Below are 245,000 nucleotides of genomic sequence, written 5' to 3'. Positions count from 1 at the left end.
AAGCTTACAATGTTTAGGGAGAAATGGAATACTGGTGTGTATTTTTTTCTTTAAAGTACCAAGACCAGCCATGTACTGTATGTTTATGTTCCAAAATTAATATCGTTTATGGCCTTCACACGCGTTACAGTATGCTCCTATTCTTTTTATGCTCAGCTACTAAGATTTACCTTCAGTGGTAAAATTCAATATCTACAATGGGCACAGTAAAGACGTTTACAGTAAGTCTTTCTACGACAGACCAACGGACCACGAGTGCCCCTGTCGGTCAAACAATCACGCACCGCGGTACCCCGTGTCATCTTACCTGCGGTACGTGTCTGTACCGCTCACTTTGAATGGCTGCATCTGTACACACATAGACACCGCATCCACTCTTAGGTACAGATACACTATAACTAACACTAATGCAGATACTGCCAATATTACAACACTAACACTATCATCAAACCCTATCATTGTTACTAACACTGACAAAAACAACTACTAGACTAATAATATGTATAATAACAGTAATACTGTCATGAAACCTAACATGATGATGAGTGTTAATACTCTGACACTAACAGTATAATTATCACTAAATTTAACGTGAAAACTAGCATTAAAACTAAATTTAAAAGTATCTATCATCACAAAGTCACATGTATACTTGTATTATTAGTAAAACTACCAGATATACTCTCACTAATATTAACATGAATACTAGCATTAATACTGAAACTATCAGTAATGTCATGATCATTAATACTCACATAGACACTACACACAGTCTATTTCCCTGCACTATTTCACTCTTGCTTCCTTCCAATAAGGACGGAGCTGCGGGAGAAAGGGCGTTATAGATGATCGCTGTGAAGAGCTGCTGCTGTGCTTTGACATCTGAGCTCTGTGGAAAACGATCTCAATACAATTCTGAAAAACGCGACTCCCAGAACGCCAGCCGAACAAGTCTCCACAGCCGAAGCTGTATCTGCTAGGCGGCGCAGTTGTCGTGCACAAAGAAGGCTTTGAAAAGCATCAAAAGCATGTCATTCCGAGTTGGTCGTTTGTGTTTTCCGATGTGAAATACCGGGAGACAGAGAGCGATGTCTTCCTCGTTAGAGACCGTGGTTCGATTCCCCGACAGCGAGTTGCTCTCCTTCTACCTCCTTATAGAAAGGACTGCCTTTCACTTCTTTGCATTTTCTTTCACAGCGTCGTGCACCTTTTAATCACTTTCAGAGCCTGTGCACAGCACACAACTCGACATCAGGATGCACATTGAAGTGACAGCAGGAAGCTTTGTGACATGCACTGTGCAGATCCCATAGATCCCCACACTAGGAATCCCCAAACAGTGAGCGTGGCCACTGTGTTTCCACCCAGTTTTGAACCAGCGACCTTTCGCGTGTGAGGCAAACGTGAGAACCACTACACAACGGAAACGATGGGAAACCATGCACAGTGACCCAGCCCTGAGCTTCGCCAATGCTATTCAGCTGCTTCCAGTGCCTTCGTTGGAGTGCGCTGATTGACCGTGCTCACCAGAGACCAGCACGCCTGTCATGGACGGAGCAGGAAAGGCTGCGCCACATTCTACAGCCCTCTCCACGCAATCGACGCAATCGGGCTACTGAAGTGGAGAAAATCTCCTCTCCAGAAAGTGCAAATATCATCTTGGAGAGTATAAATTCTATTGCCGAAGGTCAACACTATCTACCAGAGTCACCCCTCCCACCTCCTGCAGGTTTCCGAGCTGCAGTGATGATCACTTCGGCTCACAAGCGAGAGGTCCTCGGTTGGAAACACGCGCCCCTTCTTCTTGTACGTTTTGCACATGATCGAGTGGTTTTAGTGTGGCTCCTTCGTACACGGTGCTGATCTTTTGGAAAGCAGGAGGCAAAACTGACACATTCCCATACCAGGAAATGAACCTGGCCCGCCTGGGTGAAAACCAGGAATCCTAACCACTAGCCCATATGGGAGCATGCAGCTTTCTTCCGTGTGTCATGCAAGCAAACTGTAATTGCTGTTTGCACTTAGAGTGTCGAAGGGTCGATGTATACTGGGGCTCAGTTGAAATGCAACATCAGGACTTTTCCGACTCCTGTCACACGAAGAGAGCACAGCCTTTTCTGCCCTGCACGTGTGTATTGGTAACTCGCCGTAATTGTATAGTGGTCAGTACTTTGCGTTGTGGCTGCTACAACCCCGGTTCGAATCCGTGTCACAGCAGAATAGGGGTGTCTGCTTTTACTACTTGCACAAATGAAGGCAAAAAAAAGCCTATCGATGTGAACAAACGGCGGAGTACTGCCTGAGTGGATCGTTGATGAACGACAGAGGCCACTCCGACCTCTTCTCGGTTTTCTTCAATGACTTACTAAGGATCTTCTTCACATTTGCCCATGCAGGGGAAGCCAGTTACACCAAAGCAAATGCAGGAAAGTGCATTTCAAGCAGAGACCAGTGCATTTCAAGGAGGGACCTGTTTACACCGAGAGTGGTCGGAGTATGGAACAATGCGCCAAATGCTGTTGCTGTATACGATTCTTGATGAGATCTTGGGCTCACTAAGCAGGTAATGACAGGTACCGCTCGCTCCCAATGCTCGCTCGAAGACAGCCTTTTCCATCGGCCAGGGCCCCTGGCACTTTACTGTCATTCCCATTCCCTCCGTGCTAGCCTATCCCGATCCGTGGTTACCGTATATCCTGGATACCGATGCAAGTGACTTGGGGGTGGGCGTGGTGCTGGCACAGGAGGGGCCAGATGGGAGCGGGTAGTTGCCTTCTACAGTCGGGCTTTGAATAAGGCTGAACGGAACTACTGCGTGGCCCGTCGCGAGCTTCAGGCCATACCTATTCGGGACCCGATTCCTGTTGAGGACCGACCATGCGTCCCTCACCTGGCTGCTCCACTTTAAGGAGCCGGAGGCGCAGATGGTGCGATGGATAGAGGTCCTGCAGGAGTATGACTTCACTGTTGTGCACCGTGCTGGATCTCGCCATCTCAATGCCGGCATTCTCTCGCGGCGCCCCTGTGAGGTTGCGGACTGCCACTACTGCGCCCGGTGGGAGCAGTGTGAGGGAGCCGTCTGCACAGTGACGGAGGCGAGCACCTCGGCCACAGCCCTGGAGGGGCTGCTGGGGGTGGGCATGTCAGACCTGGCACAGCAACAGGCAGCTGATCCTGACGTGGGGCCGGTGCTCCGCTGGAAGGCAGCAGGAGCGCGGCCTGTGCGAGAGGAGCTCCCCCAGCACCCAAAGTCCGTCAAGGCCCTCTGCGTCCTGTAGGAGGCCTTGGAGGTAAAGGACGGGGTGCTGCGCCGGGGGTGGCAGGTACCCTCCAGTGGCGAGATATGGTGGCAGCTGGTGGTGCCACAGTCGCTCCGCGCGGCTGTGCTCAGAGTGGTGCATGGCCAGCCGGGCATGGGGGATTTCGGCTGTAAAAAAACCCTGCAGCGTCTCCGAGGCCATTTTTATTGGGGTCTTTGCCACCGGGACGTGGGGCGGTATTGCCAAACGTGTGCGGTGTGCGTGGCGCAGAAAGGTCCCCTCGAGTGCTCTCGGGCCCCCCTCCAACAACACCAGGTGGGGGCTCCTATGGAGCGGGTGGGGGTGGATGTTTTGGGCCTGTTTCCGCGCACCGAGGCCAGAAACCACTATATCCTGGTAGCAATGGACTATTTCACGAAGTGGCCGGAGGCCTATGCCCTCCTGGACCAGAGTGCCCCCACGGTGGCCGATGCACTACTGGAGGGGATGTTTGCCAGGCTGGGGGTGCCGGAGGAGTTACACAGTGACCAGGGGCGTAACTTCAAGTCCCAGGTCTTCGCCAGAGTGTGCCAGCGCCTGGGGATCTCTAAGACTCAGACCATCCCGCTGCATCCCCAGAGCGACGGGTCTGTGGAGCGGTTTAATCGGACGCTCCCCACCCAGCTGGCCTCCCTGGTGTCCTGTCACCAACGGGACTGGGACCGCCACCTCCCCCTCGAGCTCTGGGCTTATCGGACCACAGTCCAGGAATCTACCGGGTGTACCCTGGCCTCACTCATGCTGGGCCGGGAAATGCAAACCCTGGTGGACCTGGTCTTCGGCCCGCCGCCCGGAGACGAGTCGGCACCACCAGCTGGACCGGACTACGACCGGACAGCTTAACCCGGACCCATCTGACTCAGGCGGGAGTCCGGCAGAAGCGGCACTACGACCTGCTCTGCAGGGGGCCTGCCTTCCTGCCCTGGGACTTGGTTTGGGTGTACAGCCCGCACCGCCGCAAAGGCCTCAGCCCTAAGCTGGCGCCTTTGTGGGAGGGGGCCGCTGAGGTCCTCAGGGTGGTAGGCAAGGACTGCTACCAGGGGAGAGTGGTGGTTCTGCACCGAGACCGCCTGGCCCCCTACTGGGACCGGGAGGAGGAGCCCCGCGGGGAGGCTCCGGAGGAGCAGCCAGGGCCGGAGCCGACCGACAATGGGGTGACCGCGGGCCGCCGGCAACCACCGCTTCGTAACAGCTGCTCACGCAGAGTTCCACAGCCTTTAGCCTAGTATGAGTATAGCCTGAGGGGGGTGTTCGATGTCGGCGGGACGCCAGACGCTTCAGGTGGGGACAGTGTAACCCCCCTGGCCCGGTGGTGAGGAGGAAGTGCACCTAGGCACTCATGGTACCGTGGAGCAGGTTGGGAGATGTAGCCGGGGAGAGTGAGGGTCAGCTCGATGACCAGCAGCTGACTCTGCATATGTGAATAGTGTTATAGTAGTTTTAGTGTCCTGTGTAGCCTTATAAGTGTATAGCCTGTTGTTAAGTAATTACCACCCTAAATATGTGAACGTGTTCCATCAGTCTCCTCATGTGTGTGTATGTCCTGTGTTTGGTTTTGTGTGGTTTCGATAAAAGAATAAAGCTGTCGCTTGGTTAACTATCACGTCGCCACTTGTCCTTTTCCTGAGGGAACCTGAAAACAGTACAGTATTATAGCATGAACCCCTGACGATTTTCTTGATACGTTTTATGTGCTCGTTTGTATTGTATGTATTTTTGTTGTTCAAATTAAAAGTAAAAGACACAACTTTCCGGATGCGGCTGCTGTAAAAATAAAATGACATCAAGGGTGCTGTACGCAGAGGTCTGAAACCTGCTCCACAGAAGATCTTTATCCAGAGGTGTTAAAGAAGTCGAGATCTCGCCATGAGAGGGGAAGCATCTCAGAAAAAGCAGGTGCAGTCGGTTCCATGGTCATAACACCACTAAGTCGGGCGACAAGAGCAAAACCCACCTGGCTTCCTCCGGGCAAGTAATGACCAATAATATTTCAAAATTACAGTTCGGATTTATTAGAAAACTTCACAAGCATTATTAGGTTAGGACTGTAAAATTGTTTTTTAATATCTTGGTATATTTACCTTCATTTTAATATAGATATAACCATAAATGATGTTAAGCATATTGAACTTTTGTCGTACTTTTTAAAACATTTTAGCTGAGGACACACGGCGACTATTATACCTTGTGATACATGCAAGACATCTGTAAACGAAGATGTAATTACAATAAAATTGGCAATTAACAGAAAACCACAATTTGTATAATATTATTCCTCAATATCAATGATCAATTGAAGGATTTGAAGAAACTATCAAAGAAACAGCAGCAATAGCAGATGATTTTGGTTTTGAACCCATCTTTACACCTCAATAATCCATTTGTCCTCGAAAAAAGAAAAGACAGGCATATTTTGAGTCTCATAATTATCCTCTTCTCGATCCAAAAGAAACGTTGATTGCTTCTGTACTTTTTTGGATTTTCTTACGAAGATCTCACGAAGTATTGCCAGGATCTATATTTAGCGTTCGGTAGTGATAACACTGCTGATATTGATTGAGTAGAAATCTATGATGTATTGACAGCTTTATCTGAAGCGAAAAGTCCTAGAACGCCATCTATGAAGTTTTAGGATTCATACCAAGAAATGCCTTTTGTTTCCCACCCCAACTACTGCTTTTGCATTACACATAATGTGAACATTACCAGTTTTGGTAGCTTCTGGGCACGATTTTCCTAAACTGAAACTTATTACAAAATTCTTTAAGATGAACCATGTCCAAAAATTGTAAATCAGGACTAATTTTAATATAAAATGAAATTACTACAGAAGAAAAGGCTTAACTGAAATATGAATAAGACTATGCAAGCCTGAAAAATAGAACAATTCAATATTTATATCTTATTTTTTTATTTTTTGAGAAATGGGCTCACACACCGGAAGACACTAACGTTTCTCTTCGTTAGAGTATGTGAATAACAGTTTAACCCCAAATGTTTGTAATTGTGATTCTGTTCAAATTTAAAAAAGCATCTATTAATAGTAAGAAATTATTAAGAAAGTAAGAAATTGTGTTATTTCATAAACTGTAAGACATGAAGACATTTACAGGTTATATCCTTTGCTTTGTCTTTTAATGCAAGCGGTCAGGATCCAAGCCCATGTTCGGACGGTTGTGTTTCTCTTGTACTCATCAAATGTCATTGTTTTGTCCGTCAGTTCTTTCTCGAGTTGTACCATGGATATTTTATACCATCAATACTTTTCATGCTCTTTTGCATTTTTCTTCACATACGGAAAAGAACTCAAGGCGTTCTTGTCACTGTGCTGCACAGTACAGGACACGCAGTGAGGAATTCGCTAACATAAGAGATACTCACATAAAGTGCTTTTACTGACCATATTACAAATCACAGGAAGTAAGGTCTTAAAACATTGGGCAGTAGTGGGATTTAAACCCACACCACTGAGTGAGTGGAGCCTAAAATCCAGCATATTAGACCATTCAGCCACACTACCTCTGGCCCCCTCTCCTTTCCTCACGTTGCTTATAGGTGCCTTCATGAAATTGAGCCAGGTTTGAATCCCAGCCAATGCATCTCCAAATCTTTTCAATTGAATCTGTGATCCTGTAGCACATCCTCTGAAACCAGCAATCGAAATTGGAAACATCTTCTTCAACACTGAAAAGCTCAATTAGGACGAAGCAGTTGTACACAGGACAGCAGTACCATATGTGTTCTTGATTGATTCAGACTCGTTCTCAGTGGTTCTTGCTCACCAAAAATCTTAAAAGCTAAATGAGGCCCCATCTCACTCTCCCTTTCTGTGGTGCAGCCACTGAGAAAGTATTCATGCAGGCTGATTTAAGATGTTTTCTTTTGATAAGGGACAGCTCTTAAACGGAGATGCACTTAGCTAAGCCTAACTATCATGATCAATGGTCATCCATTGGCGCCTATCTGTCTAGGGAGTGCCGAATGGACATCTGGACTGTATTCCTAAGTGTCAGGAGTAAGTGACTCATATCTCACCTTGATCAACCAATCAGGGATTGGCAGGGCGTGGTAATACCACGTGGGTCTCCAATGCCCGCCAAACTCTCAACCAATCAGCACACATCTGTGTCTTGGTCAAAAAGGGAGCGCAAGCTCAGATCGGGGCTCTCCTTGGCCATTTCCGCGCATCCTCAGAGACAATCACGTGACAACTGCTGTTGTCTGCACTGGGACTTGGACTTTGTTCTAAGCGCGAGGCCGAGGATCCCGTACGTACTCAGAATTCTACCAACGTGAATGCTCTGCTTGATCAACGGCAGCCTACAGTTGGACCCTCGTCAACAACCTGAATAGCTTATTCAGAAGCAGCGCTGGTCCGAGAACGAACCAGCTTCTTCCCGGGCAAAAGAGTGACTTGTGAGGACTTGCGGTCACACTCTGTGCATAGATACTTTCTACTAGCCAGCCGGACTGCTGGTAGATCCCCTCGGAGCAACAACTGCCCTGCGCGCCCGTCCAACTCCGAGCTGCACCTCGACTGGTTGGCCGGTAGCCAGAGGACGCCGGGACATCGCCCATTGGACAACCGCTGGAACCGAGGCTGTAACAGAGCCTGTCAGCTGGTTTGGTGTTCGTGCCGGGAAATTCCAAATCCATACACAGTGGATAAGTAAACCCCATGTTCTACATTGCGTCTCGAGAATTCAATTGTACCTCAACACAAGTTGTTATCAATTTAATTCATGAGTATTGCATTTACTTCCGAGTTTAGAGTAACAGTGGGGAATAACACTGATTAGCGATTTGGTAACCGAACGATATATATTGACATATATTCTCTGTTGTGTATCTCTTTGTGTTTGCATCTCTTCGACATTATATACCTTGTATATTGATAACCCTCACAGTAAGTTCTGCCGCTTGTATCCAGGCAGACTGGTATATGTTTGGTGCACAATTTATATTAATAACTGTATCTCGTGTATTGAACCCGTGTGTGTGCGTTGTTAGTTGTTCTGACGATTGATTTTCTAAAAGCCACAACGAATCACCTCGTGATTACTGCTGCAATGAATAATTGTCTCAGTAAACCCATCAAACCTCTACACAGCTAAGGAAGAGTAGCTCGGAAAATACCCAACTCAACAAGCGAGCGCGTTGGTTGCTCTTGCTCTTAATGCAAGGAGCTGTTTTTTTTTTCGCATTAATTATTAACCAGAAACAGCTGCACAACTGGCCGCATTTGTGATTATGTCACTTCTCTGCTTCAGCAAGGTCAATAAAAGACTCTGAAAGTAGTAGAGAAAAACCGAATTAAAATCATTTTAGCAATTCTGAGCGATATCTGCATACAGGCAATCCAAAAAGAACGTTGAAATCTTTGAATATCATCTCTCTATATATTGCGCTGCTTTTTACTTGGAGTAAAACTATTGGATTGAAGGGTTAAAATGTATTGTTGTTATTTGGAGAAATCAATGAACTTGTGATTTTATATGTTTTAAAAGACGGTCATGCGCACAGAAAAAAGACAGTGCTGATTATTTTTCTGGAGACGGAGCACTGATGACCTATCCGAGCCAATTGATAAAGCCCACCCAGTGGATACTCTAACAGAACGTGGAAGAACGTTCACCATTGTAACCAAGGCAACCACAGGAACAACATCAAGAAGCACAATCAATTCCCCATTTAAATCTTTCGTGTAAGGTATGCCATGTGAAAGCATGAAGTAAATCCCCTGATCTCTTTTGAACATGGACAAGGTATTTCTGATGGAGCGCAATGAGCAAAGATTTAATAAGCTACTCCTGCCGATGATTCAGCTTAAAGAAGTAAAAGCTTCACAAACAAAAGCAGCTCGCTACCACAGCCAATATTAAATGTACTTGGTGGCACATTACCATTTGCATTGGCTCAAAAGTGGTCTCGGCAGACGTTGTTCCCTATGTAAAACTGAAAGCGCCAAAGAGCATTTCCATTGGGAAAAAAAAATCTTTCTTGATGTTAAACATAGAGAGCCTGCCTTTTAGAAGTTCTCCCTCTAAACACCTTGTGCAGCCTCCCGACAGATTAACAAAAAGCGCCTTTTCACCAACTCAATTTATAATACGCCCCTCAAAACTCACAACCGAATAACAATCCATCCGTATATTTGATTTCCAAGATCCATTCAAGGCAACTTGGCTCTTCGCAAGCAAATAATTTCAGGGAAGAAACTCAGTTTAGTCAACTACTGGTGCATTCAGCACACCACTTGCTTGTGCTTGTCAGGGTGGCCGAGTGGTCTAAGGTGCCAGACTCAAAGACATGTGTCTTTCCAGCTGGCTTGGGTGTTCTGGTCTCCAAATGGAGGCGTGGGTTCCAATCCCACTCCTGACAGCTTCTGCTTTTACCTCTCTTGAATTGTTCCAGTGCTACAGTGAATGACTGAAATATAAAAGCAGCAGAAGAAAGCAAGCAACTCAGTGCAATTTGTGAGTATTCTGCACTGTTAAAATGCACAGGTTTTCATACTTTTTGGAATTCGTAGCTCAAGAAGTGACTCCTGTTTCATTTTCTATTCACCAACTCGATTTGCATTCCGCCCCTCACACCTCACAACAGAATAACAAACGGCTTCATGTGCCACAGCATTCCCCTGTAGATTCGGTTTGCACTATGAATTAGGCGACCCCGAATGAAATATTTTAGTGTTGGCTCAAATGTGAGGAATTTCATGAACCCTCAAAAAGGAACGCTTGCAGAAAATGCCAGCAATTCAAAGCGTGTAGGCAGCATGAACAGACCAATTCTGCAATTTCTTTTATCGCGGGCAGTGCTTTCCGAGTCGATGGCTCTGCATTAGAAATGAGAAGTCCTGAACTCTAAACACGTTCTTGCCATAACTGCTACTCCTGCTGCTACTCCTTCGTCCTCGAAAAAAGAAAAGACAGGCATGTTTTGAGTCTCAAAATGATCTTCTGGATCCACAAGAAACATGTAAATTTGATTGATTCCGCAGTATTTTGGATGTACTGTACTTATAACTTCCATTGAAGAGAGATTTCATCAGTTGCATGAAATTAAAACTTTCGACTTTTTGTCTGGTATTGAAAATATGTTTAAAAAAAACCATAAATAATTTTCTAACAAACAACTCATGAATTATTGCCAGGATCTATATTTAGTGTTCGGTAGTGATAACACTGCTGATATTGATTGAATAGAAATCTATGATGTATTGACAGCTTTATCTGAAGCGAGAAGTCCTAGAACGCCATCTATGAAGTTTAAGGATTCATACCAAGAAATGCCTTTTGTTTCCCACCCCAACTGCTGCTTTTGCATTACACATTATGTGAACATTACCAGTTTTGGTAGCTTCTGGGCACGATTTTCCTAAACTGAAACTTATTACAAAATTCTTTAAGATGAACCATGTCCAAAAATTGTAAATCAGGACTAATTTTAATATCAAATGAAATTACTACCGAGGAAAAGGCTTAACTGAAATATGAATAAGACTATGCAAGCCTGAAAAATAGAACAATTCAATTTATAGAACTTATTTTTTTATTTTTTGAGAGATGGGCTCACACACCGGAAGACACTAACGTTTCTCTTCGTTAGAGTATGTGAATAACAGTTTAACCCCATTTGTTTGTAATTGTGATTCTGTTAAAATTTAAAAAAGCGTCTATCAATAGTAAGAAATTATCAAGAAAGTAAGAAATTGTGTTATTTCATAAACTGTAAGACATGAAGACATTTACAGGTTATATCCTTTGCTTTGTCTTTTAACGGAAGCGGTCAGGATCCAAGCCCATGTTCGGACGGTTGTGTTTCTCTTGTAATCATCAAATGTCATTGTTTTGTCCTTCAGTTCTTTCTCGAGTTGTACCATGGATATTTTATACCATCAATACTTTTCATGCTCTTTTGCATTTTCCTTCACATACGGAAAAAAACTCAAGGCGTTCTTGTCACTGTGCTACACAGTACAGGACACGCAGTGAGTAATTCGCGCAGCTTTCAGAGGAATCCAGAGGGAGGACCCTTAATGCAAGGAGCTGGTTTTTTTTTCGCATTAATCATTATTAACCAGAAACAGCTGCACAACTGGTTGCAATTGTGATTATGTCACTTCTCTGCTTCAGCAAGGTCAATAAAAGACTCTGAAAGTAGTAGAGAAAAACTGAATTAAAATCATATTAGCAATTCTGAGTGATATCTGCATACAGGCAATCCAATAAGAACGTTGAAATCTTTGAATGTCATCTTTCTATATATTGCGCTGCTTTTTACTTGGAGTAAAACTATTGGATTGAAGGGTTAAAATGTATTGTTGTTATTTGGAGAAATCAATGAACTCGTGATTTTATATGTTTTAAAAGACGGTCATGCGCACAGAAAAAAAACAGTGCTGATTATTTTTCTGGAGACGGAGCACTGATGACCTATCCGAGCCAATTGATAAAGCCCACCCAGTGGATACTCTAGCAGAACGTGGAAGAACGTTCACCATTGTAACCAAGGCAACCACAGGAACAACATCAAGAAGCACAATCAATTCCCCATTTAAATCTTTCGTGTAAGGTATGCCATGTGAAAGCATGAAGTAAATCCCCTGATCTCTTTTGAACATGGACAAGGTATTTCTGATGGAGCGCAATGAGCAAAGATTTAATAAGCTACTCCTGCCGATGATTCAGCTTAAAGAAGTAAAAGCTTCACAAACAAAAGCAGCTCGCTACCACAGCCAATATTAAATGTACTTGGTGGCACATTACCATTTGCACTGGCTCAAAAGAGGTCTCGGCAGAATTTGTTCCCTACGTAAAGCTGAAAGCGTCAAAGAGCATTTCCATTGAGAAAAAAAAATCTTTCTTGATGTTAAACATAGAGAGCCAGCCTTTTAGAAGTTCTCCCTCTAAACACCTTGTGCAGCCTCCCGACAGACTAACAAAAAGCGCCTTTTCACCAACTCAATTTATAATACGCCCCTCAAAACTCACAACCGAATAACAATCCATCCGTATATTTGATTTCCAAGATCCATTCAAGGCAACTTGGCTCTTCGCAAGCAAATCATTTCAGGGAAGAAACTCAGTTTAGTCAACTACTGGTGCATTCAGCACACCACTTGCTTATGCTTGTCAGGGTGGCCAAGTGGTCTAAGGCGCCAGACTCAAAGACATGTGTTTTTCCAGCTGGCTTGGGTGTTCTGGTCTCCAAATGGAGGCGTGGGTTCAAATCCCACTCCTGACAGCTTCTGCTTTTAGCTCTCTTGAATTGTTCCAGTGCTACAGTGAATGACTGAAATATAAAAGCAGCAGAAGAAAGCAAGCAACTCAGTGCAATTTGTGAGTATTCTGCACTGTTAAAATGCACAGGTTTTCATACTTTTTGGAATTCGTAGCTCAAGAAGTGACTCCTGTTTCATTTTCTATTCACCAACTCGATTTGCATTCCGCCCCTCACACCTCACAACAGAATAACAAACGGCTTCATGTGCCACAGCATTCCCCTGTAGATTCGGTTTGCACTATGAATTAGGCGACCCCGAATGAAATATTTTAGTGTTGGCTCAAATGTGAGGAATTTCATGAACCCTCAAAAAGGAACGCTTGCAGAAAATGCCAGCAATTCAAAGCGTGTAGGCAGCATGAACAGACCAATTCTGCAATTTCTTTTATCGCGGGCGGTGCTTTCCGAGTCGATGGCTTGCATTAGAAATGAGAAGTGCTGAACTCTAAACACGTTCTTGCCATTACTGCTACTCCTGCTGCTACTCCTTCGTCCTCGAAAAAAGAAAAGACAGGCATGTTTTGAGTCTCAAAATGATCTTCTGGATCCACAAGAAACATGTACATTTGATTGATTCCGCAGTATTTTGGATGTACTGTACTTATAACTTCCATCGAAGAGAGATTTCATCAGTTGCATGAAATTGAAACTTTGACTTTTTGTCTGGTATTGAAAATATGTTAAAAAAAAAACATAAACAATTTTCTAACGAACAACTCATGAATTTTTGCCAGGATCTATATTTAGCGTTTGGTAGTGATAACACTGCTGATATTGATTGAGTAGAAATCTGTGATGTATTGACAGCTTTATCTGAAGCGAGAAGTCCTAGAACGCCATCTATGGAGTTTTAGGATTCATACCAAGAAATGCCTTTTGTTTCCCACCCCAACTGCTGCTTTTGCATTACACATTATGTGAACATTACCAGTTTTGGTAGCTTCTGGGCACGATTAAACTGAAACTGAAACTTATTACAAAATTCTTAAATCAGGACTAATTTTAATATCAAATGAAATTACTACAGAAGAAAAGGTTTAACTGAAATATGAATAAGACTATGCAAGCCTGAAAAATAGAACAATTCAATTTATACAGATGCAGCCATTCAAAGTGCCCGGTACAGACACGTACCGGAGGTAATTGGCTACGGCGTCGCGCATTTTGGCGCAAGATGACGCAAGATGACGCGGGGTACCGCGGTACGTGATTGGTTGACCGACAGGGGCACTCGTGGTCCGTTGGTCTGTCGTAGAAAGATTTACTGTAAACGTCTTTACTGTGCCCGTTGTAGTATTGAATATTCATATGGAATTTTACCACTGAAGGGAAATCTTAATAGCTGAGCATAAAAAGAATAGGAGCATACTGTAAGGCGTGTGAAGGCCATAAACGATATTAATTTTGGAACATAAACATACAGTATATGGCTGGTCTCGGTACTTTAAAGAAAACATACACGAAACATGGTTTCATTATGACCAGAATCGGTCTTGAGATATTTTTAACTTGATTTACAGTATTTGAGAGGTATGTCTTGACACCGATACTACGTAAATACTGCTCACGTATATGTTTTTATTATGTATAGGTTTATATTATGCATTTCATACGGTCAAATTACTTTTGAGCAACTGATAAGAAGCGCAAAACGGTATGCCCAGGGCGTTTTAGTTTCGTTTTGTGCGGGGACTCTGCTTTAACTATATCGCCGTGGATTGATTAGAGATATCAAGTACATACAAGTCATTTTTTAAATGTTGTAGTTCGTCTTGTAAAAATGTTACGAGTACGTAATCTGTCAACAATTACACAGGTTCTGTTTCCATATTGCGGATTTTGGTTACGTAATATTATTTTCTAATTTCACGTTGTGAATATATGATTTGGGCAAACAGAGCCGCAAAGAAGTACATTATGGGTTGTTGTTTTTTTTTTGCAGTTTTATCTAGAACAAGCGATGCTTAAACCTTTGTCTGATTCTTGTGAAACTATCCACACGAGAGTTACCTAGGAGTTGACTTCAGTGATGTCACTGATGGGATGTTTCTAAAAATCCGTCCACTGTAAAACGTCTTCTCCACTTGTCCTGCATATGTATTCGCTAATGAAGCTGTGTGTTCTGAGCCTGGTTCTCTATATTTCTGTATGAACCAGCTAAAGACAGCTTGTGTTTAAATTGAGTGTAAGGTAATTTATGCTTCTAAAGTCGTGGTCAGCATTTATTATTGTACTGTGCTGTAAACTTGTTCTGTGCCTAATTACATTATTTTATAGCTTTATCAAATCTGTACATTGTCTGTCGATAATTTTTCTGTAGTGCTTTTTCAGCCCTCAGCATGTGACTGTGCTGGTGGCTCTGTGGGTTAGTTTCCTGATTCCCATGTAACTATGACTTTATTTTTTAACAAACATTTCTTTGAAAAAATGAAACGTTTCCCTTGGTCAGAGATTAAATAAAACCTCACTCGCACCAAACAAATTTATATTTCTAAATATCACAACATGATCGAATTTAAGTATTTTTATTAACAATGAATAGTCACCTATGCGTTACAAAATAAACATTTATATTGATTTGAATCGCGTTTTGATTTAAATCATAAATGCGTGTTTAAATATATGTGTTTAAAGGCGATATACTGTATAAATGCGCTGATTCTTATGGAATGTGTTCCGCCGGGGATTCAAAAAATTATATTTTTTTAATCGCGTATCTAAGGAAAATTGCAGTATAACTTTGTTCATGCACAAACAGTGGCATGTTACATTATTAATTTGGGTGTCTCCTCATGCCAGAAAGCTCTAAATTGCATTTTGAGTGCGGTTTTTGACTTTTTCTAAATTCTAAACTGTATTACAGCAGCACATTGGACAATGCAACGTAAATTGCAAAAATGCACTTGGAATCTGTCCAAGCCCTACTACAAAAATTATTTAAACTGCGACACTTATCATTCATCTTTAAATAAACTTTATTTTATATAGCGTTTTAAGCAAATAGGTAATTAGATTGCTCATAAACCTAATTGCTTTTTCTACATAAACACAGCGTGATTGCTCTCTGAAAATGCTTTTTCTTTATATTTAGGCTCAGATTTCAACTATAGATCGTATTATTATAAACTTTCTTGGAAAAATGTCTTTTACGTAAACCATGTTTGCTATTAATTCATTTAGGGCTAGAATACGTTCATTGTCTTCCAATCGAGTCGAGTTGACATTGGAAGCTTGCCATGCCCGGACTGTTACACCAACGCATTAGCATGTTAAAGCGATTTCATTGATTTATTTTAGTTAAAATTTTATATATCACCTTTAAAAGTGGAATCTCAAAGCAAAGTAAATACCCAACAATGATTGTACCCATCTGTCATGCTAATAAAACACCTTGAATTGAATTGAATTGAGGGAGAGAGGGGGGGAGGGCGAGTGAGATAACCAGGACATAAGGCAAATAAGATACAGTACACTCCACAGACATTCACAACAGCGACATATGAAACGTTTGCACATATAGTTAAGTTATTACTTGGTTTTCAAAGTTCAATGAAATACAATATTGTTGTTGTTGCTGTTCTTGTTGTTTTTATCCTGTAAAGCGTTTTGAGAAGCCACCTTTAAAGGCGATATATACTGTAAAAGCGCTGATTCTTATGGAATGTGTTCCGCCGGGGATTCAAATTTTTTTAAATTTTTTTTTAATCGCGTATCTAAGGAAATCTCAGTATAACTTTGTTCATGCACAAACAGTGGCATGTTACATTATTAATTTGGGTGTCTCCTCTTGCCAGAAAGCTCTAAATTGCATTTTGAGTGCGGGTTTTTGACTTTTTCTAAATTGCAACCCATAAATAAACTGCGACACTTTAAACTGCGACACTTATCATTCAACCAGAGCTCGAAATACCACAAGGACCCTCAAGAGCACAGCAAAGACTGTATTAAAAGACTGTATCACACCTAAAGAAGACTATTTTAAATTTCTTGGCGCAGTTCATTGTGCAATTAACCCTTGTATGTGCTGTCCGCGCTCAAAATGCAATTTAAAAAAAGTCAAAACCACGCTCAAAATGCAATTTAGAGCTTTCTGGCAAGAGGAGACGCCCAAATCAATAATGTAACATGCCACTGTTTGTGCATGAACAGGGTTATACTGCTATTCCCTTTGATACCCGATTAAAAAAAAATAAAAAATGTTTTGAATCCCCGGCGGAACCAGGCATCCATATGAATCAAGTAACAGGTTTATTCCATGCTGAAAAAAAGAAGAAAGAAAACACATTCCATAAGAATTGACTGAGCTCCGCTCTGTACCACGCAATGATCCCCCCAGAGTCTCAGCCCCAGGTTATTTGGGTTTTTAGACAGAGGGTAAAAAACTCTCTCCCTGGCTTGACCTCCCCCTCCCTGTGTATTGTCTGTTTTTTTGTTAACAAGGCTCGCCAGCTAATGTGAATCGAAACCTGTCTTTCTAGCTTTTAAAGTCGTGCGAAGTGTAAGCCACAATTCAAATAGAGAAAAAAGAGCTGACTGACAAGATTTAAGATGTGGCTATCAATGTTGGATTAAAAAAAACACATTGCCAGACGTTTGTTGCATTCCTTGAAAAAAAAACTTTATTTCGAGAGACTGGATAAGTATTTCAAGTGTTTTTTTTTTAACTTCCTGAAAAACAACTAATAATTTAACTATATGTGCAAACGTTTTATGATAAGTCACTGTTGTGAATGTCTGTGGACATGTGCTGGCTGGACAGGAGGCTCTACTGTACACAGAGAGGGGCGGGAGGAGTGGACAAGCCGGTACATACTCTTAGAGTTTGATTAATAGGGAATAAAATACAAACGTTGTTTGGTGTTAATGTGTTGTTAAGTGTGAATTTGTACTTGTTTCCCTGAGGTCTGTCTTTTTTTCTGGAAAACCATAACTCTGGTCTTGTCCAGATTGACTGTCGGCGCCCAGGTCTGACAGTAGTGCTCCAGCAGTGCCAGGTTCTGGCGCAGCCTCTGTTCTGTGGGCGACAGCGGGACCAGGTCGTCTGCAAAGAGCAGGAACTCGATTTCCATAATTAATGCAGATCAGTAAATCAAGGGACAAAACAATTATTGCGCCCGGCTCCTCAATGGGCTTTGACGTGCTAATGCGTTGGTTTAACAGTCCGGGTGTGGCAAGCCTCTAATGTCTCCCGACTTCGGCAAGAGGCACCCGCCTTTCATTGGAAGACAATGAACATTCTAGCCGTACATGTGAATATAGCATAAATACACAAAGGGATTGGGTGAGCTCCCATCACAAAAAAAACTGCGAACCTGCACTACAGCGACCACAGTACAGTATGGAGACCAAGACCTTTTACGGGAAGAGACGGGGTGCTTCTGCCGCCCCAGCTTCCAAAGAGCGAAGGGTAAGCAAATACAGCAGACTTCATCTGAAATATGTGATTACAGCGTATATTACAAGGTATTATTGCCATTTTGAATTTTAAATTCAATTATAATTATTTCTTCGTAGCCTGTTCTTCAAGAAAACACCGCACGGGCGAAACGATCTACCACCAGGACAGTAAAAAAGAAAGCGGTAAGACGGAAAAAAAGAAAAGTTAATTTTGACTTCTGTTCCGCGACTGATGAATACTACTGTGTGACTTTATTTCTTACATGAATTATGTTATTTTGCCACAGGCCGTGGGTCTCTGCTCTCGGCCACTGGCCAGGGTGCCAACCTGTAGAAGAAGCACCTGTGTGGAGACATTTCGGCAGCAGTGGGAGCAGTACGATGCATTACTGGGGAGGACTGGGAGGCTAGAGACACTCCTGAAAATGCAGAGGAAGGAGACAGTATGTTCCAGCAGTCAAACAGTTGAGCAGCTGTCTCCTGAAAAGTGCCTCCCCCCGCCGCACAGGTTGCAATGCCTGGCGAAAGCTCTGCCCCCCGCAGAGCACACACCGCCTCAGGACACTCCATCCCGGCCTCTCCGTTCACCACCGCATGGGAATTGGTTGATGCTGTCCCCGCCGTCTATCTCCCCCCAGGAAGCACAGCGGAATTCACAGACGCCAGTGGGACGAATAATTCTCCCAGATGTCCAACTGCTACCCATCACTCAGGAGATGGAGGGGGGGTTGTACTTGCAGTGCATCGGCATAGACGGGAAAGCAAGAGCCGACTGCTACGCCGCCCTCATGTTTCGAAATCTTGTGACTTTTGAAATTTACTGGGGGTGGACCACGTCTGTAAATTTCGATGGGTCCAGAGGCAAAAGTGCCTTGCCTTGCAATCTCCGGGAAACCATTAGTAGCATGGTGAATCGGAGATTCTCAACCCCTACTTTGTGCGACTGGAAAATAATTCGTGATCGGATCAACGAAATGCTTCGTAGAAGGAGGTGCTCTTTTCCTCTCGTCTAACAGTCTGTCCAGAAACAAAACATTCCTGTTAGACAAGAGGAATGTAAAAAAACAATTACGTTTGTCAATGGAAACCTGTGTGTGTGTCTCTCTCTGCTGGATGTCCCTCTCACTCTCTGCTGAATGAATAAAAGCATTTCTATTAAAAACGCGTTTGCGTTTGTCTGGTATTTACTTTGGTCCCTTTTAACTGTTTTTTCCCATCTACTTTTTTGCTTTGAGATGCCACTTTTAAAGGTGATATGTAAAATAATGTTTTTTATTATTGTTATAGAGAAACATGATCAGATTTTCCCTGGTTCAGAAAAAAAGATCTAAAGTGCTACATCTAACTTTCTTAATTCGATGTATTTAAAGCAGTGAACTACTGTAGATGTAACATAACATTCAGAAATACAATCGAGAATAGTTTTGTGGTGTTTGTTTAGATGAAATGTTCCTAAAACGTATAACGTAACAAAATTAAAGACGATTAAAATCTGTAATCTTTCCACTTGTACTGTATGTCATCGGAAAGTTCCTGCTTTGTGTAAGGATGGTATAGAAAAGTAATCTTAAGTGGTGAGAAAGCTGTGCTCAATGTATTTAAGGGACTTAAAAGTAAAAGAAGATGCTTCATATTGCTTGACTAATTTTAAAAACTAAGTTATAAATGCAGACGCTCCCTCGGTGCCACGCCGGATGTAAAGATCAAAATATACATTCGTCCCGGGCAGAGGCCGAAGAGTGCCCGGCTGGGGTGCGCGGGGAAGAGCAGGACAGGAGTGAAAGTGGTCAGGGCGGGGTTTAGGAAGGCGTACAGTCTGGGCAGGTATAGATTACACTTTTCTAAAACGTATTTGAAAAATAAAAACGATTACAATCTAATCCTTCCACGTTTGATCCCAAAATCCCAAGAAAAATTAATCTAAACGGGTAGAAAGCTATGCTGAAAGTTTATTAAGATACTTAGAAGACAAAGATACTGTATCAATTTATGTTGCATTAGCCTGATTATGATTAAAAAAACACATATAATTAAACATGCGTTTGCGATTTAAATCAAAACACGATTTAAATCAATATAAATGTTTATATTGTAACGCATACTGTCCAGCCTCCATTTCTCTATAAAAATTTACTCTATTACACACACACACAATAGAAGCAGGAAGCAGAAGCAGGGACCGTTGTCAGAAGGGAAGAAGGTGACTATTCATTGTTATCAAAAATGACTTAGAATCGATCATGTTGTGATATTTTGAAATATAAAAGTCAATTGATTGTCCATAATATTGCTATTCTATTTTTTCGAAGAAATGTTTGTTAAAAGAAAAGTCCAGCACCAGCTGAATTTGAACACACAGCCCGTGAGTTGGTAATCGGGCACATAGACCAGTGGGCTACAAGGGAAGTCGCATGAAGAGAGAGGCGAAACAGCCCTACACAGCCCTGTCGCAGTACACGACTATAATCATATCGTTATTAATTTCTTGAGATACGCAATTCCATATTATATTCCCTTTTAATCGAATTCTAAAAGTATGCTTGTTGACTCCGGTATCACGTTAGTTAAAGACTTCGATGCTTAAAATGTTTAGTGAGAAATGGAATACTGGTGTGTATGTTTTCTTTAAAGTACCGAGACCAGCCATATACTGTATGTTTAAGTTCAAAAATTAATATCGTTTATGGCCTTCACACGCGTTGCAGTATGCTCCTATTCTTTTTATGCTCAGGCACTAAGATTTCCCTTCTGTGGTAAAATTCCATATAAATTCCATATAAAGAATGTTGACCAGGCCAATACTTTGAGTTTACACTTACAGCTCGTCCAAGGTCATTCATTATTACTACTATTAGTAATATCTTCGTTAAAGACTTTGATGGCGACAGCTCAAACATGAGAGGTTGAGCTTTATTAGCTCCACCTTGCGGAAATTCCGGATACTATAATTTTGCTTGCCGTATTATAGGAGAATTTACGGTAACTCGCGGTAGACTGCGTACAGCGTACTGGAAAATAATGCGGTATCCCCCACGCATTTTGAATGGCTGCATCTGTATGTTCCAGCAGTCAAACACTAGGGTGTCAGCCGTCTCCAAACAGACCTTCATCTCCTGAAAAGTGCCCCTCCCTGCCACACAGGTTGCTGTACCTGGTGCAATGCGTATCTCCATACGACCCTCCACCCCCAGCAGAGCACACCCCTTCAGGACACTCCATCCTGTCCTCTCTGCTCACCACCACTAATGAATTGGCTGGTGCCGTCCCCACTGTCTCTCTCCCCTCAGGAAGCACCATCTACACAGCAGAACTCACAGATGCCACGTACAGTTCTCCCAGATGTCCACCTTTTGCCCATCAGTCAAGAGAAGGAGGGATTGAATGTGCAGTGTGTCGGCACAGAGGGGACAGCCAGAGCCGACCGCTACGCCACTCTTCTGTTTAGCAATTTTGGGACTGGGGGTGAACCACATCCATAAATTTTGACTGGTCCAGAGGCAAAAGGGCTTTGCATTCTCCAGGAAAACATAGGTATGTTGAATTGGAGATTCTCAGAACTTACTTTGTATGATTGGAAACCGATACATGATAGGATAAACAAAATGCTTCAAAGAAAGAGGTGCTATTTCTCTCTGGTTTTAGTCTGTGCAGCAATAAAACAATCAGATTAAACAAGAGAGAGTGCGACATTACTTTTCGTCAATGAACAAATAGTCTTTTCATGTTTATTTAAGTGTCCTTCTTTCATTTGGATTGCATTAAACAACTCGGGAGTTATTGTTATGATTACTCTATTATCGAATCCTCAACTCGTTCACTTTTTGTTATTTTGGGAACATTTTGACATGTTGCTTTTAGCCGTCGATTCTGTTGAATTCACTCAGTTTGTAATGTAGGGTAAGTTAAACTTTGATACAGGACAAATGTATTTCCCACAAGCTGTACTGTAGTAGCATTAAAAATATACAACATGACACTGTATGCATGTGGCACATCTTTGTTCAACTTAAGAAAAAACAGGACATTTGATTGCTGATTGCCTTATGTTAAAGGCCAACAATGACATCAGAAAACTGAAAGTTCCTTCCCCTCCCCAAGTAGAACTGTCTAATCTACATAAACACAGTGGGGTGTAACACCTAGCCTAGACTTTGTGAGAAGTATGGAGCTGCATTGCATTAAAATGGCTGCAATGGAATATACATAGTAGGCAAGAGTTAATTTCAAGCTGAAAAGAAAAGACTCAACATGTCCCATTAAAATCAGAAATTTTCTTACAAGTGTAAATCCAACTATTTTCTAATTGCTTTATCCAGGACAGGTAACAGTTTCACCAATATTATTTGGTAACTTTTTACGATTGTCAGACTTCAGAATGCTTCAACTGATGCTTAAAGATATGACATAATGTGTACTGTGTTAAAGAGCTATTGAGCACAGAACATCTTTACACTTGTGAAAAGATTTGCACGTGCAGTTTATTCTTATCTGTGTGAAAACAGGAAATATCGATGGAGTTTCAGAAAGTAAACAGAGGTCTGGAACACCATATCTAAGATGTTTAATAAATTGAAGTTTGTGAAAACAGTGACAAATCACCCGCAAACAAAATACAATTTTAGAATACAAGCAGTTTGAAATTATTAGTTGTTATTAATAAATCACTTAACTTTGAACATCTTGTGATATTTAGAAATACATTTTCTAGCAACAGCGCAAATGCTGCACATGAGACATTAAGCTTTCATAGCTCCGCCTGGCGGTTTTACAAGATATTTCACCCTACTTTGATACATCATGCGATATCCTACAGTTCTTTGCAGAACAAGCACTGCTATTTACTGCACATTTTGAATGGTTTGATCTGTAGTTCTACTCAGTTTGGTGTATTCTTGATAAACCAAACTGGTGCCCTCCCTCCAACTCACCATTCCTCCCTTATGGTAGTGTATGCAGAGAAACCCATGTATATAAACCCACAGGGTCAATTGCAATGGACATCCCAAGTTAAAACACAGCCGCGTGCTAAGTTAGTACGGTACATTCTGGAGATCATCTCCCGCTCCGAGTTCAATTGCAGCAAAAACATGTGGAACAAAGCTGGAGCTCAGCTCAACTTGTGCTTAATCCGGTTCCAAGGGCTTGGCCTTGTTGAACTAATTAGCCCGAACTGGAGAGGACTGTACATCAGAACACTTCTTATTAGTAGAATAATACATAGGCCACATTAATATACACTTACTTTTCTGTTTCTTCTTTATATTCAAACTAAATTTCCTGACAAATCAGTTAGTTTTTAATTTAAGAATTGCATTTAGGCTACAATTCACCTGATGAGGCTACGTCATTATTAAATGAGATACCCAATTGTAATTAGTCATGAAACAAATGAGAACCGCAGCTGTGCATTTGAAATTAAACACTACTGTATTATTGCAGCATTAATTTTGTTTAACACTCCAGATGAATAAGTGGACACATCGTTATAGCTAAATCATTACAAAACACACCGACTAATAACCAGTAAAGTTAAGTTTAATTTTTAACAGAACTGTAAATTAAACTTGTGCAAAAAAAAAAACAATTGTTCCTCTGACCTAAGCATTTTTTTTAAGGCAATACATTTCTTTAGCAGGGTGTGCCTTGTGCTTACTTTTCAGAACTTTGATTTTCTCCCTCTCCTGTATCAGTAGGAGCGTACATTTCAAATTAAGTTATTTTTTAGTCAGTTCCAATGTCTTCCTTTCAGTTCAGCTCAACTTGTGCTTAATAAACATTTAGAACCAAGTTGGAGCTCAGCTCATTTAGTTTAAATATAGTTTTAAAATGTAAGAATTGCATTGAGGCTACAATTCACCAAATGAGGGATACTCAATTGCAATAAGTCACAAAACAAATGAGAACTGCAGCTGTGGGCTTGAGACAGGACACTACTGTATTAATTTGACATTAATTTATTTTTAACAGAACTTTACTGAAAATTAAACTTATAAAACTACCTGAGCAAATAAATACAACAATTATTGTTCGTCTGACCTTCTCAGAATCAGTTCCAGCATCTTCCTTTCAAAGTGGGGAAGTGCTTGCTGGCGTGTTGTTTTGCTAACTCATGCTTATCCTTTATGACGGTATCTTCTGACACCTGCGCACAATCCAACAACATTACAAGACCAGCACTATAACAGGAGTCATAAAAACACAAGAAGCCACATTGAACGAGCTTTCAGAATTGTAAAACAACGCTTTGCTTGTCTGTCATTTGGTTTGCATACCAGTCCATCAAGAGCTAGCACAACCCTGGCTGTTTCAACACAGTCATTGGATCACAGCCACAGGACAGAAAAGGGACTGTAAACCATCATAAATCACTTAAGATGCCGAGTTTTTTCCTTTAACATGCTTGGGTGCCACCTATTTCCTCCTCATCCCTGCTTTCCTCTGATAACCGCAAATACAGAGACCCATCACTAAAATATTTAACAAATCTATCCAGTTGACTCCTCGATTTTATAAAACACATTAAAGGCTCACGCTACATTTATATAAATAATAGCTTAGGTTCTGTTCTCTTCACTCCCTAGCACCTTAAACTTCACAGCTACTAGTAATGATTAACATTCAACATAAGTAAATGTCACTTTTGTAAATACACATATTAATCAACTTCATCATGAATAAATGTTGTATGAGTGTTAAGCAATTTTAATTAAATATTACAATGTTTCCAAGCGACGGATGCATAAATTCAGTACGTGGTAACGATATTATTTCCACTATATTCTGGAGCCTTCTAATGCAATTCATCGTTACACCAAGTATGGTACTAAGTTGCTCAAGCCATATTAAGAGGTGGTTTAAAATAATTCACTAGTTTAGTCACTTCTAGAGGGCAACAACTATTACTCTGTGTTCGTTGCAATTGAGAACAGGTTTAGTACGGTGCTGGACTAAGCACAGCAGCAACGTTCGTTGCAATTGGACTTAAGGTGGAGCACAACTTCAGACCACAGCTGCGTACTAAACACGGGTTGAACGCCTGTTAGTACTTCACTTTCAGTTTGTTGCAATTAACCCCTAGACTTTGCACTATGAAGGTGTAAATCAAGCTCAAGCAGAGACAACCCATTAATGGCTTTCATAACTTCCATTAGTCTCCACCTCTGTCTTCCCTAACTCATTCTTGATCTTCCTAAACTAGGCGTTTAACTGAAATTCAGCCCAATGATACTGTTTAGTCTGAGAAAAAAAAAATATAATAAGCGCTATTCCTGACAGCCTGAAAAGAAACACAGATTCCTATAGCCTCAACTGAGCAAAAGAGTCCGTTTCTGCACCTTCTGAAGTATTATTTAAAAAAAAAACTCCAGCACTGGCTGGAGAGGCTGTGGGTGTCCGGGCTCAGCGGTTATATAGGACAGGACTCAGCGCGCAGCAGGTGTGACTCATTGCTCTGCGCTGCCCGTGAGGAATGCGCGTCTCTTCCCTCGACACGCCACCGCCTTCATACTCCCCAGCGGCAATAACATCTCCATTTATTAAATTTATTCTTCCATCTTAACCCAGAAACCTCCTGGGACGTTTCTGTGAACCGGTAAAGCTCTCTCTGTTGGTGGTCACAAGTAGAAACAATGCACGAGCTGAAAGCAGGAAGTCAAAGCACTCCTCCCTCACTGTACGAGCGTATCTGGGTCCTGACTTCCGAAAACTCCTAAAAGTGAATTTCCAGAAAGCCATATTAAAGTCTCCCATCCGTTCGTTTCAAATACATAAATTAGATGAGTTCGGGTTCTTTTCTGATGTATTTTAATAGTTTGGCACTGTACCTTGTTAAATATGTTACAGGCAAAGTTTATCAACTTCATGCGAGGTTTTGCGTGGATACAAAAACATTATATGATATCTATAACACACGTGAAGAGTGAATCTGAATTAATCAGAATGCCTCGCTGCACCAGAATTGTTATTTACGTATTTTAAAAATACATCTGGTGCATCTGAAGACAGAATAAAACCCAGAACTGTAAAAGGACGACAGACCATTAAACTGTCTGGTGATATTGCTGCATGGGGCGCAAGATCACAATAGAACACGTTATTGTAAAAAATGTTTACATTCGTGAATGAGTATTTTTTTTTTAATTATACCAAATGTCCGTTAAATAATGAATTACGTTTATCAGACCATAAACACTATTATATGAAAAAAAAAAACATTTACTATATATGCATTTAACTTGCTTTTTTAAAAAACATGACAATACGGTAGATAAAAATTGTTGTTCAGCGCTCTTGCATTAAATATACTCTACCAGCCTTTTAAGTCATGTGTCAGAAATAAAGTGTATAAAATTCGCTAAATCAAACAAAACACAAGCGCTACGAAAAAGAAAAAAATGTGTTTATCCTGCAATTTTATCTTGCTGAAACGTTTTTTTTTTTTCTGTGGCACTAACGGGCTAACGGTTAGGATTCCTGGTTTCCTGATTACATAGAAATGTGTCTCTCTTGTCTTACGGTGTCCAAATGACCAGTTCAGTGTAGAAAGGAGCAGCGTAAAACACCGGGGTAAAGTTAGCTTGAAGTTCGAAAACGATTTTGCCACGCCTGTAGCGTTTACACGAAACCTCTTAGAATCGCGAGAATACTTGCTTTGTGCATAAAATACATTGTGAATGCTTTCTCAGCCTTTACTTATTCGTTTATATTACATTTCTTGGACCAAGCACGAATAGTCTTTTGTCCATATCTTCGCAACGGACGCACAGAACGCCTTCAAACCAAATGCATTTTAAAGACCACGACGTGGATATTTCCACAGCCTCTACATCAAAGTATCAGTGAGCTAATTATCTTTTTTTAAACCTCCGGTTTTTCATCGATGCGTAATTACGCACTAACTGGAACCCGGGGGACCGCTGTATACACAAGTTCACAACGCGAGAAATACTGTTCAATACGGCTTCATGCGAAAAACCCGTATATGACCATAGGCAACAGAATAGCGCAGTCTCCAATTACTCAGACTGTAAGCACGGGAATAAAGCTTTGTCTGAATTCTGAAACCCTTCCTTTACGTCCTGTTTTCATTCAGGTAAGAGTCAACTATATGCACAATACTACTGACAGCAGGAAGATTAAAATATTCTTTACTCAGCAGCTTATTAAAAACAGCTCCCATGATGTTCAAACCGATTTTTTACACAGAACACTGACACAGCTTTGCGTTCTGAATCTCTTTTTCTCGTGTGTTTATTTAATGTGGCACAATGTACTGGGATAGGGGTATTCTGTTCACAAACCAATATCATTTAAACCACAGCACCCACAATGCTGCAAGTAAGTGTTTTGCACACTAAGCAGAGAGCGATGTCTTCCTCGTTAGTATAGTGGCAAGTATCCCCACCTGTCACGCGGGAGACCAGGGTACATCAGGACATGCATTGAAGTGAAAGCAGGATGCGCTGCGACATCCACTGTGCAGATCCCGCCACACTAAGAGGTGAGTGGGTCTGTTCGATCACAGCGCTAGGCGAATCCCCAAACAGTGTGCATGGCAACAAACGAAACGGGCCTGTTTCCGCCCGGTTTCGATCCGGGGAAATCGGGCCCAGTAGTGGCAGGATCTGTACAGTGCATGTCGCAGCGCTTCAATGTGCTTCCTGATGTCCTACCCCGAGAACAGAAAAGACAGCATCCACAGCAACAACAGCTCAGGTCTCTGAACAGGAGCTAAGCTGCCCTCATCTCCTCTGCTCTGCGGCTCCTGCGGAGTGGAGTCCTGCCTGGAGCCGTGTTTGCAGGCGGCGGCTCCCCGCGCCCTGTCTGGGCGTCGTGTCCAAGAGCTCCTGGGAGGAAGAGCGAGCCCTCCCACTCGGGGGCTTTTCCACGGTCTGTGTGAGGAGGGGCGGGTGTGTCCAGTAGCTTATCGAGCGGAAGCCTGGGGCGGCGGAGAGCTGTGATCGTGCAGACCTTGAGGTGTCACCTCTTTGTCTGCTTTCCCGCCCCCCCTCCGCCCAAGCTCTGCTCCAAAGTAGCCCGGCAACCCCTCACACCTGCACGTGTCACAACCTAAGGTGCGGTCATGAGACACCCATGGGGTGTCGTTCTGTTCTTGCTAATTGTTTCCCGCCCGTCGCAGGCAGGAGTCCATGCGAGGAAGATGCGCTGGACAGAGCTCAGAGGGCGCAGCTGGGTGGCTTTCCTTCTGAGTGACGTTCCTGCAACACTCTCCCGCTACTCTTGGTGCGCTCATGCCACAACACAGGAAGGCTGGAGCAGGTGGCTGTGGGCTTTGCGCACCGCCGAAATAGCTCAGTTGGGAGAGCGTTAGACTGAAGATCTAAAGGTCCCTGGTTCGATCCCGGGTTTCGGCATTTTGTTTCATCGCGCCCTTTGTTCCTCTCTCCAGCGCCCCCTTCCTAAAGTGACGCGTCCCTTTCTCAGTGTACTCTGAATGATGTAGTCTCACATCAAGATGTACTCTGGGTAGCATGAATGAGTCAAAGGTAGCATGTCAAAAGAAAGGAAGTGACTTCTCCCCAAATATCTACTACAGAGGTATCAGATATTGACAGTGAACTTCCTCATGTGTAATTCCTAGACTGAGATAATGTCTCCTACCGTGTTTATACATACTCCAGATGTTATTCATCCTGTTTGTTCCCAATGCTGGTTCTGGTATGAATTCTCGAGGAGTAATGTAGACATTTAAGATTAGTGTTCTAATGACAAGGGACATCACTTAACTCTGTTTTGTTTTGAAGGCAACAACACCTCAGGACCTCGTGACCTTCAAAAAGGGGGGATATGTAGCGGCGAGGCTTAATAATAAGGCAGAATTAAGTGTTTCTGAGCTATCCCAAATTAGGCCTCATTTCTCTGTTCATCTCTGTGGTGCAGCCACAGAGAAACCATTCATGCAAGGTGATTTAAGGTCCAAGGACAGCTCCCAAAGGGGATGCACTTAGCTAAGCCTGGCTATCATGATCAATGGTCACCCATTGGCGCCTATCTGTCTAGGGAGTGCCAGTTGGACATCTGGACTGCATTACTAAGTGTCAGGAGTAAGTGACTCATATCTCACCTTGATCAACCAATCAGGGACTGGTAGGGCCGAGTAACCCACGTGGGACTCTGATGCCCATGGAACTTTCAGCCAATCAATGAGCTGAAGTTCCTCCAGGTAAAAACAGGCAACACAGAGATTCAGATTCAGATTGAGATTCAGCAAGATTCTGGAGAGGATTCTGAGGACTGTTCTAAAGGGAATTCAAAGGAGAATTCCAGGGCAGGACGGCCCAGGAGCAGAAGGCTCCCAAGGGCAGGACATTCTCGCAGCGCGCCTCCTGACCATCCTGAGACTCAGCCCGGACAACCATGGAACGGCCAGTGTGTCCGAGTGCCAGAACCTTCCTTTGTTCGAAGAGTCTAGAGTGGAGGTTGCCAGAGAGTAACCAGCAGCAGGCCTCGTGAACAGGTCGGAACTGTGGAAAGCTGAATCACTATTCAGAACTAGCTCTTCATCAGGAACGAACCGGTCCTCTTCCTGACTTGCTGGGACCCACAGTCATCTTTTCTCCTGTGCACAAACTTTGCTAGTTAAAGCCAACAATGAGCATCAGCAGCGCACCGTCGCAAGCCGCACAGCACAGCCTGGCACCGAGCCAGAGAGCGCGGATTGGACAGCAACAGCCTGCAACTGTTCCTTTGTGCCCACAGGAGATCTGAATCCCCAAAGATTGGATGAGTATTCAACTTCAATGCATTACAGCTCGAGAATTCAATTGTTATCCCAACCAGTTGATATCAATTTAATTCCTAAGAGTTATGTACTTGTTTGAGTATCTAATGTAGAAGTTGTAACCAAGTCCACTTTACGAAACGGTCTTAATGAATGATATACTGAACGTATGTCCTCTTGATGTGTAACTCTTTGTAACTGATTGAATATATATCTTTTGTATTCTGATAACCCTCTCGATAAGATCTGTTAGGTTTATATGCATATTCTATGTATTAATAAATGTATCCTTGTGTATTAGTACCTGTGTGTGCGCGTTGTTTGAGTTATGTCGCATGGTTGGATTCTAAAGCCATCAAAAGAATCAACTTTGTGATTTACTGCTACAATTAATAATTGTCTCAGTAAATGCCCAAACCCTACAGAACTGGTGCCTTCAGAGAGCCACTATGATTACATATTTGGCGTCCCTGAACCGGCATAACCTACAGTACCACCATCCATGGTCTCCTCTGTCTATTGGAATTGTTTTATCCTGTGTATTCTTATTGTAATTATTTCAAGTGCTTTGCGAAGCCACCTTTGGAACCATTATATAAAATAGTTTATCCTAAATCCTTGAAACTTTAATAGGGCATTGCAGTAGGGCTAAAAATTAACAGTGTTAGTGGGCCAGCAGGATTTGTGCAAATTATAGGTAGTCACAACGGGAGACTAGGATTCACTTGAAATTCATGACATGGGACACTGAAACAGTGGAGAGGCTTTGTGTAGTAAGCGTTCAGTCTCAATCTACACAGTCTGTGCTGCTGGTAGAGGTGGTTGTGAACACCCGTCCTCCCAGTCAAGTACTGGGATCTCCAGTCTCAATCCTAATACTTCCCGTGACTGTCCAATACTGTGAAACCAACACCCATAAGACAAGACCTCCAAGATTCTAACTGTACCTTTATTCACTGATGTTTGGGCACCAGAATTGTTCCTCTGCTAAGGAAGGGAAGGCCTACTTTACACCAAGCCCCTGTTGACAATCCCTTCCTTGTGTTTCTTTTAGGAAGTTTGTGCAGCCTAGAATAGGACATCAGATCTCACTCTTACTGGGCACTACAGTAGCAACTCACACTCCATAAGCACTACCCCTCTAGGAAACAGGAGGACTGCCAGTATATTGAACACCTCTGTCTCTCCCCCAGTAAAAAAGTCACAATGACCTGCCCAAGGAATAGTGCGGCTATCTTCCCCCAGTACAATGCTTTATTACTCCAGCCATTTTCAGTCCTCATTGGCAGCAATACGGGAAGCATTCTTGAAAGGGGAACCCCCACAAATACTTCCCTTGAATTCCTCCACCCCATTCAAACCTATAAACCATAAAGAAACAAGGGCAGACAGAAGGGTCTTTCACAGCTTTATTGAGATGTTGCCATTACAAGGCAAGTGGAGGCAGGAGAGTCACAAGGGCCAGGCTGGAGCCTTCATTCAGGCACCTGGGGAGGAAGGAGAACAATCCAGCTACACTGCAGGACACCACCCCTACAGGAGCTCCTCCTGCCAGACCCTACCTGTCCACTGGCCAACATCTCCAAAGTCATCTGCTCCCTCCACATCCTCACTGGTGCTCTCAGCATCTTCACTGGAGGTCTGAGGGTCTCCTTCCTCATCCTCAGTCCAGTCAGCTCCCACATCCAGAGGAGCTTCTACTGGTGCCACAGCCACCCGACTACTGGTCACCAGGCTCCTGGGACCTGTGGACAAGCAGCACCCAGGAGTGAGGGATCCGCTATACCAAGAGACCCACAGTCTACTCATCTAAACAGTCCCTTTGTCCAGCACGGGATCATTCCTCAGTTGTCCAAGCATGGTTGTCTCTTGGGCAGAGATGCATCCACAAGGGATAGAGAACCAGACCCACCTTCATTCCGACTGCCAGCACACCTGGACTCACAGCAGGCACAGACCTCATGGTCACCATACAGCTCCTCCCACCTGGAGGAGAGGAGGAGGACAGGTGAGGCCTAAACCTGGCATGTCCCAGAGCACCCTCAGCAGGCTCCTTGCAGAAGTACCTCTTAGCCTCCCTGTTGTAGGTGCAGGACTTGGTCCCTGGTGTTGCTTTAGCAGGAGCCACAGCCATGACACAGTGCATGTACAGCTCAGTCACTTCATGCTGCAAGAGGGAAGGTCACAGCATTAAGGGATCAAGGCCAATAGAGGGACAGAGAAAGACCTTCTGCCATCAGTGAAGGCAAGCTGGCAGCTCTAGGCACTACAGCTGCCACAGTCTGGTTCACATCTAGATCATGGATGTGAAAGCAGACCATGGATCAGTAGAGCAAGAAGGCTGAGCAGCCTTTGAGAGCAGTACCTTCCTGGACAGCTTCTTCTGGAAGAGGAAGGCATCAATTGTGAAGCGGAGCACATCCTTCTGCTTGGAGGGGACAAACCTGGACAGGCAGCCATCTGCCTTGCTGTCCACCATGCACCTGGGGACAAGGACAAGGATGAACCCCTGCAGGCTCTCAGGGCTCCTGCCCACCTCCCCTCCCAGAAGGGGCCGTACCCCAAGTTGTCGATCACAGGGAAACGGGGCTGGGAGTGCTGGTCTGGTTTCTCCGTTACATAACACGAGTGGATGTACAGCCTCTGCTCTGCTGTGGCAAAGTAGGCAGTGGACTGGAAGTACATGGGCTGACCCAGGAAGTACTCATCCTTAGGAGAGAGCCGGACCCAGCGGGCTGGAGAGAGAGAGGCAGCATTACACCTGCACACAGCACCCCCTGCAGGCAGGAGGAGCCACTCACTCAAGGAGCTTACAGTTGGTGGTGAGCAGCACAAAGCTGTGTTTGTTCTTCAGGTCCTTGAAGAAGGTCCTTCTCCTGGCCCACGTGGGGACATAGCCAACCTTGTAGGAGTAGTGGAACCTGCAGAACAGAGGGGATGAGGGGCATCTGGACACTTTCCTAGTGGCTTCTCAGCAGCAGAGCCCTGCCTACCTGTTGTAGGAGCACTTGACCGGCACAGAGAAGGGAATGAAGCGATGCACAGGTGCACTGGAGGAGGGCGGGGCATAGCGGAGAGTGTTGGAGTACACCAAGCGGCCCTGGACAACCTGCAGGGTCACAGAGGAAGGGATATTCCCAGGAAAGGCAACCCCGACACTGGCCCTACAGCTCACGTCGATACACTGCCTGTAGATGAAGACCCGCTTACCGATCGCTCGGTGCCGCACTCGTGAAGCCCGTAGATGAAGTAGAAGTAACTGCGTGTGGTTCGGCTGACGCTGCAGTTGCCCAAGGTCACCTCCGATGGCCGACAGCTGAAGCCGAACAGGAGCCGACTGACCCTCACGTACATCCTGCTGGAGTCGCACCACACAGCCACTCCTCGGGTGCCCCCGATGGCCGGGCGAGCCGGCTGCCGCCCTCGCTGGGGAGGAAACAGGACGCTCTTGATGTAGGCGGGTAAGGGGCGGCTGCCGGCTTCGGGCTTCATCTTCTCCTTGTCGAAGTAGGGCGAGTACGCGTCTCTGGACACGGGAAGGCGGCGAAAGTCGGGAGCCAAGGACTGCGAGTCGTTCTCGCTTGCAGACAGGTCTTCGGAGGGCGCATCTGCCAGGTTCAAGTCCTCCAACTGGGCTGCGTCTTCAGGAGCCGGGAGGTCGGCCTGGAGCGCCAATTCCCGAGAGTCCCAGCCAGCCGGCCCGGCGGAAACCAGTGCGGGGAGCCCGGCCCCTGTGCACAGGCACAGCATAAAGAGAAACGAGCGCATCGCCAAATTAACGTCCCGCTCAATTGCTACAGGAGTAAAATAAGTAAACCAATAAACTGTGTTGAAGCAAGAAAGCATAAAGTGTGAACGCGGTGACTAGGTTTTTATACTGGCAGGACCTGTTACCGCACACCTGGTCACACAATCAACACAATCAATTACATACAGAGATCCGGATTGTTCTCAGCGTCTAATTAGAACCTGATTTCAGTCTGAGGCGGGACTCCGTGAAGCCGCCTGAACATTTTCCCGTGTGTATCTGACCTCAGCGGAGGAGTTCCACGCAATTTCGACAGAATTAAATCACCCACACGTGTAAAATTTGCTCAGATTAATTTATTGTTCAATTAGTTTCTAATTTCCGTGGAAAGTGTGTTAAACTCGCTGTCAGACAGAGTACGGAACATGCGACAAGTCCGTCCACACTTTCTTTTATCGAGGGGGCTGTTCTATCAACACGTACCGCAATGAAAATAATTTTACTATTTTTCATGTGTAATTGCATGTCATATTAAAATGTGTAATACAAGCATTTCTTTGCTTCCCAGTAAAGAAATACTGATCAGCTTTTGACATGATCTGATAATAATTTGTCTGATTTTCCAGAGATTGCTTTTGCTTCGCAGCACTGAGAACCTATGGAAGCCCGGTTCCGCCAGGGAGTAAAAAAAACGCACTATGGTATCTCAGAATTGTGACTTAGAATCATAGAATTGCGACATAAAAACTCAGAATTTTGACTTTATCTCTCACATTTGCGACTTCGAAAAGCCCATATTTCATTGTCTGACCTTTTGTTATTGTAACGAATTCGGGTTCTAGGGCTTGTGCCCTCGCCGCTCCCACCCTACTTCGTGCCTCACTATATTGGCTCAAACCCAGGCCTTGCTAGCTAGAACCCGAATCCGTTACAATAACAAAAGGACAGAAAATGAAATATGGGCTATTTCGAAGTTGCAAATGTGAGATATAAAGTCGGAGTTGTGAGTTACTAAGTCGCAATTCTGAGTTACTTAGTCGGAATTCTGCGATACCATAGCGCGTTTTTTTGTAACTCCCTGGCGGAAACGGGCTTTCATACATTTCAATTAGTCTGATCAGTGCAGGACAAGTTAATGTAGAATCATTACTATGTCTGTCTCTTGTTTGTATATAAATGAATGTCTTTGACAACTTAATGTTAGTTTTTAATTTAGTTTTACGATGTAGGTCATGTGTTAACATATGCACGAGCATACGAAATGTCTCACTCCTGATTCAGCTCATGCTCCATAGGAGAGAAGAGATTCCTCCTGCTTCTCGTACAATCATATCAGAACAGAAGCCCGTGTCGCCCAGCTTTGATTCAAGAGCGACTCGCATCTTCAGCCCTTTTTTTCTTCGTGATCCTAATTTTCTTTAGTTATGATCAATATTGAACTTTTTCTAAATAAAACGACAATAATCAAACATGCAGGCAGACTTTTAAAAAGTATTAGGAGCTGACAGGGTGCCCCTTTGGAATAGTTGTCAGAAAATGTGAGAAAAGGAAAGGTACGTAAGCTCTCACACACAGCATTAGAGATTGGCATCTGATGAAAAAAAAACTACCTGTCTCCCCGGCATTTATCGGTGCTGTTGTTTTGATTTTACATATTGTTAGCATTTTAATGAATTGTTAAAAGATTGATACACAAATCGCTAAATAAGAAAACGTAAAAACCCTAGCTGTAAGCAATTGGCCATTCATATTCCTGAATTTTAAATCCCTGTGTTTTTCTGTATCCGAATGCCTGGTGCAGCTCATTTGAAAGCAGAGTCTACCATTTACTGTATTACAGAAGCGTATTGTTGCCACCAAGGAAAAAAAAATCCTGAGTTTACAGGAGTAAAGAGGAAACAAATGCAAACACCGTTTAGAAAAAACACACACGTCTCAGGCCTTAACCATGACAAGGATAGGATTTGAACCTAGACGAACAGAGCACAATGAATTAGCAATCCAAAAAGTGACTCCTGTTTAATTTTCTTTTCGCTTGCTCGATTTGTAGTACGCTCCTATATCCTTACAACCGATAAACAAAACGGCTTCATGTGCCACAGCATTCTGCTGCAGGTACGGTTTGCACCGTGTATTAGGCGAACCCGAATTAAATATTTCAAATATGTGAAGAATTACATGAAACCTGAAAAAAGATCACAGCCAATGTCAGCAATTCAGAGCCTGTAGGCAGCTTCAACAGAACAAAACGATCTGAAGCCGCAATAATTTCACAGAGTGTATTGTGACACTCAAACCACGTTGTTGCTATTACTGCTACTTCTGCTGCCGTTGCTTTAAACTCTACTCAGCGGGCAAGTAAAGTCGTACAAAGAATAGACTACTTTGAGCAGTCCAAATTCCATTATGTGAATTTAAGCTTTTTTTTTATTAATAACAGCATTAGTAATACAATGCGTGCTCAGAAACCTTACTTATTAGTTTATGAAGCAATAGTGTTTCGACAATTTGCGGTCTTCAAAAAGTAAACGCTGAAGTTTTTATACTTCCTTGTGAGCAGATCACCTTTGATTTAGAAAAGGAAAACTTACTCCCCTGTTGCTTTCATTGCAATATCTGAATCGAGACCCAAGCGCTAAGAAAGCTGAAAAACGCAGAAGTCATAAACCCGATTTTAATTTAGACACACATTTTCTAATGCAGCCTTCATTACAAGACAGTCTATTTCTCGAAAGCGTGTTATGTAAAAAAGAGAAAAACGAAAATATATGGATGACAATATTTAAAAGCTGAAGATTTTACTTTTGAGAAATTGTCATTTTATGTATCTAGACGCTTTTCAACCACTGCTTTTAGAACTTTGCTGTGCTTCCTGAATCATTTTCAGCGTTATAAACTGGGTGTGGAAGTAGCGATCACTTTGTAGAGCAGTTGATAGACTGGAGCTGTTCAGACTACTCTTGTTATTCCTCAAGTGCTTCCATCATTTTTCTTTCAGGCTAGGACGCGAGTGTGTACGTGTTTGGTTTTCGTTTCACTGATTCCCATTGAAGATTTGTGAATTAACAAGGAAAGAATCAGTTGCCTCGGAAAGCAAAAGGTTTGGTTCTCAACGATCTTGAAGACACGCCCATGTAGAGCAGCGTGTGATGATTCGTACTATAAAAGACCAAGTGCTCAAAGTGACGTCTGTGTTTGCCGTTGAAACTTTTCATCTCGGGCGCACTTTTAGAAAGCAAAGATAGAGCAGTTGTGTTGAATCACACCATGACAGCTGTCAGCAGAGTGGTGCAGCGGAAGCGTGCTGGGCCCATAACCCAGAGGTCGATGTATCGGAACCATCCATTGCTATACACACCGTCAGTCTAATGAAGTGAATTTACACTGATCTTTTTCTCTCGTTCACACAAGATACATTGTTTAGTCTCCCCTAAACAATGTATCTTGTCAGATTATGATGTCAGTCGGTTTAATAATGTTGTTGAACTCCCTTCAGCCAAAATACAGAGGAGCCCAGGCCCAGAATGTTACACATACTGACAGAGAGTGATCTCATTATGTGTGTCATGATGGTGCTGTCTGGCTGTCCTGCTGGTCTGGATGAGGGGTGCGTAGTGTGGTGCAGGTACTTGTCCCATCCTGCTCTTGGTCCAGGTTGGAGGGTTGCACCGATTCTGAGTCTTGTTAGCTGGTATGGATTGGTTTGGGGGTGTTGATACCAGAGTGGTCCAAGAGGGGGGTGCAGATGTCTCGGGGGCATTCTTGATTTTCTATGACTTCACGTTGATTCTGTTGGTTCTGAGTGTCTTGGTTACATACGCTTGTGTGTATAGATGAAAAAGCTATTGAAGAGCACCTCATTCATCTCGGTGGAAGTTCCCATGTTCAAAAAATCCTAAAAAGAGAATTAAAGTTTCTAACAACAAAGCATGACTGTGAAAGGTCAGGAGGCCTGCCTTGTGTGCACAACACTTGATTACAGTCAAAAAATCATGAAGCCATGAAGACGACCCACCTGTCCCAGTGTATTACCTGTAGTGTAATCTTCAGAAAATCATAAAAAATTAAAGAAAGGGGCCACAGCCACAGCAAGGTTGTACGAGGTCCAGGGGCATGTCTGGTGTGTAAAACACTTGGTTTCAGCAGAGTGGGTGCTGTATTTAAAATGCTATTGAGCCATGAAGACGACCCACCCGTCCCAGTGTATTACCTGTAGTGTTATCTTCAGAAACTCATTACCAAATAAAGAAAGGGGCCACAGCCACAGTAAGGTTGTATGAGGTTTGGGGGCCTGTCTGGTGTGTAAAACACTTGGTTTCAGCAGAGTGGGTGCTGTATTTGAAATGCTATTGAGCCATGAAGACGACCCACCTGTCCCAGTGTATTACCTGTAGTGTAATCTTCAGAAAATCATAAAAAATTAAAGAAAGGGGCCACAGTAAGGTTGTATGAGGTTTGGGGGCCTGTCTGGTGTGTAAAACACTTGGTTTGAGCAGAGCGGGTGCTGTATTTGAAATGCTATTGAGCCATGAAGACGACTCACCTGTCCCAGTGTATTACCTGTAGTGTTATCTTCAGAAACTCATTACAAAATAAAGAAAGGGGCCACAGCCACAGTAAGGTTGTATGAGGTTCGGGGGCCTGTCTGGTGTGTAAAACACTTGGTTTCAGCAGAGTGGGTGCTGTATTTGAAATGCTATTGAGCCATGAAGACGACCCACCTGTCCCAGTGTATTACCTGTAGTGTAATCTTCAGAAAATCATAAAAAATTAAAGAAAGGGGCCACAGCCACAGTAAGGTTGTATGAGGTTTGGGGGCCTGTCTGGTGTGTAAAACACTTGGTTTCAGCAGAGTGGGTGCTGTATTCGAAATGCTATTGAGCCATGAAGACAACCCACCCATCCCACCTGTAGTGTTATCTTCAGAAAATCATAAAAAAATAAAGGTTCCATAACCCAAAACAAAGCTGGGAATAGTCAGATGACCTGCTTAGTGTGCAAAACACTCACCTGCAGCATTGTGGGTGCTGTGGTTTAAATGCTATTGGTTTGTGAACAGAATACCCATACCCAGTGCATTGTGCCACATTAAATAAAAGCAAGAGAAGAAGAGATTCAGAACACAAAGCTGTCAGTGTTCTGTGTAAAAAGTCGGTATGAACATCATGGGAGCTGTTTTTAATAAGCTGCTGAGTAAAGAATATTTTTATCTTCCTGCTGTCAGTAGTATTGTGAATATAGTTGACCCTTACCTGAATGAAAACAGGACGTAAAGGAAGGGTTTCAGAAATCAAAAAAAGCTTTATTCCCGTGTTTACAGTCTGGGTAATTGGAGACCGCGCTGTTCTGCTTCCTATGGTCATATACGGGTTTTTCGCATGAAGCCGTATTGAACAGTATTTCTCGCTTTGTGAACGTGTGCACACAGCGGTCCCCCGGGTTCCAGTTCGTGCGTAATTACGCATCGATGAAAAACCGGAGGTTTAAAAAAAGATAATTAGCTCACCGATAGTTTGATGTAAAGGCTGTGGAAATATCCACAAGTCGTGGTCTTTAAAATGCTTTTGGTTTGAAGGCGTTCTGTGCTTCCATTGCGGAGATATGGACAAAAGCATATTCGTGCTTGGTCAAAAAAATGTCATAAAAACGAAAAAGTAGAGGCTGAGAAATAATCCACAATGTATTTTATACACAAAGCAAGTGTTTTTGTAACTCTAAGAGATTTCGTGAAAGCGCTACAGGCGTGCCAAAATCGTTTTCGAACTTCAAGCTAACTTTACCCCGGTACTATATTACCTGTAGTGTTATCTTCAGAAAATCATTACAAAATAAAGAAAGGGGCCACAGCCACAGCAAGGTTATATAAAGTTAGGGGGCCTGTCTGGTGTGTAAAACACTTGGTTTCAGCAGTGTGGGTGCTGTATTTGAAATGCTATTGAGCCATGAAGAATACCCACCTACCCTAGTGTGTTACCTGTAGTGTTATCTTCAGAAAATTATAAAAAAAGAAAGGTTCCATAACCCAAAACAAAGCTGGGAATAGTCAGATGACCTGCTTAGTGTGCAAAACACTTACCTGCAGCATTGTGGGTGCTGTGGTTTAAATGCTATTGGTTTGTGAACAGAATACCCCTATCCCAGTGCATTGTGCCACATTAAATAAAAGCAAGAGAAAAAGAGATTCAGAACGCAAAGCTGTGTCAGTGTTCTGTGTAAAAAGTCGGTATGAACATCATGGGAGCTGTTTTTAATAAGCTGCTGAGTAAAGAATATTTTAATCTTCCTGCTGTCAGTAGTATTGTGAATATAGTTGACCCTTACCTGAATGAAAACAGGACGTAAAGGAAGGGTTTCAGAAATCAGACAAAGCTTTATTCCCGTGCTTACAGTCTGGGTAATTGGATACCGCGCTGTTCTGCTTCCTATGGTCATATACGGGTTTTTCGCATGAAGCCGTATTGAACAGTATTTCTCGCTTTGTGAACGTGTGCACACAGCGGTCCCCCGGGTTCCAGTTCGTGCGTAATTACGCATCGATGAAAAACCGGAGGTTTTAAAAAAGATAATTAGCTCACCGATAGTTTGATGTAAAGGCTGTGGAAATATCCACAAATCGTGGTCTTTAAAATGCTTTTGGTTTGAAGGCGTTCTGTGCTTCCATTGCGGAGATATGGACAAAGGAATATTCGTGCTTGGTCAAAAAAATGTCATAAAAACGAAAAAGTAAAGGCTGAGAAATCATCCACAATGTATTTTATACACAAAGCAAGTGTTTTTGTAACTCTAAGAGATTTCGTGAAACCGCTACAGGCGTGCCAAAATCGTTTTCGAACTTCAAGCTAACTTTACCCCGGTGATTTACCGAGTTTAATCGTTTTCAGAAAGTGTAATTGTATTATTTTATGTACCCTTGACGATTCTACTGATGTTATAAGTGCTCTTGTTTATATTGAATCTATTTTGTTGTTCAAATAAAAAGTAAAAAAAAAACATTCCGGATGCGTCTGCTGTAGAAATAAAATGACATCAAAGGCGTTGTACTTAGAGTTCTGAAGCCTGTTCCACAGAAGAACTAGCTGAGATGAAAAGTTCGATATTCTACTGACAGGGCTATTCCCATCAACTCAGTTTCTTTCTGAAACAACGTTTTCCAAGAAAAACTTACACTATGCAAAATTTGAAATAAAATACTTGCTTAAAAGTGCAGATTATTTTTTCCCAAAAACTGTAAAAGGAGAAAACCGACCCGTTGGAGTCTCTGTCGTACCATTGCTCAGTGCGGTCAGGTCGGGACTAAAACGATAGTAAGGTGCTGGTTCAAGCACATCTAGGCATGCCTTTCTCACTGTTCCATCGTGAATATCATCTAGAGAAAAAGTGGCATGTAATGTTTAATACATTATTGGCCTTATTAATAATTTGAGGGAATATAAATGCTTTGCATGTATCGAATTACAGCACGTAACAACTGAGTACCTGAGTCGATATCACCGGGCAATTTCCAATAACGACCAACATCAGACACTTCAAGAAAAATAAGATTCCATATCTTGGAATGTAGGGCGGGAGAATTCATGTATACTCCTGTTGCATCTTGAGCTAAACTTTTAAAAAAAAAATATGACGCAGATTTGCTCAAGATACTTGTAATCGCCTTAAAGAGAGTTTTCATGAAAACGTACATCGGCTAGCTCTCCACTGTTAATTGACAGAACTTTTGAAGAAACTGTTCTTATATAAGCAACATACAAATTACACATCTTAATGAACATGAAGGGAAATCTATGGAAGCCCGTTTCCGTCAGGGAGTAAAAAAAAAACGCGCTATGGTATCTCATTGTATGTCCTTTTTTACTTAAAAAGGGTCTTCTTTAGCTCAGCTGGCAAGACCTGAGTTCGAGCCAATGCAGTGAGGCACGAACTAGGGTGGGAGCTGCGAGGGCACAAGCCCTAGAACCCGAATCCGTTACAATAACAAAAGGACAGACATTGAAATATGGGCTATTTCGAAGTCGCAAATGTGAGATATGAAGTAGGAATTCTGAGTTACTAAGTCGCAATACTGAGTTGCTAAGTCGGAATTCTGAGATACCATAGCGGGTTTTTTTTTTTTTACTCCCTGGCGGAAACGGGCTTCCATAGAAATCCGGGTTGTGAATAACAACTGTAACTACACACGATTGAGTTCTTGAGGCTGGCATCTAAGACCACTCAGCCATCCTGACAAGCAGTGAAGGATGCCCGTTACTTTGTCAAAGGATTATTAACTACTTTTCTTTTCTTATTATTACAGAGATTTCTACATTGCAAGACAATTGACGATTTAGATAAAGGTATATCGTGGTACGCAAACCAGGCACGGGCAGGGTTTGAACCCGCGCTCTTCGGCTTACAAGACCGGTGCCTTACCACTTGGCCACCGCGCACACAATTTAGTTTTTCTCCCATCAAGGCTAATATATTTTGAAAATAAAATGAAAAATCTGTGCGCAAATTGCAATGGCAGGAGAAGTAAAACAAATATGATTATGATGTACAGTAATTGTTCACTTAGTGAAATACTCACTTTTTTGGACCACTGAATATAGTTCTTCTGTGGAGCTGGCTTCAGACTCTGCTTATAGCGCCCGTCAAATAAAATAGATATTTAATTTTTACAGGAAGACGCATTCCGAAATGTATCTCTGCAGTTTTAGAAAAGTTTTGAATGGCATATTTTATACAACGCACAAACCGTATTCTAATTGCAGACTGCAGATCTGTGCAGCAATCGTACTACATTTCACTGTGATTCTGAAATACGTCTAGCAAACATATTCAGGTTTCCTTGAACTTTTAATAAAAAACGACTTCGCTTTCAATCTCTGATGTCACTGTAAACATCGGGCGTGATGTTCCGCAGATGTGCAGTGTGTGCCTTCTTGTCTTATTCAAGTTTATTGGATTTTTGAAACGAAAATACAAACTGGACAGTTTCAGACACATGAAGACTCATAAATAGTGTAAATCCGCCGAGCTGATTTACGTGTCTGACCATCTCTCTCCTCCCTCTTTTGCAGTGAGCACTATTTTTTCATTTTCTTCCCTTGTAGTTTCCTCGCTCTTTTACTGTCCCTTTCTCCCACGGAGAGACGGAAAACGTGCCGAAATCGTTTTCACCCTGTGTTTGTGCAACGTCAGTGTGTGAAGGGAAAGCACTTTCCGCGGCTCCAGTGGCGCAATCGGTCAGCGCGCGGTACTTATACAGCAGTGCACAGCGGAGTCATGCCGAGGTTGTGAGTTCAAGCCTCACCTGGAGCAGCGTGTCCTGTCTTTAGCTACTGAAAGCAACTGTCCACTTTAGATACTGCTACTTATAGGTCGTCCTTAACACTTTATCTAACGAGATTGTAGCCTGTTAGGTATTTGCTGGAAATCCGGTCTAAATTAACATCAAAGGAACAGGTAAAGGTTTATTCCACGTCACACCCGAAGAAGGTTCCATGTTGTGTTTCCTTCTCCTTTCAGCATGGAATAAACCTATACTTTTTCCTTTGCAGCTGACGCAGGTCACTACTTAAATTCCCATCAGCTGTGGACCCCCAGCTGATCTCTACACAGATAGATGAGAGATATCTTCTTAGATGAGAGGTCTACTGGGACTAAGGGAGCATGATGGGGTACCAAAGACTTGAAAAAGCTCTGGCATTAGATTCTGTTTTTGTTGTTTCCCAGATTTGTTTTTAATGTTCTTTTTGTTTTGAAGTTGTTCCTTTAAGTATTTTTTTTATTTTATTTTCTGTAGTCGTTAGACTACTACACTGATTTACCTAGGTTCCCGGAAGGCTTCTCGCATCGTGGTTGTTGTGTTTTTGGGTTACAAGTATTTTTTTTCTATTGATAGGACCCCACGCATTACTGTGGGACTAGTTAACTTAAGTTCTTACATTGTACCTGAAATTACCACATAAACTACTACTCTGTTTTTCTTTTTTTTAAATAAAGGCACAAATTATGTTTTTTTTTCTTGCAGCTGATTGGCAATGACCCTACAACGGGTCATTGCAACGAACGTGGCTGCTGAAATTTGTCAGCAGCTCCATACTAAACCTGTTCTCAATTGCAACAAACCTAAAATAACATATGCTGCCCATTAGATGTTACCGATGTAGGAGACTAACTTAAACCACCTCTTCACAGGGTTTATGTAGCTCAGTAGAGGAACAGTCGATCGCATTTGAACTGTTCTGAATGTAGTGGAAATAATATGGTCACAAAGTAACGAACAAACGCACCACTCGCTTGAAATATTTACTGTAGCTAAAATTGTTTTCTAGACACCACAACTATTCACAATGAATTTGATCAATACATGTCTTTATTAATAAAAGTGTAATTTATTAATAATTAAGATTAATGTATATCTTTATTAGTAGCTGTATTACCGGTAATGCATGTACAGTCCTTAATATGGGATAGTGAACTTTCAGGTATCCTGGGGAGGTAAGAAAACTGAAATGAAGGAATTACATATTTAAAGGGGGTGTAAGTCTTAAATGTGTTCTGTTACATCTGGGTGTTAACTGAATAGATTGTATTACTTATTGTGATTTGACACATGTCTTTCTCAGGAGACAGCAGAAAAATTGGGGAATTTGCAGGTACAGAAAATAACTTGAACTGAACAGGCAAATGTAAGGTTATCTTAAAGAAAAAAAAAACGTTGTCACCTTTTTCAACATGATTATTTAAGACAGTTTATCGGAACCGTATCTCTCCTCCATTCTGTGGCTGTGGTCCAACAGTAACGGTGGTGAAACAAGCAGAATGTGCGGAAAGAATTGGAGACGTAACGGGAGACTCATCCACTCGATAGAAGGGTTGTGTACACTGAGAAGTGTAGTTTAAAAACTTAACAAGCCAGGGAGGAATCAAACCTACAATCTTCTGATCCAAAGTCAAACATATTATCCATTGCACCACTGGCTCTGATACCCTAAAGCCACCACTGTGAGCTTTGCGCTGCTATTAGTAATACTGTAGTACTCCAGTGTTCACAACAGCCCCCCACCACCAGGGACTCAAACCCAGGCCTCCTGTATCACTCAACAAGGACCTAGCCTGTTGAGCTAAAGAGCAATCTCCCTTCAGTCCTGTGGCTGTGGCCCTGCTATTACAGGGAAGGGTGGTGACATCACCGCTCTGGTAAGCCGGCTCTTACACACTCAATGGTGGCCGTATGCGTTACACTCTCCCCCGCTTAACTCACCAACCTTCACAAAGGGCTATCCCATCCCACTGCTGACACCAATGTAACGCTCCAGGGTTCACATGGGCATCCTCGCCACTGCCACATCAGGTCAGTCCCCCAACGTCAAGGACTCAAACCCAGGCCTCTGGCATCACTCAACAGGGACCCAGCTATGGTGGCGGTTGAGCTATGGTAGCGGTCGCAGGTTTGAGTCCCCGACGGTGGGGGGCTGACTTAAGTGGCAATGGCAAGGGTGCCCACCTGAGTCCCCAACCATTACAATACTATACATTGCTCCGGTCCTAATTTTCTCAATTAGATTCCTGTGTTTTCTACTTGTATTTAGCTAATAGGTCTTTCATTTGGTCTGTTTTAAAAATAGCATCTCAAACGATGTTATGTGTCATGCTGAAATTCACACACGGGGGATGTCACATGAAAGACAATCACAGATAAGATGTTGCATTTAAAAAGAAATCCAGAGTGGCAGTAGAAAACAAAGCCTTATACACGAGATGCAAGTGCTCTACCACTGAACTAAACTGACAGGCACTTTTGCCTGTGGCTCTTTAATTGAGTTAGGGAGAGTGAAGGGTCTACACAGTGTACAATTTAAAGGTCGAAGCAAGACAATCTGATGCGAGGAGAATTCACAAAACGAGCCACTGCTTTATCGTTTACTGAGCTTTCAATGAACATCTAAGTGAAAGACAAATTCACTATTTTCACTTTTTGTTTAAAGAACACTTTTATCACCTGTCTGAACTTTTATCGCCCTACTCCCCACCTCGCAACCTCCGCTCTTCAAATTCTGCTCTCCTTACTGTCCCCCAAGCCCGTCTACATTGTATGGGCGACAGGGCCTTCTCCTGCTATGCCCCCAAGCTCTGGAACTCTTTGCCCAAGGATATTAGAGAGTCACCTTCTCTAAACTCCTTCAAATCCAGACTCAAAACCTTCTTCTTCAGAAAAGCCTTTACTTAACTGGTTCCATTCTTCACCCCTCTGCTCTTCTTAATACCATCTTCCACAGTCTCCTCTATCTTTATTGTTGTATTGTTGTAATTATAATTGTGTCCTGTCTTGTGAAATTTTCTTATTTATTGTTTAGTCTTCTTATTTATTGTTATTGTCATCCTGTAAAGCGCTTTGAGAAGCCACCTTTAAAGGCGCTATATAAAATAAAGTTTATTATTATTATTATTATCACGTTCTGCACTCCCGATGGTATTTAACGGTGCTCTTTTCTACACTCCTGATTTGAGGATCCCGAGCTAAAATATTTTTTAAATACAACAAAATTCTAATATATTGAATAGTATTTATGTTTACATTTATATTCACTCGTGCCAAAAGCTTGTGTTCTCTGCATATATCAGGATGTGGAAAGAGGCCCAATCACATCTGGAGTAGATAGGATTTAGGTCAAAGCTAATTCGAAGTGCATCTCTGGGTGTGTTTGAATTACCTACGTGTTTGACTGAAGGACAAGCTCACGGTGCCATAAAAATTGACACTCGTCATCTTTTCTTCTACATTCACAGGTTTTACGCTAAAGACAAAAAAAAATTGTTGTCGTTTTCATACCAGCTGGCACTAATTATTCTGCACCAACAGGGAAGATTAGTATTTTATCTATCGCAATATGTGTGGAATTTGTTTTTAAAAAAGTTGTTCCAGAAATGAACACTTCCATTAAAGTTAAGGCAGACACCTGTTGCTGTCCACAACGACCAACTCTGCATGGCAAGAGAGGAAGAAAAGCACTGTGGTGATTTGAACCCAGAAGCTTATTTACTAGACATGCACGTTAACCAGCTAAGCCACAGCACCAACAGAGCACTCTCCTTTTACGGCCTCTTAGACACACCGCTCTGAGATACCTGCGTTCTGTGTGCGCTGAAGCCTGCTCGCTGAGCAAGTGATGAGAAATGGCTTTTATCTGGTAATTTCAAGTCCAAGGAGCTCAATATGCTTTTTATGTTTGACATCTTCAAGGAAAATGGTGAAATCGCAGGTGGAAGAGGAAAATGATCCTTGAGTAGAGGAAAGACGACCATCTTGAGCACTAACTCATGTCAGGAGGCTAACTTCTGGGATGAGGTGGTGGAGTGGTAAGGCGATGGACTACTAATCCATTGTGCTCTGCACATGTGGGTGTGAATCCCATCCTTGTGAAGTTCAGCAGTTGACAAATGTGCCTTTTTAAACTGGGTGTGCTTTCGTTTCGTCTTTCGCTCCTGTACTACAGCAGTAATATTTCTAGATGTGCATGAACATGGTATAGTAGGCTGACGGCAGGAACATGTGGCCCACAAGCAGTGACAGTATCAGAGGTGTCTGCAGTGTGTTGGTTTGTGAGCACTAATAAAATAACTTGCCGTGGAAGCACGTGTGCCTGCATTAATACAGCTCCATTGAGCAGAAAAAGCAACACAAACACCAACTTGTCAACAGGAAGTTTCCGTAGCTGAAAACACAGCCATTGTGCTCCAGGTGAAGCTTGTGTCGCAGGATGTGTGTCATTGAGGCAGTCACGGTCTGGGATTGATTGGGTTATGTTGATTTGTGTTACAGGGTGTGGGTCATTGAGGCAGTAACAGGCTGTGATTGATTAGGTTATGTTGATTTCCAGGATGGTGTCAATGTTGCCTCTCACTCAAGGGGGTGACTGCAGTTGTCCCAATACAGGAACAGTCAGTAAAAACAGTCAAACCCAAGTCGTTCAGGGAGCAATTAGGTATCGAGACTTGGAGGTGTGAGGAGTCACTGAGCCAGTTTTAGCCAGACCAAGGGGTGAACTGATAAGGTTCCATGACACCTAGCTCAGCACTCCAACACCCCTCAAACAACACAAGCTTCCTCCTGGACCTGTTTCTGACAGGGACAGTGGAAACCCCCCTGAAAGGGATTGGCTAAGGAGAGGGATAAAAAGACCTGAGACAGAACAGAGGGGGCTCCCGATTCCCACTGGACCCTGGAGACGACACAGGCAGCACAAGGGAAGCTGCAGAGTGCAAGACCCCGGAGGTACTCTGCAGAGACTTCTAATACCTGGAGGCAAGGATCTACTGGTTCAGTAACTGACGACAATGAGAGACATTGGCATTGAAACAGAGGTACTGTACAGAGACTTTTAACACCTGAAGGTGAGGAACAAGGAAACTGGCACAGTTAGCCGATTCAAACTGAGAGGAATGTAATACAGTCGCAGAGGATTGCTATTGTTACCTGAACAGAGACTGGGGAAATAGGACTGGGCGATACCCCTCTCCTCAAAGTGGGCCATCAGAGACTACAGGTACTAAGTAGAGACGTTCGAGTGACCTCTCTTTAGTATTTTACAGGAAAGACTGCTGCCCCTCTCTATTCATTTTGACCCTGGGAAGGACCTCTTGCTGCTGTGAATTCTGTTTTCGTTGTGTTTTTGGGTGATAGTGCATGTGAATGTAGTTGGAAAATAAACAGGGCACTTATACAATACAAATGCTTGTCGCTGGTCTGTGTGTGCATTGGTAATTCTAGGAGATAACAGAACCTGTGGTAATGTAGAGGGGCCCTAGCACCCCGTTTGTATTGCTAGGTGGTGTAGTCGTACACGAGGCAGGAACATCCCTCGCCCATAGGGTTCACCTTACTGTGACACCTTCTTCGTCTATGTTTTTTGAGTGTACTGCAAATGATCTTAGTATCGAAGTGCCGTCCCACATAACCGATCCGAACAGTCTGCTTTACAGAGGAGCACTGCCGGAGCTTATCGTTGGCAAACTGAAGACCAGGCTGACCTCTTCTGTGACTCTTGAACACTGAGCCTCAAGGTTGTGAATTCAATCTCCACGCTGGCGGGAAATTCCATAGGTAATGATCACATTTTCTTGCATGCTAATCAAAAGAAATATTAAGAAACTCTTCCCGATACCAGTTTTTTACAAAAGTAAAGGCACATGGCACATGTGTGCCACATCACGTCCAAGTTTAGTGACAACTACCTCAGAGATTGTAAGCTGGGTAGTTTCAGATCAGATCACTTTTTATATCAAAGGTTCAAGCAAACCCAAATACTTTTGCAAGAGACATTTCAGAATCCCAGTCAAATCCAGTACGATTGCTGGATCCTTCGAATTCGACTGAACTATAGCACAGATCTGCAGTCCACCATTAGAATACTGTGGGTGTGTTGTATAAGCCATACCGCCCAAAATAGTTCTAAAACAGGAGATGCATCCTCGTTTAGGAATGTGGTATAAAGTGAAATGGTCTGGGAAGAGTCCTACGTTTGAACAGTTCAAAATAGATGTAAAGGGGTATTTACGGACTCTTTCGAAATGTAAGAACAACCTGTGCGGACCTTAATTGTATTTACCTTGTGTAATAGTTTTTCATAAAGTATAATTGTATTATAGCATGTACCCCTGACGATTTTCTTGATACGTAATATGTGCTCTTGTTTGTATTGTATGTAGTTTTGTTGTTTAAATAAAATGTAAAAGACACAACTTTCCGGATGCGGCTGCTGTAAAAATAAAATGACATCAAGGGTGCTGTACGCAGAGGTCTGAAACCTGCTCCACAGAAGATCTTTATCCAGAGGTGTTAAAGAAGTCGAGATCTCGCCATGAGAGGGGAAGCATCTCAGAAAAAGCAGGTGCAGTCGGTTCCACGGTCATAACGCCACTAAGTCGGGCGACAAGAGCAAAACCCACCCGGATTCCTCCGGGCATGTAATGAGACAAAGAGACAGCACACAGTGGGTAGCGTGGCCGAGCGGTCTAAGGCGCTGGATTAAGGCTCCAGTCTCTTCGGGGGCGTGGGTTCGAATCCCACCGCTGCCAGGTGCTTCTGTCAAGACCCCTTTTCAGCTGGCTTCAGACAAAAGGGAGGGAACTGCTTTTTGGCAGTCTCTCGAGAAACTAAGCAGAGTGTTTAAAGATACTTTCTCAGCTTGACATCAAGGCACAAAACAAAAACCTTCTTGCGTCCTCTCAACCCAAAAGCGCTTTGCCACTTTTTGCGTTATGCAGGGAACGACGTCTGCCCAGATCCCTTTTGTGTCAATGCAAATCGTAGTGTGCCCTCCGTTTTAATGTTGGCTGAGCTGGCGTGCTGTTTCTGTCTGTGAAACTTGAATGTTCTGCTTGTTCACACCGAATCGTCGGCGGGGGTTGAGCTTGTTAAATCTTTGCGCATAGCGCTCCTTTGGAAGTACATTGTCCAAGTTCAAAAGCGATCGTGGGATTTACTTCATGCGTTCAAAAAGCATGCCTCGCACGACAGATTTAAATGGGGAATGGAGCCTGCTTCTTGCTGTTTTTCCTGTGGTTGCAGTTACAAAGTTGATCGTGCTTTCACATTCTGTTAACAGTATTCACTGGCTGAGCTTTATCAGTTGGTTTGTAAAGGAATCTCTGCTTCGGTTCCAGAAAAGTCATCTGTAGTGTGTTTTTTTCCGTGCCCATGGCAGTCTTTTAAAGCTGGTAGTAATGGCGGCGAAGTTAATTTTTTATCCTCTTTAAAAGAATAAGGACGGGCTGGGGCGAGCTCCATTTACCACTCTTTCAGCTAACCGCCGAACTCGCGAACTGATTACAGTGCAGAGCCACAGGCGCCTCGCTTTTCTCCATTCTCTGGGTTAGGGTGAAAAAAAAACTTTGCTGGTATTAGCTGGCCTGCTGGGAGTACCTCTTCTTCACTGATAAGCAAGATTTGTGTTTCATCTTTCGCAAGCTGTATAGATTTCTTTCAAAACAAGTTGTTCCAGAAAGGAAACGAACACTTGCATTCACCTGAATTAAAAGGCATGGGATTTGCCCGTAAGGATAAATTCTGTACAGTAAGACAGGAAGAAAGTCACCGCTGGGAATCGGACCCAGGAACTCCTGTTTACTAGACAGGCGCTTTAACCAACTAAGCCAATGCGCCGGCAAAGTGCTGTCCTTTGACAGCCACTTGGACACGTCTCTACTGCTCTGAGACATCTGCGTTCGGTGTGCACCGAGCCTGCTCGCCTTGAAAGTTGCCTCATTTACATGCCATAGCTCCACCACTAAGAGAAAGGATGAGAAATGGCTTTTATCTGGCACTTTTCATGTCAGAGGATCTCAATCTGCTTTCCGTGTACAAGAGGATGTCCAACTCATGTAGCTAAAGACGTAGACGACAGTGCTCCACTGAAATCTTGATCTCACAACCCTCGGCATGACTCCACTGTGTTCTGCTTTAGACAGACAAACTCCACGCTGGTGGGAAATTCCATAGGTAATGATCACATTTTCTTGCATGCTTCTGTAGAGTTTGGGCATTTACTTGGACAATTATTAATTGTAGCAGTAAATCACAAAATTGATTCTTTTGATGGCTTTAGAATCCAACCATGCAATATAACTCAAACAACGCACACACACAGGTACTAATACACGAGGATACATTTATTAATACATAGAATATGCATATAAACAGATCTTATCGAGAGGGTTATCAGAATACAAAAGGTATATATTCAGTCAGTTACAAAGAGTTACATATATCAAGAGGACATACATTCAGTATATCATTCATTTAGACCGTTTCGTAATTGAACTTGGTTATAACTTCTACATTAGATACTCAAAACAAGTACATAACTCTTGTTGGGATAACAATTGAATTCTCGAGCAGTAATGCAGTGAAGTTGAATACTCATCCAATCTCTGGGGATTCAGATCTCCTGCGGGCACAAAGAAACAGTTGCAGGCTGTTGCTGCCCAATCCGCGCTCTCTGGCTCGGTGCCAGGCTTTGCTGTGCGGCTTGCGACGGTGCACTGCTGATGCTCACTGACCGGCTAGTTAGTGTTGGCTTTAACTAGCAAAGTTTGCACACAGGAGAAAAGATGACTGTGAGTCCCAGCAAGTTAGGAAGAGGACCGGTTCGTTCCTGATGAAGAGCTAGTTCTGAATAGTGATTCAGCTGTCCACAGTTCCGACCTGTTCACAAGGATTGCTGCTGGTGCTAACCTCAGGTGGATCCTCTGGTTACTCTCTGGCAACCTCCGCTCTAGACTCTTAGAACAAAGGAAAGTTCTGGCACTCGGACACACTGGCCGTTCCGTGGTTGTCCGGGCTGAGTCTCAGGATGGTCAGGAGGCGCGCTGCGAGAATGTCCTGCCCTTGGGAGCCTTCTGCTCCTGGGCCGTCCTGCCCTGGAATTCTCTTTTGAATTCCCTTTAGAAAAGTCCACAGAATTCTACACTAAAGGCTCTCTGTGTTGCCTGTTTTTACCTGGAGGAACTTCAGCTCGTTGATTGGCTAAAAGTTCCATGGGCATCAGAGTCCCACGTGGGTTACTCGGCCCTACCAGTCCCTGATTGGTTGATCAAGGTGAGATATGAGTCACTTACTCCTGACACTTAGGAATGCAATCCAGATGTCCATCTGGCACTCCCTAGACAGATAGGCGCCAATGGATGCCCATTGATCATGATAGCCAGGCTTAGCTAAGTGCACCCCCCTCTGGGAGCTGTGCCTTATCAAAAGAAAACATCTTTAAATCAGCCTGCATGAATAGTTTCTCTGTGGCTGCACCACAGAGATGAACAGAGAGATGAGGCCTCATTTGGGAAAGCACTGAAACACTTAATTCTGTCTTATTAACAAGCATTGCCGCTACACTGGGATAGGACATTCCACACTGGAGTATTATTATTGAGAGACAGGATCACTGTCTGTTCCCCAGGCTGGGGCAGGAGATCCCACACTGTATCATTACTATTGAGAGACAGGCTCACTGTCTCTTCCTAAGGCTGGGAAAGGAGGTCACACGCTGTATTATTATTATTATTGAGAGACAGGTTCACCGTCTGTCCCTCAGGCTGGGACAGGAGATCACACACTGTATTATTATTACTGAGAGACAGGCTCACTGTCTGTTCTTCAGGCTGGGGCAGGAGATCACATTGTATTATTATTTTTGAGAGACAAGCTCACTGTTCCTCAGGCTGGAACAGGAGATGACACACTGTATTATTATTATTGAGATACAGCCTCAGTGCTCCCCAGGCTGGGTCAGGGGATCACACACTGATCTATTATTATTGAGAGACAAGCACACTTTTTGTTCCCCAGACTGGGACAGGACATTCCACACTGGATTATTATTATTGAGAGACAGGATCACTGTCTGTTCCTCAGGCTAAGAAAGGAGCTCACACACTGGATTATTATTATTGAGAGATAGGTTTACTCTCTGTTCCCCAGGCTGGGACAGGAGATCACACACTGTATTATTAATATTGAGAGGCAGGATCACTGTCTCTTCCTCAGGCTGGGACAGGAGGTAGCACACTGTATTATTATTATTACTGAGATACAGGCTCACTGTCTGTTCCTCAGACTGGGACACGAGATCACACACTGTATTTTTATTATTGAGAGACAAGCTCACTTTTCCTCAGGCTGGGACTGGAGATCACACACTGTTCTATTATTATTGAGAGACATGCTCACTGTTTGTTCCCCAGACTGGGACAGGACATTCCACACTGGATTATTATTATTGAGAGATAGGTTTACTGTCTGTTCCCCAGGCTGGGACAGGAGATCACACACTGTATTGTTATTATTGAGAGACAAGCTCACTGTTCCTCAGGCTGGGACAGGAGATCACATTGTATTATTATTATTGACAGATAAACTCATTGTTCCTCAGTGTTATTATTATTGAGAGTCTGGCTCCCTGTTCCCCAAGCTGGGACAGGAGGTCACACACTATATTATTATTATTATTGAGAGACAAGCTCGCTGTCTGTTCCTCAGGCTGGGACAGGAGATCACACACTGTACTATTATTATTGAGAGACAGGCTCAGTGTTCCCCAGGCTGGGACAGGAGATCACACACTGTATTATTATTATAGAGAGACAGGCTCACTGTTTGTTCCTCAGGCTGGGACTGGAGATCACACACTGTTCTATTATTATTGAGAAACAGGCTCGCTGTCTGCTCCTCAGGCTGGGACAGGAGATCACACACTGTATTATTATTATTGAGAGACAGGGTCACTGTCTGTTCCTCATGCTGGGAGAGGAGATCGCACACTGTATTATTTTTATTGAGAGACAGGTTCGGTGTCTGCTCCTCAGGCTGGGACAGGAGATCACACACTGTTGTAGTGTGCTCTCACGAGGCACCAGTTCTGTAGGGGTTTGGGCATTTACTGGGACAATTATTAATTGTGGCAGTTAATCACAAAATTGATTCTTTTAATGGTCTCAGAATCCAACCATGCGAGATAACTCAAACAACGCACACACAGGTACTAATACACGAGGATACATTCATTAATATATATAATATGCATGTAAACCAAACAGATCTTATCGTAAGGGTTATCAGAATACAAAAGATATATATTCATTCAGTTACAAAGAGTTACACATATCAAGAGGACATACGTTCGGTATATCATTCATTTAGACCGTTTCGTAATTTAACTTGGTTACAACTTCTGCATTAGATACTCAAAACAAGTACACAACTCTTAGGAATTAAATTGATATCAACTGGTTGGGATAACAATAGAATTCTGGAGCAGTAATGCAGTGAAGTTGAATACTCATCCAATCTCTGGGGATTCAGATCTCCTGCGGGCACAAGCAAATGCAGGCTTGTTGCTGTCCAATCCGCACTCTCTGGCTCCGTACCAGGCTGTGCTGTGCGGCTTGTGACGGTGCGCTGCTGATGCTCTCTGAATACTGGCTAGTTAGTTTTGGCTGAAACTAGCGAAGTTTGTGCACAGGAGAAAAGATGACTGTGAGTCCCAGCAGGTCAGGAAGAAGACCAGTTCGTTCCTGATGAAGCGCTAGTTCTGAATAGTGATTCAGCTGTCCACAGTTCTGACCTTTTCAAGAGGCCTGCTGCTGGTGCTAACCTCGGGTGGATCCTCTGGTTACTCTCTGGCAACCTCCGCTCTCGACTCTTAGAACAAAGGAAAGTTCTGGCACTTGGACACACTGGCCGTTCCGTGGTGGTCCAGGCTGAGTCTCAGGATGGTCAGGAGGCGCGCTGCGAGAATGTCCTGCCCTTGGGAGCCTTTCTGCTCCTGGGCCGTCCTGCCCTGGAATTGTCTCACACTCCTGGAATTCTCCTTTGAATTCCCTTTAGAATAGTCTTGGAGTTCTTTGTTGCCTGTTTTTACCTGGAGGAACTTCAGTTCATTCATTGGATGAAAGTTTCATGGGCATCAGAGTCCCACGTGGGTTACTCGGCCCTACCAGTCCCTGATTGGTTGATCAAGGTGAGATATGAGTCACTTACTCCTGACACTTAGGAATGCAGTCCAGATGTCCATCTGGCACTCCCTAGACAGTTAGGCGCCAATGGATGCCCATTGATCATGATAGCCAGGCTTAGCTAAATGCATCCCCATTTGGGAGCTGTCCCTTATCAAAAGAAAACATCTTTAAATCAGCCTGCCTGAATAGCTTCTCTGTGGCTGCACCACAGAGGTGAAGAGAGAGATGGGGCCTCATTTGGGAAAGCACAGCAACACTTAATTCTGTCTTATTAACAAGCATTGCCGCTACAATTAGTAGGAAGAAAGATACAATGTTTTGAAAATGTAATATGTTTTAAAGGATTAAAGGGAAAAGAAATACTTTATATACGCAAACTAATTCAACTGAGCTCCTCTAAACAATATCGCCTGAAGAATTGCCAAAGCACAGTGTATGAATTTGGGTGACACTGGGGGAAAAGGATCACAACATTGAAAACCACAAAGCTTATTTTCAACAGCAAAATTTGTGCTTGAAAATATTTGACAAAAAAAGGAATATTACATGCACGGAAACCAATATTTACCACTAGGGTAGAATGCCGCATAGAACAGTTGGATAGAAGGTTAGTGTAACTCTATAGTGCATCACAGAGGTCAGTCTCTTCCCCCTCATTATGCAGGCTGACTTGTTCACAGTGAACTGTCCTCCAGCGATAGTCAGCTGTAATCACTGACGCAGACATGATGTTAATACTCTGACAGCATCTTGGCTGATTTGGTTAAAGTGTTTTCCTATTAAACAGGAGATTCTGTGCTCAAATCCCAGCAGTGTCTTTCTTCCTGTCTTGTCTTACAAAATGTATCACTATGGATGATTACATGCAGCTTGATTTTGTTTAATGCAAGTTTTCATTCCCTTTCTGATGGCTCTCTACAGTAATTTTAAAAGTACTAATCGGGATGGATTACTGTACATATCCTCAGTAAAGGGGAATATATAAGTAGTGACTATCCAAATTGCATTTTTGTGTGAAACACATTTCAGAAAATCGAAAACCAATTTTCAAAACTCACAATAACAAGACAAAGGCAAAAGATAAGTTCACTTGCACTTTATGCATATTTACCACAACCTTGCCTTCTGATCATAAAAAGTCTTAATTTTAATGTAGCAGTTTTAAATGGGACATTCAGAACATGACATATGAGAATATATGGTTAACCGAGGATGAGCAAAGGATGATCGCACTTTCTGCTTATTGCTATGAACCTACCCCTGGTTATAAAAATGTCTCAAAATTCTGACACTGAGGTGTGAGACACAATGTAACAGGCTCTCATAATCCCGAAATACAAGAAATTTTACTGTAGCATTTTATAAATTTGACCCTGTGAACATTGCATGTCCCTCCTTCCTCATTACCAAAACATCTCAATGTCCCGGCACTATGTACATTTGTAATTACAACACTTCACTGTTTCATTTCTGAGTTGTGACATTGTGAACATGGCATGTTAAAGTATATAGAAAATCTAGATCAGAACAGGCTAAATGCAATTCCTAGTGATTTATCATTTTCTTACTTTCTAAATGAAAAAAATATTTTTTCAGTGATTATGACACTTCAGTATGACATAAAATATGCTTCAATGACAGAATAAATAATAATAATAAATAAGCATGGAAAAAATACCCAAAGTGGACATTCATAGTTGTGATAATAGAATGTTAGATATCGGGTGGGTAGCTGCGTCAGCATGCGTAGGCTGCAAAGGAACAATTAAAGCACTATTCCTGCTGAAAAGAAAAGAATCACAATGTTTCGGCTGTGGATCCTTCTTCAGGTGTGAGAAAGACAGGGCAGTAAGCAAAGATAATTTTCTTTGCTGAATGCAGTTTATCGCTGATGACAACATCAAAGACATTAAGGAGTTTTTACGGTTAAAAGCTCCACATCAACTTCCTTCCATAACTAACCTTATCAGATCCCTCAACTCCCAACTCTTCCAGTTTCTCACTTCAGAGAAGGATAAAAAACTCAAAATTCTCTACAGAGAAAAACCATCAACACCCTTATCACCTCCACCAATCCTAACCTTGGTGTTACTACACCTCTGACCTTTCCCTTTCACCCCTTTGCATCCTCAGCTAACATATTTTAATAGTACAACAAAATTACAATAGATTGTACAGTATTTATGTTTAAAATTAAGGTAAATGTGTCAAAATATCGAAGTCCAAATGCACGGTGCTAATGTAACAAAGCTCGCAAGTTCTTAAACAAATCTGCATTGTATTTTTAAAATATTTCAGCAAAGGATGCAACGGGGGTATAAATGACGACTCGACTTTTTCTTGGGTGAATTTGGTTTTCTGGGGAGTTGCGATGTTGGGCATACAGTAATTGGACATTTCCCGGTGATTCTGACACGTGTTAAGCTCTCGCATTTCCTGCAAAAATTAAAATGGTTAAGGTTTCGCTGAGAAATCCAATCGACCTTTGCGAAGACAATGTTTACATCGCAAAAGAAACACGTTCCTGGGTGGATTCGAACCACCAACCTTTCAGTTATGAAATCGAACGAGCGACACAGATGGAATGGTGGGTCCGTGTCTCACATCACAACATTTCGGTTAAAAAAAAATCTTTTTTTTGCCAGCTGGTAATATTTCTTCTGCACTGATAATCAAGAATTGATTTTCATTTCTCGCAAGCTGTGTGAATTTCTTTAAATACAAGTTTTCCAGAAAGGAAATGAATACATGCATTTAACGAAATCTCAAGCCCTTTGTGATAGTCCGAAATGGTACGTTATGTACCACAAGATAGGAAAAAAAACATGACTGGGATTTTCAGCTACGTGACCTACGGTACCAGACTGGGGTAAAGTTACCTTGAAGTTCGAAAACGATTTTGGCACGCCTGTAGCGTTTACACGAAACCTCTTAGAATCGCGAGAATACTTGCTTTGTGTATAAAATACATTGTCAATGCTTTCTCAGCCTTTACTTTTTCGTTTATATGACATTTTCCCGTGGTAAAGTTAGCTTGAAGTTCGAAAACGATTTTGGCACGCCTGTAGCGTTTACATGAAACCTCTTAGAATCGCGAGAATACTTGCTTTGTGTATAAAATACATTGTGAATGCTTTCTCAGCCTGTACTTTTTCGTTTATATGACATTTTTTTGACCAATCACGAATATTATTTTGTCCATATCTTCGCAACGGAAGCACAGAACGCCTTCAAACCAAATGCATTTTAAAGACCACGACATGTAGATATTTCCACAGCCTCTACATCAAAGTATCAGTGAGCTAATTATCTTTTTTTAAACCTCCGGTTTTTCATCGATGCGTAATTACGCACTAACTGGAACCCGGGGGACCGCTGTATACACAAGTTCACAACGCGAGAAATACTGTTCAATACGGCTTCATGCGAAAAACGCGTATATGACCATAGGCAACAGAATAGCGCAGTCTCCAAATACTCCGACTGTAAGCACGGGAATAAAGCTTTGTCTGAATTCTGAAACCCTTCCTTTACGTCCTGTTTTCATTCAGGTAAGAGTCAACTATATGCACAATACTACTGACAGCAGGAAGATTAAAATATTCTTTACTCAGCACCTTATTAAAAACAGCTCCCCTGATGTTCAAACCGATTTTTTAAACAGAACACTGACACAGCTTTGCGTTCTGAATCTCTTTTTCTCTTGCTTCTATTTAATGTGGCACAATGCACTGGGATAGGGGTATTCTGTTCACAAACCAATAGCATTTAAACCACAGCACCCACAATGCTGCAAGTAAGTGTTTTGCACACTAAGAGAGCGATGTCTTCCTCGTTAGTATAGTGGCAAGTATCCCCACCTGTCACGCGGGAGACCAGGGTACATCAGGACACGCATTGAAGTGAAAGCAGGATGCGCTGCGACATGCACTGTGAAGATCCCGCCACACTAAGAGGTAAGTGGGTCTGTTGGATCACAGCGCTAGGCGAATCCCCAAACAGTGTGCGTGGCAACAAACGAAACGGGCCTGTTTCCGCCCGGTTTCGATCCGGGGAAATCGGGCCCAGTAGTGGCGGGATCTGTACAGTACATGTCACAGCGCATCCTGCTTTCACTTCAATGCGCGTCCTGATGTACCCCAGTCTCCCGCGTGACAGGTGGGGACAGGTGACAGGTCCTATACTAACGAGGAAGACATCGCTCTCTCCGACCCCCGGCATCGTGTCCCGACCCACCGTGCTGGAAGCCGACGCGTGCTGTGATTCCTTTACGGAGCAGAAATGACAACCGAGGAGCCGAGAGATCATTTCAGCATTTCGCGTCTGAACGGAAAACACAAACGACCAACTCGGAATGACTTGCTTTTGACGCTTCTCAAAGCGTTCTTTGTGCATCGAACAGACCCACTCACCTCTTAGTGTGGCGGGATCTGCACAGTGCATGTCGCAGCGCTTCCTGCTTTCACTTCAATGTGCTTCCTGATGTCGAGTCGTGTGCCGTGCGGAGGCTCTGAAAGCGAGAGCAATGAAAAGGTGCACGACGCTGTGAAAGAAAACAGAGAAGTGAAAGGCAGTCATTCTCTAAGGAGGTGAAATAAAAGCTACTCCCCGTTGGGGAATCGAACCCCGGTCTCCCGCGTGACAGGCGGGGATACTTGCCACTATACTAACGAGGAAGACATCGCTCTCTCCGACCCCCGGCATCGTGTCCCGACCCAGCGTGCTGGAAGCCGACGCGTGCTGTGATCCCTTTACGGAGCAGAAATGACAACCGAGGAGCTGAGAGATCATTTCAGCATTTCGCGTCTGAACGGAAAACACAAACGACCAACTCGGAATGACTTGCCTTTGACGCTTTTCAAAGCGTTCTTTGTGCACGACGACTGCGCCGCCTAGCAGATACAAATGGGTTGTACAACTTTGAACTAGCAAATGGAAGAGGGCTAAGCCCCCTCTCTTTTAGCCCAGGTTCGATCTGTCTCCCAGAATCACCAGGGTGCACACACACACACCCGTGCCGTTGAAGTGCTCTGCTTCATTTCTAAGGGCAACTCAACATTCACTCCTACCCCGAGTGCAGAAAAGACAGCATCCACAGCAACAACAGCTCAGGTCTCTGCACAGGAGCAAAGCTGCCCTCATCTCCTCTGCTCTGCGGCTCCTGCGGAGTGGAGTCCTGCCTGGAGCCGTGTTTGCAGGCGGCGGCTCCCTGCGCCCTGTCTGTGCGTCGTGTCCAAGAGCTCCTGGGAGGAAGAGAGAGCCCTCCCACTCGGGGGCTTTTCCACGGTCTGTGTGAGGAGGGGCGGGTGTGTCCAGTAGCTTATAGAGCGGAAGCCTGGGGCGGCGGAGAGCTGTGATCATGCAGACCTTGAGACCTCTTTGTCTGCTTTCCCGCCCCCCGTCCGCCCAAGCTCTGCTCCAAAGTACCCCAGCAACCCCTCACACCTGCACGTGTCACAACCTAAGGTGCGGTCATGAGACACCCATGGCGTGTCGTTCTGTTCTTGCTAATTGTTTCCTGCCCGTCGCAGGCAGGAGTCCATGCGAGGAAGATGCGCTGGACAGAGCTCAGAGGGCGCAGCTGGGTGGCTTTCCTTCTGAGTGACGTTCCTGCAACACTCTCCCGCTACTCTTGGTGCGCTCATGCCACAACACAGGAAGGCTGGAGCAGGTGGCTGTGGGCTTTGCGCACTGCCGAAATAGCTCAGTTGGGAGAGCGTTAGACTGAAGATCTAAAGGTCCCTGGTTCGATCCCGGGTTTCGGCATTTTGTTTCATCGCGCCCTTTGTTCCTCTCTCCAGCGCCACCTGCCTAAAGTGACGCGTCCCTTTCTCAGCCCGAAACGCAAGCGAGACACCAGCAGCAGTCCCTACAGGTTTCCGTAGTGTAGCGGCTATCACGTTCGCCTAACACGCGAAAGGTCCCCGGTTCGAGACCGGGCGGAAACAGCCTCGTTTTGCACGCTCCTGTACTTCACAGAGGTCTTGAGCGACCGGTCATTTGTTCCCAATGTATTTCCGGTGCCTTCGTGCACTCTTGTACCAAACGCACGTTCCTTCTGTACGCGGAGCCGATCATTTGCAATTGGGCTGTGCCGACAGACCAGGTCGAGCTCTGTCGGCTCAAAAGCAGCGCAGGACCTGCAAGAACAACAGAAAGATTAGCATCCAGCGGGGGCCTCTTAGTGAGCCCAAGAGCTCATCAAGAATCGGCTCCAGCAACAGGGCTGGGCGCATTGTTCCATTCTCCGCCCACTCTCGGTGTAAACAAGTCCCTCCTGGTCTCTGCTTGAAATGCACTTTCCTGCGTTTGCTTTGGTGTAACTGGCTTCCCCTGCATGGGCGAATGTGAAGAAGATCCTTAGTAAGTCATTGAAGAAAACCGAGAAGAGGTCGGAGTGGCCTCTGTCGTTCATCAACGATCCAGTCAGGCAGTACTCCTCTGTAAAGCGCCGTTCGTTCACGTCGATTGGCTTTTTTTTGCCTTCATTCGCGCGAGTAGTAAAAGCAGACGCCCCTATTCTGCCGTGACCCGGATTCGAACCGGGGTTGTTGCGGCCACAACGCAAAGTACTGACCACTATACGATCACAGCGAGTTACCGAGACACACGCGGCAGGGCGGAAAGGGCTGTGCTCTCTTCGTGTGACATAATTCGGAAAAGTCCTGACGTTGCATTTCAACTGAGCCCCAGTATACATCGACACTCTGAGTGACAACTCTCTTGCGTGTTTTCTCATATTTATGTAGTTTGCTTGCTTGATGCCGTGAACAGCATGGTTGTTCGCTGCCATATAGTCTAGCGGTTAGGGTTCCTGGTTTTCACCCAGGCGGTTCGACTCGGTTTTGCCTCCTGCTTTCCAAAAGATCAGCACCGTGTACGAAAGAGCCGCATTAAAACTACTCGAACGTGCAAAACGTGCGAGAAGAGGGGGCGCTTGTTTCCAACCGAAACTTCTCGCGTGTGAGACGAGCTGATCATCGCTGTGGGAGGGTTACTCTGGTAGACAGGGCTGACCTTCGGCAATAGGATTTATAGTCTCCAAGATGATATTTGCACTTTCTGGAGAGGCGATTTTCTCCACTTCAGTAGCCCGATTTCGTCGATTGCGTGGAGAGGGCTGTAGAATGTGGCGCCGCCTTTCCTGCTCCGTCCATGACAGGCGTGCTGGTCTCTGGAGAGAGAGCACGGTCCATCAGCGCACTCCAATAAAGGCACTGGAAGCAGCTAAATCGCATTGGCGAAGCTCAGCGCTGGGCCGCTGGGCACGTCTTACCACCGTTTCCGTAGTGTAGTGGTTATCACGTTCGCCTCACACGCGAAAGGTCCCCGGTTCGAAACCGGGCGGAAACAGACATCTTTTGTCGCCAGGCACAAAAGGGGATTGGGGATTCGCCTAGCGCTGTGATCGAACAGACCCACTGGACCCACCTCTTAGTGTGGCGGGATCTGCACAGTGCATGTCACAGCGCATCCTGCTTTCACTTCAAGGCGCGTCCTGATGCACCCCAGTCTCCCGCGTGACAGGTGGGGACAGGTGACAGGTCCTATACTAACGAGGAAGACATCGCTCTCTCCGACCCCCGGCATCGTGTCCCGACCCACCGTGCTGGAAGCCGACGCGTGCTGTGATTCCTTTACGGAGCAGAAATGACAACCGAGGAGCCGAGAGATCATTTCAGCATTTCGCGTCTGAACGGAAAACACAAACGACCAACTCGGAATGACTTGCCTTTGACGCTTCTCAAAGCGTTCTTTGTGCATCGAACAGACCCACTCACCTCTTAGTGTGGCGGGATCTGCACAGTGCATGTCGCAGCGCTTCCTGCTTTCACTTCAATGTGCTTCCTGATGTCGAGTCGACTGCCGTGCGGAGGCTCTGAAAGCGAGAGCAATGAAAAGGTGCACGACGCTGTGAAAGAAAACAGAGAAGTGAAAGGCAGTCATTTCTCTAAGGAGGTGAAAGAAAAGCTACTCCCCGTCGGGGAATCGAACCCCGGTCTCCCGCGTGACAGGCGGGGATACTTGCCACTATACTAACGAGGAAGACATCGCTCTCTCCAACCCCCGGCATCGTGTCCCGACCCAGCATGCTGGAAGCCGACGCGTGCTGTGATCCCTTTACGGAGCAGAAATGACAACCGAGGAGCCGAGAGATCATGTCAGCATTTCGCGTCTGAACGGAAAACACAAACGACCAACTCGGAATGACTTGCCTTTGACGCTTTTCAAAGTGTTCTTTGTGCACGACGACTGCGCCGCCTAGCAGATACAAAGGGGTTGTACAACTTTGAACTAGCAAATGGAAGAGGGCTAAGCCCCCTCTCTTTTAGCCCAGGTTCGATCTGTCTCCCAGAATCACCAGGGCGCACACACACACACACCCGTGCCGTTGAAGTGCTCTGCTTCATTTCTAAGTGCAACTCAACATTCACTCCTACCCCGAGTGCAGAAAAGACAGCATCCACAGCAACAACAGCTCAGGTCTCTGCACAGGAGCTAAGCTGCCCTCATCTCCTCTGCTCTGCGGCTCCTGCGGAGTGGAGTCCTGCCTGGAGCCGTGTTTGCAGGCGGCGGCTCCCCGCGCCCTGTCTGGGCGTCGTGTCCAAGAGCTCCTGGGAGGAAGAGCGAGCCCTCCCACTCGGGGGCTTTTCCACGGTCTGTGTGAGGAGGGGCGGGTGTGTCCAGTAGCTTATCGAGCGGAAGCCTGGGGCGGCGGAGAGCTGTGATCGTGCAGACCTTGAGGTGTCACCTCTTTGTCTGCTTTCCCGCCCCCCCTCCGCCCAAGCTCTGCTCCAAAGTAGCCCGGCAACCCCTCACACCTGCACGTGTCACAACCTAAGGTGCGGTCATGAGACACCCATGGCGTGTCGTTCTGTTCTTGCTAATTGTTTCCTGCCCGTCGCAGGCAGGAGTCCATGCGAGGAAGATGCGCTGGACAGAGCTCAGAGGGCGCAGCTGGGTGGCTTTCCTTCTGAGTGACGTTCCTGCAACACTCTCCCGCTACTCTTGGTGCGCTCATGCCACAACACAGGAAGGCTGGAGCAGGTGGCTGTGGGCTTTGCGCACTGCCGAAATAGCTCAGTTGGGAGAGCGTTAGACTGAAGATCTAAAGGTCCCTGGTTCGATCCCGGGTTTCGGCATTTTGTTTCATCGCGCCCTTTGTTCCTCTCTCCAGCGCCACCTGCCTAAAGTGACGCGTCCCTTTCTCAGCCCGAAACGCAAGCGAGACACCAGCAGCAGTCCCTACAGGTTTCCGTAGTGTAGCGGCTATCACGTTCGCCTAACACGCGAAAGGTCCCCGGTTCGAGACCGGGCGGAAACAGCCTCGTTTTGCACGCTCCTGTACTTCACAGAGGTCTTGAGCGACCGGTCATTTGTTCCCAATGTATTTCCGGTGCCTTCGTGCACTCTTGTACCAAACGCACGTTCCTTCTGTACGCGGAGCCGATCATTTGCAATTGGGCTGTGCCGACAGACCAGGTCGAGCTCTGTCGGCTCAAAAGCAGCGCAGGACCTGCAAGAACAACAGAAAGATTAGCATCCAGCGGGGGCCTCTTAGTGAGCCCAAGAGCTCATCAAGAATCGGCTCCAGCAACAGGGCTGGGCGCATTGTTCCATTCTCCGCCCACTCTCGGTGTAAACAAGTCCCTCCTGGTCTCTGCTTGAAATGCACTTTCCTGCGTTTGCTTTGGTGTAACTGGCTTCCCCTGCATGGGCGAATGTGAAGAAGATCCTTAGTAAGTCATTGAAGAAAACCGAGAAGAGGTCGGAGTGGCCTCTGTCGTTCATCAACGATCCAGTCAGGCAGTACTCCTCTGTAAAGCGCCGTTCGTTCACGTCGATTGGCTTTTTTTTGCCTTCATTCGCGCGAGTAGTAAAAGCAGACGCCCCTATTCTGCCGTGACCCGGATTCGAACCGGGGTTGTTGCGGCCACAACGCAAAGTACTGACCACTATACGATCACAGCGAGTTACCGAGACACACGCGGCAGGGCGGAAAGGGCTGTGCTCTCTTCGTGTGACATAATTCGGAAAAGTCCTGACGTTGCATTTCAACTGAGCCCCAGTATACATCGACCCTTCGACACTCTGAGTGACAACTCTCTTGCGTGTTTTCTCATATTTATGTAGTTTGCTTGCTTGATGCCGTGAACAGCATGGTTGTTCGCTGCCATATAGTCTAGCGGTTAGGGTTCCTGGTTTTCACCCAGGCGGTTCGACTCGGTTTTGCCTCCTGCTTTCCAAAAGATCAGCACCGTGTACGAAAGAGCCGCATTAAAACTACTCGAACGTGCAAAACGTGCGAGAAGAGGGGGCGCTTGTTTCCAACCGAAACTTCTCGCGTGTGAGACGAGCTGATCATCGCTGTGGGAGGGTTACTCTGGTAGACAGGGCTGACCTTCGGCAATAGGATTTATAGTCTCCAAGATGATATTTGCACTTTCTGGAGAGGCGATTTTCTCCACTTCAGTAGCCCGATTTCGTCGATTGCGTGGAGAGGGCTGTAGAATGTGGCGCCGCCTTTCCTGCTCCGTCCATGACAGGCGTGCTGGTCTCTGGAGAGAGAGCACGGTCCATCAGCGCACTCCAATAAAGGCACTGGAAGCAGCTAAATCGCATTGGCGAAGCTCAGCGCTGGGCCGCTGGGCACGTCTTACCACCGTTTCCGTAGTGTAGTGGTTATCACGTTCGCCTCACACGCGAAAGGTCCCCGGTTCGAAACCGGGCGGAAACAGACATCTTTTGTCGCCAGGCACAAAAGGGGATTGGGGATTCGCCTAGCGCTGTGATCGAACAGACCCACTGGACCCACCTCTTAGTGTGGCGGGATCTGCACAGTGCATGTCACAGCGCATCCTGCTTTCACTTCAAGGCGCGTCCTGATGCACCCCAGTCTCCCGCGTGACAGGTGGGGACAGGTGACAGGTCCTATACTAACGAGGAAGACATCGCTCTCTCCGACCCCCGGCATCGTGTCCCGACCCACCGTGCTGGAAGCCGACGCGTGCTGTGATTCCTTTACGGAGCAGAAATGACAACCGAGGAGCCGAGAGATCATTTCAGCATTTCGCGTCTGAACGGAAAACACAAACGACCAACTCGGAATGACTTGCCTTTGACGCTTCTCAAAGCGTTCTTTGTGCATCGAACAGACCCACTCACCTCTTAGTGTGGCGGGATCTGCACAGTGCATGTCGCAGCGCTTCCTGCTTTCACTTCAATGTGCTTCCTGATGTCGAGTCGACTGCCGTGCGGAGGCTCTGAAAGCGAGAGCAATGAAAAGGTGCACGACGCTGTGAAAGAAAACAGAGAAGTGAAAGGCAGTCATTTCTCTAAGGAGGTGAAAGAAAAGCTACTCCCCGTCGGGGAATCGAACCCCGGTCTCCCGCGTGACAGGCGGGGATACTTGCCACTATACTAACGAGGAAGACATCGCTCTCTCCAACCCCCGGCATCGTGTCCCGACCCAGCATGCTGGAAGCCGACGCGTGCTGTGATCCCTTTACGGAGCAGAAATGACAACCGAGGAGCCGAGAGATCATGTCAGCATTTCGCGTCTGAACGGAAAACACAAACGACCAACTCGGAATGACTTGCCTTTGACGCTTTTCAAAGTGTTCTTTGTGCACGACGACTGCGCCGCCTAGCAGATACAAAGGGGTTGTACAACTTTGAACTAGCAAATGGAAGAGGGCTAAGCCCCCTCTCTTTTAGCCCAGGTTCGATCTGTCTCCCAGAATCACCAGGGCGCACACACACACACACCCGTGCCGTTGAAGTGCTCTGCTTCATTTCTAAGTGCAACTCAACATTCACTCCTACCCCGAGTGCAGAAAAGACAGCATCCACAGCAACAACAGCTCAGGTCTCTGCACAGGAGCTAAGCTGCCCTCATCTCCTCTGCTCTGCGGCTCCTGCGGAGTGGAGTCCTGCCTGGAGCCGTGTTTGCAGGCGGCGGCTCCCCGCGCCCTGTCTGGGCGTCGTGTCCAAGAGCTCCTGGGAGGAAGAGCGAGCCCTCCCACTCGGGGGCTTTTCCACGGTCTGTGTGAGGAGGGGCGGGTGTGTCCAGTAGCTTATCGAGCGGAAGCCTGGGGCGGCGGAGAGCTGTGATCGTGCAGACCTTGAGGTGTCACCTCTTTGTCTGCTTTCCCGCCCCCCCTCCGCCCAAGCTCTGCTCCAAAGTAGCCCGGCAACCCCTCACACCTGCACGTGTCACAACCTAAGGTGCGGTCATGAGACACCCATGGCGTGTCGTTCTGTTCTTGCTAATTGTTTCCTGCCCGTCGCAGGCAGGAGTCCATGCGAGGAAGATGCGCTGGACAGAGCTCAGAGGGCGCAGCTGGGTGGCTTTCCTTCTGAGTGACGTTCCTGCAACACTCTCCCGCTACTCTTGGTGCGCTCATGCCACAACACAGGAAGGCTGGAGCAGGTGGCTGTGGGCTTTGCGCACTGCCGAAATAGCTCAGTTGGGAGAGCGTTAGACTGAAGATCTAAAGGTCCCTGGTTCGATCCCGGGTTTCGGCATTTTGTTTCATCGCGCCCTTTGTTCCTCTCTCCAGCGCCACCTGCCTAAAGTGACGCGTCCCTTTCTCAGCCCGAAACGCAAGCGAGACACCAGCAGCAGTCCCTACAGGTTTCCGTAGTGTAGCGGCTATCACGTTCGCCTAACACGCGAAAGGTCCCCGGTTCGAGACCGGGCGGAAACAGCCTCGTTTTGCACGCTCCTGTACTTCACAGAGGTCTTGAGCGACCGGTCATTTGTTCCCAATGTATTTCCGGTGCCTTCGTGCACTCTTGTACCAAACGCACGTTCCTTCTGTACGCGGAGCCGATCATTTGCAATTGGGCTGTGCCGACAGACCAGGTCGAGCTCTGTCGGCTCAAAAGCAGCGCAGGACCTGCAAGAACAACAGAAAGATTAGCATCCAGCGGGGGCCTCTTAGTGAGCCCAAGAGCTCATCAAGAATCGGCTCCAGCAACAGGGCTGGGCGCATTGTTCCATTCTCCGCCCACTCTCGGTGTAAACAAGTCCCTCCTGGTCTCTGCTTGAAATGCACTTTCCTGCGTTTGCTTTGGTGTAACTGGCTTCCCCTGCATGGGCGAATGTGAAGAAGATCCTTAGTAAGTCATTGAAGAAAACCGAGAAGAGGTCGGAGTGGCCTCTGTCGTTCATCAACGATCCAGTCAGGCAGTACTCCTCTGTAAAGCGCCGTTCGTTCACGTCGATTGGCTTTTTTTTGCCTTCATTCGCGCGAGTAGTAAAAGCAGACGCCCCTATTCTGCCGTGACCCGGATTCGAACCGGGGTTGTTGCGGCCACAACGCAAAGTACTGACCACTATACGATCACAGCGAGTTACCGAGACACACGCGGCAGGGCGGAAAGGGCTGTGCTCTCTTCGTGTGACATAATTCGGAAAAGTCCTGACGTTGCATTTCAACTGAGCCCCAGTATACATCGACCCTTCGACACTCTGAGTGACAACTCTCTTGCGTGTTTTCTCATATTTATGTAGTTTGCTTGCTTGATGCCGTGAACAGCATGGTTGTTCGCTGCCATATAGTCTAGCGGTTAGGGTTCCTGGTTTTCACCCAGGCGGTTCGACTCGGTTTTGCCTCCTGCTTTCCAAAAGATCAGCACCGTGTACGAAAGAGCCGCATTAAAACTACTCGAACGTGCAAAACGTGCGAGAAGAGGGGGCGCTTGTTTCCAACCGAAACTTCTCGCGTGTGAGACGAGCTGATCATCGCTGTGGGAGGGTTACTCTGGTAGACAGGGCTGACCTTCGGCAATAGGATTTATAGTCTCCAAGATGATATTTGCACTTTCTGGAGAGGCGATTTTCTCCACTTCAGTAGCCCGATTTCGTCGATTGCGTGGAGAGGGCTGTAGAATGTGGCGCCGCCTTTCCTGCTCCGTCCATGACAGGCGTGCTGGTCTCTGGAGAGAGAGCACGGTCCATCAGCGCACTCCAATAAAGGCACTGGAAGCAGCTAAATCGCATTGGCGAAGCTCAGCGCTGGGCCGCTGGGCACGTCTTACCACCGTTTCCGTAGTGTAGTGGTTATCACGTTCGCCTCACACGCGAAAGGTCCCCGGTTCGAAACCGGGCGGAAACAGACATCTTTTGTCGCCAGGCACAAAAGGGGATTGGGGATTCGCCTAGCGCTGTGATCGAACAGACCCACTGGACCCACCTCTTAGTGTGGCGGGATCTGCACAGTGCATGTCACAGCGCATCCTGCTTTCACTTCAAGGCGCGTCCTGATGCACCCCAGTCTCCCGCGTGACAGGTGGGGACAGGTGACAGGTCCTATACTAACGAGGAAGACATCGCTCTCTCCGACCCCCGGCATCGTGTCCCGACCCACCGTGCTGGAAGCCGACGCGTGCTGTGATTCCTTTACGGAGCAGAAATGACAACCGAGGAGCCGAGAGATCATTTCAGCATTTCGCGTCTGAACGGAAAACACAAACGACCAACTCGGAATGACTTGCCTTTGACGCTTCTCAAAGCGTTCTTTGTGCATCGAACAGACCCACTCACCTCTTAGTGTGGCGGGATCTGCACAGTGCATGTCGCAGCGCTTCCTGCTTTCACTTCAATGTGCTTCCTGATGTCGAGTCGACTGCCGTGCGGAGGCTCTGAAAGCGAGAGCAATGAAAAGGTGCACGACGCTGTGAAAGAAAACAGAGAAGTGAAAGGCAGTCATTTCTCTAAGGAGGTGAAAGAAAAGCTACTCCCCGTCGGGGAATCGAACCCCGGTCTCCCGCGTGACAGGCGGGGATACTTGCCACTATACTAACGAGGAAGACATCGCTCTCTCCAACCCCCGGCATCGTGTCCCGACCCAGCATGCTGGAAGCCGACGCGTGCTGTGATCCCTTTACGGAGCAGAAATGACAACCGAGGAGCCGAGAGATCATGTCAGCATTTCGCGTCTGAACGGAAAACACAAACGACCAACTCGGAATGACTTGCCTTTGACGCTTTTCAAAGTGTTCTTTGTGCACGACGACTGCGCCGCCTAGCAGATACAAAGGGGTTGTACAACTTTGAACTAGCAAATGGAAGAGGGCTAAGCCCCCTCTCTTTTAGCCCAGGTTCGATCTGTCTCCCAGAATCACCAGGGCGCACACACACACACACCCGTGCCGTTGAAGTGCTCTGCTTCATTTCTAAGTGCAACTCAACATTCACTCCTACCCCGAGTGCAGAAAAGACAGCATCCACAGCAACAACAGCTCAGGTCTCTGCACAGGAGCTAAGCTGCCCTCATCTCCTCTGCTCTGCGGCTCCTGCGGAGTGGAGTCCTGCCTGGAGCCGTGTTTGCAGGCGGCGGCTCCCCGCGCCCTGTCTGGGCGTCGTGTCCAAGAGCTCCTGGGAGGAAGAGCGAGCCCTCCCACTCGGGGGCTTTTCCACGGTCTGTGTGAGGAGGGGCGGGTGTGTCCAGTAGCTTATCGAGCGGAAGCCTGGGGCGGCGGAGAGCTGTGATCGTGCAGACCTTGAGGTGTCACCTCTTTGTCTGCTTTCCCGCCCCCCCTCCGCCCAAGCTCTGCTCCAAAGTAGCCCGGCAACCCCTCACACCTGCACGTGTCACAACCTAAGGTGCGGTCATGAGACACCCATGGCGTGTCGTTCTGTTCTTGCTAATTGTTTCCTGCCCGTCGCAGGCAGGAGTCCATGCGAGGAAGATGCGCTGGACAGAGCTCAGAGGGCGCAGCTGGGTGGCTTTCCTTCTGAGTGACGTTCCTGCAACACTCTCCCGCTACTCTTGGTGCGCTCATGCCACAACACAGGAAGGCTGGAGCAGGTGGCTGTGGGCTTTGCGCACTGCCGAAATAGCTCAGTTGGGAGAGCGTTAGACTGAAGATCTAAAGGTCCCTGGTTCGATCCCGGGTTTCGGCATTTTGTTTCATCGCGCCCTTTGTTCCTCTCTCCAGCGCCACCTGCCTAAAGTGACGCGTCCCTTTCTCAGCCCGAAACGCAAGCGAGACACCAGCAGCAGTCCCTACAGGTTTCCGTAGTGTAGCGGCTATCACGTTTGCCTAACACGCGAAAGGTCCCCGGTTCGAGACCGGGCGGAAACAGCCTCGTTTTGCACGCTCCTGTACTTCACAGAGGTCTTGAGCGACCGGTCATTTGTTCCCAATGTATTTCCGGTGCCTTCGTGCACTCTTGTACCAAACGCACGTTCCTTCTGTACGCGGAGCCGATCATTTGCAATTGGGCTGTGCCGACAGACCAGGTCGAGCTCTGTCGGCTCAAAAGCAGCGCAGGACCTGCAAGAACAACAGAAAGATTAGCATCCAGCGGGGGCCTCTTAGTGAGCCCAAGAGCTCATCAAGAATCGGCTCCAGCAACAGGGCTGGGCGCATTGTTCCATTCTCCGCCCACTCTCGGTGTAAACAAGTCCCTCCTGGTCTCTGCTTGAAATGCACTTTCCTGCGTTTGCTTTGGTGTAACTGGCTTCCCCTGCATGGGCGAATGTGAAGAAGATCCTTAGTAAGTCATTGAAGAAAACCGAGAAGAGGTCGGAGTGGCCTCTGTCGTTCATCAACGATCCAGTCAGGCAGTACTCCTCTGTAAAGCGCCGTTCGTTCACGTCGATTGGCTTTTTTTTGCCTTCATTCGTGCGAGTAGTAAAAGCAGACGCCCCTATTCTGCCGTGACCCGGATTCGAACCGGGGTTGTTGCGGCCACAACGCAAAGTACTGACCACTATACGATCACAGCGAGTTACCGAGACACACGCGGCAGGGCGGAAAGGGCTGTGCTCTCTTCGTGTGACATAATTCGGAAAAGTCCTGACGTTGCATTTCAACTGAGCCCCAGTATACATCGACCCTTCGACACTCTGAGTGACAACTCTCTTGCGTGTTTTCTCATATTTATGTAGTTTGCTTGCTTGATGCCGTGAACAGCATGGTTGTTCGCTGCCATATAGTCTAGCGGTTAGGGTTCCTGGTTTTCACCCAGGCGGTTCGACTCGGTTTTGCCTCCTGCTTTCCAAAAGATCAGCACCGTGTACGAAAGAGCCGCATTAAAACTACTCGAACGTGCAAAACGTGCGAGAAGAGGGGGCGCTTGTTTCCAACCGAAACTTCTCGCGTGTGAGACGAGCTGATCATCGCTGTGGGAGGGTTACTCTGCTAGACAGGGCTGACCTTCGGCAATAGGATTTATAGTCTCCAAGATGATATTTGCACTTTCTGGAGAGGCGATTTTCTCCACTTCAGTAGCCCGATTTCGTCGATTGCGTGGAGAGGGCTGTAGAATGTGGCGCCGCCTTTCCTGCTCCGTCCATGACAGGCGTGCTGGTCTCTGGAGAGAGAGCACGGTCCATCAGCGCACTCCAATAAAGGCACTGGAAGCAGCTAAATCGCATTGGCGAAGCTCAGCGCTGGGCCGCTGGGCACGTCTTACCACCGTTTCCGTAGTGTAGTGGTTATCACGTTCGCCTCACACGCGAAAGGTCCCCGGTTTGAAACCGGGCGGAAACAGACATCTTTTGTCGCCAGGCACAAAAGGGGATTGGGGATTCGCCTAGCGCTGTGATCGAACAGACCCACTGGACCCACCTCTTAGTGTGGCGGGATCTGCACAGTGCATGTCACAGCGCATCCTGCTTTCACTTCAAGGCGCGTCCTGATGCACCCCAGTCTCCCGCGTGACAGGTGGGGACAGGTGACAGGTCCTATACTAACGAGGAAGACATCGCTCTCTCCGACCCCCGGCATCGTGTCCCTGCCCACCGTGCTGGAAGCCGACGCGTGCTGTGATTCCTTTACGGAGCAGAAATGACAACCGAGGAGCCGAGAGATCATTTCAGCATTTCGCGTCTGAACGGAAAACACAAACGACCAACTCGGAATGACTTGCCTTTGACGCTTCTCAAAGCGTTCTTTGTGCATCGAACAGACCCACTCACCTCTTAGTGTGGCGGGATCTGCACAGTGCATGTCGCAGCGCTTCCTGCTTTCACTTCAATGTGCTTCCTGATGTCGAGTCGACTGCCGTGCGGAGGCTCTGAAAGCGAGAGCAATGAAAAGGTGCACGACGCTGTGAAAGAAAACAGAGAAGTGAAAGGCAGTCATTTCTCTAAGGAGGTGAAAGAAAAGCTACTCCCCGTCGGGGAATCGAACCCCGGTCTCCCGCGTGACAGGCGGGGATACTTGCCACTATACTAACGAGGAAGACATCGCTCTCTCCAACCCCCGGCATCGTGTCCCGACCCAGCATGCTGGAAGCCGACGCGTGCTGTGATCCCTTTACGGAGCAGAAATGACAACCGAGGAGCCGAGAGATCATGTCAGCATTTCGCGTCTGAACGGAAAACACAAACGACCAACTCGGAATGACTTGCCTTTGACGCTTTTCAAAGTGTTCTTTGTGCACGACGACTGCGCCGCCTAGCAGATACAAAGGGGTTGTACAACTTTGAACTAGCAAATGGAAGAGGGCTAAGCCCCCTCTCTTTTAGCCCAGGTTCGATCTGTCTCCCAGAATCACCAGGGCGCACACACACACACACCCGTGCCGTTGAAGTGCTCTGCTTCATTTCTAAGTGCAACTCAACATTCACTCCTACCCCGAGTGCAGAAAAGACAGCATCCACAGCAACAACAGCTCAGGTCTCTGCACAGGAGCTAAGCTGCCCTCATCTCCTCTGCTCTGCGGCTCCTGCGGAGTGGAGTCCTGCCTGGAGCCGTGTTTGCAGGCGGCGGCTCCCCGCGCCCTGTCTGGGCGTCGTGTCCAAGAGCTCCTGGGAGGAAGAGCGAGCCCTCCCACTCGGGGGCTTTTCCACGGTCTGTGTGAGGAGGGGCGGGTGTGTCCAGTAGCTTATCGAGCGGAAGCCTGGGGCGGCGGAGAGCTGTGATCGTGCAGACCTTGAGGTGTCACCTCTTTGTCTGCTTTCCCGCCCCCCCTCCGCCCAAGCTCTGCTCCAAAGTAGCCCGGCAACCCCTCACACCTGCACGTGTCACAACCTAAGGTGCGGTCATGAGACACCCATGGGGTGTCGTTCTGTTCTTGCTAATTGTTTCCTGCCCGTCGCAGGCAGGAGTCCATGCGAGGAAGATGCGCTGGACAGAGCTCAGAGGGCGCAGCTGGGTGGCTTTCCTTCTGAGTGACGTTCCTGCAACACTCTCCCGCTACTCTTGGTGCGCTCATGCCACAACACAGGAAGGCTGGAGCAGGTGGCTGTGGGCTTTGCGCACTGCCGAAATAGCTCAGTTGGGAGAGCGTTAGACTGAAGATCTAAAGGTCCCTGGTTCGATCCCGGGTTTCGGCATTTTGTTTCATCGCGCCCTTTGTTCCTCTCTCCAGCGCCACCTGCCTAAAGTGACGCGTCCCTTTCTCAGCCCGAAACGCAAGCGAGACACCAGCAGCAGTCCCTACAGGTTTCCGTAGTGTAGCGGCTATCACGTTCGCCTAACACGCGAAAGGTCCCCGGTTCGAGACCGGGCGGAAACAGCCTCGTTTTGCACGCTCCTGTACTTCACAGAGGTCTTGAGCGACCGGTCATTTGTTCCCAATGTATTTCCGGTGCCTTCGTGCACTCTTGTACCAAACGCACGTTCCTTCTGTACGCGGAGCCGATCATTTGCAATTGGGCTGTGCCGACAGACCAGGTCGAGCTCTGTCGGCTCAAAAGCAGCGCAGGACCTGCAAGAACAACAGAAAGATTAGCATCCAGCGGGGGCCTCTTAGTGAGCCCAAGAGCTCATCAAGAATCGGCTCCAGCAACAGGGCTGGGCGCATTGTTCCATTCTCCGCCCACTCTCGGTGTAAACAAGTCCCTCCTGGTCTCTGCTTGAAATGCACTTTCCTGCGTTTGCTTTGGTGTAACTGGCTTCCCCTGCATGGGCGAATGTGAAGAAGATCCTTAGTAAGTCATTGAAGAAAACCGAGAAGAGGTCGGAGTGGCCTCTGTCGTTCATCAACGATCCAGTCAGGCAGTACTCCTCTGTAAAGCGCCGTTCGTTCACGTCGATTGGCTTTTTTTTGCCTTCATTCGCGCGAGTAGTAAAAGCAGACGCCCCTATTCTGCCGTGACCCGGATTCGAACCGGGGTTGTTGCGGCCACAACGCAAAGTACTGACCACTATACGATCACAGCGAGTTACCGAGACACACGCGGCAGGGCGGAAAGGGCTGTGCTCTCTTCGTGTGACATAATTCGGAAAAGTCCTGACGTTGCATTTCAACTGAGCCCCAGTATACATCGACCCTTCGACACTCTGAGTGACAACTCTCTTGCGTGTTTTCTCATATTTATGTAGTTTGCTTGCTTGATGCCGTGAACAGCATGGTTGTTCGCTGCCATATAGTCTAGCGGTTAGGGTTCCTGGTTTTCACCCAGGCGGTTCGACTCGGTTTTGCCTCCTGCTTTCCAAAAGATCAGCACCGTGTACGAAAGAGCCGCATTAAAACTACTCGAACGTGCAAAACGTGCGAGAAGAGGGGGCGCTTGTTTCCAACCGAAACTTCTCGCGTGTGAGACGAGCTGATCATCGCTGTGGGAGGGTTACTCTGGTAGACAGGGCTGACCTTCGGCAATAGGATTTATAGTCTCCAAGATGATATTTGCACTTTCTGGAGAGGCGATTTTCTCCACTTCAGTAGCCCGATTTCGTCGATTGCGTGGAGAGGGCTGTAGAATGTGGCGCCGCCTTTCCTGCTCCGTCCATGACAGGCGTGCTGGTCTCTGGAGAGAGAGCACGGTCCATCAGCGCACTCCAATAAAGGCACTGGAAGCAGCTAAATCGCATTGGCGAAGCTCAGCGCTGGGCCGCTGGGCACATCTTACCACCGTTTCCGTAGTGTAGTGGTTATCACGTTCGCCTCACACGCGAAAGGTCCCCGGTTCGAAACCGGGCGGAAACAGATATCTTTTGTCGCCAGGCACAAAAGGGGATTGGGGATTCGCCTAGCGCTGTGATCGAACAGACCCACTGGACCCACCTCTTAGTGTGGCGGGATCTGCACAGTGCATGTCACAGCGCATCCTGCTTTCACTTCAAGGCGCGTCCTGATGCACCCCAGTCTCCCGCGTGACAGGTGGGGACAGGTGACAGGTCCTATACTAACGAGGAAGACATCGCTCTCTCCGACCCCCGGCATCGTGTCCCGACCCACCGTGCTGGAAGCCGACGCGTGCTGTGATTCCTTTACGGAGCAGAAATGACAACCGAGGAGCCGAGAGATCATGTCAGCATTTCGCGTCTGAACGGAAAACACAAACGACCAACTCGGAATGACTTGCCTTTGACGCTTTTCAAAGTGTTCTTTGTGCACGACGACTGCGCCGCCTAGCAGATACAAAGGGGTTGTACAACTTTGAACTAGCAAATGGAAGAGGGCTAAGCCCCCTCTCTTTTAGCCCAGGTTCGATCTGTCTCCCAGAATCACCAGGGCGCACACACACACACACCCGTGCCGTTGAAGTGCTCTGCTTCATTTCTAAGTGCAACTCAACATTCACTCCTACCCCGAGTGCAGAAAAGACAGCATCCACAGCAACAACAGCTCAGGTCTCTGAACAGGAGCTAAGCTGCCCTCATCTCCTCTGCTCTGCGGCTCCTGCGGAGTGGAGTCCTGCCTGGAGCCGTGTTTGCAGGCGGCGGCTCCCCGCGCCCTGTCTGGGCGTCGTGTCCAAGAGCTCCTGGGAGGAAGAGCGAGCCCTCCCACTCGGGGGCTTTTCCACGGTCTGTGTGAGGAGGGGCGGGTGTGTCCAGTAGCTTATCGAGCGGAAGCCTGGGGCGGCGGAGAGCTGTGATCGTGCAGACCTTGAGGTGTCACCTCTTTGTCTGCTTTCCCGCCCCCCCTCCGCCCAAGCTCTGCTCCAAAGTAGCCCGGCAACCCCTCACACCTGGACGTGTCACAACCTAAGGTGCGGTCATGAGACACCCATGGCGTGTCGTTCTGTTCTTGCTAATTGTTTCCTGCCCGTCGCAGGCAGGAGTCCATGCGAGGAAGATGCGCTGGACAGAGCTCAGAGGGCGCAGCTGGGTGGCTTTCCTTCTGAGTGACGTTCCTGCAACACTCTCCCGCTACTCTTGGTGCGCTCATGCCACAACACAGGAAGGCTGGAGCAGGTGGCTGTGGGCTTTGCGCACTGCCGAAATAGCTCAGTTGGGAGAGCGTTAGACTGAAGATCTAAAGGTCCCTGGTTCGATCCCGGGTTTCGGCATTTTGTTTCATCGCGCCCTTTGTTCCTCTCTCCAGCGCCACCTGCCTAAAGTGACGCGTCCCTTTCTCAGCCCGAAACGCAAGCGAGACACCAGCAGCAGTCCCTACAGGTTTCCGTAGTGTAGCGGCTATCACGTTCGCCTAACACGCGAAAGGTCCCCGGTTCGAGACCGGGCGGAAACAGCCTCGTTTTGCACGCTCCTGTACTTCACAGAGGTCTTGAGCGACCGGTCATTTGTTCCCAATGTATTTCCGGTGCCTTCGTGCACTCTTGTACCAAACGCACGTTCCTTCTGTACGCGGAGCCGATCATTTGCAATTGGGCTGTGCCGACAGACCAGGTCGAGCTCTGTCGGCTCAAAAGCAGCGCAGGACCTGCAAGAACAACAGAAAGATTAGCATCCAGCGGGGGCCTCTTAGTGAGCCTAAGAGCTCATCAAGAATCGGCTCCAGCAACAGGGCTGGGCGCATTGTTCCATTCTCCGCCCACTCTCGGTGTAAACAAGTCCCTCCTGGTCTCTGCTTGAAATGCACTTTCCTGCGTTTGCTTTGGTGTAACTGGCTTCCCCTGCATGGGCAGTGGAGTGGCCTCTGTCGTTCATCAACGATCCAGTCAGGCAGTACTCCTCTGTAAAGCGCCGTTCGTTCACGTCGATTGGCTTTTTTTTGCCTTCATTCGCGCGAGTAGTAAAAGCAGACGCCCCTATTCTGCCGTGACCCGGATTCGAACCGGGGTTGTTGCGGCCACAACGCAAAGTACTGACCACTATACGATCACAGCGAGTTACCGAGACACACGCGGCAGGGCGGAAAGGGCTGTGCTCTCTTCGTGTGACATAATTCGGAAAAGTCCTGACGTTGCATTTCAACTGAGCCCCAGTATACATCGACCCTTCGACACTCTGAGTGACAACTCTCTTGCGTGTTTTCTCATATTTATGTAGTTTGCTTGCTTGATGCCGTGAACAGCATGGTTGTTCGCTGCCATATAGTCTAGCGGTTAGGGTTCCTGGTTTTCACCCAGGCGGTTCGACTCGGTTTTGCCTCCTGCTTTCCAAAAGATCAGCACCGTGTACGAAAGAGCCGCATTAAAACTACTCGAACGTGCAAAACGTGCGAGAAGAGGGGGCGCTTGTTTCCAACCGAAACTTCTCGCGTGTGAGACGAGCTGATCATCGCTGTGGGAGGGTTACTCTGGTAGACAGGGCTGACCTTCGGCAATAGGATTTATAGTCTCCAAGATGATATTTGCACTTTCTGGAGAGGCGATTTTCTCCACTTCAGTAGCCCGATTTCGTCGATTGCGTGGAGAGGGCTGTAGAATGTGGCGCCGCCTTTCCTGCTCCGTCCATGACAGGCGTGCTGGTCTCTGGAGAGAGAGCACGGTCCATCAGCGCACTCCAATAAAGGCACTGGAAGCAGCTAAATCGCAGTGGCGAAGCTTAGCGCTGGGCCGCTGGGCACGTCTTACCACCGTTTCCGTAGTGTAGTGGTTATCACGTTCGCCTCACACGCGAAAGGTCCCCGGTTCGAAACCGGGCGGAAACAGACATCTTTTGTCGCCAGGCACAAAAGGGGATTGGGGATTCGCCTAGCGCTGTGATCGAACAGACCCACTGGACCCACCTCTTAGTGTGGCGGGATCTGCACAGTGCATGTCACAGCGCATCCTGCTTTCACTTCAAGGAGCGTCCTGATGCACCCCAGTCTCCCGCGTGACAGGTGGGGACAGGTGACAGGTCCTATACTAACGAGGAAGACATCGCTCTCTCCGACCCCCGGCATCGTGTCCCGACCCACCGTGCTGGAAGCCGACGCGTGCTGTGATTCCTTTACGGAGCAGAAATGACAACCGAGGAGCCGAGAGATCATTTCAGCATTTCGCGTCTGAACGGAAAACACAAACGACCAACTCGGAATGACTTGCCTTTGACGCTTCTCAAAGCGTTCTTTGTGCATCGAACAGACCCACTCACCTCTTAGTGTGGCGGGATCTGCACAGTGCATGTCGCAGCGCTTCCTGCTTTCACTTCAATGTGCTTCCTGATGTCGAGTCGACTGCCGTGCGGAGGCTCTGAAAGCGAGAGCAATGAAAAGGTGCACGACGCTGTGAAAGAAAACAGAGAAGTGAAAGGCAGTCATTTCTCTAAGGAGGTGAAAGAAAAGCTACTCCCCGTCGGGGAATCGAACCCCGGTCTCCCGCGTGACAGGCGGGGATACTTGCCACTATACTAACGAGGAAGACATCGCTCTCTCCAACCCCCGGCATCGTGTCCCGACCCAGCATGCTGGAAGCCGACGCGTGCTGTGATCCCTTTACGGAGCAGAAATGACAACCGAGGAGCCGAGAGATCATGTCAGCATTTCGCGTCTGAACGGAAAACACAAACGACCAACTCGGAATGACTTGCCTTTGACGCTTTTCAAAGTGTTCTTTGTGCACGACGACTGCGCCGCCTAGCAGATACAAAGGGGTTGTACAACTTTGAACTAGCAAATGGAAGAGGGCTAAGCCCCCTCTCTTTTAGCCCAGGTTCGATCTGTCTCCCAGAATCACCAGGGCGCACACACACACACACCCGTGCCGTTGAAGTGCTCTGCTTCATTTCTAAGTGCAACTCAACATTCACTCCTACCCCGAGTGCAGAAAAGACAGCATCCACAGCAACAACAGCTCAGGTCTCTGCACAGGAGCTAAGCTGCCCTCATCTCCTCTGCTCTGCGGCTCCTGCGGAGTGGAGTCCTGCCTGGAGCCGTGTTTGCAGGCGGCGGCTCCCCGCGCCCTGTCTGGGCGTCGTGTCCAAGAGCTCCTGGGAGGAAGAGCGAGCCCTCCCACTCGGGGGCTTTTCCACGGTCTGTGTGAGGAGGGGCGGGTGTGTCCAGTAGCTTATCGAGCGGAAGCCTGGGGCGGCGGAGAGCTGTGATCGTGCAGACCTTGAGGTGTCACCTCTTTGTCTGCTTTCCCGCCCCCCCTCCGCCCAAGCTCTGCTCCAAAGTAGCCCGGCAACCCCTCACACCTGGACGTGTCACAACCTAAGGTGCGGTCATGAGACACCCATGGCGTGTCGTTCTGTTCTTGCTAATTGTTTCCTGCCCGTCGCAGGCAGGAGTCCATGCGAGGAAGATGCGCTGGACAGAGCTCAGAGGGCGCAGCTGGGTGGCTTTCCTTCTGAGTGACGTTCCTGCAACACTCTCCCGCTACTCTTGGTGCGCTCATGCCACAACACAGGAAGGCTGGAGCAGGTGGCTGTGGGCTTTGCGCACTGCCGAAATAGCTCAGTTGGGAGAGCGTTAGACTGAAGATCTAAAGGTCCCTGGTTCGATCCCGGGTTTTGGCATTTTGTTTCATCGCGCCCTTTGTTCCTCTCTCCAGCGCCACCTGCCTAAAGTGACGCGTCCCTTTCTCAGCCCGAAACGCAAGCGAGACACCAGCAGCAGTCCCTACAGGTTTCCGTAGTGTAGCGGCTATCACGTTCGCCTAACACGCGAAAGGTCCCCGGTTCGAGACCGGGCGGAAACAGCCTCGTTTTGCACGCTCCTGTACTTCACAGAGGTCTTGAGCGACCGGTCATTTGTTCCCAATGTATTTCCGGTGCCTTCGTGCACTCTTGTACCAAACGCACGTTCCTTCTGTACGCGGAGCCGATCATTTGCAATTGGGCTGTGCCGACAGACCAGGTCGAGCTCTGTCGGCTCAAAAGCAGCGCAGGACCTGCAAGAACAACAGAAAGATTAGCATCCAGCGGGGGCCTCTTAGTGAGCCCAAGAGCTCATCAAGAATCGGCTCCAGCAACAGGGCTGGGCGCATTGTTCCATTCTCCGCCCACTCTCGGTGTAAACAAGTCCCTCCTGGTCTCTGCTTGAAATGCACTTTCCTGCGTTTGCTTTGGTGTAACTGGCTTCCCCTGCATGGGCGAATGTGAAGAAGATCCTTAGTAAGTCATTGAAGAAAACCGAGAAGAGGTCGGAGTGGCCTCTGTCGTTCATCAACGATCCAGTCAGGCAGTACTCCTCTGTAAAGCGCCGTTCGTTCACGTCGATTGGCTTTTTTTTTGCCTTCATTCGCGCGAGTAGTAAAAGCAGACGCCCCTATTCTGCCGTGACCCGGATTCGAACCGGGATTGTTGCGGCCACAACGCAAAGTACTGACCACTATACGATCACAGCGAGTTACCAAGACACACGCGGCAGGGCGGAAAGGGCTGTGCTCTCTTCGTGTGACATAATTCGGAAAAGTCCTGACGTTGCATTTCAACTGAGCCCCAGTATACATCGACCCTTCGACACTCTGAGTGACAACTCTCTTGCGTGTTTTCTCATATTTATGTAGTTTGCTTGCTTGATGCCGTGAACAGCATGGTTGTTCGCTGCCATATAGTCTAGCGGTTAGGGTTCCTGGTTTTCACCCAGGCGGTTCGACTCGGTTTTGCCTCCTGCTTTCCAAAAGATCAGCACCGTGTACGAAAGAGCCGCATTAAAACTACTCGAACGTGCAAAACGTGCGAGAAGAGGGGGCGCTTGTTTCCAACCGAAACTTCTCGCGTGTGAGACGAGCTGATCATCGCTGTGGGAGGGTTACTCTGGTAGACAGGGCTGACCTTCGGCAATAGGATTTATAGTCTCCAAGATGATATTTGCACTTTCTGGAGAGGCGATTTTCTCCACTTCAGTAGCCCGATTTCGTCGATTGCGTGGAGAGGGCTGTAGAATGTGGCGCCGCCTTTCCTGCTCCGTCCATGACAGGCGTGCTGGTCTCTGGAGAGAGAGCACGGTCCATCAGCGCACTCCAATAAAGGCACTGGAAGCAGCTAAATCGCATTGGCGAAGCTCAGCGCTGGGCCGCTGGGCACGTCTTACCACCGTTTCCGTAGTGTAGTGGTTATCACGTTCGCCTCACACGCGAAAGGTCCCCGGTTCGAAACCGGGCGGAAACAGACATCTTTTGTCGCCAGGCACAAAAGGGGATTGGGGATTCGCCTAGCGCTGTGATCGAACAGACCCACTGGACCCACCTCTTAGTGTGGCGGGATCTGCACAGCGCATCCTGCTTTCACTTCAAGGCGCGTCCTGATGCACCCCAGTCTCCCGCGTGACAGGTGGGGACAGGTGACAGGTCCTATACTAACGAGGAAGACATCGCTCTCTCCGACCCCCGGCATCGTGTCCCGACCCACCGTGCTGGAAGCCGACGCGTGCTGTGATTCCTTTACGGAGCAGAAATGACAACCGAGGAGCCGAGAGATCATTTCAGCATTTCGCGTCTGAACGGAAAACACAAACGACCAACTCGGAATGACTTGCCTTTGACGCTTCTCAAAGCGTTCTTTGTGCATCGAACAGACCCACTCACCTCTTAGTGTGGCGGGATCTGCACAGTGCATGTCGCAGCGCTTCCTGCTTTCACTTCAATGTGCTTCCTGATGTCGAGTCGACTGCCGTGCGGAGGCTCTGAAAGCGAGAGCAATGAAAAGGTGCACGACGCTGTGAAAGAAAACAGAGAAGTGAAAGGCAGTCATTTCTCTAAGGAGGTGAAAGAAAAGCTACTCCCCGTCGGGGAATCGAACCCCGGTCTCCCGCGTGACAGGCGGGGATACTTGCCACTATACTAACGAGGAAGACATCGCTCTCTCCAACCCCCGGCATCGTGTCCCGACCCAGCATGCTGGAAGCCGACGCGTGCTGTGATCCCTTTACGGAGCAGAAATGACAACCGAGGAGCCGAGAGATCATGTCAGCATTTCGCGTCTGAACGGAAAACACAAACGACCAACTCGGAATGACTTGCCTTTGACGCTTTTCAAAGTGTTCTTTGTGCACGACGACTGCGCCGCCTAGCAGATACAAAGGGGTTGTACAACTTTGAACTAGCAAATGGAAGAGGGCTAAGCCCCCTCTCTTTTAGCCCAGGTTCGATCTGTCTCCCAGAATCACCAGGGCGCACACACACACACACCCGTGCCGTTGAAGTGCTCTGCTTCATTTCTAAGTGCAACTCAACATTCACTCCTACCCCGAGTGCAGAAAAGACAGCATCCACAGCAACAACAGCTCAGGTCTCTGCACAGGAGCTAAGCTGCCCTCATCTCCTCTGCTCTGCGGCTCCTGCGGAGTGGAGTCCTGCCTGGAGCCGTGTTTGCAGGCGGCGGCTCCCCGCGCCCTGTCTGGGCGTCGTGTCCAAGAGCTCCTGGGAGGAAGAGCGAGCCCTCCCACTCGGGGGCTTTTCCACGGTCTGTGTGAGGAGGGGCGGGTGTGTCCAGTAGCTTATCGAGCGGAAGCCTGGGGCGGCGGAGAGCTGTGATCGTGCAGACCTTGAGGTGTCACCTCTTTGTCTGCTTTCCCGCCCCCCCTCCGCCCAAGCTCTGCTCCAAAGTAGCCCGGCAACCCCTCACACCTGCACGTGTCACAACCTAAGGTGCGGTCATGAGACACCCATGGCGTGTCGTTCTGTTCTTGCTAATTGTTTCCTGCCCGTCGCAGGCAGGAGTCCATGCGAGGAAGATGCGCTGGACAGAGCTCAGAGGGCGCAGCTGGGTGGCTTTCCTTCTGAGTGACGTTCCTGCAACACTCTCCCGCTACTCTTGGTGCGCTCATGCCACAACACAGGAAGGCTGGAGCAGGTGGCTGTGGGCTTTGCGCACTGCCGAAATAGCTCAGTTGGGAGAGCGTTAGACTGAAGATCTAAAGGTCCCTGGTTCGATCCCGGGTTTCGGCATTTTGTTTCATCGCGCCCTTTGTTCCTCTCTCCAGCGCCACCTGCCTAAAGTGACGCGTCCCTTTCTCAGCCCGAAACGCAAGCGAGACACCAGCAGCAGTCCCTACAGGTTTCCGTAGTGTAGCGGCTATCACGTTCGCCTAACACGCGAAAGGTCCCCGGTTCGAGACCGGGCGGAAACAGCCTCGTTTTGCACGCTCCTGTACTTCACAGAGGTCTTGAGCGACCGGTCATTTGTTCCCAATGTATTTCCGGTGCCTTCGTGCACTCTTGTACCAAACGCACGTTCCTTCTGTACGCGGAGCCGATCATTTGCAATTGGGCTGTGCCGACAGACCAGGTCGAGCTCTGTCGGCTCAAAAGCAGCGCAGGACCTGCAAGAACAACAGAAAGATTAGCATCCAGCGGGGGCCTCTTAGTGAGCCCAAGAGCTCATCAAGAATCGGCTCCAGCAACAGGGCTGGGCGCATTGTTCCATTCTCCGCCCACTCTCGGTGTAAACAAGTCCCTCCTGGTCTCTGCTTGAAATGCACTTTCCTGCGTTTGCTTTGGTGTAACTGGCTTCCCCTGCATGGGCGAATGTGAAGAAGATCCTTAGTAAGTCATTGAAGAAAACCGAGAAGAGGTCGGAGTGGCCTCTGTCGTTCATCAACGATCCAGTCAGGCAGTACTCCTCTGTAAAGCGCCGTTCGTTCACGTCGATTGGCTTTTTTTTGCCTTCATTCGCGCGAGTAGTAAAAGCAGACGCCCCTATTCTGCCGTGACCCGGATTCGAACCGGGGTTGTTGCGGCCACAACGCAAAGTACTGACCACTATACGATCACAGCGAGTTACCGAGACACACGCGGCAGGGCGGAAAGGGCTGTGCTCTCTTCGTGTGACATAATTCGGAAAAGTCCTGACGTTGCATTTCAACTGAGCCCCAGTATACATCGACCCTTCGACACTCTGAGTGACAACTCTCTTGCGTGTTTTCTCATATTTATGTAGTTTGCTTGCTTGATGCCGTGAACAGCATGGTTGTTCGCTGCCATATAGTCTAGCGGTTAGGGTTCCTGGTTTTCACCCAGGCGGTTCGACTCGGTTTTGCCTCCTGCTTTCCAAAAGATCAGCACCGTGTACGAAAGAGCCGCATTAAAACTACTCGAACGTGCAAAACGTGCGAGAAGAGGGGGCGCTTGTTTCCAACCGAAACTTCTCGCGTGTGAGACGAGCTGATCATCGCTGTGGGAGGGTTACTCTGGTAGACAGGGCTGACCTTCGGCAATAGGATTTATAGTCTCCAAGATGATATTTGCACTTTCTGGAGAGGCGATTTTCTCCACTTCAGTAGCCCGATTTCGTCGATTGCGTGGAGAGGGCTGTAGAATGTGGCGCCGCCTTTCCTGCTCCGTCCATGACAGGCGTGCTGGTCTCTGGAGAGAGAGCACGGTCCATCAGCGCACTCCAATAAAGGCACTGGAAGCAGCTAAATCGCATTGGCGAAGCTCAGCGCTGGGCCGCTGGGCACGTCTTACCACCGTTTCCGTAGTGTAGTGGTTATCACGTTCGCCTCACACGCGAAAGGTCCCCGGTTCGAAACCGGGCGGAAACAGACATCTTTTGTCGCCAGGCACAAAAGGGGATTGGGGATTCGCCTAGCGCTGTGATCGAACAGACCCACTGGACCCACCTCTTAGTGTGGCGGGATCTGCACAGTGCATGTCACAGCGCATCCTGCTTTCACTTCAAGGCGCGTCCTGATGCACCCCAGTCTCCCGCGTGACAGGTGGGGACAGGTGACAGGTCCTATACTAACGAGGAAGACATCGCTCTCTCCGACCCCCGGCATCGTGTCCCGACCCACCGTGCTGGAAGCCGACGCGTGCTGTGATTCCTTTACGGAGCAGAAATGACAACCGAGGAGCCGAGAGATCATTTCAGCATTTCGCGTCTGAACGGAAAACACAAACGACCAACTCGGAATGACTTGCCTTTGACGCTTCTCAAAGCGTTCTTTGTGCATCGAACAGACCCACTCACCTCTTAGTGTGGCGGGATCTGCACAGTGCATGTCGCAGCGCTTCCTGCTTTCACTTCAATGTGCTTCCTGATGTCGAGTCGACTGCCGTGCGGAGGCTCTGAAAGCGAGAGCAATGAAAAGGTGCACGACGCTGTGAAAGAAAACAGAGAAGTGAAAGGCAGTCATTTCTCTAAGGAGGTGAAAGAAAAGCTACTCCCCGTCGGGGAATCGAACCCCGGTCTCCCGCGTGACAGGCGGGGATACTTGCCACTATACTAACGAGGAAGACATCGCTCTCTCCAACCCCCGGCATCGTGTCCCGACCCAGCATGCTGGAAGCCGACGCGTGCTGTGATCCCTTTACGGAGCAGAAATGACAACCGAGGAGCCGAGAGATCATGTCAGCATTTCGCGTCTGAACGGAAAACACAAACGACCAACTCGGAATGACTTGCCTTTGACGCTTTTCAAAGTGTTCTTTGTGCACGACGACTGCGCCGCCTAGCAGATACAAAGGGGTTGTACAACTTTGAACTAGCAAATGGAAGAGGGCTAAGCCCCCTCTCTTTTAGCCCAGGTTCGATCTGTCTCCCAGAATCACCAGGGCGCACACACACACACACCCGTGCCGTTGAAGTGCTCTGCTTCATTTCTAAGTGCAACTCAACATTCACTCCTACCCCGAGTGCAGAAAAGACAGCATCCACAGCAACAACAGCTCAGGTCTCTGCACAGGAGCTAAGCTGCCCTCATCTCCTCTGCTCTGCGGCTCCTGCGGAGTGGAGTCCTGCCTGGAGCCGTGTTTGCAGGCGGCGGCTCCCCGCGCCCTGTCTGGGCGTCGTGTCCAAGAGCTCCTGGGAGGAAGAGCGAGCCCTCCCACTCGGGGGCTTTTCCACGGTCTGTGTGAGGAGGGGCGGGTGTGTCCAGTAGCTTATCGAGGGGAAGCCTGGGGCGGCGGAGAGCTGTGATCGTGCAGACCTTGAGGTGTCACCTCTTTGTCTGCTTTCCCGCCCCCCCTCCGCCCAAGCTCTGCTCCAAAGTAGCCCGGCAACCCCTCACACCTGCACGTGTCACAACCTAAGGTGCGGTCATGAGACACCCATGGCGTGTCGTTCTGTTCTTGCTAATTGTTTCCTGCCCGTCGCAGGCAGGAGTCCATGCGAGGAAGATGCGCTGGACAGAGCTCAGAGGGCGCAGCTGGGTGGCTTTCCTTCTGAGTGACGTTCCTGCAACACTCTCCCGCTACTCTTGGTGCGCTCATGCCACAACACAGGAAGGCTGGAGCAGGTGGCTGTGGGCTTTGCGCACTGCCGAAATAGCTCAGTTGGGAGAGCGTTAGACTGAAGATCTAAAGGTCCCTGGTTCGATCCCGGGTTTCGGCATTTTGTTTCATCGCGCCCTTTGTTCCTCTCTCCAGCGCCACCTGCCTAAAGTGACGCGTCCCTTTCTCAGCCCGAAACGCAAGCGAGACACCAGCAGCAGTCCCTACAGGTTTCCGTAGTGTAGCGGCTATCACGTTCGCCTAACACGCGAAAGGTCCCCGGTTCGAGACCGGGCGGAAACAGCCTCGTTTTGCACGCTCCTGTACTTCACAGAGGTCTTGAGCGACCGGTCATTTGTTCCCAATGTATTTCCGGTGCCTTCGTGCACTCTTGTACCAAACGCACGTTCCTTCTGTACGCGGAGCCGATCATTTGCAATTGGGCTGTGCCGACAGACCAGGTCGAGCTCTGTCGGCTCAAAAGCAGCGCAGGACCTGCAAGAACAACAGAAAGATTAGCATCCAGCGGGGGCCTCTTAGTGAGCCCAAGAGCTCATCAAGAATCGGCTCCAGCAACAGGGCTGGGCGCATTGTTCCATTCTCCGCCCACTCTCGGTGTAAACAAGTCCCTCCTGGTCTCTGCTTGAAATGCACTTTCCTGCGTTTGCTTTGGTGTAACTGGCTTCCCCTGCATGGGCGAATGTGAAGAAGATCCTTAGTAAGTCATTGAAGAAAACCGAGAAGAGGTCGGAGTGGCCTCTGTCGTTCATCAACGATCCAGTCAGGCAGTACTCCTCTGTAAAGCGCCGTTCGTTCACGTCGATTGGCTTTTTTTTGCCTTCATTCGCGCGAGTAGTAAAAGCAGACGCCCCTATTCTGCCGTGACCCGGATTCGAACCGGGGTTGTTGCGGCCACAACGCAAAGTACTGACCACTATACGATCACAGCGAGTTACCGAGACACACGCGGCAGGGCGGAAAGGGCTGTGCTCTCTTCGTGTGACATAATTCGGAAAAGTCCTGACGTTGCATTTCAACTGAGCCCCAGTATACATCGACCCTTCGACACTCTGAGTGACAACTCTCTTGCGTGTTTTCTCATATTTATGTAGTTTGCTTGCTTGATGCCGTGAACAGCATGGTTGTTCGCTGCCATATAGTCTAGCGGTTAGGGTTCCTGGTTTTCACCCAGGCGGTTCGACTCGGTTTTGCCTCCTGCTTTCCAAAAGATCAGCACCGTGTACGAAAGAGCCGCATTAAAACTACTCGAACGTGCAAAACGTGCGAGAAGAGGGGGCGCTTGTTTCCAACCGAAACTTCTCGCGTGTGAGACGAGCTGATCATCGCTGTGGGAGGGTTACTCTGGTAGACAGGGCTGACCTTCGGCAATAGGATTTATAGTCTCCAAGATTATATTTGCACTTTCTGGAGAGGCGATTTTCTCCACTTCAGTAGCCCGATTTCGTCGATTGCGTGGAGAGGGCTGTAGAATGTGGCGCCGCCTTTCCTGCTCCGTCCATGACAGGCGTGCTGGTCTCTGGAGAGAGAGCACGGTCCATCAGCGCACTCCAATAAAGGCACTGGAAGCAGCTAAATCGCATTGGCGAAGCTCAGCGCTGGGCCGCTGGGCACGTCTTACCACCGTTTCCGTAGTGTAGTGGTTATCACGTTCGCCTCACACGCGAAAGGTCCCCGGTTCGAAACCGGGCGGAAACAGACATCTTTTGTCGCCAGGCACAAAAGGGGATTGGGGATTCGCCTAGCGCTGTGATCGAACAGACCCACTGGACCCACCTCTTAGTGTGGCGGGATCTGCACAGTGCATGTCACAGCGCATCCTGCTTTCACTTCAAGGCGCGTCCTGATGCACCCCAGTCTCCCGCGTGACAGGTGGGGACAGGTGACAGGTCCTATACTAACGAGGAAGACATCGCTCTCTCCGACCCCCGGCATCGTGTCCCGACCCACCGTGCTGGAAGCCGACGCGTGCTGTGATTCCTTTACGGAGCAGAAATGACAACCGAGGAGCCGAGAGATCATTTCAGCATTTCGCGTCTGAACGGAAAACACAAACGACCAACTCGGAATGACTTGCCTTTGACGCTTCTCAAAGCGTTCTTTGTGCATCGAACAGACCCACTCACCTCTTAGTGTGGCGGGATCTGCACAGTGCATGTCGCAGCGCTTCCTGCTTTCACTTCAATGTGCTTCCTGATGTCGAGTCGACTGCCGTGCGGAGGCTCTGAAAGCGAGAGCAATGAAAAGGTGCACGACGCTGTGAAAGAAAACAGAGAAGTGAAAGGCAGTCATTTCTCTAAGGAGGTGAAAGAAAAGCTACTCCCCGTCGGGGAATCGAACCCCGGTCTCCCGCGTGACAGGCGGGGATACTTGCCACTATACTAACGAGGAAGACATCGCTCTCTCCAACCCCCGGCATCGTGTCCCGACCCAGCATGCTGGAAGCCGACGCGTGCTGTGATCCCTTTACGGAGCAGAAATGACAACCGAGGAGCCGAGAGATCATGTCAGCATTTCGCGTCTGAACGGAAAACACAAACGACCAACTCGGAATGACTTGCCTTTGACGCTTTTCAAAGTGTTCTTTGTGCACGACGACTGCGCCGCCTAGCAGATACAAAGGGGTTGTACAACTTTGAACTAGCAAATGGAAGAGGGCTAAGCCCCCTCTCTTTTAGCCCAGGTTCGATCTGTCTCCCAGAATCACCAGGGCGCACACACACACACACCCGTGCCGTTGAAGTGCTCTGCTTCATTTCTAAGTGCAACTCAACATTCACTCCTACCCCGAGTGCAGAAAAGACAGCATCCACAGCAACAACAGCTCAGGTCTCTGCACAGGAGCTAAGCTGCCCTCATCTCCTCTGCTCTGCGGCTCCTGCGGAGTGGAGTCCTGCCTGGAGCCGTGTTTGCAGGCGGCGGCTCCCCGTGCCCTGTCTGGGCGTCGTGTCCAAGAGCTCCTGGGAGGAAGAGCGAGCCCTCCCACTCGGGGGCTTTTCCACGGTCTGTGTGAGGAGGGGCGGGTGTGTCCAGTAGCTTATCGAGCGGAAGCCTGGGGCGGCGGAGAGCTGTGATCGTGCAGACCTTGAGGTGTCACCTCTTTGTCTGCTTTCCCGCCCCCCCTCCGCCCAAGCTCTGCTCCAAAGTAGCCCGGCAACCCCTCACACCTGCACGTGTCACAACCTAAGGTGCGGTCATGAGACACCCATGGCGTGTCGTTCTGTTCTTGCTAATTGTTTCCTGCCCGTCGCAGGCAGGAGTCCATGCGAGGAAGATGCGCTGGACAGAGCTCAGAGGGCGCAGCTGGGTGGCTTTCCTTCTGAGTGACGTTCCTGCAACACTCTCCCGCTACTCTTGGTGCGCTCATGCCACAACACAGGAAGGCTGGAGCAGGTGGCTGTGGGCTTTGCGCACTGCCGAAATAGCTCAGTTGGGAGAGCGTTAGACTGAAGATCTAAAGGTCCCTGGTTCGATCCCGGGTTTCGGCATTTTGTTTCATCGCGCCCTTTGTTCCTCTCTCCAGCGCCACCTGCCTAAAGTGACGCGTCCCTTTCTCAGCCCGAAACGCAAGCGAGACACCAGCAGCAGTCCCTACAGGTTTCCGTAGTGTAGCGGCTATCACGTTCGCCTAACACGCGAAAGGTCCCCGGTTCGAGACCGGGCGGAAACAGCCTCGTTTTGCACGCTCCTGTACTTCACAGAGGTCTTGAGCGACCGGTCATTTGTTCCCAATGTATTTCCGGTGCCTTCGTGCACTCTTGTACCAAACGCACGTTCCTTCTGTACGCGGAGCCGATCATTTGCAATTGGGCTGTGCCGACAGACCAGGTCGAGCTCTGTCGGCTCAAAAGCAGCGCAGGACCTGCAAGAACAACAGAAAGATTAGCATCCAGCGGGGGCCTCTTAGTGAGCCCAAGAGCTCATCAAGAATCGGCTCCAGCAACAGGGCTGGGCGCATTGTTCCATTCTCCGCCCACTCTCGGTGTAAACAAGTCCCTCCTGGTCTCTGCTTGAAATGCACTTTCCTGCGTTTGCTTTGGTGTAACTGGCTTCCCCTGCATGGGCGAATGTGAAGAAGATCCTTAGTAAGTCATTGAAGAAAACCGAGAAGAGGTCGGAGTGGCCTCTGTCGTTCATCAACGATCCAGTCAGGCAGTACTCCTCTGTAAAGCGCCGTTCGTTCACGTCGATTGGCTTTTTTTTGCCTTCATTCGCGCGAGTAGTAAAAGCAGACGCCCCTATTCTGCCGTGACCCGGATTCGAACCGGGGTTGTTGCGGCCACAACGCAAAGTACTGACCACTATACGATCACAGCGAGTTACCGAGACACACGCGGCAGGGCGGAAAGGGCTGTGCTCTCTTCGTGTGACATAATTCGGAAAAGTCCTGACGTTGCATTTCAACTGAGCCCCAGTATACATCGACCCTTCGACACTCTGAGTGACAACTCTCTTGCGTGTTTTCTCATATTTATGTAGTTTGCTTGCTTGATGCCGTGAACAGCATGGTTGTTCGCTGCCATATAGTCTAGCGGTTAGGGTTCCTGGTTTTCACCCAGGCGGTTCGACTCGGTTTTGCCTCCTGCTTTCCAAAAGATCAGCACCGTGTACGAAAGAGCCGCATTAAAACTACTCGAACGTGCAAAACGTGCGAGAAGAGGGGGCGCTTGTTTCCAACCGAAACTTCTCGCGTGTGAGACGAGCTGATCATCGCTGTGGGAGGGTTACTCTGGTAGACAGGGCTGACCTTCGGCAATAGGATTTATAGTCTCCAAGATGATATTTGCACTTTCTGGAGAGGCGATTTTCTCCACTTCAGTAGCCCGATTTCGTCGATTGCGTGGAGAGGGCTGTAGAATGTGGCGCCGCCTTTCCTGCTCCGTCCATGACAGGCGTGCTGGTCTCTGGAGAGAGAGCACGGTCCATCAGCGCACTCCAATAAAGGCACTGGAAGCAGCTAAATCGCATTGGCGAAGCTCAGCGCTGGGCCGCTGGGCACGTCTTACCACCGTTTCCGTAGTGTAGTGGTTATCACGTTCGCCTCACACGCGAAAGGTCCCCGGTTCGAAACCGGGCGGAAACAGACATCTTTTGTCGCCAGGCACAAAAGGGGATTGGGGATTCGCCTAGCGCTGTGATCGAACAGACCCACTGGACCCACCTCTTAGTGTGGCGGGATCTGCACAGTGCATGTCACAGCGCATCCTGCTTTCACTTCAAGGCGCGTCCTGATGCACCCCAGTCTCCCGCGTGACAGGTGGGGACAGGTGACAGGTCCTATACTAACGAGGAAGACATCGCTCTCTCCGACCCCCGGCATCGTGTCCCGACCCACCGTGCTGGAAGCCGACGCGTGCTGTGATTCCTTTACGGAGCAGAAATGACAACCGAGGAGCCGAGAGATCATTTCAGCATTTCGCGTCTGAACGGAAAACACAAACGACCAACTCGGAATGACTTGCCTTTGACGCTTCTCAAAGCGTTCTTTGTGCATCGAACAGACCCACTCACCTCTTAGTGTGGCGGGATCTGCACAGTGCATGTCGCAGCGCTTCCTGCTTTCACTTCAATGTGCTTCCTGATGTCGAGTCGACTGCCGTGCGGAGGCTCTGAAAGCGAGAGCAATGAAAAGGTGCACGACGCTGTGAAAGAAAACAGAGAAGTGAAAGGCAGTCATTTCTCTAAGGAGGTGAAAGAAAAGCTACTCCCCGTCGGGGAATCGAACCCCGGTCTCCCGCGTGACAGGCGGGGATACTTGCCACTATACTAACGAGGAAGACATCGCTCTCTCCAACCCCCGGCATCGTGTCCCGACCCAGCATGCTGGAAGCCGACGCGTGCTGTGATCCCTTTACGGAGCAGAAATGACAACCGAGGAGCCGAGAGATCATGTCAGCATTTCGCGTCTGAACGGAAAACACAAACGACCAACTCGGAATGACTTGCCTTTGACGCTTTTCAAAGTGTTCTTTGTGCACGACGACTGCGCCGCCTAGCAGATACAAAGGGGTTGTACAACTTTGAACTAGCAAATGGAAGAGGGCTAAGCCCCCTCTCTTTTAGCCCAGGTTCGATCTGTCTCCCAGAATCACCAGGGCGCACACACACACACACCCGTGCCGTTGAAGTGCTCTGCTTCATTTCTAAGTGCAACTCAACATTCACTCCTACCCCGAGTGCAGAAAAGACAGCATCCACAGCAACAACAGCTCAGGTCTCTGCACAGGAGCTAAGCTGCCCTCATCTCCTCTGCTCTGCGGCTCCTGCGGAGTGGAGTCCTGCCTGGAGCCGTGTTTGCAGGCGGCGGCTCCCCGCGCCCTGTCTGGGCGTCGTGTCCAAGAGCTCCTGGGAGGAAGAGCGAGCCCTCCCACTCGGGGGCTTTTCCACGGTCTGTGTGAGGAGGGGCGGGTGTGTCCAGTAGCTTATCGAGCGGAAGCCTGGGGCGGCGGAGAGCTGTGATCGTGCAGACCTTGAGGTGTCACCTCTTTGTCTGCTTTCCCGCCCCCCCTCCGCCCAAGCTCTGCTCCAAAGTAGCCCGGCAACCCCTCACACCTGCAGGTGTCACAACCTAAGGTGCGGTCATGAGACACCCATGGCGTGTCGTTCTGTTCTTGCTAATTGTTTCCTGCCCGTCGCAGGCAGGAGTCCATGCGAGGAAGATGCGCTGGACAGAGCTCAGAGGGCGCAGCTGGGTGGCTTTCCTTCTGAGTGACGTTCCTGCAACACTCTCCCGCTACTCTTGGTGCGCTCATGCCACAACACAGGAAGGCTGGAGCAGGTGGCTGTGGGCTTTGCGCACTGCCGAAATAGCTCAGTTGGGAGAGCGTTAGACTGAAGATCTAAAGGTCCCTGGTTCGATCCCGGGTTTTGGCATTTTGTTTCATCGCGCCCTTTGATCCTCTCTCCAGCGCCACCTGCCTAAAGTGACGCGTCCCTTTCTCAGCCCGAAACGCAAGCGAGACACCAGCAGCAGTCCCTACAGGTTTCCGTAGTGTAGCGGCTATCACGTTCGCCTAACACGCGAAAGGTCCCCGGTTCGAGACCGGGCGGAAACAGCCTCGTTTTGCACGCTCCTGTACTTCACAGAGGTCTTGAGCGACCGGTCATTTGTTCCCAATGTATTTCCGGTGCCTTCGTGCACTCTTGTACCAAACGCACGTTCCTTCTGTACGCGGAGCCGATCATTTGCAATTGGGCTGTGCCGACAGACCAGGTCGAGCTCTGTCGGCTCAAAAGCAGCGCAGGACCTGCAAGAACAACAGAAAGATTAGCATCCAGCGGGGGCCTCTTAGTGAGCCCAAGAGCTCATCAAGAATCGGCTCCAGCAACAGGGCTGGGCGCATTGTTCCATTCTCCGCCCACTCTCGGTGTAAACAAGTCCCTCCTGGTCTCTGCTTGAAATGCACTTTCCTGCGTTTGCTTTGGTGTAACTGGCTTCCCCTGCATGGGCGAATGTGAAGAAGATCCTTAGTAAGTCATTGAAGAAAACCGAGAAGAGGTCGGAGTGGCCTCTGTCGTTCATCAACGATCCAGTCAGGCAGTACTCCTCTGTAAAGCGCCGTTCGTTCACGTCGATTGGCTTTTTTTTGCCTTCATTCGCGCGAGTAGTAAAAGCAGACGCCCCTATTCTGCCGTGACCCGGATTCGAACCGGGGTTGTTGCGGCCACAACGCAAAGTACTGACCACTATACGATCACAGCGAGTTACCGAGACACACGCGGCAGGGCGGAAAGGGCTGTGCTCTCTTCGTGTGACATAATTCGGAAAAGTCCTGACGTTGCATTTCAACTGAGCCCCAGTATACATCGACCCTTCGACACTCTGAGTGACAACTCTCTTGCGTGTTTTCTCATATTTATGTAGTTTGCTTGCTTGATGCCGTGAACAGCATGGTTGTTCGCTGCCATATAGTCTAGCGGTTAGGGTTCCTGGTTTTCACCCAGGCGGTTCGACTCGGTTTTGCCTCCTGCTTTCCAAAAGATCAGCACCGTGTACGAAAGAGCCGCATTAAAACTACTCGAACGTGCAAAACGTGCGAGAAGAGGGGGCGCTTGTTTCCAACCGAAACTTCTCGCGTGTGAGACGAGCTGATCATCGCTGTGGGAGGGTTACTCTGGTAGACAGGGCTGACCTTCGGCAATAGGATTTATAGTCTCCAAGATGATATTTGCACTTTCTGGAGAGGCGATTTTCTCCACTTCAGTAGCCCGATTTCGTCGATTGCGTGGAGAGGGCTGTAGAATGTGGCGCCGCCTTTCCTGCTCCGTCCATGACAGGCGTGCTGGTCTCTGGAGAGAGAGCACGGTCCATCAGCGCACTCCAATAAAGGCACTGGAAGCAGCTAAATCGCATTGGCGAAGCTCAGCGCTGGGCCGCTGGGCACGTCTTACCACCGTTTCCGTAGTGTAGTGGTTATCACGTTCGCCTCACACGCGAAAGGTCCCCGGTTCGAAACCGGGCGGAAACAGACATCTTTTGTCGCCAGGCACAAAAGGGGATTGGGGATTCGCCTAGCGCTGTGATCGAACAGACCCACTGGACCCACCTCTTAGTGTGGCGGGATCTGCACAGTGCATGTCACAGCGCATCCTGCTTTCACTTCAAGGCGCGTCCTGATGCACCCCAGTCTCCCGCGTGACAGGTGGGGACAGGTGACAGGTCCTATACTAACGAGGAAGACATCGCTCTCTCCGACCCCCGGCATCGTGTCCCGACCCACCGTGCTGGAAGCCGACGCGTGCTGTGATTCCTTTACGGAGCAGAAATGACAACCGAGGAGCCGAGAGATCATTTCAGCATTTCGCGTCTGAACGGAAAACACAAACGACCAACTCGGAATGACTTGCCTTTGACGCTTCTCAAAGCGTTCTTTGTGCATCGAACAGACCCACTCACCTCTTAGTGTGGCGGGATCTGCACAGTGCATGTCGCAGCGCTTCCTGCTTTCACTTCAATGTGCTTCCTGATGTCGAGTCGACTGCCGTGCGGAGGCTCTGAAAGCGAGAGCAATGAAAAGGTGCACGACGCTGTGAAAGAAAACAGAGAAGTGAAAGGCAGTCATTTCTCTAAGGAGGTGAAAGAAAAGCTACTCCCCGTCGGGGAATCGAACCCCGGTCTCCCGCGTGACAGGCGGGGATACTTGCCACTATACTAACGAGGAAGACATCGCTCTCTCCAACCCCCGGCATCGTGTCCCGACCCAGCATGCTGGAAGCCGACGCGTGCTGTGATCCCTTTACGGAGCAGAAATGACAACCGAGGAGCCGAGAGATCATGTCAGCATTTCGCGTCTGAACGGAAAACACAAACGACCAACTCGGAATGACTTGCCTTTGACGCTTTTCAAAGTGTTCTTTGTGCACGACGACTGCGCCGCCTAGCAGATACAAAGGGGTTGTACAACTTTGAACTAGCAAATGGAAGAGGGCTAAGCCCCCTCTCTTTTAGCCCAGGTTCGATCTGTCTCCCAGAATCACCAGGGCGCACACACACACACACCCGTGCCGTTGAAGTGCTCTGCTTCATTTCTAAGTGCAACTCAACATTCACTCCTACCCCGAGTGCAGAAAAGACAGCATCCACAGCAACAACAGCTCAGGTCTCTGCACAGGAGCTAAGCTGCCCTCATCTCCTCTGCTCTGCGGCTCCTGCGGAGTGGAGTCCTGCCTGGAGCCGTGTTTGCAGGCGGCGGCTCCCCGCGCCCTGTCTGGGCGTCGTGTCCAAGAGCTCCTGGGAGGAAGAGCGAGCCCTCCCACTCGGGGGCTTTTCCACGGTCTGTGTGAGGAGGGGCGGGTGTGTCCAGTAGCTTATCGAGCGGAAGCCTGGGGCGGCGGAGAGCTGTGATCGTGCAGACCTTGAGGTGTCACCTCTTTGTCTGCTTTCCCGCCCCCCCTCCGCCCAAGCTCTGCTCCAAAGTAGCCCGGCAACCCCTCACACCTGCACGTGTCACAACCTAAGGTGCGGTCATGAGACACCCATGGCGTGTCGTTCTGTTCTTGCTAATTGTTTCCTGCCCGTCGCAGGCAGGAGTCCATGCGAGGAAGATGCGCTGGACAGAGCTCAGAGGGCGCAGCTGGGTGGCTTTCCTTCTGAGTGACGTTCCTGCAACACTCTCCCGCTACTCTTGGTGCGCTCATGCCACAACACAGGAAGGCTGGAGCAGGTGGCTGTGGGCTTTGCGCACTGCCGAAATAGCTCAGTTGGGAGAGCGTTAGACTGAAGATCTAAAGGTCCCTGGTTCGATCCCGGGTTTTGGCATTTTGTTTCATCGCGCCCTTTGATCCTCTCTCCAGCGCCACCTGCCTAAAGTGACGCGTCCCTTTCTCAGCCCGAAACGCAAGCGAGACACCAGCAGCAGTCCCTACAGGTTTCCGTAGTGTAGCGGCTATCACGTTCGCCTAACACGCGAAAGGTCCCCGGTTCGAGACCGGGCGGAAACAGCCTCGTTTTGCACGCTCCTGTACTTCACAGAGGTCTTGAGCGACCGGTCATTTGTTCCCAATGTATTTCCGGTGCCTTCGTGCACTCTTGTACCAAACGCACGTTCCTTCTGTACGCGGAGCCGATCATTTGCAATTGGGCTGTGCCGACAGACCAGGTCGAGCTCTGTCGGCTCAAAAGCAGCGCAGGACCTGCAAGAACAACAGAAAGATTAGCATCCAGCGGGGGCCTCTTAGTGAGCCCAAGAGCTCATCAAGAATCGGCTCCAGCAACAGGGCTGGGCGCATTGTTCCATTCTCCGCCCACTCTCGGTGTAAACAAGTCCCTCCTGGTCTCTGCTTGAAATGCACTTTCCTGCGTTTGCTTTGGTGTAACTGGCTTCCCCTGCATGGGCGAATGTGAAGAAGATCCTTAGTAAGTCATTGAAGAAAACCGAGAAGAGGTCGGAGTGGCCTCTGTCGTTCATCAACGATCCAGTCAGGCAGTACTCCTCTGTAAAGCGCCGTTCGTTCACGTCGATTGGCTTTTTTTTGCCTTCATTCGCGCGAGTAGTAAAAGCAGACGCCCCTATTCTGCCGTGACCCGGATTCGAACCGGGGTTGTTGCGGCCACAACGCAAAGTACTGACCACTATACGATCACAGCGAGTTACCGAGACACACGCGGCAGGGCGGAAAGGGCTGTGCTCTCTTCGTGTGACATAATTCGGAAAAGTCCTGACGTTGCATTTCAACTGAGCCCCAGTATACATCGACCCTTCGACACTCTGAGTGACAACTCTCTTGCGTGTTTTCTCATATTTATGTAGTTTGCTTGCTTGATGCCGTGAACAGCATGGTTGTTCGCTGCCATATAGTCTAGCGGTTAGGGTTCCTGGTTTTCACCCAGGCGGTTCGACTCGGTTTTGCCTCCTGCTTTCCAAAAGATCAGCACCGTGTACGAAAGAGCCGCATTAAAACTACTCGAACGTGCAAAACGTGCGAGAAGAGGGGGCGCTTGTTTCCAACCGAAACTTCTCGCGTGTGAGACGAGCTGATCATCGCTGTGGGAGGGTTACTCTGGTAGACAGGGCTGACCTTCGGCAATAGGATTTATAGTCTCCAAGATGATATTTGCACTTTCTGGAGAGGCGATTTTCTCCACTTCAGTAGCCCGATTTCGTCGATTGCGTGGAGAGGGCTGTAGAATGTGGCGCCGCCTTTCCTGCTCCGTCCATGACAGGCGTGCTGGTCTCTGGAGAGAGAGCACGGTCCATCAGCGCACTCCAATAAAGGCACTGGAAGCAGCTAAATCGCATTGGCGAAGCTCAGCGCTGGGCCGCTGGGCACGTCTTACCACCGTTTCCGTAGTGTAGTGGTTATCACGTTCGCCTCACACGCGAAAGGTCCCCGGTTCGAAACCGGGCGGAAACAGACATCTTTTGTCGCCAGGCACAAAAGGGGATTGGGGATTCGCCTAGCGCTGTGATCGAACAGACCCACTGGACCCACCTCTTAGTGTGGCGGGATCTGCACAGTGCATGTCACAGCGCATCCTGCTTTCACTTCAAGGCGCGTCCTGATGCACCCCAGTCTCCCGCGTGACAGGTGGGGACAGGTGACAGGTCCTATACTAACGAGGAAGACATCGCTCTCTCCGACCCCCGGCATCGTGTCCCGACCCACCGTGCTGGAAGCCGACGCGTGCTGTGATTCCTTTACGGAGCAGAAATGACAACCGAGGAGCCGAGAGATCATTTCAGCATTTCGCGTCTGAACGGAAAACACAAACGACCAACTCGGAATGACTTGCCTTTGACGCTTCTCAAAGCGTTCTTTGTGCATCGAACAGACCCACTCACCTCTTAGTGTGGCGGGATCTGCACAGTGCATGTCGCAGCGCTTCCTGCTTTCACTTCAATGTGCTTCCTGATGTCGAGTCGACTGCCGTGCGGAGGCTCTGAAAGCGAGAGCAATGAAAAGGTGCACGACGCTGTGAAAGAAAACAGAGAAGTGAAAGGCAGTCATTTCTCTAAGGAGGTGAAAGAAAAGCTACTCCCCGTCGGGGAATCGAACCCCGGTCTCCCGCGTGACAGGCGGGGATACTTGCCACTATACTAACGAGGAAGACATCGCTCTCTCCAACCCCCGGCATCGTGTCCCGACCCAGCATGCTGGAAGCCGACGCGTGCTGTGATCCCTTTACGGAGCAGAAATGACAACCGAGGAGCCGAGAGATCATGTCAGCATTTCGCGTCTGAACGGAAAACACAAACGACCAACTCGGAATGACTTGCCTTTGACGCTTTTCAAAGTGTTCTTTGTGCACGACGACTGCGCCGCCTAGCAGATACAAAGGGGTTGTACAACTTTGAACTAGCAAATGGAAGAGGGCTAAGCCCCCTCTCTTTTAGCCCAGGTTCGATCTGTCTCCCAGAATCACCAGGGCGCACACACACACACACCCGTGCCGTTGAAGTGCTCTGCTTCATTTCTAAGTGCAACTCAACATTCACTCCTACCCCGAGTGCAGAAAAGACAGCATCCACAGCAACAACAGCTCAGGTCTCTGCACAGGAGCTAAGCTGCCCTCATCTCCTCTGCTCTGCGGCTCCTGCGGAGTGGAGTCCTGCCTGGAGCCGTGTTTGCAGGCGGCGGCTCCCCGCGCCCTGTCTGGGCGTCGTGTCCAAGAGCTCCTGGGAGGAAGAGCGAGCCCTCCCACTCGGGGGCTTTTCCACGGTCTGTGTGAGGAGGGGCGGGTGTGTCCAGTAGCTTATCGAGCGGAAGCCTGGGGCGGCGGAGAGCTGTGATCGTGCAGACCTTGAGGTGTCACCTCTTTGTCTGCTTTCCCGCCCCCCCTCCGCCCAAGCTCTGCTCCAAAGTAGCCCGGCAACCCCTCACACCTGCAGGTGTCACAACCTAAGGTGCGGTCATGAGACACCCATGGCGTGTCGTTCTGTTCTTGCTAATTGTTTCCTGCCCGTCGCAGGCAGGAGTCCATGCGAGGAAGATGCGCTGGACAGAGCTCAGAGGGCGCAGCTGGGTGGCTTTCCTTCTGAGTGACGTTCCTGCAACACTCTCCCGCTACTCTTGGTGCGCTCATGCCACAACACAGGAAGGCTGGAGCAGGTGGCTGTGGGCTTTGCGCACTGCCGAAATAGCTCAGTTGGGAGAGCGTTAGACTGAAGATCTAAAGGTCCCTGGTTCGATCCCGGGTTTTGGCATTTTGTTTCATCGCGCCCTTTGATCCTCTCTCCAGCGCCACCTGCCTAAAGTGACGCGTCCCTTTCTCAGCCCGAAACGCAAGCGAGACACCAGCAGCAGTCCCTACAGGTTTCCGTAGTGTAGCGGCTATCACGTTCGCCTAACACGCGAAAGGTCCCCGGTTCGAGACCGGGCGGAAACAGCCTCGTTTTGCACGCTCCTGTACTTCACAGAGGTCTTGAGCGACCGGTCATTTGTTCCCAATGTATTTCCGGTGCCTTCGTGCACTCTTGTACCAAACGCACGTTCCTTCTGTACGCGGAGCCGATCATTTGCAATTGGGCTGTGCCGACAGACCAGGTCGAGCTCTGTCGGCTCAAAAGCAGCGCAGGACCTGCAAGAACAACAGAAAGATTAGCATCCAGCGGGGGCCTCTTAGTGAGCCCAAGAGCTCATCAAGAATCGGCTCCAGCAACAGGGCTGGGCGCATTGTTCCATTCTCCGCCCACTCTCGGTGTAAACAAGTCCCTCCTGGTCTCTGCTTGAAATGCACTTTCCTGCGTTTGCTTTGGTGTAACTGGCTTCCCCTGCATGGGCGAATGTGAAGAAGATCCTTAGTAAGTCATTGAAGAAAACCGAGAAGAGGTCGGAGTGGCCTCTGTCGTTCATCAACGATCCAGTCAGGCAGTACTCCTCTGTAAAGCGCCGTTCGTTCACGTCGATTGGCTTTTTTTTGCCTTCATTCGCGCGAGTAGTAAAAGCAGACGCCCCTATTCTGCCGTGACCCGGATTCGAACCGGGGTTGTTGCGGCCACAACGCAAAGTACTGACCACTATACGATCACAGCGAGTTACCGAGACACACGCGGCAGGGCGGAAAGGGCTGTGCTCTCTTCGTGTGACATAATTCGGAAAAGTCCTGACGTTGCATTTCAACTGAGCCCCAGTATACATCGACCCTTCGACACTCTGAGTGACAACTCTCTTGCGTGTTTTCTCATATTTATGTAGTTTGCTTGCTTGATGCCGTGAACAGCATGGTTGTTCGCTGCCATATAGTCTAGCGGTTAGGGTTCCTGGTTTTCACCCAGGCGGTTCGACTCGGTTTTGCCTCCTGCTTTCCAAAAGATCAGCACCGTGTACGAAAGAGCCGCATTAAAACTACTCGAACGTGCAAAACGTGCGAGAAGAGGGGGCGCTTGTTTCCAACCGAAACTTCTCGCGTGTGAGACGAGCTGATCATCGCTGTGGGAGGGTTACTCTGGTAGACAGGGCTGACCTTCGGCAATAGGATTTATAGTCTCCAAGATGATATTTGCACTTTCTGGAGAGGCGATTTTCTCCACTTCAGTAGCCCGATTTCGTCGATTGCGTGGAGAGGGCTGTAGAATGTGGCGCCGCCTTTCCTGCTCCGTCCATGACAGGCGTGCTGGTCTCTGGAGAGAGAGCACGGTCCATCAGCGCACTCCAATAAAGGCACTGGAAGCAGCTAAATCGCATTGGCGAAGCTCAGCGCTGGGCCGCTGGGCACGTCTTACCACCGTTTCCGTAGTGTAGTGGTTATCACGTTCGCCTCACACGCGAAAGGTCCCCGGTTCGAAACCGGGCGGAAACAGACATCTTTTGTCGCCAGGCACAAAAGGGGATTGGGGATTCGCCTAGCGCTGTGATCGAACAGACCCACTGGACCCACCTCTTAGTGTGGCGGGATCTGCACAGTGCATGTCACAGCGCATCCTGCTTTCACTTCAAGGCGCGTCCTGATGCACCCCAGTCTCCCGCGTGACAGGTGGGGACAGGTGACAGGTCCTATACTAACGAGGAAGACATCGCTCTCTCCGACCCCCGGCATCGTGTCCCGACCCACCGTGCTGGAAGCCGACGCGTGCTGTGATTCCTTTACGGAGCAGAAATGACAACCGAGGAGCCGAGAGATCATTTCAGCATTTCGCGTCTGAACGGAAAACACAAACGACCAACTCGGAATGACTTGCCTTTGACGCTTCTCAAAGCGTTCTTTGTGCATCGAACAGACCCACTCACCTCTTAGTGTGGCGGGATCTGCACAGTGCATGTCGCAGCGCTTCCTGCTTTCACTTCAATGTGCTTCCTGATGTCGAGTCGACTGCCGTGCGGAGGCTCTGAAAGCGAGAGCAATGAAAAGGTGCACGACGCTGTGAAAGAAAACAGAGAAGTGAAAGGCAGTCATTTCTCTAAGGAGGTGAAAGAAAAGCTACTCCCCGTCGGGGAATCGAACCCCGGTCTCCCGCGTGACAGGCGGGGATACTTGCCACTATACTAACGAGGAAGACATCGCTCTCTCCAACCCCCGGCATCGTGTCCCGACCCAGCATGCTGGAAGCCGACGCGTGCTGTGATCCCTTTACGGAGCAGAAATGACAACCGAGGAGCCGAGAGATCATGTCAGCATTTCGCGTCTGAACGGAAAACACAAACGACCAACTCGGAATGACTTGCCTTTGACGCTTTTCAAAGTGTTCTTTGTGCACGACGACTGCGCCGCCTAGCAGATACAAAGGGGTTGTACAACTTTGAACTAGCAAATGGAAGAGGGCTAAGCCCCCTCTCTTTTAGCCCAGGTTCGATCTGTCTCCCAGAATCACCAGGGCGCACACACACACACACCCGTGCCGTTGAAGTGCTCTGCTTCATTTCTAAGTGCAACTCAACATTCACTCCTACCCCGAGTGCAGAAAAGACAGCATCCACAGCAACAACAGCTCAGGTCTCTGCACAGGAGCTAAGCTGCCCTCATCTCCTCTGCTCTGCGGCTCCTGCGGAGTGGAGTCCTGCCTGGAGCCGTGTTTGCAGGCGGCGGCTCCCCGCGCCCTGTCTGGGCGTCGTGTCCAAGAGCTCCTGGGAGGAAGAGCGAGCCCTCCCACTCGGGGGCTTTTCCACGGTCTGTGTGAGGAGGGGCGGGTGTGTCCAGTAGCTTATCGAGCGGAAGCCTGGGGCGGCGGAGAGCTGTGATCGTGCAGACCTTGAGGTGTCACCTCTTTGTCTGCTTTCCCGCCCCCCCTCCGCCCAAGCTCTGCTCCAAAGTAGCCCGGCAACCCCTCACACCTGCAGGTGTCACAACCTAAGGTGCGGTCATGAGACACCCATGGCGTGTCGTTCTGTTCTTGCTAATTGTTTCCTGCCCGTCGCAGGCAGGAGTCCATGCGAGGAAGATGCGCTGGACAGAGCTCAGAGGGCGCAGCTGGGTGGCTTTCCTTCTGAGTGACGTTCCTGCAACACTCTCCCGCTACTCTTGGTGCGCTCATGCCACAACACAGGAAGGCTGGAGCAGGTGGCTGTGGGCTTTGCGCACTGCCGAAATAGCTCAGTTGGGAGAGCGTTAGACTGAAGATCTAAAGGTCCCTGGTTCGATCCCGGGTTTTGGCATTTTGTTTCATCGCGCCCTTTGATCCTCTCTCCAGCGCCACCTGCCTAAAGTGACGCGTCCCTTTCTCAGCCCGAAACGCAAGCGAGACACCAGCAGCAGTCCCTACAGGTTTCCGTAGTGTAGCGGCTATCACGTTCGCCTAACACGCGAAAGGTCCCCGGTTCGAGACCGGGCGGAAACAGCCTCGTTTTGCACGCTCCTGTACTTCACAGAGGTCTTGAGCGACCGGTCATTTGTTCCCAATGTATTTCCGGTGCCTTCGTGCACTCTTGTACCAAACGCACGTTCCTTCTGTACGCGGAGCCGATCATTTGCAATTGGGCTGTGCCGACAGACCAGGTCGAGCTCTGTCGGCTCAAAAGCAGCGCAGGACCTGCAAGAACAACAGAAAGATTAGCATCCAGCGGGGGCCTCTTAGTGAGCCCAAGAGCTCATCAAGAATCGGCTCCAGCAACAGGGCTGGGCGCATTGTTCCATTCTCCGCCCACTCTCGGTGTAAACAAGTCCCTCCTGGTCTCTGCTTGAAATGCACTTTCCTGCGTTTGCTTTGGTGTAACTGGCTTCCCCTGCATGGGCGAATGTGAAGAAGATCCTTAGTAAGTCATTGAAGAAAACCGAGAAGAGGTCGGAGTGGCCTCTGTCGTTCATCAACGATCCAGTCAGGCAGTACTCCTCTGTAAAGCGCCGTTCGTTCACGTCGATTGGCTTTTTTTTGCCTTCATTCGCGCGAGTAGTAAAAGCAGACGCCCCTATTCTGCCGTGACCCGGATTCGAACCGGGGTTGTTGCGGCCACAACGCAAAGTACTGACCACTATACGATCACAGCGAGTTACCGAGACACACGCGGCAGGGCGGAAAGGGCTGTGCTCTCTTCGTGTGACATAATTCGGAAAAGTCCTGACGTTGCATTTCAACTGAGCCCCAGTATACATCGACCCTTCGACACTCTGAGTGACAACTCTCTTGCGTGTTTTCTCATATTTATGTAGTTTGCTTGCTTGATGCCGTGAACAGCATGGTTGTTCGCTGCCATATAGTCTAGCGGTTAGGGTTCCTGGTTTTCACCCAGGCGGTTCGACTCGGTTTTGCCTCCTGCTTTCCAAAAGATCAGCACCGTGTACGAAAGAGCCGCATTAAAACTACTCGAACGTGCAAAACGTGCGAGAAGAGGGGGCGCTTGTTTCCAACCGAAACTTCTCGCGTGTGAGACGAGCTGATCATCGCTGTGGGAGGGTTACTCTGGTAGACAGGGCTGACCTTCGGCAATAGGATTTATAGTCTCCAAGATGATATTTGCACTTTCTGGAGAGGCGATTTTCTCCACTTCAGTAGCCCGATTTCGTCGATTGCGTGGAGAGGGCTGTAGAATGTGGCGCCGCCTTTCCTGCTCCGTCCATGACAGGCGTGCTGGTCTCTGGAGAGAGAGCACGGTCCATCAGCGCACTCCAATAAAGGCACTGGAAGCAGCTAAATCGCATTGGCGAAGCTCAGCGCTGGGCCGCTGGGCACGTCTTACCACCGTTTCCGTAGTGTAGTGGTTATCACGTTCGCCTCACACGCGAAAGGTCCCCGGTTCGAAACCGGGTGGAAACAGACGTCTTTTGTCGCCAGGCACAAAAGGGGATTGGGGATTCGCCTAGCGCTGTGATCGAACAGACCCACTGGACCCACCTCTTAGTGTGGCGGGATCTGCACAGTGCATGTCACAGCGCATCCTGCTTTCACTTCAAGGCGCGTCCTGATGCACCCCAGTCTCCCGCGTGACAGGTGGGGACAGGTGACAGGTCCTATACTAACGAGGAAGACATCGCTCTCTCCGACCCCCGGCATCGTGTCCCGACCCACCGTGCTGGAAGCCGACGCGTGCTGTGATTCCTTTACGGAGCAGAAATGACAACCGAGGAGCCGAGAGATCATTTCAGCATTTCGCATCTGAACGGAAAACACAAACGACCAACTCGGAATGACTTGCCTTTGACGCTTCTCAAAGCGTTCTTTGTGCATCGAACAGACCCACTCACCTCTTAGTGTGGCGGGATCTGCACAGTGCATGTCGCAGCGCTTCCTGCTTTCACTTCAATGTGCTTCCTGATGTCGAGTCGACTGCCGTGCGGAGGCTCTGAAAGCGAGAGCAATGAAAAGGTGCACGACGCTGTGAAAGAAAACAGAGAAGTGAAAGGCAGTCATTTCTCTAAGGAGGTGAAAGAAAAGCTACTCCCCGTCGGGGAATCGAACCCCGGTCTCCCGCGTGACAGGCGGGGATACTTGCCACTATACTAACGAGGAAGACATCGCTCTCTCCAACCCCCGGCATCGTGTCCCGACCCAGCATGCTGGAAGCCGACGCGTGCTGTGATCCCTTTACGGAGCAGAAATGACAACCGAGGAGCCGAGAGATCATGTCAGCATTTCGCGTCTGAACGGAAAACACAAACGACCAACTCGGAATGACTTGCCTTTGACGCTTTTCAAAGTGTTCTTTGTGCACGACGACTGCGCCGCCTAGCAGATACAAAGGGGTTGTACAACTTTGAACTAGCAAATGGAAGAGGGCTAAGCCCCCTCTCTTTTAGCCCAGGTTCGATCTGTCTCCCAGAATCACCAGGGCGCACACACACACACACCCGTGCCGTTGAAGTGCTCTGCTTCATTTCTAAGTGCAACTCAACATTCACTCCTACCCCGAGTGCAGAAAAGACAGCATCCACAGCAACAACAGCTCAGGTCTCTGCACAGGAGCTAAGCTGCCCTCATCTCCTCTGCTCTGCGGCTCCTGCGGAGTGGAGTCCTGCCTGGAGCCGTGTTTGCAGGCGGCGGCTCCCCGCGCCCTGTCTGGGCGTCGTGTCCAAGAGCTCCTGGGAGGAAGAGCGAGCCCTCCCACTCGGGGGCTTTTCCACGGTCTGTGTGAGGAGGGGCGGGTGTGTCCAGTAGCTTATCGAGCGGAAGCCTGGGGCGGCGGAGAGCTGTGATCGTGCAGACCTTGAGGTGTCACCTCTTTGTCTGCTTTCCCGCCCCCCCTCCGCCCAAGCTCTGCTCCAAAGTAGCCCGGCAACCCCTCACACCTGCACGTGTCACAACCTAAGGTGCGGTCATGAGACACCCATGGCGTGTCGTTCTGTTCTTGCTAATTGTTTCCTGCCCGTCGCAGGCAGGAGTCCATGCGAGGAAGATGCGCTGGACAGAGCTCAGAGGGCGCAGCTGGGTGGCTTTCCTTCTGAGTGACGTTCCTGCAACACTCTCCCGCTACTCTTGGTGCGCTCATGCCACAACACAGGAAGGCTGGAGCAGGTGGCTGTGGGCTTTGCGCACTGCCGAAATAGCTCAGTTGGGAGAGCGTTAGACTGAAGATCTAAAGGTCCCGGGTTTTGGCATTTTGTTTCATCGCGCCCTTTGTTCCTCTCTCCAGCGCCACCTGCCTAAAGTGACGCGTCCCTTTCTCAGCCCGAAACGCAAGCGAGACACCAGCAGCAGTCCCTACAGGTTTCCGTAGTGTAGCGGCTATCACGTTCGCCTAACACGCGAAAGGTCCCCGGTTCGAGACCGGGCGGAAACAGCCTCGTTTTGCACGCTCCTGTACTTCACAGAGGTCTTGAGCGACCGGTCATTTGTTCCCAATGTATTTCCGGTGCCTTCGTGCACTCTTGTACCAAACGCACGTTCCTTCTGTACGCGGAGCCGATCATTTGCAATTGGGCTGTGCCGACAGACCAGGTCGAGCTCTGTCGGCTCAAAAGCAGCGCAGGACCTGCAAGAACAACAGAAAGATTAGCATCCAGCGGGGGCCTCTTAGTGAGCCCAAGAGCTCATCAAGAATCGGCTCCAGCAACAGGGCTGGGCGCATTGTTCCATTCTCCGCCCACTCTCGGTGTAAACAAGTCCCTCCTGGTCTCTGCTTGAAATGCACTTTCCTGCGTTTGCTTTGGTGTAACTGGCTTCCCCTGCATGGGCGAATGTGAAGAAGATCCTTAGTAAGTCATTGAAGAAAACCGAGAAGAGGTCGGAGTGGCCTCTGTCGTTCATCAACGATCCAGTCAGGCAGTACTCCTCTGTAAAGCGCCGTTCGTTCACGTCGATTGGCTTTTTTTTGCCTTCATTCGCGCGAGTAGTAAAAGCAGACGCCCCTATTCTGCCGTGACCCGGATTCGAACCGGGGTTGTTGCGGCCACAACGCAAAGTACTGACCACTATACGATCACAGCGAGTTACCGAGACACACGCGGCAGGGCGGAAAGGGCTGTGCTCTCTTCGTGTGACATAATTCGGAAAAGTCCTGACGTTGCATTTCAACTGAGCCCCAGTATACATCGACCCTTCGACACTCTGAGTGACAACTCTCTTGCGTGTTTTCTCATATTTATGTAGTTTGCTTGCTTGATGCCGTGAACAGCATGGTTGTTCGCTGCCATATAGTCTAGCGGTTAGGGTTCCTGGTTTTCACCCAGGCGGTTCGACTCGGTTTTGCCTCCTGCTTTCCAAAAGATCAGCACCGTGTACGAAAGAGCCGCATTAAAACTACTCGAACGTGCAAAACGTGCGAGAAGAGGGGGCGCTTGTTTCCAACCGAAACTTCTCGCGTGTGAGACGAGCTGATCATCGCTGTGGGAGGGACCGGGGTAAAGTTAGCTTGAAGTTCGAAAACGATTTTGGCACGCCTGTAGCGCTTTCACGAAATCTCTTAGAGTTACAAAAACACTTGCTTTGTGTATAAAATACATTGTGGATGATTTCTCAGCCTTTACTTTTTCGTTTTTATGACATTTTTTTGACCAAGCACGAATATGCTTTTGTCCATATCTCCGCAATGGAAGCACAGAACGCCTTCAAACCAAAAACATTTTAAAGACCACGACTTGTGGATATTTCCACAGCCTTTACATCAAACTATCGGTGAGCTAATTATCTTTTTTTAAACCAGTGATTACAGTCAAAAAAACAATTAAAAAATAAATAAATGTTCCACAACTCAAAGCGAGGTTGTATAAGGTTAGGGGAAATGTCTGGTGTAAAACACCTGGTTGCAGCACTGTGGCTGTTGTGCTTGAAGAGCTATTGACTCATGAATAGCACCCCCCAATCCCCATGTACCGCCTGTCTAATGGTGCCATATTGAAAAACTAAAATTCTTATTAAAAAAATAAAGAAAGGGGCCACAACCACAGAAAGGTTGTATAAGGTTCTGGGGGCTGTCTGGTGTGTAAAACACTTGGTTTCAGCAGTGTGGGTGCTGTATTTGAAATGCCATTGAGCCATGAAGACGACCCACCTATCCCAGTGTATTACCTGTAGTGTTATCTTCAAAAAATCATAAAAAATTAAAGAAAGGGGCCACAGCCACAGCAAGGTTATATAACGTTAGGGGGCCTGTCTGGTGTGTAAAACACTTGGTTTCAGCAGTGTGGGTGCTGTATTTGAAATGCTATTGAGCCATGAAGACGACCCACCTATCCCAGTGTATTACCTTAAGTGTTATCTTCAAAAAATCATAAAAAAATTAAAGAAAGGGGCCACAGCCACAGCAAGGTTGTACGAGGTTCGGGGGCCTGTCTGGTGTGTAAAACACTTGGGTACAGCAGTGTGGGTGCTGTATTTGAAATGCTATTGAGCCATGAAGATGACCCACCTGTCCCAGTGTATTACCTGTAGTGTTATCTTCAGAAAATCCTAAAAAATATAAAGAAAGGTTCCACAACTCAAAACAAAGCTGGAAAAAGTCAGAGGACCTGCTTAGTGTGCAAAACACTTGCAGCATTGTGGGTGCTGTGGTTTAAATGCTATTGGTTTGTGAACAGAATACCCCTATCCCAGTGCATTGTGCCATATTAAATAAAAGCATGAGAAAAAGAGATTCAGAATGCAAAGCTGTGTCAGTGTTCTGTGTAAAAAATCGGTTTGAACATCATGGGAGCTGTTTTTAATAAGCTGCTGAGTAAAGAATATTTTAATCTTCCTGCTGTCAGTAGTATTTTCAATATAGTTGACCCTTACCTGAATGAAAACAGGGCGTAAAGGAAGGTTTTCAGAAATCAAACAAAGCTTTATTCCCGTGCTTACAGTCTGGGTAATGGGAGACTGCGCTGTTCTGCTTCCTATGGTCATATACGGGTTTTTCGCACGAAGCCGTATTGAACAGTATTTCTCGCGTTGTGAACGTGTGCACACAGCGGTCCCCCGGGTTCCAGTTCGTGCGTAATTACGCATCGATGAAAAACCGGAGGTTTAAAAAAAGATAATTAGCTCACTGATAGTTTGATGTAAAGAGTGTGGAAATATCCACAAGTCGTGGTCTTTAAAATGCATTTGGTTTGACGGCGTTCTGTGCTTCCATTGCGAAGATATGGACAAAAGAATATTCGTGCTTGGTCAAAAAAATGTCATAAAAACGAAAAAGTAAAGGCTGAGAAAGCATCCACAATGTATTTTATACACAAAACAAGCATTCTTGCAACTCTAAGAGGTTTCGTGAAAGCGCTACAGGCGTGCCAAAATCGTTTTCGAACTTCGAGCTAACTTTACCCCGGTGTCGCAAGTGACCTCGTGGCGCAATGGTAGCGCGTCTGACTCCAGATCAGAAGGTTGCGTGTTCAAATCACGTCGAGGTCAGCTGAGGAGTTTGCAGGTGCTGCTGGTGCCGAACCCGGAAATTACACCACGCAGTCGGGTTTTATCTGTACACCACATAGGTAATCTGAACGAAGTAACAGCGCAGTACAGAACACCCAATCAGGAGCTTATGCAGCGAATCATCATGAACACGACAAGAGAAAAGGCACACTGCCCATACGTGAAACATCACGCCCGGCTTTAGAGACAGTGACATCAGAGAATGGAAGTTTCAGACCTCCTTCTTGTTACAGGTTCAAGCAAACCTGAAAGTTAGGGAGTGTTTGGTCTCTTTTGTTTGAAAAAGTGTCTGAAGCCTGTAATTATAATTTGCCCTTTTTTAATTGTGGTTGAAATCCACTCCCATGTACCAAGACCTTACAGTATATTCATGTTTACTTAAATGACTAACGCCATTGGACATTAGTTGGTGTTTTTTTTTTGTAACGATTTGCTATTTCATGCAGGAAAGAAAGGAACCCAGACCCAACGTTTGCTTTCAGGTGGGGTTCATTTACATAACGGACATCTATTTCTGAGGAGCCTGATTTAAATCACACAACCCCGGTAGAAGTCGAATCGACAATCTAATAAACCGAAATCAGACGCGTTATCCATTAAACCACTAGCCCGTCACGTAAATGAATTGCACCATGGTGAGTTCAGCGCCGCTCCTAGTAAAGCCCCACCCCCATCTTAAATTTCTACGTGAGAAACGTGTTTTCTACATTTTTATCAGTTTTTAAAAATCATCACTTTTAAGCAGACAAAGCCTTTATGTGTCGCTCTGAATTTCTAATTGATTTAGAATTCCAAGAAAAAAGCGTTTTGTTCCACAACGGCGTGAAATGATCACGTCTTTCACTCTACTTCTCTCTTGTAGTAAAGCAGACCTTGCTGGGTGAGTATTTGTTCTGGTAAATTAGGTCACGGATCATGTTAACTCACTTCTGCTAAACACAGCATTTCCTTATGCACAACATTTCCTTATGCATGTGTCTTTGTACAGCTGTTATACAAAGGGCTGGTGATCAGGGACGCGCTTCGGATTGTTTCGATGTAAACATAATCTCCGCTAAAAGCCCTCTTGAACTTTGCAGGAAATGTGCGTGAAACCATTTTCACGTGTGGAATTTTATCTTCAGCTGGCTGTAGTTAGAATGCCTTATACACCCGTTCTGTATCCTTAGCAAAAATATTTTAAAATTATAACACAGAGTTGTTGGAGAACTTGACAATCATTATTAAATGAGCACAGTACAAATGAACATTGATATTTTTGTTGTATGTACTTTAATTTTAAAAGATATAAACATAACTGTGCTGATATGGATGTTCATTTGAAGGATTTGAGGAATCTATAAAGGATGTCAGAACAACCAAAGAAACATTTGGGCATCTGCGTATTTGTAAAGATTAAAGAGCACCGTAACTGTGAAGTTTGCACACACGAGAGAAGAAATGAGTTTCAATGCACATCATTAAACTGATGGTGTGCTTATCAGTCATGCATTAAACATGTATAGCAGAGGATGGCTTTGATCCATCAATCTTTGGGTTATGGACCCAGTACGCTTCTACTGCGCCACTCAGCTATGTTTAACACAACTGCTTTTGCACCTGAGATGAAAAGTTTCAACGGTAAACGCAGACGTCACTGAGCACTTGGTCTTTTGTAGTACAAATCATCACACGCTGCTCTACATGGGCGTCTTCAAGATCGTTGAGAACCAAAGCTTCTGCCTTCCTGGTTACTGATTCTTTCTTCGTTAATTCCCAAATCTTCAATGAGAATCAGTGAAACGAAAACCAAACACATGTACACACTCGCGTCCTAGCATGAAAGAAAAATGATGGAAGCGTTTGAGAAATAACAAGAGTAGTCTGAACAGCTCCAGCCTATCAACTGCTCTACAAACTGATCGTTATCTCCACACCCAGTTTATAACACTGAAAATGATTCAGGAAGCAAAGCAAAGTTCTAAAAGCAGTGGTTGAAAAGCGTCTAGATACATAAAATGACAATTTCTCAAAAGTAAAATCTTCAGGTTTTTAATATTGTCATCCATATATTTTCGTTTTTCTCTTTTTTACATAACACGCTTTCGAGAAATAGACTGTCTTGTAATGAAGGCTGCATTAGAAAATGTGTATCTAAATTAAAATCGGGTTTATGACTTCTGCGTTTTTCAGCTTTCTTAGCGCTTGGGTCTCGATTCAGATATTGCAATGAAAGCAACAGGGGAGTAAGTTTTCCTTTTCTAAATCAAAGGTGATCTGCTCACAAGGAAGTATAAAAACGTCAGCGTTTACTTTTTGAAGACCGCAAATTGTCGAAACACTATTGCTTCATAAGCTAATAAGTAACGTTTCTGAGCACGCATTGTATTACTAATGCTGTTATTAATAAAAAAAAAGCTTAACTTCACATAATGGAATTTGGACGGCTCAAAGTAGTCTATTCCTTGTACAACTAACTTGCCCGCTGAGTAGAGTTTTAAGCAACGGCAGCAGATATAGCAGTAATAGCAACAGCGTAGAGTGTCACAACACTCTATGAAAGAATTGCGGCTTCAGATCGTTTTGTTCTGTTGAAGCTGCCTACAGGCTCCGAATTGTTGACATTGGCTGTGATCTTCTTTTTTCAGGTTTCATGAAATTCTTCACATATTTGAAATATTTCATTCGGGTTCGCCCAATACACGGTGCAAACCGTACCTGCAGCAGAATGCTGTGGCACATGAAGCCCTTTTGTTTGCCGGTTGTAAGGATTGAGGTGCGTACTACAAATCGAGCAAGCAAAAAGAAAATTAAACAGGAGTCTTTTTTTGGATTGCTAATCCACTGTGCTCTGCTCGTCTAGGTTCAAATCCCATCCTTGTCATAGTTAAGGCCTGAGACGTGTGTGTTTTTTCTAAACGGTGTTTGCATTTGTTTCTTCTTTTACTCCTGTACTAGAGCAGTAATATTTCTAGCGGTGGAAGAACATGGTATCACATGCTGACAGCAGGAACACGTGGCCACAAGCTGCAGTACATTGGTTTTGGAACAGCAATAACTTTCCTGTGGAGACAGGTGCGCCGGTATTAATACAGCGCTTTCGAGCGGAAAGAGTTACAAGAACTGACTTAAACTTACCAGTTATGTTCAATAGCTAAAAACACAAAACCAACCTCTTCAGTGTTGAATCTAAATAACAGAAGCCAATGCTGCCATCAAGGGAAAAAAATCCTGAGTTATGTAGTTTTGAGACTACATATCTGACTTTCAGTTTGAAGCGGTACAATGGATTCTAGGTCACATTCGTTCTTGATTCAGGATATATATGAGTGTGCTAATGGTTAGAACTGTTTACATGAGGTACAAACGGTAACATTTTCAATGCGAGAAGAAAGTCAGTCCGTGCGCATTTCTCAGCATGCACATTGTCAGGAAAACTAAACCCACAGTGCCAGCAAACCTTTCGATAGCCTGTAGGTACTGCCATTGCAAATGTAACAGGTTGTTCATACACACAAATGACATCGTTGCTATCTCGTAATTAGGAGATAATTTGGTATTTATTAATTAAGATTTTTTTCCTGGGTGGCAAAAATGCGCTTCCGCAATAAATCATAGACTCTGCTTTCAAAATAGCTGCACCAGGCACTTGGACACAGATAAACACAGGGATTTAAAATTCAGGAATATGAATGGTCAACTGCTTACAGTTGGGTTTTTACGTTTTCTTATTTAGCGATTTGTGTATCAATCTTTTAACAATTCATTAAAATGCTAACAACATGTAAAATAAAAACAACAGCACCGTTAAATGAAGGGGAGACAGGTAGTTTTTTTTTTTACAATCAGATTCCAATCTCTAATGCTGTGTGTGAGAGCTTAGGTAACTTTCCTTTTCTCACATTTTCTGACGACTATTCCAAAGGGGCACCCTGTCAACTCCTAATACTTTGTATGTTTGATTATTGTCGTTTTATTTAGAAAAAGTTCAATATTGATCATAACTTTAGAAAATTATGATCACGAATAAAAAAAGGGGCTAAAGATGTGAGTTGCTCTTGAATCAGAGCCGGGTGACACGGGCTTCTGTTCTGATATGGTTGTACGAGAAGCAGGAGGAATCACTTCTCTCCTATGGAGCATGAGCTGAATCAGGAGTGAGACATTTCCTATACTCGTGCATATGTCAACGTTTGACCTACATCGTAAAACTAAAACTAAATTAAAAACTAACATTAAGTTGTCAGAGACATTCATTTATATACGAACAAGAGACAAAGTAATAATTCTACATTAACTTGTCCTACACTGATCAGACTAATTGAAATGTATGAAAGCCCGTTTCTGCCAGGGAGTTAAAAAACGCGCTATGGTATCGCAGAATTCCGACTAAGTAACTCAAAATTGCGACTTGGTAACTCAGAACTCCGACTTTATATCTAAAATGTTCTTTAGCTCAGCTAGCAAGGCCTGGATTCAAGCCAATACAGTGAGGCACGAAGTAGGGTGGGAGCGGCGAGGGCACAAGCCCTAGAACCCGAATCCGTTACAATAACAAAAGGACAGACAATGAAATATGGGCTATTTCGAAGTCGCAAATGTGAGATATAAAGTCAAAATTCTGAGTTTTTAGGTCGCAATTCTGAGATTCTAAGTCACAATTCTGAGATACCATAGTGCGTTTTTTTTTACTCCCTGGCGGAAACGGGCTTCCATTGGTTCTCAGTGCTGCGAAGCAAAAGCAATCTCTGAGAAATCAGACAAATTATTATCAGAACATGTCAAAAGCTGATCAGTATTTCTTTACTGGGAAGCAAAGAACTGCTTGTATTACACATTTTAATATGACATGCAATTACACATGAAAATTAGTAAAAATATTATTGTAAAATTACGTGTTGATAGAACAGCCCCCTCGATAAAAGAAAGTGTGGACGGACGTGTCGCATGTTCCGTACTCTGTCTGACAGCGAGTTTAACACACTGTCCTTGGAAATTAGAAACGAATTGAACAATAAATTAATCTGAGCAAATTTTACACGTGTGGGTGATTTCATTCTGTCGAAATTACGTGGAACTCCTCCGCTGGGGTCAGATACACACGGGAAAGTGTTCAGGCGGCTTCACGGAGTCCCGCCTCAGACTGAAAGCAGGTTCTAATTAGACGCTGAGAACAATTCGGGTCTCTGTGTGTAATTGATTGTGTTGATTGAGCGGTAGTGCGACCATGTGTGTGGTAGCATAGTCCTGCTAGTATAAAAACCTAGTCACCGCGTTCACACTTTATGCTCTCTTGCTTCAACACAGTTTGGTGGTTTATGTGTCTTACTTCTGTAGCAGTTTAGCGGGACGTCAATTTGGCGATGCGCTCGTTTCTCTTTGTGCTGTGCCTGTGCGCAGGGGCCGGGCTCCCCGCACTGATCTCCGCCGGGCCGGCTGGCTGGGACTCTCGGGAATTGGCGCTCCAGGCCGACCTCCCGGCTCCTGAAGACGCAGCCCAGTCGGAGGATTTGAACCTGGCAGATGCGCCCTCCGAAGACCTGTCTGCAAGCGAGAACGACTCGCAGTCCTTGGCTCCCGACTTTCGCCGCCTTCCCGTGTCCAGAGACGCGTACTCGCCCTACTTCGACAAGGAGAAGATGAAGCCCGAAGCCGGCAGCCGCCCCTTACCCGCCTACATCAAGAGCGTCCTGTTTCCTCCCCAGCGAGGGCGGCAGCCGGCTCGCCCGGCCATCGGGGGCACCCGAGGAGTGGCTGTGTGGTGCGACTCCAGCAGGATGTACGTGAGGGTCAGTCGGCTCCTGTTCGGCTTCAGCTGTCGGCCATCGGAGGTGACCTTGGGCAACTGCAGCGTCAGCCGAACCACACGCCTTTACTTCTACTTCATCTACGGGCTTCACGAGTGCGGCACCGAGCGATCGGTAAGCGGGTCTTCATCTACAGGCAGTGTATCGATGTGAGCTGTAGGGCCAGTGTCGGGGTTGCCTTTCCTGGGAATATCCCTTCCTCTGTGACCCTGCAGGTTGTCCAGGGCCGCCTGGTGTACTCCAACACTCTCCGCTATGCCCCGCCCTCCTCCAGTGCACCTGTGCATCGCTTCATTCCCTTCTCTGTGTCGGTCAAGTGCTCCTACAACAGGTAGGCAGGGCTCTGCTGCTGCTGAGAAGCCGCTGGGAAAGTGTCCAGAAGCCCCTCATCCCCTCTGTCCTGCAGGTTCCACTACTCCTACAAGGTTGGCTATGTCCCCACGTGGGCCAGGAGAAGGACCTTCTTCAAGGACCTGAAGAACAAGCACAGCTTTGTCCTGCTCACCACCAACTGTAAGCTCCTTGAGCGAGTGGCTCCACCTGCCTGCAGGGGGTGCTGTGTGCAGGTGTAATGCTGCCTCTCTCTCTCTCCAGCCCACTGGGTCCGGCTCTCTCCTAAGGATGAGTACTTCCTGGGTCAGCCCATGTACTTCCAGGCCACTGCCTACTTTGCCACAGCGGAGCAGAGGCTGTACATTCACTTGTGTTACGTAACGGAGAAACCGGACCAGCACTCCCAGCCCCGTTTCCCCGTGATCGACAACTTGGGGTACGGCCCCTTCTGGGAGGAGAGGTGGACAGGAGCCCCGAGAGCCTGCAGGGGTTCATCCTTGTCCTTGTCCCCAGGTGCATGGTGGACAGCAAGGCAGATGGCTGCCTGTCCAGGTTTGTCCCCTCCAAGCAGAAGGATGTGCTCCGCTTCACAATTGATGCCTTCCTCTTCCAGAAGAAGCTGTCCAGGAAGGTACTGCTCTCAAAGGCTGCTCAGCCTTCCTGCTCTACTGATTCATGGTCTGCTTTTCCATCCATGATCTAGATGTGAACCAGACTGTGGCAGCTGTAGTGCCTAGAGCTGCCAGCTTGCCTTCACTGATGGCAGAAGTTCCTTCTCTGTCCCTCTATTGGCCTTGATCCCTTAATGCTGTGACCATCCCTCTTGCAGCATGAAGTGACTGAGCTGTACATGCACTGTGTCATGGCTGTGGCTCCTGCTAAAGCAACACCAGGGACCAAGTCCTGCACCTACAACAGGGAGGCAAAGAGGTACTTCTGCAAGGAGCCTGCTGAGGGTGCTCTGGGACATGCCAGGTGGGACCTCACCTGTCCTCCTCTCCTCCAGGTGGGAGGAGCTGTATGGTGACCATGAGGTCTGTGTCTGCTGTGAGTCCAGGTGTGCTGGCAGACAGAATGGAGGTGGGTCTGGTTCTTTATCCCTTGTTGATACATCTCTGCCCAACAGAGAACTATGAGGAATGATCCTTCCTGGGCAAAGTGGCTGTTTAGATGAGTAGCATCACTGTTGGTCTCCAGCTGAAGCAGATCCCTCGCTGCTGGGTGCTGCTTGTCCACAGGTACCAGGAGCCTGGTGACCAGCAGTAGGGTGGCTGTGGCACCAGTAGAGGGTCCTCTGGGTGTGGAATCTGCCTGGACTGAGGATGAGGAGGGAGACCCTCAGAGCTCCAGTGAAGATGCTGAGGGGGCTCGAGGGGACAGAGAGGCTGCAGGACAAGATGCTGAGAGCACCAGTGAGGATGTGGAGGGAGCAGAGGACTTTGGAGAATCATCACCCCCTCCCCTCCCCCTTTTCAGCTGGGGGGGCGGCTGGAGTAGTAAGTGGGGTAATGTACCTAGGTTCAGTTTAAGCACTAAGACATGAGGAGACTAAAGTAAGTCTTTTTATCAAAGACTGTAATATTTCTAATGACCAAAAGCACAGAAAGGTGACAACTTGTTCTGCCACTAGCAGTGACAGTTAATTGGGAAGTATGTATGCAGGAAAAAAGGGAGGGGTGGGTTCATAAGGCCAAAACCATCACAAAGAATTAACCCACACCCTTCACTCTGTAGTTAATCTGATTTCTGAACAAAAGTCTTTATGCACTTTTTCATCAAACCTAAAATAATGGGAGTTTTGGGGGAACATGACTGACTTGCTGCACTTATTTGGGCTTCAGGAACAATACAACAGCATGTTAAAAACAAAGCTTTTGCTGTTGGTCTCATATTTAAGGTGTTTTTGAGATTAAATGCTTTCTCAATTGACAGGAGCCACTTCCTTATTCAGAGGGTAGTGGGAGTCTGGAGCCTACCTGGGCATCCTGCAGGTTACAGGAGTAATCACAGACTGTACCCCGAGAGCCATTGTGATATACCTCAACCCTCCCAGAGCAGGCACCTCCTCCAGCTAACCTGAGGGACCAGTGGTCTAGAGAACAAAATAAAGCTGATTAACAGACAGAGACACTTAATTTTAATGTTTCTTTATTAGCCCTATACAATTTCTTGCATTAGGAATTCATCTTTTCACATACCGCAGCTTTTCTCTGTGAAGACACAGACGGGGAGCAAACCTTGGGGTCAGAGCACAGGGTCTGCCATTGTATAGCACCCTTGGAGCAGTTAGGGTTAAGGGCCGTGCTCAGGGGCCTAACAGAGTAGGATTCCTCTGCCAGCTGTGGGATCTGAACTGGCAACCTTCCAGTTACGGGGACAGATCCTTAGTCACAGAGCCACCACTCTGCTACCACTTTATGCTCCAGTCTATTTTCTTCCTTCCTGGCTTGAAACATCTATTAAACATCAATGCAGAATACAGCTAGGCTACTCTCTGGTTCAGTGCACTGACGCGATTGGTTATTATTTTTTTTAAAGTGTATGTAGCCCCTATCTTGTTATGTGGCGCATACCTGTGAAACAATTTAAGAACTGATTTACTTTATCAACTTATGGCCACATCCTGTAAACTCACTTGAACATGTTTCCTGGCCTGAGGCTGTGGAACAGGATTTGAGACTCCAAGGCACGGATGTCTTCTCTTCAGCTAAATGCAGTGGGGAAACTCCTCATTTGGAAGATGAAACAGCACCATCTGTCTGGCTGAGGTGAACTGCAGGGGTAGTGAGCTTCACGTGCGGAACTGCTGGCATGCTCCCCTGGGACAGAGTGACTGTTGGCACAAGGAGGATGCTGTGGTCACCTGTACAGGTGAGTGGGAGCAGCTGGAGGTCTCAGGGTGTTCAGGGCTGCTCTCACTACAGGAATACAGATGTAAATAATAATGAAGAAGCCAACACATATTCTGCCTATTAGAAAAACAATTAGTGTGAGCCCTGGCTATTAAATGCTCTATATTAATGTAGTGTGTATTTGTCTTGGCTATGACCTCTTTTGTGCTTTCTGAATCTCAACCATCCCTTTTCCTTTTTCTTCAGGTTTGGGATCTCAAAACCATCCAATGATGACGGGTAATGCAGTTGACAGAAGGGAATACGAGACGCTTCCATTCGTCTAAATGCTGCTGCTGATTCTCAGGAGTACTGCTGTCTATAAACCATGGCCTCTCTGTTTCATTTTTGTCAAGAAATACAGAAGAACTGCTGTGAATCTCCTCATCAAAATCATTTTATCTTGTATTACTGCTCTTCCTACTTCAACCAGCACTTCTTCCTTGAAGACGGGTAAAATCCCCAGTTTCTAGTCTCTGTACAGATGAACACAAGATTAAGACACAAGTTCATTTTCTGATCTGTCTCCTTGCTCAGGCAGCACCAGGACAACACCCCAGACAGGCTTGTCCATCTCACCCCTGGTCCTCCTGCTGCTGGGGGCTCTGCTCTTTGTAGTGCTTGCCCTGTTAGCGGGGCAGCTGATCCAGAACAGCAAGCTGAAGAAAGGTAGGGAGGGAATTCACCGTCCAAAAACTGTCCTCTAGTGGTCATTACTGTCACACAAAACTGATCTACATTGAACTTCAGGAAAACATTCTGCTCTAAATGATCAATTACATTCTGTCTAATTGAATGTGGATGTTGGATGTGAACAATTTTAATAGGGTGGAGAAAACCATCTTAAATTTAGGAAAGAGTATAAATAATTACAGATGAAGATCTGAAGAAATTTGCTGATTTATGTGATTATAAAATTTACTGTATATAGATGCAGCCATTCAAAACGAGCAGGCGATACCTCATTATTTTGCGGTGCGCTTGACGCAGCCTACCACGAGTTACCATAAATTCTCGTATAGTACCTCATAATACCACGTGGTACCTTAAGTAAAATAATAGTATCCGGAATTTCCACAAGGTGGAGCTAATAAAGCACAACCTCTCATGTTTGAGTTGTCGCCATCAAAGTCTTTAACGAAGATATTACTAATAGTATTAATCATGAATGACCTTGGACAACCTGTAAACTCAAAGTATTGCCCTGGTCCACATTCTTTTTTTCGTTGACCGTCTTTGTAAAAGTAACACCACAGCGTTTCGCAATCACTCATTTGTTTCCAATCATGCAAAGTACAGTAATCTTTGAGAATTTCCGATTCACCATGCCTTTCGCATCACATGCTCATAAAAGAGATTGATTTAGGAACATAAACATATTACTGTATGCAAACTGTACTGTATACAGTATGTATATGTATATTTAATGTCTTAACTGTGCCCGTTTAAGTATTGAATATTTATATGGAATTTTACCACTGAAGGGAAATCTTGGTAGCTGAGCATAAAAAGAATAGGAGCATACTGCAACGCGTGTGAAGGCCATAAACGATATTAATTTTGGAACATAAACATACAGTATATATTTGATTAAAAGGGAATATAATATTGAATAGCGTATTTAAAGAAATTAATAATGATATAATTATATTCATGTACCGCAACACAAGAATAGTACACGCTGTACAATGTCTGCTGATACTGTTTCTCTAGGGCTTTTTCAACATGCCTCATGCGACCTTGCCAGTGGTGCTGTGGGCTAGGTTACTGACTTGTATATCTCATGTAGGGTGTTTGAATCCAGCTACAACCATGACTTTTTTTTTTAACAAACATTTCTTTGAAAAAATAAAATGGTGTAGGGTTACTGTTTTGATTTAAGGACGATCTGTCAAAGTGCAATGAAATACAATGTTATTGTTGTTTTTATCCTGTAAAGCGTTTTGAGAAGCCACCTTTTAAAGGTGATATATAAAAGCGCCAATTCTTATGGAATGTGTTTGCTTTCTTTTTTCAGCGTGGAATAAACCTATTACTTGATTCTTATGGATGCCCGGTTCCGCCGGGGATTCAATTTTTTTTTTAAATTTTTGTAATCGCGTATCTGAGGAAATAGCAGTATAACCTTATTCATGCACAAACAGGGGCATATTACATTATTAATTGGGGTGTCTCCTCTTGCCAGAAAGCTCTAAATTGCATTTTGAGTGCGGTTTTTGACTTTTTTTTAAATTGCAACCCATAAATAAAGCTGATACTGTTTAGACTTTTAATTATTTTAAACTGTATTACAGCAGCACAATGCAATGTAAATTGCAAAAATGCACTTGGAATCTGTCCAAGCCCTTCTCTGTCAGGCATTTTCTTTTACTGTAAAGGACACAAAAACTCCCTTGCTTTTAACAGAGCGTTTCATAATTTCCAACTACAAAAATTATTTAAACTGTGACACTTATCATCCAACCAGAGCTCGAAATATCACAAGGATCCTCAAGAGCACAGCAAAGACTGTATTAAAAGTATACTAGTGACAAACTAGTATACTTTAGATCTTTTTTTTCTGAACCGGGGAAAATCTGATCATGTTTCTCTATAACAATAATAAAAAATATTATTTTACATATCACCTTTATGAGATATCACCTTAAGGACAGCACATACAAGGGTTAATTGCACAATGAACCGCGCCAAGAAATTTAAAATAGTCTTCTTTAGGTGTGAGGGTAGGAGTGGATCGCAGCAGGCATAATCAGCAAATTAGGAAAACAAAGAACAGGACAGGTGAGACGTGTATCCAGAGAGCGAGTGATCAGAAAAAGGAACTGCTGTTACGCCCAGGTTGTCGACGCAATTGTTTTAACTTGCTAATGCATCAGACACATTTCCTGGCGTATTGTGTTTTAAATAAAATAGGAGTCTTTCCCCGGTATAAGCTCATCGGTATGGTGTAAGTTTTATCTGTACCATACCATACAGTATATAGGTACAGAATTCAAGCTGCACTACTGTATCGCTTTGGTAAGGAGACGGACAATGGCCAAAATCACGAAGACTCTCTCACACCAAATAATGAAGATGAAAAGAAACGGGAAGTCAACACGGGACATTGTACAGCATTTGGCTTCGATGGACATCTTCGTTTGTGAAAGCACAGTGAGACGACATCATAAAGCGGAGAGGAGGCAAAGAGAATCTAAACTGAGGACGATTCAAAGGTAAATAACTTTCTAAAAATACCTTTCTTGCATGTAAATACAACTACGCACATTATTTTTAAAACTAACTGTTGATCTCTTTTTTTTCAAGTCCTATTGTGCGAGCTATCGACAAGCTGACTGATGAAAATGATGAGCTGCCGGCGATGCAAGTCCAAAGACGGCTATGGGCTGACCTCGGTGCGAACATTAGCCCGACATCGATAAGAAGAGTACGCAGCAGGCTTGGATGGAGATACAGAAAAACCAACACATGCCCCATGATAAGGCTAAAAAACAGAGGAAAGACTCAAGCAAGTGCTCCAATGGATTGAACAGGGGGAGGCATTTCAGGATGTACTTTGCGTGATGTACACAGGCATTCACGACAGCAACATACGAAATGTTTGCACGTACTGTATAGTTAAGTTATTACTTGGTTTTCAAAGTGCAATGAAATACAATATTGTTGTTGCTGCTGTTCTGGTTGTTTTTATCCCGTAAAGCATTTTGAGAAGCCACCTTTAAAGGCGATATATACTGTAAAACCGCTGATTCTTATGGAATGTGTTCCGCAGGAGATTCAAATTTTTATTTATTTTTTAATCGCGTATCTAAGGAAATCTCAGTATAACTTTGTTCATGAACAAACAGTGGCATGTTATATTATCATTAGTTTTTTTAACAAGGCTCACCAGCTAATGTGAATCGAAACCTGTCTTGCTAGCTTTTAAAGGGAAGAAGGTGACTATTCATAGTTATCAAAAATGACTTAGAATCGATCATGTTGCAATATTTTGAAATATAAAAGTCAATTGATTGTCCATAATATCGCTATTCTATTTTTTCGAAGAAATGTTTGTTAAAAGAAAAGTCACCAGCTAGATTCAAACACACAACCTGTGCATTGTTAGTTACGCACCTAGACCAGTATGCTACAAGACAAATTGCATGAACAGGGAGGCGAAACAGCCCTACACAGCCCTGTCGCAGTACACGAATATAATTATACCGTTATTAAATTCTTTAGATACGCGATTCCATATTATATTCCCTATTAATCAAATTCTAAAAGTATGCTTGTTGACTCCGGTATCACGTTAGTTAAAGACAGATGCTTAGAATGTTTAGGGAGAAATGGAATACTGGTGTGTATTTTTTTCTTTAAAGTACCAAGACCAGCTATATACTGTATGTTTATGTTCTAAAATTAATATCGTTTATGGCCTTCACACGCGTTACAGTATGCTCCTATTCTATGCTCAGCTACTAAGATTTCCCTTCAGTGGTAAAATTCAATATCTACAACGGGCACAGTAAAGACGTTTACAGTAAGTCTTTCTACAACAGACCAACGGAACACGAGTGCCCTGTCGGTCAACCAATCACGGACCGCGTCATATTGCGTCATGATACGCGATACCGCAGCCAATTACCTGCGGTACGTGTCTGTACCGCACACTTTGAATGGCTGCATCTGTACGTCTTTTGCCCACTGGGAAAACTACAGCAGCAGGAGTAACAATAATGACAACAACATGTTTGGAGTTCGGCATTTCATTTATTCTGCGGAAACATCGTATCGGAATGAACTGCCTGAGATAAAAGAGTAATTGCGGCTTCAGATCGTTTTTACAGAGCATTGCGTTGTTCTGTTCATGCTGACTACACGCTTTACATTTGTCATTTACTGCAAGCGTTGCTTTTCCAGGTTTTTCTGAAATTCCTCGCATTTGAGCCAGCACTAAAATATTTCATTCCCGTCGCTGAATACATCGTGAAAACGGTATTTGCAATGGAATGCTGCCACACATGAAACCTTTTTGTTATTCGGTTCTGAAGTTTGAAAATGAAAATAAAACGGGGGTCACTTCATAGGCTTGAAAGAAGTCCAAGCAGCATAAAAACCCGCAAATTCTCACAAAGGCTGCACCTTTCTTCTGCTGCTGTTATAAATCAGCCTTAAACATTTGAATGCATACCTTACTACTGCTCATCACATTCACGTGTTTACTAAGCTTTTTTCTGTCCGTTATGTTTTTGCTAAGCAGTTTCTCCGTTTTCCTCGTACTGTGATTGTCAGCGAGCACAACAAGACTGAAACAGTGTAAAGGCAGGTAAAAAAGACAGGGTAAAACGCCTGATTGTCGGGAGTGGGATTTGAACCCATGCCTCTATTTGGAGAGTGAAACACAAAGCTTATAAGACACGAAGCTGTGAATTTGCTGTTTTAAACTGCTCGACTATCCTGAAAAAATGTGTGCTGATTGCACCAGTCGCATGCAATTTTCCGTAACTTTAGGATGATTGATACAAATGGACGAACACAATTTGTGGCGTTTAGCATGACATGGAAAACGGTACCGGAGCATTCGGGTCCGGAATACCAGACTCAGAAACAGTTTTTACCCCCGCACTATCAAACTATTAAACTCCCAGCCTTTCTCACTCTCTCCTCACCTCTCACCTATGATCTGAGCCTCACAGTGCCTTCTTTCTTACCAAAAACCCAGACACACTGAAAATCTACCTCTACCATACATGTCAAAAGCTCACTCCCCATCATTTCTATCCCTTTATTTCATTCTTTTGATGCATGGTTTTGCACATAACCTGTTACATTTTTGTTGTTTTGCACACTGCCTGTTGTTGTTTTTTGCACATTGGTTGTTGTCTCTGTCTTTCTTTTGTTATACAATTGTATTGTTGTTGTGTTTTTTTCTTTGTACTACTTATGTCCGAGAGCTAGCTAAATAGCATTTCGTTATACCATATACCTGTGTATGAGTATAATGACAATAAACTTGAACTTGAACTTGACATAGTCTTGCAGGCAGTATATTATTTTATCGTTTACTCGTTTAAAAAAACACGGTCTTCTCGTTCCTAAGTCAGATTTTTAGTGATTTCGAACGTTACTTCCAACCTGGACTGACAGCTCATCCGATTTGTTTGTGATCAGACCGTGGAGTGGGGGGCTGTACCAAGCGCACGTTCCTTTCCAATGCTGAGGCAATCATTCGGAAGATGGGTGTGAAGAGAGACAAGCTTTGTCGACTAAAAAACAAGGCAGGATATGCAAGAATACTAATCACTGGCGACAGTTATGCTCTCTTACTATTGAGACTCCTACATATGGAGTTTTTGAAGACTTTGAAACCAAAGGAAAGCGGAGACAAATAAAACAGGTACGGGAGAGGCTTGAACACACAATCTTCGGTTTCCGAGACCAACACCTTACCACTTGTCCACCACGCCTTCAAGTAAATATGGGAATAATGTTGTTCAAATTATTTTTTTCTGAATCTGGTTTACATCGCCTGGAGGCAGCAACAACAATAAAAGGGATACTTAACAAGGCGATACACTGTAGCAGTGTGACTCCAACAGATGCTCCTGAAGAGCCTGGAGGTTTAAGCCAGCTCCTTAGAGCGCTTGGCCGCGTTGTTCTCAACAGCAGCTCTTCACCTTTTGTTGTTTGACGTAGTTGTTTTATAAAGCGTGGAAACGACCGCAACTTTGGCATCTCTGGCTATAGTTCTTCTGTAGAGCAGGCTTTCACACCTCTGCTTAAGTGCCCTTGAAGTCATTTTATTTTTACAGGAAGACGCATTCCCTAACGATCTCTCCTGTTTTAGAAATGCTTCATAAGGCGTGTTTGATTCAGGACAAACAGTATACTAATTGTACAATGCAGATTTATGCGGCATTCGTACTGGATTTGAGTGGGATTCTGAAATACTTCTTGCAAAGGTATTCAGACTTTCTTGAACCTATAATAAAAACACAGACCTGAAACTCCCTAGCTTCCAATCTCTGATGTTGCTGTCCTTAAACTCGGACGTGATGTTCTGCAGACGTGTGCATAATGTCCTGTTTTCTTACAGTGTAGACATTTTGCTGTTCACGCTCCGCATTCATCTGCTTTGTGCATTGTTAGTCCGCACCTGTAACATGTAATGTCAGCCGTCCCCTGTTCTTCTATATCTCTTGCATGACTGCGTCCTGCTGTTGGGCTTTTGGTTGTAAAGTTTGAGCGAACGCCCCGTTCAGTGTCACTTTGTCACTGTGGTCAGAAAGCATTCTTGATTCTGCTTGAGCATGAATTCGTGAATTCTAGCGACTGTAAGAGCTCTTTCTAAAGTCAGCCCTTCCTCCTGCAGCAATTTATAGTCTCTTATGTGCACATTTTTCCACAAGTTGATATCTTAACATGTCAGTTTCCAATACTCCAAAGTCACAAGATTTAGCCAGTTCTCTTAGTGCAGTCACAAAAGCAACAACAGATTCATCCTGAGACTAAGTTCTCTGCCTAAATTTATGCCGTTCCAAAACCACTTTTCTCCGCGGTGTAAAGTAAGCGTCTAAGGCAGCTACAGTCTGTTCATATGTACCTTTTTCTCCAGGGAGGTTGGCGAAAATCCGCTGCACGGGAGCCCCGATACAGTGCAGTAGTGTAGCCCGTCTTACGGCATCCTGAGCTTCTGTAGATCCACTGGCTATTTAAAATAATCTGTACGACTCCATCCATATCTTGTATTCCTTATTCAAATCCGGAGCTCCGAGGTTCAGTAGAAGCGGTGGAAAAAGCCGGGCATAAGCAAAGCTTCTCGGCGCGGCTGCCATATCTTCCATGGCGCAAGCTAAACGAAAAGTCCGAAAATTCAGAAGTTCGTTTCTACCAGCAAGAGAACTAAAATCTGCAGTGTTCTGCTCGCTTTGAGTCCGTCAACCACTCATCTCTCGTCGCCATAAATGTTGTGTATCTTAATAAAGAGACGTTTTTATATTATTTTAACTATTTTGTTAACTACACAGATCACGCCCTTACACCATATATTCCCGCCTTCTACTCTCTCGTTCTGTTGTCTCGCGATGTCTACTCACTATACTGTAACGCAACGGGGGCTCAGGCAGGCGCCCTTGCCGCATCTGGTCGGCCCCATCCCGACTGGAGGCTCGAACCCGGGACTTCCGCGTCTCTCTGCAGCGACCTAGCCCCGTGAGCTAAAGAGAGATCTCTCTACAGCCCAGTAGCTGTAGTCCTGCTATCACAGGGAAGGGCGGTGACGTCACCCGCTCTGGTACGCTGGCTCTTACACAGTGCTTGTCGGCCGTAAGCGTTACAATACTACATTTAGCATGACTTCTTGTTGCAGTTGAGCTCAAAGCTGGAGATGATCTCCATATTCTACCGCCGTAACTAGTCCGAAACGTAGTACACAGTACACACTTTTTAAGTGTGTTTCAGCGCCCTGTCACAGAAAGGTACCCCAGTCTCCCGCGCAACAAGCGGGGGTACTCAGCACTATACTAACGAGGAGCACTTGTCTGGAGCTGAGCGTCAGCTCTGTTTACTGTCAGCAGTCATTTCCTCATTTCTAAAGACTTTTTCACTTGCTCTCAGCTTTTAAAGACGGTCATAAACGCTCAAGAAGTAATTCATGTCAGTTTGAAGTCTGTTTCTGTTGTCTCTGTTGTCTCAGCTCTTGATAAAGAAAAGCCGTGCGTGGGAGACTCCCTCTCTGAAGAAGTTTGCCGTCACCCTGCGAGGGAGAAGAGCCATCAATCACTGAGGCAACCACTGACACAGTTAACATTAAACACGTGAAATGCGAGATGTTGTGATTTTTTTCCCGCTTAAGGCTTCTATCGTTTCTACTCTAACGAGAAAGACCTCTTTATTAGAAGTGAGATTTTAACAAACGTCTCCAGGGTTAACTGCGACCTGAACGCAACGCCTTAGACCACCAGCCATCTTGCCTGTGGTACTTAGAGCAGCGCTCAATAAAAATGATCAGAACCCGAAAGCGCTTCTTATGCGGATCAGTATATTCCGATACCACTGGTTCTGCAGAAGAAATAAGAAAAGCCGAACTCAAAGCAGTGTGTTGCCATTACGGGTACTCTGTCTGCAGCTGCTTTAAGATCTACTCACACCGTGTTGCCATTAAGGCTACCTAGTTAAAAAAAAAACTTATCGTCATCTTTTTGAACGTGATTATTAGACACCCGTTAAATCTCCACCGAGGTTTCTTGAGAGATCTTTCAGCGAGCGAGTATTAAAAAACTACGTCGCTTCCAACCTCTGCTCTCACTGTAAACTCGGACGTGATGTTCTGCAGATGTGCAGTGTGCCTTTCCTCTTGTCGTATTCAAGAGTACTCACTGTGTGCGCTCCTCACTGCGTGTTCTGTACTCTACTGTGATTTAATTTAGATGATTACGTGGAGTAGAGTGACAAGATCTACTTGAACATTTTCGGTTTGTGAAATGAAAAACTAAATACACTACTGTAAATACAAGTAATGGACATTTAAAATAACCACAGTACAGCTAGAAGAGTGAAAGATAAGAGACTATTTAGAATGACATTCACAATAGACTTAAGAACAGCACAACCGCCCGAACAGGGACTTGAACCCTGGGCCCTCAGATTAAAAGTCTGATGCTCTACCGACTGAGCTATCCGGGCTCTGAAAGAAAGTCGACACTGTCGGGATCCTCGCAAGTCACGTGTTTCTTGTGCCGAAGAGCAGTCATACCTGACCCGTCTGGAATGACCACTGACAGACTTTATCCAGAAGCCACGGCACCACTTCCAGTAGAATGAGAGAGAAATACAGCATGACATGGGTAGTTAAGGGGCTCCCACAATCCATCTTTCCTCACATTACTGATTTTTTTCAATAGCATTTTGACCTTTTTTCACATTCAGATTTTTTTCACATTTAATAAAATCTTTTAATCAACAACATTAAAAAGAAAACAAATGGAACATTTTTTGGAACAATAATTAAAAAAAAAACTTTCAATGCCTTGGTTGTATGCGTTTATAAAGGGAGTTGCAACAGTGCTGAAATGTAAAGAGCATTTCTGTAGAGAAAACGGCATTTTTTCTGCCTTAAGCTTAGGGAGAATGTCTTTTAGAAATTCTATTTTATAACACCTTGCACAGCCTCCCGGCAGACTAACAAATATTTTTTTTGAGAAATTGGCTCACACACCGGAAGACACTAACGTTTATTTACGTTAGAGTATGTGAATAACAGTTTAACCGAAAAAGTTTGTAATTGTGATTTTGTTAAAATTCAATAAATCGTCTATCATCAGTAAGTAATTATTAAGAAAGTGTTTTATTTCATAAATTATAAGACAATTTAGAGAGTTTATAGGTCATAAACGTCGGTTATGTTCTTTTAACTCTAGCATTCAGGATCCAAACCCAGGTGCGGACGGTTGTGTTTCTTGAATCTCTTGTAATCATCAAAAGTCGATGTGTAGTCCTTCAGTACTTTCTCGAGTTGTGCCATGGATATTTTATACGATCAATACTTGTCATGCTCTTTTGCATTTTCATTAACAAACGGAAAAAGTTCAAAGTGTGTTTATGGCTGCGCTTCACATCTACACGAGAGCAGTACAGGACAGTGCGGAGTTCAGAAGGAGGATTCGCTCACTGAATGATCTCTCAAGAAATCCCGGGTAAGATTCAAGAGGTGTTTTCTGCAACAGCCACGGCAAGTGTGAAGCAATCTCTGGATTTCCTGAATTTGAACTAAATTATTAGGGTTAGGGTTAGTTCAAATAATTTAGGATTTAACAGAACTAAATGAGGTACATTTAAAACAGCAGCGCAACTCTGCAGCACGTCGAGTGTGCCTGCATTTAGTTGTGTAAACCTGGCTCTCTCTGAACACAAGGAAAGAGTTCTCACTCAACAGAAGATTGCAATGTGAGTACTGTAATATAAAGCACCTGGAGATGCCAGGGATTGAACCCGGGACCTCATACATGCAAAGCATGCACTCTACCACTGAGCTACATCCCCAATGAAAAACGTAAAGGAACAGACTTAGAGATGTGCAGATGCTCACTGATCACAATCCACCACTCACGAAGAATGCCTGCAGTTTCCCACTTTCGCGTTTCCTCTACTACAGAATAAATTCATGGGAATGAAGAAATAAGGAAGGAAAAATAATCGCATTGAAGCTTCAAGAGACTGGGCACAAATTAATCTATTATTTTTGTATCCAGTCACACGTGCGATGGTGGTTAATTCCCAGACGGGGAAGTGCTTTTTTTCTACCTCCTTACTCGACTGTCTTTCAATTCTGTTTTATTTGAAAGCTTTTTGCATCTTTTAAGTGCTCTTGATTAAACTATGCATAGAAAAACAGCACTACTGATGATTTTCATGGACCGATGCACACTTGTTCTGTACAACTCGAGTGATAAAGCCCTGTCTGCAAATATTGTAGAAGAACATAAAAGGGTGAAACAACGCCCCAACCACAGGAATGGTAACAAGCAGGATCGTGTTCTTATTTGATAAGTCCTTTTGAGATGTCTTGTCAATGCACACAGGCGTTAGAGCTGAATAATTTACTTTTAGTGGTGTTTTTAAACAAAGATGGAACATGTTATTTCTATACCAGGAACAAAGGAGCTGACTTTAACTTTAAGAGGCAAAAACGACACCTTATCAAAGCTAATATCAACTAAAATGACATCACAACAAAAGAGTGGAGCCTTGAGTGAATAAAATTAGTTTTCATTGGACGTATGTGTCTCCATAACTTTGTAGGTGAGAGAGAGGATTGTGATAATTTGCAGGTGCTTCTCGGAAGTGCGTTGGTGGTACAGGCGCCTTCCAAATAATTGAGTCGGGTTTGAATCCCAGCCAGTACAAACCCAAATCTTTTCAAGATAATTTGTGGTCCGCTAACACATCTTTTGAAACACTACAACAGGTAACACCCCGTGTGAAACATCATGAACATTTGTTAAAGCCTGAGTTGTACATACTCTAACGTAAATAAACGTTAGTGTCTTCTGGTGTGTGAGCCAATTTCTCCAAAAAAATATTTGTTAGTCTGTCGGGAGGCTGTGCAAGGTGTTAAGAAATAGAATTTCTAAAAGACAGGCTCCCTATAACATCAAGGCAGAAAAAATGCTGTTTTCTCTACAGAAATGCTCTTTAAATTTCAGCACTGTTGCAACTCCCTTTATAAAGGGTGTGCAAACGTATACAACCAAGGCATTGAAAGATTTTTTTAATTATTGTTCCAAAAAATGTTCCATTTGTTTTCTTTTTAATGTTGTTGATAAAAAGATTTTATTAAATGTGAAAAAAATCTGAATGTGAAAAAAAATCAGTAATGTGAGGAAAGATGGATTGTGGGAGCCCCTTAACTACCCATGTCATGCTGTATTTCTCACTCATTCTACTGGGAGTGGTGCCGTCGCTTCTGGATAAAGTCTGTCGGTGGTCATTCCAGACGGGTCAGGTATGACTGCTCTTCGGCACAAGAGACAGGTTAATTGCGAGGATCCCGACAGTGTCGATCTTCTTTCAGAGCCCGGATAGCTCAGTCGGTAGAGCATCAGACTTTTAATCTGAGGGCCCAGGGTTCAAGTCCCTGTTCGGGTGATTGTGCTGTTCTTAAGTCTGTTGTGAAAGTCATTCTACATAGTCTTTCATCTTTCACTCTTCTAGCTGTACTGTGGTTATTTTAAATGTCCATTACTTGTATTTACAGTAGTGCATTTAGTGTTTCATTTCACAAACCGAAAATGTTCAAGTAGATCTTGTCACTCTACTCCACATGGTTTTATGAGGCGTGGAAACGACCGCAACTTCATTTCTGAGATGCTTTCTCTCACGTGGTGAAATCTCGACCTCTTTGGCATCTCTGGCTATAGTTCTTCTGTAGAGCACCTCTGCTTATAGTGCCCTTGAAGTCATTTTATTTTTACAGGAAGACGCATTCCCTAACGATCTCTCCTGTTTTAGAAATGCTTCATAAGGCGTGTTTGATTCAAGGGACAAACAGTATACTAATTGTACAATGCAGATCTATGCAGCATTCGTACTGGATTTGACTGGGATTCTGAAATACTTCTTGAAAAGGTATTCAGATTTTTTTGAACCTATAATAAAAACACAGACCTGAAACTCCCTAGCTTCCAATCTCTGATGTTGCTGTCCTTAAACTCGGACGTGATGTTCTGCAGACGTGCAGTGTGCCTTTACTCTCGTAGTTTTCAAAACGACCTCCGTTGTTGGGCGCAGTTAAAGTGGAACTGGCCTGACTGCACAGGAAAGTATGGAATGATAAAATGTTTCTACGGCTCAAAATGTCCCTTTAGACCCTCGGCATGTCTCTGCTAGGAACGGGCAGGTAGAGAGGTTTAACAGATGCTCATGATGTTTCACACGGGGTGTTACCTGTTGTAGTGTTTCAAAAGATGTGTTAGCGGACCACAAATTATCTTGAAAAGATTTGGGTTTGTACTGGCTGGGATTCAAACCCGACTCAATTATTTGGAAGGCGCCTGTACCACCAACGCACTCCCGAGAAGCACCTGCAAATTATCACAATCCTCTCTCTCACCTACAAAGTTATGGAGACACATACGTCCAATGAAAGCTCAAGGCTCCACTCAAGGCTTTATTCACTCAAGGCTCCACTCTTTTGTTGTGATGTCATTTTAATAATATTAGCTTTGACAAGGTGTCATTTTTGCCTCTTAAAGTTAAAGTCTGCTCCTTTCTTCCTGGTATAGAAAGAACTAAAAGTAAATTATTCAGCTCTACCGCCTGTGTGCATTGACAAGACATCTCAAAAGGACATATTAAATAAGAACACGATCCTTCCTGTTACCATTCCTGTGGTTGGGGCGTTGTTTCACCCTTTTAAACTAAATCATCAGTACTGCTGTTTTTCTATGCATAGTTTAATCAAGAGCACTTAAAAGATGCAAATAGCTTTCAAATAAAATAGAATTGAAGGACAGTCGAGTAAGGAGGTAGAAAAAAAAAAGCACTCCCCCGTCTGGGAATCAACCACCGTCGCCCATGTAACTGGATGCAAAAATAACAGATTAATTTGTGCCCAGCCTCTTGAAGCTTCGATGCGATTATTTTTCCTTCCTTATTTTTTCATTCCTATGAATTTACTCTGTAGTAGAAGAAACGCGAAAGTGGGAAACTGCAGGCATTCTTCGTGAGTGGTGTGATCAGTGAGCATTTGCACATCTCTAAGTCTGTTCCGTAAACTTTTTCATCGGGGATGTAGCTCAGTGGTAGAGCGCATGCTTCGCATGTATGAGGTCCCGGGTTCAATCCCTGGCATCTCCAGGTGCTTTATATTACAGTACTCACATCGCAATCTTCTGTTGAGTGAGAACTCTTTGCTCGTGTTCAGAGAGAGCCAGGTTTACACAATTAAATGCAGGCACACTCGACGTGCTGCAGAGTTGCGCTGCTGTTTTAAATGTACCTCATTTAGTTCTGTTAAATCCTAAATTATTTGAACTAATTTAGTTAAGGAAAATGCAAAAGAGCATGACAAGTATTGATCGTATAAAATATCCATGGCACAACTCGAGAAAGTACTGAAGGACTACACATCGACTTTTGATGATTACAAGAGATTCAAGAAACACAACCGTCCGCACCTGGGTTTGGATCCTGAACGCTAGAGTTAAAAGAACATAAGCGACGTTTATGACCTATAAACTTTCTAAATTGTCTTATAGTTTATGAAATAAAACAATTTCTTAATAATTACTTACTGATGATAGACGATTTATTAAATTTTAACAAAATCACAATTACAAACTTTTTCGGTTAAACTGTTATTCACATACTCTAACGTAAATAAACGTTAGTGTCTTCCGGTGTGTGAGCCAATTTCTCCCAAAAATATTCGTTAGTCTGTCGGGAGGCTGTGCAGGGTGTGAAGAAATAGAATTTCTAAAAGACAGGCTCCCTAAGCTTAACATCAAGGCAGAAAAAATGCTGTTTTCTCTACAGAAATGCTCTTTATATTTCAGCACTGTTGCAACTCCCTTTATAAAGGGTGTGCACACGTATACAACCAAGGCATTGAAAGATTTTTTTAAATTATTGTTCCAAAAAATGATCCATTTGTTTTCTTTTTAATGTTGTTGATTAAAAGATTTTATTAAATGAGAAAAAAATCTGAATGTGAAAAAAGGTCCAAATGCTATTGAAAAAAATCAGTAATGTGAGGAAAGATGGATTGTGGGAGCCCCTTAACTACTCATGTCATGCTGTATTTCTCACTCATTCTACTGGGAGTGGTGCCGTCGCTTCATGATAAAGTCTGTCAGTGGTCATTCCAGACGGGTCAGGTATGACTGCTCTTCGGAACAAGAGACACGTGACTTGCGAGGATCCCGACAGTGTCGATTTTCTTTCAGAGCCCGGATAGCTCAGTCGGTAGAGCATCAGACTTTTAATCTGAGGGCCCAGGGTTCAAGTCCCTGTTCGGGCGGTTGTGCTGTTCTTAAATGTCATTCTAAATAGTCTTTTATCTTTCACTGTTCTAGCTGTACTGTGTTTATTTTAAATGTCCATTACTTGTATTTACAGTAGTGTATTTAGTGTTTCATTTCACAAACCGAAAATGTTCAAGTAGATCTTGTCACTCTACTCCCCGTAATCCTCTAAATTAAATCACAGTAGAGTACAGAACACGCAGTGAGGAGCTCACATAGTGAGTACTCTCGAATACGACAAGAGGAAAGGCACACTGCACATCTGCAGAACATCACGTCCGAGTTTACAGTGAGAGCAGAGGTTGGAAGCGACGTAGTTTAATACTCGCTCGCTGAACGATCTCTCAAGAAACCTCGGTGGAGATTTAACGGGTGTCTAATAATCACGTTCAAAAAGATGACGATAAGTTTTTTTTTAACTAGGTAGCCTTAATGGCAACACGGTGTGAGTAGATCTTAAAGCAGCCGCAGAGTACCCTTAATGGCAACACACTGCTTTGAGTTCGGCTTTTCTTATTTCTTCTGCAGAACCAGTGGTATCGGAATATACTGATCCGCATAAGAAGCGCTTTCGGTTTTTGATCATTTTTATTGAGCACTGCTCTAAGTACCACAGGCCAGATGGCTGGTGGTCTAAGGCGTTGCGTTCAGGTCGCAGTTAACCCTGGAGACGTTTGTTAAAATCTCACTTCTAATAAAGAGGTCTTTCTCGTTAGAGTAGAAACGATAGAAGCCTTAAGCGGGAAAAAAATCACAACATCTCGCATTTCACGTGTTTAATGTTAACTGTCTCAGTAGTTGCCTCGGTGATTGATGGCTCTTCTCCCTCGCAGGGTGACGGCAAACTTCTTCAGAGAGGGAGTCTCCCATGCACGGCTTTTCTTTATCAAGAGCTGAGACAACAGAAACAGACTTCCAACTGACATTAATTACTTCTTGAGCGTTTATGACCGTCTTTAAAAGCTGAAAGCAGGTGAAAAAGTATTTGGAAATGAGGAAATGACTGCTGACAGTAAACAGAGCTGACGCTCAGCTGCAGACAAGCGCTCCTCTTTAGTATAGTGCTGAGTACCCCCGCTTGTTGCGCGGGAGACTGGGGTACGTTTCTGTGACAGGGCGCTGGTTTAATTTTTTAACAACCTGAGTTCACTTAAAAAGTGTGTACTGTGTACTACGTTTCGGACTAGTTACGGCGGTAGAATATGGAGATCATCTCCAGCTTTGAGCTCAACTGCAACAAGAAGTCATGCTAAATGTAGTATAGTGAGTAGAGATCGCGAGACAACAGAACGAGAGAGTAGAAGGCGGGAATATATGGTGTAAGGGCGTGATCTGTGTAGTTAATAAAATAGTTAAAATAATATGAAAACGTCTCTTTATTAAGATACACAACATTTATGGCGACGAGAGATGAGTGGTTAACGGACTCAAAGCGAGCAGAACACTGCTGATTTTAGTTATCTTGCTGGTAGAAACGAACTTCTGAATTTTCGGACTTTTCGTTTAGCTTGCGCCATGGAAGATATGGTAGCCGCGCCGAGAAGCTTTGCTTATGCTCAGCTTTTTCCACCATTTCTACTGAACCTCGGACCTCCGGATTTGTATACGGAATACAAGATATGGATGGAGTCGTACAGATTTTTTTAAATAGCCAGTGGATCTACAGAAGCTCAGGATGCCGTAAGACGGGCTACACTACTGCACTGTATCGGGGCTCCCGTGCAGCGGATTTTCGCCAACCTCCCTGGAGAAAAAGGTACATATGAACAGACTGTAGCTGCCTTAGACGCTTACTTTACACCGCGGAGAAAAGTGGTTTTGGAACGGCATAAATTTAGGCAGAGAACTTAGTCTCAGGACGAATCTGTTGTTGCTTTCGTGACTGCACTAAGAGAACTGGCTAAATCCTGTGACTTTGGAGTATTGGAAACTGACATGTTAAGATATCAACTTGTGGAAAAATGTGCACATAAGAGACTATAAATTGCTGCAGGAGGAAGGGCTGACTTTAGAAAGAGCTCTTACAGTCGCTAGAATTCATGAAGCAGCTCAAGCAGAATCAAGAATGCTTTCTGACCACAGTGACAAAGTGACACTGAACGGGGCGCTCGCTCAAACTTTACAAACAAAAGCCGAGCAGCCGGACGCAGTCATGCTAGAGATATAGAAGAACAGGGGACGGCTGACATTACATGTTACAGGTGCGGACTAACAATGCACAAAGCAGATGAATGCGGAGCGTGAACAGCAAAATGTCTACACTGTAAGAAAACAGGACATTATGCACACGTCTGCAGAACATCACGTCCGAGTTTAAGGACAGCAACATCAGAGATTGGAAGTTAGGGAGTTTCAGGTCTGTTTTTTTATTATAGGTTCAAGAAAGTCTGAATACCTTTGCAAGAAGTATTTCAGAATCCCACTCAAATCCAGTACGAATGCCGCATAAATCTGCATTGTACAATTAGTATACTGTTTGTCCGTTGAATCAAACACGCCTTATGAAGCATTTCTAAAACAGGAGAGATCGTTAGGGAATGCGTCTTCCTGTAAAAATAAAATGACTTCAAGGGCACTAAAAGCAGAGGTGTGAAAGCCTGCTCTACAGAAGAACTATAGCCAGAGATGCCAAAGAGGTCGAGATTTCACCACGTGAGAGAAAGCATCTCAGAAAACGAAGCTGCGGTCAATTCCACGCGTTATAAAAACACTGGGTCAAACAACAAGAGCTGAAGAGCCGCTGTTGAGAGTAACGTGGCCGAGTGCTCTAAGGAGCTGGCTTAAACCTCCAGCCTCTTCAGGAGCATCTGTTGGAGTCGCACTGCTACAGCGTATCTCCTTGTTAAGTATCCCTTTTATTGTTGTTGCTGCCTCCAGGCGATGTAAACCAGATTCAGAAAAAAATAATTTGAACAACATTATTCCCATATTTCCTCGAAGGTGCGGTGGCCAAGTGGTAGGGCGTCGGTTTTGTAAACCGAAGATCGTGGGTACACCCCACCCGTGCCTGTTTCATTTGTCTCCACTTTCCTTCAGTTTCAAAGTCTTCAAAAAAACTCGCAATGTAAGAGTCTCAATAGTAAGAGAGCATAACTGTCGCCAGTGTTTAGTATTCGTGCATATCCTGCCTTGTTTTTTAGTCGACAAAGCTTGTCTCTCTTCACACCCATCTTCCGAATGATCGCCTCAGCATTGGGAAGGAACGTGCGCTTGGTACAGCCCCCGACTCCATGGTCTGATCACAAACAGATCGGGTGAGCTGTCAGTCCAGGTTGGAAGTAACGTTCGAAAGCATTAAAAATCTGACTTAGGAACGAGAAGACCATGTTTTTTTAAACGAGTAAACGATAAAATAATATACTGCCTGCAAGACTATGTCAAGTTCAAGTTCAAGTCCAAGTTTATTGTCATTATACTCATACACAGGTATATGGTATAACGAAATGCTATTTACTGTAGCTAGCTCTCGGACATAAGTAGTACAAAGAAAAAAACACAACAATACAATTGTATAACAAAAGAAAGACAGAGACAACAGCCGATGTGCAAAAAACAACAGGCAGTGTGCAAAACAACAAAAGGGTAACAGGTTATGTGCAAAAACATGCATCAAAAGAATGAAATAAAGGGATAGAAATGATGGGGAGTGAGCTTTTGACATGTATGGTAGAGGTAGATTTTCAATGTGTATTTGGGTTTTTGGTAAGAAAGAAGGCACTGTGAGGTTCAGATCATAGGTGAGAGGTGAGGAGAGAGGCTGGGAGTTTGATAGTTTGATAGTGCGGGGGTAAAAACTGTTTCTGAGTCTGGTAGTCCGGACCCGAATGCTCCGGTACCGTTTTCCATGTCATACTAAACGCCACAAATTGTGTTCGTCCAGTCGTATCAATCGTCCTAAAATTACGGAAGATCGGATGCGACTGGTGCAGCCAGCACTTATTTCTTCAGGATAGTCGAGCGGTTTAAAACCGCAAATTCACATATTCGTGTTTCACTCTCCAAATAGAGGCACGGGTTCAAATCCCACTCCCGACAATCAGGCGTTTTACCCTGTCTTTTTTACCTGCCTTTACACTGTTTCAGTCTTGTTGTGCTCGCTGACAATCACAGTACGAGGAAAACGGAGAAACTGCTTAGCAAAAACATAACGGACAGAAAAAAGCTTCGTAAACACGTGAATGTGATTAGCAGCAGTAAGGTATGTATTCAAATGTTTAAGGCTGATTTATAACAGCAGCAGAAGAAAGGTGCAGCCTTTGTGAGAATTCGCGGGTTTTTATGCTGCTTGGACTTCTTTCAAGCCTATGAAGTGACCCCCGTTTTATTTTCATTTTCAAACTTCAGAACCGAATAACAAAGAGGTTTCATGAGTGACAACATTCCGTTCCAAATATCGTTTCCACGATGTATTCAGCGACGGGAATGAAATATTTTAGTGCTGGCTCAAATGCGAGGAATTTCAGAAAAACCTGGAAAAGCAACGCTTGCAGTAAATGACAAATGTAATGCGTGTAGTCAGCATGAACAACGCAATGCTCTGTAAAAACGATCTGAAGCCGCAATTACTCTTTTATCTCGGGCAGTTCATTCCGATACGTTTCCGCAGAATAAATGAAATGCCGAGCTCCAAACATGTTGTTGCCATTATTGCTACTCCTGTTGCTGTAGTTTTAAGCTTTAATCAGTGGGTATGTAATGTTGTAAAAGGGCTGGACTACTTTGTTCAGTCCAAATTCCACTATGTGAATTTATGCTTTTTTAATATAAGCATTAACAATACAATGCGTGCTCAAAAACCGTTACTTATTAGCTTACGAAACGGCAGTGTTTTGACAAAGTGTGGTATTCGAACAGAAAATGCTGAAGTGTTTAATACTTGCTTGTGAGCAGATCTCCCTCGATTTAGACAAACTCTTGTTCGGCTGATGATTTCAGATCAAAATCTGAATCAAGTGGAAAGAAAGCTGAATTACGCTGGGTACTGGGTATCACTGTTACGCCATCAGGTCATGCTAGGAGGATTGGGGGGATCAAATTGACACAGAGGGACCCAATGTGGGGGCTGAACCCACAGTTCTGAGATTAAGAGATTCTTGCTCTATGGACTGCGCCTCTATAACTCTTGTGCTCCAGCAGTAATGTTTCTGGGTGTGGATGAACATGACATTATAGACTGACAGCAGGAACACGTGGCCCACAGGCAGTGACAGTATCGCTATATTTGGCTGCAGTATATTGTGTTGAGAGCAGCAATAACTTTCCTGCAGAGATGGGAGTGCCTTTAATACAGCTCTTTCAATCGGACAGAGTAACAGGAACTGACCTAAAGTTTCAGCTGTGGATCCATCTCCACATGGGGGAAAGAGACAGTAAAATTGCGATGAAGAAACAGAAAGATTTGTGCTCGCTGCAAAGTAGGAAAGAGGTGGTCAGACACATAAAACAGCTTGGTGATAATTTGCAGCGACAGTTTTATGTTATTTAGTACACGGATTTCTCTTCATGTTCCTTAAGATGTGTAATTTGTATGTTGGTTGTATGGGAACAGTTTCTTCTCAAGTCCTGTCAATTGACAGTGGAGAGCTAGCTGGTGCACATCTTCAAGAAGACTCTCTTTAAGGCGATTACAAGTTTCTCGAAAAAATCTGTGTCATATTTTTTAAAATAGTTTAGCTAATGAGCAACGAGAGTACAAATAAATTCTCCCACCCTCCATTTGAAGATAAAACTCCATGTGCGAGTCAAAGTTTCCTTGAAGCTACTGATGTTCGTCATTATTGGACATTCCCGGTGATATTGACTAAGAAGCTCAATTTTTACGTGTTGTAGTTCAACATGTGCAAAACATTCGTATCCCCTGCAAATATCGGCAAGGTCAGTGATATTCTCAACAATTTGTGCCATTGCAATTCGTGCGATTGGTGCCATACTTTTTCGAAATGTATACTGACATGCCAGGATCAGAGGGTCATATTTAAAAAACTGGTGCATTAAAATTTCTTGTAATTCAGGATTTTGATAGTCTGTTACATTGTCTTTCACACGTCGGTGTCAGAACTGTGAGACATTTTCATAATCGGGGGGAAGGCCGTAGCAATAAGCAGAAAGTGCAATCACCTTTTCCCAGTGTAAGTCCGTGTTGTGGTGAGTTTTTAAAATTGGTTTGCGATTTTCTGAAATATATTCCATACAAAAATATAATTTGGACAGTCGCTATTTATTTGGATATTCCTTTTCAGTGAAGGAATTCACTATTCCGTATTCAGTATTCCAGCCGGATTAGTACTGATCGAAGAGAGCCATCTACAGGCGAAAGGCGACATAACATCACAGCAGCACCATTTAAGGTGGAACGAAAAACACGCATAAGAAGCTGGCGAATAAGAAGCCAACTTAAGCCTCGTAGCAGACCCTTGGAGGCACGCTCAAAATAATCATCTTTCCCAGTACTTAAGAGTCATATTTAGATCGCTTTACTGCAATTTTATTTGATTGATGGGAGATGTGAAGCCATCGAGCCTGTACTGCACTTTCACATTGAAATTGAAGCCATTTCTCATGCTTTCTCTCAGTTTCGGGGCTGCAATTGAGTGTAAAGGAGGCGACTTGAAATTGAAACGTGTAATCACCTTACAGAGGGTCTTCACGACGGGGTGCGTCAGCTAGTTCTCCATTATTGTCACTTTACTGGACGTCTGAAGAAACCTATCTACAACGAAAATACAAACTGCACAGTTTAAGGCACATGAAGAGAAATCCGTGTGTTGATTGACAAAAAATGTCGCTACAAATAATCCGCCGGGTTGATTTACTTTTCCGGCCACCTCCCTCCGTCCCCCTTTGCTGTTAGCACAATTCTTTCAGTTTCTTTTCTTGTATTTTCCTTGCTATTTTACTGTTCCTTTTCCCCATGTGGAGATGGATCCACAACCGAAACCGTTTTCACCCTGTGTTTCTGCAGCGTCAGTCTGTATGAGGAGCACAACTTGCATAGCTCCAGTGGCGCAATCGGTCAGCGCGCGGTACTTATACAGCAGTGCACAGCGGAGTTATGCCGAGGTTGTGAGTTCAAGCCTCACCTGGAGCAGTGTCTTTAGCTACTGAAAGCAACTGTTGAGTTTAGATACTCTTAGGTATTTGGTGGAGATAAATTAACATCAAACGAACAAGTAAAGGTTTATTTCGAGTCACAATCAAAGAAGGCTCCACAGCTGAAACGTTGTGTTTACTTCTATTTTCAGCATGGAATAAACCTATACTTTTCCATTTGCAGCCCACGCAGGCTGACGCAGGTCCCTACTTAAATTACTATCAGCTGTGTACCTCCAGTTGACCTGTACACAAATATATGAGAGGTCTACTGAGACAAGAGGAGCACTGAAGACTTGATAAAGCTCTCGCATTAGATTCTGTGTTTTTGTTGTTCCCCAGATTTGTTCTGAATGTTCTTTTTCTTTTAAAGTTGTTGCGTTTGGTTGTTTTTTTATATTTGCTAGACTACTACAGGGATTTACCTAGGTTCCCGGGAGACTTCTCGTTTTGTTGTGTTTTCGGGTTACAACTTTTTTTTTTCTGTTGATAGGATCCCACGCATTACTGTGGGACTAGTTAACTTTAGTTCATACATTGTACCTGAAATTACCACATAAACTACTACTCGGTTTTCCTTTTTTTTTTAAAAAAAAGGCAAAACTAATGTTGTTTTTTCTCCTTGCTGCTGATTGGTAGCTACAACGGGTCAGTTGCAACACACTGGCTGCTGAAATTTGTCAGCAGCTCTGTAGCAAACCTGTTCTCAATTGCAACAAACCTAAAATAACAGCTGCTGCCCATTAGACATTACTAAAGTAGGAGACTAAGCAGACTAAGCGGAACAATAGATTACATTGGAACTGTCCTGAATGTAGTGGAAATAATATCGTCATTAAGTAATGAACAATTGCTTTCCAGACACTACAATTATTCACAAGGAATTTTATCAATACATATTTTATTAATAAAGTGTAATATCTTAATAATGAATTTAATGTTATCTGTATTAGTAGCTGTATTACAGGTAATGCATGCACAGACTTTATTATACTATAATGAATTTTCAGATATCCCGGGGAGAGAACTGAAATGAAGGAAATACATATTTAAAAGGGGTGTAAGTCTTAAATGTGTTCTGTCACATAGGGGTGTTAATTGAATAGTTTTGTTGTATTATTTAATATGATTTGACTCTACACTTGTGTTTCTCAGGAGACAGCATTAATATTGGGGATTTGCGGATACAGATAATAAGTTGTACTATACAGGCAAATGTATGGTTACCTTAATGAAAAAAACTCTTATCATTACCCTTTTCAACATTATTATTTAAGACAGTCTTTCAGAACAGTATTCTCGTATTAGTGGCTATAGTCTAATGATAACGGTGGTGAAACAGGTGAAATGTGCGGAAAGAATTGGAGATGGAACAGGAGACTCATCCAGTCGATAGAAAGCTTGGGTAGGACTGCACAAACACCGTGCCAGTGCTTAGTAGCGTCATTTAAAAACAATACGTGGTTTAACGATATCAACTGCTCTACTGTGAGCTCAGCTCCACAACTTGTAATACATTGCCCACATTTTCAAATTAAATACATGTGTTTTCTACGTGTATGTAATTAGTACTTTTTTTGTTTTAACTGATTTAAAATAGAATATTTATAAAACAGACAAAGGGTTTATGTGTCGCACTGAAATTCACACACAAGTAAGGAAAGATATCGCGCTTAGGAAGAAATCCAGAGTGGAGACGCCAGCGATTGAAAACAGTCACATACATGCGAGGTACTGTACTGTATGTGCTCTACCACTGAACTAAACTCCCGACAAGTACTGTATCTTTATCTGCGGCACTTTGTTTTAGGAAGAGTGAGGAGTCTACAAGCCTAGACAATGTTAGAAGAATTCAGAACAAGAGGCTCTGCTTCACCGTTTACTCAGCTTTTGCTGGACAACTAAGTAAATGAAAAATGTTCACTTTTTGATTAAAGAACATAAAAAACACCTTTCTTCCAGCCAGATTCAAACCAGAGAACAAAGAGTTCCCTGCTGTTTCCACTATATTCCTCCGCTCTTACAACTGAGTTATCGAAAACACAGGAAGCCCACCTTTTGTCTTACATAAAGCACAATGTAGTGCAGCGTTCCTATTTATTTAAATCCCAGTTCAAAATCAAATCTCATTCCCATAGTCCTGTTTAGTTTGAATTTAAGCAGTTAACCAGGCTTCTACTGTATACACTCCCAGAGATATTACAAAATGTTTGAGGGACATCATTAGATATAGAAATTGACTCTTTTTCTAGTGGGATCACATTAAACCTTTCTTTTGGATTGAGAACAGGATCATCGTGAGATTCAAAACACATCTGCCTTTGCTTCTTTCGACGACGAATGGATTATTGTGGTGCAAACATCGGTTCAAATCAAAACAAAATTGTACTATACAGTACTTCTGTTTCAGCTTCCAAAATTTAGCCTTAGTTGTAAAATTCCATATTAATATTCAATATTAAGTGGATTTAAACATGCACAGTAGAGAAACAGATTAAATCTCTTCCTCCCTGGGCCACTTGCCCGCTTCTCTCACTAAACCAGCACTCTGTCTCTTCACAGCTGTTCCAAGACCCTCTTTCTGTCACACCTCTCTACATCTATTCTGACTTCACACCTTTTGATTGGCCTCTCTTTCTGTCCCCTGCTCCCGCCTCTCACTCCTCCTCCCTCCCAGCCTTTGTTCTCCCGCTACTTTACCTTTGCCTACTGCCCTGTCTCTCTCACACCTGAAGAAGGCTCCACAGCCAAAACCTTGTGTTCTCTTTCTTCTTTTTTTCAGCATGGAATAAGCCTATCTGTCAGAAGTGTTTGACTGACAATTGAGCAATATGGGATTATCTCTTATTATTTTTACTTATTTAATGAACAGCAGTATTGCCACTCTTATAAGTGTAATATGATTATCAGCAGCAGCAGACTGATGGTCGTGTCTACAATAGTGACTAGTTGACAAGTTTGTAGCTCTGAGCAGTGGGACTCAGATCACACAGAAGACCTGTCTGTGTGTGATTCCACACCAGCCCTGGGATTCAGCGTCTCCCACACGTCTCTCATGGGGAGTCTTATAAATATACAGTTAAACAGAGTCTGATAACAGTTATATAGTTAATTAAATAATCAAACTGGCTGAGGAACTGAGAGATCGAGTAAAAATAAAACCAAGAGCTGCTCTTCAACCTCCAGGATCAGGAGTCTGATCCTCCTGGCTTCTATTCTATGGAGATTCGTGTAAAACGCTTAAAAGCACTTATTATAGAGACCTGTGCTCCTTCTCTTTCTCTTCTGCTCCACAGGAGTATGCTTTATAACGCATTATTCTGTGAAGTAAACATTTTTTTCTGTTAGTGTTTAATGAATTTCATTTCTAAGTTTGTCATTCTCCTCTTCCTGCTGTTATGAATCGCTTCTCTTAATAGCGGTGTGTTTTGTTTTTGGAGATGTTATATCTGTAAGAAAAGCCCCCCGGGCTCCGGACAGAAGTCTCCTCCAGCTCTGCTCTGTCAGAAAGAGCGCTGTGATGTCACAGACACCAGGCAGAGCGCCGGAATCAGAGATCGAGACCGCGGGAGAGTTATTGATCACTTATCTATCGACAAGCAATTAATTCAACTAAAAAGCCGTAGAATAATCGATTAAGTTCACCGATTGGTGAGCACTGATTCTTTTCCCGTTCTTGACCCATTTAAAAATCTAGAAAAGAGTCAATATCTATTAATTAACATGCGTTTAGTGTTAATAATGTTCAATCTGAAATTAAAGAATGATTTGTTCAAATTATTATTTAGGAATTGTATCCTAGAGCTAGAAAATTATATTCAAAGTTAATAAATTTGTGTAAGTAACAGTTTAAATGCATTTTCCATTTGTTTACAAATCATAAGTATGGTAACCATGGCGACACACGGCAGGTCACTGTGCCTGGCTAGATGTCTCGCCTTTGTCACAAAGTGTGGTGTGACGTCACGGACAGCAACTAATACTAATGCTAGTGTATTTATGTGAATATTAGTGAGAGTTCAACTGGTAGTTTTAATACTAATGCTAGTGATAGCATTACTGTTATTATAAGTGTTTGTAGAGTGTGTCTGTGAGTTTGTGGTGTTTGTGAGTGTGTGGTGTTTGTCAGTGTGTGAATGTGTGTCTGTCAGTGTGATCTGTCTGTCATTGTGCAGGTGTGTGTCTGTTAGTGTGTGGGTGTGTGTCTGCAAGTGTGTGGTGTCTATCAGTGTGTATGTGTGTGTCTGTGAATGTGTGCGAGTACTGTATGTGTGTGAGTGTCTGATTGTGTGTATAAATGTGCGTGGTGCCTGTGAGTGTGTGTTGTGTGTTTGTGTGCGTCTGTGAATGTGTGTCTGTGAGTTTGTATCTGTGAGTGTGTGTAGTGTTTGTGTGAATATGTGTGAGTGTGTGGTTGTGTGTCTGTCAGTATGTCATAATGTGTGTGAATGTGTGGGTGTATATCTGTCAGTGTGTGTGTAGGTGGGCTTGGGCTCCAATGCTGTGTCTGACAGAAGTGACCCTTCAACAGATGTTGAGGTCCAGAGTCGCTTGCAAATTTCTAGAGCACTTTATAACTTTCTAGAGTCCAGACCAACGAACAGAAATCTGTGAGTGCTGTGTTTTTATCACTATTAGCGTATGTGGTGTCTGTGGGTTTGTGGGTGTTTGTGAGTGTTTGATGTGTGTGGGTGTGTGTCCATGAGTATGTGTAGTGTCTGTGTGTCTATGTGAGTATTAATGATGATAGTACTACTGAATACTAGTATTCATGTGAGAATTAGTGATGATAGAGCTACTTTTAATTTTAGTTTTAATGTTAGTATTCATGTTAATATTACTGATAATCATAGTGTTAGTGTCAGAATATTAATACTCATTGTCATGTTAGTTCTTTTGATAGTATTACTGTTATTAATGGTATTATTAGTGTACAACTAAGTTTGTGTTATTGTTAGTAATAATGATACCGTAAGCCTTAATTGCAGTGTTACTGTTGTAATATTGGCAGTATTTGTGTAAGTGTTAGTTATAGTGTAACTGTAGGTAAGAGTGTAGGTAAGGCCCCGGCTGCCCTGTGGTGGCTCGGCGAGGGCCTGTGGGTCGAACTGGAGGGGCTGCTCTAGGTTGAGGAGAGCCGGGTGCGGACCTGGGCTCAGAATGCGATGTCTTCCATCCAGCTGGACTGCCTGGAGTTGTACGATGAGGTCCTAGCCAAGTTTGGATCAGAGGCAGCATATGTGGGATTGGTGAGTCCCAGAAACCCCTCCCCCTTGTCCAGCTTGCACTGTGGTATTGGGGCGGTACAGGGGCTGGGGTGACTCTCCTGACCCCTCAGCTTTCCAAGATATCTGCATCACCCCACTCAACCTGGAAATCTCCCAGATCCAAGGGGAGAGATACAGGAGCTGGGCTGGGACTCCAGCCTGCTGTTATTTCAAGTGGGTGACTGAAAGACACACCACTTACAGATCAACACTAGGGGACATCATAGAGTGGGTAGTGAGACTCTTGGTCATCAATGGCAACAGCAGGGTGACACCCCATCTCTCTATTTGCTCTATTAACATCGGGGTGACCCCCCCTCCCCCTCTCTTTTGGCTTTAGAGATACCACAGTTCCACCCCTAGGCTGCATCTCCTGTCTGGCGCTGTGGAGGTATGATGATGATTCACTGTCTTTGTTCTCTCTCTCTGGTACAGGAGTTGGTACTGAGTTAGTGAAGTTTCACAGAGGATATGATAAGAAATTTTACCAAATCCCAAAATTAAAACAGTGAAGACAACAGACAACACAAGCTCATATAATGGAGGTTTGGTTTGACGACTGCAGACATGGTCAGGACATCTTGCCTGATTCTCTCTCCCCATTTTCCTAGGATTTTCCCTTCCAGGGCACAGGAATCATGAAGCAGGACAACTACGAAGAGGCGGTGGAGACACTGAAGTCCTACTTTGAAAACACGAAGGTCAGGTGTGAGTTCTCCGAGGTGAGCAAGTGCTTCCACCAGGTTGCAGCCGACATTGACGTCGACCTCATCCTGCAGAAGTACCTGGAAGTCCCTGTAGCTGAGGTCTGTGAATAGCAGGTTTATTTTTTCTCTTTGTAGTAGTCTTAGGACAGTTTGACCTGTTGTGGGACTCGGCAGGAACAGAAAGGTCTTCTGTCTTCAGTCTCCACAGCACAGGAGACGCACAATCCAGGTGGGCGAGGCTGTTGAAGAAAACAAGCTGTCCATCCCTCCCTCTCCTGGATCTTGGCGCCCCTGGGCCCTCCCTCTTCGATCACCTGTGACCCCGCTGAGCTCAGAGAAACCCCTGTTGACTGTGCCATGCTGCCCCCATTAAGTTCCCTCCTCTAAGGAGTGTCAGAGCTCCTGAGCTTCCGAGACAGGTGAGAAGCGAACAGAACCTCTGTCCTTGTGTGGAGTTAACTGTACAGACTCTTATTGGACACACTGTATAGACTCACCTGTATGGACTCTAATTGGACACACTGTACAGACTCACCTGTACAGACTCTTATAGGACACACTGTATAGACTGTATAGACTGTATAGACTGTACAAGCTTTTATTAGGACTCACTATATAAACAGACCTGTTTAGACTCTTATTAAACACACTGTATAGACTCACCCCTGTACAAACACTTAAAAAACTGTGTAGACACACTTGTCCAGGATCTTATTGGACAAACTGTGCAGACTCACCTGGTGAAACTCAGTACATGTGGACCTTATAGAATTAGAAGTGAAGGGTGTCTCCATTACCAAGGTCTGCTGTGTGTCTTCAGCCTCCACAGCCCATTATCCAGGTGGAATAGGCTTTCAAAGAGAACCAGCTGTCCACCCCTTCCTTTCCTGGACCTAAGTATTAGTGCCCCTGGGCCCTCCCTCTACACTCACCTTTGACGCCGCTGAGCTCATTAAACTCCCTGCCGACTGCTCCATGCTGCCCCCTCTGTCCTTGTGTAGAGTCAACTGTGCAGACTCTTATTACAGTCACAATGCATGTACTGAGGGTATATTAAGAATAAGAAGAACTGACCCCAACAGCAAAGACCTGTGTCTGTCTTCAGTGTCCAAGTGTAAAGAGGCGTGCTTTCCAAGTCAGCCCTGAAAAAGATGAAGAGGACAACATGTCCACCTCTTCTAATCCTGACACTGACCTGCCCCAGGTCACTGCCCCACTGTCCAGCCAGCTGCCTGTCCCCAGACCCCTCCCTCGCCTCCCTCCCATCACCTCCCAGGAGAAGACTGAGGTGAAGAAGACTAAGAAAAAGAAGAAGAAGAGGCAGAGGAATCAGGAGAGTCAGGAAGGTCCAAGTCCTGAAGAGAGGCCTCCAGAGTTGCTGAAAGTCAGAACACAGGTGCTGAGACACCTAGAGGACCCTGTAGCTCCTGTGATTCTAGGAGAGGTGAGGAGTGAACCTTTACTGTGGTGTCCAATCACCACCTCCTGTGAGACAGAAGAAAAAGAAGGTGGGTGATGCTCTGATCCTCTCTTTACTCCTGTCCAGTGTCCAGTGTCTGTATGAACCCTTCTCTCTCTCTCAGTGCAGTGTTCATGTCCTGGAGTGTCTAGTCAGTGTGTTTGTATGAACCCCTCTCTCTCTCAGTGCAGTGTTCATGTACTGGAGTGTCCAGTCAGTGTGTCTGTATGAACCCCTCTCTCTCTCAGTGCAGTGTTCATGTACTGGAGTGTCCAGTCAGTGTGTCTGTATGAACCCCTCTCTCTCTCAGTGCAGTGTTCATGTACTGGAGTGTCCAGTCAGTGTGTCTATATTAACTCCTCTCTCTCAAAGCAGGTCAGCTCCTCCCATTCCTTCAACAAGATGCTGTGCTGTTCCGAGGTCGATGAGGATAAGAGCAACACTACAGAGCTGAAGAGATGGAAGGAGCCGCAAGGGGGCAAAAGGACAGCGGCACCAGTGGAGAAAGTCAGGAATGTCCGGGTTGGGAGGCACCGGTCCCTGAACACCCAGGAGCGGGATAAGGAGAGGAGGCAGAAGCAGGAAGGGTGGTTGATGGATCGGAGACAGGAGGTGCAGGAGGAGAAGGAGAGGAGGAAGCTGGAGGAGGAGAGGATGAAGGTGGAGGAGAAGAGGAGGAAAGTGTTTGAAAAACAGGAGAGAAGATGGGAGAAGGAGGGAGAGGACAGGAGGCAGATGCTGGAGAAGGAGAAGAGGAGACGGGAGAAGAAGGAGGAGCAGAGGAGGAACACTGAGGAGAAGCAGGAGAGGAGACGCACCAAGGCAGCAGATGCAATTAGGAGGACCATGAACAAGGAGGAGCGGAGACGTGCCCAGGAGGCGGAGGAGAACAGGAGGGAGCAGCAGAAGCAGGAGGTGAGATGGGAGAAGAAGGAGCAGAAGAGGTGGAAGGCCTACGCCCGGGGGCTGGAGAAACGCCTGCAGCAGGAGGAGGAGAGGAGGCAGAAGGAGAAGGAGGAATGGAGGTGAGCTCAGGAGGAGTAGAGGGGGAATCAGCTGAAGGAGGAGAATAAGAAACGAGCAAAGGAGGAAAAGGAGAGAAGGAGATTTTGGGAAGAGGAGGAGAGGCAACAGGCAAAGGAGAAGAAGGAGAGGAGGAAACTGTTGGAGAAGCAGGAGAAGAAACAAGCAAAAGAGGAGAAGGAGAGGAGGAGAGTTTGTGAAAAAGGTAAAGAAACAGCTGAAGAAGGAGGAGGAAAGGAGGAGAGTTTTGGAGAAGCAACAATTGAAGGAGAAGATGGAGAGCTGGAGAGTTTTGGAAAAATAGTGTGCCCCAGAGTCCAGACGCTGTCAGGTGAGTTATTATAAATAAGATGCAGGAGTACACCCTTTACCAACCTGGACTAACCTTTGTCATTAGTTTCAACCTAATTTCACACCAGCAAATAAATACTGACTGGGAGAGAAGAGGTATCTGACAGGCCAATCTGTGTCAGAGCCATTACTGACCTGCTCGTCTGTTCACAGGGAGACTCCTCTCTGATGAGACGCCCTCTGGATACAGAGATCCAGGGGACATTGAGAAAGACCCCACTTCAGGTAAAGGGGACTACAGACAGGGGACTCAGTGTGGGTGAGGTTGTTCAGGGATGGGATCCACACTGACACTGTGACCTGAGTCCACTTCACTCCACTGTTTCCACACTGACACTGTGACCTGAGTCCACTTCACTCCACACTCTCCTCAATGTCTGTATCTGCAGCTTGTGTTTTACAAAAGGGAGGCTTGAACATCCCACTTCTTTCTTCTTTCTATAATTTGATGTTTCAGAAATAAGAAATTAAACCATTCCTTGAAGTAAATTCTGAATGTAAAACTTTTGATGGGAAAGATTTTTTATTACTTTTATTGAAGTTTTTTTTCAATAAACTTTTTAGAACCATTTTATGTGCATATAATGTCTAATTTATTATATTAAAACTATCAATTAAAAATGAAGGAGCTCTTGGCAACTCACAATGAAAATATCAACCCCAATGGAAAGGGAAACTTAAATGTTTGTTAGTAATATGTATACATTGGACCACACAAAGGAGAAAAGCCACTGTGGACAAATCCAGACACAACATGAGACATCCTGAGTGTTATTTACATTTCCCTACAAATCAAGAGAAATTAAGGGTCCTTGTCTTGCAAGAAGGGACGGCTCGTTGAAATATACAGCATCGCTACCTCACTTAAAACTGCAGAAATATTAACTACAGATTGTTACAGAGGCATTTGGGTTCAAATGACAGGAAAGATGAAAGTTCAAACAATTCACACTTTGACAGGTGTGACAAAATGACATTAGACAACTTACGATCATGAAATTCACTTCCTAAAATGATATCACAATGTTTTTGGACTGTGGGAGGAAACTGCAGCACCTGGCGGAAACTCCAAACAAACATGGGGAGAACATACAAACTCCACTCAGATAGAACAACACGTCAGGAAATAAACACAGAGCTCCAGCACTGCGTGGCAGCAATGTTAACCACAGTTGCACCTGTAAAATAAGAATACTTTTAAAACAGCAGCATATAGTGTAAAACTATATTTTATAAACTTTCAGTCTGGATCTTTAAAAATTCATATAATTTTTTGTCAGCTGAAAATGTTAGGCTGCCTGCTTTTAGGGGGGGGGGATAATTTTTCAAATTTACATGTCGATATTAAAATAACATATTTCCACATATAAATACAATTATAATAAAATATACAAAAAAAGCCTTATTTTCTTTAATGAGATGAGTTCTACAATACTGATACAGTATTGTACAAAATGGTATGATCTGAAGAATCGCCAGAGAACAATGTATCAATTTGGGTGACACTAACAGAAGAGGGACACAACATGTAAATCCACAAGGTTTATTTTCAACAACAAAAATGTGCTTGAAAATAATTTGACAAGGAGGAAAACTTTCATGCATGGATACCAATATTTCCCCAGTAGGTTAAAATGCAGCAGGGAACAGTATAACGAAGGTCAGTGTCACTTGACACTGCATCACATTGCATCACAGAGGCTGATCTCTTCTTCATTATATCCACCACTTCCAGAAAGCCAGTACACATAATTGTGAGGGTTTAAATTCAGAGGGAAAAATAATTCTCTAAATTTTATGCTGCACAGAGAGCCTCGCTTGTATGTGGTCAGGTAGCTCAGTTGGATCGATTGTCATTCTAATAACTCCACGGTTGTGGGTTTGATCCCTTACAGGCCAGGAGATCTCCTTATCTTTTGCCAAAACCATTTGATCTTTCAGTCCATGGTGAAATTTATTGTGTTGAAAAGATGCCACAAACTGTAGACAAATGCTAGTGCTGCAGGCGAAGAGGAAATCATTCAAAGATTTATGAGTTTCTTATGTGGAGCGAAAATAAAGTGTCACCATTTGCATATGTGAGGCTTCCAAATAGGCTCTCTGTAAAGACGCTCAAATCAGGCGTGTAGAAAGAGCACTGGTAAACACCATCGGGAGTGCAGAACATGTGATAAAAGTGTTCTTTAAACAAAAAGTGAAAATAGTGAATTTGTCTTTCACTTAGACGTTCATCGAAAGCTCAGTAAACGATAAAGCGTGTTTACTGAGCGAGAGTCTCATGTTCTGAATTCTCATCAGATTAACCGGTAATACAGCTACTAATAAAGGTTTGGATTAATCTTAATTATTAATAAATTACACTTTTATTAATAAAGACATGTCTTGATCAAATTCATTGTGAATAGTTGTGGTGTCTAGAAAACAATTTTAGCTAAATATTTCAAGCGAGTGGTGAATACTGTATGTTCTTTACTTTGTGACCATATTATTTCCACTACATTCAGAACAGTTCAAAAGCGATCAACTGTTCCACTACTGAGCTACTTAAACCCTGTGAAGAGGTGGCTTAAGTTAGTCTCCTACATCAATAAGATCTAATGGGCAGCAGATGTTATTTTAGGTTTGTTGCAATTGAGAACAGGTTTAGTACAGAGCTGCTGACAAATTTCAGTAGCCAGGTTCGTAGCAATGACCCGTTGTAGGGTCATTGCCAATCAGCCACAAGGAAAAAAAAACAGCATTTGTGCCTTTATTAAAAAAAAGGAAAAACAGAGTAGTAGTTCATGTGGTAATTTCAGGTACAATGTAAGAACTTAAGTTAACTAGTCCCACAGTAATGTCTAACGACTACAGAAAATAAAATAAAAAAATACTTAAGGGAAAACAAAAAGAACATTTAAAAAAATCTGGGAAACAGCGAAAACACAGAATCTAATGTGAGAGCTTTTTCAAGTCTTTGGTACCCCATACTTTGGCTTCCTTAGTCCCAGTAGACCTCTCCTCTATCTATCTGTGTACAGATCAGCTGGGGGTCCACAGCTGATGGGAATTTAAGTAGTGACGTGTGTCAGCTGCAAAGGAAAAAGTATAGGTTTATTCCATGCTGAAAAGAGAATGTAACACAACGTGGACCCTTCTTTGGTTGTGACGTGGAATAAACCTTTATCTGTTCCTTTGATGTTAATTTAGATCGGATCTCCAGCAAATACCTAACAGGCTACAATCCCGTTAGATAAGGTGTTAAGGACGACCTATAAGTAGCAGTATCTAAAGTGGACAGTTGCTTTCAGTAGCTAAAGACAGGCTACACTGCTCCAGGTGAGGCTCGAACTCACAACCTCGGCATGACTCCGCTGTGCACTGCTGTATAAGTACCGCGCGCTGACCGATTGCGCCACTGGAGCCGCGGAGACAACTGTCCCTTCACACACTGACGTTGCACAAACACAGGGTGAAAACGATTTCGGCATGTTTTCCGTCTCTCCGTGGGAGAAAGGGACAGTAAAAGAGCGAGGAAACTACAAGGGAAGAAAATGAAAAAATAGTGCTCACTGCAAAAGAGGGAGGAGAGAGATGGTCAAACACGTAAATCAGCCCGGCGGATTTACACTACAAATTTGTCATTTGTAGTGACATTCATGTGTCTGAAACTGTCGGGTTTGTATTTTCATTTAAAAAATCCAGTAAACCTGAATAAGAAAGAAGGCACACTGCACATCTGCGGAACATCACGTCCGGGTTTACAGTGACATCAGAGATTGAAAGGAAAGTCGTTTTTTATTAAAAGTTTAAGGAAACCTAAATATGTTTGCTAGAAGTATTTCAGAATCACAGTGAAATGTAGTACAATTGCTGCACAGATCTGCAGTCTGCAATTAGAATACGGTTTGTGCGTTGTATAAAATATGCCATTCAAAACTATTCTAAAACTGCAGAGATACATTTCGGAATGCGTCTTCCTGTAAAAATAAAATATCTATTTTATTTGACGGGCGCTATAAGCAGAGTCTGAAGCCAGCTCATATTTGTTTTACTTCTCCTGCATTGCAATTCGGCACAAATATTTATTTTATTTATTTTCAAAATGTATTAGCCTTGATGGGAAAGAAAGTCAACTGGCGCGGTGGCCAAGTGGTAAGGCATCGGTCTCGTAAACCGAAGAGCGCGGGTTCAAACCCCGTCCGTGCCTGGTTTGCTTACCACGACATACCTTTATCTAAATCGTCAATTGTCTTGCAATGTAGAAATCTCTGTAATAATAAGAAAAGAAAAGTAGTTAATAATCCTTTGACAAAGTAACGGGCATCCTCCACTGCTTGTCAGGATGGCTGAGTGGTCGTAGGTGCCAACCTCAAGAACTCAATCGTGTGTAGTGACAGTTGTTATTCACAACCCGGATTTCTATGGAAGCCCGTTTCCGCCAGGGAGTAAAAAAAAAAACCCTCTATGGTATCTCAGAATTCCGACTTAGCAACTCAGAATTCCGACTTTATATCTCACATTTGGGACTTCGAAATAGCCCATATTTCAATGTCTGTCCTTTTGTTATTGTAACGGATTCGGGTTCTAGGGCTTGTGCCATCGGAGCTCCCACCCTAGTTCGTGCCTCACTGCATTGGCTCGAACCCAGGTCTTGCCAGCTGAGCTAAAGTAGACTTTTTTTTAAGTAAAAAAGGACATACAATGAGATACCATAGCGCGTTTTTTTTACTCCCTGGCGGAAACGGGCTTCCATAGATTTCCCTTCATTGTCATTAAGATGTGTAATTTGAATGTTGCTTATATAAGAACAGTTTCTTCAAAAGTTCTGTCAGTTAACAGTGGAGAGCTAGCCGATGTACGTTTTCATGAAAACTCTCTTTAAGGCGATTACAAGTATCTTGAGCAAATCTGCGTCGTATTTTTTTTTAAAAAAGTTTAGCTCAAGATGCAACAGGAGTATAAATGAATTCTCCCGCCCTACATTCCAAGATATGGAATCTTATTTTTCTTGAAGTGTCTGATGTTGGTCGTTATTGGAAATTGCCCGGTGATATCGACTCAGGTACTCAGTTGTTACGTGCTGTAATTCGATACATGCAAAGCATTTATATTCCCTCAAATTATTAATAATGTATTAAACATTACATGCCACTTTTTCTCTAGATGATGTTCACGATGGAAAAGTGAGAAAGTCGTGCCTAGATGTGCTTGAACCAGCACCTTACTATTGTTTTAGTCCCGACCTGACCGCACTGAGCAATGGTACGACAGAGACTCCAACGGGTCGGTTTTCTCCTTTTACAGTTTTTGGGAAAAAAATAATCTGCACTTTTAAGCAAGTATTTTATTTCAAATTTTGCAAAGTGTAAGTTTTTCTTGGAAAACGTTGTTTCAGAAAGAAACTGAGTTGATGGGAATAGCCCTGTCAGTAGAATATCGAGCTTTTCATCTCAGCTAGTTCTTCTGTAGAACCGGCTTCAGAACTCTACGTACAACGCCTTTGATGTCATTTTATTTTTACAGCAGACGCATCCGGAATGTTTTTTTTTTTACTTTTTATTTGAACAACAAAATAGATTCAATATAAACAAGAGCACTTATAACATCAGTAGAATCGTCAAGGGTACATAAAATAATACAATTACACTTTCTGAAAACGATTAAACTAGGTAAATCAAGATAAGGTCCGCACAGCTTTAATGTTCTTACATTTCGAAAGAGTCTGTAATTACCCTTTTTCGTCTATTTTGAACTATTCAAACTTAGGACTCGTACCAGACCATTTCACTCTACGTACAGTATATCTCTTTTCGTAACGAAAATGTATTTCCTGTCTTAGAAATGCTGTGTGCGGTATGTCTTGCACAACGTGGACTGCAGATCTGTGATATTGTCGAATTCGAGGGATCCAGCAATCATACTGGATTTGACTGGGATTCTGAAATGTCTCTTGCAAAGGTATTTGGGTTTGCTTGAACATTTAATAAAAAAGTGATCTGAGACTTCCTAGCTTCCAGTCTATAATCTCACTGTAACTAAACTAGGATGTGATGTTTCGCAGATGTGCAGTGTGCCTTTACGCTTGGCATGTTCAAGACTATTCGTTGCGTGAGCTTCTCACTGCGTGTCCTGTACTGTATTGTGATTTCGTTGAGATTATCTACGAGGAGTACAGCGACTAGAACGCCTTGAACCTTTTTTTCGGTATATAAAAGAAAACGCTAAAGCACATACAAAGTAACTAACAACTAAAATGTAGGTTTTCTGATTATATCTCTACTTTACTTAAATACCTTAGTGACAGGCGATTCTTTCCGATATTTGTTCCGGCGCGGTTATTGATCCCATACTAAAGATTATTTTTATAAAGAACATGTCACCTGCAAACTGGTATCGAGAAAGTTTTATAATATTACTTTTTATTTATAAAAGTAAATTTATCATAACCTATATGATTTCTTACCAGCGTGGAGCTCGAATTCACAACCCCGAGATTAAGTGTTTGGCACTAGCTGCGCCACAGAAAAAAATGAAATCTCTTATTTACATTAAATACTGCGGCTCCTGACCTTTTCTTCTCGTCAGAGAAGAGGTCGGTCTGGTCTCCAGATTATCAACTATAAGATCAGACCGTGCTCCTTTGTAAAGCAGTGTTGGTTCACATTGCTTATATGGGGCAACACATCAACTCGATGATCGCTCGCTGTACACGCATGCCCCCCCTTCACTGAAATAACATAGACGAAGGAAACTCTCTTGTCTTGGGCTGCTGTCACCCGGATTCAAAGCGCGGGTAGTGCGGTCACAGCACAAAGTACTGACCACTATACCATCGCGGCGAGCTGGGACAGACTATCGTTAATTTTATTCAGATGCTCACAGTGTCTTTAATCTGATGGATTCATATACCGTGCTCATGAGAAAGTCACAAACCTGTCATCTACACACTGTTCCCAGAGCTGGATAAGTTATTCCAGATTCTACAGCTCTCTAGCAATAGTGGAACAATTGTTGTGTTTTTTTTTTTTGCTCAAGTATTTTTATAAGTTTAATTTCCAGTTCTGTTAAAAATAAAACTCAACTTTACTGGTTATTAGTCGGTGTCTTTTGTAATGATTTAGCTGTAATGATGTCTGCTTATTCATCTGGAGTGTTAAACAAAATTAATGCTGCAATAATACAGTAGTGTTTAATTTCAATTGCACAGCTGCTGTTCTCATTTGTTTCATGACTAATTATAATTGGCTATCTCATTAATAACTATGTAGCCTCATCAGGTGAATTGTCGCCTAAATGCAATTCTTAAATTAAAAACTAACTGATTTGTCAGGAAATTTAGTTTGAATATAAATGAGAAACAGAAAAGTAATTGTATATTAATGTGGCCTACATATTATTCTACTAATCAGAAGTGTTCTGATGTACAGTCCTCTCCAGTTCGGGCTAATTAGTACAACAAGGCCGAGCCCTTGGAACCGGATTAAGCACAAGTTGAGCTGAGCTCCAACTTTGTTCCACATGTTTTTTGCTGCAATTGAACTTGGAGCGGGAGATGATCTCCAGAATGTACCATACTAACTTAGTACGCGGCTGTGTTTTAACTCGGGAAGTCCATTGCATTTGACCCTATGGGTTTATATACATGGGTTTCTCTGCATACACTACCATAAGGGAGGAATGGTGAGTTAGAGGGAGGGCACCAGTTTGGTTTATCAAGAATTCACCAAACTGAGTAGAACTACAGATCTAACCATTCAAAATGTGCAAGGTATGCTGCAGTAAATCGCAGTGCTCGTTCCGCAAAGAACTGTAGGATACCGCATGATGTATCGAAGTAGGGTGGAATATCTTGTAAAACCACCAGGTGGAGCTATGAAAGCTCTCATGTGCAGCATTTGGGCTCTTGCCAGAAAACACTTGGTTTTGAATCCCTGTCAATGCTGAGGGACAATCTTTTGTCAATTACAGAATTTAACAGTCTACATGGTATATACAATTTAATAAGTTTAAGCTTTGTATTACATTGTTAAACATTAAACTGATTAAAAAGTACACTGAAGTGTTATAGAGGACACAAATTGTGTATTGCCTCTTACATTAAAAAAAATATTTAAAAAGATTAATAATGAATAACATTGGATAGGCTGTAAGCTCAAAATATTACTGTAGTCCACTTTCTTTCTAAACATCTGCATCAATTTCTCATTCACCCATGATTACTTAAACATTTTGCCTGCCCTTTTCAGCTATAGCTTTGTTTGAACCCATCTCCTGGCATGAGTTTTCCTTTAACAAAAACATTTATTTGAAAAACTAAAATAGTAAATTATATTGATTTGTTGTTATTTCTAAATATCACAACATGTTCGAAGTTAAGTGATTTATTAATAACAACTAATCATTTCAAACTGCTTGTATTCTAAAATTGTATTTTGTTTGGGGTGACTTGTCACTGTTTTCACAAACTTGAATTTATTAAACATCTGAGATAGGGTGTTCTATACCTCTGTTTACTTTCTGAAACTCCATCGATATTTCCTGTTTTCACACAGATAAGAATAAACTGCACGTGCAAATCTTTTCACAAGTGTAAAGATGTTCTGTGCTCAATAGCGCTTTAACACAGTGCGCATTATGTCAAATCTATAAGCATCAGTGGAAGCATTCTGAAGTCTGACAATCGTAAAAAGTTACCAAATAGTATTGGTGAAACTGTTACCTGTCCTGGATAAAGCGATTAGAAAATAGCTGGATTTACACATGAACTTTCTGATTTTAATGGGATATGGAAGATATTAATAATAAATTACAGTGGATGGTCTAAATGGAAAATATATAGAGGGGACATGTTGAGTCTTCTTTTCAGCTTGAAATTAACTTTTGCCTACTACTGTATATTCCATTGCAGCCATTTTAATGCAACGCAGCTCCATACCTCTCACAAAGTCTAGGCTAGGTGTTACATCCCACTGTGTTTATGTAGATTAGACAGTTCTACTGGGGGAGGGGAAGGAACTTTCAGTTTTCTGGTGTCATTGTTGGCCTGTAACATAACGCAACCAGCAATCAAATGTCCTGTTTTTTCTTAAGTTGAACAAAGACGTGCCACATGCATACGGTGTGATATTGTATACTTTTAAAGCTACTACAGTATAGCTTGTGGGAAATACATTTGTCCTGTATCAAAGTTTAACTTGTTCAGAGCACCCTACATTACAAACTGAGTGAATTCAACAATATCGACGGCTAAAAGCAACATGTCAGATTATTCCCAAAATAACAAGAAGTGAACGAGTTGAGGATTCATTAATAGAGTAATCATAACAATAACTCCCGAGTTGTTTCATACAATCCAAATGAAAGAAGGACACTTAAATAAACATGAAAAGACTATTTTTTCATTGACGAAAAGTAACGTCACACTCTCTCTTGTTTAATCTGATTGTTTTATTGCTGCACAGACTAAAACCAGAGAAAAAGAGCACCTCTTTCTTTGAAGCATTTTGTTTATCCTATCATGTATCAGTTTCCAATCACACAAAGTAAGTTTTGAGAATCTCCAATTTACCATGTCTATGCGTTCGCGGAGAATGCAAGGCAAGGCCCTTTTGCCTCTGGACCAGTCGACATTTACGGATGTGATTCACTCCCAGTCACAAAATTACAAAACAGAAGAGCGGCGTAGTGGTCGGCTCTGGCTGCCCCCTCTGTGCCGACACACTGCACATTCAATCCCCCCTCCTTCCCTTGACTGATGGGCAAAAGGTGGACATCTGGGAGGACTGTACGTGGCATTGGCTTCTGTGAGTTCTGTTTTGTAGATGGTGCTTCCTGAGGGGAGAGAGACAGTGGGGACAGCCAATTCATTAGTGGTTGTGAGCAGAGAGGACAGGATGGAGTGTCCTGAGGGGGTGTGCTCTGCTTGGGGTGGAGGGTTGTATGGAGATACGCATTGCACTAGGTACAGCAACCTGTGTGGCAGGGAGGGGCACTTTTCAGGAGATGAAGGTCTGTTTGGAGACGGCTGACACCCTAGTGTTTGACTGCTGGAACATATGGTCTCCGTCTTCTGCATCTTTAGGAGTGGCTCCAACCTCCAAATCCTTCCAAGCAATGAGCCGTACTGCTCCCGCTGCTGTTGTAAACACTCCACACAGGTGCTCTTGCTCTTTTTACAGACTAGCACCCTGGCCAGTGGCCGAGAACAGAGACGCACAGCCTGTGGCAAAATAACAGAATCCACGCAAATAACGTCACACAGGAGTATTCATCAGTTGCGGAAGAGACATCAAAATCTTTTTTCATCCATTTTACCACTTTCTTTTTTACTGTTCCTATAGTCTTTGAATATTGTTTCATGTGTGCTGCATTTTCCTGAAGAACAGGCTGTGAAAAAAACATTTATAATAAATTATACATTCTAACACAGAAAAAAATACCTTGGATTTTGAAATATAATCTGGTATTTCAAATGAAGCCCCTTCGCACTTTGCAGGCCAGAGCAGCTGAAGCATGACGTCTCTTCCTGTAAAAAGTCTTTACTGAGACTCTAAATATCTGTCTTTCAGTTTGAAGCGGTACAACAGATTCCAGGGCACATTCGTTCTTGATTCAGAATATATATGAGTGTTCTAATGGTTAAAACTGTTTACATGAGGTACAAACAGTAATATTTTCATTTCGAGAAGAAAGCCAGTCTGTGACCATTTCCCAGAGTGCACATTGTCAGGAACACCAAACCCACAGTGCCAGCAAACCTATCAATAGCCTGTAGGTACTGTCATTGACTGGGGTAAAGTTAGCTTGAAGTTCGAAAACGATTTTGGCACGCCTGTAGCATTTTCACTAAACCTCCTAGGGTTACAAAAACACTTGCTTTGTGTACAAAGTACATTGTGACTGTTTTCACAGCCTTCACGATGTCATTTTTAAGCCATTTTTTTGACGCATGGATATTCTTTTGTCCATATCTTAGCAATGGAAACACAGAAAGCCTTCAAACAAAATGCATTTTAAAGACCACGACTTGTGAAAGTTTTTACACCCTCTACATCAAACTATCAGTGAGCTAATTATCTTTTATTAAAGATAATTTTTTTTCTGTTTTTTCATCGATGTGTAACTACGCACTAACTGGAACCCGGGGGACCGCTGTGTACACACATTCACCACGCGAGAAATACTACTCAATGCAGCTTTGTGTGAAAAACCCATATATCACTATAGGAAGCAGGACAGTGCAGTCTCCAATTACCCAGACTGTAAGCATGGGAATAAAGCTTTGCTTGATTTCTGAAACCCTTTCTTTATGTCTTGTTTTAATTCAGGTAAGGGTCAACTATATACACAATCCTGCTGACAGCGGAAAAATTTAAAATATTCTTTACTCAGCAGCTTATTTAAAACAGCTCCCATGATGTTCAAACTGATTTTTTACACAGAAGAGTGATACAGCTTTGCGTTCTGAATCTCATTTTTTCATGCTTTTATTTAATGTGACACTCTGCGCTGGGATGGGGTATGCTGTTCACAAACCAATAGCATTTAAACCACAGCACCCACAATGCTGCAATTAAGTGTTTTACACACTAAGGAGGTCCTATGACCTTCCCAAGCCTTGCTTTGGGTTGTGAAACATTTTATATATATTTATTTTAATATGGCACCATTAAACATGCAATACACTAAGACAGTGGGGTCTTCTTCATGACTCGATAGCTTTTTAAGCACAGCACCCACAATGCTACAACCAAGTGTTTTACACACCAGACAGCCCCCCTCACCTTATACAACCTTGCTTTTGGTTGTGAAACTATTCCTTATTATTATGATTTTTTTCAATATGGCACCATTAGTCAGGTGGTACATGGGGATAGGGGAGGGCTATTCACGAGTCAATAGCTTTTCAAGCACAACATTCACAATGCTATAACCAAGTGTTTTTACTCACTAGGTAGGCCCCCTCACCTGATACAACCTTGCTTAGAGTTGTGAAACCTTTTTTTATTTTTTATGATTAAACATGCAATACACTGGGATGGGGGGTACTATTCATGAGTCAAAAGCTTCATCACAACATCTGAAAATTTTAGATTTGACATTATTTTTATTTCACATGTTTTTTTTTAGTTTTGTCCTAATTTTAAATAAGCTGTATCTGTAGCAAATCACAATGAAGGTGTAGCGGCAAGGCTTAATAATAATGCAGAATTAAGTGTTTCTGAGCTTCCCAAATGAGGCCCCATTTCTCTGTTCATCTCTGTGGTGCAGCCACAGAGAAACCATTCATGCAAGATGTTTTCTTTTGATAAGGACAGCTCCCAAAGGGGGATGCACTTAGCTAAGCCTGGCTATCATGATCAATGGTCATCCATTGGCGCCTATCTGTCTAGGGAGTGTGAGTTGGACATCTGGATTGCATTCCTAAGTGTCAGGACTAAGTGACTCATATCTCACCTTGATCAACCAATCAGGGACTGGTAGGGCCGAGTAACCCACGTGGGACTCTGATGCCCATGGAACTTTCAGCCAATCAATGAGCTGAAGTTCCTCCAGGTAAAACAGGCAACACAGAGAGCCTGGGAGATTCAGACAAGATTCAGACAAGATTCAGATTCAGATTCAACAATTCAAAGGAGAATTCCAGGGCAGGACGCCCTAGGAGCAGAAGGCTCCCAAGGGCAGGACATTCTCGCAGCGCGCCTCCTGACCATCCTGAGACTCAGCCCGGACAACCACGGAACGGCCAGTGTGTCCGAGTGCCAGAACTTTCCTTTGTTCTAAGAGTCTAGAGTGGAGGTTGCCAGAGAGTAACCAGCAGCAGGCCTCGTGAACAGGTCGGAACTGTGGACAGCTGAATCACTATTCAGAACTAGCTCTGCATCAGGAGAGAACCGGTCCTCTTCCTAACTTGCTGGGACCCACAGTCATCTTTTCTCCTGTGCACAAACTTTGCTAGTTAAAGCCAACACTAACTAGCCGGTCAGTGAGCATCAGCAGCGCACCGTCGTAAGCCGCACAGCACAGCCTGGCACGGAGCCAGAGAGCGCGGATTGGACAGCAACAGCCTGCAACTGTTTCTTTGTGCCCGCAGGAGATCTGAATCCCCAGAGATTGGATGAGTATTCAACTTCAATGCATTACAGCTCGAGAATTCAATTGTTATCCAAACCAGTTGATATCAATTTAATTCCTAAGAGTTATGTACTTGTTTGAGTATCTAATGTAGAAGTTGTAACCAAGTTCACTTTACGAAACCTTTGAATTCCCTTTCAGAAAGTCCACAGAAGTCTCCCAGGCCCTCTGTGTTGCCTGTTTTTACCTGGAGGAACTTCAGCTCATTCATTGGCTGAAAGTTCCATGGGCATCAGAGTCCCACGTGGGTTACTCGGCCCTACCAGTCCCTGATTGGTTGATCAAGGTGAGTTATGAGTCACTTACTCCTGACACCTAGGAATGCAGTCCAGATGTATATCTGGCACTCCCTAGACAGATAGGCGCCAATGGATAACCTTTGATCATGATAGCCAGGCTTAGCTAAGTGCATCTCCCTTTGGGAGCTGTCCCTTATGAAAGAAAACATCTTTAAATCAGCCTGCATGAATAGTTTCTCTGTGGCTGCACCACAGAGATGAAGGGAGAGATGAGGCCTCAGTTGGGAAAGCACAGCAACACTTAATTCTGTCTTATTAACAAGCATTGCTGCTACACCCCCAATATACTGCCCTGACTCTCCTCATCACCCCTGCAGTCTGTGTCCATTGGAGACAACAGGATCAGAGTGTCCGTCTCCTGTCTCCTCAGTCACCTGGACACCAGGGACCTGAGGACAGACTCCATTCTGACTACCAGTTTCTGGTTGATCTGCTGGAGGACTGATCGCTGAGCTGCTGTCATTCGGGGCATCATCTCTCCTTGTCAGTTCATAGGTCCTGTCATTCCTGATCGTCGTCCTTGATCTCCTCATCCCGACCCATACTCCCAGGATTGCCAGGATGACTCCAGCAACACCAACACCAGTGACACCAGTGATCACTCCGACAGACCTGTGACGAAGAGGGTCTGATGTATGAAACACAGAGGAGACAAAACACAGCTCGTCACACCTTCAAGAAGACATGAGGAGTCTCTTCCGATAGAGATACTGACCAGCAGACCTCTGATCTCTCTCCACAGGATCAAGAACTGGAGAAACTCTTTACACTCGAGAATACAAGTACAAGATTTGAGTTCTCCTGCACCTCAGTCTAGTCTTACCCTCCACAGTGAGAGAGACAGTGCTGACGGCCTTCTGGATGTGTGAGAGCAAAACTGTATAGATCCCCTCATCAGACGCCCTCAGGTCCTGCAGTCTCAACTCCTGATTCTCCACCAACACTCTGTCTCTGTACTGGGGGACACAGCTGGCTGTGCTGTTCTGGACAGAGCACACTGAGGTCCAGTTTCCACCTCCTGCAGGATCAAACAGCACCTCCACTGGCTCTCCAGTGAGCAGAGGGACAGACAGAGAGGCTCCAGGCTGCAGGGTGACAGTGACTCTTTGAGCTGAAAGACAATCAGGATAAAGGATGATATAAGAACACACTCTATCAAGAATATAGAGCCCTCTAGTGACCCTACTGTAGATCTGCTCACCTCCCACAGTGACTGTCACAGTGCTGATGGTGTTTCCCTGAAGGTCCCTTACTGTGTAGCTCCCCTGATCAGCTGGAGTGAGGGAGTGCAGTGTCAGAGAGCTGTTCTGCACTGACACTCTATGTTCATACCCGGGGTCAGGGGGCCCTGCGCTGCTCAGTAAGACTCTGGAAGACTGGGTAGATCCTGCAGGATCAAACAGCACCTCCACTGGACCAGTAGTATGGAGAGGGAGAGACAGAGAGGCTCCAGACTGATGGGTGACATTTTCTTCATGAGCTGAAAGCAGAGAGATGAACATCAGAATGTCAGCTGGGTTTGGATTATTTTAGTTTGCAGACTTTGAAAAGAACATTGAAAACAGCCTTGGAGTCTAATAAAGATGGACAGTGTAAGAACTGGGGACAAGATTATCCAGATGTGAACATTATCAGACACCTCCCACAGTGGGCTCAGCTGGACGCTGTTAAAACCGAGACTCGTGAGCTGTTACCTGTGACAGTGAGATAAGTGTCCTCCAGGAACTGCAGGTGGTCTCGCTCGGCTTCCCGATAGCACTCATACAGGCCCGTGTCGGAGAACGTCACAGCAGCGATGGTCAGGGAGTAATTTCCCAGTCTGGCCTTGTCTCCGGACATCTGGGCTCTGTGCTCGAACCCGGGTCCAGAATGAGGTCTTCCACCTTCGACATACAGCACAGGTCTTCCTGTAGACAACACCCATTTTACAGCAGGCTGGTCCACAGGGGCTGGATCCTTGGAGATGCAGGGCAGTGTAGCCGAGTCCAAAAATCTCACAGTGACAGGGCCAGCACAGGACTCTGGGAAACAACAGACGTGCTTTCAGACAGGCCTGGGGATCACCAAGGGGAGACATGCTACCTCCCTCCTCCCCCCCACCTGCTGTCAGCTCCAAGAAGTTACACACGCACACTGAAACCCCCCGCGTTTACGGTGAGTTACACTAACGGATGGTGTAATTTCAGTGTCTTCCGGTGAGGATATTATCAATTAGCCATCTCATTTGAATACCGGTATTTCTGGGCTTTTATTGTGACCAGTCAAAATAATTGTCTCCTTATTCACAGTGTAACCACAAGAGCTGCCGATGGAACCACAACTGCACTGTTAAAATAGCATTAATTGGCAGGTCCAAACTTGGTAGCTGTGAGTTGTCTTTTTTTTTAAGAAAACTGAAATAAAGTTTCAAATAGTTCAAATAAAGAGACAAGGGAGTCTCTCATTCTCATTTTGAATAAGCAGTTCGAGAATGTTTAAAAACATCAAACCAGCCTTCGAGCCACCTATTTATAAAGAATAAAGAATAAGAAACTGCTTCGCATTAAAAAACAAACTGTACTATTTTAAAAGCAAATGGAATAAACATGGAAAGTACACAGAGAACTGGATTCAACAGGATGTGTTGCTTTGATAACCATGTACTAAGCTGCCCTAAGTGGTTTAATAACATATCAACAAAACACTGGACACTCACCCATCCAGCCCCCACCTGGATGATGCAATGGCAGGCATAGTGCACCAGTCCTCTCCCCACAAACCAACTCTCAGTGGGGAGGAGAGCAGAGTGGTGAAGCCAGTTCAGAGAGGGGGGGTTATTAAGAGGCCATGATGGGTAAAGACCAGGGGGGGAATTTGGCCAGGACGCCGGGGTTACACCCCTACTCTTTCCGAGAAAAGCCCTGGGATTGTTAATGGCCACAGAGAGTCAGGACCTCGGTTTTACATCTCATCCAAAGGACAGCACTTTTTTACAGTCCAGTGTCCCAGTCATTATACCAGGGCATCAGGACCCACACAGACCACAGGGTGAGCACCCCCTGCCGGCCCCACTCACACCTCTCCCAGCAGCAACCTCAGCTTTCCCAGGAGTCTCCCCTCCAGGTACTGACCAGGCTCACACCAGCTAAGTTTCAGTGGGGGGGGGGGGGCTGCCAGCTGGGAGCTGCTGGGTGATACACCTGCCGGCTAAATGTAAGAACTGTTCCGGCGCCTCCGGGATCGTGTCGCGACGGTGGAGGAAACTGAACTCCAGCTGGAATCTGAAGGGAACTTGAATCGAAAGCCCGGAGCGTCACCCACCCGTGGTCCAGAGCACCAGTAAAAAGGCAGCAGGGATTGTCGGGAGCGCCATCCTGCCAGGAGGATCCCAGACGAGAGTCGACTCTCCCAATCTGCAGCTGAAGCAACACTGAACAGTCGCTGCAAAGACCGCGCTGGTCTGTAAGGGGGAGATAAGAGATGTTTCAGCAAGAAAATTGGCATTGCCCCCTCCTGCCATAAGTGAATATAAACTGGGTAGAGAATACAAATGGAAAGACAGATTAACAGCTTGGATTCCCCCCCAAGGCAAAAACAAAAATCGTGACTGGGCAGAAGGTAACATCTCAGATAAACAATGAAACACTACAACGCTGGTTCCACCCGCTCAGAAGACAAAAACAAATCAGTTGAGTTTGTGTCTTTTGCAGGAGGCTACGCCACAGAGCCATGGGTCTCCTGAAAAAAAGGAAAGCGACCTGAAACTGCTCGGGAGCAACTTGCAACGCCACGAACCGGCACACACGCAGAGCCGACGAGCGTGGTGGGTTTCACCGTGTGTAGGACGGGGGGCGACTTCACGTATTTCAACCTGTTCTCAGCAGCAACCGAGTGTTTCCGGGGATCCGGAGCCTGGTGGCCCACAAACACACGCCTGGTGGTTTTGGGGTCCAGTCGAGCGCTCGGCTACATGGACGTCATAAGGAGAGGGGACGGGTAAAGGTTTATTCCGCGCTGAAAAAAAAAGAAAAGAGACAACACTTCGGCCTCGACTGCTGGAAGGGGAAACAAAATCTCACACGTGTATCTTTAAAACGGAGATTTAAAACGGAGTTACGTCGACAGAAAAAGACTATCGGAGGTGAAGGGCTCCGTTATGCTTGATAGAGTTCACGAGCCCTCTTCATCAACCTATTTTAACACCCTCCTGTCAGAACAAGGAAGAACAAAACCCTTTTATTTGTGCCGAGGTACAGTAGGTCATCCGCAGATCCGCAAAACACGAAAACTCCGGCATTTCTACTCCACTTGAAGCACTTTCCCTTTACAAAACCCGACGCGTTTTAAACTTTTAACCAAAGAGAGACGCGTATTTAAACAGAAAAGGACTAGTCCAAAAAGATTCTAAGCGAATGACGAGACGGCTAAAAAAAACAACCACGCACTTTCTAGTCGCCAAATACATGTGTGCATTTTCTATCTAAAACTAGCAGGGGGACTGAGCATTTGGTTAACAGCAATCGAAAAAAGGAGAGCTGCTCGCCTCCTTTCTAAATCCACTCCCTTCTGTCTGGAATGATGCAGCTCGCAGCGGTTAAAATCGACTTCTTCCCACCTGAGGATCAGTCGCACCTCCGCGCTGAGGAAGGTGCCGGGATCAGCACACAGCTCTGTCCTGCAGCAACACGCTCGCCCGAGAGATTTCAGACTCATCCCGGCTGATATGCTATCCCCCCCCCCCCAGCAGTGATGTCTGAGGTCCTCGCACACTCAGTCCGCCGGCTCTGTACTGCGTATCAGCTATTCTGCCATCCCGGCTTGTCTGCCGAGTTTCCGACAGTTTATATGCACATTACAGCGATACAAGTACCGCCTACTACGTGAGAATAAGATCAGAACAGCGAGGCTTTAGCTTCTACCCATAACTCCGCCCATTGCCACACCGATATCCGCGGGGATACCTGCGAAACTCTTTTAAATAGCAGACCCGTGACGAATTATACATATGGCAAATCCGTTGGCTTTGGGCCTAATCAGAAACCTGATTTGCACGGGTCAGGGTGGCGAATGTGCCGTCGCCTCAGAGTGTCTCCGTGACTTTTCTTAGAACGAGCGACTACAGGATAGTTTAAGGCCATGCTTTAAAAATAATCAGATCCCGTCAATGAATGAGTGAAATAAACTGGCAGAATCCTGTTAAGTAATCTGCAGAAAAATGAAATACCCCCACGCGGGATACGACGAACACACGAGTCTCCCCCCCTGTCAGTTGCTACGAAGTTGCGTTTTGGCCTGCAGTTCTGCGCTAAACTTGAGTTGAAGTTCCTACGTTACTGCCCAGGGGTCTCCCACCTGTGAGCTTAATTAACCACGAGCAGACCCTGCTGCAGGAATCCGGTACCGAGGATTAAACCGCTCGTCTACCGCGCAGGAAACTGAACAGGGGTTCGGAATCTCTGAATTATCCTGACCGGTTCACTGATCTGCGGGCCACTATCGATGTACATTTATTAATGTCCAATGCACGTGATAATGTTGGGTTTTTAAGACAACTGCGTGTGGGCGCTGTATTTTTCCTTGATCAAACCACACTTAAGTCATACGGAGATACTTCAGACGCGTTAAGAGAATACATCGGTAATTTATTCATTTTGTTTTTTTAAAGACAGGCTGCATTTATGTGCACGAGCTAAATAAATACACGTAAATGTAAGCCTGATGCACCTGCATGAGCTAAGTGCGTTAGTTCTTTTGGGCGGGTTTTCTCATTTCAACGGCTAATATTTTAGCGTCCTCTAGAAGATATAAACTTGGGGTTTCTTCGCAAGTTCAGAACAATTTTTAGTGCGGAGTTGGGAGACAACTTTCTGCGGGCAAGTTCATTGCAGTGCTTATGAACCTCGGGTACATTATTAACCAGGTACTAGTCCGTTATTTCTCCTAATTGCAATGGCACATTTAGGACACAAACAACCTACCCAGTAACACAAAAAGCAAAAGTCAGCGAAGGGACTGAAAGTCTCGTTTAGTAGCAGTGTCGAAGTCATTCTCGTGTCACGCCGTCGCCTCTGACCTGCGACGTGGGTTTAACGCGAGTGGGCACACGGGGTATCGCGTTGTCCGGTCGGGCGCACATTCTGTCATTTTTTAAAATACTGCCCCATCCTCGAGTCTGACTGGTCTCTCCGGTCCGCTCTTGGAAAAAAGAAACGAGAGGCAAAACAGCGACCCCAAGCTCAAGCGCCGGCAGAGAACACTTCTTGAACCTCGTACGAAGGGGGAGGGGGGAGAACGACATTAAATGTCTTCGACAGTCCGAAGAAACTGGGTATGATTCATGTTGTGTAAAAATGCTGCCCCGCTTAGTTTCAATACGTTCAACCGCGTTTGAAACGAAAGAACAAAGCAGAGTCCTTTGAACTAAGAATAGCGGGGGGAAATGTGTCACCGCCCCCACGAGGGCTAAAAACTAAAAATAGCAACATTGCAAATCCTGGAGATTTCAGGGCGGCGCCGAGAACGAACAGAAACTCTCTCCCGAGACGCCTTCCAGCGATCCGGCAGCAGAGTGGGCGTCTCCGTCACCTGCTCTGTCAGGCCGGGGGAACACGCAGACAACTGCAGCCGAGGGACAAGCTCGAGTTTTCTCGGGGCGAGCTGGAGGTGAACGAAGCGAGTATCGGAGAACAGCTTAAGCCGAGGGTCGTTGCGGGTCCGGACCGGCCGGCTTCAAAGCGGGTGAAACTCTTCTTCTGCCGTCATCGCCGTCGTCATCAGCAGCAGCAGCAGCAGGAAGGGGGTGAGTGACGAGCTCCGAGACAGAGGGGTTTTACAGATTCGGGGTCGATTTCTGGAGCTGAGAAAAGTGGGGGGATAGCGGGTGAGAACTGAGGCGTTATAGAGTGGACCGCGGAAGGGGGTCAAACCGGCAGTTTGCTGATGTGCGAAACGCCGGCAGGAAAACACAACCCAACAAAACAGAAACGCCGAGTTGTATCGTGACGCACCTGTCACCTGTCCCCCAGCAGGTTGCAACCTGTTGGACAGCAGTATCGCCGAGACCTGTTGGAAGCCGCAGAAGATGGCTCATCTCCAACCCGACACGAGCAAAAACCGAGCGATCAGCCGGAGATAACCCAATCCCAAATGAGATGCGTCAAGGTAATGAACAACACTCATAGAACTCGCATTTTTAAAATGACTGGCGTTATATAATAATATTAGTAATAACACTGTATTTTATATAGCGCCTTTAAAGGCGGCCTCTCAAAGCGCTTTACAGAATAACAACAGCAACAATAATAGGCTTATTAGTAAATCTGTATACATAGTATGTACGAAACATGATTTTAATTGAGATTTTAATAATAAAAAATGCATTGTACATAGCGACTGTAAAAACGGCACAACTGATGCGGGAGTGTAGATCATTTCCTTCGGGACGAAGCATTTGTAGGATATTTTGGTGACACGACCTAGCAGAAAAAAAAGATGTCGGACGAAAGGGGCAACTAATTGTAACAGTCAACTAAAATTGCGAACGAACCACAACACCACGGATCCCGTGTTCTAATGAGAGAGAAAGGTGACGTCAGAACCACACCTACAGGTGCTCATTAACGCAGGGCCTGTAGTCCTGCGATGGTGATGTCTGAGATCGACTATTGAGAGAAATATCCCAGGGAGGATAGCGAGCTGAAGTCTAGGCACAGATCACTCGCGCTATCGCTGCCAAATCCAGTTCTCACTCGTTAAAACCCCAATGAAGAGCCCAGAGAATCATGCCGAACCCATCTCCAGTCCAGTGACGACCTGGCCCACAGAGACCCACACGGAACCGGTCTCTCCAGACAGCCTCTCCCGAACCAGAGCCCCCCCCCCCCCCCCCCCCCAAATCGGACAGCACCGGAGCTCAGGCCCAGCTGAGCCGGGCCGATCCGAACTGAACCGAACCGGCCCACCTCACACGCCTGCAGGCCCCGGGACAGTAGCACAGCTCCGGTAATCATGTCATTGTATCAATTCATTAGTTTACTTAATAAATCGGGGCAGAGGTTTTATTGCTAACGAACATCACCGCAGTCCGGCGGGTCTCAGACGTCACGCAGCGGCGAGCGGAACCCGACCGGGAGAATAACGGCGCTGCCAGCGCCCGCCACCAGACGGCGCTGTCCCCGAAACCCAGCCCTCAGTTAGTTAACAGCAGCCCTGCAACTCACAACAGGCAACCCACTTAAGCTAAGGGGGTGTGAGCCTGGTCAGTACCTGGATGGGAGACCTCCTGGGAAAAACTAAAGTTGCTGCTGGAAGAGGTGTTAGTGGGGCCAGCAGGGGGTGCTCACCCTGCAGTCCGTGTGGGTCCTAATGCCCCAGTATAGTGACGGGGACACTGGACTGTAAACAGGTGCCGTCCTTCGGATGAGACGTAAAACCGAGGTCCTGACTCTCTGTGGTCATTAAAAATCCCAGGGCGCTTCTCGAAAAAGAGTAGGGGTGTAACCCCGGCGTCCTGGCCAAATTTCCCATTGGCCCTTACCAATCATGGCCTCCTAATCACCCCCCTCTCTGAACTGGCTTCATCACTCTGCTCTCCTCCCCACTAAGAGCTGATGTGTGGTGAGCGTTCTGGCGCACTATGGCTGCAGTCGCATCATCCAAGTGGATGCTGCACATTGGTGGTGGTGGAGGGGAGTCCCCATGACCTGTAAAGCGCTTTGAGTGGAGTGTCCAGAAAAGCGCTATATAAGTGTAAGCAATTATTATTATTATTATTATTATTATTATTATTTTATTATTATTATTAACAGTATTGATACCGCACAGCCGAGCTTCGCCATCTCAAATCAAGAGCGGCCGAAACTTGGCGTGGGAAGCGTAAGTTCACCAAATTACCCACAAGAGGGCGCCAGAGCTACATGTTTGAAGACCACAATCAGGCCAGATATCCATTTAGCACTTCGAATTGAGAAATAACGTCTTTGCAGTAAGAAAGACAATTTTCGTACTTACATTAAGTGTTTATTTATAAATTATAGAATAGACAGAGAAAAATGACAATTAAAGGCACTTACAACACTACATATAACATGTTTACTACACAATTTAAGAGTACTTTGAAATTATTGTGCTCTAGAATACAAACTGCACTTAAACCACAAATAAATACATGCATGCATCCACCTAATAATAAACTTCCAGAAAAAGATTCCAAGTCCATTTTTTCATGATATCAGCATTTGTATTTTTTGTGCTCCAAGAACGCTTACAAATAAGGAATGTGGGCCGTTTGGCACTTCATACCAAATTCACTCAATCTCATTTTGAACCCAGATTCCAGTCCAGTTTTTGAAAAATCTTTGAATCTGTGGATAGAAGATCAAGGCAGCTCAATTTGTAGTACAAAATCAAGCTTATAAAGTCTGTCTACATTTTGAAAAACAGCTGCAGCTCTCAAAGCCACGCATAGAGCTCTGCAAGACAGCAAAGCTGATACTGCTCTGTAAAATACTGATCTACAGCACTGCCTTCAGACTGGACGGTTCAGTTCATGGACACCAGAGGCTGTGCTTCCTTTCCACCACCGATTCCTGGAGCCCAGGAGCCCAGAGATCAGAGCTAAGAAGACCAGCAGGAAGGGAGGGATCAGCTGGAGGAAAAGAATTGGAGAATTCCCTCCACCGTCAGGATCTGCAATAATAGAGAGATTGTATTAATCTATCCATTTTCAATCATCATCTAAAGGTCATGGGGAAGCCCCAGATCTCTCCATCTCACACTGTCCCCGCATGTTGGACACACCTCTGATCGCTGCCTCTCACACTGTCCCTGCACACTGGACACTCACACTCACGCAATATTCAGAAACAAGTTTATGTTTCCATTACCACACATACCATTTTGACAAGAGCAGTGCACCTTTATAATGTTACAGAGAACTGAAATTGTCAGGAAACCTCTTACCTCCCACAGTGACTGTCACAGTGCTGATGGTGTTTCCGTGAAGGTCCCTCACTGTGTAGCTCCCCTGATCAGCTGGAGTGAGGGAGCGTAGTTTCAGAGAGCCGTCCCTCACTGACACTCTGTCTCTCTAATGGGGGACACAGCTGGCTGTGCTGTTCTGGATAGAACACACTCAGGTCGAGTCTTCAGCTCCTGCAGGGTCAAACAGCACCTCCACTGGCTCTCCGGTGAACAGAGGGACAGACAGAGAGGCTCCAGGCTGCAGGGTGAGGACTTCTGAGTAAGCTGGGAAGAAAAAACAATCCAACTCAATCTTTCTGAAACAGGTGATGAGATTGAAAGATTTCTTTAGAATGACAAAAAAAATTGGGTGGCACTGTGGCACAGTGTTTAGCATCGCTGCCTCACAGCACTAAGGCCCTGGGGCAAGTTCCTGGGGTGCTGTCTCTGTGGAGTTTGCATGTTCATGTGGGTTTCCTCCCACAGTCCAAAGACATGCTGGTGGGTTAACTGGCTTCTGGGAAAATTGGCCCTGGTGTGAGTGTCCTGTATGTGTCCTGTGTGATAGACCTGTCCAGGGTATGTGTGTCCTGTGTGATGGACCTGTCCAGGGTATGTGTGTTCTGTCCAGGGTGAACCCTGCTTTATGCCCACTGATTGACAGAACAGGCTCCAGCTCCCAAAATAAAAACAGTTTATAAACAGATAAAACAGTTTCATGTTAACCTTTACAAACAAAATGTTGCCATTCATGCTGAAGCAGGATCAATATTCACACTGCACATTTCCAGCTCTGCAATATCACTACCGAAACATACTGCAGAAGTCCGAGTGAGATCCCTAAGATCTGCTAACAAAGGCTATCTCAACATATGCGTTAGAGCATACAAAAGTGACTTGTACCAACGGCTGCAACAACACATGCCCCGCTACATGTGTTAAAAGGGATAATAATAATGATGATGATGATAATTAAAATAATTGCCTACACTTATATAGTGCTTTTCTGGACACTCCACTCAAAGCGCTTTACAGGTAATGGGGAATCCCACTACCACCACCACTGTGCAGCCACACCTGGATGATGCTCCAGTCCGCTCACCACACACCAGCTCTCAGTGGGTATGAGAGCAGAGTGATGAAGCCTGTTCACAGATGGGGATTATTAGGAGGCCATGATTGGTAAGGGCCAATGAGAAACTTGGCCAGGACACCAGGGTTACACCCCTACATGGACATGTAAAAAAATGCAATTTGACATGATAAAAGTATGGAATATGACTTTTGTTTCTGGGCCTGTGTGCTGTATATAAGAACTCAATACCCCTTGCATTGAGCGTGTCCGTTCTGCAGGACAGACCCAGCACATGTTGCTTTCCTTATTAATCTCAATAAACACTGAATCTGCACAAGACTGCGTCCTACTCCTCTGATGAAGAATTTTCCCACAGGACATGCTAATGACAAATGTAATGTTTTCCAGATCTTTCACTATCATTTCTTTAACAGCCTCTGTTAGGGATCTGGTCTATTATTGTGGGGCTGGAACTGGAGTCTCCCCCCGTCACACCTGTAAGGACTCTAGCAGCCAAGAGAGGGGAAAAGCGACCTGTCGCTGGAAGACGTGCAGGTAAATGTTCTTGGCACGATAACAAAGGTTGCAAAAGACATCGACACAGAGGTAACTGAAAGCTGTGCAGAGCAACAAAATGAAGACATCGTTGCTAAAGTGCTGCCAGTCCAGGAGGAGGATTTCGTCTACTGACAGAGTCCAACGCGTCAGGAGAGCCAACATGTGGACTTGCAAAGCCCAGAGCCATCATTATAGGATTCATCAGAAGGATGACGAGGGACATGCTGTGGCGATCGGCCAGAGAGAACGAGTCTCTGAAGGCCAAAGACCTGAGGATTGCAGAGGATCTGTCTGCCGAGGACAGGCACACCAGGGACCAGCTGTGGGAAAGAGATCCGTGGCCAGTGACTGTCCAGCCCAAGAGATCTCCCTGTAGGGGTTATGAACGCGGTTAATGCTGAACACAGTGGTGTTGTTATCACTTTTAAGGGTTTGAAACTCGCAGTTCAGTAGCTTTCCCCCCCCCCCAAGAGTTTTTTCTATATTGTTTGTGTCTTTTTCTATTTTCTCTATTAACCCCAGAGGTATTAGGAATATAGTTAAAAGAAAGGCGATTTTTCCATTTTGAAAAAAGAAGAGAGCAGACTTTTATTTTTATTTGTTTACAAGAAACGCCTTGTCACCAAAAGATCAGCCTGATTTTCAGTTTTGGAAAAATCAATGGGGGGATGACATTTGGATTTCTAGTTGTACTAATCATTCAGCCGGTGTTGCCATCTTAAAGGGGCACTTTAAAGGGAAAATTCTTTATTATAAGATAGTTTGGATGCAGTCCGATGGCAAATCAGTTCAATGTCCGGGCTACAGGAATATGTCCAGGATTACACCATGTGTTGTGAACAAGCACCGCGAGACCCCCCTCCTTTCCTCTCGGTGGCGTTTCTGTCTGCCTTCAAGTCCAGAATACAGTATGTTCCTGCAGCCACATCTCAGTCAAACACACGATACTGCATTCCCTATACTCCCTCCGCCTCCTCACCAGTGCTCCCAGCGCGTCCATCTTATAAGATAAGATCACTTTATTAGCCCTATACTTGCATTAGGGATTCATCTTTTCACAGACCCCAGCTTGCTCTCCATGAGACACACAGACAGGGAGAGAGAAGCTGGGGGTCAGAGCCCAGGGTCAGCTATTTATACAGCGTCCCTGGAGCCGTTGGGGTTCAGGGCCTTGCTTAGGGGCCCAAAGGAGTAGGATTCCTCTGCCAGCCGCGGGATTTGAACCAGCAACCTTCTACCCGCAGATCCTGAGCCACAGAGCCACCTCACCGCCCTATTATTCGCTAAGGACCTCACATTTCCCATAATGATCGAAGGAAGATAGGACTTAAATCTCCTTCTCTTCGCATCGCACCGGGCCCTGCAGCCTCGGCGTTTCCTCCTCAGCTCCTCTGGGACTGATGGCTTCTCCCCGGTTAGTAGAGCCGGACTGTGTTGGGGATGAGCCTTGACCCCATGGAGGTGGTGGCTGAGAGGAGAATGCTGACCAAGCTCACAGCCATCATGAACAACAACTCTCATCCGCTTCATGGGACTGTTACTGGGCAGCGGAGCACATTTAGCAATAGACTGCTCCAGCAACGGTGTTCAAGGGAACGTTTCCACAGGTCTTTCCTCCCGGCGGCTGTCAGGGTGTATGACGCTGCCCTAGGCTAGGACTGTTAGCCCTTCATTTGCTCCTCTATGGACAGCATGTTTACTCCATTGTACTTTTTGGACAATCAGTCTGTGTAAACCTATGCACATTTTGCACAGATTTTATTGTTTTTACAGTGACTATGATCAGCACATTTTCCACACACCTATGTATTTATTTATTTTTAATTATTTTGTTTGTCTTTTGTTTCATAACTATTCTGATGTCTGTTTTGCTTGTCTTGGGCTGGACTGCTGTAACACATCAATTTCCCTACGGGATTAATAAAGTATTATCTATCTATCTGTTCCTGCAGCCACATCTCAGTTAAACACACGATACTGCATGCTCTACACTCCCTCCGCCTCCTCACCAGTGCTCCCAGCGCGTCACGTGTGTAAACACTTACTCTGCAGCTATCTGCATTACAACCGGAAGCAAACAGTGGTCCGAGTAACAGCCAAAAAGTAGTATCTCGACTCCCTAGTATCCATCTTGTTGTGTGATCGCAAATCGACCCGCCAGCAAAGAAAAGAAAGAAAAACCAACCGAAAGAAAAGAAAAGACGACAAACAAGACACAGAGGTGCTGTAACAGGCAGGATGCCACCAGCACGCCTCCATCTCGAAAGAAATAAAAAAAATACTCTTCGGATTATGGTCATCTTCCTTAGATAAAAGGACCGTTAACCTGCTGCTTGTCACTTCATGTGAGCTGCTTGCAACAATCGTTGTCCGTCTTGTTAATAAAACCATTCTACCATCTTGTGCGTCTTGGGCTGGATAGTGACACGCCACACACACCCAGGGATCATAAAATCGGCGATCGGCCTCACAAAACGTCGATCGCTCTATAATGCTCCGAGCTCTTACATCTATTATTAAGTGACCTTATTTTTTTAACTTTAATTTTGTGACTTGATCACATAATTTACTTCATTACGTCTGGCGGTTAAATGTTTGTTTTTTCCTCTTGTACCCGTTTCTGATCATCTGGTTGTATTTGTAAATTATTTATAATTTAATTGTTTAATATAAAAAAAGGATACGAGCGCCACCTTACAAGTAAACGTTGCTCTGTTCGTCATAAAATCATGCCGTCGACCTGGACTCCTGTGTTATGCGCAAGAACAACGGAAGAGATATCTCGGAAGCCACTGCAGCGTTCATCCCTCTTTTTGCAACATTTCGGAGTGCAAGTGCCTGGGGCCTTCGCACCCTGACCAAATCCAAGAAAAGGAAAGGTGACCTACCTGCCCCGAGGGGACAGTTTCTCCAATGTTAAAACATCACAAGATGTGTAAAGGCCGTTATGAAGGGCCGTCCACAATTCGGAGAGCCCCAGAAGCACTCAGACGAGTGAGAGACACCCCGGCAGGCTGGTTTGTGCAGCTCCCGAACTCTTTGCATCTCTGCAGCTTGGCATCTGTTCCTGAGCCCCGTCGATCGTTTCCCTTTCTTCATATTCTCTCTTTTTTTTCCCCTCACTCCGTTGTGAAGCAGTTCCTTCTTGGGTGTTTTCTAGAAACCCAGTGAGGAGTCGGGGAACCTCCCCCGTCTCAACCAGCAATGGCGCACGTCTCCACTGCATGCCAACAGGGTGTGACCGCTCTTCTATTTTTACAATAGGTTTCTATATGCTAGAACAGAGGTTCCCAACCTATTACAGCCATAAAAACTTACGCGGCCAACACAAGGACCAGCCCGTCTTCACCGTTTTGAAACGGGCTAGCTCTATACCTCACCAGTAGCCTAATCGACACCAGTAATCAGAGAAAATACGCATATACAAGCTACAAACATGGCTTTACAAAGACCGTTTATTGATTACAGAAGGAGTCCAGTCAGCACCTCACAAATAAATAACATAAAAAATATTTAAAAACTAAGGCACCAGTACAGCTCTTTTTTGATGATATCTCATAATAGTATGATGAAACGTTAGCCTTGTCAAAAACAAAACAACATTTTTTCCAGATGTGCGGGGTAGCCGGTTTGTGCCAATGAACATATGACGACGTTGAGAGAAAAATATGCACCATAACTATCAGAACAATTACTCAAGAACGCCTTCTTTCTGGCTAGCTTAGTGAGGGGGCTGGTGCTCTCTGACAGATACCAAATGGTGGAGGTCGGGCTCCAGAGAGAAAAGCTGCAAGCAGAGGTCTGGCTCAACATTAAGCTACTGTATTCGGTCTTTAGTGCCACCAGCGCAGAAACTCCAGTTTCACAAAGATATGTTGTCGGAAACGGCATCAAAAATGTCACTGCTTTGTCTGAAAGACCAGGATACTCCGAAGTAACATGAAGCCAAAACTTGGTTAAGAATTTCTGTGAAAAAATCCATTTTAAAGCACTGTCACAGGATAGACTGTCTTCCTTTGTGCTCAAACTTGCGAGGGGCACTTCGCATAAACTCACAAAAGGATTTTCAATCCAGCTAAACCGAACATCTGGAGCCGGGAAGTAGTCGTGCAGTTGGGTCCTCAAACTTTGCAAGTGCTCTGTAATTAACTCTGTGATAGAGGCTGGTAGCTGCATTTGTTCTTTTGTAAGAAAATCTGACACATTTTCACACGAGTCGTAGTTTGACCGATCGACACGTTTGGCCCGCATTTCCAGTTTCTTTATTGTGGCTTCTATTTTACTTCGGACGTGACAAATCGTCACTGCTTTACCTTGAAGACCAAGGATGAGTCCATTTAAGTGACTGAAAATCTCCGCAAGATAAGCCAATTTAGCGAGCCGCTCAAAATCATTGAAACGATTTGAGAGCTCAAATTCTGAGTCGGATAAAAGAAATTCTTACTTCATCACGCAACTTAAAAAGCCGAGTAAGCACCTTGCCCCGAGAAAGCCATCGAACCTCGGTGTGCAAAAGAAGCTGAACATGATCACTACCCATTTCTTCACATAGCACTCGAAGTAAGTGTGACTGTACAGGACTGCTCTTTATGAAGTTGACTATTTTATCTGCCTCATCCAAAACACTCTTAAGATCTGCTGACATTATTTTGGCAGCCAACGCTTCTAGTGACTGGAGACAAAAAAAGGAGACAGAATTTTAAAATAGAAATAGACACTTGACAGCCAGAAGAATTCCCAATTGTAAAAGCTAAAACATGATACTTTTTACGTATATATTTCCATCATATGTCTCCCCTTTTGATTCTTTAAATTTCTAATAGAATTTAAATTAAAAAAAGGAATTCAACTTTAAAAGCATGAATAGAGGGGGCAGTATTAGACCATTGACCTCTGTGGAAAATACCATTTTGCAAATCTATCCCAAACAGTTTTGTATATCTGCAGTTAAGAAAAAAAGGTAACAAAGATTCCTTCTCATTATTACAAAATACAGATAACACACAATTGGGCCACTAGCCAGATTTTGTTATCATACCAAGTCGTAAAAAATATGCTTTTATTTTGATACCTTCTATTTTTATGATTCCAAATACTATATGTATATGGTGAAAAGTTATGCTTATATATTAAATCCAAACACAATAGAACTTGTTTAAGAAAGTTAGATAATTTAAGAGGAATTCTATTAATGTCAAAGTGACATTTTAACACAAATTCCATATCACGTTTATATGGAAAAACCAACTTGGGAGAGAAATTCCATATACTCATTTTTTTTTCTAGTACAATTTCTGATCTCCGTGAGCAGAGAGAGAGAGCGAGTTCAAGGTTACTAAATGTTCGTGTTGGGGCTTGTCTGGATTTATCCAATCACAATACGGCGGAGGTGTAGGGCTTCTCTGTATTTATCCGATCACAATGCGGCGGAGGTCGAAGTCCTGCCCACAGACTGTAGCTAGTGCGCCTAGTTAGCTTCTTCAAACCTGCCGCGAGCTTTGGTTCTCTCTGTCGGGGACTGATCCACCGGCACCGAGCCTCGCTGCTGTCAGGCGTGAGATACATCGTCTTTATCGTCTAAACTCGTTGCTATTTCACTCGTTCAGTTGCAAAGTTCCTCTTTCTCTCGTCACACAGGCGAGTATTATTGATCCGTCCCGGCGTCTTCACTGGAGGTTTGGGGGGGATGAGACTGAACGTGATCAGATGGAATTGAACTGAAAAATAAAACATAGTGTCGATTACAATAATATATTTTACTTTTTAATTTAAAGAAAACGAACTTTTACCAGTTTAATTTTTAAATACATCGTAGTTACGTTCGTGATTTTTTTTTTTCCTTCGACAACATGATAGAAACTAGCGTGGAAGTTGAGTGTATCTTGGAGGAGTCGGATGTCCGGCCAAAAACTTCCTTTAGTTTGGGTTGTGGGCTTCAGACAGGATGAATAGTTACTTTCCTCCTTGCGGCTTCAGGCAGCCCGTGCACGGAGGTTTAAAACTGGTGAAAAGTAGCGCGGTGACATTTAAAGCAACAGAGCAAAAGTAATGAGTAAGACAGAGCCGGTGTTGAGCGCTGGAGACCTGCAGCCGGGCGGGGAGGTGAGGCAGAGCGACACCTGTAGTTCTGTAGTTTATACTGACACGGAAAAGTGGACCAGTGGAGTCATTTGCCAGATTTGTCAATGACAGAGTGTAGATATTTTACCAACCAGTCTTCTTACTTTGACAAATACGACGGTCTCTGTTTTAGACTCCAGTTTGTGGCGTCTGAATTCAACGTTCTGCTGTTAAAATACGATAAACTCGTTGCATTCTTAGGGAGAGATGAGAATTAATTAAAGGCGTCGCTCCTGGAAATCTCACAACATGGTGGTCACAGAACGGTTTAACATCGCGACGTGTTTGATAAAATAAGCTTTAAGAATGAAATAATGCATAGATTCCTTCATAACCGAATCTCCAGGTGTGTTGCAGCAGAGCACAGATTTACAGAGAATTCAGACGGGATGGCTGTGTGGTCAGGCTCTGAGTGGGGATCTCTTATTTTCTGAGAAATCAAGAATATGCATTTGGAGGGTCTCCAGGGGGTTTCTTGGAATGGCACAGGACCTGAGTACTGCGTCTGGTAGCGGGGGACACCTGTGTTACACCTAGATTACCAGGCTACATTAAAGAGGAACTGCAGTCCCAGGTTCTCAGACCGGTTATTAAATCTCTGACAAAATAAATTAATTGCAGGTTTAGAAACATTGTACAAATTTCAAAATACGGCACAGAATCGTGAACTTTGTGAAAGTACTGTAAGTCGCTATGTTGTGGCAAACCCCTGGTCTCGCCGTGGGCACGACTGAGAATCCCAACAAATTGTGATGCGGCCCTTCCTGCTCACTAGTCCCTGTGATGACAGATGTACGGATGTGCGAGCGAATACGTCCAGGTTGTGCAGCAGACGTTTCACACAGAATTGTTCCAGCATGATCTGCAGGCTGAGTTAAGAATTAAACATATTGGTGGGCAAATCCATTTGGAAGTCAAGAGCAGGATTTCTACTGGATTAAAAGAGACAGATCCACAAGCCTGAGTGGACAGTGTCACAGGGCCGCTCCACCTCACTGGCAGTTGTGTTTCCCTCGATTCATTCTGAATCACAGAACACTGCGGAGATTCAGTGTAAGTCAGGAAATTAGAGGTTTTATATGTTCCTGTTTTACATCAGCAAACGGTATCTTTCTAACCCTGATGTATAAAAAAACACGGTAGTTCCCTCTTTAAGGTCCCTTGTCTCTTTCCCCAGGGTGAATCTTACGATGCGACTTCTTGTGTTGGTTTTCTTTCTTTTGCTTGCACTGACAGAGGGTGAGTATCAATTTCCATTCACAAATTTATATTTCCTGTTGATTTTCACTCTCAACAATTCACAAATTCCCTCTTGGCACACCTGACCTGTACTGACCAGAGGAGCCCCAGATCACATAATCTCACACTGGACACCTCTGATCTCTCCCTCTCACACTGTCCCTGCACGTTGACCAAACCTCCGATCTCTCCCTCTCACACTGTCCCTGCACGCTGGACACACCTCCGATCTCTCCCTCTCACACTGTCCCTGCACGCTGGACACACCTCTGATCTCTCCCTCTCACACTGTCCCTGCACGCTGGACACACCTCTGATCTCTCCCTCTCACACTGTCCCTGCACGCTGGACACAACTCCGATCTCTCCCACTCACACTGTCCCTGCATGCTGGACACACCTCTGATCTCTCCCTCTCACACTGTCCCTGCACGCTGGACACAACTCCGATCTCTCCCTCTCACACTGTCCCTGCACACTGGACACAACTCCGATCTCTCCCACTCACACTGTCCCTGCATGCTGGACACACCTCTGATCTCTCCCTCTCACACTGTCCCTGCACGCTGGACACAACTCCGATCTCTCCCTCTCACACTGTCCCTGCATGCTGGACACACCTCTGATCTCTCCCTCTCACACTGTCCCTGCATGCTGGACACACCTCTGATCTCTCCCTCTCACACTGTCCCTGCACGCTGGACACACCTCTGATCTCTCACTCAGACTGGGCACTCTTTATTTTCCATAATCTCTTAAAAAATAAGAACTGAAACAGTGAAAATATACATTTGATATTAAATAAGGTTTGGGGATAAATTCAGAATAATTTGTGTGCGAGAGGTGTATTTTTCAGCAGTGTATCGGTTTTAAAGTTTTTTTTTCTAAAAAATATTTATCCAGTTGGATTTGTGCCGCAGATAAAAATGTTTAGGGGATATCTGCATGTTTTAAAACCCTAAATGGTGTTGTGTAGAAGTTAATAGGATAGTAAATGAAATCACACATCTCATTTCTCATGATATTAAATAAATGACCATTAATATGACAATTATTAACTAAGAACTCCTTGAGAATCGGCTAATCAAACTTCACATTTGTTTTTGGTTGGTGAATATAAGTTTTTACAAAGATTTATGAGTATTCTTATTCTTATTGAAATAAATGAAATAATGTTGTTGACTATTGCCAGATACACTGGAGGTGTGTTTGGGTTTGCCTTGATCTACACTGTTTCATCTTCTGAAAGAGACTGAGCAGCAAAAACTGAAAATTGACACAAGTGCCTAGTCCAGCTTATCATAGATGCAACTGCTTCTGATATCCAGGGTAAGAAGAGATGGTAGTTCCCCAACATGGGGCAATATTATTGCACATACAGTACAATGAAATACACAGTATTAATATAGGAGGTGACATTGTTCACAAATTAACTATTGTGTTTAAACTGAATAACTTTCTTGTATAAATGAGTTAATTTTTTTTCCTCTGTGGCGCCAATAAGCTTCCATAGGAAACAAGACCCTGAATGAATTAATCCTAGTTTCATTCAAGAATTTTTCCAGTCGGTTATAAATGGAGGTGAACAGTGTACCAGTTTCCCCTGATCTGTCTGATCACACTCTTTTAAACTGGAGTAAAAATGTGTTGTCTCAAATGTGTGTCTCACTGTGTAAGCTTTGCCTGGAGTCTCTGGTGTTTAGCATGATCACACCCTTTTAAATTGGAGTCAAAAGACATAGTTTCTTGTGAATAGTGTACAGGAGTGTCTCGCTGTGTTTCATATGATCACACTCTTTCAAACTGGATTGAAGGGCCTTTGTCTCTCGTTGATGTTGCTCCCTCCTGATTGTCTCCCAGCATCGTCTGCAAATGCGGATGTGTCGGTGAGAGTCGGCGACGAGGTCACTCTCCACTGTGATGGGACCCCTGCATCCGGAATCCCCCCAGAGCAGCTCCTTTTCATCTGGAAAGCGGATGGGCGCTATGTCAGAGCACAACCTCAATAAATTACATTCAATTGAACTAATTTTTATTTATTAAACGTAAAAAAATATATCTCAGGGCAGATTTCTATCGAAACACAATATGATCGTTTACATTATATTTTTGGAAGAATGGGACTCTTCATAAGCAGCTAGAGATGTTTTTTTTTTTTTGTCCTTCAGAGATCCTGGCAGGCAAGAGCCTACCAACCATGAAGCTCTGAGTAAATGAACACAAGATTGGACTGGAATCGGGGTTAAAAATAAGACTCTTGGATCAATTAGCTACAAACTGCCAAGCGGCCCATATTCCTGATCTAATTTGTTTCCATTCTTGTAGCACTAAGAACAATTGTTGATAAGGATCGCGAAAATATCCGGACCTCCGATGTTTTTATGGAACGTTATTAGTCAAATGTGCACAATTTGTACTTGAGAGTAAATAATTTCCCTCTTGAAAGTGTCTCATGCTGTATATGCCTTTATCCTGACTTTTTCCATTCCCGACTGTTATTTTTTAATGAATTTGTGTTTTGAAAAAAGTTGTATCTTTCTGGGCTGCACATATAAAAACGTCTTTGAGATAGAAAATGCAGTAATTGGGAAAACTAGTCTGCTTTTGCACCTGTGGCGCGCTCTTGTGGTTTAATGCGAAAGGTTTCCTAGACTGAGCTTGATCTTATTTATTTCGCGAAGAGCGGCTGTGTATTAACACTGTAAACAGTGACTCAGGGCAGAATTCCGGGATAGTGTCATTGGAGTTATTCTCCTAAACCCGCTCGTTCACCTGAGTCAGTCCCGCAAGCCGCTTCGTAACGTCAGTCCGGTCTGAAACCCGCAGAAGCTCATTATCTGAGCCGTCACGGCCGTAATAGGACCCAGTTCGGCACAGGCTGTCTGGAGAGACCGGTTCCGTCTGGGTCTCGGCGGTACCAGTCAGTCGTCACTGGACTGGTAATGGGTTTTGCATGATTCTCTGGGCTCCTCATTGCGTTTTTAACGCCTGATAACTAGGTCTCGATCTAGAATGTTTTTTTTTTTAATTAAATCTGGCGCGTCGAGGTTGGACAGCATATTATCTACATGTGAACATTTGTAGGAGCAGAGCTCAACTCCTCTCTGGCTGCTGGAGAACTGACGTCACAAGAGCAGCGCTCTGAGGGGGGTGTGGCTGCGGGGGGCGGACCGACTCTCCTATTGGTCCATTTCTTTTATTTAAATAGGGGCGGTTACCCGTCCTGTGTGGGTGAAGTGACTGAGCCATCCAATAAGAAAAGCGGGTATAAGTAGCCACGCGAGTTCGTCCAATCAGAACGCCTCGTTCGCGAAACCGAGTCCCTCCTCCTGTGCCGCGGGTCAGTGGCCTCTCTCCTGTCAGGTGTCGGAGGACGGCAGTCGCCGGTAGCAAGCGGCGCTGGGCAGCACGGAGAAAACTTCCGACAACAGAAGACACGAGGGTTGTGACCGCAGGAGAGATTTAGGATGAAAACGATAAAGAGGAGCGGGGCGGTGTGAGTTGCACCAAGCTCAAGCAAGACGGCGCTGGACATGGGTCTGTCGTTGCTCAAGGCGAACACACACGTCGATTTGAGTTAGTCTGCCCCCCCCGATATTCAGCCACATAACCGCCGCAGAGTAAAAGAAGAGATATAAGAGAGATATTTAATACAAGTGACCGCTGACAGTTGGATAGGAGACCAAGAAGACAGTGGGGCTTATTGGAAAGAGCTCTTGACTTGTAGCCCGGGAGCTGTGGATTCCAGTCCTTGGTGATAGAGGAGGTTTATTTTCCATTCTTACTTGACATTCACACATGAGTCAATAAAGGTCGGGTGCTTTGTTTGCTGTCCTATAGAGTAGTGTGTAGGGAGGGATCTACACTCTTAGCTGATGCATCAGGGGTTCAAAGGCTGGGAGTTATGTGAGCTTTGCTTTCAAGCTCAGGTGTACTAACACGTTGATCAATAAAGCGATAGGTGATCAGGGTGCATGGCCCTATAGAGTAATGCCTAAGGTTCTGGACCTATGGCTGGATTGTTCTGGGTTTGAATCATGGGTGGATTTTGGTTTAAGTTTAATGTGTCCTGACATGAACACACTGATAAATAAAAAGAGGGGACTGGGATGCACGTGGCCCTATAGAGTTGTGGTTAAAACTCCATGCTGCTAGCTAAAAGGTTGGAGGTTTGAATACCACGTGTTCCTTTTCACTTCAATTCTCTCAGACATCAACACACTGATAAATAAAGAGATTGGGGGTAGTAGCTGGGGAGCCCTTTAAGATAGTGGTTACGGCCCTAAGATCAGGGAAGGATGGTTGTGGGTTCAAATCCTGTCTGTGTCTCCTGCTTTAGTTTCATTTTAATCATTACTTAAATTTCTTGTGGCTGTGTGACTCTATAGAAGAGTCTCTAGGCTCATGACTTGTGGGTTTGAATCCTGTGGGGGCCTTAATGATTCTTTCCAATTCCATTCAAGTGGGTTGATGGTTGTCTGGCCCTGTGGTGTGGTGGTGAAGCGTGTGAGGCTGCTTGCAAGGGTTGTGGGCTCAAGTCCTGCTTTGCACCCCTGGTTTCCTTTTCAGTTATATTCTCACAGAGAGGGACACATTGATAAGGAAAGAGATTGGGGATGAGACAGTTTGGCCCTATAGAGGGTTGGTAAAGGCTATAGGTCTGTAACTCTGGGAGTGTGGGTTCAAATCCTGCTTCAAACCAGGTGTTTCATTTCAATTACAGTCTTTAGAAGAATAACACATTGATAAGGAAAGAGAGTGGGTCTATGTCTGGGTGCCTTTGTAGAGTAGAGGCTAAGACTGGGCTTGTGGCTGACTGGTTGTGGGTTCAAACCCTCTGTGAGACCTGTGGTCTGTTTTCAGTTTAAGTCTTCCTGAAATGTCAACACACTGATAAGTGTGAAGAGAGTGGAGCTGTGAGTGTGTGCTTCCATAGTGTGAAGGTTGAGGCTCACAGTCTGGTAGTTGTGGGTTCCAATCCTGCTGAGACAAGTGTGCTTGTAGTTTAGTCCTTCTTGACAGAAAGGTGTTGAAAAGTCAGGGGAACTATAAGGGTGGGTGGGGGGATCAATAGAAGAGAGGGTAAAAGACTGTTCTCACAGGTTCAAGACCAGGCTGGGTGCTGAGCTCAGGAGTGAACTGTGACAGTGGCAGGGGCAGGTAACTGGGTAAGGAGGAGAGAGTGAGCAGGTACCAGGGACAGAGCAGAGTAACTGATGAGCCCAGGGTGAGGGGCTCTGGGGTTCACCTTCTACTGAAAATTTTGATAGTTTTTGAAAATTTTCAGTAAAAGGTAAACCCCAGAGCCCCTCACCCTGGGCTCATCTAGTTCACTCTCTCCTCCTTACAACCAGTCAGCCACAAGCCCAGACTCTTAACCTCTGGGCCTAAAAGCTCAACCCCTATCTGTTCACTTAGCAGTGTGTTACTGTTGCTAAGAATTATACTGACAAACAACATGCAATCATTGCCAGGATTTGAGCCCACACCCACGCAATCACAAGCCCAGAGTCCTAGCCCCTACTCTACAAAGACATACACTCACAGGCCCATTCTCTTTACTTATCAGCATGTTACTCTTATTCAGAGTGTAATTGAAAAGAAACTGCTGGTCTAAGGTGGGATTTGAACCCACACTCTCCGCATTACAAGCCCACAGCCTTTACTAACCCTCTATAGGGCCAAACCACCTCATTCCCAATCTCTTTCCTTATCAATGTGCCCCTCTCTGGGAGACTGTAACTGAAAATGACACCTGAAGGAGTATTTCAACCCACAACCTGCCAAACATGAGCGCAAAGCCTTCACCCCTACTCTACAGAAATTGAAAAGAAAGCTCCCTTCCTAACCAGGATTTGAGCCCACACCTTAACACCTATGAGTACAGAGCATTAAACTCCCAACCACAGCACCACATTCCCCTGACCTCAGTGTCATTATTTATGAAGGTTCTGATATTTAAGTAAGAGTTAAAGTGAAGATCAGGGCTTTAATGGGATTTGAACCCACAGCCACCTACTTCTGAGTTTAGGGATGTAACCACTATGCTACAAGCCTGCCCGCCCACAGGGGATCAATCTCTTTATTTATCAATGTGTTGATGTCGTTAAGAATGAACTTGAAAACAGACAGGCTGCAGCATGCAAGACCAGAACCCCATATCTTAATCTCTCCTCTACAGACCCACCCTGACATAGACCCCCCTTTTGTTTATATATGAACATGTCTTAACCCCCAACCCTAGAGGTCCATATTACCACAGCACTGAACTCTTTACTTATTAATGTGTTACTATTAGTAAGAATTTGCTTGAAATTAAATCACAGGTCTCGGGTAGGATTCGAGGCTGCAACCACACATCTAGGAGCTGCACAGTCTAAACCTATACTCTATAAAGGCACACACACAGAAAGCCTAATCTTTTTATTTATCAACCTTTTAATATCAGCAGGACCTGCAGACACAGGCAGGACATGAACCCCCCACCAGCTAATTCTTCCAGAACCAGAATCTTCTGATGATGTGTCTATCGGCTTGACTCCTATTCCACAGGATCACACATGCACACACACACTTACCATCTCTATCTATCTATCTATCTATCTATCTATCTATCAATGTGGAGATTTCAGTTAGCATTCAATTGAGGAAAAAAAATAGATACTGCTATCACACCTCCAACTGATGAATCTAAGGTAGAGAGAGAGAGAGAGAGAGAGAGAGAGAGAGAGAGAGAGAGAGAGAGAGAGAGAGAGAGAGAGATCAGGCAGGAGCAGCTCAGTATATAGAGAAGTGGAGGAGAAAGGTGATTAAACCAACCCATGTGGCCTCACACTTTTTCAGCCCCTAAGTCCAGGGGGACAGCAGAGGACATCAGTGCCTTGTGAAGCTTCTGTCAGAGTCAGGGAGACAGACACACACACAGGTGGGGCTGGACAACACAGTATGTCAAAGCTGCCCATTCCCCATCCCCGCCACCCTTTGTGTAAAGAAGCGCCCCCCCCCATCCTGACTGGAGGATCTCATCCAGCTGTGTCTTGAGAGGCGCCAAGCGATTCTCTTTAACACCCTGGCTGGGCAGCTTGTTCCCCACCCCCGCCACCCTTTGTGTAAAGTAGCGCCAATCGTTCTTTCCAAAACGCACACCCTCTGAGTGTCCACTTCTGCCTCCTGATTCACGTTTCACTGCTGTTTCTGGAGAACGACTAGCGAATCTTCATCATGGGGCAGTGTACACACACACACAAACCCGTTTCATGTACATGACCAGATCTTAATATTCGTCTAATTCCCCCCCCCCACGTATTCCTCTGCTGCAGGCAGCGAAGACCGCAGCAACCTCTGTCTTTCTATGACGGCAACTTCCTGTTCACAGATGCCCCGGTACAGTGCAGAAATATGCGTTCGTACACAAGGGTACCTGCTGCAAAAAACAAAACCACGCAATGTTCCACTTGCACGCCGCCATAGTCCACACCTTGGTGAGAATGCCACATAAGATTTTACTCAAAAAGACATCGCTGCTCTGGGACCACATAGGATACACTTCTGTGCTGAAAAGAAGGGATAAGTAACTGGATCTCTTTATTCTCAAACAGAGGAGAATGGGAGGAATGCGATACAAATTTTCCAGATCCTTAAAGGTCACTGGCTATGTCAGTCCAGCTGGCTTCTTCAGATTGAATACTGAATCATGGACAAGAGGGCACAAAGGAAGTGCATTTCAGACAGAGAGCAGGCGGTGCTACTTTGCACAAAGGGAGGTGGAGGTGGGGAACAAGCTCCCCAGCCCTGTGGTTGAAGCCAATACCCAGGCTTCTCTCCGGACACAGATGGATGAGACCCTCCAGTCAGGACAGGAGGCACATCTTTACACAGAGGGTGGTGGGGGTGTGGAACAAGCTGCCCAGTCCTTTGGCTGAAGCCCATACCCTGGCTTAAGATGAGCTCCTCCAGTCAGGACAGGAGGCGCTTCTTTATACAGAGGGTGGTGGAGGTGTGGAACAAGCTGCCCAGCCCTGTGGTTGAAGCCTCTCTCAAGACACAGCTGGGAGAGCCCCTGGACCCAATTAACCACTCATGACCTAACAAGACAGACAGGAGTGATTTGTTGTTTGTTTTCTGCGCACAAGAAAACCCATTTTTTTTACAGTCATCGGTCATGCTTATTTTTCACGTTTTAATCGGAGGTTCAGTCCTATTGCATTTTCGCGTGATAAGCGTTAAAGTAGGGGCGGTTTTGTTTTGGTACACGTCCGAACTACCCGTTTTCAGCCACAGATGAACACAGATAAGCACGTGCTCCTTTTTTTCATATGACATCTTGCCACCGGGAATTGTTTTTTTTTTCCCTACGTCAAAAAGTAAGAAAAAGGAAGGAGCCCACAACAAGCGAGAACAATAACTGCAGACTCCCTGGAACAGCGCCTTAAAAACCGCAGAGTAGCATCCTGACTTCCTGACTGCTTAGACCACGACAAAGCTCTTCCGCAGAGCGAAAGTCACCTACAGGCGGGTATTTATTTTTTTGTTTGTTTTAAACAGAACTAAAGCCCGTCTCTCCTGCAGCCGAGCCTGTCGCGACATGGGGTGTTTCATTTCTCACGGAAGGAGCGCGTAGAATCAATAGAAAATACAGGAATCTTAGAAGTAGCACGTAATTGTGTTAAAAATAATAACCCCACCGCCCCACCCTTTTCCACCCAGCCGCAGAGGCCAGCGCAATAAACGGCTCGTGTTCAGATCCTTCTTTTTGGTTTTGCATTAAAAAAAGAAAGAAAACAGGTTAGTCGCCAGCCCTTTCTCTTACTCTGACATGCTCTCGACTTCCAGTCAGCTCGCTGGTAAAGAAGAGGCATTTCCGGTGGTGTGTGTGTGTGTGTGTCAGTCAGCCAGCAGGCATGGGGGGATATCATGCTGACCCGCAGCTCTGGGGGTTTGTGCCAGGGCGGATTATATCGTAGAGGGTCCGGTGTGCCGAGTTCTGTCCGGTGATCGGGGGCGTTGGGGGGTAGTTCGGGTCGTCTCAGGAAAAACAAATATCGACTGCCGAAGCTGGGATTCTCCCTCATGCCTTTTAGGTTTGTCGTCCGCATTTTGCTGAAAAGACACAAACAGAAATAAAATGACTTATTTTTTTCGGTGTGGGGAGATTAAGACCTCCCTTTCACTTCGAGTTAACGTCTCTTTAAGTCTATACACAGAAGCGGGACCAAGCCAAACCACAAGCAGTGTGCCATGCAGCACGTCTTTACACAAAGGGTGGTGGGGGTGGGGAACAGGCTGCCCAGCCATGTGTTTGAAGCTGACACCTTGGCTTCTCTCCAGACACAGCTGGATGAGCTCCTCCAGTCAGGACAGAAGACCTGTCTGTACATAAAGAGTGGTGGGGGTGTGGAACAAGCTGCTCAGCCATATTGTTTTTAGGGCACAGCTGGGCAAGGTCCTGACCTACTGAAGCCCCCCATTGGATGATAATCCGCAGGGCGTCACCTGAATGGGGCAGACACAAAACGAAAAAAACGTTGCCCACCCCCTCTGAGGAAGACGCAGAAGACGCAGACTGAGGAGAGGAGGGCAGACAGAGGAGGAGCCGTCAGCAGGATCAGCAGGCAGGGAAGCTGCAGGCCCGGGGGAAGCGGGGCGCCGGGTCGGGTCGCGTTGCCGGCTTCTCCTCGCCCTTCGCTCGGCGCCGCTGCCTCTGAGCAAGGAAAACAGTAATATATGACCCGGCTTCGTCTTCATTAGCCGTCTCAACTCGTCTTTTAAATGAAATGTCCGTCCTCTTTTTTAAAAAAAAACGCGCACAAATCCGCGTTGGAAATCAAAAACCTTCGGTCGCTCAAGCTAAAAAGATCAATGACTCCAGCGTCTGCGGTACTAATAGGAAATAAAAAAAAACATTGACTGTCAGGCGCAGGCATAGACGGTGGGCCTGTCTTCCCAATCAGAGACATCGACACCAGAGGGCTGCAGTGGAAACTACAGAGAAGAGTGTTGAAAACCGCTAACCCGAGGCTCTCCTTTACACGAAGGGTGGTGGGGGTGGGGAACAAGCTTTCCAGTCCATGTGGTTGAAACCGAAACCCCGGCTTCTCTCCAGGCACAGCTGATGAGCTCCTCCAGTCGGCACAGGAGGCTCTTCTTTACACAGAGGGGGGTGGGGGTGTGGAACAAGTTGCCCAGTCCATGCGGTTGAAGCCGATACTCTGGCTTCTCTCCAGACACAGCTGGGTGAGCTCCTTCTAGTTAGGACAGGAGGCGCTTCTTTACACAGAGGGTTGTACGAGCGTGGAGCAAACCTCAGCTGGCTCTCACCACCCTCTCCACCACGCAACGCTGTCCCCCCTTTCGATAAATAAGAGCTTTTCTCACCCACGCAGACGAGCCTGGCTCCTCTCCCGATGCGAAACCGCCCCTTGTCTCTGTCGGCGCAGTAGTACAGGCCCTGGTCTGCCGGGGTGACCCGCTCGATGGTCAGGCTGGCGGCGCGGTCGGCCGAGGCGCTCGGCGCCAGCGCGTACCGCGGGTCCTGCCTCTCGACGTAGTGGAAGCCCTGGTGGTCGGGCCTCCTGCTGGCAGACACGGCCAGGGCCAGCGCGTCGCGCCGCTGGACGAACCACAGCGTCTCGTAGCGCGGCTCCAGGTCGCACGGCAGGGCGGCGGCGGCGGCGGCCCCGCCCGTACAGGGGACCCGTGTGGGCGCCGCGGGCCCCCCATCTGCGCCGCCTCTGGCCTCTCGGAACGCGTCGCCTACAGCCGGGAGATAGGAGGAAGAGCTGAGGTCATGATTATGGCGAAATAACTTCCTCCACAATAGTCAAGGGTCCCAGCACTGCTCCCTCTATTCATGCTTTTTAGGTAGGATTCCTTTATTTAAAAAAAAAATGACCCTGTTAGAAATGTAAAGGATCAAAAGGCAGGGCCTACGATGTAAGATAGGTGAAAAAAACTGATTTTCAGCTTTTATCATTGCGAACTGTCTCCTTTTTTTTGTATTTCTGGTGTAAAAATAATAAACTTTTTTTTAAAGAGTCGCAAAAGGAGTTTTTTTTTAAAAATTTAAAACTTTTACTGGATATCACCTCACATGAACCTATGAAGCATTCAACTAAATCCAGTGTTAACACCGGTGTCCTGGCCAAATTTCCCCCGTCTTTACCCATCATGGCCTCCTAATAACCCCCGTCTCTGAACTGGCTTCATCACTCTGCTCTCCTGAGAGCTGCTGTGTGGGGAGAGGACTGGAGCATCATCCAGGTGGGGCTGCACACTGGTGGGGGTGGAGGGGATCCCCATGACCTGTGAAGAGCTCTGAGTGGAGTGTTCAGAAAAGCGCTACAGACGTGTAAGGATTATTGACTATTCTTGTTGTCATTTCAATACAAAACAAAACAGAAAAAGTATGTCAAAAAGTATAAGCACACACACAAAACAACAACACACAACACAATACGCCACCAGAGGTTGTTATTATTATTACAAATCCGAAAACCATAAGTTACAATGTTGTTTTTCGTTTGCCTAATGTTTGTTTTTTAATGGGGTTGAAATAATACTGCATTTCCACCTCATCCACATGAAAGGACGGAGTAGCGGTGCACTATTTCGTTGTGTGAACGCGACATGTATCCACACGGGAGAAACAAATATAACATATAAATATAAACTATATAAACAAATCCTCTTTCTTTCCCACATTACGAAGTATTGCGAGGTATAACGTGATATCAAACTCCTTAAATCAAACACATTTGCCTGCTTGAAGGTAAAGGTTTGCAAAACAGCGTTGTAAATGTTTCTGTTTTCGGCTCCACGGCCGAAAAGCTGTGTCTCTTTTTTCTTTTCAGCACAGGAATCAACCTCTATCGACAAGCGGCGCTCGGTGCGCTCGGCGGCCAGGGGCTCCGGCAGCGGTGACGGAAAAGCCGATCTGCTTCTTGGAAATGACGCGCCCACCCCCCTCCTGACCCGCTCTCCTGCTGCTCTTACCGCGTGTTACAACACGCAGCTCCGCGCCCCTGCGTGCCCTCACATTTCCACCCCCTGCCTCGCCACGGGGCCAAGCGCCGTCCGTCGCGTCGTCAACCAGAGTTCCGGAGTGCAGCGAGTCCCAGCTCCTCGTCACGCCTCGTGAACTGGAACTGGCACTTTCTGGCCACAATGGAATTCTTACGGACAGAAAGTCTCTCGATTGTTAGAAAAAGGTGTGAAAAAACAAAGTGCAGAAACGTGTTCGTTCTCTCTTTGTTGGGCTTATTCGCTTTCCCCACCCGAGCGACTGGGAGCGGACTGATCAGCGCAGCGGTATCGATCATTATTATGATTATTTTAGACTTGTCTTTTCCCTCGCGGCTAGGCGGGCCAGCTCGAACTCTGACCCCCGGTGGAACTGGGTGTCCTGCTCGCCAGGGGGGACACGGGAGACGGCGTCAAACTCACAGAGCAGCCACAGCACGGCGACCCCCGTCTTCAGCACCTCCATCCCTGCTGGGGGGTCCCACGAACACGGCTTGCGGCGGGATGTGTGTGTCCAGCGCGGAGCGGCCTAAACACACGCAGTGAGCGAGTTAGACCCAACGGTTCAAAGCCCAGAATCACCGTGCTGGGTGCAGTTTTGTTTTATTTTGATGAAAAACAGTAAATGGCAAAGAAAACGATCCGAGATCCGTCAACCCAAATTCATACACACCCGCGAGGAAATCATTCCTATGAAGCGCTGGGCGCAGCCGGGACGGACTTTCAGGGCTGCAGTTACAATAAAAAGTTAAAAAATAAAATAAACTCGAGACGCCTTTCTGACAGATTCTGAAAGGGGAAGATCTGAACTCATCTTCCACAGTCGGGCGTTGGACCTTGTCGACCATCTGCCCTTTTAAAAGCACTGGTAGGGAATGAACAGTTGGTCATCCAGGTTATTGCTTAAGTAATAATAATAATAATAATAATAATAATAATAATAATAATTGCTTACACTTATATAGCGCTTTTCTGGACACTTCACTCAAAGCGCTTTACAGGTAATGACAGGGACTCCCCTCCACCACCACCAGTACCGCTCTTACGCAGTCGTTATCGTTTTAAACATGGCCGATTTACCAGTCCCCGGGGTCGTTTCTTTGCCGATGGGACTCGCATATATGGTGAACCTCCAGCACATATGAGGTAGGTCACGGTTTGATTCGGGAGTACTCACGGTATTGAGGGGTTCACTGCGCCAGAGCGCTTTCAGCTTCACGAAGCGTATCTCCAGGCCGTTCAATGACTGTGTTCCGAGGCGTCGATATTCTTTTGTAACCTGACTTACGCTCAGTCGCGCCTCTTTACAAAAAAGACTGCGGTTTCCTCTGCGGTCCAGACAGAGGAAACGACGTGCGTTGGTCGCCGAGCTGCCGTGTTAACCGTTCGTGCGCTTAATCTATGAATTGGCTTCATTACTCTGCTCTCCTCCCCACTGATCGCTGCTGTGTGGGGAGCGTTCTGGCGCACTATGGCTGCTGTCGCATCATCCAGGTGGGGGCTGTACATTGGTGGTGGTGGAGGAGAGACCCCATTACCTGTAAAGCGCTTTGAGTGGAGTGTCCAGAAAAGAGCTATATAATTGTAAGCAATTATTATTGAAAAGAGTAGAGAGACAGCTTTTCGGCCGTGGAGCCGAAAACAGAAACATTTACAAACGCTGTTTTGCAAACCTTTACCTTCAAGCAGGTGAATGTGTTCGATTTAAGGAGCTTGATATCACGTTATAACTCGCGAGCAGACTTCGTAATGTGGGAAAGAAAGAGGATTTGTTTATATAGTTTATATTCATATGTTATATTTGTTTCTCCCGTGTGGATACATGTCGCGTTCACACAACGAAATAGTGCACGGCTACTCCGTCCTTTCATGTGGATGAGGTGGAAATGCAATATTATTTCAACCCCATTAAAAAATAAACATTAGGCAAACGAAAAAGAGCATTGTAACTTATGGTTTTCGGATTTGTTATAATAATAACAACCTCTGGTGGCGTATTGTGTTGTATGTTGTTGTTTTGTGTGTGCGCTTATAATTTTTTGACACTTTTTCTGTTTTGTTTTGTATTGAAATGACAACAAGAATAGTCAATAATCCTTACACATCTGTAGCGCTTTTCTGAACACTCCACTCAGAGCTCTTCACAGGTCATGGGGATCCCCTCCACCCCCACCAGTGTGCAGTCCCACCTGGATGATGCTCCAGTCCTCTCCCCACACAGCAGCTCTCAGGAGAGCAGAGTGATGAAGCCAGTTCAGAGACGGGGGTTATTAGGAGGCCATGATGGATAAAGACCGGGGGGGAATTTGGCCAGGACACCGGTGTTAACACCGGATTTAATTGAATGCTTCATAGGTTCATGTTAGGTGATATCCAGTAAAAGTTTAATAAAGTTTTTTTTAAAAAAAAAACTCCTTTAGTGACTCTTTAAAAAAAAGTTTATTATTTTTACACCAGAAATACAAAAAAAAGGAGACAGTTCGCAATGATAAAAGCTGAAAATCAGTTTTTTTCACCTATCTTACATCGTAGGCCCTGCCTTTTGATCCTTTACATTTCTAACAGGGTCATTTTTTTTTTAAATAAAGGAATCCTACCTAAAAAGCATGAATAGAGGGAGCAGTGCTGGGACCCTTGACTATTGTGGAGGAAGTTATTTCGCCATAATCATTACCTCAGCTCTTCCTCCCATCTCCCGGCTGTAGGCGACGCGTTCCGAGAGGCCAGAGGCGGCGGAGACGGGGGGCCTGCAGTGCCCACACTGGTCCCCTGCACGGGCGGGGCCACCGCCGCCGCCCTGCCCTGCGACCTGGAGCCTCGCTACGAGACGCTGTGGTTCGTCCAGCGGCGCGACGCGCTGGCCCTGGCCGTGTCTGCCAGCAGGAGGCCCGACCACCAGGGCTTCCACTACGTCGAGAGGCGGGACCCGCGGTACGCGCTGGCGCCGACCGCCTCGGCCGACCGCGCCGCCAGCCTGACCATCGAGCGGGTCACCCCGGCAGACCAGGGCCTGTACTACTGCGCCGACAGAGACAAGGGGCGGTTTGCATCGGGAGAGGAGCCAGGCTACAACCCTCTGTGTAAAGAAGCGCCTCCTGTCCTAACTAGAAGGAGCTCACCGAGCTGTGTCTGGAGAGAAGCCAGGGTATTGGCTTTAACAAACTGTGTGAGCAGCTTGTTCCACACCCCCACCACCCTTTGTGTAAAGGAGAGCCTCGAGTTTGCGGTTTTCAACACTCTTCTCTGTAGTTTCCACTGCGGCCCTCTGGTGTCGATGTCTCTGATTGGGAAGACAGGCCCACCGTCTATGCCTGCGCTTGACAGTCGATGTTTTTTTTATTTCCTATTAGCACCGCAGACGCTGGTGTCATTGATCTTTTTACCTTGAGTGACCGAAGGTTTTCGATGTCCAATGCGGATCTGTGCTCGTTTAAAAAAAAAAAGAGGACAGACATTTCATTCGGGCTGAGCGGTGTCTCTGTGGCTGAGGATCTGCGTCTGTGACTGGAAGGTTGCTGGTTCAAATCCCATGGCCAGTGGAGGAATCCTACTCTGTTGGGCCCCTGAGCAAGACCCTTAACCCCAACTGCTCCAGGGGCACTGTACAATGGCTGACCCTGTGCTCTGACCCCAACCTCCTCTCCCTGTCCGTGTGTCTATGTATCATGGAGAGCTAGCTGGGGTATGTTAAAGAGATAATTTCCTAATGCGAGAAATTGTAAAGGGTTAATAAAATGATGCTATTTAAAAGATGAATTGCGACGGCTAATGAAGATGAAGCTGGGTCATATATTACTGTTTTTCTTGCTCAGAGGCAGCGGTGCAGAGCGAAGGGCGGGCTTGCAGCTCCCCTGCCTGCTGATCCTGTCTGCCCTCCTCTCCTCGGTCTGCGTCTTCTACGTCTTCCACAGAGGGGGTAGGCAACGTTTTTTTCATTTTGTGTCTGCCCTGTTAAGGTCAGGATCTCGCCCAGCTGTGTCTGGAGAGAAGCCAGGGTATCGGCTTTAAAAACATGGCTCAGCGGCTTGTTCCCCCCTCCCGCCCCCCTTTTTGTACAGAAGTGCCTCGTGTTCTGACTGGAGGATCTCGCCCAGCTGTGCCCTGAGAGAAACCAGGGTACTGGCTTTAACAACATGGCTGAGCAGCTTGTTCCACACCCCCACCACCCTTTGTGTACAGAAGCAACTCCTGTCCTGACTGGAGGAGCTCATCCACCTGTGTCTGGAGAGAAGCCAGGGTATTGGCTTTAACAACATGGCTGAGCAGCCTGTTCCCCACCCCCACAAGCCTTTGTGTAAAGACGTGCTGCATGGCACACTGCTTGTGGTTTGGCTTGGTCCCGCTTCTGTGTATAGACTTTAAGAGACGTTAACTCGAAGTGAAAGGGAGGTCTTAATCTCCCCACACCCAAAAAAATAAGTCATTTTATTTCTGTTTGTGTCTTTTCAGCAAAATGCGGACGACAAACCTAAAAGGCATGAGGGAGAATCCCAGCTTCGGCAGTCGATATTTGTTTTTCCTGAGACGACCTGAACTACCCCCCAACAGAACACGGCACACCGGACCCTCTACAATATAATCCGCCCTTGCACAAACCCGCAGAGCTGCAGGTCAGCACGGTATCCCCCCTCATGCCCGCCGCTGCACACACACACACACCCACCGGAAATGCCTCTTCTTTACCAGAGAGCTGACTGGAAGTCGAGAGCATGTCAGAGTAAGAGTGAGGGCCGCTAGCGGCGAACCTGTTTTCTTTCTTTTTTTAATGCAAAACCAAAAAGAAGGATCTGAACACGAGCCGTTTATTGCGCTGGGCTCTGGGGCTAGGTGGAAAGGGGGGGGATTATTTTTAACACAATTACGTGCTACTACTAAGATTCCTGCATTTTCTATTGATTCTTCGCGCTCCTTCCATGTGAAATGAAACACCCCATGTCTCGACAGGCTCGGCTGCAGGAAAGACGGGCTTTAGTTCTGTTTAAAACAAAAAAGAATACCCGCCTGTAGGTGACTTTCGCTCTGCAGAAGAGCTTTGTCATGGTCTAAGCAGTCAGGATGCTACTCTGCGGTTTTTAAAGCGCCGTTCCAGGGGGTCTGCAGTAATTGTTCTCGCTTGTTGTGGACTCCTTCCTGTTTCTTACTTTTTGACGTCGGAAAAAAAAATCAGTTCCCCCCCAGAGAATCGTTACCTCTTGTTACTTTTGAGCCGGTGCAAGATGTCATATGAAAAAGGAGCACGTGTTTATCTGTGTTCATCTGTGGATGAAAACGGGTAGTTTGGACGTGTACCAAAACAAAACCGCCCCTGCTTTCACGCTTATCACGCGGAAATACAATAGGACTGAACCTCAAACAACAAATCACTCCTGTCTGTCTTGTTGGGTCGTGAGTGGTTGATTGGTTCCAGGGGCTCATCCAGCTGTGTCTTGAGAGAAGCCCGGGTATGGGCTTCAACCACAGGGCTGGGCAGCTTGTTCCACACCCCCACCACCCTCTGTGTAAAGATGTGCCTCCTGTCCCATCTGTGTCTGGAGAGAAGCCAGGGTATCGGCTTCAACCACGGGGCTGGGCAGCTTGTTCCCCACCTCCACCTCCCTTTGTGCAAAGTAGCACCACCTGCTCTCTGTCTGAAATGCACTTCCTTTGTGCCCTCTTGTCCATGATTCAGTATTCAATCTGAAGAAGCCAGCTGGACTGATGTGGCCAGTGACCTTTAAGGATTTAGAAAATTTGTATCACATTCCTCCCATTCTCCTCTGTTTGAGAATAAAGAGATCCAGTTACTTATCCCTTCTTTTCAGCACAGAAATGTATCCTATGTGGTCCCAGAGCAGCGATGTCTTTTTGAGTAAAATCTTATGTGGCATTCTCACCAAGGTGTGGACTATGGCGGCGTGCAAGTGGAACATTGCGTGGTTTTGTTTTTTGCAGCAGGTACCCTTGTGTATGAACGCACATTTCTGCACTGTACCGGGGCATCTGTGAACAGGAAGTTGCCGTCATAGAAAGACCGAGGTTGTTGCATTCCTCGCCGCCTGCAGCAGAGGAATACGTGGGGGGGAAATTAGACGAATATTAAGATCTGGTCATGTACATGAAACGGGTTTGTGTGTGTGTGTACACTGCCCCATGATGGAGATTCGCTAGTCGTTCTCCAGAAACAGCAGTGAAACGGGGATCAGGGGGCAGGAGTGGACGCTCAGAGGGTGTGCGTTTTGGAAAGGAGAACGAGTGGCGCTACTTTACACAAAGGGTGGTGGGGGTGGGGAACAAGCTGCCCAGCCGGGGTGTTAAAGAGGATCGCCTGGTGCCCGTCAAGACACAGCTGGATAAGATCCTCCAGTCAGGACAGGACAGAGAAGGCGCTTCTTTACACAAAGTTTGGCGGGGGTGGGGAACGGGCAGCTTTAACATCCTGTGTTGTCCAGCCCCACCTGTGTGTGTGTCTGTCTCCCTGACTCTGACAGAAGCTTCGCAGGGCACCAATGTCCTCTGCTGTCCCATCCTCTGCTTTTTGCTTCGCTGGACTACCGAGGGGCTGAGTTAGTGTGCAGCCACATGAGTGGTTTAATCACCTATCTTCTCCATATCTCTAAATACTGAGCTGCTCCTGCCTGATCTCTCTCTCTCTCTCTCTCATCTTCATTAGCCAGAGGTGTGCTCACTCTGTGGACTCCGATTCTGAGTGATAGCAGTATCTATTTTTTTCCTCAATTGAATGCTGACTGAAATCTCCACGTCGATAGATAGATGGGGATGGTAGGTGTGTGTGTGCATGTGTGATCCTGTAGAGTAGAAGTTAAGCCGATAGACACGTCATCGGAAGATTCTGGTTTATTCTTACTGACAGAAACGGATTGGTAAGTGAAGAGATGGGGTTTGTGGCATGGGTGGTGTAGGTTTGAGCCTTGCACCCAGCTGGTGGGGGGTTCAAGTCCTGCCTGAGTCTGCAGGTTTGTTGTCAAGTCCTGCTGATATTAAAAGGTTGATAAATAAAGAGATTAGACTTTCTGTGTGTGTGCCTTTATAGAGTATAGGTTTAGACTGTGCATCTCCTAGATGTGTGGTTGCAGCCTCAAATCCTACCTGAGACCTGTGATTTCATTTCAAGCAAATTCTTACTAATAGTAACACATTGATAAGTAAAGAGTTTAGTGCTGTGGTGATATGGGCCTATAGGGTTGGGGGTTAAGACATGTTCATACATAAACAAAAGGGGGGTCTATGTCAGGGTGGGTCTGTAGAGGAGAGATTAAAATATGGGGTTCTGGTCTTGCATGCTGCAGCCTGTCTGTTTTCAAGTTCATTCTTACTGACATCAACACATTGATAAATAAAGAGATTGATCTCTTGTATGTGGGCAGGCTTGTAGCATAGTGGTTACATCCCTAGATTTGGGAGTGGGTGGTGGGTTCAAATCCAATTTAAGCCCTGATCTTCACTTTAATTCTTACTTAAATATCAGAACCTTCATAAATAATGACACTGAGGTCAGGGGAACATGGTGCTGTGGTTTGGAGTTTAATGCTCTGTGCTCATAGGTGTTAAGGTGTGGGCTCAAATCCTGGTTAGAAAGGGAGCTTTCTTTTCAATTTCTGACTTTCAATTTCTGTAGAGTAGGGGTGAAGGCTTTGCACTCATGTTTGGCAGGTTGTGGGTTCAAATACACCTCCAAGTGTCATTTTCAGTTACAGTCTCCCAGAGAGGGGCACATTGATAAGGAAAGAGATTGGAGATGACCTGGTTTGGCCCTTTAGTTAGTAAAGGCTGTGGGCTTGTAACTCTGGGAGTGTTGGTTCAAATCCTGCCTCAGGACCAGGGGTTTCTTTTCAATTACACTCTTAATAAGAGTAACACGTTAATAAGTAAAGAGAATGGGTCTGTGAGTGTATGTCTTTGTAGAGTAGGGGTTAGGACTCTGGGCTTGTGGTTGTGTGGGTGTGGGCTCAAATCCTGGCAATAATTGCATGTTGTTTGTCAGTATAATTCTTAGCAACAGTAACACATTGCTAAGTAAACAGATAGGGGTTGAGCTTTTAGGCTCAGAGGTTAGGAGTCTGGGCTTGTGGCTGACTGGTTGTAAGGAGGAGAGAGTGAGTGGGTAGCAGGGACAGAGCAGAGTATCTAGATTAGCCCAGGGTGAGGGGCTCTGGGGTTCACATTCTACTGAATATGTTGATAGTTTTTGAAAATTTTCAGTAGAAGGTAAACCCCAGAACCCCTCACCCTGGGCTCATCCAGTTACTCTGCTCTCTCTCTCCTCCTTACCCAGTTACCTGCCCCTGCCACTGTCACTGCTCACTCCTGAGCTCAGCACCCAGCCTGGTCTTGAACCTGGGAGAACAGTCTTTTACCTTCTCTTCTATTGATCCCCCCACCTACCCTTATAGTTCCCCTGACTTATCAACACCTTTCTGTCAAGAAGGACTAAACTACAAGCAGACCTGTTTCAGCAAGATTGTAACCCACAACCACCAGACTGTGAGCCCATAGCCTCAACCTTCACACTATGGAGGCACACACTCACAGCGCCACTCTCTTCACACTTATCAGTGTGTTGACATTTCAGGAAGACTTAAACTGAAAACAGACCACAGGTCTCAGAGAGGGTTTGAACCCACAACCAATCAGCCATAAGCTCAGTCTTAGCCTCTACTCTACAAAGGCACCCAGACATAGACCCACTCTCTTTCCTTATCAGTGTGTTATTCTTATAAAGAATGTAATTAAAAATAAACACCTGGCTTGAGGCAGGATTTGAACCCACACTCCCAGAGTTACAGACCTACAGCCTTTACCGACCCTCTATAGCACCACACTGTCCCATCCCCAATCTCTTTCCTTATCAATGTGTCCTTCTCTGTGAGACTATAACTGAAAAGGAAACCAGGGGTGCAAAGCAGGACTTGAACCCACAACCCTTGAAAGCAGCCTCACACTCTTCACCACCACACCACAGGGCCAGACAACCATCAACCCACTCAAATGGAATTGGAAAGAATCATTAAGGCCCCCATAGGATTCAAACCCACAAGTCATGAGCCTAGAGACTCTTCTATAGAGTCACACAGCCACAAGAAATTTAAGTAATGATTAAAATGGAACTAAAGCAGGAGTCACAGACAGGATTTCAACCCACAACCACCCTTCCCTGAGCTTGGGGCCGTAACCACTATCTTAAAGGGCTGCACAGCTACTACCCCCAATCATTTTATTTATCAGTGTGTTGATGTCTGAGAGAATTGAAGTGAAAAGAAACACGTGGTATTCAAACCTCCACCCTTTTAGCTAGCAGCATGGAGTTTTAACCACAACACTATAGGGCCACGTGCATCCCAGTCCCCTCTTTTTATTTATCAGTGTGTTCATGTCAGGACACATTAAACAAAAACCAAAATCCACCCATGATTCAAACCCAGAACAATCCAGCCATAGGTCCAGAACCTTAGGCATTACTCTATAGGGCCATGCACCCTGATCACCTATCGCTTTATTGATCAACGTGGTAGTACACCTGAGCTTGAAAGCAAAGCTCACATAACTCCCAGCGTTTGAACCCCTGATGCATCAGCTAAGAGTATAGATCCCTCCCTATGCACTACTCTATAGGACAGCAAACAAAGCACCCGACCTTTATTGACTCATGTGTGAATGTCAAGTAAGAATGGAAAATAAACCTCCTCTATTACCAAGGACTGGAACCCACAGCTCCCGGGCTACAAGTCAAGAGCTCTTCCCAATGAGCCCCATTGTCTTCTTGGTCTCCTATCCAACTGTCAGCCGTCACTTGTATTAAATATCTCTCTTATATCTCTTCTTTTATTCTGCAGCGGTTATGTGGCTGAATATCGGGGGGGCAGACTAACTCAAATCGACGTGTGTGTTCGCCTTGAGCAACGACAGACCCATGTCCAGCGCCGTCTTGCTTGAGCTTGGTGCAACTCACACCGCCCCGCTCCTCTTTATCGTTTTCATCCTAAATCTCTCCTGCGGTCACAACCCTCGTGTCTTCTGTTGTCGGAAGTTTTCTCCGTGCTGCCCAGCGCCGCTTGCTACCGGCGACTGCCGTCCTCCGACACCTGACAGGAGAGAGGCCACTGACCCGCGGCACAGGAGGAGGGACTCGGTTTCGCGAACGAGGCGTTCTGATTGGACGAACTCGCGTGGCTACTTATACCCGCTTTTCTTATTGGATGGCTCAGTCACTTCACCCACACAGGACGGGTAACCGCCCCTATTTAAATAAAAGAAATGGACCAATAGGAGAGTCGGTCAGCCCCCCGCAGCCACACCCCCCTCAGAGCGCTGCTCTTGTGACGTCAGTTCTCCAGCAGCCAGAGAGGAGTTGAGCTCTGCTCCTACAAATGTTCACATGTAGATAATATGCTGTCCAACCTCGACGCGCCAGATTTAATTAAAAAAAAAAACATTCTAGATCGAGACCTAGTTATCAGGCGTTAAAAACGCAATGAGGAGCCCAGAGAATCATGCAAAACCCATTACCAGTCCAGTGACGACTGACTGGTACCGCCGAGACCCAGACGGAACCGGTCTCTCCAGACAGCCTGTGCCGAACTGGGTCCTATTACGGCCGTGACGGCTCAGATAATGAGCTTCTGCGGGTTTCAGACCGGACTGACGTTACGAAGCGGCTTGCGGGACTGACTCAGGTGAACGAGCGGGTTTAGGAGAATAACTCCAATGACACTATCCCGGAATTCTGCCCTGAGTCACTGTTTACAGTGTTAATACACAGCCGCTCTTCGCGAAATAAATAAGATCAAGCTCAGTCTAGGAAACCTTTCGCATTAAACCACAAGAGCGCGCCACAGGTGCAAAAGCAGACTAGTTTTCCCAATTACTGCATTTTCTATCTCAAAGACGTTTTTATATGTGCAGCCCAGAAAGATACAACTTTTTTCAAAACACAAATTCATTAAAAAATAACAGTCGGGAATGGAAAAAGTCAGGATAAAGGCATATACAGCATGAGACACTTTCAAGAGGGAAATTATTTACTCTCAAGTACAAATTGTGCACATTTGACTAATAACGTTCCATAAAAACATCGGAGGTCCGGATATTTTCGCGATCCTTATCAACAATTGTTCTTAGTGCTACAAGAATGGAAACAAATTAGATCAGGAATATGGGCCGCTTGGCAGTTTGTAGCTAATTGATCCAAGAGTCTTATTTTTAACCCCGATTCCAGTCCAATCTTGTGTTCATTTACTCAGAGCTTCATGGTTGGTAGGCTCTTGCCTGCCAGGATCTCTGAAGGACAAAAAAAAAAAAAACATCTCTAGCTGCTTATGAAGAGTCCCATTCTTCCAAAAATATAATGTAAACGATCATATTGTGTTTCGATAGAAATCTGCCCTGAGATATATTTTTTTACATTTAATAAATAAAAATTAGTTCAGTTGAATGTAATTTATTGAGGTTGTGCTCTGACATAGCGCCCATCCGCTTTCCAGAAGAAAAGGAGCTGCTCTGGGGGGATTCCGGATGCAGGGGTCCCATCACAGTGGAGAGTGACCTCGTCGCCGACTCTCACAGACACATCCGCATCTGCAGACGATGCTGGGAGACAATGAGGACGGAGCAACATCAACGAGAGACAAAGGTCCTTCAATCCAGTCTGAAAGAGTGTGATCATAGGAAACACAGCGAGACACTCCTGTACACTATTCACGAGAAACTATGCCTTTTGACTCCAATTTAAAAGGGTGTGATCATGCTAAACACCAGAGACTCCAGGCAAAGCTTACACAGTGAGACACATGTGAGACAACACATTTTTACTCCAGTTTAAAAGAGTGTGATCAGACAGATCAGGGGAAACTGGTACACTGTTCACCTCCATTTCTAACCGACTGGAAAAATTATTGAATGAAACTAGGATTAATTCATTCAGGGTCTTGTTTCCTATAGAAGCTTATTGGCGCCACAGAGGAAAAAAAATTAACTCATTTATACGAGAAAGTTATTCAGTTTAAACACAATAGTTAATTTGTGACCAATGTCACCTCCTATATTAACACTGTGCATTTCATTGTACTGTATGTGCAATAATATTGCCCCATGTTGGGGAACTACCATCTCTTCTAACCCTGGATATCAGAAGCGGTTGCATCTATGATAAGCTGGACTAGGCACTTGTGTCAATTTTCAGTTTTTGCTGCTCAGTCTCTTTCAGAAGATGAAACAGTGTAGATCAAGGCAAACCCAAACACACCTCCAGTGTATCTGGCAATAGTCAACAACATTATTTCATTTATTTCAATAAGAATAAGAATACTGATAAATCTTTGTAAAAACTTATATTCACCAACCAAAAACAAATGTGAAGTTTGATTAGCCGATTCTCAAGGAGTTCTTAGTTAATAATTGTCATATTAATGGTCACTTATTTAATATCATGAGAAATGAGATGTGTGATTTCATTTACTATCCTATTAACTTCTACACAACACCATTTAGGGTTTTAAAACATGCAGATATCCCCTAAACATTTTTATCTGCAGCACAAATCCAACTGGATAAATATTTTTTAGAAAAAAAAACTTTAAAACCGATACACTGCTGAAAAATACACCTCTCGCACACAAATTATTCTGAATTTATCCCCAAACCTTATTAAATATTAAATGTATATTTTCACAGGTTCAATTCTTATTTTGTAAGAGATTATGGAAAATAAAGAGTGCCCAGTCTGAGTGAGAGATCAGAGGTGTGTCCATCATGCAGGGACAGTGTGAGAGGGAGAGATCAGAGGCATGTCCAGCGTGCAGGGACAGTGTGAGAGGGAGAGATCGGAGTTGTGTCCAGCGTGCAGGGACAGTGTGAGAGGGAGAGATCGGAGGTGTGTCCAGCGTGCAGGGACAGTGTGAGAGGGAGAGATCAGAGGTGTGTCCAGCGTGCAGGGACAGTGTGAGAGGGAGAGATCAGAGGTTTGGTCAGCGTGCAGGGACAGTGTGAGAGGGAGAGATCAGAGGTGTCCAGTGTGAGATTCTGTGATCTGGGGCTCCTCTGGTCAGTACAGGTCAGGTGTGCCAAGAGGGGATTTGTGAATTGTTGAGAGTGAAAATCAACAGGAAATATAAATTTGTGAATGGAAATTGATACTCACCCTCTGTCAGTGCAAGCAAAAGAAAGAAAACCAACACAGGAAGTCGCATCGTAAGATTCACCCTGGGGAAAGAGACAAGGGACCTTAAAGAGGGAACTACCATGTTTTTTTATATATCAGGGTTAGAAAGATACTGTTTGCTGATGTAAAACAGGAACATATAAAACCTCTAATTTCCTGACTTACACTGAATCGCCGCAGTGTTCTGTGATTCAGAATGAATCGAGGGAAACACAACTGCCAGTGAGGTGGAGCGGCCCTGTGACACTGTCCACTCAGGCTTGTGGATCTGTCTCTTTTAATCCAGTAGAAATCCTGCTCTTGACTTCCAAATGGATTTGCCCACCAATATGTTTCATTCTTAATTCAGCCTGCAGATCATGCTGGAACAATTCTATGTGAAACGTCTGCTGCACAACCTGGACGTATTCGCTCGCACATCCGTACATCTGTCATCACAGGGACTAGTGAGCAGGAAGGGCCGCATCACAATTTGTTGGGATTCTCAGTCGTGCCCATGGCGAGACCAGGGGTTTGCCAGAACATAGCGACCTACAGTACTTTCACAAAATTCACGATTCTGTGCCGTATTTTGAAATTTGTACAATGTTTCTATACCTACAATTAATTTATTTTGTCAGAGATTTAATAACCGGTCTGAGAACCTGGGACTGCAGTTCCTCTTTAATGTAGCCTGGTAATCTAGGTGTAACACAGGTGTCCCCCGCTACCAGATGCAGTACTCAGGTCCTGTGCCATTCCAAGAAACCCCCTGGAGACCCTCCAAATGCATATTCTTGATTTCTCAGAAAATAAGAGATCCCCACTCAGAGCCTGACCACACAGCCATCCCGTCTGAATTCTCTGTAAATCTGTGCTCTGCTGCAACACACCTGGAGATTCGGTTATGAAGGAATCTATGCATTATTTCATTCTTAAAGCTTATTTTATCAAACACGTCGCGATGTTAAACCGTTCTGTGACCACCATGTTGTGAGATTTCCAGGAGCGACGCCTTTAATGAATTCTCATCTCTCCCTAAGAATGCAACGAGTTTATCGTATTTTAACAGCAGAACGTTGAATTCAGACGCCACAAACTGGAGTCTAAAACAGAGACCGTCGTATTTGTCAAAGTAAGGAGACTGGTTGGTAAAATATCTACACTCTGTCATTGACAAATCTGGCAAATGACTCCACTGGTCCACTTTTCTGTGTCAGTATAAACTACAGAACGACAGACGTCGCTTTGCCTCACCTCCCCGCCCGGCTGCAGGTCTCCAGCGCTCAACACCGGCTCTATCTTACTCATTACTTCTGCTCTGTCTCTTTAAATGTCACCGCGCTACTTTTCACCAGTTTTAAACCTCCGTGCACGGGCTGCCTGAAGCCGCAAGGAAGAAAGTAACTATTCATCCTGTCTGAAGCCCACAACCCAAACTAAAGGAAGTTTTTGGTCAGACATCCAACTCCTCCAAGATGCACTCAACTTCCACGCTAGTTTCTATCATGTTGTCTGACAGCAGCGAGGTGCCGGTGGATCAGTCCCCGACAGAGAGAAGCAAAGCTCGCGGCAGGTTTGAAGAAGCTAACTACGCGCACTAGCTACAGTCTGTGGGCAGGACTTCGACCTCCGCCGCATTGTGATTGGATAAATCTAGAGAAGCCCTACACCTCCGCCGTTGTGATTGGATGAATCCAGACAAGCCCCAACACGAACATTTAGTAACCTTGAACTCGCTCTCTCTCTCTGCTCACGGAGATTAGAAATTGTACTAGAAAAAAAAAATGAGTATATGGAATTTCCCTCCCAAGTTGGTTTTTCCATATAAACGTGATATGGAATTTTTGTTAAAATGTCACTTTGACATTAGTAGAATTCCTCTTAAATTATCTAACTTTCTTAAACAAGTTCTATTGTTTTTGGTTTTAATATATAAGCATAACTTTTCACCATATACATATTGTATTTGGAATCATAAAGATAGAGGGTATCAAAATAAAAGCATTTTTATTCCGATTTGGTATGATAACAAAATCTGGCTAGTGGCCCAATTGTGTGTTATCTGTATTTTGTAATAATGAGAATGAATCTTTGTTACCTTTCTTTCTTAACTGCAGATAAACAAAACTGTTTGGGATAGATTTGCAAAATGGTATTTTCCACAGAGGTCAATGGTCTAATACTGCCCCCTCTATTCATGCTTTTAAAGTTGAATTCCTTTTTTTAATTTAAATTCTATTAGAAATTTAAAGAATCAAAAGGGGAGACATATGATGGAAATATGTACGTAAAAAGTATCATGTTTTAGCTTTTACAATTGGGAATTCTTCTGGCTGTCAAGTGTCTATTTCTATTTTAAAATTCTGTCTCCTTTTTTTGTCTCCAGTCACTAGAAGCGTTGGCTGCCAAAATAATGTCAGCAGATCTTAAGAGTGTTTTGGATGAGGCAGTTAAAATAGTCAACTTCATAAAGAGCAGGCCTGTACAGTCACACTTACTTCGAGTGCTATGTGAAGAAATGGGTAGTGATCATGTTCAGCTTCTTTTGCACACCGAGGTTCGATGGCTTTCTCGGGGCAAGGTGCTTACTCGGCTTTTTGAGTTGCGTGATGAAGTAAGAATTTCTTTTATCCGACTCAGAATTTGAGCTCTCAAATCGTTTCAATGATTTCGAGCGGCTCGCTAAATTGGCTTATCTTGCGGAGATTTTCAGTCACTTAAATGGACTCATCCTTGGTCTTCAAGGTAAAGCAGTGACGATTTGTCACGTCCGAATTAAAATAGTATCCACAATAAAGAAATTGGAAATGCGGCCAAACGTGTCGATCGGTCAAACTACGACTCGTGCGAAAATGTGTCAGATTTTCTTACAAAAGAACAAATGCAGCTACCAGCCTCTGCCACAGAGTTAATTACAGAGCACCTGCAAAGTTTGACGACCCAACTGCGCGACTACTTCCCGGCTCCAGATGTTCGGTTCAGCTCGATTGAAAATCCTTTTGTGAGTTTATGCGAAGTGCCCCTCGCAAGTTTGAGCACAAAGGAAGACAGTCTATCCTGTGACAGTGCTTTAAAATTGATTTTTTCAAAGAAATGCTTAACCAAGTTTTGGCTTCATGTTACTTCGGAGTGTCCTGGTCTTTCAGACAGCAGTGACATTTTTGATGCCGTTTCCGACAACATATCTTTGTGAAACTGGAGTTTCTGCGCTGGTGGCACTAAAGACCGAATACAGTAGCTTAATATTGAGCCAGACCTCTGCTTGCAGCTTTTCTCTCTGGCGCCCGACCTCCACCATTTGTTATCTGTCAGAGAGCACCAGCCCCCTCACTAAACTAGCCAGTAAGAAGGCGCTCTTGAGTAATTGTTCTGATAGTTATGGTGCATATTTTTCTCTCAACGTCTTCATATTGTAACGCAACGGGGGCTCAAGCGGGCGCCCTTGCCGCATTAGGTCGGCCCCTGCACCGTCCGGGGCTCGAACCCGGGACTTCCGCGTCTCTCTGCAGCGACCTAGCCCCGTGAGCCAAAGAGAGATCTCTCCACAGCCCAGTAGCTGTGGTCCTGCTATCACAGGGAAGGGCGGTGACGTCACCCGCTCTGGTACGCCGGCTCTTACACACACTGCTTGTCGGCCGTAAGCGTTACACTCTCCCCCGCTTAAATCGCCGTCCCCGGCGAAGGGCTATCCCGCCCCGCTTCTGACACCAATGTAACGCAACGGGGGCTCAGGCGGGCGCCCTTGCCGCATCTGGTCGGCCCCATCCCTACTGGAGGCTCGAACCCGGGACTTCCGCGTCTCTCTGCAGCGACCTAGCCCCGTGAGCCAAAGAGAGATCTCTCCACAGCCCAGTAGCTGTGGTCCTGCTATCACAGGGAAGGGCGGTGACATCACCCGCTCTGGTACGCCGGCTCTTACACAGCGCCTGTCGGCCATAAGCGTTACAATATGTTCATTGGCACAAACCGGCTACCTCGCACTTCTGGAAAAAATGTTGTTTTGTTTTTGACAAGGCTAACGTTTCATCATACCATTATTAGATATCATCAAAAAAGAGCTGTACTGGTGCCTTAGTTTTTAAATATTTTTTTATGTTATTTATTTGTGAGGTGCTGACAGGACTCCTTCTGTAATCAATAAACGGTCTTTGTAAAGCCATGTTTGTAGCTTGTATATGCGTATTTTCTCTGATTACTGGTGTCGATTAGGCTACTGGTGAGGTTTAGAGCTAGCCCGTTTCAAAACGGTGAGGACGGGCTGGTCCTTGTGTTGGCCGCGTAAGTTTTTATGGCTGTAATAGGTTGGGAACCTCTGCTCTAGCGTATAGAAACGTATTGTAAAAATAGAAGAGCGGTCACGCCCTGTTGGCATGCAGTGGGGCTGCGGCGCCTGCGCAGTGGAGACGTGCGCCATTGCTGATTGAGACGGTGGAGGTTCCCCGACTCCTCACTGGGTTTCTAGAAAACACCCAAGAAGGAACTGCTTCACAGCGGAGTGAGGGGAAAAAAGAGAGAATATGAAGAAAGGGAAACGAACGACGGGGCTCAGGAACAGATGCCAAGCCGCAGAGATGCAAAGAGTTCGGGAGCTGCACAAACCAGCCTGCCGGGGTGTCTCTCACTCGTCTGAGTGCTTCTGGGGCCCTTCATCTGGGGCCTTTACACATCTTGTGATGTTTTAACACTGGAGAAACTGTCCCCTCGGGGCAGGTAGGTCACCTTTCCTTTTCTTGGATTTGGTCAGGGTGCGTAGGCCCCAGGCACTTGCACTCCGAAATGTTGCAAAAAGATGGGTGAACGCTGCAGTGGCTTCCGAGATATCTCTTCCGTTGTTCTTGCGCATAACACGGGAGTCCAGGTCGACGGCATGATTTTATGACGAACAGAGCAACGTTTACTTGTAAGGTGGCGCTCGTATCCTTTTTTTATATTAAACAATTAAATTATAAATAATTTACAAATACAACCAGAGGATCAGAAACGGGTACAAGAGGAAAAAAAAACAAAACATTTAACCGCCAGACGTAATGAAGTAAATTATGTGATCAAGTCACAAAATTAAAGTTAAAAAAATAAGGTTACTTAATAATAGATGTAAGAGCTCGGAGCATTATAGGGAGGGACCGATCAACGTTTTGTGAGGCCGATCGCCGATTTTATGATCCCTGGGTGTGTGTGGCGTGTTACTATCCAGCCCAAGACGCACAAGATGGTAGAATGGTTTTATTAGCAAGACGGACGATTGTTGCAAGCAGCTCACATGAAGTGACAAGCAGCAGGTTAACGGTCCTTTTATCTAAGGAAGATGACCATAATCCGAAGAGTATTTTTTTTTATTTCTTTCGAGATGGAGGCTTGCTGGTGGCATCCTGCCTGTTACAGCACCTCTGTGTCTTTTTTGTCGTCTTTTCTTTTCTTTCGGTTGGTGTTAGTGTTTTTCTTTCTTTTCTTTGCCGGCGGGTCGATTTGCGATCACACAACAAGATGGATACTAGGGAGTCGAGATACTACTTTTTGGCTGTTACTCGGACCACTGTTTGCTTCCGGTTGTAATGCAGATAGCTGCAGAGTAAGTGTTTACACACGTGACGCGCTGGGAGCACTGGTGAGGAGGCGGAGGGAGTGTAGAGCATGCAGTATCGTGTGTTTAACTGAGATGTGGCTGCAGGAACAGATAGATAGATAATACTTTATTAATCCCGTAGGGAAATTGATGTGTTACAGCAGTCCAGCCCAAGACAAGCAAAACAGTCATCAGAATAGTTATGAAACAAAAGACAAACAAAATAATTAAAAATAAATAAAAACATAGGTGTGTGGAAAATGTGCTGATCATAGTCACTGTAAAAATAATAAAATCTGTGCAAAATGTGCCTAGGTTTACACAGACTGATTGTCCAAAAAGTACAATGGAGTAAACATGCTGTCCATAGAGGAGCAAATGAAGGGCTAACAGTCCTAGCCTAGGGCAGCGTTATACACCCTGACAGCCGCCGGGAGGAAAGACCTGTGGAAACGTTCCCTTGAACACCGTTGCTGGAGCAGTCTATTGCTAAATGTGCTCCGCTGCCCAGTAACAGTCCCATGAAGCGGATGAGAGGTGTTGTTCATGATGGCTGTGAGCTTGGTCAGCATTCTCCTTTCAGCCACCACCTCCATGGGGTCAAGGCTCATCCCCAACACAGTCCGGCTCTACTAACCGGGGAGAAGCCATCAGTCCCAGAGGAGCTGAGGAGGAAACGCCGAGGCTGCAGGGCCCGGTGCGACACGAAGAGAAGGAGATTTAAGCCCTATCTTCCTTCGATCATTATGGGAAATGTGAGGTCCTTAGTGAATAATAGGGCGGTGCGGTGGCTCTGTGGCTCAGGATCTGCGGCTAGAAGGTTGCTTGTTCAAATCCCGCGGCTGGCAGAGGAATCCTACTCCTTTGGGCCCCTGAGCAAGGCCCTGAACCCCAACGGCTCCAGGGACGCTGTATAAATAGCTGACCCTGCGCTCTGACCCCCAGCTTCTCTCTCCCTGTCTGTGTGTCTCATGGAGAGCAAGCTGGGGTCTGTGAAAAGATAAATCCGTAATGCAAGAAATTGTTAATTGGGCTAATAAAGTGATCTTATCTTATAAGATGGATGTGCTGGGAGCACTGGTGAGGAGGCGGAGGGAGTATAGGGAATGCAGTATCGTGTGTTTGACTGAGATGTGGCTGCAGGAACATACTGTATTCTGGACTCGAAGGCAGACAGAAACGCCACCGAGAGGAAAGGAGGGGGGTCTCGCGGTGCTTGTTCACAACACATGGTGTAATCCTGGACATATTCCTGTAGCCCGGACATTGAACTGATTTGCCATCGGACTGCATCCAAACTATCTTATAATAAAGAATTTTCCCTTTAAAGTGCCCCTTTAAGATGGCAACGCCGGCTGAATGATTAGTACCACTAGAAATCCAAATGTCATCCCCCCATTGACTTTTCCAAAACTGAAAATCAGGCTGATCTTTTGGTGACAAGTAGTTTCTTGTAAAAAAAAATAAAAATAAAAGTCTGCTCTCTTCTTTTTTCAAAATGGAAAAATCGCCTTTCTTTTAACTATATTCCTAATACCTCTGGGGTTAATAGAGGAAATAGAAAAGGACACAAACAATATAGAAAAAACTCTACTTGGGGGGGGGGGAAAGCTACTGAACTGCGAGTTTCAAACCCTTAAAAGTGATAACAACACCACCGTGTTCAGCATTAACCGCGTTCATAACCGCTACAGGGAGATCTCTTGGGCTGGACAGTCACTGGCCACGGATCTCTTTCCCACAGCTGGTCCCTGGTGTGCCTGTCCTCGGCAGACAGATCCTCTGCAATCCTCAGGTCTTTGGCCTTCAGAGACTTGTTCTCTCTGGCCGCTCGCCACAGCATGTCCCTCGTCATCCTTCTGATGAATCCTATAATGATGGCTCTGGGCTTTGCAAGTCCACATGTTGGCTCTCCTGACGCGTTGGACTCTGTCAGTAGACGAAATCCTCCTCCTGGACTGGCAGCACTTTAGCAACGATGTCTTCATTTTGTTGCTCTGCACAGCTTTCAGTTACCTCTGTGTCGATGTCTTTTGCAACCTTTGTTATCGTGCCAAGAACATTTACCTGCACGTCTTCCAGCGACAGGTCGCTTTTCCCCTCTCTTGGCTGCTAGAGTCCTTACAGGTGTGACGGGGGGAGACTCCAGTTCCAGACCCACAATAATAGACCAGATCCCTAACAGAGGCTGTTAAAGAAATGATAGTGAAAAATCTGGAAAACATTACATTTGTCATTAGCATGTCCTGTGGGAAAATTCTTCATCAGAGGAGTAGGACGCAGTCTTGTGCAGATTCAGTGTTTATTGAGATTAATAAGGAAAGCAACATGTGCTGGGTCTGTCCTGCAGAACAGACACGCTCAATGCAAGGGGTACCGAATTCTTATATACAGCACACAGGCCCAGAAACAAAAGTCATATTTCATACTTTTAACATGTCAAATTGCATTTTGTTACATGTCCATGTAGGGGTGTAACCCTGGTGTCCTGGCCAAATTTCCCATTGGCCCTTACCAATCATGGCCTACTAATAATCACCATCTATGAACTGGCTTCATCACTCTGCTCTCCTCCCCACTGAGAGCTGGTGTGTGGTGAGCGGACTGGAGCATCATCCAGGTGTGGCTGCACAGTGGTGGTGGTAGTGGGATTCCCCATTACCTGTAAAGCGCTTTGAGTGGAGTGTCCAGAAAAGCACTATATAAGTGTAGGCAATTATTTTAATTATCATCATCATCATTATTATTATCCCTTTTAACACATGTAGCGGGGCATGTGTTGTTGCAGCCGTTGGTACAAGTCACTTTTGTATGCTCTAACGCATATGTTGAGATAGCCTTTGTTAGCAGATCTTGGGGATCTCACTCGGACTTCTGCAGTATGTTTTGGTAGTGATATTGCAGAGCTGGAAATGTGCAGTGTGAATATTGATCCTGCTTCAGCATGAATGGCAACATTTTGTTTGTAAAGGTTAACACGAAACTGTTTTATCTGTTTATAAACTGTTTTTATTTTGGGAGCTGGAGCCTGTTCTGTCAATCAGTGGGCATAAAGCAGGGTTCACCCTGGGCAGAACACACACAGGACACACATACCCTGGACATGTCCATCACACAGGACACATACAGGACACTCACACCAGGGCCAATTTTCCCAGAAGCCAGTTAACCCACCAGCATGTCTTTGGACTGTGGGAGGAAACCCACATGAACATGCAACCTCCACAGAGACAGCACCCCAGGAACTTGCCCAAGGGCCTTAGTGCTGTGAGGCAGCGATGCTAAACACTGTGCCACAGTGCCACCCAATTTTTTTTGTCATTCTAAAGAAATCTTTCAATCTCATCACCTGTTTCAGAAAGATTGAGTTGGATTGTTTTTTCTTCCCAGCTTACTCAGAAGTCCTCACCCTGCAGCCTGGAGCCTCTCTGTCTGTCCCTCTGTTCACCGGAGAGCCAGTGGAGGTGCTGTTTGACCCTGCAGGAGCTGAAGACTCGACCTGAGTGTGTTCTATCCAGAACAGCACAACCAGCTGTGTCCCCCATTAGAGAGACAGAGTGTCAGTGTGGGACGGCTCTCTGAAACTACGCTCCCCTCACTCCAGCTGATCAGGGGAGCTACACAGTGAGGGACCTTCAGGGAAACACCATCAGCACTGTGACAGTCACTGTGGGAGGTAAGAGGTTTCCTGACAATTTCAGTTCTCTGTAACATTATAAAGGTGCACTGCTCTTGTCAAAATGGTATGTGTGGTAATGGAAACATAAACTTGTTTCTGAATATTGCGTGAGTGTGAGTGTCCAGTGTGCAGGGACAGTGTGAGAGGCAGCGATCAGAGGTGTGTCCAACATGCGGGGACAGTGTGAGATGGAGAGATCTGGGGCTTCCCCATGACCTTTAGATGATGATTGAAAATGGATGGATTAATACAATCTCTCTATTATTGCAGATCCTGACGGTGGAGGGAATTCTCCAATTCTTTTCCTCCAGCTGATCCCTCCCTTCCTGCTGCTCTTCTTAGCTCTGATCTCTGGGCTCCTGGCCTCCAGGAATCGCTGGTGGAAAGGAAGCACAACCTCTGGTGTCCAGGAACTGAACCGTCCAGTCTGAAGGCAGTGCTGTAGATCAGTATTTTACAGAGCAGTATCAGCTTTGCTGTCTTACAGAGCTCTCTGCGTGGCTTTGAGAGCTGCAACTGTTTTTCAAAATGTAGACAGACTTTATAAGCTTGATTTTGTACTACAAATTGAGCTGCTTTGATCTTCTATCCACAGATTCAAAGATTTTTCAAAAACTGGACTGGAATCTGGGTTCAAAATGAGATTGTTGAGTGAATTTGGTATGAAGTGCCAAACGGCCCACATTCCTTATTTGTAAGCGTTCTTGGAGCACAAAAAATACAAATGCTGATATCATGAAAAAATTGACTTGGAATCTTTTTCTGGAAGTTTATTATTAGGTGGATGCATGCATGTATTTATTTGTGGTTTAAGTGCAGTTTGTATTCTAGAGCACAATAATTTCAAAGTACTCTTAAATTGTGTTGTAAACATGTTATATGTAGTGTTGTAAGTGCCTTTAATTGTCACTTTTCTCTGTCTATTCTATAATTTATAAATAAACACTTAATGTAAGTACGAAAATGGTCTTTCTTACTGCAAAGACGTTATTTCTCAATTCGAAGTGCTAAATGGATATCTGGCCTGATTGTGGTCTTCAAACATGTAGCTCTGGCGCCCTCTTGTGGGTAATTTGGTGAACTTACGCTTCCCACGCCAAGTTTCGGCCGCTCTTGATTTGAGATGGCGAAGCTCGGCTGTGCGGTATCAATACTGTTAATAATAATAATAATAATAATAATAATAATAATAATAATTGCTTACACTTATATAGCGCTTTTCTGGACACTCCACTCAAAGCGCTTTACAGGTCATGGGGACTCCCCTCCACCACCACCAATGTGCAGCATCCACCTGGATGATGCGACTGCAGCCATAGTGCGCCAGAACGCTCACCAGACATCAGCTCTCAGTGGGGAGGAGAGCAGAGTGATGAAGCCAGTTCAGAGAGGGGGGTGATTAGGAGGTCATGATTGGTAAGGGCCAATGGGAAATTTGGCCAGGACGCCGGGGTTACACCCCTACTCTTTTTCGAGAAGCGCCCTGGGATTTTTAATGACCACAGAGAGTCAGGACCTCGGTTTTACATCTCATCCGAAGGACGGCACCTGTTTACAGTCCAGTGTCCCCGTCACTATACTGGGGCATTAGGACCCACACGGACTGCAGGGTGAGCACCCCCTGCTGGCCTCACTAACACCTCTTCCAGCAGCAACTTTAGTTTTTCCCAGGAGGTCTCTCATCCAGGTACTGACCAGGCTCACACCCCCTTAGCTTCAGTGGGTTGCCTGTTGTGAGTTGCAGGGCTGCTGTTAACTAACTGAGGGCTGGGTTTCAGGGACAGCGCCGTCTGGTGGCGGGGGCTGGCAGCGCCGTTATTCTCCCGGTCGGGTTCCGCTCGCCGCTGCGTGACGTCTGAGACCCGCCGGACTGCGGTGATGTTCGTTAGCAATAAAACTGCCCCGATTTATTAAGTAAACTAATGAATTGATACAATGACCGGATTACCGGAGCTGTGCTACTGTCCCGGGGCCTGCAGGCGTGTGAGGTGGGCCGGTTCGGTTCAGTTCGGATCGGCCCGGCTCAGCTGGGCCTGAGCTCCGGTGCTGTCCAATTTGGGGGGGGGGGCTCTGGTTCGGGAGAGGCTGTCTGGAGAGACCGGTTCCGTGTGGGTCTCGGCGGGCCAGGTCGTCACTGGACTGGAGATGGGTTCGGCATGATTCTCTGGGCTCTTCATTGGGGTTTTAACGAGTGAGAACTGGATTTGGCAGCGATAGCGCGAGTGATCTGTGCCTAGACTTCAGCTCGCTATCCTCCCTGGGATATTTCTCTCAATAGTCGATCTCAGACATCACCATCGCAGGACTACAGCCCCGGCGTTAATGAGCACCTGTAGGTGTGGTTCTGACGTCACCTTTCTCTCTCATTAGAACACGGGATCCGTGGTGTTGTGGTTCGTTCGCAATTTTAGTTGACTGTTACAATTAGTTGCCCCTTTCGTCCGACATCTTTTTTTTCTGCTAGGTCGTGTCACCAAAATGTCCTACAAATGCTTCGTCCCGAAGGAAATGATCTACACTCCCGCATCAGTTGTGCCGTTTTTACAGTCGCTATGTACAATGCATTTTTTATTATTAAAATCTCAATTAAAATCATGTTTCGTACATACTATGTATACAGATTTACTAATAAGCCTATTATTGTTGCTGTTGTTATTCTGTAAAGCGCTTTGAGAGGCCGCCTTTAAAGGCGCTATATAAAATACAGTGTTATTACTAATATTATTATATAACGCCAGTCATTTTAAAAATGCGAGTTCTATGAGTGTTGTTCATTACCTTGACGCATCTCATTTGGGATTGGGTTATCTCCGGCTGATCGCTCGGTTTTTGCTCGTGTCGGGTTGGAGATGAGCCATCTTCTGCGGCTTCCAACAGGTCTCGGCGATACCGCTGTCCAACAGGTTGCAACCTGCTGCGGGACAGGTGACAGGTGCGTCACGATACAACTCGGCGTTTCTGTTTTGCTGTGTTGTGTTTTCCTGCCGGCGTTTCGCACATCAGCAAACTGCCGGTTTGACCCCCTTCCGCGGGCCACTCTTTAACGCCTCAGTTCTCACCCGCTATCCCCCCACTTTTCTCAGCTCCAGAAATCGACCCCGAATCTGTAAAACCCTTCTGTCTCGGAGCTCGTCACTCACCCCCTTCTGCTGCTGCTGCTGATGATGACGATGGCGATGACGGCAGAAGAAGAGTTTCACCCGCTTTGAAGCCGGCCGGTCCGGACCCGCAACGACCCTCGGCTTAAGTTGTTCTCCGATACTCGCTTCGTTCACCTCCAGCTCGCCCCGAGAAAACTCGAGCTTGTCCCTCGGCTGCAGTTGTCTGCGTGTTCCCTCGGCCTGACAGAGCAGATGACGGAGACGCCCACTCTGCTGCCGGATCGCTGGAAGGCGTCTCGGGAGAGAGTTTCTGTTCGTTCTCGGCGCCGCCCTGAAATCTCCAGGATTTGCAATGTTGCTATTTTTAGTTTTTAGCCCTCGTGGGGGCGGTGACACATTTCCCCCCGCTATTCTTAGTTCAAAGGACTCTGCTTTGGGGGAGTTTCTGTTTTTCTGTTGTTGTTCTTTCGTTTCAAACGCGGTTGAACGTATTGAAACAAAGCGGGGCAGCATTTTTACACAACATGAATCATACCCAGTTTCTTCGGACTGTCGAAGACATTTAATGTCGTTCTCCCCCCCTCCCCCTTCGTACGAGGTTCAAGAAGTGTTCTCTGCCGGCGCTTGAGCTTGGGGTCGCTGTTTTGCCTCTCGTTTCTTTTTTCCAAGAGCGGACCGGAGAGACCAGTCAGACTCGAGGATGGGGCAGTATTTTAAAAAATGACAGAATGTGCGCCCGACCGGACAACGCGATACCCCGTGTGCCCACTCGCGTTAAACCCACGTCGCAGGTCAGAGGCGACGGCGTGACACGAGAATGACTTCGACACTGCTACTAAACGAGACTTTCAGTCCCTTCGCTGACTTTTGCTTTTTGTGTTACTGGGTAGGTTGTTTGTGTCCTAAATGTGCCATTGCAATTAGGAGAAATAACGGACTAGTAGCTGGTTAATAATGTACCAGAGGTTCATAAGCACTGCAATGAACTTGCCTGCAGAAAGTTGTCTCCCAACTCCGCACTAAAAATTGTTCTGAACTTGCGAAGAAACCCCAAGTTTATATCTTCTAGAGAACGCTAAAACATTAGCCGTTGAAATGAGAAAACCCGCCCAAAAGAACTAACGCACTTAGCTCATGCAGGTGCATCAGGCTTACATTTACGTGTATTTATTTAGCTCGTGCACATAAATGCAGCCTGTCTTTAAAAAAACAAAATGAATAAATTACCGATGTATTCACTTAACGCGTCTGAAGTATCTCCGTATGATTTAAGTGTGGTTTGATCAAGGAAAAATACAGCGCCCACACGCAGTTGTCTCAAAAACCCAACATTATCACGTGCATTGGACAGATTAATTAATGCACATCGATAGTGGCCCGCATATCAGTGAACCGGTCAGGATAATTCAGAGATTCCGAACCCCTGTTCAGTTTCCAGCTCGGTAGACGAGCGGTTTTACCGGATTCCTGCAGCAGGGTCTGCTCGTGGTTTATTAAGCTCACAGGTGGGAGAGACCCCTGGGCAGTAACGTAGGAACTTCAACTCAAGTTTAGCGCAGAACTGCAGGCCAAAACGCAACTTCTTAGCAACTGACAGGGGGGGAGACTCGTGTGTTCGTCGTATCCCGCGTGGGGGTATTTCATTTTTCTGCAGATTACCTAACAGGATTCTGCCAGTTTATTTCACTCATTCATTGACGGGATCTGATTATTTTTAAAGCATGGCCTTAAACTATCCTGTAGTCGCTCGTTCTAAGAAAAGTCACGGAGACACTCTGAGGCGACGGCACATTCGCCACCCTGACCCGTGCAAATCAGGTTTCTGATTAGGCCCAAAGCCAACGGATTTGCCATATGTATAATTCGTCACGGGTCTGCTATTTAAAAGAGTTTCGCAGGTATCCCCGCGGATATCGGTGTGGCAATGGGCGGAGTTATGGGTAGAAGCTAAAGCCTCGCTGTTCTGATCTTATTCTCACGTAGTAGGCGGTACTGGTATCGCTGTAATGTGCATATAAACTGTCGGAAACTCGGCAGACAAGCCGGGATGGCAGAATAGCTGATACGCAGTACAGAGCCGGCGGACTGGACGCGCAGGTGAGTGTGCGAGGACCTCAGACATCACTGCTGGGGGGGCAAATAGCATATCAGCCGGGATGAGTCTGAAATCTCTCTTGGCAAGCGTGTTGCTGCAGGACAGAGCTGTGTGCTGATCCCGGCACCTTCCTCAGCGCGGAGGTGCGACTGATCCTCAGGTGGGAAGAGCTCGATTTTAACCGCTGCGAGCTGCATCATTCCAGACAGAAGGGAGTGGATTTAGAAAGGAGGCGAGCAGCTCTCCTTTTTTCGATTGCTGTTAACCAAATGCTCAGTCCCCCTGCTAGTTTTAGATAGAAAATGCACACATGTATTTGGCGACTAGAAAGTGCGTGGTTGTTTTTTTTAGCCGTCTCGTCATTCGCTTAGAATCTTTTTGGACTAGTCCTTTTCTGTTTAAATACGCGTCTCTCTTTGGTTAAAAGTTTAAAACGCGTCGGGTTTTGTAAAGGGAAAGTGCTTCAAGTGGAGTAGAAATGCCGGAGTTTTCGTGTTTTGCGGATCTGCGGATGACCTACTGTACCTCGGCACAAATAAAAGGGTTTTGTTCTTCCTTGTTCTGACAGGAGGGTGTTAAAATAGGTTGATGAAGAGGGCTCGTGAACTCTATCAAGCATAACGGAGCCCTTCACCTCCGATAGTCTTTTTCTGTCGACGTAACTCCGTTTTAAATCTCCGTTTTAAAGATACACGTGTGAGATTTTGTTTCCCCTTCCAGCAGTCGAGGCCGAAGTGTTGTCTCTTTTCTTTTTTTTTCAGCGCGGAATAAACCTTTACCCGTCCCCTCTCCTTATGACGTCCATGTAGCCGAGCGCTCGACTGGACCCCAAAACCACCAGGCGTGTGTTTGTGGGCCACCAGGCCCCGGATCCCCGGAAACACTCGGTTGCTGCTGAGAACAGGTTGAAATCCGTGAAGTCGCCCCCCGTCCTACACACGGTGAAACCCACCGCGCTCGTCGGCTCTGCGTGTGTGCCGGTTCGTGCCGTTGCAAGTTGCTCCCGAGCAGTTTCAGGTCGCTTTCCTTTTTTTCAGGAGACCCATGGCTCTGTGGCATAGCCTCCTGCAAAAGACACAAACTCAACTGATTTGTTTTTGTCTTCTGAGCGGGTGGAACCAGCGTTGTAGTGTTTCATTGTTTATCTGAGATGTTACCTTCTGCCCAGTCACGATTTTTGTTTTTGCCTTGGGGGGGAATCCAAGCTGTTAATCTGTCTTTCCATTTGTATTCTCTACCCAGTTTATATTCACTTATGGCAGGAGGGGGCAATGCCAATTTTCTTGCTGAAACATCTCTTATCTCCCCCTTACAGACCAGCGCGGTCTTTGCAGCGACTGTTCAGTGTTGCTTCAGCTGCAGATTGGGAGAGTCGACTCTCGTCCGGGATCCTCCTGGCAGGATGGCGCTCCCGACAATCCCTGCTGCCTTTTTACTGGTGCTCTGGACCACGGGTGGGTGACGCTCCGGGCTTTCGATTCAAGTTCCCTTCAGATTCCAGCTGGAGTTCAGTTTCCTCCACCGTCGCGACACGATCCCGGAGGCGCCGGAACAGTTCTTACATTTAGCCGGCAGGTGTATCACCCAGCAGCTCCCAGCTGGCAGCCCCCCCCCCCCCACTGAAACTTAGCTGGTGTGAGCCTGGTCAGTACCTGGAGGGGAGACTCCTGGGAAAGCTGAGGCTGCTGCTGGAAGAGGTGTTAGTGGGGCCAGCAGGGGGCGCTCACCCTGCGGTCTGTGTGGGTCCTGATGCCCTGGTATAATGACTGGGACACTGGACTGTAAAAAAGTGCTGTCCTTTGGATGAGATGTAAAACCGAGGTCTGACTCTCTGTGGCCATTAACAATCCCAGGGCATTTCTCGGAAAGAGTAGGGGTGTAACCCTGGCGTCCTGGCCAAATTCCCCCCCTGGTCTTTACCCATCATGGCCTCCTAATAAACCCCATCTCTGAACTGGCTTCACCACTCTGCTCTCCTCCCCACTGAGAGCTGGTTTGTGGGGAGAGGACTGGTGCACTATGCCTGCCATTGCATCATCCAGGTGGGGGCTGGATGGGTGAGTGTCCAGTGTTTTGTTGATATGTTATTAAACCACTTAGGGCAGCTTAGTACATGGTTATCAAAGCAAAACATCCTGTTGAATCCAGTTCTCTGTGTACTTTCCATGTTTATTCCATTTGCTTTTAAAATAGTAGTTTGTTTTTTAATGCGAAGCAGTTTCTTATTCTTTATTCTTTATAAATACGTGGCTCGAAGGCTGGTTTGATGTTTTTAAACATTCTCGAACTGCTTATTCAAAATGAGAATGAGAGACTCCCTTGTCTCTTTATTTGAACTATTTGAAACTTTATTTCAGTTTTCTTAAAAAAAAAAAGACAACTCACAGCTACCAAGTTCGGACCTGCCAATTAATGCTATTTTAACAGTGCAGTTGTGGTTCCATTGGCAGCTCTTGTGGTTACACTGTGAATAAGGAGACAATTATTTTGACTGGTCACAATAAAAGCCCAGAAATACCGGTATTCAAATGAGATGGCTAATTGATAATATCCTCACCGGAAGACACTGAAATTACACCATCCGTTAGTGTAACTCACCGTAAACGCGGAGGGTTTCAGTGTGCGTGTGTAACTTCTTGGAGCTGACAGCAGGTGGGGGGGAGGAGGGGGGTAGCATGTCTCCCCTTGGTGATCCCCAGGCCTGTCTGAAACCACGTCTGTTGTTTCCCAGAGTCCTGTGCTGGCCCTGTCACTGTGAGATTTTTGGACTCGGCTACACTGCCCTGCATCTCCAAGGATCCAGCCCCTGTGGACCAGCCTGCTGTAAAATGGGTGTTGTCTACAGGAAGACCTGTGCTGTATGTCGAAGGTGGAAGACCTCATTCTGGACCCGGGTTCGAGCACAGAGCCCAGATGTCCGGAGACAAGGCCAGACTGGGAAATTACTCCCTGACCATCGCTGCTGTGACGTTCTCCGACACGGGCCTGTATGAGTGCTATCGGGAAGCCGAGCGAGACCACCTGCAGTTCCTGGAGGACACTTATCTCACTGTCACAGGTAACAGCTCACGAGTCTCGGTTTTAACAGCGTCCAGCTGAGCCCACTGTGGGAGGTGTCTGATAATGTTCACATCTGGATAATCTTGTCCCCAGTTCTTACACTGTCCATCTTTATTAGACTCCAAGGCTGTTTTCAATGTTCTTTTCAAAGTCTGCAAACTAAAATAATCCAAACCCAGCTGACATTCTGATGTTCATCTCTCTACTTTCAGCTCATGAAGAAAATGTCACCCATCAGTCTGGAGCCTCTCTGTCTCTCCCTCTCCATACTACTGGTCCAGTGGAGGTGCTGTTTGATCCTGCAGGATCTACCCAGTCTTCCAGAGTCTTACTGAGCAGCTCAGGGCCCCCTGACCCCGGGTATGAACACAGAGTGTCAGTGCAGAACAGCTCTCTGACACTGCGCTCCCTCACTCCAGCTGATCAGGGGAGCTACACAGTGAGGGACCTTCAGGGAAACACCATCAGCACTGTGACAGTCACTGTGGGAGGTGAGCAGATCTACAGTAGGGTCACTAGAGGGCTCTATATTCTTGATAGAGTGTGTTCTTATATCATCCTTTATCCTGATTGTCTTTCAGCTCACAGAGTCACTGTCACCCTGCAGCCTGGAGCCTCTCTGTCTGTCCCTCTGCTCACTGGAGAGCCAGTGGAGGTGCTGTTTGATCCTGTAGGAGGTGGAAACTGGACCTCAGTGTGCTCTGTCCAGAACAGCACAGCCAGCTGTGTCCCCCAGTACAGAGACAGAGTGTCGGTGGAGAATCAGGAGTTGAGACTGCAGGACCTGAGGGCGTCTGATGAGGGGATCTATACAGTTTTGCTCTCACACATCCAGAAGGCCGTCAGCACTGTCTCTCTCACTGTGGAGGGTAAGACTAGACTGAGGTGCAGGAGAACTCCTCAAATCTTGTAACCCTTAACTTCTTGTTCTCAGTTTGAGGTTTTTAACCGCAGGACATTCTCGAGTGTAAAGAGTTTCTCCAGTTCTTGATCCTGTGGAGAGAGATCAGAGGTCTGCTGGTCAGTATCTCTATCGGAAGAGACTCCTCATGTCTTCTTGAAGGTGTGACGAGCTGTGTTTTGTCTCCTCTGTGTTTCCTACATCAGACCCTCTTCGTCACAGGTCTGTCGGAGTGATTGCTGGTGTCACTGGTGTTGGTGTTGCTGGAGTCATCCTGGCAATCCTGGGAGTATGGGTCGGGATGAGGAGATCAAGGACGACGATCAGGAATGACGGGACCTATGAACTGACAAGGAGAGATGATGCCCCGAATGACAGCAGCTCAGCGATCAGTCCTCCAGCAGATCAACCAGAAACTGGTAGTCAGAATGGAGTCTGTCCTCAGGTCCCTGGTGTCCAGGTGACTGAGGAGACAGGAGACGGACACTCTGATCCTGTTGTCTCCAATGGACACAGACTGTGTCACGAAACCGATACGTGGAATAGAAGGATCCTTATGCGTGACCGGAATCCCACAGGGCACAGAGTAGCAAAGGGACAAACCAAAAGACGAAATCCAAAGGCTGGGTCGCTAAGGGAGGCAGAGGGTCCGGTAACGAGAGAAATCCAAAACAATTCAAAGGCAAAATCCAGAAGGCGAGGTCAAGAGGCGGAAGCAGAAGATTCGTAACGGGAGATCAGTCAAAAGGTTTGGAAACGCGCACTGGAGAATACTAAGAAAGGCTTCTCAATAGTGAGCGTGGGAAGGTGTGCGAAGGGGGTTTAAATACTGAAAGGAAAGGGGTGTGATTGGATGATTGGTTAGGGAGTGAGAATTTGAGGAATCTGATGCATGTGAGAATGTGCTGGGTTCAATCAGGGATGAGATTGGGAAGCAGAGGTTCCGGGAATGTAACGTCGTTTGCGAGGGAGAGTGTGGGGCGTGACAGACTGCAGGGGTGATGAGGAGAGTCAGGGCAGTATATTGGGGGTGTAGCGGCAATGCTTGTTAATAAGACAGAATTAAGTGTTGCTGTGCTTTCCCAACTGAGGCCTCATCTCTCCCTTCATCTCTGTGGTGCAGCAACTATTCATGCAGGCTGATTTAAAGATGTTTTCTTTTGATAAGGGACAGCTCCCAAAGGGAGATGCACTTAGCTAAGCCTGGCTATCATGATCAATGGTCATCCATTGGCGCCTATCTGTCTAGGGAGTGCCAGATAAGTGTCAGGAGTAAGTGACTCATATATCACCTTGATCAACCAATCAGGGACTGGTAGGGCCGAGTAACCCACGCGGGACTCTGATGCCCATGGAACTTTCAGCCAATCAACGAGCTAAAGTTTCTCCAGGTAAAAACAGGCAACACAGAGAGCCTGAGAAGAATTCTGTGGACTTTTCTAAAGGGAATTCAAAGGAGAATTCCAGGGCAGGACGGCCCAGGAGCAGAAGGCTCCCAAGGGCAGGACATTTTCGCAGCGCGCCTCCTGACCATCCTGAGACTCAGCCCGGATAACCACGGAACGGTCAGTGTGTCCGAGTGCCAGAACTTTCCTTTGTTCTAAGAGTCTAGAGCGGAGGTTGCCAGAGAGTAACCAGAGGATCCACCCGAGGTTAGCCCAGCAGCAAGCCTCGTGAACAGGTCAGAACTGTGGACAGCTGAATCACTATTCAGAACTAGCTCTTCATTAGGAACGAACCGGTCCTCTTCCTGACTTGCTGGGACCCACAGTCATCTTTTCTCCTGTGCACAAACTTTGCTAGTTAAAGCCAACACTAACTAGCCGGTCAGTGAGCATCAGCAGCGCACCGTCGCAAGCCGCACAGCACAGCCTGGCACCGAGCCAGAGAGCGCGGATTGGACAGCAACAGCCTGCAACTGTTTCTTTGTGCCCGCAGGAGATCTGAATCCCCAGAGATTGGATGAGTATTCAACTTCAATGCATTACAGCTCGAGAATTCAATTGTTATCCCAACCAGTTGATATCAATTTAATTCCTAAGAGTTATGTACTTGTTTTGAGTATCTAATGTAGAAGTTGTAACCAAGTTCAATTACAATGGTCTAAATGAATGATATACTGAACGTATGTCCTCTTGATATATGTAACTCTTGGTAACTGAATATATACCCTTTGTATTCCGATAACCCTCTCGATAAGATCTGTTAGGTTTATATGCATATTCTATGTATTAATAAATGTATCCTCGTGTATTAGTACCTGTGTGTGTGCATTGTTTGAGTTATATCACATGGCTGGATTCTAAAGCCATTAAAAGAATCATTTTGTGATTTACTGCTACAATTAATAATTGTCCCAGTAAATGCCCAAACCCTACAGAACTGGTGCCTTCAGAGAGCATACTACATAGTGGTGACATCTTTCTGTATGATCAGGTCTACTGTGTTGTGGCTGCAGTACAGTTTTAGCTTATTATTACAATACTTTTTAACAGCGACAGATTCTTAAGATCACGAGGTGTTTATATTATTTCAGTATTAAGCTGTTACTACATTCGGAACTGTCCCATAGGAATCACTGTTCCATTAGTTTGGCACTAAACTGCTTAGTCTATTGCAGGAATTGTACTTACTCCTGTCCTGTAGTGTCCTCTAGAGGGCAGCAGCTGTTTCCTTGGGCTCAGTGCAATTGGGAACATTGTGATTACTGAGCAGGGGACTAAAGTCAGCAGACGAGCGCGTTGCAAATCGGTAGTTATCTGGCGTACAGAGCTGCATGCTAATCTCTGGATCATCTCCAGTTAATGCGATGCTGTTCTTACCTTGCAATTGACCCAATCTGACTACTGGCACCAACCCTGTTATTACAAAGAAACTTCTTGTGTACCTACCGTGATACATAAGTTTGGTGGAGAGGTTTGGCAGCCCATATTCAGTCAAAGATGTGTGTGCAGATCACTGTGATATACAGGCATCAACAAACTGACAAATACAATATTAAATGTTTAACTGATAAAACCCAAATGAACCAAACCTGTATAAATTAGTGGTGGAAAGGAGTCTTTTTATATAGCAAAAGGTCTCTGATCCTTTGGTAAGAACGATGGGTATATAACCCATTGTCCTCAATATTAGAAATGAATCCTTGAGCATTGCCGTTGTACCAACAATCCTCAAAAGTGCTGCCATTACCACTGTTCCATAAAATCCTAACATTACTTGTCTTGCATAAATTGTAGAACATGCCATCACATTTCAGTTGCTTCTCAGTAGCAGTTTGATCTATTATCACCCTACTCCCCACTTCATAACCTTCACTCTTCTAATTCTGGTCTCCTAACTGTCCCCCAAGCCCGTCTACACTGTATGGGTGGCAGGGCCTTCTGCTGTTATGCCCCCAAGCTCTGGAACTCTCTCCCCAAGGATACCAGAGTCACCTCCCCTAAACTCCTTCAAATTCAGACTCAACACCTTGTTCTGTAGAAGAGCCTTTACTGAACTGGTTCCATTCTTTACCCCTCTGCTTCTACTTTTCTCCTCAATCTGTTGAAATTGTTTTATCCTGTGTATTCTTATTGTAATTCTGTCAAGTGCTTTGAGAAGCCACCTTCGGAACCATTATATAAAATAGTTTATTCTAAATCCTTGAAACTTTAATAGGGCACTGCAGTAGGGCTAAAAATTGACAGCCTTAGTGGGCCATCATGATTTGTGCAAATTATAGGTAGTCACAAAGGGAGACTAGGATTCACTTGAAATCCATGACATGGGACACTGAAACAGTGGAGAGGCTTTGTGTAGTAAGCATTCAGTCTCAATCTACACAGTCTGTGCTGCTGGTAGAGATGGTTGTGAACACCTGTCTTCCCAGTCAAGCACTGGGATCTCCAGTCTCAAGCCTAATACTTCTCATGACTGTCCACTACCACGAAACCAACACCCATAAGACAAGACCTCCGAGATTTTAACTGTACCATTATTCACTGATGTTTGCGCACCAGTATTGTTCCTCTGCTAAGGAAGGGAAGTCCTACTTTACACCAAGCCCCTGTTGACAATTCCTTCCTTGTGTTTCTTTTAGTCAGTTTGTGCAGCCTAGAATAGGACACCAGATCTCACTCTTACTGGGCACTACAGTAGCAACTCACACTCCATAAGCACTACCCCTCTCGGAAACAGGAGGATTTCCAGTATATTGAACACCTCCGTCTCTACCCCAGTAAAAAAAAAAGTCACAATGACCTGCCCAAGGAATAGTGTGGCCATCTTCCCCCAGTACGATGCTTTATTACTCCAGCCATTTTCAGTCCTCATTGGCAGCAATACGGGAAGCATTCTTGAAAGGGGAACCCCCACAAATACAGTACTTCCATTGATTAATGGGTCTCACTTCCCTTGAATTCCTCCACCCCATTCAAACCTATAAACCATAAAGAAACAAGGGCAGGCAGAAGGGTCTTTCACAGCTTTATTGAAATGTTGCCATTACAAGGCGAGTGGAGGCAGGAGAGTCACAAGGGCGAGGCTGGAGCCTTCTTTCAGGCACCTGGGGAGGAAGAAGAACAATCCAGCTGAACTGCAGGACACCCACCCCTACAGGAGCTCCTCCTGCCAGACCCTACCTGTCCACTGGCCAACATCTCCAAAGTCCTCTGCTCCCTCCACATCCTCACTGGTGCTCTCAGCATCTTCACTAGAGCTCTGAGGGTCTCCCTCCTCATCCTCAGTCCAGTCAGCTCCCACATCCAGAGGAGCTTCTACTGGTGCCACAGCCACCCGACTGCTGGTCACCAGGCTCCTGGTACCTGTGGACAAGCAGCACCCAGGAGTGAGGGATCTGCTATACCCAGAGACCCACAGTGATGCTACTCATCTAAACAGTCCCTTTGTCCAGCATGGGATCATTCCTCAGTTGTCCAAGCATGGTTGTCTCTTGGGCAGAGATGCATCCACAAGGGATAGAGAACCAGACCCACCTTCATTCCGACTGCCAGCACACCTGGACTCACAGCAGGCACAGACCTCATGGTCACCATACAGCTCCTCCCACCTGGAGGAGAGGAGGACAGGTGAGGCCTCCACCTGGCATGTCCCAGAGCTCCTTGCAGAAGTACCTCTTAGCCTCCCTGTTGTAGTTGCAGGACTTGGTCCCTGGTGTTGCTTTAGAAGGAGCCACAGCCATGACACAGTGCATGTACAGCTCAGTCACTTCATGCTGCAAGAGGGAAAGTCACAGCATTAAGGGATCAAGGCCAATAGAGGGACAGAGAAGGACCTTCTGCCATCAGTGAAGGCAAGCTGGCAGCTCTAGGCACTACAGCTGCCACAGTCTGGTTCACATCTAGATCATGGATGGAAAAGCAGACAATGGATCAGTAGAGCAGGAAGGCTGAGCAGCCTTTGAGAGTAGTACCTTCCTGGACAGCTTCTTCTGGAAGAGGAAGGCATCAATTGTGAAGCGGAGCACATCCTTCTGCTTGGAGGGGACAAACCTGGACAGGCAGCCATCTGCCTTGCTGTCCACCATGCACCTGGGGACAAGGACAAGGATGAACCCCTGCAGGCTTTCGGGGCTCCTGCCCACCTCTCCTCCCAGAAGAGGCCGTACCCCAAGTTGTCGATCACGGGGAAATGGGGCTGGGAATGCTGGTCTGGTTTCTCCGTTACGTAACACGAGTGAATGTACAGCCTCTGCTCTGCTGTGGCAAAGTAGGCAGTGGCCTGGAAGTACATGGGCTGACCCAGGAAGTACTCATCCTTAGGAGAGAGCCGGACCCAGTGGGCTGGAGAGAGAGAGAGAGGCAGCATAACACCTGCACACAGCGCCCCCTGCAGGCAGGAGGAGCCACTCGCTCAAGGAGCTTACAGTTGGTGGTGAGCAGGACAAAGCTGTGCTTGTTCATCAGGTCCTTGAAGAAGGTCCTTCTCCTGGCCCATGTGGGGACATAGCCAACCTTGTAGGACTAGTGGAACCTGCAGGACAGAGGGGATGAGGGGCTTCTGGAAACTTTCCCAGCAGCTTCTCAGCAGCAGCAGAGCCCTGCCTACCTGTTGTAGGAGCACTTGACCGGCACAGAGAAGGGAATGAAGCGATGCACAGGCGCACTGGAGGAGGGCGGCGCATAGCGGAGAGTGTTGGAGTACACCAGGCGGCCCTGGACAACCTGCAGGGTCACAGAGGAAGGGATATTCCCAGGAAAGGCAACCCTGACACTGGCCCTACAGCTCACATCGATACACTGCCTGTAGATGAAGACCCGCTTACCGATCGCTCCGTGCCGCACTCGTGAAGCCCGTAGATGAAGTAGAAGTAACGGCGTGTGGTTCGGCTGACGCTGCAGTTACCCAAGGTCACCTCCGATGGCCGACAGCTGAAGCCGAACAGGAGCCGACTGACCCTCACGTACATCCTGCTGGAGTCGCACCACACGGCCACTCCTCGGGTGCCCCCGATGGCCGGGCGAGCCGGCTGCCGCCCTCCCTGGGGAGGAAACAGGACGCTCTTGATGTAGGCGGGTAAGGGGCGGCTGCCGGCTTCGGGCTTCATCTTCTCCTTGTCGAAGTAGGGCGAGTACGCGTCTCTGGACACGGGAAGGCGGCGAAAGTCGGGAGCCAAGGACTGCGAGTCGTTCTCGCTTGCAGACAGGTCTTCGGAGGGCGCATCTGCCAGGTTCAAGTCCTCCAACTGGGCTGCGTCTTCAGGAGCCGGGAGGTCGGCCTGGAGCGCCAATTCCCGAGAGTCCCAGCCAGCCGGCCCGGCGGAGATCAGTGTGGGGAGCCCGGCCCCTGCGCACAGGCACAGCACAAAGAGAAACGAGCGCATCGCCAAATTAACGTCCCGCTCAATTGCTACAGGAGTAAAATAAGTAAACCACCAAACTGTGTTGAAGCAAGAAAGCATAAAGTGTGAACGCTGTGACTAGGTTTTTATACTGGCAGGACCTGCTACCGCACACCTGGTCATACTGCCGCTCAATCAACGTAATCAATTACACACAGAGACCCGGATATATAATCCGTTACAATAACAAAAGGACAGACAATGAAATATGGGCTATTTCGAAGTTGCAAATGTGAGATATAAAGTCGGAGTTGTGAGTTACTAAGTCGCAATTCTGAGTTACTTAGTCGGAATTCTGCGATACCATAGCGCGTTTTTTTGTAACTCCCTGGCGGAAACGGGCTTTCATACATTTCAATTAGTCTGATCAGTGCAGGACAAGTTAATGTAGAATCATTACTATGTCTGTCTCTTGTTTGTATATAAATGAATGTCTTTGACAACTTAATGTTATTTTTTAATTTAGTTTTACGATGTAGGTCATGCGTTAACATATGCATGCGTTAACATATGCACGAGCATACGAAATGTCTCACTCCTGATTCAGCTCATGCTCCATAGGAGAGAAGAGATTCCTCCTGCTTCTCGTACAATCATATCAGAACAGAAGCCCATGTCGCCCAGCTCTGATTCAAGAGCGACTCGTATCTTCAGCCCTGTTTTAATTCGTGATCCTAATTTTCTTTAGTTTTGATCAATATTGAACTTTTTCTAAATAAAACGACAATAATCAAACATGCAGGCAGACTTTTAAAAAGTATTAGGAGCTGACAGGGTGCCCCTTTGGAATAGTTGTCAGAAAATGTGAGAAAAGGAAAGATACATAAGCTCTCACACACAGCATTAGAGATTGGCATCTGATTGAAAAAAACAACTACCTGTCTCCCCAGCATTTAACGGTGCTGTTGTTTTGATTTTACATATTGTTAGCATTTTAATGAATTGTTAAAAGATTGATACACAAATCGCTAAATAAGAAAACGTAAAAACCCTAGCTGTAAGCAATTGGCCATTCATATTCCTGAATTTTAAATCCCTGTGTTTTTCTGTACCCGAATGCCTGGTGCAGCTAATTTGAAAGCAGAATCTACCATTTACTGTACAGAAGCGTATTGTTGCCACCAAGGAAATAAAATCCTGAGTTTACAGGAGTAAAAGAGGAAACAAATGCAAACACCGTTTAGAAAAAACATACACGTCTCAGGCCTTAACCATGACAAGGATGGGATTTGAACCTAGACGAGCAGAGCACAATGAATTAGCAATCCAAAAAGTGACTCCTGTTTAATTTTCTTTTCGCTTGCTCGATTTGTAGTACGCACCTCAATCCTTACAACCGGCAAACAATAGGGCTTCATGTGCCACAGCATTCTGCTGCAGGTACGGTTTGCACCGTGTATTGGGCGAACCCGAATGAAATATTTCAAATATGTGAAGAATTTCATGAAACCTGAAAAAAGAAGATCACAGCCAATGTCAACAATTCAGAGCCTGTAGGCAGCTTCAACAGAACAAAACGATCTGAAGCCGCAATTCTCTCATAGAGTGTTGTGACACTCTACGCTGTTGCTATTACTGCTATATCTGCTGCCGTTGCTTAAAACTCTACTCAGCGGGCAAGTTAGTTGTACAAGGAATAGACTACTTTGAGCCGTCCAAATTCCATTATGTGAATTTAAGCTTTTTTTTATTAATAACAGCATTAGTAATACAAGTGGGTAGCTTCTTCCACCTTCTTCCATCTTCCATCAACTACCCCCGACTGTCCACTTCAGTTTATTACAAACCCACGGATTCACACAGCTACCTCCTGTACAGCTCATTTCACCCCAACCACACTAAAAACTCTCTTCCTTTTTCACAGTTCCTTAGGTTACGACGACTATGCAGCGACGACATCGACTTCGAGAACCAAGCCCTCGAAATGTACTCATTTTTTATCAACAGAGGATATCCCAGCAGTGTGATTGACAGGGCCCTTGCCCGAGCCAAAAACACCCCCCGGACCATCAACCCGATCAGGAACTCCCGCCGTAACAACCGCATTCCCTTGGTGCTTCCTTACCACCCTAACACACTTCCTATCCCCAGGACCATTAACCAGAACTTTTCCATCCTACAGGATGATCCCTCCGTTGGGGCCCTCTTTTCTGATCGCCCTATCATCTCATATCGCCGACCACCTAATCTGCGTAACCTCCTTGTTCACAGCTCCCTTGACCGCCCTCAACAACCATCCACACCAGGCACTTTCCCTTGCAACAGAGCTCGCTGTATCACCTGCAAGTAAACAGCCACCACCACACTCATTCAAGGCCCCTCAGGACAATTCCGGATCACCCAGACAGCATCTTGTACCTCCAGCAACCTTATTTACTGTATCTCTTGCAGTAAATGCCCAGCCATCTACATTGGAGAAACAGGAAGGAGACTCGGAGACCGCTTCAGAGAACACGTCAGGGCTGTGAAGATTAAAGATCTCTCCAAGCCCATTGTTTCTCATTTCACCTCTGACGGCCACGACCACACTAATCTCTCCGTCTGTGTTCTCAAAGACGGTTTTCCGAACTCATACATCAGAAAGACCACCGAAACTAAAATTATTCTGCAGTTAGGATCACACATTCTCCCTTCCCTTAACGACAGATTACTGTTCTTTTAAATTTTCTCCATTCATTGGAAGTTTCATTTCACACCTCTCTGCACCCATTCTGACTTCACACCTCTTGATTGGCCTCTCTTTCTGTCCCCTGCTCCCGCCTCTCACTCCCAACCTTTGTTCTCCCGCTACTTTACCTTTGCCTACTGCCCTGTCTCTCTCACACCTGAAGAAGGCTCCACGGCCGAAACGTTGTGTTCTCTTTCTTCTTTTTTTTTTCAGCATGGAATAAACCTATTACTTGTTCATTAGTAATACAATGCGTGCTCAGAAACGTTACTTATTAGCTTATGAAGCAATAGTGTTTCGACAATTTGCGGTCTTCAAAAAGTAAACGCTGAAGTTTTTATACTTCCTTGTGAGCAGATCACCTTTGATTTAGAAAAGGAAAACTTACTCCCCTGTTGCTTTCATTGCAATATCTGAATCAAGACCCAAGCGCTAAGAAAGCTGAAAAACGCAGAAGTCATAAACCTGATTTTAATTTAGATACACATTTTCTAATGCAGCCTTCATTACAAGACAGTCTATTTCTCGAAAGCGTGTTATGTAAAAAAGAGAAAAACGAAAATATGTGGATGACAATATTTAAAAGCTGAAGATTTTACTTTTGAGAAACTGTCATTTTATGTATCTAGACGCTTTTCAACCACTGCTTTTAGAACTTTGCTGTGCTTCCTGAATCATTGTCAGTGTTATAAACTGGGTGTGGAAGTAGCGATCACTTTGTAGAGCAGTTGATAGACTGGAGCTGTTCAGACTACTCTTCTTATTTCTCAAATGCTTCCATCATTTTTCTTTCACACTAGGACGCGAGTGTGGACATGTGTTTGGTTTTCGTTTCACTGATTCTCATTGAAGATTTGTGAATTAAGGAGGAAAAATCAGTTGCTTGGGAAAGCAGAAGGTTTGGTTCTCAACGATCTTGAAGACACGCCCATGTAGTGCAGCGTGTGATATTTGTACTATAAAAGACCAAGTGCTCAAAATGACGTCTGCGTTTACCGTTTAGACTTTTCATCTCGGGCGCACTTTTAGAAAGCAAAGATAGAGCAGTTGTGTTGAATCACCCTATGACAGCTGTCAGCAGAGTGGCGCAGCGGAAGTGTGCTGGGCCCATAACCCAGAGGTCGATGGATCGAAACCATCCTCTGCTATACACACCGTCAGTATAATGAAGTGAATTTAAACTGATTTTTTTCTCTCGTGTGTGTGCAAGCTTCACACTTACTGTATTCGTTAATCTTTACCAATAGCAGATGCCCAAATGTATCTTTGGTTGTTCTGCGATCCTTCATAGTTTCCTCAATTCCTTCAAATGAACATCCATATCAAAGCAATTATATATATACATTACAATTAAGGTACATATTAAAAATATCAACGCACATTTGTATAATGCTCATTTAATAATGATTGTCAAGGATTGTCAAGTTCTCCAACAAATCTGTGTTCTAATTTTAAAATATTTTTGCTAAGGATACAACGGGTGTATAAATGAATTCTCCCAACAGCCAGTTAAAGAAAAATTCCACACGTGAGGATGGTTTCTTGGACATTGACTTAGGTACTTAATTGTTTACTTGTTGTAGTTGCACACGAGTAAAACACGAAGATTTCCTGCAACATTCAAGAGGGTTTGCGAACAAATCCCTTCAATTTTTAGCGGAGATTATGTTTACATCATCACAATCTGAAGCACGTCCCTGAGTGCGTTTGACCCAGCAGCCCTTTGTTTAACAGCTGCACAGGGACACATTCCCATTGCTTTTCACAAATCACTGGCATTTTTTTGCAGCATTTCTTCTGTCCTGAGAAGCAAGATTTGTATTTTATCTTTCAGAAGTTGTATGAATTTCTTGAAGTTCAGAAACAACTTGTTCCAGAAAAGAAATGAACACTTGCTTCAAAGTAACGTATGTGTATGTGACGTATGTGTCTCTTGCTGTATGTGCTCTTATCTGTCCATCTCTCTCTCCTCTTCTCTCTGGCAGTCTGTGTAGAGTATCTGAAGGGGATGTAACACCACTTGGAAAAGAAGAAAAATTATCAGGAAAAATTCTCAGGCAGAATAAAAAATCATTATTCTCTTAGTCAGATTCACAGCTCAGACTCACACTCAGACAGAAGCTCAACTCTGTACTGCTCTCTATCCTCACAATCCAGAACTAGAAGATATTCAGACAATCAGTGCTGCTACATGAACAATATCAGACAGAACAGCCTGGACTCATGTCACATTTCCCCCTTTTTTCCTTCCTCCCAGCCCTCTTAGAGACATAAAAGAGCTCCTGGTTCTCCTCTCTGTGAACTGGGCTCAGGGGTCACTGATCTGGCAGTTGTGGGCTCTGTTCCAGGTTGAAAGCAAGAAGGTTCTATTAACGCTTTCCAGGACTTCCAGCCCTTCAGTATTACTTTCTTTACTGTATGTCAGCCTCCCAAAATGTTTATAAATGTTTTATAACACATATGAGTGTGGAATTATCTTATTATTTATATATAGTATTTATGTAATAAACACCAGTAGTGACACTATGATCAGTATATTGATTATTTGTAGCCGATGGTCCGATGGTCGTGTCTACAATAGTGACCATTTGACCAGTCTGTAGCTCTGGGCAGTGGGACTCAGATCACACAGAAGACCCGTCTGTGTGTGATTCCATACGAGCCCTGGGATTCAGCTACTCTAACAAATGTCTCATAGACCGTCTTATAAATTTACAATTAGATGAAGTCATGTAACAGTTTTACAGATAATTTAAATAATCAGACAGCAGTTTTGGCAGTGGATACATCTCCACATGGGGGAAAGAAACTGAAATATATGTGCTCACTGTGAAGTAGGAAGAGGTGGTCAGACAAGCAAAACAACTTTGCAAATAATGTGAAGTGACATTGTTTTGTGTCAATCAGCTCACAGATTTCGCTTCATGTGCCTTAAGCTGTGCAATTTGTATGGTTGTTGAATGAGATTGGTTTCTTCACAAGCCCAGTCAATTGCCCAGCTTGCCGACGCACACCTCCATGAAGACTCTCTTTAAGATTTAATTGTCAAGTCGCCTCCTTTGCATACAATAGTAGCACCGACACTAAGAGAAAGGATGAGAAATGGCGTTTATCAAGCGATTGCAGTGTTTGTTTGACTGAGGATCCTTGTGTGCTGAACTGGCCTCTGGAGAAGTGTAGTGCAGTAAAACAGAAGGTTTGTGTCACTCAAGATTGTTACAGAACAGAACAATACAATTACAATACTTTTGTGAGAGTAAATATTACTGGTGCATCACAGTTCTTATAATGGTGAAAACAGGAGCACCTTCTCTACATTTTTGACTGAAGTATTTAAATGGAAAGAAATAATATCACTATGCAATTCATAAATGCAATTGAGCTCCTCTAAATGTTCTAGTCTGATGAAACAATGTATAGAATTAGGTGACAATATCGGAATTAATTCTAATGCACAAGTTTAATTTTCAGCAACAAAAAAAGTGCTCGGAAATATTTTACAAGAATGAAACCTAACATTCACCTACATAAACATTCACCCTCTACATAAGTAGAGAACAGTAGGACAGAAGGTTAGTGTCACTGGACACTGCGTCAGAGAGGCCGATCTCTTCTCCCTCATTATGCAGGCTTACCCACTCATGATGAACTGTCCTCCAGTGATACTCAGCTGCCATCATCGACTCAGACATGACGTTCATGTACATATTATACCTTAATATGGCACTGCGTTACAATAATTTGATCAGAACAACTGGTGAAAAAATAATAATCAAATATTTCTTTCCTTCTTTTAGTAAAGATAAAGACTTTGTCCAAAAAAAGAAGCATTTATACCTTTCCTCTCCTACCAGCCCTTACAAGTCACCCAGTTTTTAATTTAGAGCTGGATTAAAGCTCTAGTCTCTTTGGGGGTGTGAGTTGGAATCCCACTGCTGCCAAATATCTCCAACTATCTCAGTGTTAAGAAGCAAAAAACACACATTTGCTGCAGAAGTAACAGGAGAATTTGTGCCATTCAGGCTTATAGCGTGATGTCATTTTCTCATGCTCATTTTTAGATGCTTGTGATCGAATCTATGATTCTTATGAGTGTGCCCTCCATAAAGGTAGCAGATATAACGTGCCAAGTTTTCAGAGAATCGCATTAAATACAGGTCAGAAGAAGGCGACAAAGTGTCCGCTAGGCAGTTCAGCGATTTCAACAGTGTTCTCTGTTGTTTAGGTCCAGAATGACACCCGTTACAACACACAGTGTCAGGCATCAAAAAGACTTCCCAAAACCCTGATCCTCTCCTTGATCCGGTGATGGCATCCAGACATTTCCTGCAACAAAGCCAGGATACGGTCTTCAACAACACGAGTGAAAGGCTAATTCCCAACCTTTGCAATCCTTTGCAAAGAAGGACCGCATGTGCTCAGTGTTAAATGCACTGTTCATTATTATTAATCATAATAATAATAATCTTTACATTATATAGTGCCTTTAAAGGTGGCTTTCCAAAGCGCTTTACAGAATGAAACCAATAAAGTTAAAAAAATACACAAGATAAGCAGGATGAGAATACACAGTTAGAGGAGACAATAGATGGTGGTATTAAATACAGTAGGAACAGAGGGGTAAAGAATAGTTCATTAAAGGCTCTTCTTTGTCAATTCAATGAAATGTTTCTGAAATGCTGAACGATTGATGTGTTTCACGCGCAGCGCGGGCTCTCCTTTGCTTACAAATATTTTTTTCCACCAATTTACTCAACTACGATTTTTGCTGAGCATTTTGTTTGATTGCTTCCTATTGTATACTGCACTGATTTCTGTATTGTTCAATTTCCCTGTTGATTTTAATTTCTTGTTTTCTAAGACAATCAGACCAGCTGTTCTGACCATACCTTGCACTGGAGCCACTCTTTTCTTTCCAAAGGCGTGGAGAGAGATGCTACTGCAGGTAACACCTCATGAGAAACATCATGAGCATCTGTAAAAGCTCTCTACCTGCCCGCTCCCCACACCGACGTGTGTGAGCAGGGATTTAAAGGGACATTTTGAAGTGTAGAAACATTTTATTGTTACGTACTTTTTCTGTGCAGTTAGTTCTCCTTCAACTCCGCCCAACAACAGAGGTCAGTTTTAATACAGGAGTAAAGGCACATTGCACATCTGCAAAACATCACGTACAGGTTTAGGGAGAGCTACATCAGTGATTGGAAGGTAGGAAGTTTCGGGTCACTTTTTTATTATAGATTCAAGCAGCCCTGAATACCTTTTCAAGAAACATTTCAGAATCCCAGTCACGTCCAGTATGATTGCTACACAGGTCTACAGTATACAATCAGAATACTGTTTGTGCGTTATATAAAACACATCGCCCAAAGTATTTCTAAAACAGGAATTACACGTTTCTGAATGCGCCCTCCTTTATAAATAAAATAAAAGGTCTGAAGCCTGCTCCAAAGAAGCACTATATTCAGAGCTGACAAAGAAGTGATAGGAAACATCTCGGAAAACGAAGGTGCAGTCATTTCCAAGCATCGCACAACAAGAGCTGAACCCACCCGACGTTCTCCAAAAGAGTAAGGTGTTGGGAGTGTGGCTGGGTGGTCTAAGTGCTGGGTTTGTGCTCCATTTTCTTCGCTGGGTTAGGTTTGAATCTTGCCGCTGCTAAGTGTTGGTGGGTTAAGACCTTCCTTCTATTGCGACTTCAATGGGTAAAAGCTTTGCTTGACAGTCTGTCGAGAGACTGAACTAGGTGTTTCAAGATAGTCTTTGTCAGCTTAACATCAAGGCATAAAAAAGCCTCATTTTGTATTCCCAACAGCAATGCTCTTTGGTCCCTTCAGCATTATGCAGGGAACAACATCTGCCGTGATCACTTTTGAGTCAGTGTGAATCGTAGTGTGCCGCAATTGTTTTTTAAATTGGTTTTGTAGGCAAGGTGCATTTTTCTGTGAAACTTGAATGCTGTGCTTTTTCATGCAGAATCATCGGCAGGAGCAAAGCTTATTCAATCTTTGCGCACAGCACTCCATCAGAAATACTTTGTCCAAGTTTTGAAGAGATTGTGGGATTCTCTGCACACGTTCACATCGCGTACCTCAGACAACAACACCATTCGATGGGAAGTTGATTCTGCTTATTGCAGTTGTCCCTGTGGTTGCAGTAGTTACAAAGTTGCACTTTCCTCCACCTTCTGCTATAGTATTCACTGGGTGAGCTTCATCATTTGGCTCAGAAAGGTCAACTGTGCTTCGGAAAAAATCAGCTGCAGTGTCGTTATTTTGTCGGTGAGTATGGCTGTCTTTTAAAGCACATGAAAAACACGAGTTTGTGGATTTCTCCAAATAGCAACGAATTCAGTTGTGCAGTGCTTTACTGCTTTCAGAGGGTCTTTTATCAACGCTGCTATAGTAGAGAAGTGACATAATCACAAACGCAACCATTTGTGCTGGCTGTTTCACTAAGTATTAAGCTTTTTCAACTATCACATGATTTTAACTAATTTAACATCATCTCCAGGAGAGCACCTCGCACTGCTCACTGAGCTGATGTACAGTATGTGCCCATTTCTCAAAAATTAAATATCATCTGAACTGATTTTTTCTATTTTAAATGCTTTCCTACTCTTTTAATATTTCAGTTAAATCTTGAAGTACTTTCCATTGATATTAATCCTAGTCCCGATGAACGATTCTGGGACATGGTGTACCTTGAATAATGTTCTTATAGGTTTCAGTTTGGAAAAGGGCGCTCTCCAGAAGCTACCGAAACCTCCAATGGTCGCACAAAGCTTAATGCAATAGCAACGTTTGGGGTTGAAAAAGAATATTACTTGCTATGAATACGAACACTGTTACAGGAGGCGCGTAAGGACTATTTTAGCTCAGATCATCAATTTATCTTACATTTCTACTCCATTAATATCGCTATTGAGTGCTAAAGGTAGGTCCTGGCAATACTTCATGAGATCTTCTTAAGAAAACTTAAAAAAATAGATTTCCAGTGCTGAACAAAAAGTAAAAAATATCGATTATGTGCAACTGATAAAATCTCTCTTCCAGGGATGTTGTAGCCACATGCAAATTACTTTATCAGCTTTAAAAGTTTCTTTTGCATTTATAAGACGATCAGCATGACACTCAAAACATACCTGTATTCAGTAAGCGCTGAGTCTGCTGGCTGAGCAAGTTGCCTCCTCTACACACAAAAGCAGCCCTGAAGCTAAGATAAATGAAGAGAAATTGCTTTTATTGGGCACTTTTCATATCCGATGAGCTTGACATCTCCCAAGGGCGATGGAGTTTTTTTGCGACACTGCTTTTCCCTTTTTTCTTCTTTCTGTACTCTGATGGAAAAAAAAAAACGAGAAATCATGTAAGGGAAAAATGTATTTTTTTTCATGGAGAAAACGTGCACCAGGAAATGTTTTGTTTTGAAGAAGTGATTTAACATGATACATGACCTAATTTACTGGAGTAAATGCTCACACTGCAAGGTCTGCTTTACTACAAGAGAGAAGTAGAGTGAAAGATGTCATAATTTCACTGCGTTGTTCAAGAAAACATCTTTTTCTTTGAATTCTAAATCAATCAGAATTTCAAAGTGACACACAAACCCTTTGTCTGTATTAAAGAGATGATATTTTAAAACTGATAAAAATGTAGAAAACACGTTTCTCACTTAGAAATTTTAGATGGGATGGTGTATTACTAGTTGCAGCGCTGAACTTACCATGGTGCAATTCAGTTACATGATTGGCCAGTGGTTTAATGGATAACGCGTCTGATTTTGCATCATGAGATTGTAGGTTCGACTTCTACCGGGTTCGTGTGTTTTTAAATCAGGCTACTCAGAAATAGATGTCCATTATGTGAATGAACCACACCTGAAAGCAAACGTTGGTCGGGTTTCCTTCTTTCCAGCATGAAATAGCAAATCGTTACAAAAAGCACCAGCTAATGTCCAATAGCGTTAGTCATTTTAATTCACATGAATATACTGTAAGGTCTTGGTACATGGGATTGGATTTCATCCACAATTTAAAAAAGGGCAAATTATATTTACAGGCTTCAGACACTTTTTAATACAAAAGTTACCTAAAACTCTGTAACTTTCAGGTTAGTTTGAACCTGTAATGAAAAAGGGGCCTGAAACTTCCATTCTGTGATGTAACTGTCTCTAAAGTCGGACGTGATGTTTCACGGATGTGCAGTGTGCCTTTTCTCTTGTCATGTTCAAAATGACTTGCTGTGTAATTTCCTGAATGCGTGTTCTGTACTGCTCTGTTATTTCATTTAGATTATCTATGTGGTGTACAGATAAAACCAAACTGCATGGTATAATTTCCGGGTTCGGCACCAGCTGAACCTGAACATACA

The 245,000-nt window shown here is 46.3% G+C and overlaps 6 protein-coding genes, 6 long non-coding RNA genes and 85 other non-coding genes across 109 annotated transcripts; 60 read left to right on the top strand and 37 right to left on the bottom strand.

Moving 5' to 3' along the window:
• The first annotated feature begins 9,567 nt into the window (after positions 1 to 9,567).
• Positions 9,568 to 9,680, top strand: trnal-caa (transfer RNA leucine (anticodon CAA)). The gene is made up of 2 exons: positions 9,568 to 9,605; positions 9,635 to 9,680. It is a non-coding gene; the product is annotated as a tRNA-Leu (tRNA).
• Positions 9,681 to 12,435: 2,755 nt separating this feature from the next.
• Positions 12,436 to 12,548, top strand: trnal-caa (transfer RNA leucine (anticodon CAA)). Its single transcript has 2 exons — positions 12,436 to 12,473; positions 12,503 to 12,548. It is a non-coding gene; the product is annotated as a tRNA-Leu (tRNA).
• Positions 12,549 to 28,284: 15,736 nt separating this feature from the next.
• Positions 28,285 to 28,357, top strand: trnaf-gaa (transfer RNA phenylalanine (anticodon GAA)). Its single transcript has one exon. It is a non-coding gene; the product is annotated as a tRNA-Phe (tRNA).
• Positions 28,358 to 31,119: 2,762 nt separating this feature from the next.
• On the bottom strand, positions 31,120 to 33,681 carry LOC138243267 (zona pellucida sperm-binding protein 3-like). 2 transcript variants are annotated; one of them, XM_069198816.1, is made up of 9 exons: positions 32,935 to 33,681; positions 32,718 to 32,833; positions 32,539 to 32,645; positions 32,285 to 32,459; positions 32,090 to 32,207; positions 31,791 to 31,891; positions 31,637 to 31,710; positions 31,287 to 31,469; positions 31,120 to 31,211 (listed from the first exon to the last, which is right to left on the bottom strand). In XM_069198816.1, exons 1-9 carry the CDS (start codon positions 33,568 to 33,570, stop codon positions 31,204 to 31,206), a joined length of 1,518 nt encoding a protein of 505 aa, XP_069054917.1. In that variant the 5' UTR covers positions 33,571 to 33,681; the 3' UTR covers positions 31,120 to 31,203. The 2 variants fall into 2 exon arrangements, with proteins under 2 accessions (XP_069054917.1, XP_069054916.1); XM_069198815.1 differs by having other exon boundaries at positions 31,120 to 31,469.
• Positions 33,682 to 41,826: 8,145 nt separating this feature from the next.
• trnat-ugu (transfer RNA threonine (anticodon UGU)) lies at positions 41,827 to 41,898 on the bottom strand. Its single transcript has one exon. It is a non-coding gene; the product is annotated as a tRNA-Thr (tRNA).
• A 780-nt stretch (positions 41,899 to 42,678) lies between these two features.
• Positions 42,679 to 42,772, top strand: trnai-uau (transfer RNA isoleucine (anticodon UAU)). Its single transcript has 2 exons — positions 42,679 to 42,716; positions 42,737 to 42,772. It is a non-coding gene; the product is annotated as a tRNA-Ile (tRNA).
• A 6,680-nt stretch (positions 42,773 to 49,452) lies between these two features.
• trnal-aag (transfer RNA leucine (anticodon AAG)) lies at positions 49,453 to 49,534 on the top strand. Its single transcript has one exon. It is a non-coding gene; the product is annotated as a tRNA-Leu (tRNA).
• An 11,126-nt stretch (positions 49,535 to 60,660) lies between these two features.
• trnaf-gaa (transfer RNA phenylalanine (anticodon GAA)) lies at positions 60,661 to 60,733 on the top strand. Its single transcript has one exon. It is a non-coding gene; the product is annotated as a tRNA-Phe (tRNA).
• Positions 60,734 to 60,842: 109 nt separating this feature from the next.
• On the top strand, positions 60,843 to 60,915 carry trnav-aac (transfer RNA valine (anticodon AAC)). The gene has a single exon. It is a non-coding gene; the product is annotated as a tRNA-Val (tRNA).
• A 574-nt stretch (positions 60,916 to 61,489) lies between these two features.
• trnah-gug (transfer RNA histidin (anticodon GUG)) lies at positions 61,490 to 61,561 on the bottom strand. The gene has a single exon. It is a non-coding gene; the product is annotated as a tRNA-His (tRNA).
• A 686-nt stretch (positions 61,562 to 62,247) lies between these two features.
• trnav-cac (transfer RNA valine (anticodon CAC)) lies at positions 62,248 to 62,320 on the top strand. Its single transcript has one exon. It is a non-coding gene; the product is annotated as a tRNA-Val (tRNA).
• Positions 62,321 to 62,941: 621 nt separating this feature from the next.
• On the bottom strand, positions 62,942 to 63,013 carry trnad-guc (transfer RNA aspartic acid (anticodon GUC)). The gene has a single exon. It is a non-coding gene; the product is annotated as a tRNA-Asp (tRNA).
• Positions 63,014 to 64,037: 1,024 nt separating this feature from the next.
• trnaf-gaa (transfer RNA phenylalanine (anticodon GAA)) lies at positions 64,038 to 64,110 on the top strand. Its single transcript has one exon. It is a non-coding gene; the product is annotated as a tRNA-Phe (tRNA).
• Positions 64,111 to 64,219: 109 nt separating this feature from the next.
• On the top strand, positions 64,220 to 64,292 carry trnav-aac (transfer RNA valine (anticodon AAC)). Its single transcript has one exon. It is a non-coding gene; the product is annotated as a tRNA-Val (tRNA).
• A 574-nt stretch (positions 64,293 to 64,866) lies between these two features.
• On the bottom strand, positions 64,867 to 64,938 carry trnah-gug (transfer RNA histidin (anticodon GUG)). The gene has a single exon. It is a non-coding gene; the product is annotated as a tRNA-His (tRNA).
• A 694-nt stretch (positions 64,939 to 65,632) lies between these two features.
• Positions 65,633 to 65,705, top strand: trnav-cac (transfer RNA valine (anticodon CAC)). Its single transcript has one exon. It is a non-coding gene; the product is annotated as a tRNA-Val (tRNA).
• A 621-nt stretch (positions 65,706 to 66,326) lies between these two features.
• On the bottom strand, positions 66,327 to 66,398 carry trnad-guc (transfer RNA aspartic acid (anticodon GUC)). The gene has a single exon. It is a non-coding gene; the product is annotated as a tRNA-Asp (tRNA).
• Positions 66,399 to 67,422: 1,024 nt separating this feature from the next.
• Positions 67,423 to 67,495, top strand: trnaf-gaa (transfer RNA phenylalanine (anticodon GAA)). The gene has a single exon. It is a non-coding gene; the product is annotated as a tRNA-Phe (tRNA).
• A 109-nt stretch (positions 67,496 to 67,604) lies between these two features.
• trnav-aac (transfer RNA valine (anticodon AAC)) lies at positions 67,605 to 67,677 on the top strand. Its single transcript has one exon. It is a non-coding gene; the product is annotated as a tRNA-Val (tRNA).
• A 574-nt stretch (positions 67,678 to 68,251) lies between these two features.
• Positions 68,252 to 68,323, bottom strand: trnah-gug (transfer RNA histidin (anticodon GUG)). Its single transcript has one exon. It is a non-coding gene; the product is annotated as a tRNA-His (tRNA).
• A 694-nt stretch (positions 68,324 to 69,017) lies between these two features.
• trnav-cac (transfer RNA valine (anticodon CAC)) lies at positions 69,018 to 69,090 on the top strand. The gene has a single exon. It is a non-coding gene; the product is annotated as a tRNA-Val (tRNA).
• Positions 69,091 to 69,711: 621 nt separating this feature from the next.
• Positions 69,712 to 69,783, bottom strand: trnad-guc (transfer RNA aspartic acid (anticodon GUC)). Its single transcript has one exon. It is a non-coding gene; the product is annotated as a tRNA-Asp (tRNA).
• A 1,024-nt stretch (positions 69,784 to 70,807) lies between these two features.
• Positions 70,808 to 70,880, top strand: trnaf-gaa (transfer RNA phenylalanine (anticodon GAA)). The gene has a single exon. It is a non-coding gene; the product is annotated as a tRNA-Phe (tRNA).
• A 109-nt stretch (positions 70,881 to 70,989) lies between these two features.
• trnav-aac (transfer RNA valine (anticodon AAC)) lies at positions 70,990 to 71,062 on the top strand. The gene has a single exon. It is a non-coding gene; the product is annotated as a tRNA-Val (tRNA).
• A 574-nt stretch (positions 71,063 to 71,636) lies between these two features.
• trnah-gug (transfer RNA histidin (anticodon GUG)) lies at positions 71,637 to 71,708 on the bottom strand. The gene has a single exon. It is a non-coding gene; the product is annotated as a tRNA-His (tRNA).
• Positions 71,709 to 72,402: 694 nt separating this feature from the next.
• On the top strand, positions 72,403 to 72,475 carry trnav-cac (transfer RNA valine (anticodon CAC)). The gene has a single exon. It is a non-coding gene; the product is annotated as a tRNA-Val (tRNA).
• Positions 72,476 to 73,096: 621 nt separating this feature from the next.
• Positions 73,097 to 73,168, bottom strand: trnad-guc (transfer RNA aspartic acid (anticodon GUC)). Its single transcript has one exon. It is a non-coding gene; the product is annotated as a tRNA-Asp (tRNA).
• Positions 73,169 to 74,192: 1,024 nt separating this feature from the next.
• Positions 74,193 to 74,265, top strand: trnaf-gaa (transfer RNA phenylalanine (anticodon GAA)). The gene has a single exon. It is a non-coding gene; the product is annotated as a tRNA-Phe (tRNA).
• A 109-nt stretch (positions 74,266 to 74,374) lies between these two features.
• trnav-aac (transfer RNA valine (anticodon AAC)) lies at positions 74,375 to 74,447 on the top strand. Its single transcript has one exon. It is a non-coding gene; the product is annotated as a tRNA-Val (tRNA).
• Positions 74,448 to 75,021: 574 nt separating this feature from the next.
• trnah-gug (transfer RNA histidin (anticodon GUG)) lies at positions 75,022 to 75,093 on the bottom strand. Its single transcript has one exon. It is a non-coding gene; the product is annotated as a tRNA-His (tRNA).
• A 694-nt stretch (positions 75,094 to 75,787) lies between these two features.
• Positions 75,788 to 75,860, top strand: trnav-cac (transfer RNA valine (anticodon CAC)). The gene has a single exon. It is a non-coding gene; the product is annotated as a tRNA-Val (tRNA).
• A 1,233-nt stretch (positions 75,861 to 77,093) lies between these two features.
• Positions 77,094 to 77,166, top strand: trnaf-gaa (transfer RNA phenylalanine (anticodon GAA)). Its single transcript has one exon. It is a non-coding gene; the product is annotated as a tRNA-Phe (tRNA).
• A 109-nt stretch (positions 77,167 to 77,275) lies between these two features.
• trnav-aac (transfer RNA valine (anticodon AAC)) lies at positions 77,276 to 77,348 on the top strand. The gene has a single exon. It is a non-coding gene; the product is annotated as a tRNA-Val (tRNA).
• A 526-nt stretch (positions 77,349 to 77,874) lies between these two features.
• trnah-gug (transfer RNA histidin (anticodon GUG)) lies at positions 77,875 to 77,946 on the bottom strand. Its single transcript has one exon. It is a non-coding gene; the product is annotated as a tRNA-His (tRNA).
• A 694-nt stretch (positions 77,947 to 78,640) lies between these two features.
• trnav-cac (transfer RNA valine (anticodon CAC)) lies at positions 78,641 to 78,713 on the top strand. The gene has a single exon. It is a non-coding gene; the product is annotated as a tRNA-Val (tRNA).
• A 621-nt stretch (positions 78,714 to 79,334) lies between these two features.
• Positions 79,335 to 79,406, bottom strand: trnad-guc (transfer RNA aspartic acid (anticodon GUC)). Its single transcript has one exon. It is a non-coding gene; the product is annotated as a tRNA-Asp (tRNA).
• Positions 79,407 to 80,430: 1,024 nt separating this feature from the next.
• trnaf-gaa (transfer RNA phenylalanine (anticodon GAA)) lies at positions 80,431 to 80,503 on the top strand. The gene has a single exon. It is a non-coding gene; the product is annotated as a tRNA-Phe (tRNA).
• Positions 80,504 to 80,612: 109 nt separating this feature from the next.
• trnav-aac (transfer RNA valine (anticodon AAC)) lies at positions 80,613 to 80,685 on the top strand. The gene has a single exon. It is a non-coding gene; the product is annotated as a tRNA-Val (tRNA).
• A 1,341-nt stretch (positions 80,686 to 82,026) lies between these two features.
• On the top strand, positions 82,027 to 82,099 carry trnav-cac (transfer RNA valine (anticodon CAC)). The gene has a single exon. It is a non-coding gene; the product is annotated as a tRNA-Val (tRNA).
• Positions 82,100 to 82,708: 609 nt separating this feature from the next.
• trnad-guc (transfer RNA aspartic acid (anticodon GUC)) lies at positions 82,709 to 82,780 on the bottom strand. The gene has a single exon. It is a non-coding gene; the product is annotated as a tRNA-Asp (tRNA).
• Positions 82,781 to 83,804: 1,024 nt separating this feature from the next.
• Positions 83,805 to 83,877, top strand: trnaf-gaa (transfer RNA phenylalanine (anticodon GAA)). The gene has a single exon. It is a non-coding gene; the product is annotated as a tRNA-Phe (tRNA).
• A 109-nt stretch (positions 83,878 to 83,986) lies between these two features.
• trnav-aac (transfer RNA valine (anticodon AAC)) lies at positions 83,987 to 84,059 on the top strand. The gene has a single exon. It is a non-coding gene; the product is annotated as a tRNA-Val (tRNA).
• A 574-nt stretch (positions 84,060 to 84,633) lies between these two features.
• Positions 84,634 to 84,705, bottom strand: trnah-gug (transfer RNA histidin (anticodon GUG)). Its single transcript has one exon. It is a non-coding gene; the product is annotated as a tRNA-His (tRNA).
• Positions 84,706 to 85,399: 694 nt separating this feature from the next.
• On the top strand, positions 85,400 to 85,472 carry trnav-cac (transfer RNA valine (anticodon CAC)). Its single transcript has one exon. It is a non-coding gene; the product is annotated as a tRNA-Val (tRNA).
• A 621-nt stretch (positions 85,473 to 86,093) lies between these two features.
• Positions 86,094 to 86,165, bottom strand: trnad-guc (transfer RNA aspartic acid (anticodon GUC)). The gene has a single exon. It is a non-coding gene; the product is annotated as a tRNA-Asp (tRNA).
• A 1,024-nt stretch (positions 86,166 to 87,189) lies between these two features.
• Positions 87,190 to 87,262, top strand: trnaf-gaa (transfer RNA phenylalanine (anticodon GAA)). The gene has a single exon. It is a non-coding gene; the product is annotated as a tRNA-Phe (tRNA).
• Positions 87,263 to 87,371: 109 nt separating this feature from the next.
• On the top strand, positions 87,372 to 87,444 carry trnav-aac (transfer RNA valine (anticodon AAC)). Its single transcript has one exon. It is a non-coding gene; the product is annotated as a tRNA-Val (tRNA).
• A 574-nt stretch (positions 87,445 to 88,018) lies between these two features.
• Positions 88,019 to 88,090, bottom strand: trnah-gug (transfer RNA histidin (anticodon GUG)). Its single transcript has one exon. It is a non-coding gene; the product is annotated as a tRNA-His (tRNA).
• Positions 88,091 to 88,784: 694 nt separating this feature from the next.
• On the top strand, positions 88,785 to 88,857 carry trnav-cac (transfer RNA valine (anticodon CAC)). The gene has a single exon. It is a non-coding gene; the product is annotated as a tRNA-Val (tRNA).
• A 621-nt stretch (positions 88,858 to 89,478) lies between these two features.
• On the bottom strand, positions 89,479 to 89,550 carry trnad-guc (transfer RNA aspartic acid (anticodon GUC)). Its single transcript has one exon. It is a non-coding gene; the product is annotated as a tRNA-Asp (tRNA).
• Positions 89,551 to 90,574: 1,024 nt separating this feature from the next.
• On the top strand, positions 90,575 to 90,647 carry trnaf-gaa (transfer RNA phenylalanine (anticodon GAA)). The gene has a single exon. It is a non-coding gene; the product is annotated as a tRNA-Phe (tRNA).
• A 109-nt stretch (positions 90,648 to 90,756) lies between these two features.
• Positions 90,757 to 90,829, top strand: trnav-aac (transfer RNA valine (anticodon AAC)). Its single transcript has one exon. It is a non-coding gene; the product is annotated as a tRNA-Val (tRNA).
• Positions 90,830 to 91,403: 574 nt separating this feature from the next.
• trnah-gug (transfer RNA histidin (anticodon GUG)) lies at positions 91,404 to 91,475 on the bottom strand. The gene has a single exon. It is a non-coding gene; the product is annotated as a tRNA-His (tRNA).
• A 694-nt stretch (positions 91,476 to 92,169) lies between these two features.
• Positions 92,170 to 92,242, top strand: trnav-cac (transfer RNA valine (anticodon CAC)). The gene has a single exon. It is a non-coding gene; the product is annotated as a tRNA-Val (tRNA).
• Positions 92,243 to 92,863: 621 nt separating this feature from the next.
• On the bottom strand, positions 92,864 to 92,935 carry trnad-guc (transfer RNA aspartic acid (anticodon GUC)). The gene has a single exon. It is a non-coding gene; the product is annotated as a tRNA-Asp (tRNA).
• A 1,024-nt stretch (positions 92,936 to 93,959) lies between these two features.
• On the top strand, positions 93,960 to 94,032 carry trnaf-gaa (transfer RNA phenylalanine (anticodon GAA)). The gene has a single exon. It is a non-coding gene; the product is annotated as a tRNA-Phe (tRNA).
• Positions 94,033 to 94,141: 109 nt separating this feature from the next.
• Positions 94,142 to 94,214, top strand: trnav-aac (transfer RNA valine (anticodon AAC)). The gene has a single exon. It is a non-coding gene; the product is annotated as a tRNA-Val (tRNA).
• A 574-nt stretch (positions 94,215 to 94,788) lies between these two features.
• trnah-gug (transfer RNA histidin (anticodon GUG)) lies at positions 94,789 to 94,860 on the bottom strand. Its single transcript has one exon. It is a non-coding gene; the product is annotated as a tRNA-His (tRNA).
• A 694-nt stretch (positions 94,861 to 95,554) lies between these two features.
• trnav-cac (transfer RNA valine (anticodon CAC)) lies at positions 95,555 to 95,627 on the top strand. Its single transcript has one exon. It is a non-coding gene; the product is annotated as a tRNA-Val (tRNA).
• A 621-nt stretch (positions 95,628 to 96,248) lies between these two features.
• Positions 96,249 to 96,320, bottom strand: trnad-guc (transfer RNA aspartic acid (anticodon GUC)). Its single transcript has one exon. It is a non-coding gene; the product is annotated as a tRNA-Asp (tRNA).
• Positions 96,321 to 97,344: 1,024 nt separating this feature from the next.
• On the top strand, positions 97,345 to 97,417 carry trnaf-gaa (transfer RNA phenylalanine (anticodon GAA)). Its single transcript has one exon. It is a non-coding gene; the product is annotated as a tRNA-Phe (tRNA).
• Positions 97,418 to 97,526: 109 nt separating this feature from the next.
• trnav-aac (transfer RNA valine (anticodon AAC)) lies at positions 97,527 to 97,599 on the top strand. Its single transcript has one exon. It is a non-coding gene; the product is annotated as a tRNA-Val (tRNA).
• Positions 97,600 to 98,173: 574 nt separating this feature from the next.
• On the bottom strand, positions 98,174 to 98,245 carry trnah-gug (transfer RNA histidin (anticodon GUG)). The gene has a single exon. It is a non-coding gene; the product is annotated as a tRNA-His (tRNA).
• Positions 98,246 to 98,939: 694 nt separating this feature from the next.
• Positions 98,940 to 99,012, top strand: trnav-cac (transfer RNA valine (anticodon CAC)). Its single transcript has one exon. It is a non-coding gene; the product is annotated as a tRNA-Val (tRNA).
• Positions 99,013 to 99,633: 621 nt separating this feature from the next.
• On the bottom strand, positions 99,634 to 99,705 carry trnad-guc (transfer RNA aspartic acid (anticodon GUC)). Its single transcript has one exon. It is a non-coding gene; the product is annotated as a tRNA-Asp (tRNA).
• A 1,024-nt stretch (positions 99,706 to 100,729) lies between these two features.
• On the top strand, positions 100,730 to 100,802 carry trnaf-gaa (transfer RNA phenylalanine (anticodon GAA)). Its single transcript has one exon. It is a non-coding gene; the product is annotated as a tRNA-Phe (tRNA).
• A 109-nt stretch (positions 100,803 to 100,911) lies between these two features.
• trnav-aac (transfer RNA valine (anticodon AAC)) lies at positions 100,912 to 100,984 on the top strand. The gene has a single exon. It is a non-coding gene; the product is annotated as a tRNA-Val (tRNA).
• Positions 100,985 to 101,558: 574 nt separating this feature from the next.
• On the bottom strand, positions 101,559 to 101,630 carry trnah-gug (transfer RNA histidin (anticodon GUG)). Its single transcript has one exon. It is a non-coding gene; the product is annotated as a tRNA-His (tRNA).
• A 694-nt stretch (positions 101,631 to 102,324) lies between these two features.
• trnav-cac (transfer RNA valine (anticodon CAC)) lies at positions 102,325 to 102,397 on the top strand. Its single transcript has one exon. It is a non-coding gene; the product is annotated as a tRNA-Val (tRNA).
• Positions 102,398 to 103,018: 621 nt separating this feature from the next.
• Positions 103,019 to 103,090, bottom strand: trnad-guc (transfer RNA aspartic acid (anticodon GUC)). Its single transcript has one exon. It is a non-coding gene; the product is annotated as a tRNA-Asp (tRNA).
• A 1,024-nt stretch (positions 103,091 to 104,114) lies between these two features.
• Positions 104,115 to 104,187, top strand: trnaf-gaa (transfer RNA phenylalanine (anticodon GAA)). Its single transcript has one exon. It is a non-coding gene; the product is annotated as a tRNA-Phe (tRNA).
• A 109-nt stretch (positions 104,188 to 104,296) lies between these two features.
• trnav-aac (transfer RNA valine (anticodon AAC)) lies at positions 104,297 to 104,369 on the top strand. The gene has a single exon. It is a non-coding gene; the product is annotated as a tRNA-Val (tRNA).
• Positions 104,370 to 104,943: 574 nt separating this feature from the next.
• trnah-gug (transfer RNA histidin (anticodon GUG)) lies at positions 104,944 to 105,015 on the bottom strand. Its single transcript has one exon. It is a non-coding gene; the product is annotated as a tRNA-His (tRNA).
• A 694-nt stretch (positions 105,016 to 105,709) lies between these two features.
• Positions 105,710 to 105,782, top strand: trnav-cac (transfer RNA valine (anticodon CAC)). The gene has a single exon. It is a non-coding gene; the product is annotated as a tRNA-Val (tRNA).
• A 621-nt stretch (positions 105,783 to 106,403) lies between these two features.
• On the bottom strand, positions 106,404 to 106,475 carry trnad-guc (transfer RNA aspartic acid (anticodon GUC)). The gene has a single exon. It is a non-coding gene; the product is annotated as a tRNA-Asp (tRNA).
• A 1,194-nt stretch (positions 106,476 to 107,669) lies between these two features.
• trnav-aac (transfer RNA valine (anticodon AAC)) lies at positions 107,670 to 107,742 on the top strand. The gene has a single exon. It is a non-coding gene; the product is annotated as a tRNA-Val (tRNA).
• A 574-nt stretch (positions 107,743 to 108,316) lies between these two features.
• trnah-gug (transfer RNA histidin (anticodon GUG)) lies at positions 108,317 to 108,388 on the bottom strand. Its single transcript has one exon. It is a non-coding gene; the product is annotated as a tRNA-His (tRNA).
• A 2,329-nt stretch (positions 108,389 to 110,717) lies between these two features.
• trnaw-cca (transfer RNA tryptophan (anticodon CCA)) lies at positions 110,718 to 110,789 on the top strand. The gene has a single exon. It is a non-coding gene; the product is annotated as a tRNA-Trp (tRNA).
• A 5,271-nt stretch (positions 110,790 to 116,060) lies between these two features.
• Positions 116,061 to 119,057, top strand: LOC138243264 (zona pellucida sperm-binding protein 3-like). Of its 3 annotated transcripts, none has more exons than XM_069198807.1 (9): positions 116,071 to 116,710; positions 116,812 to 116,927; positions 117,003 to 117,109; positions 117,191 to 117,365; positions 117,443 to 117,560; positions 117,759 to 117,859; positions 117,936 to 118,009; positions 118,168 to 118,434; positions 118,862 to 119,057. In XM_069198807.1, exons 1-9 carry the CDS (start codon positions 116,153 to 116,155, stop codon positions 118,885 to 118,887), a joined length of 1,542 nt encoding a protein of 513 aa, XP_069054908.1. In that variant the 5' UTR covers positions 116,071 to 116,152; the 3' UTR covers positions 118,888 to 119,057. The 3 variants fall into 3 exon arrangements, with proteins under 3 accessions (XP_069054910.1, XP_069054908.1, XP_069054909.1); XM_069198808.1 differs by having other exon boundaries at positions 116,074 to 116,710; positions 118,168 to 118,425; XM_069198809.1 differs by lacking the exon at positions 118,862 to 119,057 and having other exon boundaries at positions 116,061 to 116,710; positions 118,127 to 118,274.
• Positions 119,058 to 119,600: 543 nt separating this feature from the next.
• On the top strand, positions 119,601 to 120,316 carry LOC138243314 (uncharacterized). The gene is made up of 2 exons (XR_011192100.1): positions 119,601 to 119,800; positions 120,028 to 120,316. It is a non-coding gene; the product is annotated as an uncharacterized lncRNA (long non-coding RNA).
• Positions 120,317 to 129,416: 9,100 nt separating this feature from the next.
• trnak-uuu (transfer RNA lysine (anticodon UUU)) lies at positions 129,417 to 129,489 on the bottom strand. The gene has a single exon. It is a non-coding gene; the product is annotated as a tRNA-Lys (tRNA).
• Positions 129,490 to 130,773: 1,284 nt separating this feature from the next.
• trnaa-ugc (transfer RNA alanine (anticodon UGC)) lies at positions 130,774 to 130,845 on the bottom strand. Its single transcript has one exon. It is a non-coding gene; the product is annotated as a tRNA-Ala (tRNA).
• Positions 130,846 to 132,377: 1,532 nt separating this feature from the next.
• Positions 132,378 to 132,450, top strand: trnak-uuu (transfer RNA lysine (anticodon UUU)). Its single transcript has one exon. It is a non-coding gene; the product is annotated as a tRNA-Lys (tRNA).
• Positions 132,451 to 134,088: 1,638 nt separating this feature from the next.
• trnaa-cgc (transfer RNA alanine (anticodon CGC)) lies at positions 134,089 to 134,160 on the top strand. The gene has a single exon. It is a non-coding gene; the product is annotated as a tRNA-Ala (tRNA).
• Positions 134,161 to 135,249: 1,089 nt separating this feature from the next.
• trnak-uuu (transfer RNA lysine (anticodon UUU)) lies at positions 135,250 to 135,322 on the top strand. Its single transcript has one exon. It is a non-coding gene; the product is annotated as a tRNA-Lys (tRNA).
• A 6,997-nt stretch (positions 135,323 to 142,319) lies between these two features.
• Positions 142,320 to 142,413, top strand: trnai-uau (transfer RNA isoleucine (anticodon UAU)). Its single transcript has 2 exons — positions 142,320 to 142,357; positions 142,378 to 142,413. It is a non-coding gene; the product is annotated as a tRNA-Ile (tRNA).
• Positions 142,414 to 146,446: 4,033 nt separating this feature from the next.
• On the top strand, positions 146,447 to 151,778 carry LOC138243279 (uncharacterized). Of its 5 annotated transcripts, XM_069198865.1 has the most exons (7): positions 146,447 to 147,025; positions 147,596 to 147,664; positions 148,294 to 148,488; positions 148,589 to 148,808; positions 149,210 to 149,833; positions 150,221 to 151,202; positions 151,376 to 151,778. In XM_069198865.1, the coding sequence occupies exons 5-6, from the start codon at positions 149,555 to 149,557 to the stop codon at positions 150,875 to 150,877; spliced, it is 936 nt and encodes a 311-aa protein (XP_069054966.1). In that variant the 5' UTR covers positions 146,447 to 147,025; positions 147,596 to 147,664; positions 148,294 to 148,488; positions 148,589 to 148,808; positions 149,210 to 149,554; the 3' UTR covers positions 150,878 to 151,202; positions 151,376 to 151,778. The 5 variants fall into 5 exon arrangements, with proteins under 5 accessions (XP_069054966.1, XP_069054964.1, XP_069054969.1 ...); XM_069198863.1 differs by lacking the exon at positions 146,447 to 147,025 and having other exon boundaries at positions 147,317 to 147,664; positions 149,495 to 149,833; XM_069198868.1 differs by lacking the exon at positions 146,447 to 147,025 and having other exon boundaries at positions 147,317 to 147,664; positions 150,224 to 151,202.
• A 2,754-nt stretch (positions 151,779 to 154,532) lies between these two features.
• Positions 154,533 to 154,626, bottom strand: trnai-uau (transfer RNA isoleucine (anticodon UAU)). The gene is made up of 2 exons: positions 154,589 to 154,626; positions 154,533 to 154,568 (listed from the first exon to the last, which is right to left on the bottom strand). It is a non-coding gene; the product is annotated as a tRNA-Ile (tRNA).
• A 713-nt stretch (positions 154,627 to 155,339) lies between these two features.
• On the top strand, positions 155,340 to 155,411 carry trnat-cgu (transfer RNA threonine (anticodon CGU)). The gene has a single exon. It is a non-coding gene; the product is annotated as a tRNA-Thr (tRNA).
• A 9,353-nt stretch (positions 155,412 to 164,764) lies between these two features.
• Positions 164,765 to 168,388, bottom strand: LOC138243268 (uncharacterized). Of its 3 annotated transcripts, none has more exons than XM_069198817.1 (5): positions 167,938 to 168,388; positions 166,332 to 166,658; positions 165,839 to 166,117; positions 165,461 to 165,748; positions 164,765 to 165,265 (listed from the first exon to the last, which is right to left on the bottom strand). In XM_069198817.1, exons 1-5 carry the CDS (start codon positions 168,239 to 168,241, stop codon positions 164,943 to 164,945), a joined length of 1,521 nt encoding a protein of 506 aa, XP_069054918.1. In that variant the 5' UTR covers positions 168,242 to 168,388; the 3' UTR covers positions 164,765 to 164,942. The 3 variants fall into 3 exon arrangements, with proteins under 3 accessions (XP_069054918.1, XP_069054920.1, XP_069054919.1); XM_069198819.1 differs by having other exon boundaries at positions 164,765 to 165,249; XM_069198818.1 differs by having other exon boundaries at positions 166,332 to 166,544.
• Positions 168,389 to 173,651: 5,263 nt separating this feature from the next.
• LOC138243299 (uncharacterized) lies at positions 173,652 to 179,415 on the bottom strand. The gene is made up of 3 exons (XR_011192081.1): positions 179,098 to 179,415; positions 174,577 to 174,861; positions 173,652 to 174,303 (listed from the first exon to the last, which is right to left on the bottom strand). It is a non-coding gene; the product is annotated as an uncharacterized lncRNA (long non-coding RNA).
• Positions 179,416 to 183,395: 3,980 nt separating this feature from the next.
• LOC138243304 (uncharacterized) lies at positions 183,396 to 186,012 on the top strand. Of its 2 annotated transcripts, XR_011192088.1 has the most exons (3): positions 183,396 to 183,568; positions 184,760 to 184,896; positions 185,428 to 186,012. It is a non-coding gene; the product is annotated as an uncharacterized lncRNA (long non-coding RNA). The 2 variants fall into 2 exon arrangements; XR_011192087.1 differs by lacking the exon at positions 184,760 to 184,896.
• Positions 186,013 to 189,951: 3,939 nt separating this feature from the next.
• On the bottom strand, positions 189,952 to 197,039 carry LOC138243285 (uncharacterized). Its single transcript, XM_069198878.1, has 6 exons — positions 196,763 to 197,039; positions 196,009 to 196,114; positions 193,942 to 194,319; positions 193,100 to 193,267; positions 192,383 to 192,666; positions 189,952 to 190,257 (listed from the first exon to the last, which is right to left on the bottom strand). The coding sequence occupies exons 2-5, from the start codon at positions 196,049 to 196,051 to the stop codon at positions 192,644 to 192,646; spliced, it is 612 nt and encodes a 203-aa protein (XP_069054979.1). The 5' UTR covers positions 196,052 to 196,114; positions 196,763 to 197,039; the 3' UTR covers positions 189,952 to 190,257; positions 192,383 to 192,643.
• Positions 197,040 to 206,582: 9,543 nt separating this feature from the next.
• Positions 206,583 to 210,038, bottom strand: LOC138243298 (uncharacterized). 2 transcript variants are annotated; one of them, XR_011192079.1, is made up of 3 exons: positions 209,975 to 210,038; positions 208,718 to 208,779; positions 206,583 to 207,168 (listed from the first exon to the last, which is right to left on the bottom strand). It is a non-coding gene; the product is annotated as an uncharacterized lncRNA (long non-coding RNA). The 2 variants fall into 2 exon arrangements; XR_011192080.1 differs by lacking the exon at positions 209,975 to 210,038 and adding an exon at positions 208,904 to 209,717.
• Positions 210,039 to 213,109: 3,071 nt separating this feature from the next.
• On the top strand, positions 213,110 to 218,920 carry LOC138243294 (uncharacterized). The gene is made up of 3 exons (XR_011192075.1): positions 213,110 to 213,430; positions 217,674 to 217,959; positions 218,233 to 218,920. It is a non-coding gene; the product is annotated as an uncharacterized lncRNA (long non-coding RNA).
• Positions 215,889 to 221,419, bottom strand: LOC138243310 (uncharacterized). The gene is made up of 3 exons (XR_011192095.1): positions 221,103 to 221,419; positions 220,741 to 220,876; positions 215,889 to 216,471 (listed from the first exon to the last, which is right to left on the bottom strand). It is a non-coding gene; the product is annotated as an uncharacterized lncRNA (long non-coding RNA).
• A 2,806-nt stretch (positions 221,420 to 224,225) lies between these two features.
• On the top strand, positions 224,226 to 228,576 carry LOC138243260 (uncharacterized). Of its 2 annotated transcripts, XM_069198801.1 has the most exons (5): positions 224,226 to 224,612; positions 225,890 to 226,216; positions 226,431 to 226,709; positions 226,800 to 227,087; positions 227,326 to 228,576. In XM_069198801.1, exons 1-5 carry the CDS (start codon positions 224,309 to 224,311, stop codon positions 227,847 to 227,849), a joined length of 1,722 nt encoding a protein of 573 aa, XP_069054902.1. In that variant the 5' UTR covers positions 224,226 to 224,308; the 3' UTR covers positions 227,850 to 228,576. The 2 variants fall into 2 exon arrangements, with proteins under 2 accessions (XP_069054902.1, XP_069054903.1); XM_069198802.1 differs by lacking the exon at positions 224,226 to 224,612 and having other exon boundaries at positions 225,692 to 226,216.
• The last annotated feature ends 16,424 nt before the right edge of the window (positions 228,577 to 245,000 follow it).

Source organism: Lepisosteus oculatus, chromosome 14, assembly GCF_040954835.1.
Source record: "Lepisosteus oculatus isolate fLepOcu1 chromosome 14, fLepOcu1.hap2, whole genome shotgun sequence".
NCBI classification, from domain to species: domain Eukaryota; kingdom Metazoa; phylum Chordata; class Actinopteri; order Semionotiformes; family Lepisosteidae; genus Lepisosteus; species Lepisosteus oculatus.
The sequence above is the reverse complement of the archived record's forward strand: the minus strand, read 5'-3'. Positions and strand labels throughout refer to the sequence as shown.

Excerpts from the sequence above, each read along its gene's own strand:
- LOC138243267 (XM_069198815.1), bottom strand. The coding sequence starts at position 33,570 with ATGCTTTCTTGCTTCAACACAGTTTATTGGTTTACTTATTTTACTCCT. Across the intron at positions 32,834-32,934 it reads AGTGCGGCACCGAGCGATCG|GTTGTCCAGGGCCGCTTGGT; the intron begins GTAAGCGGGTCT and ends GTGACCCTGCAG. Across the intron at positions 31,470-31,636 it reads TGCTGGCAGTCGGAATGAAG|GTCCCAGGAGCCTGGTGACC; the intron begins GTGGGTCTGGTT and ends GCTTGTCCACAG.
- LOC138243264 (XM_069198807.1), top strand. The coding sequence starts at position 116,153 with ATGCGCTCGTTTCTCTTTGTGCTGTGCCTGTGCGCAGGGGCCGGGCTC. Across the intron at positions 116,928-117,002 it reads GTCAAGTGCTCCTACAACAG|GTTCCACTACTCCTACAAGG; the intron begins GTAGGCAGGGCT and ends TCTGTCCTGCAG. Across the intron at positions 117,860-117,935 it reads TACAACAGGGAGGCAAAGAG|GTGGGAGGAGCTGTATGGTG; the intron begins GTACTTCTGCAA and ends CCTCTCCTCCAG.
- LOC138243279 (XM_069198865.1), top strand. The coding sequence starts at position 149,555 with ATGTCCACCTCTTCTAATCCTGACACTGACCTGCCCCAGGTCACTGCC. Across the intron at positions 149,834-150,220 it reads CTCCTGTGATTCTAGGAGAG|CAGGTCAGCTCCTCCCATTC; the intron begins GTGAGGAGTGAA and ends TCTCTCTCAAAG.
- LOC138243268 (XM_069198817.1), bottom strand. The coding sequence starts at position 168,241 with ATGTTACCTTCTGCCCAGTCACGATTTTTGTTTTTGCCTTGGGGGGGA. Across the intron at positions 166,659-167,937 it reads ACTGGTGCTCTGGACCACGG|AGTCCTGTGCTGGCCCTGTC; the intron begins GTGGGTGACGCT and ends GTTGTTTCCCAG. Across the intron at positions 165,266-165,460 it reads TGTCTCTCTCACTGTGGAGG|ACCCTCTTCGTCACAGGTCT; the intron begins GTAAGACTAGAC and ends TTCATACATCAG.
- LOC138243285 (XM_069198878.1), bottom strand. The coding sequence starts at position 196,051 with ATGGAGGTGCTGAAGACGGGGGTCGCCGTGCTGTGGCTGCTCT. Across the intron at positions 194,320-196,008 it reads CGCCGTGCTGTGGCTGCTCT|GCGACGCGTTCCGAGAGGCC; the intron begins GTGAGTTTGACG and ends TCCCGGCTGTAG. Across the intron at positions 192,667-193,099 it reads CTGCGTCTTCCTCAGAGGGG|CAAAATGCGGACGACAAACC; the intron begins GTGGGCAACGTT and ends GTGTCTTTTCAG.
- LOC138243260 (XM_069198801.1), top strand. The coding sequence starts at position 224,309 with ATGTTACCTTCTGCCCAGTCACGATTTTTGTTTTTGCCTTGGGGGGGA. Across the intron at positions 224,613-225,889 it reads ACTGGTGCTCTGGACCACGG|AGTCCTGTGCTGGCCCTGTC; the intron begins GTGGGTGACGCT and ends GTTGTTTCCCAG. Across the intron at positions 226,217-226,430 it reads CACTTATCTCACTGTCACAG|CTCATGAAGAAAATGTCACC; the intron begins GTAACAGCTCAC and ends CTCTACTTTCAG.